This window comes from Folsomia candida, unplaced genomic scaffold, assembly GCF_002217175.1.
Source record: "Folsomia candida strain VU population unplaced genomic scaffold, ASM221717v1 Fcan01_Sc011, whole genome shotgun sequence".
Taxonomy (NCBI): Eukaryota; Metazoa; Arthropoda; class Collembola; order Entomobryomorpha; family Isotomidae; genus Folsomia; species Folsomia candida.
Genome location: NW_019091203.1, coordinates 889,463 through 1,171,499, shown reverse-complemented (window position 1 = coordinate 1,171,499; position 282,037 = coordinate 889,463). Strand labels below are relative to the sequence as shown.

The window sequence follows — 282,037 nt, the reverse complement described above, 5'->3', positions numbered from 1 at the left end:
TTGGAAAAGAGGTCTCATTTCTTATTGATACGTCAACACATATTTAAGTACATACCCATACCTGCTCTTTGTAAAGACATATCTATGTACATAGTGAAATCAAAGAGCGGCTACTGACGGACGCGATCTGACGATGAAATTTGTCTTAAATTTTGAACTTTTGACAAACGTATACCTAATAACATGTAATTGCATGCATAGTACCTAACACCACAATTTCTTAACCCCCGTCAAGACGTTTCCAATGATAATGCAATTATGGGGTTATGCGAGACTTGACCTATTGACCTTTGCCATTATAATGGAAAAGGTCGATATTTTTTGATTCGTTATAAGAACTCATTTTTAAGTTTACATAATTAGAAAACCTGTCCTTTTCTCTACTAGTTTCAAATACATGGTTTTCGGGGAGGTTGCCCGGGTGTTGGTAGAATTTCTACAAATCCGCGTGGTTTAGGGATGCTTCATCTTCAAAAATTCAAGACATCCCTGGATATCCATCCCTACAAAAATTAGCATTTCTACTTCTATCCAGTTTGGACAGCTTCTTTTCATTATATTCACAAAGGCATATGCATTAGTTCTTCGTACTTCTTTATCATTTAAGGACTCGACAAGCTTCATGTCTTTTCATCAACTAATCCTACCTTTCATAAATTATTCATAAGTAAACTGTACGAAGTAAACACGAACTATTTTGAGTCCTAGTGACAGCACAAGCTCAACTCTAAGCAGAGCCAAATTCTTTGAAAAGTACCGTGTGTATAAATACTGGCCGGGGGATACTATTTACAAAATCCGTGGCTAGGGCCCAGCTACTATGTATTTGGACAAGGATATTTACTATTGACACGCGGCTAGATACTACATGTTTGAGCACAGCTCCTATTTCAACAACGGCTACTATTTGAGTTTTTACGGTATTTATGTTTACATATAAACTTGATGCATTTATGCTGATTAAGACATGTACATACATACACTATTAGAAAGTGGTGTTAAATTATTACTGGCCGGAGTACATAGGTACAAAATATGACTAGTAATAACGGGTATTACCCTTAAGTAATGTTGCGGTAATTGAAAATTTACCATTTATTCGAAGCAAACTACTATAAATATGGTAGGAAATTATAACCAAACCAATACCTGTACTGAATTTGTATATATGACTACCAGATTTTTAACAGTGCACATACTTACCATCTTAGTATTAATTGTACATAACTATTTGAGGGAGCGTGTTTTCCTTGATTTTAAATAAACCGTTGCAACACAAATATCGAAGTAGCTTCAGAAGCCTCACTTCACCCCCATCACCCACTCGACCGAGCAGGAGCACAGCATTTCATCTGTAGAATTAATTTCAATAAAAATCTCGATCACACTTCATCCCGCTCTGGCTCCATCTTCGAACTCACCCTTCCCACAAAAATTTGATGTCGATACCCGAAACCTGATTTGAAAAATACTGATCCATTCTAAAGTTATCCTGCTGACGGACAGACAGACGGGCAACGTCTTCGCATAAAGTATGTAGCTTAAGCTACTTAATGACCTGGAGCTACTAAATATGCTTTTGATTGGTATTCCTTCCAGCATTTCTTTGCCACGGAGTCAAATCCGACACGATATCCACATTCTAAATTTATATTTTTGGTGCCATATCAAAAGTTCAACACGTAGTGATGCCTTTGCCCTATTTTTCTTAATATTTCTCACTTAAAATGTCACATTCAGTGAAGTTATAACTTATCTTATCCGTCCATAAAGGGTGAATTTTTTCTCAATCTGTATATCTAACTTTATTCTTGCTAAGTGACTTCTACTGACTGATAAGTATTTATCTCCGTACGCAACAATGGCGAAATCATATCAATCTAATCCGACCATCGCGGTTTTGTTGTACATTGTAAATTTTATTTTTGTCGAACCCAGTATGGCATCACCGCCAATAAATTTGGCATCAGTCCTAACTCCCCACACCCCATGTCGATATCACCTCGTCTTCAACGATATTTCCACGGCGAACTTACCAACCACCCGCAATGTTCCAATAACACTTAAAAAACGGCCCTTCCTGGTCAATTCAAATCTTCTGTGGAACTACCCACGAACCGAGTTACCCTTAGAACTTGATATCCTCAGAAATCCAGGCTGGCTTTGCGAAATCGTTATTTTCTTCGTCACCATAAATTCGCCAAATTATACAGAATCCCACGAAAAATCCTTAGGCTATTGGATTGCTACTCAAGGCGAACGCTATCTCACAATTAACGAGAAACGATTGAAACCATATCCAGACTATTTTTCTTTCATCTTAGTTCCAAGTAGCCCCAAAATACTGGAATCACACACGAAATCGATTCTATACTCGCAACCATTAATGTATGACTTGCTACTACCCGTCAAATTCGCAGTGCTATTATTTCTCCCTGAAAACAGGGTGACATCTTGTCACCAAACAAGTTTTGCTCCAATTTTACAAAATTTCGACTGCACAACTACCCGTTTGAGTGAAGATACAATTATGTTCACCCAGCTAAACTACCCGCCAATATACGAGCACCGATGGATCCTTACTAATATTAAAAATCCAATCTCAAAAGTCTTAATTGCTTTGGCATTCAATAAACTTAATTCAACCCGATATCGCGAGCACTGGTTTGGCATGAAAGAACCCGCTTGCTACGGTGAATTCAACAAAGTCTGTTTCTACCCGAGGTATAACTATGAAAGTGAATGGAGGCCAGGAAGGTTCGAATATAACAGCCAAATTGTCATCACAAGAATGCTCGGCCTCTCATTCTTCTCATGCTCCATGTTTTCGAGAGGGGTCTCATTTTCCCTCTATTTCGCTCCTTACGATCCAATCGTGTGGATGGTCACATTTTTCCTGCTTTCGTTCTCAACTTGCCTGCTTTCGCTTGGATTTTACCTTTTGAACAAAGAATTATACCCGCTAAGACTATTCTTGTACTTTTTCGGTCTCCTGATCGACGAGGTGTACAAGCCGCCGAAAAAATTGAGTAATTTCCTGCCCCTTCAACCATTAAGTATTTCATGGCTATTGGTCTCCGTCGTGATTAGTAATTGCTACCTTAGCAGTTTCATAATAAATTTGAATTCACCGTTTCCAGGGGAACGAGGCGATACATATGAACAAATATTTTGTCAAGAGAAACCTCAAAAAATGGTAGATTACGATATGGTCTTGGATAGATTGGATAAAATTCATAGCTTAGACCGCTCGCTGAAAGATAAGAACGAGAATAATTATATATTTCCCCTAATGGCGAAGAGTTTGGGCGGATTCTGCTACACAATTTTGTCTGAGTACCACACAACTTGGGGAAGATCGAATCGATTGGGAAATTATAAATTTACGGAATACTTTTATTCCTCAAATTATTATGACACCCCGCCCCAATTACGTCGATTATTGTATTACATGATGAATCCAAAGATTCGCTGGTACCTCGAGAATATTAACCTTTCTGGCGATGATGACACAAGCACTACCGGAGTAAATGGAATGATTGAGGAAGAACTTTTGCAATGTGAGAGGTCAGCTTATGCCGGACCGTCGAGTGAGATTGACACCTATTATGAATACCTTAAGAAAAATTATCCCACTAAAAAATGGTATCGCGGGGAGAAAACAATCTTTGAGGTGCCGGCGGGAATTATCCTGCTGGTTTGGCGGGAATCACGGGTGCTTCAATACCTCAAATGGTTTATAAGCTCAGGGATTTACAACAAGGTTTCTGATCTGCATACCCAGAACGAGACAAGACTTCGCGAAAGGAAGGCCAAATTAGAAAAGCGCGAGAAATTTCGCCATCCAACGACCTCATTTTGCGTGGTCAGGTTAGGCGACAGCATTCAAACCATTTTCATTCTACTCGTCACCTGTCTGGCGGCATGTTTCTGTGTGGCGGTAGGCTAATATATGAAATACAATAGAGCAAATATCACGAAACGGGCTGGATTAATCTGGGCAATATTTATGGAAGGTGTAGAAAAATACAAGCGTCATACGAAAATGCCAAGTAGAATTGGTAGTAATGGAAGAATAGGCAGTAGAATTATTCTAGGTAGGAACACAAGTATTTAAATGCAGGATCTATGTTATAAGTAATTTAAGGATCGAGCGAGCATCGATATTTGCACAAGAAATTTAAAGAATCACTGTGGGGGCGATGCTCCAATGAATAATTTTCCGTTGAAAGAAACTATCCGATGAATCGTGATAACTTTCAAGTAAGAAGTTAGCATCAAAGTCCCCACATGGAGTTTATTTAGGGTGGTGATTCGTAGGGGTTGTATGTAAGGCCCTTCACGGTTATGTACCTAATACGGAATGGCGGAATCGAAAGGTAATCAAGAATATCCCTAACTGCCTATCTAAACTCAGTGTACAATCTGCTGACACGCCCCTTGGCAACTATCCGCTGAATTGATCCCCAATGGATATAAACCTCTGAATTCGAGCTACAAGCAAAAGGATATCTTAAAATACTGTTATTAATCGCGTAAAACCGTTCAAATACAAATAAAAACAATTACTCTAGACCTATCAATTCGCTACAATTATTTCAGAAACATTGCCTGACTGATAAGGGAGTGAACGAGCCTAGTCACTGTTCAATGTTACGGCGTTGGCTTCTCAGTGTAGACTGACTTCTCCGCGTCCTTGCTGCGGAGAAAAAGGTTGTTGAAGATGATGATGATTGCTTGTTCTAGAAGCTTCTCTAAACTTTAGTCACGTACTCACTTTCTTACATTAGTCAAATAGTCAAATAATAAATTTGTGTGGCATACAATGCCTAATCATGAACTCATATACATATTTTTACTTTACATTGCAACATTTTACATATATTCACTTTACGCTGCAACAATCACTGTACATACGAAAAACCAGACACAAATTATTACGAACAAAATATTAAACATTTGTGCCATCAGAATAAATAAATATAATTAAGCGTTTATAATTCAAAAATTTCCTACGAACAAAAATAATACAGCAAGGAAAGTTTGGGGTAAGATAAATTACTTATTTTTATGCATAAATAAGTCGTGATGGATTTGTTTCGTATTAGAATACTCATTCAATTTCTTAGGATTATCTGGATTTCATTACAAAATGTATTAAAATTGTAGTGTTTTTTTAAAATAAATTGAAAAATGTTTTTTATTTTTCCGGCATTCGCTCGACTATTTCGCATTATTTTCATTACGTTTTTTAGCACGAATCTTATTCTACTTACGAGGGCCGATTTAAAGCATTAAGAGGTGATTTCGCATAATCCTGATTCCCGAATTATTAAGCCCTTAATATAAATTGTTTTGTTGCTTCCCTGACATCCTTGTCAAGCATAAAAACCATCACGTAAATTATGTTCAAATAGTTAATCCCATTTTCAAATTTCTGGTGGTATACAGCAGTTTAGAAATTACGAGATTCAAAAATTGCAGTAACATGTACAATACATACTTCTCTAATAAGGTACGAATCCCATGATAGCAAAATTGACAAGAATTTCCTTATCGGGATTCCCACATATATCAAAAGGAGCACAATATATGACTTATGGCGTAAAATGAAGGAATTTACGTGCAAAAATTACTATTCGTCAAGTTGTGACGATATTTGACGAGTAAGAATTATATGATTCAACAACGAGATCCACCACCAATTTTAAAAATTAGAATCAAGTATCTTAGGATGATGCTAAATATGGTCAACGTGTGATGATAAAATCAACTTTTTTGGCGGGGCAATTACCCTGGGGGCCTTATGGACTTATAGCATGGTGTACATATTTAGGAAGGCAGATTGGATAGAAGTGCACAATCTTTTCCTTGTTGTAATCCTTACCTAAATACCTCCACCCCTTTTTGATGTCTTCCCGAAATTTCTCGTTTAAACTTTGGAAAACAAATTGTCGAAACAAGTAATATGTACAAATTTTTTAATTTGTAGAGAATCATCAAATATTTATAAATGCTCGATTATATTACACAAATCATGCATTTACAAGGATTTCCACAATTTTTGAAACACCATTTGCCCCGCACTGAACAAGCCTCTCCCCTCATCCACGGATGCTGCGGCGAAGAAAATCTCATAAATTTTAAACACACGGTCATCATACTTATCTGAAATCGTGTCCCAATTTCGCCTCAAGAGGTGCAACGCTTCCCTAAAAAACCTAGCCATATCTCAGCTCATATCCAGGTACGATTCTAAACTAAAATACTTTTCAAAAATGGCGAAAATTTGTACTAAACTAGGTTTATGGTAGGTTTGGGTAAGCCATTTAACAATCAGCGTTTCTATTGATGACATAATGTACAGCCCTTCCCGTTTTGAAAAAATTGTAATTTCCCGCCTTATTTAGTTCCTTTTCTTGACACAGGAAGTGACAAGCCATCAATGGGAAAAAAGTCAAGCCTCACGGTTACGTCGCTATGGGTCACGACATCGCTAGTGCGATTAAGGGCGAGACTAAAATAACGGCGAAGCAAGGTTTATACATGGCCCTAGTTCCTGTATCGAATGGTCTGGGAGACTACTCGGCTGCGAAGATAGGGGCCAAACCGTTGACGGTTAGGGCTGAAGGTTCCAAAAGGGGAGAAACCCGGGATCTCCAATATGGTCAGTAAGAGATATCGTCCCATCGCGGGACATGAAGTGGCCCCTAAAATGAAGATTCCGGCCAGTAAAAATGTAACCAAGGGGAAAGGAGTGGGTCAGTCTGATTAGTAGATATGCTTGCAGTCCTAAAAATATTGCAACCGGAGGTCGACGCCGCCGGTCTCACGCCGCCGGTCTCACGCAGTCGCGCCGCCATACGCCGATGAATTTACGCGCCGCCATACGCCGATGAATTTACGCGCCGCCGCCGCCGAAAAATTTGATTTCCCATTCCTTGAACATTGCGACGTCGCGCCACGCCGCCGACGCCGCCGAAAAATCACCAAAAACTGGCGCCGCCGTCGCCGAAAATTTGTCGACGTCGACCTCTGATTGCAACCCTTTTGAAAATTTAATGTAGTCAAAATTCTAAATTTACTAAACTATATAAATCAAAAGTACACTTAACTCTTTACCAAGTTACTGTTATTCTGAATTGTATAGTTTTTCCACAGAGTATAAACCTATATGCATAGGTATGTATGCTATATCTATAAAATATATATAATCAAATCCCTAAACTGAACAGACATGAAGGAAATGAGGACCTGGTCGCCTCACTCGTTATCAGTTAGAGATAAGCAGTGACAGTACTCACAGCTTGCATAGGATAGCCCACTATTATTTGTGTAATGGGGGTTCCAATAATCGAGTCAAGTCATTCTCAACATCCGCAAAGCGGACGTTTATATGTTCGTGTAATCTGTTAAATCGGCTGACGCAACTCTGCTAAGCTTCGTCGATCTGCACGTTATCAGCATAATTCAAGAGCTTGTGAATCAGCCTCTCATTCCTGTGGCTAACTCATTTTGTTTGCAAACCCAACACGAAGCACATACAGCATATTTGCCAAATTTCGATGTATAAGCACTTGTGCGATTGTAAGTGACCCTCCCTAGCACGAATCTTTGATAAAAGTAAAGATCATAACGAAACATACGTGGTTGTCTTGTTGAGAAAAATTGGAAGGTGTATGTAAGTTGAATTAAGTGGCAATACATAATTTTTCTTATCTATAACCTGGTTATAAGATTACTGTGTCCGTAAGTATCTCCATACCACTGTGGGTCCATTTCTCTGCCATAAAAATCGTAAACGGCATACATTTGTACTTACAGAATTGAAACTTAAACGATTTAAATCGTTAGAGTTTCCAAAGACGATGTTGCTCTGTTGAGCTATAAGTCAAAGTCAAGTATAATATTTTTTAAATTTATTTATTAGCCCGAGGTTTAAGGGCAAGCAGGATGGGCTCGACGACATCTTCAACACGAAAAGGAAAGATTCCTGCCGATCATAGTAATTTACTACAAAAAATTGTTACACTTTGCTACATAGTTTACTATTCATAATGATTACCGTAAATACTCTATTTATAGCCGGGTCTAAAGTTCGCACAGATCCGGCTATAATTACAAACCGGATATGATGGGAGACCCGGCTAAATTTGTTTTGGTTATATTTACATGACTTCAAGCATTTAAGGAAAGACATCAAACGAATGCCATAATAGTAGACAAACGTATTATTTTTTTAAAACTTGGGCTCAAGACCCGGCTATAGATAGAGTATTTACGGTATAATAATACGATTGCTTACATACTTCACTCGCTTTCTTAATAATTCTAGTTTCCAATGACAACGTAGTAGCGACAACCAGCGCAATGTCGAAGGCTTTGATGAACCCCTTGGTGAGTCGGCACGAATTGGGCAGGGTTCGCTATCCCGGGTTTGGTTTTCCCGGGCTTTTGTAAGATTTTGGGGGCAAATTGAAACAAGATTCTGCAAATTAGATAAGTGAAAATAGAATTTTCGGATTCAGCTTGAAATTTTAAAAGTTTTATGTGCGGCTTGAATTTCCAAGTATATATGTATGTATAATATGCATGAATTATCTGTATAATATACAGACAATATTATGTATGTATGTATGTATCATTCCATGTTTCTGGTTTCATTTCCGATTTACTTGTTAAACCTGAACTGTTGATTTAAAATTCAAAGTCAATGAAAATACTGAAAATTTAACGCTAGTAGGTATGTTGAACTAACTTTACTTTAATATTTAATTTTGGAAGTTTTGTTTCAACCCGCCCCATAATCTACTACATAAATCCCACAAAAACCTTGGGGTTTGGGTTTTTCCAGAGAAACCTCGTTTTTTCCGCACCCTGCCGTCTCCATTTGTACATAATTTATTTCTTTTCTCTAATAATTCTCCATTTCTACCAGATTCTCGACAAAATCTTCCACAACCTTAATGTACCTGATTTGAAGTCCTGTCGTCTCGTCAGCCATGCCTGGGCCGATCATGGCGCCGCCTTACTAGGAAATCGTTCATATTTTAACGTCAACGAGCTTGTTTATTACAACAGCGGATCAAAATTATGCCTGTCGACTCCTCTCATCAACGAGAAACTCGTCCGACGCCTCAAATTCTACGATGGGACTAAATTATTCGGCCAAGAATACCAGGGAGTCGAAGTCATTACGAATGGGTTAAGAATGGTGGAATCCAAGGAAATCCAGTACGTCCGCCTTAAATTGGAGAAGTATCAAGCGTGTGGAGATTCAAAAAGTACCTCAAAAACTTGCGGACCACCCTAATTTGACCAAGATTAAGATCCAGTCATTTGGGCTTTTAAACACCTGCGAGTTCCATCCAGTTCTTCAAAGATTGCTCGATTCGGCACCAAATTTAACCATTTTGGACGTTTTCGCGTCATCCTTTCCGGATCTGGAGAGGTGCAGAAACCTCAAATCGCTTAAATTCATCTTGGAAAATCATTTTAACGATACCATCACTGTTGATAACACGACCGCGCTGCTGAGGCAAGTTAAGGATTCCTTGACAGAGGCGGAGCTAGGTTGGAAAACTTATTTGCGTAGTTGGCTGCAGGTAAAAATGAATTATTTATGCATTAGCTCGTTGTGAAAACGAAATCAAAAACATTATTCATAAATATATTGAACAATGACTGAATAGTTTAAATTTAGGCGTCCTGTAAAGTTACTGCATAAGCGAGAGTGAACTGTATCATCGCTCTGATAAAGACTCTGTCCACATCAATATTCACGATCGAGAGAGAGTCATGAGAGCGGAGACGTTGTCTCTCCACTCCGAGCGACACTACTGATGGTGATGCTCACCAGAAGAGGGCGTAGCACGGCCTCGTTTTTCGAATGTCAAGACGGTCAAGGCTACATTTTTTTATTTACATTTTTTTAACTCAATGTTAAAAATAAGTCTTGATAGATGTGAATTTGAATTTCGTCACTTCTCAAGTTTTGTTTACGCCTCTTGTTTTTCGATGATTTGGGAATATTCCCATCCATAAGCTTACATATATTAATCTGTCTCAGAAAAATCAACATAACATTTTGCACCCTGTCGTCTGGAACCTAATTTTTTTATGGTGGTTAAGAAATTTAAGATGGCATTAGAATTTGTGAAATTTGGGTTGCAGACGACAGGGTGCAAAAAGTTATAGCGTTTTGAAGTTGTCATTAGAAGATGGCAAAAATTAAAATTTTTCGAATTTTCGAATTTGGTTTGTGGTGCCTACAACAACTTTCAAGTTGAGGTAAACCTTCCCAAAATTACGTGACATCCAGTGTTTCAAATGGAAAGAGTTTTAATTTTTTTCGAAAAATTTAAATTCTCGGCCAATTTCGAATATAGAATTTTTATTTTATCACTAATAACTCTATTGCACACTGGTCCGGATTAGCTTATTTGCTTGCAAAAACCTATAACTTTTGAACCAATTAATTTTTTCGAATACTGTATTCGGAAATCGAGATATAAAGTTCGAAAGATATAAGCTATGGAAGATTCACTGATAGCCACACCCCGTTGGGGGTGTGGTCAAGGGCAAATTATTATTTTCTTGCGTTACCCCATCAAGTGGGGTATCATGCGAAAGGTCTCATCAAACTTTATACAATTCAATAATAACATTGGGACATTACCGGCACACCCACCACCAGGGGGTGTGGTCAAAATGTAAATTTGAAAGTTTTGTTTCGATATATTTGAGGATGTATATTTGTCAAATGACAATATTGTATAATTTTATTGAGTATTTCTGCCCTTTGATATCATTAACAAAGAAAACAGGGCCATGTATTTAATTATGACGTTGCATAATCGTTAATGAATGGGTTATGTTTTATCCACCAGACTTTTAATTGAAATCACACTGCGAAATGTATTGAAATCGCATAACTTGAATTTCCAGTGCCTTAATTAAATTTAAAAACCTATCAGTACAGCTTTGCTTAGCCCGAACCAGGAAATCCATGTTTGTCAATAATTTTCTGTAAAATTGTGTGCTACTATTTTGCAATAATTTTTCAGAATCAATCAGAAGCAGAATCAATTCTTGGTATTACTTGGCTCCAAATTCAAAAAATATTTACTATCCCTTTGCCTTTGACTACTTCTTGTTACCAGTGAGGTCGCCAATATAAAAAATTCTAAATTCAACCCTCCAATATGCTAATAATAAGTTATTTTTCGGCTCTATTCTAAATTTCAACTGATTGTATCAAATTGTTTTCAATTTCAACTCATAATCTTCCACCAACAGCCATAAGCAACTTGGATGCAAGTTTTTTTTTGATACGACGATTTTGAAAAATCACGATGGGTTGACCCTTCGGGTCCCTTTAGACGAATTTTTTTTTTCACTTTGAATTCATATACTTCCACTATATGAGCCATTAACAAGCCCTATGCAAAACTTCAGCTTTCTACGACAATTTTGAAATTTTGTTGCATAATATCACACCCACTTCGATGACCCACTGGACCAATTTCACCCATCTTCGAACTTGTTTCCTAAGTTTGTCCAGTATGCACCTGGTAAAAATTTCAAGTCAATCGGTCGGTCAACTCGTTCGAGAGTCATCGAAAGACAGACGTACATGACAATTGCATAAGCCCTGGTCCGGGCTAAAACTGTAAAATTGAAATTTGCCAGACTTTTCAGAATCATACATTTTATTCAATTTTACAAATTTACCTTTAGAAATTTAATATATACCAATTTTTATGTGCAATTATGTATCCTAGAGCCAAAATATGAGCGTCCCTATCATGTCGAAGCTTACGTCACTCGCCATCCACCCATTTGTGGGGTACCCAATCCCCGACTTTTTTAACGAGATTTATCTCCCAGCACTGGAGAAGTTAGCGTTCCGAAACTTGTACAGTGCCACGAGTTTGCCAAATCATCTCGTTATGTGGCAGCGACACAGAGGAGTTACGCTCGCGGTGGAACTTTCTAAGAATTGCTGGCAGGACGAACTGGCAGAAAGTATCATCCAATTATTTCCCAACGTTAGGAAATTCGAGATACAGATAAAGTTTCCTTACAATTGGATTTCAATTCTCGACATAAATCAAATGATGCAACCGTTCCAAATGTGGGAACTGGATCAGGTAGACGTTGACGTGGAATCTGAGGGCAATCCAGCTCTCACGGTCGCCATCCTAAAAAATGTATCGCTGTGGAAAGGTAAGTCTGAAAATTAAAATAAACCGTAGTAACGTTAGAAGTAGCTCACCCTGTGATATGTAATGACTTTTGTAATTTGGTAATTTTAAGTTTTAACTTGGTAAATTTGTAATTTTAATTGTCCACCAAAGGTGCAGAATAATTTAAACCCTATGGATCTATAGATCCATTATTTCATTTCTATACAATTATGTACCAAAAGTGCAGAATACCCGAGTAAACTAGAGACAGGCTCAAAATATTTTGACCTCTGTTCAGGCCCCGATCTAGCCCAAAATATTACCTGGGCAAAGAAATTTGGCGCCCCAAGGCGCAAAATTGGATTTTTTGTTTTACGGAAATGCTTACGAAAACGGGTGTAATTGTTTTGCACAAATTATATGCCGTAATGTGCATTATAATATAATAATATAATAATAATTTATTCAATGAATAATTCTTACAAGGCTCATGGCCCATAGAATTACAAGGTAATTCTCAGCATGATTTAACAATATAACAGGTTACATTGTATCAACTACAAATTCAAACGAACAATGTGCGTTAATTACCCGGCTGAAGGGAAGCGGAACCCTTTCATGGAAGTGTCTTGTCGGTCTGTTCATCCGTATCAACGATCAAATTTAGAACGGATTCGAGCTTCGTCATGCGGTTTTCTCGAACTAAGTTTTGAAGTACGGATGAGTTCTAATATCGGCGATTGTCGGGCATAAGGTCACGGTCATTAGATAAGGGATCGTACATAAATTACGCAACGCAAAAATCGTTATTTTCTAGACCCCCCGCCCTTTGACATGTGTTACATGCACGATATCATTGGAGTCTTGGACCCCCCTCCCCCGTCTTGCGTCACATAATTTATGTACGCCCCCTACGCGGAGAAAGATGTCGAATTTTTTGGTTAACAGCTTTATAAACGTAGTTTTTGGCAGTGATTTCAAACATCGACATAGTTTCTAAGTGTCATGACCTTGTAACCGTATCGTTTCACGCCTTTGCTACATACATTTGGCTGGCAGCGTTTATTACCATCGAATTTGAGTGAATTAAAAAACTACAGAAACGTGTTCACCGACTGTATAACTTATTTCAAGCTACACCGGAATCGTCTTGCGAGCTTGAATTCCGGTCAATCAACCTTCTGAAGAAGAAAAATATTGGCGCCAAAATATCATATTTTGATTTTAATCTTATGTGGCTTGAACTTTACCGGCACTATTTATTTTCAAAGAGGGAACTGGAAGATTAGTGTCAGACAATTCTAATTTCTGGCCTTATTAAAAAATATATGAACTCTAGACAATCTCCGTGTAGGTTGAAAAATGGTTCGATTCTGAGTCTCTAATATGCATGTTTAGGGGTTAAACGTGTCCACTTGCATTTTCTTGCCCACACATGAAACGATTTGTCTCCACACATTCCAGACATGATCTTGTACAGTGCGGGACTTAGAAGCCTGAAATTCTCTGGGGATAAAGACGTGAGTAATTAATACGGCTTTTAAGAATACGATGGTGTAAAGTGTAACCCTCGGTTGAAATTTTAAAATTATGTGGTTCAAGTCAATACAATTGAGGCAGTTTATGCTATGGTCGGAATTCATTAAAATATTTGTGGTCAAAGTTGAATAAATTGGAAATTTTTAACTTTGGTAGGAATGACAATCGGGCTTGCTTCCTCCGATTACTAAGAATCGCCAAGTTTTTTAACTTTGACCCCAAATATTTTGAATAAGTCCAACCATCGCACAAACTGCCTTAAAAAACGTTGATTTTATTTTACTTGGACCACATAATTTTAAAATTTTGACCGAACCTAGAGTTACACTTCACATCATCGCATTGTAAGTGTTATACAACGACTATCATCCCCAATTCAGGTACCCCAAATCGTGGAACTAATGCCACCTTTTTCTCAACAAAGTGGTGATCCAACGGTATGTGAAAGGATTTCCTTTTTTTTGTATGCCTACATAGTTTTACAATAATTGCAGGTGCTGGAAATCTTGGAAAAATTGCAACCCATCCTATTGAGCGAAGAACTCGACTGATCACGAATTCAGTTCAAAAGGGTGTGCCAAACCCTCTTTACGAAATAAAAAAAACAGTGCAATTATTACAACCGAAATATTAAATACTTGTGTCATGGAATAAATATATGTAATTAAGCTTGGATACTTCAAAATTTCCTGGGAACAAAAATAAAATAGGAAGGAAAGTTAGGGGTAAAAGCAAGTACTTATTTTTATACATAAATATGTATGGCCCTGATGGCTACACCGCAAATTTTTCAATTATCCGGAGCATAGCAAATTTCACCGTCCACTTAGCCAACTCTTGTCGCAAACAAGAACATATTTTACAATTTTCAAGCAATATTTATTTCAGATTACACAAATCATGCATTTACAAGGATTTCCTCAATTTTTGAAACACCATTTGCTGCGCACTGAACAAGCCTCTCCCCTCATCCACGGATGCGGCGGCGAAGAAAATCTCATAAATTTTAAACACACGCGCATCATACTTATCCGAAATCGTGTCCCAATTTCGCCTCAAGAGGTGCAACGCTTCCCTATAAAACCTCGCCATATCTCTGCTCATATCCAGGTACTCTTCTAAACTAAAATACTTCTCAGAAATGGCGAAAATTTGTGCTAAACTGAACATGTAGTGACCTGGAAAGACAAATTTTTGCAAAAAATTTAAACTATGTGCGGCATCTTTTTTGACAGAAAAATCTTGCAGTACCAAAATTCCATTGGGTTTTAATAAATTGAACAACTTTTTGAAAAATGCTTCCAAATTGTGAGATCCGATATGGAACAATATTTCAATCCCTACAATTCTATCGAATGCTTTTTCTTCGGAAATTTCACGCCAATCAATCTCTCTAATTTCCACGGGTAATCCGTAACAAATGTCCCGCGCGTAGGCCGCCATGGATGAAGAATTCGTTACCCCGACGACTTGGATGTCAAAGTTTTTAGCAAGATAGCGACTCAATCCGCCAAATCCGCAGCCTAAATCCAGAACGCGCATGCCCGCCTTGAGTTGCAGCTTTTCCGCGGTTAGTTCCATTTTATGGTGTTGGGAGTCCTCTATGTTGGCCGCGCCACGGCCGTAGTAAGACACCGAGAAGAGGAGCGATGAGTCGAGGAACGTTTTGAAAAAATCGGGCCCTACAAAAAGATATTATTCCTACATAAATAAACTAGCGTATACGCCCGTCTCTGCAGGGCGAGCGAGAATTACAAGCTGGAAATGTCTGTCGGCCGAGGAAGTGAAAGTAAAAAATCAAGCTTCCAGGAGAGTCAACTAGTCGTAGATAACCACCATCAGATAACCACTCACAAGATAACTATCATAAGATATTTAGTGTTTTGAATTAAATTTCGTACCGAATTTTCGCGCCATTCGGAAATTGACATTCTTTACTTTCACTTTCGTCACGGAAAATTACTTTCAATCCCGTTGCAGACAAACATTTCCAGCTTATAATATAGATTTCAAAAATCAAATTTTCCGATTTCTTCGCTCATTTTTTCATACCCAAGTTATACGACATTTTACAAAACAACTTTGCCCGCTTTGGTGTCTGAATATTGAACCAATTCCACCTGACACGATAAAGCAAGAAGGATGAGCCAGGTTCGATATATTTTAGTTTCAGGGGTCCCTTATTCTCCAGAAATTTGGTGAACAGCAACTCCAAGTTGCTAACTGTAATCCAGCCGTTCATCCAACACTCCGCCACTCCAACAAGGCCACGTGACAACCCGATCGGATAACAGCGCCAATTATATGCTTGGATATCCCAGGCAACATCGCCTCCTACTTTAATGTTCAGCTGCGTTCTAAAAAACCAATCGATGAAGATTTTGATCAGAGGAGTAAACGGGACGAGAATGCAGTAGGTGACAAAATCCCAAGCTATGATGAGATAGTCCAGCACGGTGAGGACGAGAGTGACGAGGTGATCCATGGTTGAAGGGTAAATTTGGACTGAGGATTTTATTGTCTCGCGTCTTTTGGGCTGGATGTACATATGTATCTGCCGTAAATCATAAATGCAGCATAAACTTCGTAAGAAATTTGGAAGTTGGACAGTGTGGCGATTCTAGTGAAAACCCTCTGGCGAAAAATAATTCGCCAAAATAAAATCCAATTTGGAGCTAAACTAAAACTGATTTATAATAGATAGGTAACAAGTAATTTTATTTAATATATTTAAATGATTATGCTTTTGCTGTCAATTTCATCTAGTTCCAATAATACTCATGGATGAACTTATCGAGTCTACAAGCAAAACAAATCTTTCATGGCTAGTTATGGCGGATTCTTAATTCCTAGGCATAATTGGCTGTAAAATGGTCTAAATCTATAAGAACTTATTTTAATTTTGAGGTATTTAACAGGAAGAAATGAGATTTATGTTATCAAATGTAATTTTAACTGTTTTTCATTTTCGCCAAATGCGACAAAAATTTCGCCATCCCGTACTTTCATGATTATTTTCTTGCCATTTTGTCGAAAAATTATTTTCGCCAAATCTGCTTTCGCCAAACTGTCTGTCAATCAGAAATTTACTCCTGTAGTCCGCCACTCTAACTTTTCATGACAAAGGCTAAAAATACAGATATTATTAGAAAGTACGTTCCTCTAAAGGGGAATTTATAGATGGGAAAGTTTCACATTTACCGTTACCATAAACCATAAAATATGGTACAGTAAGGGTAGAATTTCTGTCAGTTTAGAGTTTACAATTTACATACAATTTATCTCTGGGGCATTTCACGTCAAGTTTATAACCCAACTGAATATCATGTGTAAACTTAAGGACGCTTGACGTGAATTTACCTGGTTCAACGCTTTCGTAAAATTATGAAGTCTAGATTTTTATTAGAAACGCATTTTGATAATTTTATGGAAGTAACTTTGTGCAAGCATGTTCCCTCATTTTTGAAATAGCTTTAAAATTGAAAAAGTTACAACTTTTTGAATGCATTATTTTGGTTAAAGATGTATTTTAAACTTCCGCCACAACTGAAAACACGCGCCTTTTTTAAAACGCAAAAATGCGGGTATAATTATTTCGGTCAGCAATTTATAAAATTTCAGAAAATCACTTTGTGCCTACGAATTTTATATTAAAACGGAATCCACAAGCGGGAATTTTTCTCCCTCGCGAGAAACACGGTCAAAATGGAATTCTCGCTCACCGATTCTATCAATCATAATTTCGTTTAAACTGAGCGTTATGAAAAATCCTGAAATATGTGGTTAATTATTTATCTATGGTGGAATTTATGTCCTCTGGACAATAATACGAGTCAAGATTTGAGGTACTTCACTTTGCATTTGAGTCAAGTCGCTGATTACGAAAAAGGGCTTGTTTAATAATGCTCAAAAGACAATGTTAACCATTGAGAGAAAAATTGTCATTTTACATATGTAGTAAATTATATTAGAGTATCATAATTTCGTTGACAAGACCAACTTCCGCGGTATCAGGTAACACATATATGTAGGTACTAAAATTCTTATTGATACTATGTCGAGTGACTATACTGCTCTATCACGGTGGTTAGGATTTGTGGCCAAAAAGGTTTGCAGATTTTTCTCCAAGTTTAAGTCGATCACATTGTGGCATTCATTCCGTTACTGGGTTGTAACAAATTTAAATTTCGCAGAAATAATTTTTAACATTCGGTGATAAATCGTGGTAGAGCGGTATATAATAGCACGGTTGGGAATCACTAAGAATTTATCTTGAAATAAATTTCTTATTGATATCAATAATTAATCATCCCCACTCATATCTTATAAAATTTATACGCATTGAGCGAAACATATATTTGTGTTATATGCTTATGAATATCCTACAGTTTGTGTTCCATTCTTGAAAAGGGAAAAGTTGAATGCTTTTATTAAATCAGAATTGACATTTCAAGTGGCAAATATAATTTTCTTGCACATTTCACATGCACAAGGACGTCCTGTTCTTCGTATTTATTCGATTTATCGAATGCTCGTTTAATCTAATTAGCCGCAATGCTTGGAAATTTTCAAATTGAATACATACGAATGTAGGCAAAATTATTATAAGTTAATCAATGAAATATTGAATGTATTTAAAACCTTCCCAAGTTTATGCGACTGCAATACTTTTGTGTATTTAATCTACGACCAAGCTATCACAGAAATTCCTATTCTAAATATCCAACAATACGTCCAAAATTTCGGGACATACATAATTAGCAATGCCTGCCAATATAAAAATTCCTGTTTTGCCACGAAAACGTCTTTCTATCGAAAGTGAATTACTTTCACCCGGATTATGGGAAGTACTGGCTAAGTACGCACTCGTATTTCGAGCCTTTATCCCATTCGGGATTTCACCCTGCCACAGAAAAATCTTGGTCAAAAAGTGTTCCCCACTAAAAAATTTCATCATCAAGTTTTCATCCGTTCATCTGATGGTTTGCGGTCTGGCGACGTCCGCACTCCTTTTTGATACACTTTATTCTCAGCACGCAAGTACGGATGACGCGATGCCCAATACTCTACGAATTCTTGTCATGTTTTTCACAGTCGTTACTTTACCCGTCTGTGTGCCGACGAGTGGATTGATTGCCTTTCAAGTCACTTCTTGGTCACTCCAATTTTAATCTGGATGAACGTTGATCCATTCGGTGTCTGGTTTCCAGTCGCAATTTGGCATTCGTCTCGACTAAAATTTATCCTTTCTTTTTTCTTACGCACCTTCATACCGTTCTTGGTAGTGGGAGAGCTGCTGAAATCGAATCAAGCCTTCAGAATAGTTGCCCTCATAATTTTGGGGGCAACCAGAGAAATACTGGCACGTTGCAAAAAGGTGTTAGAAAAAAATTGGGACGGGTCAGAAACGCGAGTTATCACGATTTATAAGGAACTCCAGCTTTGGAACGACTTCTACAATGAATATATTTGCTATTTTACGGTACCCACGCAAATATTTTTTGGTGCGGGTATCACAATTTTTACGACCTTCTTAGCTATAAGGTTACCGGAGAGAGTTGCTTGGTCGATTTATTGGATATTTCCAATGACAAGTTTGGTCTCGTTGGGCGTCATGATTAATATTTGGCCGGAGACGACAAGTGTTTATGAGGAATCGGTCAGTTTCCTAGAATATTTGAGGAGTAGGTGCTACTCGAAGTATGAGAGGAGGCTGGTTCGCTCACTTGGGAGGGTGGGAATTATTGTGGGTCCATTTGGAAAGGCGACGAAAGAGTGGAAAACGGGAGTTATGTGGAACATACTGGACTATACGATTAACTTGTTGTTGACCTTCTAGTTTGAGTATGTGATTAGATAAACATCGTTTCAACTTTAAACAGTAGTTATGACCGTAGATTAGTAATAATTATTTAGGAATAATTCTAACTACAATAATTGAAAAACCAGATTGGGATGAGGAGTCCCAACCATACGAAGAATGTGGCCCGCTTTAGTGTTGCAATTACGGTATCCAATACATTACGGTTTTAAGAATGTTTGCATTACAGATATTTATTTTGTTTGAATATGATTCTGAATATGATTATGAATATGCAAATATGTAGTTGTATGTAGAAACAAGTCAACCCGGCATTAACAACATCTTGCGTGGTTAACAAAATTCCGAATTACTAAAATTTTGTGTTGCCTTCAATATTCCTGATAAGTTAAATGTCATCCAAAGAACACGTTGTAATATTATATATATATGTAATATTCGAAATTTGAATTTCGAATAATGCAACTTTTTTGGCAAAACATGTTAATAACTCTTAGGTATAATTAAACAATACGCTAACAACCTTTAATAAATACCGTAATTCCATCGTGGAAAGATAATATGGAAATTGCAATTATTTTGCAAAACTCAATATATCGGAAAATAGGGTTCCGAAATCGAGGCGGCGGCCAAATTCTGGTCCAAAATAATTTTTAAAATTATTTCGAGCCGTATCAAAGTAATAGGTTTGGTCAAAACTTGAATATTTCAAAATTAGCAAAAAATTCGCACATTTTGGCATTTATCTCGAAAACCATCCAACGACCACCCCAATTTTGTTACGGATTTTTGATCTACTCAATTTTACGCAACTCTTAAGGTATCTAACTTGAAAATCGTTAGAGCGCGAAAAAATCACTATTTCATTGTATATATTTATCTTAATAAGTCAGAATTTTAACTGAATAGTTTATCTATAAAATAGTGCAAACCTGTTTGTTTTCGTCGTGCCGTTATTGTTGCGCGAGAGTTCAAAAGTTCAAGAGTTCATTTCTCCAAATAAGTGTCCCACCTACTGAATACATACGTATGTTACAAATTGAGTATGGTCTGTGTAGTGGAATACTTCCTCGTTTACTTCGAATACATAAGTTTTATTTATATACATGTATATACAATTGAAGGAAGGATTACTCGCTTACTAAGGGATGCTTGTAACTGTCATGCTACCCTTTCAAATCTCAACCTCTTAAAAGGGTCACTCCTAAACCACAGGGCGGTTATGTAAGTATGTGTGTAAATTCCGCAAAATATGTATGAAATATGTGCATAAAAAACCTGAAAATATGCACATTAAAAATGTTTTTCAACTTGAATTTTCTACTATATTTATGAACTATAATTTTGAGGAAATTTCATTTTTGAATGAACAAAAATTCAAATTTATACATAAAAAACTTCGATATATATATTAAACTATGCATATTTTGAAAAATTCTCAAAATATGTATAGAAATATGTCATATGTACGAAAGCCCTAAAATATGTAAAATATAGAAAACTATGTTTGAATTTTTGCGATCGTGCTTAGATGGGATGAACGTGCATGAACTTTTAGTGCGGCCTGGTTTGGTATGAAGAGGTTATAAATGCATGCATATCCGCCGTCTGCTTAAAACTAATATTTAAGCCCATGGAGACCCTTCTTACAGATAAAGGGTTGTTCTGCCTATACTGAAACAGCCCTAACCAGTCCAGGGTTCAAATAACCTTCATTTTTCCAACTTGACCTCATTCCTTCCTAGAACACTGCCCAACTCGGTCCTATTAGTAAACTGCTAACAATGCGATGGTGTGAAGTGTAACCCTCCGATTTGCCTGAAATTTTGAAATTAGGTGGTCCAAGTCAATACAACTAGCGTTTCTTCAGCCAGTTTGTGCGATGGTTGGAGTTCCTCAAAATATTTGAGGTCGAAGTTGAAAAAACAGCCGACTTTTTTCAGGCGGAGTGAAAAAACTCCACTCCCATTCGCATCCCCTCGCATTGATTTTATTCTGGTTTCTCACTCACATATATGCCTTCATACACAAGCATAAGCAGTGATGCAAAATAACCAAAATAAAACATTATTAACTCGGAATTAACACGCCTCACATTCGCTTAATTTAATTCATAATTGAATAAGTGAGATTTTTACTTCTTTGCACTAAAAATTCATACAGACATTAATTTATAAATTCATTAACCGTAAATAAACATGGAAAAACTTAACTTACTTTCCATTTCGAAATCGTTGGTTATTCTGATTTCCAATTCATTTGAAAACAAAGACCAAGACCCATGTGCAATGAATAATTAATGTTTTTCTATAATAAATTAAATTTAAAATTGATGAAATGAATTATTTTTCGGAGTGAAAGTCAATGCGAGGGGAAGAGAATGGAAGTGGAGTTTTTTCACTCTGCCTGAAAAAAGTCGGCCGTTTTTTCAACTTTGATCTCAAATATTTTGAGTAACTCCAACCATCGCACAAACTGGCTGAAGAAACGTTAGTTGTATTGACTTGGACCACCTAATTTCAAAATTTCAGCCAAATCGGAGGGTTACACTTCACACCATCGCATTGTAAGTTGCAAATAGCTATATTTCTAAATTCCACTAAAAAATATTTTACAACTTTAACATGCCGTCCTACATCGAAACGTCGCCTGCCACGCAATCCTATGCCAGGAAGGTGGGCAAGTTTTTTCGCGAAATTAATCCATGCTGTTGTGGATGTTCAATTAGCATTGGGGCAAAATCAATCATAATTTTGCAAATGGTAAGAAATACAGTACACTCTTAGAAATGGGGTTCCGATTATAACCCAAAAGTAAACGTATGTGACTCTACCGCCATGGTAATAAATTTGTCACAATATGGGTTATAAATATATCAGCTCTGGTGACAATTTAATACCAAGTTGGTGAAACTGCATAATTGGTCGGTGACAATTGTAAAGACTTGATGACAAATTTATAACCACGGCGGTAGAGTCACATTCGTTTACTTTTTGGTTATAATCGTAAATCCATTTCTAAAAGTGTACATAATACAGATAAAATAACTTAATTACATTGTTTGCCCAATCTTTATCCAATTTGTAGTTCAAATTTTAGTATAAAACTTATGTCATTTACATCAACATGATTTATTGAAATTACAGCTCCTAACAGCCTTCTTCGTTCTTGGAACAACTATACAAATCGTTCTGTGTTCCGTACATTTTGAGTGGAAACACTGGAAACGTATGTAATTTGCTTATACATAGTTTGACAGAGGTGGACCTCGGTTATGGAATTATTTACTGTGTACCGTTTACTTACTTCTAGCCCTATTTCTCTTTGTCTCGGTCTTCATCTGGTTTTCTGGAAAGTTGGTGCTGTATGGATTTTTGTATAAAGGAGTTAAGAATGTGAGTTAACTTTAAGATTAGAATAACATATTTAAATCCTCATCTACATATTTTAGGGGTAACAAAATGATATGTGGAATGTATTAAAATCTCTTTCGACATTAACTGCGCTCCATTACTTGTACATATGCCATTAACCTCTTAACGACGAAGTACATATGTACATTTGTCTAATACTTTATTTTCCGTTGACGACGGAACACACAAATGTGTCTACTGCATAAATTTCCCTGACACCAAAAATCTTAAAAATAAGAATATGTATTTCTATAATTTGATTGATCGGCGTTGGAGGACATATTTTTGAAATTGAGTTTATTGACAAGCTTTCGGCACATACAGATACCTTCATCAGGTCATAAATTGGGGACAAATCATAAATGGCGAAGTACGTACATATTTGTTTTTTGGGATTAATGAAGTGCAGTTTTGGTGATTATGGCGATTGATAATTTAAAAAAGTGACGAGTGCTGAGCACCATATAGGGTTGATATGCATTCCTTGAGAGTTATTCATTTTTTCTTCTGTGCTGCGTATGCATAATGCTTCCTTAAACTTCCGGAAATAGCGTCTTTTCTCCTTCATAATTAATTTGACAGAAGTTGTATCTACTTGGTCACTTTCTGCCATGTGTAATGATACAGGAGAAGTTGTTACTGCTCTGCGTATGTCGGATTGATGTTCTGCAAATCTCTTCTCATAATCTCTTTGAGTTTCTCCAAAATATTTAGATGAGCAGTTTTTACACTTGAAATTGTAGATTCCAGCTTTGGTGTTGGGAGGTTTTTCTTTTGTGTTACATATAAGAGAGTTTAGTTTAGTCCCAGGGTAATATCCAAGTTCTATTTCCAATTTTCTTCTCAAGAATTTAGCTATTTTCGTAGTTACATCTCCAGCATAAGGTAAAATGATTCTTTTTTCAAACTCCGGATCTTTTTTTGGAAAATTTAGTTCTGCTTTTCTTTTTACTATATCCAATCTATTCTTAATTAACTTGTTTCGATAATCGTTTTTTCTTAAAATGTCCATTGTTAATCCCAATTCTTCTTCAATGTGGGTTTCGTCCGACAGTCGATGAGCTCTTGTAAGTAAAGTGTCCACTACACCAATTTTATGAGCCAGTGGGTGGTGTGAATTGTAGTTCAGGTATTTATTGGTGTTGGTAGGTTTCCTGTATACATGATATCCAATTGATCGGTTAGATTTTTCATATAACATCAAGTCTAAGAACGGTAATTTCCCGTGGTTTTCTTCTTCCGAAAATATGTATTTGTAATATGTATTTCTTTCGTATTTTGTAGAAAACTCGATGGTAAAAAGTGGATGATTTGGGTATTTTTTAGGGTTGCCCCGGGTAGTGGCACTACCCGGTACCCGGCTACCCGGTACTCGGCCTAAACTTTTTGCCGGGTACCCGGCTACCCGGCCGGGTACCCGGCTACCCGGCCGGGTACCGGGTAATTTTTAAATATTAAAAATAAGGGCAATTTTCAACTTTTTTAGAATTTGCAACAATTTTATAAGTTTTCAAAATTACAAGCTAAGTTTCTACAGTGCAGACTTCATTTTTAACCTCCGTACCAAATTTCAAATGAAAGTAATATATTGTAAAAATTGGTACGGGTCGCATTCTCTAAGGTTAGATTCACTATGGTTACACTTTGCTCCAGTACGACCACCAACCAAAGGTCAACTTGGTGACCGATATAGCCTATCTTTGAACTTGTTTGCCATGTCTTTGTCCAATATGCATGTGCTAAAAATTTCAACTTCTCAGACTAATGAATCGGGCTAGAAAGTGAATATTACATAAGTGAAAGAATCATATTTGACACACAAAGAGCGTACTCACGACAATGTGATATTTATCATCGCAATCATTTAGCAAACTTGTTAGGCGTAACAAAGTTATTTCTTAAGGGATTACCTCACAAAACAAATTTTGTGAGACTTCCAAGGTGATATCTTGCGAATCGATTAGCAAGACAACACTTCGAAAGTCTCTCAAATCAACTAAATCTATTTTGCTTTTTTAGTCATGAGGTTCGCAATTTCTCTCGCTGATGATCGCGAGGATGAGTCTGGGAAATAATTTTACGAAAAAATCAATGGCTTTTTAGCAAAAGCTTTGAGTGATCTTGCAAATTTCCAAAAACTTCGCAAGTTATGCTTAATGTTCGAAATATGCAAATTGACTTATTGATAATTCGCTCACGTGAGTGCGCCCAAACTCATTTTGAAATGTGTACCATAATTTCCAAATAAGTGTTGGCCAAGGTTGTACTCATTGTTTCCAAAGATATTATTTTATACCAAGTATAAAAATGAACTCCGACGGATTATATTTTTTTGTAAGATTTTTGCGTTTTAAGTAAGAAAATTGAATATTTAAATTACCCGGCCGGGTAGACCGGGTACTTAAGTGTACCCGGCCGGGTACCGGGCCGGCCTTTTTCTCAACTAACTGACAGGTGAAGGTGGTGAGAGGTCGTTTTCTTCTTTTAATTTGGGTACTGCTTTCAGTTCTAAGTAGCGATATGATCTATTTGAGTGTACACTAGTTACCAAGTGTATTTATTATTGTACATATGCATATTTGCTATCAAATATTTCATATGAGACGCCTACATAATTTTTTATCCATAAATTCTATAAAAATCTCTTCCTTCGTGCTAGATACTTGTCGTTATAAATACGTATGGAATCGTCCGTCCAACATGATTATGTACATTTTTTGAACTGGAAGCAAGTTCTTGTGACTTGTCAACCGTTCACCGTAGTGGCTTAAACACCCTTCAACTATGTATTCAGTATATCCCAAAACAGGCCGGGTATGCCGGGTACCGGGTAGTTACCCGGTACCCGGGGCAACCCTAGTATTTTTCTCCACAATTTTGGAATTTTCCATACACCGACCAACGTTAAAAAGTTGATTTCTCATGTTTTTCGTCAAAAACGCAAAAATTGGAAATTGCCTGAATATTTTAATTGGCTGCTATCTGGTGTAAATATGAAATTAACGTGCGAAATTTCATTAAAAAATCAGTGGTGTCAAAGCGGTTAAGCTGAATAGGTATACATATTTATGTACTTGCTATATGTATATGTGAATTAATAAAATTTACCGCAGAGCTATGTTCGAGTTGAACGAATTGCAAGTTGAAATTCGCTTGCAAATGGGATGTAAAATTTTGTTCGGGGAGCAATATGCAAATGAAGTATCATAATTAGAGAATAAATATTCCTCTACATTTTAAATATAAATCAAATTTAAGTAATTGGTAATGTCTTTGTCTCCACAGAGTAATTATAGTTTGGTTACTCGCTGCTGGAAGATTTCAATTTGGTCCACAATCATTAACGGTTTTATCGTAACCATGGTTACCACCTTCATGGAGCGACCGCACTACTTTGAGATGGGAGAATATGACGTTATGCTTGAAGTCCTGAACGTATACACAATTTGGGTCGTGTTTTTCTACAAAGAAGAATTAATGCGGGGAGCGGATTTTAGCACGGGACGCAATGTTGAGAGAATTCCGTAAAGTTATTTACATATTATTTCTTGTATTACTTATTACGTGAAATTACTTATTAAATAAATGAATTATTTATTGTTTAACACTACTTTTTCCAGGTTGTCACGCAATATAATAATCTTACTTTACTTTACATATTTAACCTTATTTATTGCATCCAAAAAGGTCGATTAATTGACTATCATGTTTTCATTTCTTAATAAATCGATAAGCTGTTGATTAATATGATAAGCCATCCATGGTAGCAGTGGCGGGTAATGGCGGGTATTGTATAGTTGCAAATATTGCCAGCGAGTTTCTAAAAATAAATTCACGGATACTTCGACAATGAAAATATCGGAGGTATGTAATTGCGGTTAAAAGTGTTAAGGCCCATAACCATTTTATTGCTGACTTATCAACATATTAACACCTCACAAACTAAGGGTTGTACATATTTATAAATAAATCTGACCCACTTTGAAGCCATTCTGAAGGGAAAACGTAAATTCCATACCCTACCTGACTTATGTATGTATGTACGTATGTACACATATTTTTAACCTATAAGGAATAAAATTGCTTGCCAGCTCAGCAAAGTTTTGTTGCAAAGCCTTCACAAAGAAGACCAAGGTTATTGAACCTTCTGATCGTAAGATTCTGGAAAAGTTAGTTCTAAATATGAGTATGAGCCTGTGGGATGTATGTAAAACCTTTATATTAGTACTTGAAAATTCCAAGCACAAATATTAATAAATAACCACACGTAATGAAGCACTTAATATGAAAAATATGTACGTAAGATTTGCGCATCAGATGATTTAGTTCATTCAACTAACTTTAATATATAACTTATTGTCTCTATTACACAACATACATAGATATCCTGAAAGTTTATTTGATGTTGTTACTGACCAAGCAATCTTTTAACAGAAAACGAGTATAACACATTTCATTAAAACACGAATTTGCTTTTAGGTAGTGTACCCCAAGTAAAATGGCCCTTTTCCCTCCCTTTTTAGTAGCGCGAATTTTTGCCTTTTTGCCCTATTGACCAGAATGAGGCATTATGAAACTGTTTCATAATGTAGTTTACTACAATTATTCCACTGATACGCATTTCTTCAAACTAAATTTTTGTCAAGCACGGTAATATTTTGCTAAAAGCAAGTAATTCGGAACATTTACAGTCTGTAACTTATTTAATGATTCGATTTTGAATTTCAAATTCAAACTCAATTTTCCCAAGAACAGTTAGATAATTAAAATTTGTTATTATACAGATTAGTGCATATATATCGGACTACATTATAGAGAATTTTGGAATTAATAAAGATACAATCTATGGAATCTACAAATATTTACATTGTCAAAATCTTGTGAATTGCAGGTTACAAAATTAATGATACGATGCACACCCGGTGCAAATTTGCCACTTTGTTTAGTCTCAAGCAGAGTTTTGTATGGAAAATCAATTCTGTTGATGTTTCTGCTACAAATAAAAATAATCTGTCTAATTAAAAAACTTACATGGCAAAGAAAAATGCCCGTACTACCGAAATCCAACAAACTCAAGAAAACCTCGCAGCAAATAAAATTGCTTGCACAAAATAGTCGCACGTCCTGAACTGTTAAGAAATAGGTAGGAAAATTACAGAAGTGTCAAAAAGTATGTACATACGTTCATATTCTAAATATTCTTCAATTCAATTATACATGCAAATATATATTAGCCGAGTAGGCGTCATATTTTCGGAATTTAAATAAAATCACCTTTACATACATACATAGGCACCCACAGAATCTGTTCTGTATGGAATTAAATACGTACAAAAATCACGCCGTGGAAGAATACCGTCTCCGCAACAATGTTGTATTAAATCTATTCAAAACTGCTTGAGAATTATGTCGATCCCACATCGCAGCTAAATCCCGGACAATGTTTTCATCCCTCGTCAAAAACAAGGTCAACACATCCCTTATCCCAGCCTCCCTTAGGCCAAGGACAAACCGGTTTAAAAACAGAGTCTCTCTATCACCCTCCCCAAACCGACAAAGTTCTACGATATTCTCCAATCTGGTAAAAAATTCAGAAACATTCTCCCCTGCGTTCTGGTTGCACATGAGAAATTTTTGAATCTCGCCATTTCTGATTTTATCTTTATGATGCGCATTTTGAGCCGATTCTTCGCCAAAATTTGCATTTTGATTTGATGATTCCGAGCCGAGGGTAATTTCAACAAGTCCGCCACCAATATTATTGAGTAATTCGGTAATGGAGACGTCAAACTCGGGATTCATTGCGACCTGTTCAGCTTCAATTTCCGATTCGGGTTGATTCAATTCGATTTCAGTCATGGTTTCCGGTGGAACTTTGAGGCATTTTCGGGTGACATCTGGAACAATTTCATTCTCATAGAGTTGCTCCAGTCTGGACGCGACTCTTGCTTTCAAGCTCGCCTTGCCCTGTCCGCTAAGGGAGTTGGTGATGCCTTCAATTTTTAGGGACAGCTCATCCAAACCTTTTGTATGGATTGTGAAGTTCCGTTTATGGGGGGTTGACTGCAGTGATGGTGGTGATGAGGAAGATGAGACGATCGTCGTCGTCGTTGTGGTGTGTGCGTAATAACTGGGAGGCGAGATGAGACTTGGTTGCACTTTTCTTAGAGAGGTTTTATTTATTACTTGTACAAACAGGCAGAACTCTGCCTCTCCCAATAATATTGGGAGAGGTAACCTGCAGTAGCACAAAATACTTCCTCGACCGTCCTTCTTTTATGGTGGCTGCGCTTTCGCTTATATATCCTAGCAATACCTAATTGATACCTATGTGTTGACCGATTATGAACCGGTTGGCTACGCTGAATAGAGATATCTCAGATGAGGTTGTGACGAAGCTGTTTTCCAACATTGTCTCTGGTTTGTAAGAGATGATGGAGGTGAGCGGCATACTAATTAAGGGGTTTGGCATTAATGAAGTTGACCAAACCTGCTCTTTCACAATATCCACCTTTAGTAAGCGGTGGCCCTACCACAACAAACGAAAAAATGCGAGATTTAATTCAGTCAGATTCTGTGTACCTACTTGGCGTCAACGTATTCAGAAAAGTCGGGAAAATTCGTCAAAAAATCCAAGTAAGTAAATTTGTGTTTTTTTTCAGTTAAGTATGGAGAGGTATGTATTCACGATGGTGGTGGGTGGACAATTGCATGTAAACTTTGTTGACGTAAAGTGTGTTCGTGAATGAAATATAACGGGGAGGTATTTTAGCAGAATAAAATGCATGCATAAATGCGTGCATGGCTGGTAAAATTAAAGAAAAAACTAAAACAAATTTTTAAAACTTATGTAGGAAAGTCGGAAAATTATTAACGAAAAATTAAAAATGAGGTAGCAGATTTTGATGGAAACAATTAAGATACTTAGATAGGAAAATTGTTAAAATTGGGATTTTGAAAAACTGCCAAAAATTAAAATTCTTAGATAGGGAAATTGTTAAAATTGGGAGTTTGAAAAATTGCAAAAATTAAAATTCTTAGATAGGGAAATTATTAAAATTGGGAGTTTGAAAAATTATAAAAATTATAATTCTTAGGTAGGAAAATTGTTAAAATTGGGAGTTTAAAAAAATGTAAAAATTAAAATTCTTAGATAGGAAAATTGTTAAAATTGGGAGTTTAAAAAAATGTAAAAATTAAAATTCTTAGATAGGAAAATTGTTAAAATTGGGAGTTTGAGAAATTGTAAAAATTAAAATTCTTAGATAGGAAAATTGTTAAAATTGAGAGATTGAAAAATTGTAAAAAATTAAAATTCTTAGATAGGAAAATTATTAAAATTGGGAGTTTGAGAAATTGTGAAAATTAAAATTCTTAGATAGGAAAATTGTTAAAATTTAGAGATTGAAAAATTTAAAAAAATTAAAATTCTTAGATAGGAAAATTATTAAAATTGGGAGTTTGAGAAATTGTGAAAATTAAAATTCTTAGATAGGAAAATTATTAAAATTGGGTGAGGAGGACTGCATGTGTGTAGCCGATTGTGGACCGGATTGGAGCTGTCTGAAAAATATATATGTGCCCGGCAGGCCGAAGCAAGGTAAGCCAAAGACAGAGGAGTGCCAGATGTGAAAACAATGGTGTGATGACGAAAATACTAAAAGTAATAGACGACGAGTTATGAGTGCCAAGAGTTATCTAAATTAGTTCATAGATCCTACAATTAAAATGTCTTAGAATGTAACAGAAATTAATGTAAAATAAAAAGTGCTCTAACAATTAAAGAAAAAATTGGTAAACAATAATGGTGATTAATACTGGGCTAAAAATTACGGAAATTAATATTGTCCTTATGAGTAGTTATGGTTACCTGTTCATAAGATGGGATTATAATTATTGTAAAAAAAACTTTTTCTTGTAAGTAACATGTGTTGGTTGATGTGTTTGGACCATGGTGGTAATCGAAGAATTATCTACTGGACCGATAGTGCGGGATGTCGTGCCCTATCTGCCCATCGCAGGGAGAGGATTGGACGTGTCCCCTTTATTGATTGGGGGAAAAATGTATGATTATATGATTAAGAGATGATAATGAGAAATAACAAGGTCCTGGTGATGGGAAGGGCAGGTAAACCTAAAGTTGGTCGTTATTGCAGGGTGTCCTGGGGAAGGGGGCTGCGTTTCTTCATCACCGAGAAGATTCGGGGGGTCCATTTTGCGTGTTGGGTCGTGGGGGACGGACCCTCCGAATAGATGGGGCCTGAAGATTTGGGGCTGACGGACGGGAGTTGCGTGGTCCTCCGTCATCCCAGTTGGTCCCGTGAGCTTGCACTCTTTCCGCCCCGGGACGATTTGAATCTGCACAGCAGGTTTCTTCCGAACGAGCTCAAATTAGGAAGGTCGTCCGTGGACCCAAATCTGGAGTAAGTAAATTGACTTATTCCCAGGGGAGGGTGTATTTGGTGCGTGGGTTGTGTGATGTATAAATGGGCATTTTGCCAGGATTATCTTGGGGCCTCGGATGAGGTTCCGGGTGACGCCTTTCTATGATGGGGAAGGTGTCCACTATGCCCGGTGGGTACAGCAGACGACGTTGGACTTGGGATTTTTGGCGAGGAACTCCAATCCCGTGGAGGGCGGCAGACGTCTGGTTGTGAGGGCGAGGAGTACCAGCCTCCAATTTCTGTGATGGAGGTGTCCCCCAACGAGTCGCGTCGAAGTCTTCGACCTTTGCCGCATCGCAGAGAAGATCGTGGTCATGTTTTGGGGTACAACCTACCCGAGTGTCGAGTTGTGTTAACTCGCCTTCCTGAGGTAGGCTCAGGGAGTGGCAGGGCTTCTGGAATCGAAGTCATAGATTTAACGTGCTCAGGTGAGGTGCTATTGTTGTCATATGGTTTGCTCAGTTAAGGCTGATTATGTTGTTGCTTGCTTCTATGCTTCTTGTTTGATGATGACGCCGCAGCAGTTGGCACGGTGGTAAGTAGTTATCGTTGAGATGTCTGTGGATTGGTCTGTTTTTATTGATTTTTTTTGTTGTTTGTTTGGGTTTTATTATTATTTATGTCGTTTTTTGTTTGGGGGGTAGTTGTGTTTGTGTTGGTCTATTTTTTGTTCTTTCTTGCGAGTGGAGAAGTAATGGTGACATGTGTGTTTAGGAGGTGGGCCACAGAACTGAAATGCAGCCGGGTAGTAGTGGTGGAAGAGGGACAACAGGCGGCAGGAATTATCAAGTAAGGGATGAGTTGTTTGCCAATTTAATAAAGATGAAACCCCTGAGTAGATGACCTGATAAAAAGATTGACTGTCGGAAATGGTTTGTATGTAGGTCCAATATTCGGGACCGGTGTCTTCGGAGGAGGAGGAGGACTTGGAGGCGTTGTTTGTTAAGGTGAGGAGCCGGGCTAGTAGTGTGTGGATGTAGGGGGGCGCACTTGCTTGAAAAAAAAAATGATGGCCTGAAATTGTTTGAATTTGGCAGGTGAAACGTGTCCGGAAGGAGAAGAAGTCTTCCACTGGTGCAGGTGAGACCGAGAGGAGCGCCAACCAGGCCGGTGGTAGCGGGAGGGTGATGGCGGAAGGAAAAACGAGGATAAAGGCCAGGTCGAAAAAGGTAATTGAAACTGAGTAAGGGAGAACCGTTGTTGAAGGGGTTGGACAGAGGTGTAATGGCGAAGATAATAATTAATTGTCTTGATGATTTCAGTGGTTTCGGAGGAGGTGTCCATGTGGCCATGTCTTCATCGCGATGGACCGATGGAGGTATCACCTGAAGAACTGCAACGGCGGTTCTTGTAATCAAGGAAGATGTCATCTGATAGGATGCCAAGGAAATCCTAATCCAGAAGTAGATTATCGTCGTCGTAGATAAGTTTTTGTTGTATCCAATAATGTGAACTATTTCCAATAATTTGTAACAGTTGGTTAATTGATTGCTGTCTAAATAAATTTGACAAAATTTCCAATATCTCCAAAAATTTGTAACCGTGGTGAATTTTTTTTTTGTTGTTGAAATAAATTGACAAAATTTCCAATATCTCCAATAATTTGTAACCGTGGTTAATTGTTGGTCTTCTGAATGAAATTGATGGTGCTGAGAGGGTAAAACGGGTGTCTGAGTTGGTTGAAAGAACGAGAAGGGTGGGGTGTGGGGGTTCAGATGGACGGCAGAGAGAGGGATAGAGTCGCCGGAAGTTGAGCCGCAAGCAGGGGGAGATTAGGGAGGGCATGGATGAGGAGGTCTTCGGTGTAAAGAAAAGAAATATCCGTTGTAAATTGAAGGGGGGGTGGTCTTTGGAGGATTAAAAAATTGTTGCGCCAGGCCGGAAGTGTGTAAGAGTCTATGGCGTGGTCGATATCTGATGGGACGTGTGGAGTGACGACGAGAGGCGGAATAAGATAGAATTCCGGGACGGGTCTTAAAATTCGGGGGTAGATTTGAGGAAGGGGCGGTCGTGGGGGTGATAACTGGTGACCCATGTGCCTCCTCAGTATTTTGGGCTGAGGAGGGGAGGGTAAACAAAGCTTGATTGTGCCTGCTGCAGGTGTCGAAAGCGCCTTGGTGGGTGAGGACTGAAGGGTGGGAGATAATTTCTGGGTGTCTATTGCAAAATTCGTCGAACTACGCAATGTCAACGGTTGAAGTGGCGTGACAAAACTTGTTGGAGCGTGGGGGTTTCACTGTTGTGGCGAATACATAAAAAATTTGTTTGAGGTGAAGATGGGTGAGGTGGTGTCCCATTTTGAACAGGCGACGTAATTCTGAGACCAATAAAAGTTCTTCCTCGTCTGTCAGCATCAAGATAATCGAGTACGGGCGGTTCTGTTGGGAGAGATAAGTGATGTCGGGTAAGCATGGCAGGAGTGGATCCATGGTGGCGTGTTTTGGTGTTTGGCAGCGCACTGGCAAGTGGTTGTAGTCCAATGGTTGAATGTTGGGTTATGCAGTTGGAGAATGATCGTCGTGAAAAAAAACAGGATTGGAGCCGATGAGGCGTAGTTGAGGTTCACCGATGTGTCTTCACTTTCAGAGTCGGGAAGTCTGGGTTACCTGTTGAAAACGTTGAAGTAGGAGAAGGGAGATCGGGAACTTCCAGAGTAAATGGAAGGCGAGAAAATAATGAGGCCAACTTATGGTGAGTGGAAGGTGTCCTTTAGATTCAAAAAAATTGAAAGGGGGTTGTTTATGCGGGAAGTATTGACGCAAAGGGGCGTATTTAGGCAGGGAGGATCCGATGCATGGTGTGGGATAGGAGTCATATGAATCTAGGTGTCTGAACGTTGTCACGCTGGTTGGGTGAGGTGGAGAAGAGGGGTGAGGAGGTGGGTTGGAGCTAGATTGTGGTCGGGGGGTCGGATCGTTGTAAGTGAGACGGCTAATTGTTTGTGAACAGCATGGGAGATGAGCCCAGAAGCGAGGAGAGTAATATTGTGGTCCAGTTGGTCCAAAATGTATATGGATTGAGAATAACATCGGGGGTGAGGTATAGTGAGATTGGACAAAGTGTTGTAGCGATTGAGTATATAGAGGTAGAGTAGAAGATACCGGTATACTAAACGTATTGCTGAGTCGCGTACGTGGTTCGTGAACAGACGGGGAAGTACGTAGTAGCGATTAAGAAAGAAAACTAATGTAATTGAGCTGACAATTCGCTACTGGTTGAATGATAGATCGAAGGTTGCCTAATACTGGAAAAATGTGCAGACGAAGGTGACCAGGAGGAGCTTACTAGTGTTAAATCTTAAGGTAGGGGAGTGAGGGTACTCATTAGGGGAGATGCCCATGGAAGTCTATATGCAACGTAAATGCACAGGAGAAGGAACTCTCCTGTGGATTTATGATTATCGCGTCGTTAGTTCTCTTATATATTTAATGCGGCGAATGGTTGTGGGGACCATAGAGCGACCGCTGTTTAATATGGTAGACTATCCGGTTTTCGCTTCTAAGTAATAGTTACGTGGTACAAAAGAATGAGGGATGTCCACGTAATCCTAGATATCGAAAATCACCTATGAAAAAGGGCAAAAAAATACACAGGAGAAAGAATTCTCTTGTGGATTTTTATATATATATTTTTTTTTGTAAATCCTATAGGTAGGTTTTAGACTACGTATATATATATATATCTGGATGACCGGTAAGTATTACTATTTATTACTATTGTATTACGGGGATAGTCAAGGGGACCATCCTGGGTTCGCCGTGATACGTATAGAATTAATACAGCTATCTGGGTGACCGGTAATTATTACTATTTATTACTATTGTATTACGGGGATAGTCAAGGGGACCATCCTGGGTTCGCCGTGATACGTATATAATTATTACAGCTAGTGTAATATGGTGCTCTAATTTAGAACGTTGCCGAGGGGCAGAGGTTGGTCAAACGCTGCCTGGTTTAAAAGTATGTGGGATAGAGAAATTCGTGTGTCGTGAGGCGACGCAATCGGGGCATGAAGGAAAAGGAATGTTGCCACCGGCGGTGTGGGGGGCGAGGCGTTGGCTGGGTGAAGAAGGTAGAGGGTTAGAATTGGAAAGTGGTCGGGAGAGGTTGGTAGGTAGATTAGGTCGAGTTAATAGATCTGGTCGCCAGGTATTTGGTGTATGTGAGGAGGAGCGATTTGGATTGTAGTTAGTATGTATAGGCAGTGAGTTATAACTTGATTGGCGGGGGTATGCGTTAGGGGGAGAATACAACGAGTGATTTTCACTTCGAGGCCGGTTAGTATTGGGGTTGTAGCGTCGTCGAGAATGAACTCTCCCACCTCCACCAAAATTACGGCCGACACCATCCTGTATGTGATGTGTGTCTCGGAATTCTGTATTCCTGGATTGCCAGTGATTCGAAGGTGCTGTGATATGGAATTGGCTATGTACATTCTGGCGGGTAGAGAAACCGCCACCACGGTTGATGGAATACGAAGATCTACCCCTATGGTTACGGTTACGGTTACCCTGTGAGGTGCGCTGTTGGTAGTTATTGTGTCTAAAACCACCCGTCGGTGGGGAATCTGGGAAGGTCATGTGCTGACCCGAGGAACGAGGGCGAGGTGCATCTAACATATGAATAGAATCTGAACCTGCAGAGACTACATGAGGCCTCATGTCGGATGTACCAATCCCTTGTTGTAATTGGGAGGGAAGTTGTTGGGCTAAGAGAGAGACAAAGTGCGGGTCGTTGGTCGATCGGGGATTGACGAATGGGGGGTGTGCATTACGTTCTTGAATGCAAGCAAACCTTAAGGCTTGAATGAGGTGGGCGAAAACTGCATCGTAGGAAGAAGATGTAGCGGGTGTGGGCCACCCCGTCAAATTGTCGATGTGAGAGATGTGTGGTGGGCAGGCGCAGAAGTCGCCATCAATGGTCGAGATATGCGAGGGAGGGAAAGGTGGTCGATAGAATGCGTTGGTATGGTGTGGAGGTACAGGTTGGAAGGAAGGTAGAACGTGAGGTGGCACAAAAATGTTAGCAGAGAGAGGTGCCGCGGGGGTTGGTAAAGGTTCCAACTCCGTATTAGGACAGACTTGTGGGCACTTGTGGGAAAGAAAGAGGAGAGTTAGTGTCTGTCGGAAGTGAACATCCTGGAGAGATGGTGATGTCGTTGATAGTTGTCCCCATTTGGAAAAGAGTGGGTGATGCAATAATGAAAGGAAAAAATGGTGGTGGTTGAGGAGCGGAAGGTTGTTTTGGGCAGGGTCTCAACCACTGCTGGGAGGTGGAGTAAAAGATGTTGTGGTACCAATAAGGATTGAGGGTGTGATGGGCACGGAGTCGTTGTGCAGGAGGTTTCGTAGACTACGATGTTTGAGATGCGGTTTGGAGTGGAGTGTGGTGGTTGATGGAAGACGTTGGGGGCTGGCGGTTGGTTGAGGATAGAAAGTAGCGGGAGGCAAGATACTAGTTTTGAGATAAAAAGTCGCAGGGATGGATGCTGCAGGTAGTTGATTTGCACTCGAAACTGGATTTTAGCTATCGGGGTCAGAAGAGAGAGGTGATGAAGGAGAAGCAGTTTCTGGTTGGGGTGAACGTCTTGGACTCAAAATGATATCGTGGTGAGGAGCAACAACCTCGTTTTGAGGTGGAGATGTTGAAATTGGAAAGGGGGTGGCAGGTTGGAGAGATTGACCAAGTGACGTGGCACCAAAAGTATGCGGAACAACCTCGATTTGGGGTCGAGATGTTGAAATTGGAAAGTTCCTCGCTGATGGGAGAGATTGGCCAATCGACGTGGCACCAAAATTATGAGGACCAAGAGTGTGAGATTATAATTCAGGGGGGGGTTAATTCAGATGTAAGGCCGACTCGTCCGCCGAAAAATATTGGTCTAGTGGGCGTGCCGGATGAAAATGTGGATCGTATGTGGTTATAGGTAACCGGTAAGTAGGAGGAGAACGAGGATTCGGGGAGGACGATGTGGAGTTAGTGGTTTTGGATCTGTAATATCGATGTCGAGAAATGAAATTATCCTCAATTCCGTCAAGTTGAACGAGCTGCCGCTCTCTCTTATGACAAAGTGATGTGAGTCAGGTATGGGAAAAATAGCTATAACTACCAACACGCTAAATGAAACGGAGGATGCCCTAACGGCTGGAGAGAACAACGGACTTCGTACGGCTTACTGTCACAGGGTAAATGATTTTCAAAATATATCGGCGCCCCCTCGGAGCGTGAACCGATAATTAGAAAAATACGCTTAATGGCGAAAAAAATGGCTACTGTGGCCTACTAGGTGCAAAAAGGACTGAAAAATGACCTCGTCCTTGCTGTCTCCGCAGTCAAGGGAAATAAATTCATAAAGTCTTCTATGTGTACTTGAAATGTAGGGGCCCCTATGGGCAAGAAGTGTTCCCCAAACTTCTCCCCGTCCTTTTTATTTCTGACAGGTACCTGATTCTAGGGAATTGTGGACGTATGGTCGGTGGTGGGAACTCAAATTTTTTGCTGTAAAATATCGACGGAGTACCGACCAATGGTGGATCGTGTAACATGGTGAAGGGGGGAGAGTGTGGGGGGGGGGGGTGGTTAGAAAGTCATGGAAATTTTTTTTTTACTTACCTGGGTGACAGTCTGTCACACCGACGTCGTGAAGATGGGGGGTAGAGAGGGAATGGGGCGTTTTTGTCGTTGTGACACTTCGTCACACTGCAGTCGTGAAGATGGGGCGAGTTGAGTGAGGGGGTGCGGCGTCCTTCTCTCCTTCTGACAACGAGAGGCCGCCGTGGGTACCAATGTGAAGTTCCGTTTATGGGGGGTTGACTGCAGTGATGGTGGTGATGAGGAAGATGAGACGATCGTCGTCGTCGTTGTGGTGTGTGCGTAATAACTGGGAGGCGAGATGAGACTTGGTTGCACTTTTCTTAGAGAGGTTTTATTTATTACTTGTACAAACAGGCAGAACTCTGCCTCTCCCAATAATATTGGGAGAGGTAACCTGCAGTAGCACAAAATACTTCCTCGACCGTCCTTCTTTTATGGTGGCTGCGCTTTCGCTTATATATCCTAGCAATACCTAATTGATACCTATGTGTTGACCGATTATGAACCGGTTGGCTACGCCGAATAGAGATATCTCAGATGAGGTTGTGACGAAGCTGTTTTCCAACATTGTCTCTGGTTTGTAAGAGATGATGGAGGTGAGCGGCATACTAATTAAGGGGTTTGGCATTAATGAAGTTGACCAAACCTGCTCTTTCACAGGATTCTTAAAATTCTTCGATTCAGATTCGATAAATTCGACAGATTCGATAAATGAGACATTCATACATTTCGATAATTGATTCCTCATCTGCCCCTAGTTTGCCGATGAGTTGGGATAAATGGATAGAAAACTGTAATTCGTACCCATTTTTTAACTCTTGTAGATGGTTTTTCATTGATTTAAAATCCGATAAAAACTGAGTTTTTCCAATATTCGGGCATTCCTCGGCATATTGGGTTTTAACGGTTTGTAAAATTTCCTCCAGGGCACGACTAAATTCAGCAGTATCTTCCAAGTCGTTCGGGAATCTATTTTGCAGGGCTTCCGCTTGCTCACAAAAATTTTGGGAATGAATTTCGTGCAGAGCGTCAATCGTATTTTGTACATTTTCCACCCTTTCTGAAAGCGATGATTGGAGTAAATCATAAATATTTTGAATGTTCGCGCCCCCCACGTCAAATTGATCCAGGTCAAACGTACAATTCACCGCTTTTGATTTGAATTCTGATTTTGCATCCCCCTTCAATTTCTCGCATTCCTGGATCAAACTGAATCTCACGGCGGGATCAAACGGAGACAGGGATGACGTGACAATTAACTCGATTAAGCGGGTTTTTAGCCTTTCATCGTACGATTGAACCACACTGAGCTGGATGTTTTCAATTTGCTCTAGTTCGAGTAAAAGTTTGGCTTCATATTCTTCACAAATTTTTTCGTATGTTTTTTTAGTTCCCAACTTAAACTTATCAATTTCCTTGACAACGTGGTTAAGTTGCAAGGTGGTGTAACGAGTGTGGAAAATCTCTTCCGTGCCACGCTCCGTTTCTTGGGTATGTCGCTGTCTAAATTTTTCTGTGGTGTGAGACTTTATACAAGTTGGATTAGGTAGGATGACTGATGTATCGTCGCATCCCGCAAGGTTGGACAAGGTTTGGTGGTGACGGTGTTTTAGGCGCTGGATTTGAGAGTACAGAAGTGTCTTTTCTTGCTCATGAGCATCTGGGGAAGGGGCGGCGGGAGGGAAAATTTGTTGGTAGTTAAATTGAGAAGGTGTCGGTATTTCTGGGCAGTTTAGTAGATTGGCGGGATTAGGGGTGGTGCTGTTAAATAGAGGGGTGGTTGAAATATGTGGATGGTTTCGTGGAGCGCCGGTGAAATTTATGGCGGGAATAGGTGCATGGTTAAGTGGGTTGGCAGCGAGAACTTTTGGATGGTTTACTAGAATGGCGGAATTAACAGGGGAAATTTGTAGCTCGACGGGATTGATGGGATTGGCAGTGGGAATTTGTAGCTGGCTTTGTGGAATGAATGAGGTCACTGTACGAATTTGTGTGTAGTTGGGTTTTGTGGCAGGTTTGGCGTCGGCAGGTTGTTGATGGCTAAATATATTTGTGGTAATCTCTTCGTGGTTAAATGGAGGGGCGGCCTTGACAACCGGCATTTCTTGAGAGTTAAATGTGTCGGGTGCAATGGGAAATTTTTGGCGGCTCCGTGCGACTGGATTGCCGTTCTCTCTTCTGTGGACGAAAGGTGCGAATTGGAATGTTGGCTTGAAGACGGTGGGTGTAGGGGTGTCCTCGTCCATTGTGAATGGTCTTAATCACTCACTGGGCCAGTGGAATATTTCACTGGAATATTTCACTGAATCCTGCTGGAAATGAAAGACCAAGTAAAAAAAAAATGGGGTGATAAATATGTAAATACAGCTATGTAACCGACATTTATGTAACGAGATTTATGTCAACGATATTTATGCTGCCCGACGAATATGTAGGCGACCAATATGCAAACAACAAATATTCAACAAATCAGGTTGTCATGTTACATATTTGTTGGGTAACATAAATGTCTCTACATAAATGTCTCTACATAAATTTAGAGGTCGTTACATAAATGTCGGTTATATATTTGTTGCATAACCGAAACCATAGCCTGCGATTTCAACTTCACAGTACGGTGCTTACCTAGGAAAACTAGCCAGTTGTGACCCCGACCTACAATTTCAACGATATACATTCGGCGCATTTTTTAATTTTTGTTCGGCACTGTAGCGAAATTTACGTGTTAAAATGACATGTGGTCGCTGAAGAAATGGGTATGTAAAGATTTAGATTTATACAGTTGAACAAATGTGTGATGGACATCCATCGCCGATTTGACTGAAATGGAATTTCTACTACATGTAATAGTCTATCCTCCCACACAAGAATGAATAAGAGAATTATTTGGCATGCATATGTATATTGTTTGCAGTCGAATGTATGCACTGGCGTTGCTAGTTCGGGGTCACACCTGCGGAGTCTTCCTAGTAAGACCCGACGCCATAACCACTGGTCTCTACCTGTCCGTCTTTAATAATTTCAACGTAAATATTGTTACAGGGCGTTTTTTTAGAGCCAAAATTTGGCACTTGGTGGCTCTGGCAGGCCACGTTACGTTCGTGACGACAATAAGCCTGTGCAGACACGTGGCATGTAGCGGAGAATAACATTAAGGTGGGATCGAAGTCAGACTTGTGTGCGAAAGCTAAAGAACAAAGCAACCAACCAACGTTTGCCCTGGATTCTTTAGTGGATGGATGAATGTACATATTTAGGTTCAAAATTAATAATAAGTACGTAGGTTTCATTCACGTACTATGTAGACAGAACTATGTAATAATACTTTACTTCTCTAATTCTCTAATTTACCCTTCATTCACGTAGATAGAACTATGCAATAATAGGTTTCCCCTCTAATTTACCCAATTCAGACATTTTCGTACATATTTTGCATTTAAATGTTTGAAAAGATTTTGTGCTATTTTGTGATTTCACGGTAACTTTTAAATTGTGTCGATTTATTTATTTGCACTTTTCATATTAATGTTAACCAATAAGAAATAAGCTTCAAGAATTTCTTGAATTAATATTAAATGAGGGTTCAAGTGCAGTCCTCGCATTTATCTTCAGGGTGAAGTTTGTTCGAGACGTCTCTAATTACTTGCATGATATCCCTCAGAACTTCCCTTTTTCTGGTAACGCACTCGGGATCCTCCGTCTTTAGAAGGTCCAACTCCCCTTGTAGTTTGACGAGGTTGTTGATAATTCCACGATACTGGGGGTTTTCATATGGCCCGGAAAATTTAGAGCATTGATCCCTTATTCCATCCAGCTTGGTGGTTACGTTTTCCAGCACACCAATCGGGGTGGAGGGTAGTGACGGATGTTGTACATATTTTTGGGAAGAAACGCCTAAATAAAAATAATTCGTATTATAGAAACCTGAGGGAAAATTACAATTCCTTGTTGGTTAATTATAATTAATTCCATCCTACTTGAAGTTGCCCCACGGAGATGCTTCCCGTATCGAAAAGTGTTCCTCCAACTGAGAAGTTCCTCCTCCGCCAGATTTTTGGGTTCAGGTAGGTCAAGGAATGCAACAGTTTTCCGGTAGATTCCGGCCATTTCCTGCCTTTCTATCGCCATAATAATCCCATTTGTGATTTGATTTCTTTAAATAACTTTTGGTCATGGACCAAAGAATTTACGTAAATTTATTTCGCTTGGTCGATATTTTAGTGTTCACGCAATAAAATTTACCACGAATTATTTACATGGATTTACTTAGGAGGGGAGCTTGCGAGGTTGATAATAACAGATCTTGATGCCCTTTGGATATGTGGTAGGGACCCATGAGTGTACTAAAACCCTGAATTGGTTTGACTCCATGGCCACATTTACGCCCGCCACACCCACTCAAAAATGCCCAAAAAACGCTTTCACTCCAGTTTTCACTCACTCAAATCCACGCCAAAAATCCAATTTTACTCGGATTTTGAAATTTCTTTCACCAATATACTCCCAGATAGTTTCTTTCTTCAATCCAATATCTTTTCGGACTCACAAAAGCAAGCCACAAAAGACGCCGGAGAAGTGGCGGGGCTAAACGTCCTTGGTATCCTGAATGAACCGACGGCGGCAGCTATCGCGTACAGTCTTTCCTACACGGACGAACTCAAAAGGAACGTCGTCATCTATGATTTGGGTGGTGGCACTTTTGACGTTTCGATTCTCGCCATACAAAAAGGAGAAATCGAAGTGAAGGCTGTTGGAGGAAACAACCATTTGGGAGGACAAGATTTCGACAACGCCATGTTGGATCACTGCCTCAAGGAATTTCAACTGAAACACGGAATTGATCTCCGGACCGGGGATCGCGACACAATTATCCAAGGAAGACTTCGAAGAATTCGGCATATCTGCGAAAAAGAAAAGATTGGCCTTTCCGAAACTTCTTCGGTTACCGTAATTGCGGAAGCTGTCACCCCTGATAAAAATTTGAGCGTTGCCATCACCCAGGATCAATTTAACGAAATGAATAATGCCAGCTTCCTCGTAACGATCGATGTGGTGAAGAAGGCTCTTGCCGAAGCCCACCTAACTCCGGACGACATTGATGACGTGGTCCTTGTCGGGGGGTCCATTCGAATCCCCAAAGTCCAACAAATGCTTCAAGATTGTTTTCCCGGGAAGACTCTGAATATGAAACTAAATCCGGATGAGGTTGTCGCAAGGGGGCAGCAATTTATGCCGCGATGCAAAGCGGCTCACAAGCCCGGCTCCTGGGACATATTTCACTTTCTGATGTTGCCCCACTTTCACTTGGAATTGAAACGTTGGGGGATGTGTTTTCGATAATTATTCCGAAAAATTCAAAAGTTCCCGCCACCAAGACCAAGCAGTATACCACGAGCACTAATAATCAAACAGAGGTCACAATCAAAGTGTTCGAAGGCGAGGATAAAGTGGCGACAGAGAATAATTTACTAGGAACTTTTAGCCTGACCGGGATTCCACCTGGGCCGGTGGGACGGGAAAAAATTGACGTTACCATAGACGTCAATAAAGAGGGAATTTTGAATGTGACGGCAAAAATCATTTCCACCGGTGGAAATAAGGAGGTGAGGATAGATTCTCAGCGAACTAATCTTACCCGAGAGGAGATTGCTAGGCTAGCTTAGTAAAAAAAATAAGAGGTGAGTAAAAAAAATCAAATCCATCTTAGGTCCAGATAATTGTGTCAGTTGTTAATTTGCCATTCTTGCAGTCTGTCGTGGATCAGATGCAGGACCGTAATGCCAGCCTTCCAAAAACAAAATCTTCCTAACGTAAAAAAGGAAACTTATCAAAGCGACCGTATTGCTGCTTATCATATTTTAAAATAGGATTTTCTTTATAATTTTTTTTCCCTATATTATCTATACATGGTTTAGAAATAATTGAATAGTTTGGAATTAAAGGATTTTGAACTTAAACCGGCTGGTTACGTATAAATTAGATTTAGGAATTTACCATTACGTATAAATCAATATCGAGCTGGAATTTGGTTTTTTATGGGTTCTAATGCACGAATATGAAATGAAATTGGTAAATTTTTATGTGATCCTATGGGGTGACCCATACCGATTTTTAGAAATTGATTTAAAAACATGAAATCCGGCACGGTAATCCTTAAGGCGCCGTCCATAAATTACGTAACGCTGGCTGACATGAGTGGGATAGGAAAAAAACCCTATCTTTCCCATGCTATCCAAAACCAAATTCCAGCTCGATATTGATTTATACGTAATGGTAAATTCCTAAATCTAATTTATACGTAACCAGCCGGTTTAAGTTCAAAATCCTTTAATTCCAAACTATTCAATTATTTCTAAACCATGTATAGATAATATAGGGAAAAAAAATTATAAAGAAAATCCTATTTTAAAATATGATAAGCAGCAATACGGTCGCTTTGATAAGTTTCCTTTTTTACGTTAGGAAGATTTTGTTTTTGGAAGGCTGGCATTACGGTCCTGCATCTGATCCACGACAGACTGCAAGAATGGCAAATTAACAACTGACACAATTATCTGGACCTAAGATGGATTTGATTTTTTTTACTCACCTCTTATTTTTTTTACTAAGCTAGCCTAGCAATCTCCTCTCGGGTAAGATTAGTTCGCTGAGAATCTATCCTCACCTCCTTATTTCCACCGGTGGAAATGATTTTTGCCGTCACATTCAAAATTCCCTCTTTATTGACGTCTATGGTAACGTCAATTTTTTCCCGTCCCACCGGCCCAGGTGGAATCCCGGTCAGGCTAAAAGTTCCTAGTAAATTATTCTCTGTCGCCACTTTATCCTCGCCTTCGAACACTTTGATTGTGACCTCTGTTTGATTATTAGTGCTCGTGGTATACTGCTTGGTCTTGGTGGCGGGAACTTTTGAATTTTTCGGAATAATTATCGAAAACACATCCCCCAACGTTTCAATTCCAAGTGAAAGTGGGGCAACATCAGAAAGTGAAATATGTCCCAGGAGCCGGGCTTGTGAGCCGCTTTGCATCGCGGCATAAATTGCTGCCCCCTTGCGACAACCTCATCCGGATTTAGTTTCATATTCAGAGTCTTCCCGGGAAAACAATCTTGAAGCATTTGTTGGACTTTGGGGATTCGAATGGACCCCCCGACAAGGACCACGTCATCAATGTCGTCCGGAGTTAGGTGGGCTTCGGCAAGAGCCTTCTTCACCACATCGATCGTTACGAGGAAGCTGGCATTATTCATTTCGTTAAATTGATCCTGGGTGATGGCAACGCTCAAATTTTTATCAGGGGTGACAGCTTCCGCAATTACGGTAACCGAAGAAGTTTCGGAAAGGCCAATCTTTTCTTTTTCGCAGATATGCCGAATTCTTCGAAGTCTTCCTTGGATAATTGTGTCGCGATCCCCGGTCCGGAGATCAATTCCGTGTTTCAGTTGAAATTCCTTGAGGCAGTGATCCAACATGGCGTTGTCGAAATCTTGTCCTCCCAAATGGTTGTTTCCTCCAACAGCCTTCACTTCGATTTCTCCTTTTTGTATGGCGAGAATCGAAACGTCAAAAGTGCCACCACCCAAATCATAGATGACGACGTTCCTTTTGAGTTCGTCCGTGTAGGAAAGACTGTACGCGATAGCTGCCGCCGTCGGTTCATTCAGGATACCAAGGACGTTTAGCCCCGCCACTTCTCCGGCGTCTTTTGTGGCTTGCTTTTGTGAGTCCGAAAAGTAGGCTGGAACCGTGATGACGGCATCTTTGACGGTGCAGTTTAAATGAACCTCGGCATCTTGTCGAAGTTTCTTGAGAATTTCTGCCGAAATTTGTTCCGGGAAGTAGGTGTTCGATCCGACTTGTATTTTTGGTTTGCCATTGTAATTGATGACTTTAAACGGCCAAAGTTTAATGTCTTTTTGGGTAAGGGGGTCATCAAATTTCCGACTGATGAGTCTCTTCGCATCAAAGTTCCCAGGATGCTCAATGGATTGATCTTTGGCCGTTTGACCAACAACAATTTCGTTATTCTCCTCCTTGAATAATACGTTGCTTGGGGTGGTAAATCTGTGATAATTTCGCTCTGGAATCATTTCAATTTTTCCAGACCGATAGACGGAGCTACAAGAGTACGTTGTGCCGAGGTCGATACCAATGGCGATCCCAGTTAAGTCGGTGTGTCGAATATCGTTTAGGTCAACATATCGCTTAAAAGCCATCTCTAATGACTCGTCTAACTCCTGAAGAACCCTAGGATGCTTCTTGACTTTGAGTTGGGCCCGTGCTTTCTTCCCTGCGGTTCGATGCATATGCTCCAACTCCTTGAGATAGACACCACGCGGTGTTAATTGCCCGTATTAACACCGCGTGGTGTCTATATGTGACTACACCGCGCGGAATTGACACCAGTTTATTTGCAGTGTAGCTGTTCCTGTCTCCCAGTTATTTCGGTTGAAATTTGGTGGAGTACTTCCATAATTTTTGATTTTAGCTCGGCTTCAACTGTTTGCGCAAGTTGTTGTTTTTGGGTGGAGAGCTGGGTGGAGAGTTTCCCCAGAACTGTGGACTCCGCTAGGTGGTGCACCTCTTGAAGTCGGGTTCTTGTAAAAGCGTTTCCGGCCATTTTTGCAATGTGGAGTAGATTTCTGTACTCGTCAAGGAGGGTGATGACCACTTGGGAGATTACAGCTTGTTGCTGAGCAAAGTTAGCGTTGTTTTTGGACTTGAATTCTGTTACCATGGCGATTAAATCTGGACGAACTTTTGCGAGGATTTTTGCATGAAAATTATCGTCTCGTAAATGACCACAGTGGGTTCGAAGGTGGTCTGAAACTTTCTGTTCTGCTTCTACCCTTGCCTCCTCAAATTGATGGGGAAGGAGAGGACACTGGCTTAAAAGTTGGATCATAAGGTTGGAGAAAATATCCTTCCCACTCTGGAGAAGGGCGTCCTCTAGCTGTGATTTCTTCGCTTTATTCGTTTCGTGCTCTTTGTGATATTTTCCAATCAATTCATTCATCATGATCCCCATTATTCGCTTTTTCAATTTAGCCTGGCTAATATTTTGCGTCATTTGTTCAAATTGTTGTACAGTTTGCTGAGACAATTGGTTAAAAAGACCCTTAAGTTCGTCTACCTGCATATATTCGACATCCTTCATAGATTTTTCTAATTCTTTTTGAAACTGGTCTGTACATTGTTTAGATATCGCTTCCAGGGACGCCTCAACCGTCAATTCCAAAAGCGATTTAGCATCTGGGAGTTTAATCGAGTTGAAAGCAGCCACAAATTTTTCAAAAAGATCCAATAGATTTCTCCCCATGACGGGGTTTCCTTGTATCTCCCTCTGCTTCAGGGTGTCAGGGTTGAGCAACTCATCCATCAAAATTTTCAATTGACTCTTAAAATTATCATCCAGCTCACTCATTTTTCCCGCGAAGTTATTTTGAATCGCCCGCTGCCCCGGGTGGGGTAAGAGGAAGCACTCACATTCTTCAAAACATGATTTAATACTGGCCCTCACACTAATGGAATCCCGTGCCATCGACGGATTTGGTTCAAGTTTTTGCTGAATAAACTGATGCCCCCCAACCGCACCATAGGGAAATGATTGCGGAATATTCCAATCTCTGATGAGGAAAATTAATCTTTGAAACGGTTTCGCTTCGATGTCTCCCTCTTGCAGAGAAAGCATCCCAAATTCCATAAAAGTGTTCAGAACAGTGAGGGTGTCTTCCTGCATGTTGTTCATAAGATTGTAAATGACCGTGTTGGAGGTGAGAAGGGATAGACCGACAATCATGGACCAGTCCTGTTTCGTGGTGAAGTGGTCGAATACCCCCTGCGTATCCAAGATGAGAACGGCAATTTCAGAGCCATCCCTTCGTTTTAGGAGGAACGGCTTTGACCAGATCCAGAATCCTACTGTGAGACGATTCACCCCGTTCTGGAATTTGAATCCGTCACGAAGTTGGTCATCTTGAAGAAGTTGTCGCCAAGGGTCGTCAATTCCGAGTTCGAGTGAGGTGAGCAAGTTGGTGATGACGGTGAGGAGGAAAGACTTGCCTTGACGGGATGCTCCTGCGATGGAAATGACGTGGAGGGGTATATCCCAGATGGGTTCGAGAATTCCTGTTAGGACCCTTTTCATAAATTTGAGTTTGGAAGTGCGGTTCTGAACGGATTGGAAATCCACGATTTGGATAGGGGAATCTTTCGCTATGTTTTCACCGTCACAAGGTACCGCTGCCATGGTGACTCTGTAAAACGAGAATGGAAATTTTTGGAAATTAGTGTAAGGCTCTTGGCTTATCTTGAAAAGGTAATATAAGTCTGTTTATTTGGTAGTCTGCAAAATATTATGAAGCTGGGACATGCGTGGTCCCGCTTGAAAGAATTCTGATAAAAACTATGCTTTTTCAGTGTTTACAGAATTTTCTAAAATATCCAGAGCCAGTGAAGAAATTTTTATAAAATTTTAATGATTGAAACGTTTTACAGAGCCACATGGATTTGTACGTATCGAGGTTATGTGTGACGCTTTGTGAAGCAAATCAGCGTGGTTATTTAAAAATACAAGTATGTAACAAAGTGAGATTTTAAGTATTGCAAATCACATTGTGATTTTAAACAAGGCGACGCATAATTAACAAACTTCCACATAATTAACAAAATTTCCTGTTGTTTATAAAAATCAGAATAAGTAACAGATCTTATTTGATGAATGCGTTACACCGGTAGAACATATTCGCCAATAGTATACACAAGTAAAAATTCCTTATTTCGATCGCGCAAAAACTATTTTATAGGCAAATGCAATAATTTTGTAAAATTCAACATATTGGAAAACTGGGGTCATAAGTCAAGGCAGTGGCCAAATTCTAGTTCCAAATAATTTTTAAAATAATTTCTAGTCATATTTAATCCAAATTTAGACGAGTTTGAGACATAACTAAAAATTTGCAACAAATTCGCACATTTTGGCTCAGATCTCGAAAACTGCTGGCGTAGCACCATAATTTTATTACCAATTTTTGATTTACTCAATACTAGGGATGCACCGAGTAGTCAAAAATGAGACTCGGCCGAGTAATGAGTAAATATGGTTGGGTAATGAGTAATGTTGAATTTTCGTCAAACTCTGCTATGATGGCTCGCAATCTACTTCAGTGTTAAATTTTGTCCATCAAAACTATCAACATTCATTGGCCTCTGACTAATCAGGGGGTGGTCCCAGACCCCACACAATATATATATTCTGAATCCACTTGCGGGGAACTGTCTCACGATTCCCCATTTATGGGGCTATGTGACACTTGACATTGTACAGACATCACCATGGAGTAGCAATAATGTAAAGCGGAATTTCGATAGACAGAAAAAAAATGATTTTGATAAGATTTGCACCGTTTGTGGAGGTAATGTTTATGAGTGATAGGGTACCAATAATTTGGTTCAACTCCGTCCCCTGTCCCTGGGGAAGGCCCGAAAGTCGCAAACACTGCAAACGGGGACACGCATTTCTCGAAGATGGAAAAGATATCGAGATGCTACTTTCACCAAAAGTTTCCTAATTTTTTTCTCTACAACCCGAATCGAGCGTTTTTTGAAATTCGATAAACCAAATTTCAAAAAAATAACTTTGAAAAATTTTGGATGGAAATTAGAAGTCTCACAACACCCCACATATTTAGCTAATAAACTGTCCTCCCTTCACTCTCCTCAAATACATCTCGTCAAGTTATTACAATTTATGTATAACCTTTATACATAACACTGACTTTATGTATCTCACTCCTCCTACTGCCACTTTAGTAAAGTGGCTTTATATGGATGGATTTTCCAAATTTTAAAGTTTTTCTCGCCAAATTTGTTAAGCAACTTTACCACCGTCCACTAGAGCTTGTCATTGTGCTCCCGCTATATAGAGAAACTTCCAAAAATCTCCTTAAAATTATGTGAAAACTGAATTTCCAGCCAAACTTTTGTCTCTTTTTTATGAATTTCCGTCATCTGGTCTGTAAATTGGATTATCCTCCGGGATGCTATCAGGTCTGCAAAATTGGTTCAAAACCACCCTGAAAATCTTCCACTATTCTAAAAATTTCAAAATTTCCAGTTTTCCAGGATTCGAGGATATAGGCAAAGTAAGATAAATTCAAAATTGCGCCATTTTTTTTTAACACATCGCAAAACATGTGCAAAATTGTCTTTAAAAAATTATTAAAAAAACCTACTCCAAGCAACTTTGCGGGGCCTTTTAAGATGGCATTATTTAATGATTAATGCCATCTTGGTAGTTAATGGCAACACATTTGGGTGGAAAAGACCCCCACCGGCCAACCACCTCACCGATCATGCCCATCTGCGAGCTCATCGTTAATTTTTACCCGAAGATCAAGTTTACAAAATTTCAAATCGATAGAATGTGTTTAAAGAGAGTTATCGTGCGTACAGACAGACGGACGGACAGACAGACATCCTAACAAATCTATAAGGCCATCTTAAAAGGCCTAAAACTTGTAAAAACTTATTTTAAAAATTGATTTTAATTGATTTTCAAAATTTCTAAAAATGTATGCAAAATTCTTGCAAAAAAAATCATTTTTCAACATTTCGTCCCAGTGAATGTTTCAACTAGTGGATAACACGGTCAAGATAGATGGGAAGTTTCAGCTAAATAAGTGGGAGCCTAAATCTAATCAATTTAAAATGAAATTACAGGATTTTTAGCACGAAATGATTTTTCTAATTTTACACGAGTTAAATAATCAGCACAATTTTTGCCTAGAATTATGTACATACTTCCCTGAAATTATATAAAATATATGTTTTCTTAATTTTGAAAGGTTGATATTTTCGCAGTCTATAAACCTGTAAAAACTTTAATCTTTGGAAAATGAAAAGTAAAAAAAAATAGAATTTTTACCATGAGAGAAGTAATTCTGAGCAAAAAGTAGTGCGTTTTTTTAATGGTGGCAAAATTTGAAAAGTTAGGGCGTTTTACAAAATCCAGGTTTTGGCTCAAAATTTATTAAAAAATTGCCCCACAAAGGAAAACAATCGCATTCAAGAAAACCCAAAAATATATGCCCCTTATTTCTGAGGGTGAACAATTTAAAATTACTCCGGCCAAAATCGCATTTAACCACCTCACACTGCATTGTAAGTGTCACGAGAAATTCCAGTTTATTCTTAAATTTGAAAATTTATTTAGCAGGATTTTCAGGTTCCTGTTTTTGTGAAGAATACTTGCAAATAATGTCAGTGTGAAAGTCGGTTTTTTAAATGTTCTTTTCCACGACTTTTCTTTTCCACAAATTATACAATTTCGCAAAGTTTTTTTTGTGTAGGGTATAGGGGCGCCTACCGGCGCCCCTCAAAACTCTGGCGCACGAAAAACATTTTATGTTATCGGAAAAGACAGACTTCAGGTCAGTATAATTGGAAGAAACATGTCTGGAATCGGCCAACTCTCCTAAATAGATGCTCCAAATAAAACTAATGATCAGAGACAAACAGAATAAGTTGTAATTTTAAGAGCGAATGCCGTCAGGATAATATGATCAGTGTCATTCGTAGTAACTAATTATGAGAGGAAAGATGTCTAGCTGAGAAACAAAACATAACGCCTACGATGATTTTTTATTTGGGGAAAATGCGATAAAAAAATGAAAATGTCATAATTGCCAATGACAAGTTGACCGAAAGGTTTACAATTTCGAATTTGACGAATTTTCATAAATGTCATAATTGTCAATAAAAATAAATGTCTGACATTTTTGACATTTATGACATGTCAAAATGTCATGACAAGTTAACAATGTAAAACCGTAGATGAAATACAGTTATATTAAGTGCTCCCACGTTGTGCCACACCCCCTCGGCACAGGAAGTGAGCTCGGGAAACCATTGGATTCCCATCTTATTTGAATTTATTGATGAAATCCAGTGAAATTAAGGGTTCCGGCCCTGTCGTTTAGTTGGCTGAGGTGAAATGACATAACGCCAACTCGATGGCTGGGCTGAAATGACATAACGCCAACTCGATGGCTGGGCTGAAATGACATAACGCCAATTCGATTGCTGGGGTAAGATGAGATACTGCAAAATCGATGGCTGGAGTAAAATTAGAAAATGCGAAATCGATGGCTGGGGTGAAATAAGATACTGCGAAATCGATGGCTAAGGTGAAATGAGAAAAAGCACAATCGATCCCTGGGGTAAAGTTAAATGTTGATGTCAATTAAATATTTGGATATGAAAAGAATTAACTGGTAAATTCTCCTCAAATATGTAACTCGCTGAAGCTATGTGCGTATGTGCGTTTGATGCGGTTTGTTTTATAAACTCAGACCAAGTTTTATGCATTTAGCGATGATAGGGCAGCCAGATGATTACATAAATATTTGCAACAAGGTAGAATGTAAAGCTATTCCTAAATACAAGAGTCTTACCTTTATAAGTATCCAAGGCCCAAAACTTTCCTTGTAAGTCCTCAGCTCAGATAAATATTGGTACACTGTCACTGCCACACCCTAAGAGTTCAATAAGCTTAATTTAACAAAAGTATCCTAGTAAACATACAGTCAGGTGCAAATCTTTAGAGCCACCCCTATTTTCGTCATAAATTTTGAACGCGTCATCATAAAATTACCAAATTGGGCAATAATGTGTGCAACACTATCCTGCACAAGTGACAGGAGCCACGAAGTCGAAATACACCGCATACAACTTTTTTCTTACAAAATGCAAAAAATAGGCGGTGCAAAACTTTAGAGCCACCTAGTTTCTATTTCGAATTTATCCTCTGTTTTTTTGTCTGAGAAGGAATTTAATGGTTTTACATTTTTAACTAGTATAGCACGAGTTTCTAAGCCGATCGGCGTGCATTTTGCCATAACTAAATTTTTTTCCGCATTCATGCGAGCATTGGAAGGTAATTATTACCATTTCAATATGAAGCTATCGGGATATCGGGTTTGAAGTTATCTGGCACTCTCTAACACCAGATTTAGTAGAAAATAGATCAAAATTGTTAGTTTAGCCAAAATTCGCTAACATTGATTGAGGATTCTGGTGAAAAAGTTGGGGATGGATAAGGTTTATACTTGAACCACATGGATAATTTTTTAATTTGAACGCAGCAATCAACAAGATCGTCTCGCGAGTACAAATTTCAACTTTCTCACTCGAAGAGGATTGCTAGAGGAGTTTTAGAACTAACCAATTCACTCGAATTAACGAGATTAAGGAAACAAACCTCCATTAATTAACAAGGACGAACCAACGATTTGGAGTGCGCTAATGGGTATAGGGTTTCGTCCACCCTGTACTTTACAAAAATATGAAATAACTCTGAATGGATGCCTTCAACAGTCTTCTTCCATTTTATCACGATTTTAGTGAGACCCAACTGGTTTCTCATAAAACAAAGCGCTGGAGGATTATATACTGATTTGAGCGTCGCCGGCTATACATATTACAAGGAAGGTGAAGCTTTCTTGTGGTACGATGGACCCGGAAGATGGTCACAAATTATGCCAAGATCAGACTGTGAAGAATCAAGCCAGATGGGCCAAAGGAAACTCTTTTCCCAAGAATGTGGGCCAATATTCTTCATCTAAGACAAACGAAAAAAAGTTCCAATGTCAATATGACCCATCTACGGGGCAGTCTCAGACCATCCGCTGCCCTCACGTCTATCCAAACGCATTCTAGGATATTGCTAAGAAAATATAAACACACATTAAGCTGACCCGACGCTGATAACCCCTTTAAACAAGACCTTTTTTAGTTTATAGCAAAAGAAAGACAAACAGGGTGCTGACTTATTGCTGAATAGAATCTGTGGATTAACTTGGAAGAACTGAAGTGTAACAGAGTTCTAGATATCAAAACTTCGCGTTCTAATTGGTTATAAACTGAACAAATGTATTTAATAGCCAAATTTTCTAGGTGGCTCTAAAGTTTTGCACCCCCTATTTTTTGCATTTTGTAAGAAAAAAGTTGTATGCGGTGTATTTCGACTTCGTGGCTCCTGTCACTTGTGCAGGATAGTGTTTCACACATTATTGCCCAATTTGGTAACTTTGCTCCCATTCCTCTGACACCAAGTATGCGGAATGTTAACGATAATTCGTTCATGAGTTTAATGTGCAGGGTAAATCTTAATGCATAATATTGTTCGTTCATACTTTTCGTTCATGCATTGTCAGACTGGAAAACGGGACATTTACAAATATGAATAAAACCAGGGAAATTCTTTGTTCGGAAAAAATGGGGGAAATGCCCGTAATTATATGAATAAAAATTTGGGCATTTGCTTTTCCCCGGTGGAAAGGAAAAAGGGAAAAGATTTTCCTTAACCTCAAGATTTTCTCTGGAGACGGGGATTTTCGTATGAATAAAACCAAGGTCACAGCTTTTCCTTCAGGCAATCTCCTCAAAAAATACCGATCAGCTAAATATTATGGTGACCTCAACTGACGAAATTAGCAATAAAACCTAGCTTTTAAGCATATGCTGCACTTTTTATGAATGTTGGACATGTTATGGCCATCAAAATTAAGAAATAAGATTTATTAATAAAATATGCAGACATTTATTTACCCCGAAAAAAATGTATTTTATATTTTAATTAAAAAACCGAAGATATTTTCTTAAATATTTTTGTTAATTCAGACTTTTGGCTCGATATCCAACTGGTCAAGCTACCGGTATCGCTCAAGTAGGACTCTATCCTTTCCAACATTATGGGAAAAATTCCGTTTTCATTCATTTATTCACTGCTTAAGGGCCTATTGCGTGCGGGTTTTGAGATTGAATTTTTGTATCTCAACTTTCCCTTCTTCCATTTAAAAGCGATTTTGAAACCTGTTCATCGCCGTGCGTTTTTTTTACAAAAATGAGATGATTTTTAGGTCTATTCAAAGCTAGGACGTTAGAATTTTATTTTCAGTGTTTCGGGTGCAAGTAACCACCTGCAAGAAATAACCGCAAGAAATTGGTTTCTTGCAGCTATTTTTACCCGCAAGAAATGCAAAGTGCAAGAAACTCCTTCCCGCCGCCATAGTTCTGAAGGCGCGTCGCTAGATGACGCTGTGTTTCTTGCACTTTCTTGCATTTCTTGCACCTTGCGTTTCTTGCATTTCATGCTTTGCAGTGCAAAAAATGAGAAAAACCCGCAAGAAACCAAACACTGTTTATTCTTTTTCCTGGTTAGGAAAATTTCGAAAATCTATAAAAATTCAAAAATGCGTTTGATGTGGGATATTATTAAACAGGTGTACAACAACTACTAGTTGTCAACTAGGACTAAAATCGTAAAAGAGTTTTTTTAATTCCGAGAAAAATTTGATTTTTGGCTAGCATTTGAAGATGTTTTTTTCGGTTAGTCTGAGTGAGTTCAAAAAATCAAATACAAATACATTTTCAGATACATTAAATTCCATACACTCATACACAACCCTGAAATTTACTTGATTTTTGAAATTCTTAAATGCGCCTGTGCCATCGTACAGAATTTCAGCTTTTTTAGCCAACATCACAAACCAGTGGGGATCACTAGGGGTACATTTCTTTAAGAATTTGATCAAAATCATGGTCAGCGAAATTTTTGAAATGCATTTGTGTTCGTTGCGATCGTATTTTTTTAATTACATACAATTAAAGTTAGGGGAATTGCCCGAAACCAGGGGGATTTGCCTGGCGAGAAAGGCAAAAGTTTATTCATACGAAAAGGGGCAATAGCCTTGACCTGAGAGACTTTCCCCCAGGCAAATGTGTTTCACTTTTCCCGTTTCCTTGGAGGATTTCCCTGGTTTTATTCATACCAGTCATTATTTATCAGCAGAGAATCACGTAACGTCACGAAAATATTTATTATGCACTACCGATACAACTGGTATCTATTATAAACACGTGGTCAGAAACTTCATATAGCTAACGGCGTTATTTTCAATACTTCATACCAGGACTGGCATGTGACACATAATTTTTTACGGGGGCAAATGGGGGTTTTGAAATTACTACAAATCTAAATAAAATATAGTAGCGATGGGTGAGGCTGGCTAAAAGTGCATTTGTTAAACTTCGTAAGAAGTTATGAATGTGACATAATTTTCATCATGAGTGCAAATGGGGTTGCAGATATTTATAAGAATTCTTAAAAAAACACACTATCCATGGGTGTGATTCCGAGAACATTTTTGCGAAACAATAGAGCTTCATCAGTGGAAACAGCCTGTATTTCAATATCATCTAATTCACAATGACCGAAATCTAGATAGGTACGATTTTTAAATATTTAAATTAAAATGATAACATATTTTTTTCAATTGACAAGTCCCATAATAACTTTATGTTATAGAAACTTGTTAGCATGGCACCAATTATTTTATCTCGGGGCAGGAGGCAGGGCTAGGGCATCCGAAACCGGTTTTTCTTATTTTGTAAAACCGGTTAAAAACCGGTTTTCGATTTGCCCGAAAACCGGTCTTATAATTTCAAAAAAACGGTCCTGTAATTTTCAAAAAAAAAACTGTTTTGTAAAAAACCGGTTCCATAACACTCGAAAACCGGTTTTCGATTTTTGATGAAAATTGTTTTAGAACTACAAAATATTAGGCATGTCTTGTTTTTCGTGCAAAAATAAATTGTTCTGAAATATTTTTTTTCAAATTAATGCCCAAAGTTTAAATTTTACTACATTATATTTCACAAATTTTTACAATTTTGTAGAAAACTGGTTTACAACCGGTTTTGGAGAAAATCGAAAACCGGTCTTACGGAAGTTTTTCAAAATAGGAAGTATCGAAAACCGGTTTTTCAAAATTTTCCGACTATGGATGCCCTAGGCGGGGATCATAAAGATATTTAAAGTTCAATATATTATTTATTATAGAAATTTAAATGTTATGGTGACGTGTGGGTGAAGTTTTTTTAGTTTCGACATAAGCAAAATATCCGCGGAAGTCAAACCCACCAAGGTTTCTTTTAACTTATAGTAATTATCTGCACCTGCATTTGATCCAGACAAATTGTCATATGTAATACTTTGGATGTATGTAGTTTCACAAAAGCACCTTTACCCATCCCCAGTGAGGGTGTGGTTTTTTAGATTTGGAATAATTTTCTAAACCCCCGTACGTAAGTTACTTTCAAAAACCACACCCCCAGAATATGTGACCTTTTACACCTTTGACGGTTTTGAGCAAATTTGACGTGCGCTATCTCATGATGCTTGAGTGATCCAAGGGATTAACACCAAGGAATTGAAATTCGTAAACCACGTCCCTTGTGGGTGTGGTTCATGATACCGTTGGCAGTGTACGTATGGACTGCGACATATAGTTTTGACGAGATATTTAGAGACTATTACAACTTCGGGGGTGTCGACGATATTTTAAACTTAAAGTCAAGAATAAGCTCAGCCAGCTTAGCCCCTAAATTACTCTTTTTTGAGGAGCCATACCAGGCAAACTTGGGGAACATTGTAAACTTAAACCATAATTCACTGCGCCAACTGGTCCAGGTAATAACGGGGCATAATACTTTTAACTCACATCTGTATAATTTGAACCTAGTGTCGTCCCCTGACAGCTTGTGCGGACAGGGGAAGGAAACAGGGTATCACTTTATTACAGAGCAGGCCCCGAAATTGGGGAGGGCAACCGGGGCAATTGCCCAGGGCGCCAAATTCTGATGGCGCCGAAAGGCGCCCTCGGAATTTCAGTAGGTTTCTTGTTGTTCACAAATTTATCAAAAAATATAAAACGCAATTTGCGAGCAATGACGTTGCTACACAACAGTAAACAAACCATAGACATACTAAAATATGGCAAACATCGAATTGGGATGGTCGCTGAGCCTCAGGAACAGTGTTTCTGCTGTTAAATAACATCGGCATAACATTTATATCAATGATATTGCCCCAAATTTAATAGACATCCATAAAAATTTGCATTTCATTCCACTTGTTTTATTTTTTACACAGGAATCAGACATTCAAATTATTCAACAAATACCGGGCCTTCAACAACTAATCAGGGTAAAGCCCATGTGTTTCATTTCCAACCCCAACCTGACCAATCGAAGGAATTTCCGACCCGGGAACCACCCACCCAGAGAAGAGTGAAGGCACCACCAGTCATACTTTTAAATCATGATTCCCCAAGAACGCCAAACTCATCCCAAATTCCTATCGGGAGGGTTTCATTAACTTTTCTTAACCCTTCAACAGCATCCTCAGCATGGCAGCGGCAACAGCAACCCCAATTTACCAGCACCACCACATTAGATCCTATCCCGGTCGGGGTTTATTTTGGTTGGGATGAGATCACGGTTGTGTCAAAGATAGGTTCGGCATCTCCATCCCCAATTTTCCCTCTAATTTCTAACGTCATATCCTTGAGAAATGACGAAATTCAGGTTGGGTCCGCAGCCACAGGACCAAACGCTATCAGGGTAAATGAAATCCTCACATATTTCCTGGAGGAAAAAAATTCCAGTAAAAAACTTCCAGAAATCATGACCTTGTCAAAAATGTTAAAAACGTTTGCCCTTCTATTCCTCAAACTGAACAATATGATTTGTGCCAGGCTAAAATGTCAAAAGTTAATTATCGGGCTGGCTGTATCCAACTTTGCCTGCCGACATTTAGCCGATATTTTGATTCAGGCAGGAGAAATTACGGGTCTTCAAATTATTCTGGCGGATCACACTGCCTGCATCGTGGCAAGTGAGGTGAATGCATCGCAACTGCTGAGTGGGGAATCACAGCGGATGCTAGCTGTTAATGTGTACAATAAGGGGGAATACTGTTGTGTCACACTATACGCTGTGAGTGAAAGGGGTTTGGAAATACTAGAAAGTTGTCAGGATTGGGTAACTGGGAACTGGAATATATTAAAGAATTTCACCAGTAGTAGTTATAGCCAGGCTTTATCAAAAATTAAAAAGTTGAAAGGTTTCAAAGGCAGGGTCAGCGTTGTAGTAAATTGTAATCTGGCCATGACAGAATATATTATTAAAGAAGTTAACAAGTTGGTACCAGTTGATATGCGCGATGTTGTTGTGGGCAGAGGCATTGAAGAAATCAAACATGGCATCTTAACCCTTGCGCAAAACTTTGGAACAGCTAAATGTAATCAGAGTAAACCGATTGGGAAAATATTAACGGGGGGTTTACTTCCGGAGGTGGGGAAAAGGATGGAGGCATCCTGTCGTCACAACGGGTATAACTCGGATGGTCAAGTGGACAGGAATCTGGTAAAGATTGTACAAGATCTTGCTAGGAAAGATCAGGCGGCTCTGGTTACTTACAAAAAGAATTTGACAGACATTTTGCACGAACGCATGAGCGGGTCTAGTAATCAGGGTGAGAAGTGTAGGTGTGCAAAGGCAATTCATGAAATTGATACGGCACCGAGTAAAACAGCTGTGGATGAGATTAAGGAGAAACCTGGATTATTCAGATAATTGTGGAAATGAGTAAAAATATTATAGTTTAAACACCCCAATAAAAATTTAAATTGTTCACTTTTAACGATATGGTTTACTGTCAATTTTTCCGGATTTTTGAATAAAACAAACTATGGAAACTTGCAGTCTTACTAAAAAACGCATTGTCAAAGCAACGCGGAACTTGTGTTTATTATTGAAAATCTATTGTATAATGCTAATTGTATTTATTTAATGAGGGGTTTGTGTTTGAAATAAATCAAAGTCAAATTGGCTAACAATGCAAGTCTTTTACGTGTACAACTCAGATCTTTTTGCGATCAATTGTATTTTGTTCACCATAAAAAATAATTCTGTTCGAATTTTTGCATTTTTCATAATGCGCTAATTTGAGCGCGTGACGCGAATTTTAAATATTTTTCCAGCCAAAACTTCGGATTTTAAAAAATACCACAACCTTTCAAATTTTAGCGCAAATTCAAAAATTCGAAAACATGTCTCTTCAGATTGACTTACTTAATGTATCCAATTGCAAATTTTTTAGAAAATATGAAACTCTACAGAGTTTGGTAATTTTTTTAAATTTCAAAAGCAGGCAAAAAATTCTAAAATTTGAATCTCGCGACAATTTGATTTTTAAGTGATGTAAGTCATTCTGAAGAGACATGTTTTCGAATTTTTGAATTCGCGCTAAAATTCGAAAACGGAATTTTTCAAAACCGAGGTTTTGAAAAACCTCGGTGGACATGGTGATGGAGGTGATGGTGGTGATGGAGAATATTTAAAATTCGCTCCACGCGCTCAAATTAGCGCAATATCAAAAATGCAAAAAATATGGGAAGCCTTATTTTTTGTGCTGAACAAAATAAAATTGGTCCCAATAAGATGTGAGTTGTACACGTAAAAGACTTGCATTGTCAGTCAGATTGACCTACGCCAAATTGACCCGCTCGTATTGACCCAGCGACAGATTGACCCAATACCATATTGACCTGATGTCATGTTAACCCAAGTCATATTATCCCAATGCTATATAAATATGTGCATACATACTACTTACAGCATTTTACATACACAAACACACTCAATTTTAGGTATTTCATACTTCAACTCACATAAAACATTCCAACCAAGAAATATAATTCTTCTAATAATTTATATGTTGGGCACATACACAGAATTAGAGTATACTAGTACATATTTCTAGAATATGGAATCTAGTTACCAACAATTCATTCATGCTGGTGGCCACCAATCACTTCGGAGAGGAACTAACAATAACTCATTTGAGACATTTAGATGGCAGAGAGTGTTGCGCTGACTTGAAATCAGACTTTTGGTGTGCAACAGTCTCATCTCACAACAATTGCTGCCATCAACATTCCTCAAATGAGTTATTATTAGTTTCTCTCCAAAGCGATTGGTGTCCAACCGTACCAAGCATAACTTTGAGATGTTTTTAAATGGGTAACGATCCCCTTGGGCACACAGAAAGACAGCCCTCTTCGCCATAAGCTTTGCATGTAAAAGGACTTCGCTTCAGTTGTTCACATTATAGTCTACTTTTTTTATAAAATTACTTTGAAATTTAAATGGTCAAGACTTTGGTAATGCCGAGAAACGTGGAGTTTTTGAGAGGCGTTGCTAGGGTTGTTGGTTGCCCTGGGCATAAAAATAAATGCCTGTACCTAAGTAAATGCCCAAAATGCCAAATGGATACCCGCAGAATGCAAATATTCCCCGGGAATTAAATGCTGGACATATAGGGCAAATGCCCGAGTGCATTTTTAGTGTATTTTTTCAATTTCTGGGATTTTTGGGGAAAATTATATTCTCATCGGCGCAATTTCAATACCACTCATTTCATCATTCAACGTTTAGTTTTTATGGTTAAACAGAATTACTGTATGTACCTAACCTGTTTAATGCTGCGATTACAAAATTGTATGTCATTGTAGATGGGCGCGGAAGGGTTGAGGGATAGTGTCCGCACAATTATTCCTGTCCAAATCGTGAATATATGCATAAACGTCAAAAACATCTGCCGACAATTTTCTTGTTGAAAATTTTAATTTTATGGTCAACTCAAAGGTTAGAATTATTATTCTGAAAAAGTTTTAGGCATCAAAAAACATACGTGCATATTTTTTTTGACCTTATAATATTTGTAGTTGGATAGGGGCCGTTCATAAACTACCTAGTAGAGTCAATTGTAATGACCAACGCCTTCCGCGCGCCAAAAAAATTAGTAGGAGCTATGTTAGACAGTTGTAGTATTTTTTATTGAAATGCCCATGCAATTGTCTATCAGAAACCATGTTCCAAAATTTTTTGTGACCGAGGTGCTAAAATGACAGATCAGCCAAACCGACATGTTGCAATTTTTCTGAAACATTTTATTAAACATAAAAATCCGGCATTTTTCAATAGCTCAATAAAAATCGGAACTAATCGCAAGATGGTCAACCGTTCTACAAAATGATCCACTGATACTAGCAGTGCTAATGAGTGAAATAAAAGTTAAAGGGAACGGTTAAAAAGGTCACAAAAAATCAAGGCGCGGAAAACCTGAATTCGACAGAATCCATGCCGGAGCCAAAGAAAAATTTCCTTACAAATGAACGGGCTAAGTAGAACTACGTCCCAGGCTCCTAAACTCGACCTTGAACTTATGTCTTTAAGATGTAAAAAGAAACACCTGCGAACTTCACGCCAAGTAAAAATAGAGCCCTCAAAAGCCGGGCACTGATCATGCGGTACGTGCTTGAAAAATTGAAATAAATATTTTGAAAGATAGACAAACTTTTACAATTGAGGTCATATAAAATCAGTACAAGCACTTTGTCCACACCCCACCAGTCCATATTATGCACAAAAATTTCAAAAATATTAATCGGGTCCACCATCCAGCTTCTCTGATTTTTTTATTCGAGGTTAATTGGATTTGGTCCAAAACGTGAATTTTCTTCCTCTGGAGGTGAAAATTCTTGTCAAAAGATATTTTTTGAAGTTATAGAGCGAATGGGAGAACCACTGGACCACACCCTATGAAAAAATAGCTACTAGATGTTGGAGCAGGGCTCAGGTGCTCCTCATCAGTGGCGGGGCTAGTAGTGGGCACAAGTGGGCCCGTGCCCACCTGAGATTTTGTGCCCCTTTACACTAGATATTATTGAGCTTTTTTCAAAGCCTAATCAGATTATGAGATAATCGTGGTGGACAAGAAACCAGTAAACCTTGTTGGTCTTCGCCCACACTTTGCATATTCTTGCATATTTGGGAAGGCTGAACGATTTGTTAAAATTTTATTAAAATTTTTCCCCCTTAATGACTTACATAATTTAATTTCAAAAATATTTGCAGCACGTCATGTTTGAAAAAACATCACTAACTTGCAATACCATTTTGTTTCAATTTTTAAAATATTTATTTAAATTGTTAGAAATAAAAATAATCAAACATTCTGAAATTATTATTTTAAGAATTAACCCAAGTATAACTCGAATTTAAATTTTGCAAAATCTAGTTGCAAATCTCGAAATATATGCAGCAATTATAGGATTTCTTATAAGTTTATCAAGTACTTATTTACAATATTATGTAGCAAGGATATCTGGCAGATAATGTTCCCAACTGCTTCCTCGCGTTCAGGGTACATGCCACCGTTGTTTGTATCTTCACGAAATTTATGAGTAAAACTCATGTTTGGCGCAGTCGGGTGGCGCAAATGCGAAATTTGACAAATTTGCATCTTTTGTTTTTCAAACAGCAACAACATTTGAAATTCTGGATTTTCGAACTTAAATCATGGTAGGGAGTTCAACTTTCGCATGTGAAATTTCTTAAACACTCACAGCACGTCACAAACACTTTTAAAGTTTTTTTTTCAAAATTTCGTACTTCTCTTATAAATATCGGTTTGTCGAAAACGTCTTTAAAATATCTTAGATTTTGGAAGTTTCCTTAAAATATCGACCTTTGTGGTCACTTTAAGCCCATGATTTTTAAAATCGCACGCAAACGGTGAAAGTTATGGAGATCTAAAATTATTAGAAAATCAAGATTTTGAGGCCTCTCCACTGCCCAGTGCATGAGTTTTATACAGAAATGTGAACGACTTCTTCCAATTATTTATCTGGTCGAGCATTGAACCTTTACCAAATCCTACCAACACTTAATTAGGCTGCCAAATCCGTTCGGAATTTTAAAATCCGGATTTAAATTATTTATTCTTATCGATTTCCTCGATGTTTGAGCGAATCAGATAAATGTCAGATAAGGCAAGGATTATGGGAAGCCGATCACTTGGATTTTCGTCCTATAAACCTGTCCTGGTTTTTTTCATGATCCTTATTTAAAGTTTACATTTTCGCATTCTCCATACTTTTTTATGTATGACGTAATTTTTGCACGACCACACCCTTCCGCGTTGAAATGTAGTCCAGTCTTCTTCGAGTCTTTGTAACCTAAGTTTTGGTGCTTACTAAAAACTCGCTTCGCGAGTATGTCGCTTTGAAGTGATACAGGAAATTTATTTTTCATTGAAAACTTTTGAAATTTTTAACATAAATTTTTAGGTGTATTTAGCATATTCCACAAAAATTTCAGATTTCTAAACCAATTTTATCGACGACTCCGCTGCTAAACTACCAAGTAATCGGCTTCCCATAATCCTTACCCTAGTTGGCAACTATTAATTGCATTGTCATATTCAATTGCAGTCGCAGCTTGTTTAGAGGATTTAAATATTTTCTGCGTATGTCGGCAATTTCTTGGTGTAATTTTCAGTTAATGGAATGAAAAATGTGACATTTCAAAAACTTGAGTTTGAGGTTGGATATCATAAATCAACAATCAAGGATGAATAATACTTATCTAACCTTAGGGTATTTAATAATAATATCTAGAGTGGAAAACCCCTTGGTAAACCCGGAAAATAACAACTTGTTTTGTTCCGATACAAAAAATAGAGGTGCAATAATTTCTGCATAACAACATAGTGTTACATGGTTTCACCAAAATTTGAGCGAAAAATAGTTACCGACAATGTGCGAAACATGTATGTATACATATTTCATCCAAAATCCTAATTTTTGCATGATTTTTTAAAAATGAAACCAGTAGTTTCAAACTACATTATGTAAATATGTATCTGATACTTCTTATACAAAAATTATTGCACTTATTTTGGTCTGTATCGGAACCGAAAAGTTAGTTGATTTTCAGAGCTTTCTACTTTAGTTATTATTACTAGACACTCTATAATTATCAAACAAAACAATCCACAATTTTTAAAAACTCACTTTTCTCAACGATTTATATTTTTATGGCATATATAAATGAACATGAGTCTAACCATTAAAAAATCCGGACTCTTTTCTGAAATCTGGATTTCGAGTTACTCTAAATCAGAAATATCCGAATTATTGCGAATTCGAAGTACCCGGAAATGGCAGACCGAATCCGCATCATTCACGATCATTTACAGCACCTTAACCGAACGTAGATGCAACTTTTTAGTCTGACCGAACTGTATCCGTAGCGCAACAATCTACGGTTCGGGTAACGTTCGGTTCGGTACTGATCTAACCTCACAAGTTCAGCGAACACCAAGTGCGAGGCAGTACCGAGGACATCGAAAGTATTCCCCGCGTCATTGCTCATTATTTTTGTGACAGGTCGTTTCAGAGCTTTAAAGTCTATCCTGAATGCTTAGCTTAAAATTTGAATTTTTCAGAATATTACAACTATAAAATTATGACCTGATTTAAAAAATTAAAGGTCATCATTGTTTCGGAGTAGTTAAAATATATGCTTCGAAAAACCATTAAAACATTATGCTACTTCCAAATTTTTTAAAGAAAAAACCTTAAATTTTTTCAGATTGTGCAAGTGGATTTTTTTTTAATTAAAGAACGTCCGGGAATGAATGGGAATGGTCTGAAAATGTGGTCATAAAATCACAATGAGTTATCGGAATTTTAAACTTTTTGCATATGTATAATACCAAATACGTACCTACATAATTTAATTAATAGCTAAGGCCGCCACACCCCCGTTGGCGACTAGTTCGATTTTCTTGCGAAGATTTTTCATTAAATTTTTTCCCGAAGTTTTTGCCACTTCCGAGGTGATTTTCTTCCATCGTCCTTTGAATTTTCGAAAGATGTCAGGCACATCTTGAAGCCGGGAGTATACTGACTTAGAACGTGCCCAGAATTTTTCGATTGGGCGGAGTTGGGGTACATTAGGTGGGTTGATATCTTTTGGTACGAAATCAATATTTTTCTTTCTGAGGTACTCGGTCACTTTCTTTGCATAGTGACAAGTGGCGAGGTCAGGCCAAAACAAAGCTTTATCATTTTTGTGAAACCTATTAATAAATGCTTCCAATCCAGCCTTGACGCAATTTTTCAGATAAATATCTTGATTGATATTCCCTTTCGAGAACTACCGGGTCTGATACATGTCCGTGACTGGAGATGCATTGCCAAATGCAATATTTCTTTGGAAATTTGTCTTTTTTTCGTACTTTTTCTTCATAAGCCACTTCAGAGGGATCCGAGCTATGAAAAAAATGACGCCCTGGAAGATTTGAAGGGTCAACCGGAACATACGTTTCGTCATCCAGGATCACTACTTTTCCACGCATTTTCTTCAACAATTTTTGACAGCAATCCTTGATCCGACTTTCTTGTACGGGCTTGTAATTTGGTGCAGGTTCTTTGGTCCTTGCTTTGATTCCTAATTTATGGACCTTAATTTTACCCAGGTAGCTTTTGGAAATTTTGACTTTCCTGGCAGCTACAGCTACTGACGTTGATGGCTTGGTTTTGAAAATTTTTTCAATTCTATTTTTCACTCGAGTGGTCGCTAGCTTCGCCGGACGACCAGCTGGCTTCTTGAATTGCACATTTTCGGAATCCTTGAACTTTTTTATGTAGGAATACACATTTGAACTTGGAATTCCTTCCTGCTTAAAAAAGTTCCAGGTCACCTTGGAGTCTCGGTTGGCTGTCGTGTTGTAGAACTCCATCACTCGTTTTGCTAACAGCTCCCTTTCAAACAAGCTTCTTCTACCCTTATCCATTTTTGAAATTTAAGAGTGATATACCAAATTGACTCTAATGAAGTGGGCTTTCAGAAATTTAAATTATTATAGTTCGCGGGTTTATTGATTTGTCAATATACTCGCTAGAGCGCGCATTCCCATTCATTCCCGGACGTTCTTTACAAAAAATCAGTGATACTCTGAACAAACATGTTCTTTTTGAAATAGGATTAAAACCGGAAAATTAACAGCGATTTGAAAAATTTTCACATGGCCGAAAAATATAAAAACCCAAACTATTTTAAAACTTGATGTGTGTATTTATTTAAAATACATATTTACGTGCATCGAAGCGGTTGCAAAAAATTGGTTCGGCTATTTTTGAGCGTGAAAATTAGCCCGGCCGTAATAGGAAATAACATCTAACACCTTCTCATTGTGCGAATAACATACAATAATTGGGACGAACGAATAATTGGTATAAAAATAATTTTGACAAAAAATATCTATCTGTTCTTGCAAAAATTGAATCTCAAATTAAAAATGGTAGCATTAAATACGCTATATAATGTAATTTTTTACAATTTTTTTCTGGTGCCCACGTCTGAAAATATCCTAGCCCCGCCACTGCTCCTCATAAGTCCAAAATAGTAAAAATGGGGTAGAACTCCAAAATTTCTGACTCCATTTCGGATCAAGAACAAAATTCACTGTCGCCGAACCTCAACCTTCGAATATGGCATGTGGTCCAAACTGAAGCTCGATACATGTGCTAAACCACATAGAAGTCTGGAATCCGAGAAAAAATCTATCGCTTAGAAATGAAACCAATATGCCTTGGAATGAGTGCGTACCGCGAGAGAGATGTGGATGCCAAAACTTCGAGCTGGTGTCGCTTCAAAAGGAGAAAATTTTCAAAACTAGTTAGTATATTTTGAAGGGAATTTAATGGGATTTCTCGTGGTATCATTAGTTTTTCAAACATCCAACAACTGGCTTCGCTACATTAATTTATGCATTGGTCATAACAATTGGCCCTACTAGGTACACTAAGCAAAAATTTAAATCGTACCCTTTTTTTATATCATAAATTAGTGTTTCTCTGCTTTATGGAAATCAATTCTTACTGTGCAATACATCCATTTTGTATGAAATTCAATGTAGATTCCGAATTTCATATGCAGTTCTTGGTTTTCCTTACCGATAAAGCACACTTAATTTAAAAGTAGAAGAGAACTGAAAATCCGTGCAAAAAATTAAATCGTACCCTTTCGGTTTTTAATCGTCTCATTCTTCCACGCATTCAAAAACAATAATTCGTAACTGAAATTCGATTGATACACAGTTTTTAATATTTGTATGTAAAAGATTTCAAAAATTTTGACATTAATGCTGCTAGACATCCCGCAAAATGAGCAGAAAATAGCTAAATCCTGTGGAAAGAAAGAGGGTTATTTTTCTGCATAGGAAACGCCTATGATTCTACAAAGTTGCATTGGGGACGAAGTTTTAGGAGCCTAATATCTAATTGACTGCCCAAACATGCAATAAAACTGGATTCTTGGGCAATTTTCCTTGACGCAGACACAAAACTGCAATCAACAAAGGGGACCATCTAAATATAATCGGCAAGATTTTGACCAACTGAGGACTTTTTGCCCCGAAAATTGCATCTGAAACTTAAGAACAATTCAAAAGAATCGTTTCCACTCAAAAAATCAGAAGCGGGATAAGCATTTATTATCCTCATTTATTAATACAAACATATTATCAATTGATTTGTGCAAAACTAACTAGAACTATTTTCATGAGCTTACAATATCAAAATTACATAATAAGATAATCTTGTCCACAGTCTAATATAGCCTAATTAATTACTCGACAAGTTTGGGATTTCTAAGGTTAACAATGTAAAGATCGCATAAGCTTAAATGCTATAATACGGAGAAGATTTTTTACCGGATTTTGTTAAACTTACCATAATGAATCAAGTTACGTATGTATTTTTACGGTTGCAATTTTTAACCGGGGCGGTGTTGATTTTGGAATCAATTTTGACACAATTGCCGTAAGAGTAGCTTGGTAGCAATAAATTTCTAGGTTTTGCTACCACTTTGCCTAGAGTGTAATGTTATTTATTTGAGGAAGCGCACGCTGGAAAAAATCCGTGGCTGCGCGTACGTATGAATAATCCGTGTTGGCGTCGCAGCAGTTTATGTGTCGACAGTGAGTAAATCCAGAACAAATACTAAAATTAACCTGATATGAATTAAGTATAATTAGAAATTCGACACATGCATAGTAGTTCTTTCATACATAATTATTTGCAGCGAATCCAAAAACTTGAAAATAGAAATTAGAAAATAATCATAGAATCAGGGTACAATTTTGTACTTACATATATGTAGTTTGTGGGGTGACCAGACTACTCATTAACAGAGATAACCAGGCCAGCGGCGGTAACATATTTAAGGCTAATTGCCGACAGGGAACAACCTTGCAAAGGGGTAATAAACATTGACAGCCTTATTTCTCACACAATCACACAAAGTCAGATTACCGTCAGATAACCACCATTATATAATCACCCTTTTAAAACATACGACACCCATCCTCCAACTTTTGAAACATGTTTTGTTTTAATTCGTTTTGAGTTTTTGCGCCATTCGAAACTTTACTTTCCTCACTTTCACTTCCGTTCCGGAATAAATTTTGGGACGGACAGATTTACTTTCACTTCTGTTGCCAACAGAAATTCCCTCTTATAATATAGATTATCTACGTATATATGCATGTAGCTGCTTAACCACTTGTTCGTGGTTTCGCAAACTACCTGAACATGAGTAAATACAACCAATTAATTCCTATATTTGCATCGCCGTATGTATTATCCTTAAATTTATTTTTGGAAATTCTTGGCAACTCTTGTAACAATTTACGCATAGTCCCTACTTCACAAATACCTCACCTCCCCGGTTTACCCGGCATTGAACCTCATTGAACCGAGATGACGCCAGGCTGGGGGCCCCCGCTGCGCGGGGGCCCCTAGGTGTCACCTATTCCACATACCCGGTTTACCCGCCACTGATTATGACATAATTGCCATCAAGCATGTAAACGGAGCTCATAAAACTTGCGCCGATTTCTTATCACGATATCCCACAGAGGAGTATGATCCACCCATAGACGAGCTGCAAGAATTGCCGGTTTTACACATTGGACTACGACCTGTGCGAATGGAACAACTGGACGACCCTAAACTTGCGGTGATGATGGAAAAATTAGAAAGAGGAGTAGATGTGCCTAATTTTGCGATGAAGAATGGAGTGCTCCACCACCGTGAGTTCTCAACAAACAGGTACGCCTTAGCAATACCTCAGCAATGGGTAGCAAAAACATTATTAGAATGCGACGACTCAGTCAGTTTTGGATGCCACATGGGGTTGGCAAAAACACACTGGAAGCTTCGCCAACGTTATTGGTTCCCTAAAATGAGGCAAATTGCGAAAATATACATCAAAAGTTGCACACCATGTCAGGCAAGAAAAATTCCTAGGAGTAAGCCCTACGGCAAGATGCAAAAAATAAGGGTCAACACCACTCCATTTTTCCGAGTTCAAATAGATATCAGTGGTCCGTATCCTGTAAGCTCTAATCGTAACGTTTATATCATATCTGCATGCGATTATCTAACCAAGTGGTTGGAAACGAGAGCTATTAAGACTGCAGACACTAAAGCAGTAGTCAAATTTATAATGGAGCAAATTATATGTCGACACTCATGTCCTAGCATCATACAATCAGATCAGGGCTCCGTCTTCACTTCTGCAATTTTCAAAGAGCTAGCTTTGTCCCTAGGAATCAACCATCTTCTTTCCACCACATACCATCCACAAACTGTTGGACAGATAGAGAGGAGTCATCAAGTTCTGCATGATAGTATATTTATGTACCTAGAGGACCCACTCCGTAGTCAAAAGGACTGGGATAAATTTCTGTTCCAAATTACTTTTGCAATAAATACATCAGTACATAAGGTAACCGGATTTTCCCCATTCTATATGCTGTACGGAAGGGAAGCTGTATACCCAATTGAGCGAGAAGTGATCAACGGAGGAGAAGAGGAAACTATTGGGGATTATTTGTCACGGATTAGAACAGCTAGATTAATCGCATCCCAACGAATTCGTAAAATGCAAAATGAGTATGCACGCAGATATGATCAACATCGTCAGGACCATAATTTCGAAATAGGTGACAAAGTATTATACCGAAAATATCCTCAAAGCAAAGGATTGAATCCTAAACTTTTTGCATTTTTCTACGGACGATATGTAACTCGTAAGTAAATATGGTAGTAAGTACTGTTGTAAGTATTTTATATACTGGCTACTAAGTAGTCATAGGTGTTAAGCGTTAAGCTGTCAATTAGTAGAAGTGACGTTGAAATATGGTATGAATTATATTTACTCATAGGTATTCATAATATGTACGAACGAATTTTTTTTTATTTATTTCGGTTCTAGGTAAGAGTGAATTTTGGTAACATTAATGTGAGCCAGGCACGAGTGATTGGAATGCATTTTAGTTTATTCAGTTACAAAGGTATATACAACATAGTGGAATATTTGTAATTAGATACAGACCTTGTAATTATATGGTAGTAATGATATATTATATAGTGCAATTGATTAATAGGTTTTTGAAAGATTGTTTTAACAAATTCTGAATGTTGACAATAAGGTAGGATATGGAACAAATATAATTTATCGGTTAATTATAACTTAAGTTGATAGCATGCACGCGCGACTTATCGTTCACTTCTTCCTGTCGTCCAAGTGGACAAACGAGCCATTCAACAAGGGCGGAATGCTCCGATCGCAGGATGAGAGAGATCAGCGTCCTCCTTCTTCTAGACACCCAATCCTCAGATTCAGATTGGGCGGAGTTGGGGTACATTAGGTGGGTTGATATCTTTTGGTACGAAATCAATATTTTTCTTTCTGAGGTACTCGGTCACTTTCTTTGCATAGTGACAAGTGGCGAGGTCAGGCCAAAACAAAACTTTATCATTTTTGTGAAACCTATTAATAAATGCTTCCAATCCAGCCTTGACGCAATTTTTCAGATAAATATCTTGATTGATATTCCCTTCGAGAACTACCGGGTCTGATACATGTCCGTGACTGGAGATGCATTGCCAAATGCAATATTTCTTTGGAAATTTGTCTTTTTTTCGTACTTTTTCTTCATAAGCCACTTCAGAGGGATCCGAGCTATGAAAAAAATGACGCCCTGGAAGATTTGAAGGGTCAACCGGAACATACGTTTCGTCATCCAGGATCACTACTTTTCCACGCATTTTCTTCAACAATTTTTGACAGCAATCCTTGATCCGACTTTCTTGTACGGGCTTGTAATTTGGTGCAGGTTTTTTGGTCCTTGCTTTGATTCCTAATTTATGGACCTTAATTTCCCCCAGGTAGCTTTTGACTTTCCTGGCAGCTACAGCTACTGACGTTGATGGCTTGGTTTTGAAAATTTTTTCAATTCTATTTTTCACTCGAGTGGTCGCTAGCTTCGCCGGACGACCAGCTGGCTTCTTGAATTGCACATTTTCGGAATCCTTGAACTTTTTTATGTAGGAATACACATTTGAACTTGGAATTCCTTCCTGCTTAAAAAAGTTCCAGGTCACCTTGGAGTCTCGGTTGGCTGTCGTGTTGTAGAACTCCATCACTCGTTTTGCTAACAACTCCCTTTCAAACAAGCTTCTTCTACCCTTATCCATTTTTGAAATTTAAGAGTGATATACCAAATTGACTCTAATGAAGTGGGCTTTCAGAAATTTAAATTATTATAATTCGCGGGTTTATTGATTTGTCAATATACTCGCTAGAGCGCGCATTCCCATTCATTCCCGGACGTTCTTTAATTCAAAGAAGGATATTTTGTCATCTTATAGTCAGTTTATTTGATAAATTTTAAACAGCCACGGAATAGCTAGTGTAAGAATAACTTGGACTGCAAATATGCGATCCGACTCACGGAAATGTTCCACCTAAACGGGAAATAGGTTATCGATCTACTTGGCCTTATAGAATTAATTACCTTGCCATTTGAATTTTCGTCCAGTAGTTGCAATATTCCATCGGCTTCTAAAATTGCTAAGGATGTTGTTATAATTACAGTAATATGTATAAATACAGTATTCGTACACAACTTACTGCTTCAAATATTGTTGCATTATTTTTGTGCTTGTTGCTAAAATATTTAGGTGAAATCGGGTTTCCTGAAAATGTAAAGGAAGTTAGAAAAATTATGAAAATTATGTACCGCAGGAGTTCGAATTCGATTAAGAGCGTCAATATTTGCAGCAGCTGGTACGGAATTTGTTAGAGAGCTGTACCGATGGAACCGATAATACTATATAGTGCTGGTAGCACATATAGTACAGATACCGATAGATACAGATAGTACTGTATTCGATGGGGAGGAAGATTTCATGGTGTCATTGAGTTGCTTGAAGATTTAGGAAATGCAATATGCTTAAAATAAAATACTAAAATGGTCTAACATTATTGACAGACCGTTTCAATCCAGTTACCGGGAGGTATGAAAATTTCAGCATAATCATCAGTCGCCTTGGTTGAGAGAAAAGTATCACCTCTGGCATGACTGCTGCGCAAATCGATGTCATACAATGCATAGATGTTATTTGTGACGTTCCTTCTGTCAATATGTTCATTATGCCTAGGTCAGTAGTTATCTGTATTTTTTCATAAACATACTCGATCAAGAAATTTATCACTTTCCCGTTAAATTAACGCTTCAATAGTGAAACTTTTGAACCAAATAAAAAGATGCGTGATTATTTCACAAATTAGGTGTGCCCCATGAGAAACGGTGAATTTGCATTAAAAACTGTAACCAATGGTTGTAAAATTGTTATTGTGGAGATATTGCGTAAAAGTACGGCATCCATATCTCCACAATACCCACATTTAAAAGTGCGTAGGCATGTATCGATTTTGGCAGGAGGACTGTTCCATATACAACAGCCCGCTGCTTACGATTAGATCACACGAGTAGATCTATTGCGTATCCTCTCAACAACAACCGCATGGCAGTGGCTATTAGCAGCACAGCCTATGATAATGAAATGTCGTTGTGTTCTAGTTAATACTTACAATTGGTGAGTCACAACAGTACATACGGGAAGATTAATGGTAGGCGAAGTTCTATTTCCTGTCTATAGATTACAATATTTATCTGAAATATCAAACCATATGCATGCACGTAGACATGAAAGAAAGATATTAAATAAATACAAGTGCTATGTACACATTTATGTTGGACAAAGCACAAGTAAAGTAGTCAAATCAAGTCATTAGTAAGCTTATGCGACGTGAAAATCCTGAGGGCGGGTCTATTTCTTTAGGGTATTGTTATTTCACAAAGTTGTCAACTATGTAGTTCTGTTTCACAAGTATTTGATAAACTTTTAACTACGATTGGAACTATGTTTTGGCCTATTTACTAGTCCAGTACTTTTTGTTACAATTTAAACCTTGCAATATATGTTGCCCAATTATATTCTGATGAGCTTGCCCTTGAAAATGTTAGCCATAACTTATGTACATATCAGTATTGTCGACCTGAAAATGAAACTTTTACCACGATTTAGTATTTCCATAGAACACGGATTTTACGTGTTACTGAATATCCCGGGTGAAACCTATTTTGAAATTTCGAAATTTTTTGAGAAATTAAATGCTGCACTTGGTTCCAAATTGGGTTCTTTCTGTTTGGTGACTATATTTTATTTGAACAAATAAGAAACTTTGTCCAAGTTCATATGTAGCTCGACACAATCAAGAACAATTGTAATCGATAATTAACTCTCATATACAATTCTGAGCAGATTCAAATAAAATCAAGTCGTCTCCTGACAGCCACTTCTAAATATGCAAACACTGTGAACTTGTCCACACTATAACTCGATATGAACTTTTACTTTTTCTTCCATTATCTCGGTCTCTATTACTTTACAGCGGATGCCATTTTAAGTGAATTAGTAGTACCGCTCCTAAGTCAATCTGTCAGAGACAGCTTTCAATTCTACACTACGGAAATTCAATACTACCTGGACGTGTTTGCAGATTGTACGAAAATAGTAATTATTGATCACAATAAAAATATAAACCTTGGTCAGAGTCCAATAATTCTAAGCAACAAAACCACACAAGAAGCAAAGCTAATTGATTACAGACTTTCCTTTCGAAGGATAAGAAACCCATCACGACATTGCTGGGCCATATTTGATCTTCTATCAAATCATGGTAAAATAACGGGCTATGACTTTCAGCAGCGGCGTCCACTTGCAAATGGTTTGGGTCAACAATTTTTGATTTACAGAATAAGTTTGAAAAATATGCTTGACGCGGTATTCAAAACTCTTGCCAGACGATTAAGATATCTCCGACATTTGGAGATAATTCTAATTGGAACAGAAGAGGTAATATCAGGACTGCAAGCGTATACAAGGGAAACACGTGTATTAAATATGCAATACCATAACGTGTATCATCGTGCTGAACTACTTGTGGATGGGAATCCTTCGAAAACGTGGTATGCGATAAGTTGTTTCCTCGACACCGTAAGTGAGTGCTTCAATAAGTTTGCAGTGATTGGACAGGCTGTAACGAACCTTAACAAATACTTTGTAGGAAGTGAATCCGCTTTTAGAGGAAAAAGTCCTGAAACTAGGTTAAAAAAGTGGTACGACGACGGATCAAAGAAACAAAAACTTTACGAAGTTGCTGATCTTGTCCCATTTACTCAATTTGTTTCTTTTTGGACATTCCAAGATGCACATTCGCAAGACATCATTTCCAATATTACGCCTTATCATAGTTATCTCATATGTATACAGCTGCCTGATGCATATATTACCAAACTCCCCTTAGTTCTAGCAAAAGTACAAACATTCAGTTTCATATCTTGTTACAAAGTGAAATCTGACACGGTCGTTTTAAGCGGGTTGGTTACCCCGTTCGACATTGAATCTTGGCTACTTCTATTTTCTGTCTTCTTAATGTTTGTTATTATTTTCAAGTTACAACCAAGGAAATTTAGTTACGAGGGAGCCGTAGTCGGAATCGGCATGCTACTAGAAAGTTCAATTCTGTGGGATTTGAAATTATTTCCGACAGGATTTCCAGCAAAATTACCACAATTTGGGATACGTCTTACCATCGGGGTATGGGCTATGATGTCTGGAACAGTGTTAACAAATTGGTACAAAGCAGCATTCACAATGGAAATGATTGTTCCCGTGATTTATTTACCACCATGGCAGACTTGGTTAGATATTGATGGAATGCAGGCACTGTTACCTATCCATTTGTTTGATGATTCAGCCAATAGTGACGAATCGCGATCAAACTTAGAGTTCTTTTTGCGAATATATAATAGAATCATATCTTTCTCCAGCGCCACGCGGTAAGTTTTCGAATATCACGTGTTAAACATACATACATTGTTTGCCCGGAGTGATAAACCAATATGAATATGTCAATGCAAAAGTTCTAAACTTTAATTATTTACAGGTACAAGAATTTCTTAAACCGTATGGATACAACAATGACTAAATTCCACACGATTGTAACCCCAGAGGATGACGTTGGAAATCAATTTGAAAGGATATTCGATAATAAAATTGTCCAAGAGTCTCCAATAACACCGATAAGGTACAATGATACGGATCGATTATTGACCAGCCTATCGAGCTGTGAAAAAATAGCGTATCTGGATACAACAGAAACCATAGCTGCACTAAACCCATTTGTCAACGATAATCAGGCAGCAATAAAATATTTGAGTGGTATTGAGCCATTTTTTGCGGTCTATCATGGCTGGGTAGATTATACAATTCGTGGTAATTATGTTCAGAATCGACTCAAGATTATGATATCCTCCGGAATATATTCTCACTGGGAGAGCTGGTTTCGTTTAGCTAAACCTCCCAAGCTATTTCATCACTATGGAAATTGGACTTATCCGAGGTTCAGTGCTGTATCACAACTGAATTATACTTCAAAGATTGTCGCGGGGTTCTGTATATGTGGAATTTGCCTGGTGGGTTGCATACTGTGTTTAGTTTATGAAATATCGAAGGTTTGGGTAATCAAGAAATTAAATGTAGTACGCAAAATTACTTAAGTTAAAAATCGTTGCTTCAAAATTATATTTATAGCCTACATGTGCATTAAATACATTATTTAATATGAGCACCATTTTAAAAAAAAATTTAAAGGTTAATGGTTTTATCTGAATGTTTTAACCAGAATGTTTAATGTTCTTGTAGCATTGATTTTGTGCATTTTGCAATAAATTTTAATCTTTGTATTTGATGACATTTAGAGATATTATATTTAATTGGACTCTGTACGACCGAACCGCAGAGACGAGCAGTTATTTTGAGTGTACTCATTTTAGCGTATTAAATCAAGACCAACGTCGCTGTTTTATCAATGAGGGTGTCAAACCACTCAATCGGGTGAAATGACCGAATCCTTCCGTCAAGATTTTAATGGGGGGACACCTCTTCACAAATCGTTTCATCCGCAACACCTGTTTTTTGCTTAATCCTCCAACATATTATGGTTCCCAGACCGTTTAGAAGCCATCTTGGATAAATACTTCGAACGAAGATGCAAACAGACTCTGAGATTGGACAATGTTTACTGCTGCGGTGAGTGCGAGATACGCACACCCCAACTAAGGAGGCGAACGACAGTTTTGAGTACAGTCAAATGGAACCGTAATTAACGGAGACTTGATTCGGAAATGACAACGCTAATAAGCACGTCACATGAATGGAATAGAAGTGGTTATATTAGATTGACAAATGCTGTAGCTGCCGCAAGACATGGGCAATTTCTCAGGCAATTTGGTTTATTTATTTATTTTGGTTGATTTTATTATTTTAAAAAACCATTCAAAATGAACTCAAACAACAGCTAATGTCTCAACACAAATTTTAACTGATGCATGAAACAATTCAGCAATTGAAGAATGAATGAAACACACTGCCGATTAAGACTATTCTGCATGTAAAAGTTTTTCTAACTCGACCCGGAGTTCCGTGAAATTCGGTCGGTTGGATTTGTTTCCTTCCCAGCAAGCCTTCATTAAGCCATATCTAGAATTTGTTGTATTATAATTATTTTACCATCATAAATATTTATACTACACATTTTACAACGAACATTGTGCTATTGGCATCTTTTGGTTTTTCCAGGCGCCCGTTTGACTGGAGCATGTCGATGAATTCCTTTCCCCATGAACAGTTTGGGTAGGGGGTTTCCGCAAAGGTGAAGATCTCCCAGAGCGTGACCCCGTAGCTCCAGACGTCCGATTCTGTGGAAAATTCCAACCTCATCAAGGACTCCAAGGCCATCGAGCGCCAGGGGAGTTGAGCCTGTGAATTATTATTTTGCAATATATCGATTTCAAACAAATTAAAACCTAAAAAAATTGGCGTTACTTTACTCCTCCGGATATAACCAAATTACTTTGATACTGTAGTGTCAACTTTGTCATGGCGTGGTTTCAATCTTTACACCAGCGACGACGGTACAACCAATCATTTTGTCAACATTTTTAGTCTTGCCCACGGTCAAACCAGGCGATGCAAATTAACATTTTTCAGCATTACGATATATCTAACAAAACGGAAGGACAGGATATTGACCATGATACAATGGCAATAATGCTTCATACTATTAGCAGGTAGTGAATATTTTAAAAGTGAATCTAACTCTTTACCACTCATCAAACAAATGTAACCCTGGTCACTGCTTTGAAGTTGCATCCGGTTGTGCGGGCATCCTGTTGCCAGTTTGGTACATAGTATCACATTATCTAGTTCAAATACAGGGTGTTAATAAAGTCCGATCCCATTTTTCCTGTAAAAAAGTGAAGGCTAGTATAAAAAAAACTACCCGTGATACTTACAAAAAATGTTCGACATATTTACCTTAGTATTTGGTCTTGTTACCATTTACTTTAACCATGCCCTCAACTCTTTGTTTAAGGCTCTGTGCTAATTTTTCCAATGTGCCTCTGGAAATCGAATTCCATACATCTTGAACTTTTTTTTACTAGCTCTTCCCTCGTCCGGGGTTGTGGCTCTTTGTATACATTTTCCTTAAGTATGGACCACTGGTTCTTCAGGGGATTCAAATCTGGGCCGTTAGCGGCCCACACCCCCTTGCTCCAGACCGTTGAAACTTGCGTCTTGATGAGACTCAAACTCGCTTTTGCTGTATGGGCTATAGCACCATCCTGCATGAAAACTATTTTTCTTTCATTCGGAAATATTTCCTTGTTCCCCATGCTATCGAAATAGATAGGTAATATTTTTTCCATATAATGCTTTGCATTGACTGATTGGCCTTTTGGTATGATATGTAGAGGGGTCACGCAACGTGCACAAAATCCACCCGCTACCATAACTTTAAGCCCGAATTTTGGGATCGCTCTTGATGGTACATCCGATTTGTTTTCTGTCCTGTAACGAACATTTTGTTGGTTCAATTTTGGATATAGTTCAATAATAGATTCGTCAGTCCAAAGGATGTGACTGCGCAATTCTTCACCAAGTCTTTTTTCACTCAAATGGGCACTTTTCTGAAGGAGTTCTTCAAATTTCAGACGGTCATCGATATATTTTTGTGACATGAGAGGTTTTTTTGGTTAGTTTGTAAGCTGTGTGACCCCACTTCGTAGTTTTCACAAATTTTTGCACGGTCACACAGTTAATTTGCTTCTTCTTCTCTTTATAGCGTTTTGAGTCATTTAACTCCCTTGCTCAATTACGTAATGAACTACCGGTTTTCTTGCAAAGTCTGTTTTTAATCATTCTTTTTGTGGTAGGTGACACCTTTCTTGGTCGCCCTGGTCGCTTTTTGTCGTGGACAAAATTTTTATTCTTCCATTTCCAAACAGTTCTGCGGCTGCAGCCCAATTTTTGCACAATTTCTGTAGGTTTAAGCCCCTGCTGATGCAATGTTTGTATCTCAACTCTAAGATGCTCATGACTTACACGTTTAGTTGTTCCTCCCATGGTAAAAATTTGAAATAAATAACTTCACTGGTTCAAAAGTTCCAGCTGAATTTGTAACAACCACGCTCCAAAAAATGCATGTGATCGGACTTTATTAACACCCTTTACATACTTACTTTTGTCTTTTTTATGTAGTTATCGTTCCCATAAAGTTGTCTGCTTAGCCCAAAATCCGACACCTTGGCAGTACATTTATCATCCAGCAAGACATTCCTCGTGGCCAGGTCGGAGTGCACAATCTTGAGCAAGAGAACGATATGAACAAAATTCTGAAATTATAAGAAAATCTTCATACCGATTTTGAAACCAAGAATTCCATCCCTTTGGCAACTTGGTACGACCAACGAATCAAATCTCCCTCTCGAATTTTGGCGTCGGACTTGTTTTTGTTGAGGTTCGTATAGCGACCATCCAATTTCTCAACTCCACTGGCTCCCCCTGGCCGTCGTTTTCGCAGGTAACTTTCCAGACATCCATTTTGGGCGTATTCAAGCAAAATGTAAACTTTGCCTAGAAAATTTATACGCTCTCTGTTAGTCTGGTGAAGTAGTGATTTATCGGTAATAAATTTTCTACCAATTGGCATTAATGTATTAAAGATGGTACAAATTCGTTAGGACTATTTATGGTAAAACTTTTTACGTTATATCTTACTTATCAGTACCATCTTGGAAGAGCCATATATGTTCAGTTCGGTAATGTTTTATTACCACATTATTTGCAGGGTAGGGAATGGAATGCACGTATTCCATGAAATAAACCACGAATTTGGATATGAATTATTACCAAGCAAGATATGCATAATTATGAAAAACAGTTGGTTACAATTTGTCTTTAAACTGTACTGATTCCAATAGTTCTTTACGGTGTATAATAAATATCGTTATAGAGCACTACGCTACGCTCGAAACTAACTTGCAACCATACTGCTTCTACGTTTGGTAGCAATTCGTTACCACGATATGTATTTTGAGAGTTTCAGCATTTTTAAAGACTTACGTTGCTGGATGGACTCGGTGCAGGCGCCGATTAAAGCGAGCAAATTTTCATGTTTTCCAATGTGCAGCATGATTTTGATTTCCAAAAGGAGAGCTTTGAATTGGAGGGCGTCTGCCGTGGTGAGCGGACATTTCACGGCGACTGGTTGTTGGCGAGATTTTATGAGGCCATAAAATACGACGGAAAAGTTTCCAGTGCCGATTGGATCTGCCTTGTCTGTAAAAGAAATAAGTAGACAATTTATAAAACATTGAGGTTCTTATTTCAGAGTCTCAACAGTGGAAAAAGTTGTTACCAGGTGGAGCTATTATATTTAATACATAGTAACAAGGGAACCTGTTTTAAGTAAGACCAGGATTGTTTAGCGAGTCATATACAAAATCAAGTCAAAAATTAGGAATCACATGGCGCTTATCATTCCGTAAAATGGGCCCTTCCAAGAAAAATATTGGTGGTCAAAATCCCCCCGATCGCCTTGGTTTTGGCCTCGTGGCCGGAACGGGAGAAAAATTTTACTAAAAAATTGAAATTTGCAGTCAATATATTTTTTTCAGAGGGGCCAGTCACCAGAATGATAAGCGCCATATGGTTCCTAATTTTTGGCTTGATTTTTTGATATAACTTGTTAAACAATCCTGGTGTAACTTGAAAAAAGGTCCCATTGTAAGACCACTTGCATTCAATATCCTCAATGCCGACTTCGTATTCTCGATCATACGGCAAGAAGGCGACCGTTTCGTTGGTCATGTTGGTATTTCTGGCAAGGAGTTCTGGTCGACCGAGGAAAAATTCATCGATTTCTTCTCTATCGAGACCTCGAAGGAGTTTCTGAAAAGTGAATTATAAGCTATATAAATACTAGTGTAGAAGCATGTCAATCGACGTGCAAAATAGGCCCGTCGATAAGCCCGTTACCCCAACATTAGTGAAGTTAACCTCTCCTGTTCTCTCTGCAGAGTGGAGAGAGAAAAGGAGAGGCTAACTTCTCAACTAAGCCACTGACCCAGCAGCGATACACTAGCCTGCTTTATATAGTTTAGATAATGAATTATTAAGCTTTGAGAAATATTAAGTGACATTAATGTAATATACATATTTTTGAAAAAATTGCAGATCAAAATTGGTCGATTAGTGAATTAATTATTTACATTTTACATTACATTTTATCTACATTTTACAAACGCTTACAGAAATCTTTCTTTGTCGAAGCCCAAAAATAGTCCCGCTTAACAATCCCGCAATTGCGAGTAGACCGATAACTATCCAAATTATCCAGATGTTGCTACTTCCAACTATAAGAAAGAATCCAAAATAAAATTAGTGAACGGTAGTAAAAATTGATAAAAAGTGTACATTTAAAAATCATTAATTCCACCTTGTTCCTTCCGCTCCGGAACTTCCTCTCCTTTCCGGAAAGTAACATAACCACAAATAAACCCAGAATCCGTCCTGATCGAATAGTTCGGAACGTTTCCCCTCTTAATCCAGCACGTCCCTCCGAGAACGTTGGACCACGCAAAATGTGTACATTCCTTATGAAGGGAACACTCATTCCCACAATTGTCCCGCTTCGTGAGAAAATTTTGTATATCATTTCCCACCAAGTCGCAGTTTTGGGCCCATCGGTACCTCACATCCCCGCCGTCCTCGACCCAATTCAGTTGTCGTGATCCCGGTCCAAATTCGTGTCTTTGGTCACCGCTCTGCAAAAGCAGGAAGCCACAAAAGATTGTGTTGACGATCCTTTCTGTAAGCGAAGGGTTGGGAACGGCTCCCCCCTTCAGCCAGCAAGTTCCCCCATCCCTCGAGCTAGACACGAAGTGGGTGCAGAGGTTGTTCTCGTGACACGACCGGATGCACAAGTCTCTATCTGCCCCGGTAGTTTTCAGACCGACCAAGTCGTTCCCAGGCATATCACAGTGGCTCGCCCACCTGTCGGTCCACCACATGTGGTCAATAATATGTTGGTCGGAATGAGACAAGTGTGCAAAAATATAGAGAAGAGCCGACCCAGGAATCGAACCCGGGACCTTTCGATATTCGGTCGAGCACCTTAACCACTGAGCTACTAGCGCTCTCCACATCTATGCTACTTTTTCCAACCAACATATGATAAATATTATCTCACACACCTGACCTTGATCCCGGTTTTGCCCACGGGGGAATCCGTCCAGGCAAAATCGTCCGCCAAATTGGGGTCCCGATTGGGAATAAACCCGCAGAAATATCCGGCATGCGTTTTGAGGACAGCGTTTTGGAGATTGACGGGGCCTTTTTTTAGCCAACATGTTCCGCCATTATAATCTGCCCAGGCGAAATGGGTGCAGGATGGGGCAACATGACATTCTCGACCGCAGAAGGATGCCGGGCTGGGAAAGGAGATGATATCATTCCCCGGCTGGTCGCAGGTGGGGGCCCATCGCCAGGTGGCATTCCCTTCTGTGGAGGTCGTCCAGTTGAAAAAGGCGAAATCCTTGGTCTCCTGGCAGCCGATGAGGGGCAGGGATGAAATTGCGAAAATTAGGAAGAGTATCATTGTTAGTGGGACTGCTAAGGAAGCTTAATTCGAGCACAATGTGCTGGTAACTTATGTAAATTTGGTGGTATATATACCACATTTTGTACGATTTTCCGTGTTTTGTGCAACTTATGTAAGTTTGGTGTTAATTTCCGTTTCACATTTGATGAGTTCATCACATGGATTATATTAGCCGAATGAGCAGAATTATTTTTTGAGGAAGAATGAATGGATTCTGAGCACATGATAAATATTTATTGTAAATTTGACATGAAATTATTGTATTATTTGTCACTCGTTATTTTTATTTTGGCGTTCAAATTATTCTATTTCGTATGATTTATACGCCAAAATAAAAATAACGAGTGATAAATAATAAACCGTAGTAACGTTAGAAGTAGCTCACCCTGTCATAATGATTTCCATATAACTTTCCACCAAAGGTACGGAATAAGGCGACAAAATAGTTTATAACTCTCATAGATTATTGCACCAATGGTGTAATATAAACGGAAAAATAAAAAAAACGAAAATAGTTTGCACTAGTAGTGGAACATTAGCAACCAATGGGATACATAATTTTGAAAACTTTGAAAAAATTGTATGGTTCCTTATCCCGACATTCTGCATCATTGGTGCGTATGGCATCCTTTTCCCAATTATCTATTATAAAATTTATATATTTTAGCGTCAATGGTGCAGAAAAATCGAACAAATAGAACAGATTTTTGGGGTGAAATAGATGGTCCAATTGTTACGCCTCATTGATTTTTGGGGGTAAATAAAGGGCCCAATTGTTACGCATCATTTTTAAGAACCAATTGCTCCGTACTAATGGTGCTACTTATTCCATAATTATAGTCCTATCTTGATGTACTTGCACAATTAATTCGCACCATTTACGCCACGGATAATTCGATACCAATGGTGCGCCGAACTTATCCAATAATGGTCAAGGGGATTTTTAATTAGCATCAATTGATGCAAAAAACTCGTTAACAAACGGACAGACAGACAGACAGACAGACGGACAGACGGACAAGGGGAATTCAATAGCTCTCATGCTACGCAGGGTGAGCTAATAAAATAATTCGGCTCATTCGGCTAATGTACTTCTTGATGAACTCACCAAATGTGAAACGGAGTTTATGTATACTACATTTTGTACGATTTTGGATGTTATGTATGTGATCTAACGGGAAGCGGAATTGCGGTTTTTGTCAAATAGGAAAACCACGGATGTGTTGATTTACATAAATGCTGTGTCAGACTGTATAAATATGTGCATGATGATGTCATCAACATTGAGTTGAGTTTCGCATATACACAAGTTAATAAACAGATGTTTGTTAATGTTTTGAACCATCGTCGCAAGAATCCAGGGGCAGAATACATAATACATATGATAGATCCTATTTCCATTTATGTAGATATGTATGTAGTCCCATGAAAGAGCAGAAAATTGGTCTCTTAATTAAACTTAATTTACTACAGGGGCATACATATATACACGCTAAATATTTTTTATGGTACAGATATTGTTACCAGCGGAGTTACAATGCAATGCTCGGTAATAATTTATCACCGTAGAGTTTTACATATATGTATACATATAAATACAGAGACTAAATCCTACTCAGCCAATGTAAATATCAACGCCCAGGTAATACAAATATTACCGATATTCCTGCGAAACCCTGGGGACAAATGTATTACCTATCCCCGCGGCAAAATTTATGTGGGGACATTGTCCCTTTGTCCCCACGGTTCCGTGGTCACTGTCGACCACTCATACAGACAAGATACTACGCGTTCGCTCTTAACCATGACATGATCAAATGTGACTTTTAATGAAATTTTGTTACATTTCGTGACTACAATTTTGAAAGAACTATTTTATGGATTTGCTTCTAAATATGTTAAAAACTCCGCAATAATTTTATTAATTAAAAATTTCTTGTTATTATCGTTAAGTGGTCCAAAATTTGGTTTATTTTTTATTTAATTTAACTAAATTAGAATTTTTTATTCTGCCTAAAAACAATTATTTACTCGACACCCGTATCGACCAGGAAGTTAAGGAGGTGTAATAGAAATAAATTTACATGTATGGTTGTTTAACCTAATAAGCATAAATACACATTTAATTTATATATAACTGAAGTCCAGTCGATAAACTTACAATTAGTCTTCAAGCTAAACTAATATGTGGAGAGTTTCTAAGTTCAAAATGAGATGAGATTACATATTACTTTTATATCACAATGGAAAATGAGGAGGATTATTATTTAACGATGATCGAAGCCGCGAGCTAAATACTAAATTAATCTTAATTCCGAACATTATTTTTTTGCTTCTGCATGTTACCACATTTGACACACCTTCACACTCACAACGGAAGTCTCCCAACGTATGCCCACAGATTTTAAGCAAAGTAGCGTCAATCGATCACAAACATAATTAGTATAAAATTTGCAGATGACACTATCTGCTAGCTGCAAGTTCAAGATATTTGCATAAAATGAGGGCTAAACGGGCAAACATCTCCGCCAAACCTGCGCACTGGCAGATAGTGTAATATGCAAATTTAACACTAATTATGCTTGTGATCGATTGACGCTAATTTGGTCTAAATCTGTGAGCATAGGTTGGCACACCTCCATTGTGAGGTGCCGAGCAATAAGTTAGATTAGTTAAAGTAATTGTACTAAAAGAATTATTCAAATAGCACGAACTTTCTTACGGTGCAGGTGATGCATGATAAAATGACTCTCGGCAAAAAAATTATGCTGGACTGAACAATAGAATATGTAACTTTAATTACTTACTTACATCATTCGTTATTGTATGTTTAAGGTTACACCTGTATTTGCGCTTATTTGTAATTATAAAATATTAAAACGTGCAGGATGCAGAATCTGCATTCGATTCTACATATTTCATTCCATTCCATTGCTGAACTCACCCCATTGTTACTAGGAGTGTGGTGATAGTGACGAAATGAAATTCTTTGCAAGTCAGTTTGTATTAATTTTACTTACCACTTTCATAAGAAGTTCGGTTGAGGTAAGTTGTTCCTCATTGTAAATTAATTTTACACGATATCCACAACCGATTTGGGAGTTATCATATCCACGGTTCGGAAAAACCCGGGGTTTTTCTCGAAAAACCCAACCCCGAGGGTTTTTCCGGGGTTTTTGCGGGTTTACATTTGTGTGGACATGTAATCGTTTCATGAATATTGGAACAAACCTCGTGCCATGGCGCTTGTATAATTTCCCTTCTCATTTGCGCTTATTAGGTATGTGGAAAAGGGGAATTAAAACTTGGAACTAGTCGAAACCAAGGAGTGTGGGTTCCCTGGGCGGCGAAAATATATAGATTGGATGGTCACACGTGTTCCGCCATAATTGTTTCCCGATCGCTATTACTGGCGGGTGAGTCATATTAACTGTCATAATTGCGGAAGGACCAGAAAGGTTGTGATTAAAATTTTAGAATGTTTTGCCCCCAAATCCATACACATTTGCATGGACATATGTACATTGAAACTTTTCGTGCAAATGTAGAAACAACCTGCTTCTCGTCTCTCAACTTTACTTTGGAGATACATCCATATTCGTCTTACCGAGTGACGGTGGGTGATACAGAATGGAAATCCGGGTCGGATAATTTGGATCAAGTGTTTAACGTAAGGTTATACCCTTCATTCGCTCATAACTTTAGCAGAAATTGAGAATTATTAGAAACTACGCTACTGTGAGTCTCAAATTCCCTCATATCATGTAACTGGGGAACTCTAAGACTGATACTGCAGTAGTTTCTCACAATTCTCAATTTTTGTAATAGTTCAACTATGCGCGAATGGAGAGTATGCATTTATTTAGTGGAAAACCCAGTTTCGGTTAGGTTTTAATTTTCTTGTCATCGACACTATTGTCACCGTCGGAGGTAGAGGGGTCGCCCCGGGAAGTGTTGATGGGATTGTAATTAGTAGCGGGGTAGAACGAAATAATTTTAGAGATCTGATTTTTTCGTATAATATTGTAAATATATCTAGCTCCGGTCCCAAAAATTTCAGAAGTTTTCCTTGAAAGAAAAATTTCCTACACTATTTTAAAGCGAGGAAGTCGGGAAACGAATTTTTTGTAAGTACAAAAATCTGAGCGACGAAGACTCGAAGAAGGTTTGACTAAATTTGAATGGAAAGAGGTGTGGCCGTAAAAAAATTAAGACTTACATAAAAACGTATGGAGAATCCGAAAATGTCTACCTCAAATACGCACTATGAGAAAAAACCTTCATAATGACCCTTGAAAGTTAAAAACGATCGAATTTATGTTCGGAAAATGTTGCACCACGTCCATGCCTGATGCGGCCAAAAGGTCAAAGATAAATACAAACTACTTTGATCATGTTAAGGCCCACAAGTTATGAGTCAAAGCGTATGCAAGAAAATCTGCATCAAAACATACAGAAGATCGAGAAAAAATGGTAAACGAAAGACATCCTAAGTTTTACAACAAAATCTCACCAAAAAAATTGGTCACCGACGACGAGTCCTACGTTCTTAAAAACGTGCCAGAAACTCCGGGAATGGAATTTTTTCATGGCAAATGTATCTCTCAAGTGAAAACCGAAGAGAAATTAAAATGTTGTTAAAAATTTCTCACGAAATTTCCGATTTGGCTGCCGTCAAAATGCATGGTGATCAAATGGAAGTTTGATTTTTTTAAATGAAAACCCTCCAAATGCCCTTATCTTCGTCCCATTGAAACATTTTGGACATTATTTAAGAAGTAATACTCCCTGCTCTGTGAAACAGTCGATATTTTAAGAAAATTGCGGTTCCAGTAGGAAAAAACTAACAATGAACTTGCAAAGTCTTCCGGAAAAGTATTATTGGCGGACGCAACTAAAATGACTAAATACGAAGTGGATAATGGATTAAAGTCTACTTTGTTCGCGGAAACATAACATTAGATGTATTTAGCATATTATATCAAAATTTGAGATTTGTAGAATCATTTTTTGACCATCTTGAGGTCAAAATTCCCCATCAACACTTCCCGGGGCGACCCCTCTATTATACGGCTGTACGATGTAGTTAATAATTTATCACCAACACGTTGCCGGTCCCAATTATCAACGCTCGGGTAACAAAAACGTTAGCGAAACTGCACAATTGTCACTATCCATTGATAAATTATCACCAACCCCTCCAGAGCCGTACCGTGAAATTGTCAGGCCTGGTATGAGCTTCGGTGCCGGGCCCTTTTATAATTTCAATATATTCGATATTATGCAATCGTTTTGGTTCCAGAATACAGAATATTCTGGAACGAAGTAGATAATATTCTACGAGTATTAAGAGTACACTATTTTCCCAGTTCCGTGGGAAAATAGATAGTGACAATTTACTTACTTGCGCTTTTAACTCAGCCATATTTTTTAAAATATCGCCGGGACGGAGAAAATTATATACGTATAAGTTGCATAAATATGCGAATATGATACTTTTCGCTTACTTCGCAACGTTTCCCAAACCCTTTTCGATTGATTACTTTTCTATCCGTTTTAAAAGTTTAAAAAATTCCCAGACTCATTTGGAATTGGCGATAATGCCGGTCCGAAAACTCAATTCTATTTAATGCTTAGAACACGTATTCTTGATTTCTTGAAAGGTACACATTCAAAAACATACAGTATTTTGAAAAGTCAACGTTTTAGCTGAAAATAGCTTTTAAAATTGAACCAAGCGGTAAGAAAAAAATATACAATCGTAAACATTTGGGCCTGAAGCAGTTAGCTTATAGTCTGACTCACAATGCGATGACGCCAGCGGTCTCTCCGATTTTGACGAAAACACAATAATTACACAACCTGAGACACATAATTAAACACGTGTTTCAGCATTTCTATAATGCTCAGCTTAAACTCAATTATGACGGAATCCATGAGCGAGAATTTCAGTATTTTTACCGCTTACGAACTCTATCATAGTTCCGTTTAAAGTTAAAATGCGTGGACCTGAATTGATTTCTTTGGATTTTGATCTAACCAATTTTAAATAAGTTGCTCACACACTAAAATAACTGAACCCGTAATTTTCGTTTTCCGGTATGTTCGTTTTTCGGTTGTGACAAGTTTTTAGTACATTTTCAGCCAAATCAGGATTTTTGAGAAAGCTGTTAATTTTGAATTTTTAACGCTATTTTAAAAATCAAAGAACGTGTTTGCTCAAAATTACTTCCATAAAATTATAAGAACTGTTTTTCGAAGAACTTTTAACCTTCGAAATTTGTATGAAAATATGCTCCAGATCACAAAATTCGAAAAAATTTAAAGTTTTTGAAATTGAGAATTGCGTTAAACTCAATGTCATGCTTTGCAAAAAATGTTCTTTCATTTTTGCAATAGGGCCCAAATTTAAAAATTTACATAACTTTGAAAAATCCAAATTTGGCTCAAAATGACTTCAAAAATTTTCTCACAGGCAGAAACGGGGTATGCACAAAACTACGTCCTCTTATTTCCTTGTGTATGCAATCTAAATTGGTCAGGTCAAAATTGGAGGAAACCAATCTATGCCCACGCATTTTAAGCTTAAACGAAATTATGTATGATGGTATTCGTAAGCGAGAATCTTTATTTTTCTCCCTCGCAAGAAAATGTCACGGTCAAAATGGAAGTTCTCGCTCACGGATTCCGTTATAATTTCCTTTAAGCTGAGCATTATGAAAAATCCTGAAACACGTATTCTATTATATGTCTAAGGTGGTTGCATAACTATCGAGGCAAATTTTGGTGTCAGGTAATTTACATATTTCAAAATTGTAACGAAACATTCGTAGGCGTGATGTGATCCTCTCCGATTTTTACCCCGTAAATTTTAAAATTCCTCAAGCACAGAAATAAGTCGATCCACACTTTTAGGTTTTCTTTAAGTGTGCTAATTTCCCTTTTAACTGAATTTCTAAATTGCGTTTCAGCTAAAATCAGGATTTTTCATATTATTTGAAATTCGAAAGTCAAACTATTAAAATTAAAGGTGACACAGTATGTTTGCTCTAAATTCATACAAGCTGGTGGACTACTGCCTACAAAAATTTTTTGTTTTTATTGATCAGAGTATAAGCTGTGTTCGCAGAGTTGGTACGAAAATAATCACAAAGTATCGCAAAAAGCTGACTACGCAAGAGTCGCACAAGATCGGTCCCTAACTTAAAGAAACGCAGAAAATCGCAGAAAAGGTCCGTAAGAATGGGAGAGAGAGAGAACGGACTACAAATAGTACACTTCCTCCAGTTCCTTTCCTGGAGGAAGTGTACCTAGAATCGAGGCAACGTTCCCACGTTGCGCGGCGAGCGAAACCCGCTGGCGTAAAAAGTTAACGGCGTTGGACTGTCCAGTTGCGGCGGCGATCCTCTGGCCAACTTGGAGGATGAAGGCCAGTCCCTCTTGGCCCCATACTCCCGTGGTCTCCATGGCAACGGGGACAAAAATGTATCGATCCATGAGGAAAGCGTACCTCTTCCTCTTGCGGTCCTCTGCCTTGCTGGCGGCAGCGCCCTGATGGCGCACGGTGTCTGGGAGGTAGCTGGGGGCGAATGTGTCCGCGCAGGTGAAGTCCCAGACAAGGGACCTCCCCCGCGACCAAGGGACAAGTGTCATCCCGTCGGGACGCTTGCCGTCCGTAGTGGAGCACCCCGCGGGCTCCTGATGCAGGGTACTTCGGCAGACCGGAGGGCTCTTGCGATGACGTCGTTGGCGGCCTCATGGCGGGACCAACGACCCTTACTTCGGCGGCAGGAGAGGCCGTGGTAGCCTCTGGAGGTGACCTGCGCCCCGCACGGGCACTTGTGGGGCTCGCAGATATCGCAGCCTAGGCGGAGGGCGATTGCAACCCGAAAGGTCTCGTTGGGGAGAAGGGTGCCCAGTTGTGGAGAGGGGAGGGCGTTGAGCCACACCCCGGCGTATTTGTCACGGAGGGAACGTAGACGGGCAGTATCCTCCGGGATCACTGCCAATTCGGAGAGTTTGGACAAAGTGTTGTCCAGTATGGGGCGTTCCCACGCCGATTGAATCCCTCTGACGGTTTCGAGTGGAAGGTCGGTGAGGTCAAGGTCGGTCCACCGCTGCACACCCTCTGCCATGGCGATGTCGGTGCCATGGAGGTGGTCCGGAAGGAGACGTTCTACATGGGGCAGGACGCTGTGGACCGACGCTAAAAAGCACGGTATCGCCACATCCACAGCGTGCCTGAGCCCCAGGCCGCCTTCCTTCACGGGTAGGGAGGACTGCATCCAAGCAGCCTCCGAGAGAGTGCAGTTGAGGATCCCTTCCAGGGCGTCCTTCAGAGTAGCGTCGTAGTGGGCGAGGGCGTCCAACTTTCTCCACGACGGTGCGCAGCGGAGAAAGTAAATCAGCCGGGGGATGGAGATGGACGCCCTCAGGAGGAAAAAGGCCGAATGAGCCGAGAGATCGAGGAGTCGTTGGGAGAAAGTGGCCAATTGCTGCGTCTTCGTGGCCAGAACCACCCCCAGGGCTTCGTTAGTTAAGGGGGCGCCCAGCAGCATCGCAGAATCAGGGGACATAAGCTGAATCCCGGGGGCAACTTGTTGGAATTGGAGCAGGATGTCGATGGCGGCCTCCCGCTCCGCCCCCAGAATCCCGACTTCACATTTGTCGTGGTTGAGGTGAAGGCCCACCTCACCACTCATCCTAGCAATGGTTGCCAGGGCCGCCAAAGCCTTCTCGGGAGAGTCCCCAATGGCCCCATCGTCGAGGTACCATAAGTTTAGTTTCGTTTCCATGGCTTCGACGATGGGGTGGATTACGAGGGAGAAGAGGGCGGGGCCTAAGGGGTCGCCCTGATGGCACCCAAGGAGGGAAGGGATGGGGATGGTCCCGTAGAAAAGCGACGAGGGGCTTTCGTAGCACTGCGCCACAAAAGGAAAGATGGAGGGAAAGTGGTCGCGGACGGCGTGGAGTAGCGTGTCCCGCCGAATTTCATTGAAGGCGTTCCTGAAGTCGATTTTCAGGAACGCTTTTGGGGAGGTGTGGTCGTGGCCGTAAAAAATTCGGGCTGCGTGGGCGCCAATCTCCGCCCCGCCTTTGATGCCCACCCCCAATTGGTGGGGGGAAAAAGGCTTGATTAACTGAGGGGTAATCCTTCCCACAATGATCTTCGCGGCAAGGCGCCGCCACGTATTACCCACAGCGATGGGTCGAATCCCGCCCGACTTCTTCTTCAGGGCAGTGAGGGAAGCTCCGTAAAAGAGGGGGCAAAAAGTTGAGGGGACACCACCGTTGAGGACCTTGTTGAGGAAGGTCCGCATCGCTTCGGCGAGTTGGTCGCCCCCTTCTCCTTGACTGCACCCCAGGAGATCCTTCAAGATCTGGGGCCTCATTCCGTCCAGTCCCCCCGCGGACCCTGGCGGAAAAGAGGAAATTGCCCGAAGCAACTCTTCGTCTAAAACAGGGGCAATGACAGGATCCTCAAGTGGTGGAGGAAAATCGACTGGTTGTGGGTGGGAGGGATGTTTTGTGAGAAGGGCGGCGAGGGTCTCATCGTCGGACGGAGCGATGGTGTCATCTGAGCATGCGAGGCGAATTGCTCCCCGAATGTCACCATCGGCTAACTTGGCCTCCACCTTTTTCGCCGTCATGTCGAGTGGGGGTTTTTTAGAGGGTGGGCGTGGTGGGAGGGGCCGAGGGATGGAGAAGCCGCCCACCCACCCCGCGGTATGATCCTTGACCCAGGTTGTCAAATTCTTGAATTCATACAAGCATAATTACACATGAAAAACAAATAAATCTAGCAGTTTCATGTTAGATGTAAGAAAATTTATTTGCGTGGAATATTTTTTTGTAAAATCGTCAATACCCAAAAAAGTCCATTATATCTAGTGAAAAGCTAGTGACCTGGCCCGGGCCCTTGCGGGCCCCGGGCCTGGTATTTGGTACCACCATATATCACGGTTGGTACGGTACTGAACCCGACCATATAGTATCTCCGGCGGTGAAAAAAATTTCCAAAATTTATTGAGATTGTAAATCCGACACTGCGTCGATTTGTTGAAATTTTTGATGCCATACAAATACCATATATTGTTGAGAATTACGGTGATAAATATCTACTTTGAGTATTAAAAACGTTTGGTTTCAAAATTTTATTAATTAATCCACTCCAATGATTTATACATATTAACTTACTAAAAAAATAAATTTATATTCTCAATTTTGTGTTAAAGATTACTCACATTGCCCACCGAACTGGTTACGCTATAGAATTTAATCAAGAATATACCAACGTATACACCGTTGATCAGTGGCGTTATCGAAACAACGCCCAAGTACTGGTCCATCTCGAAAGACCAATCGACATTTCTGATAAAGTTCACCCTGTCTGTCTTCCCACCAAAGCTGCACCCTTTAACCAAGCTGAGATATTCAACGGAACGAAGAAATTTTTTTTGTTGACTGGGTGGCAAAAGGATTTCATGTATCTAGTCTACAAAAATTTTAGTGTGTTACTCAAACAACATTGTAAAGATAGATGGAAGTCGGATTCAATTTTCGGCTACTGTACTCGATTTTGTGGGGAAATGGACGCAGGTATGTATCCAGAGTATTTGACACAGTGTTTCTTGTGTCGGGTGTTTGTAATGTTTTACATTGGCGTGCCAATTAAACCACCCAAGGAAAATATGTTTTGTTCCAAAGAAAATTAATATTTTGTTCCAATTATAGATCTTGCAATTAATTTTTTTTTATTCCAAGATTTTTAGAATAACTTCCAAACAAATAATAAAAATCCCAAAGCCTAAAATACAAGATATAAAGTATATATCGTAGCTAATTTAAATTAAATTTCAGGTGAATATTAGTCAAATTAAAAATTATTAATTTTCTTTGGAACAAAACATTATTTTCTTGGGCACAATAAATTTACATTGTACCATCTAACAAGGGACACTCATGACCTGTCGTTTGAGTCCAGGGTACCCACCATGTTTTTTAGAATCTGCTAGGACCCCAGATGAAAGATTCATTCATATTTCCGCGCCAAGCTTATACTTAAAAATCTGCATTATCGACCAACTCATATACCTCAATAACTCGTTTATTCGCGGTTTCTGTCGGATTTTCAAAATTTTGTGCTGAAAATGTTTTTAAATTTTTGAGATATTTTTACGCTTTTCCGACGAACTCCAAACAAATTGCGAAATTTTGCAAGAAATTGAAACACTCAATTTTTTTGAAAAATTTTATTACATACATACGAAAGTTAAACTCCTTGTAATGATTGTAGTCAAACATTATGAAAATCCGTTCAGGATTGCAAACATTATGGGGGTTTTAAAATCAAAAACTATCAAATTTGGCGAAATTGACGCCACGGATACATAGGAGTTCGTCGAAAAAATCGTAAAAAATATCTCAAAAACTTGAAAATCTTGCTTTTTGATTTTGTCCCTAAAATTTTGAAATTTGTGAGCATTTTAAGCACAAAATTTTGGAAATCGGACGGAAACGGCGAAAATTATGGAGGTATGAAGTTGGTCGTAAATGCAGAAAGCTTGGCGTCACGCCACGTCCCCAAATATGAGTTTTACGCGGACATATGAATGAATCCTTCATTTGGGGTCCTAGCAGAGATCCGTGGTTATTGTTTTTTTGTGGGATTAAGGATTAAGGATTAATGTTATTCCGGGATTACATAGATTACTCCAGGACTAATTAAATAATTTAATTTGCTGGGATTAAGGATTAATTGAAAGTGCTTTTAATTTCTGGATTAAAGATTAAGGATTAATTAATCCTGATTAATCCTTGATTAATATAATATATATTTTGCTATGTTGAATTATTGACACAGCGATATACATACATACATATGTCAAATGCACACAATGCAATGTATTTGTGCAATGTGTTAGGTTAAGTACGTAATAAAATTTGATGTTGGCTTTATATTCACAATTATGGCAGTTTTGGTGAACATGCTATGCCCTTAGCCGTTACAGAGCCGAAACACTTATCAAATTCTTCGACATCAAAAAATATGCAAGTCTTTCAGTTCAGTTAGGTTACTGTTCGCCATGATTAACTATTGAATCAATATTTTTATGGAAGCAACAATTTAAAGTTAAAAATATAATACAATTTAATTTCAGGAAAGTAGAAAGAATGGAAAAATATAGCACGGTTGAGAATGCCCGTTACCTCGCTCCATTTGTGATTAATCTCTCATAAGAATTAATCTAAATCATGATTAAGGATTAATAATTTGAGCACGCTTCATCGGGATTAAGCGTTAAGGATTAATAGAGTGAAAATGTTTCGTCGGGATTAAGGATTAATTTCACATATTTTTTATTGGGATTCAGCGTTGAGGATTATTAATACTTAATCCCAATCCTTAATCCGTTAATCACGATTATTTAATCACGGATCTCTGGGTCCTAGTAGATTAAAAAAAACATAGTGAGTACCTCAGACTCAAACGACAGGTCGTTAGTGTCCCTTGTAAGTATTATGTTATAGATGGCGCATAAAAAACACCATGTTTTTGGGCAACTTAAAAAACACACTTGTTTTAGGAACTCTTTTTAATATATTGCGTAGATAACAAATTAGAACACTGTATCTGGCACGATGTTGGCGCGTTTAGTTACATTAACGGGTCTTACTATCTTCTTGGTCAAGTAACGAGCTACGTCCTTCCCGGAAATTCAACAGTACTCCCGGGAAAATCAATTATTAACCCTGCAGAACCAACTACCGGAGTGTGTCCGGTTGGTACGATCTACTATTTTTGGTTATTGACAGACCTTCTCTTGGCTTTTATCAGGGAAAATGAGAGGTGCTAAAGAGTATACACTCAAAGAGAAATTTGTCACATCAACACCGCCGGTGTCAATGTATGATTTAACCGCCTTGGTTACAATTGTGATTCCGAGTAGTAATGACATTTTTCCGTCCAGTCATAACATTATAACCAGTCTGGCTAAATATGTTCTTAAAAACCCTGAAATATTTATGTAAAATGATTGATCATATAGCCAAAATATGTATGAAAAACATTCTTTTAATTCTTTTTAAATTGTTTCAAATTTAATTCATTTCACTGCAAAAATGCCAAAAAAGCTTTTACATTGCGAAGTGACAAACTAACAACATTTTCACATGCTCTGGTTTCATATTCCTACGATGATCTGAATTATGTATGTATTGTGAATTTTTGAGGATTTTCTAAAACAATATATAGTTTTGGTAAAATCGCTGAAATATATGTATGTGACAAAATATTTATGTATACCAAAAAATATATATTTTTGACAAAATCGCCAAAATATTTAAAAACATATTTATGTGTATCAAAAAATGCACATTTTTTAAAAAATCGCCGAAATTTATGACAACATATTTATATGTATCAAAACCTCGAAATATGTAAAACATATGAAAATATTTTTTCGACCTTGTGACCTATCAGTATGCCTGACCACAAGCAAGATCCCAAATCGGGCTGTTAAAAAGTTTAAAATACATACATAACCGGACTCTGATTATAACTATTGCTGAAAAATTAGTTCTCTGGGGCGGAAAATTTCCCACTCTCGTATACTTCATAATGTAAATGAGGCCAAACTACGTCTTTCTCCGTCCCGCAGAGATATTAGCTCTGCAATACCAGTATGAAAATCATCATAACTCGGATTCAACATTTTAACCAAGGCGGTTATGTAAGTCATATGTTGACACCGGCGGTGTTGATTTGACAACTTTTTGTTTTGAGTATAGATAGAGCTGCATAATTATTTGGTGTTTTGTACTATAACGACATAAATACTTTTACCAGATGCGGGCCTACCAGTTTCGCCTGCGACGGAGGATTCCTTCCACCGCAAGGAAAGTGCTTGCCGCTTCATAAAGTTTGCGACAGGAGAAATGATTGCAATGATGATACTGATGAATCAACTGAGTTTTGCTCACGACTGCATAAATGCAATGAAGGAGAGTTTTACTGCTATGGGGGTGGGAGTCTCAAATGTGTCGCGACTGACAAGCTGGATGATGGAATTCAGGATTGTACCAGTGGCGAGGACGAGATGGCGCCAAATTATTGGGAAATATTGTACGTTGCGGTTACAACCGTCAGCATTGTTTCAGTCATTTCGGTTGGATATTTGGTGTACAAAGGAGTATCGAAAATGTTCCTGGTAATCCCTCCAGGTAATTAATTTTAAAATGATGAAGGTACAGATTCTGAAGTTATTTATTCCTACTATACACATTCGTCGAGTTGTTTAAGTACAAAAAGGAAAAATTATTGTTCTCAGAATTCAATCGTAGATTTCGGGCCGTTTAAGATGGCCTTATAGAATCGTCAAAATGGGGAAAATGTCTGTCTGTCTTGTCTAGGAATTATAAATGCCCAAGTTTTTTTCCTAAACGGTTAAAAGCCCTATTTGCTAAAATTAACTATTCTTGAAACTTAATAGTCTCATTTCGTTGATTGAAACCAAGAAAAGTATTATTTTTTAGCCCGAGTCAGGGCTTATGGAACCGTCATGTCCGTCCGTCTGTCTGTCTGTCCGTCTGTCTGTCAGGCACGATAGAGCCAAAACGGCTGAACCGATTAACTTGAAATTTTTACCACATGCATATTAGACAAAATTAGGAAACGAGTTCGAAGATGGGCGAAATCGGTCCAGTGATTGACCGGTGGGGGTCATCGGAGTAGGTGGGGTCTTATGCACCAAAATTTCAAAATTGTCGTAGAAAGCTGAAATTTGGCACAGAGGTTGCTAATGGCTCCTACTAGATAAAAATGACTTCAAGTTGGAAAAATTTTCATCTTGAGCGACCCTATGGGGTGACCCATACCGATTTTTAAAAACCATCATATCCAACTGAAATTTGGTGGAGAGGTTGCTTATGGGGTTTAATGAAAGAATATGATATGATATTGGTAAAATTGTTATCAGGAGCGACCCTATGGGGTGACCCATACCGATTTTTAGAAATTGCTTTAAAAAGATGGAATCCGGCACAATCATACTTAATGGCTTCTAATTAAAGAATATGAAGTTAAAAGTGAGCAAAGTGCAACCAGAGTGACCCTATCGGGTGACCCATACTGATTTTTCAAAATCGTTATATTGAGCTGAAATTTGATATGGAGGCTGAAAAAGTGAAAACCACTGTTGGATAGTACATGCATACAGCTTAGAACTTCATGATGTTAAAGAAGCCCACTGGTCATGGTGGTCAAGGCACATGATTTGTAACTAATTCAAAAATTTGGTACCAAATAGTAGAAACTATCTAACAAACTTTTAACCATCCACAACGCGGAAGTTGGTGATATTATGTCGGTCAATTCGGAAAAAAAATTAGAAGCGGGCTCTGACTTATTGAGTCAGGGACTATGCCCCTGACTCGGGCTATATGGAGTCTGCACTGTAGGTTTTTTTTAATTGTGCACCTAACTTTTTGATGTGTGATACTTTAGCGTCCGAGTCCTCGTAGGTTGGCGCACCCTGCATCCACCGCCTTATATTTTAGCCTCTTTCTATTTTAATTTTAACTTTCAATGTTATCAGCAATAATAGACTCGGCCACTTACGGATCTCAAAAAATGCAACAAACGACCTATTAGTACATAAAATACCGACAATGGTTTCTGTAAACGACGAGAAATTGTATTATTAGCTCGCCCTGCGTAGCATGAGAGCTATTGAATTGCTCTTGTCCGTCTCTCTGTCCGTCTGTCTGTCTGTTCACGAGTTTTTTGCATCAATTGATGCTAATTACATAAGGCCCGCTCAATTTTTTTGACATTATTGGCACCGTTGGGAACGAACAATCGGGAACGATAAATGGTGCGTTATATAATATGGGCGAACCGATGCAACTCGCATCAATGGGGCATGTTATTCGTTTGTCTTTTGCATTCAGTTGTAACCTCGAAAACCTCGAAATCATGTCAAAATTATGCACCAATTTTCCCCATTTCTGCTGCACCATTAGTGCAAACTTTAACTTATGTATCAATTTTCACCATTTATTTTGCACCATTAGTTAACAATTATTGCATGGTTCTACACAACTAGGGTGACCATCCGTCCCGGTTTAGCCGGGACATGTCCCGCTTTTCAAACCCTGTCCCAGCGTCCCGAAAATGTCCCGGTTTTGATAAAGTGTCCCGGTTTTTTAAATCGTCGAGAAAAATTAAACTATTCCACTTCTTTCACTTATGTATTACAGGGCGAGCTAATTCTAACGTTACAACGGTTTATTAAATATAAAACAGTTACTCTAATATAATGTATATACATAAGTTAAGAACTTTTGCGCAATGATTAACATCTTTGATAGTAGTAATCTTGTTCTGTTGATGTAATTGCAGAGCCGATTATCGATTTCAAGATATATTCCACTGGAAACAACGCAATTGATCAGCCTAACCGTGGAATTAGACCTAAACCCTGGAAAACAGATGACTCCTTAAAATGCATAAAGTTTTTGGCTAAAGGCGGTTTTGGCCAAGTGTACGAAGCTGTCGATGAATCTGACGTGGTAAACCCAAACGTCGCCGTGAAATGTATCGACATTCGAAAAATGCTTCGCTTCAGTGCAGATTCCAACTTAAGTGCGCAAGACGCAGGTTTTTTAGCCACCCTCTTAAATGAAATTGTGGTCCTTAGTGGACTTAGTAGTGACTATGTCGTGCGCTACATCAGCTGTTGGGCGGAGGCCGAAGACAGTAGTCACCTCAAATTGGACAGTTATAAACTTAAGGAATACGTCGACTCACTCTTGCTCAATTCTATTAGTTCGACGGGCATGTTGTGGGCGCCAGCTAGCAATATATTCATTAAGATGGAGCTCTGTCAATTTACTTTGAAATATTTTTTGGGGAATCGTGGAAGCATCCCCAATTTTGGAAATGGGCATGTCGCCGCGATATTTAAACGTATCACAATCGGCTTGAACTACGTTCATGAGAAGGGATTTATTCATCGGGATATAAAACCCGGTAATATATTTTGTCAACAAAATTCCACTGGTGATTTTACCTGGAAAATTGGAGATTTTGGTTTGGCCACGAAGTACTCTGGGGGCCAGCACTATGGAAAAGTTGGTACCAGGGAATACTGGAGTCCTGAGCTGAAGAATGGTTCTGGATACACGACCAAGACAGATGTTTTCAGTTTGGGGTTGGTGTTTTTGGAGTTAGTGGAAAGGGAGGGGTGTGACTTTAAGGTAGCGCAGATTGCTTCAGCATTACGTAAGATGGAAAGTTCTAAAAAAAGATTCCTGCAGTTGGAGAAAGTGGTTGGGAAAGATAGATTCGTAATTTGGGTAAAACTTATTAATATGATGGTTCACCCTGATCAAATTAAACGATTATCCTGTAGGGATTTGGAAGTAGCTCTGGGTGAAATAAAGTATTGAATTCAAGTCCAATTTATGTACTAGGGATTAGGGTTGTGGCGGGTAGCGTAAATGCCACCCGTTACCCGACCCGCCACCTGAGGCACAACTACCCGGACCCGTTTCCCGTTGTTAGAATTAAGTTACAAACTAACCAACCTTCAGAATAAATTTGATTTAATCAATTCTTTGCTCATTTTTGTTTATAAGTAGTTTGAGGTAATGCTATGCAAGTACCGCATATCATACTTTGCTCATAGTTTTACTTTGCCCACCTTTTGAGCTTAATCCCCAGCCCAGTGGGTAAAATGGAAAAAATGGATGGGTAGTGGGGAAAATGGGTATAGTTGGCAACCACCACCAATGCATTGGGGGTAGTTTATTTTCCCCATTTTATTGTTTTTACTGTTTATTAAGTACATGAGCATTTCGTTATTATTGATTTAAGAAATTACCGAATAGTTTGAAATGTTTCTTGACTAACGTCAACGTCCAACATACACAAAGGAAATATTTTATATCAGACAATTAATTTTTATAATTATGTACTGCTCTCGTGCTACTCGTGATTATGTATCAATTGATTTATCATTGAAGATTAGAGTGAAACAATTGATAATTTTGCACCAAAAAGTGTTTTCCCCACTTACGAGGCTTTTGGGTGGGTTGGTAAAAGCCATTTTACCCACCCATTTTTCCCACGGTAAAACCCTGATTTGCTAGATGTCATTAGTTGTTTCTCAAACCAAACTTTTTTTTACTTACAATGCAACCATGGTCAAGCTACGCGTGGATTTCCTGGCAAGTTATATCAAAACATCAGGCCAAAAATAAGACATTGTATGACGCTTACCTTTCCGTTGAATAGCCCCTTTAAAGAAATCTATCGATGGGGCACTATTGTGGTTCAATGTCCACAATGTTTTTCGTCCAGTGGAGGAAAAAGATGTAGAATATTTACTTAAAACTAGAACTTTGCCGCTAATATTTTTTTCAAAGTAGCGATTCAACAGAAAGATACGTGTCACATAATTCCTGATTTTTGGCTGGACGTTTTGATATACATAACTCGCTAGGCAATCTTACAATGCGATGGTGTGAAGTGTAACCCTCCGATTTGGCTGAAATTTTAAAATTAGGTGGTCCAAGCCAATACAACTAACGTTTCTTCAGGCAGTTTGTGCGATGGTGAGAGTTACTCAAAATATTTGAGGTCAAAGTTCAAAAAACGGCCGACTTTTTTCAGGCGGAGTGAGAAAACTCCACTTCCATTCTCTTCCCCTCGCTTTGATTTTCACTCCGAAAAATAATTCATTTCAACAATTTTAAATTTAATTTTTTATAGAAAAATATTAATTATTCATTCCACATGTGACTATATGATTATTTTCATAAAAGTCCACAAAACAATACGATAAACTGCACCAGCTGAATTTGATGAATGTGGGATTGCCACAATTCAGGTCGCAACTAATATTTTTTTCTCTAAAACAAACTTCGCTTACATTTTTAAACTCGGGCTTTTCGTCATCACCTAGTGATCTCAACGGTTCTCGGTTCTCATAGAACCGAACCGGAACCGATGGCTCGGTTCGGTTCCGGTTTATACGGAGAACCGAACCGAACCGAAACTTTTATTACCGGTTCGGTTCCGGTTCTAAGTCTTTGAGAACCGAACCGAACCGGCCGGTTCGGGTTGAACCGAACTACATACATAAATACATTAGCGAAGTTGATCATATTTCCGAAAAAGTTTTACGAATTTCCCGAAATACACCTAGTTTCCAAAATGAAATTTTGACGTGGCCGTACCTCCAAAGTTCCCAAAATGAAATTTTGACATGGCCACACCCCCCAAGTTACCCAAAACGAAATTTTGACCTGGTTACAGTTACATCCACAATGTTTGCAAAACCAAATTTGGACTTGATGACACCTCCAAAGTTTCCAAAATGAAATTTTCACCCCCAAAGTTTCCTAAACGAAATTTTTACTCCCAAAAGTTTCCGAAATGAAATTTTGACGTGACTGCACCCCAAACTTTCCAAAATGAAATTTTGACTTGGTTACACCCCCCATGTTTCCAAAATGAAATCTTTACTTGGTCACACCCCAAAGTTTCAAAAATGAAATTTTGACTTGGTTACACCCCCAATGTTTCCAAAATGAAATTTTTACTTGGTCACACCCCAAATGTTTCAAAAATGGAATTTTGACTTGGTTACACCCCCAATGTTTCCAAAATGAAATTTTTACTTGGTCACACCCCAAAGTTTCCAAAATGGAATTTTGACTTGGTTGCACCCCAAACTTGGAATTGTTTTCTAACTTCAATAATACATACATAAGTGGTTTTGCTGTTGACATGTGTTAGAATTTACTTGTTTAAATACAGATAAGTTATTGGCTTGTATGTGAAATTTCATCAGAAACACGTGAATTAGCATTGTTTGTTGTTTATTGCATATTAATAACACTACCGGTTTGACCCGAACCGCCGGTTCGGTCACGGTTTGGTCCGGTTCCGGTTCGGTTCCAGCTAAAAAAAGTTCGGTTCTGTTTCGGTTCTTCAATTCTGGTTCTCGGTTCCAAACCGGTTCTTCCAAGAACCGAACCGAACCGCACCGTTGAGACCACTATCATCACCCCATGATCCGCTTGAGTACCAACAATATCGAATCACAGGAGCATTTAAAATATTAATATATAATTGGATATTAGAATTACCAACGCTTTCGAAATGGAAAGCAAGTTAAGTTTTTCCATGTTTATTTGCCGTTGGCGAATTTATAAATTAACTTTTATGTAAATTTGTACTAGAAATAAGTAAAAATCTCACTTATTTAATTATAAATTAAATTAAGTATGTATAATGCGTATTAATTGCTCTTTAAGCTATAATTAATAATGTTTATTTTTTATTATTTTGCATCAAAGCTTGTGCTTGAGCATGAAGGCGTATGCATGAGCGAGACGCCTGAATAAAATCAAAGCGAGGGGAAGAGAATGGAAGTGGAGTTTTCTCACTCCGCCTGAAAAAAGTCGGCCGTTTTTTGAACTTTGACCTCAAATATTTTGAGTAACTCTCACCATCGCACAAACTGCCTGAAGAAACGTTAGTTGTATTGGCTTGGACCACCTAATTTTAAAATTTCAGCCAAATCGGAGGGTTACACTTCACACCATCGCATTGTTAGTGTAGCTTGAAAAAGGTTAGATTGTTTGCAGGGTCCGAAATTGGGGAGGGCAACCGGGGCAATTGCCCAGGGCGCCAAATTCTGAGGCGCCCTCGGAATTTCAGTAGTTTGCTTGCTATTCAAAAATATACCAAAAAATTTAAAAAGCAACTTACGATCAGTGTAATTGTTACAAAACAATAAACAACCATAGAGATGGTTAAATATGGCAAACATCGAATCGCCCTTTTAACTGAGCCTCCGGAACCAATCTCACGTCCACTAATTTCCTTTGTCTGACTGATTCGACTTTGCCGGCCTGTTTTGTGATTGTCTTTTAACAAAAGTTGAAAATATTTAAGCTGATTGGAAGGACAGGGCGCAAAATGCCTATTTGTGACCAACATTTATTTTTAATTTCTTTTTAGTGACCGTTTTAAACATTTTGAACGGGCAAAAACAATATGATATTCATTTTAATGTATGAAACACTCCTTTCACCCCTTGGTTACATTCGTTGCAACGGTTTATTTCCTAAAATTCTTTCTTATTTTATGAAATTATTGCTTAACGTAGGATTAGGTGACTCATCGTCACAGGTCTAAAAATCTTAACATTTTTACGCATTTCTCCGTTCTGGGAATTTATTTTCAAATTCTATCAGATCCATTTGTAGACTAGACCAGTACCAATTTATTAAAAATATGCACTCTAGATTTTGACAAGTTTTGAAGGAGGAGACCCAATTTTTCTGAAGGTGTTCACTCTTTTTGGGTCTCCTCCTTCAAAACTTGTCAAAATCTAGAGTACATATTTTTAATAAATTGGTACTGATCTAGTCTACAAATGGATCTGATAGAATTTGAAAATAAATTCCCAGAACGGAGAAATGCGTAAATATGCTCAGATTTTTAGACCTGTGACGATGAGTCACCTAATCCTACGTTAAGTTAGAACAGTCTGCTTGATACTGAAAGCATTTATTATAAAAATTAACCATTTTATAAATGATTGAACTCTTAATTGAACTTAGCAAAATTAATGTCGTACATGGATCAACTGTTTTTTGTAGGAGAGATACATAAGTAGTTCACAAATTATACAACGCTAAGATCCACGTTCTAGGTAAATGTCGAAATTGGGTGGGCAGAAGAAATCTGGATTTTTGCGCGTTACACAACAAGAACACACAGGCTCAGTATTCCTTGAGAGCTTGCACTCTTAAAAATAATTTCACCATTGTGCACAGTAAATGCATTCTCAATTGAAAATTGGTGACATTCATTTTGATCTCAAAGGTCACGAAAGGTCACATATAGGTCACTGACAAAGCATCAACTGTTAAACTTGGTACATATGTCAATTTGTAATGAAATTTAACCCCGCATTCAATGCTAACATTCATCTGACATGCAAATGTTAATTTAAACAGATTTTCGACATTCGACGGATTCTTATAAAGTTTTGGGTTTCACCCCTTTGTTACATGCGTTTACCGGCTTATTTAGATTAGTGATGGTATGGATTTACATAGTGGGACAGTTCTATATATTGACGGTAACAGTTACATCATAAAATTATTGACACTGTACGGTCTTGCCAATTCCAGGATGGGTACACTCTTAATAATCCGTTAAAGTCACACAGGTAATGATTTCTCAGTAATACATTTTTTTAATAATATTTTACCACGTAGAAAAAATTCATTACCATAATGGTAAAATTTTATTACCAAGCCATTACAACTAATAATTACTACTTTGGCAGAGTCATATACTTGTGCTTTTCGGTAATGTTTATTACCAAATTATTTACAGTGTGAGTTTACCAAAACATTTACGCGGATAAGGTATTACAGGTGTCCGCTAGTCAAGTTTTACTGAACATATTTATAATAATGATAATAACGAGTTTATCGCTTTTTCAGGCTCAGTGGCCCTTAAAGCACTAAAAATTGCATTACAAATATATAATAAGTACGTAATTGGTATTTACAATTGATAATAATAATTAATTCGAATAAATTCGAATTTTTTGTTAAGAGACATTAATAAAACAATTAACATTAAAACCAACATTCATATCTTAAAGCCAAATAAATGGATCAATTTCGAAGTCATTTACACTCAATCCTCTCCACAGTTTTGGAGCTCTTTCAATACAGTCCGTATCATCTTTAACATCTCGCTGAAGAATATACTTTTCCAAATGTTTCTGAATGTCAGAACCTTCAGTTGCGATTTGCAACGGAGTGACGCCATCGTTATCTTCGTTCATTTTGAACCCAAGTTTGGTAAGCATTTCAACATGGTTCACACTTTGGGCCCGTTTTACCACCATATGCAACGCAGTAGCGTTATCACCCATCTTCATGTTTTGAAGCTTTTTCAATTTATCTGGTTCGTCCATGTGGAAATATAAGAAAGATCTCATCATGTCCCATCGTCTAAAATGGATCAGCCGTAAAAATATTGCCTCCAGGTTCCACCCTTTTGCCACCGGCTTGTAAACGTTAGCTCCTTTACCCAGAAGAAAATCAAAAATGTCGACAGCATTTCGATCAATGGCTTGAGATAAGGCTGTAATATTCTCTTCCTGGTAAACATAATTAATGTCAAATCCCTTTCCTAATTTGGCCATCATTTTATAAACCTTCTTTACAACTTCAAGCGTAGAAAAGGAACTTGCAGCTATTAAAAAGTTTGGGTGATCATTAACGGCGTCATAAGACACATCAACCCCTTCCTTTTGCAGGAATAGATTGATAATTTCCCCGTTTCTCGAAATGACAGAGTGGTTGAATGGTGTTAGGTTAGTGTGATCTTTGCTGTTTATTTCAATTCCCGGGCAGTTTAGTAGATACTCGACAATTCTGGGGTGACAATTCATTACCGCGAAATGAAGGGAAGTTCTGTTAAAATATGTTTTCGAATTAAGCAAATCCGGTTCTTTGTCCAGGATGAATTTGACAAATCCGGTCTGACTGTGATAAGAGCAAGCATGGTGTAGCACAGTGTATTTGCTCCCGATGGATAGATAGTGCTTTCTGCTAAACTGATACACTCTTTCACTCCAGGTTTCGTAATATCGTTGAAAATCCACTAAACGCCCCTCACTAACCAAATGTAAAAAAATGTGTTCCGGTATATACGCATTTGCTCCTTCCTTATAATGCTCCCTGTAAGTTCCCCATTTTATGAGTCTACTTTGTCCAATTAAATCATAATAATGGGGAAAAACCCAACAGCAGTATAAACAAGGAGAACAAATTTCAATCTCCTTCGTCTTGGTCGAACTAACTGATGAATTCATCACAGTAAAAATTATGTGATTTCCCGATTCATCCAAAATGTCAGGATGAGTTGCCAAATACTCGAGTAAATTGCTTTCGGCACAACCGGCAAAATTGTTGAGCACGTCTTTTTCATTTAATTCAAATACAAAATTCCAAAGGTGTGAAAAATTCTTTATCTTTTTCTTCCTATCTGCCTCAATCAAATCAGCTTTGGTGCTCCGAAACGTCTGGAATTTTGTATTCGCTTGGGTGTCTAAGTTTTCCGACCCACAGTAGATGCATTTATGGTCTTGGATGCATTTGTCTGATGTTGGGATGTTGCAGTCGCAGGCAGATGGTATCTTATTAATGAAAAGTTTAAATATTTCCGGATGTGATTCTTCAATGCTTTTTAGCTCTCCCCATACCACCAGTTTCTTTTCGTGAAGAACATATAAGCTCTTAAAATGATGTATATCATTGTCTTCCCAGTTCTGCAGGGTTTTTCCGAGAAAATTAATTACTTCTTCAATTTTGAGGAACTCATCTTGCAATCTTGGATTGACCATACTTTCTATAGCCATCCCTTGATATTTTATACCCCTCAAGATCCGATCGATGGAAATAAACACAATTAAATTTTTAAGACGGGAAAAGTCGAATTTGATATTCTTAAACACTTCCATTCCAGAAAATTTATCGTAAATGTGGTATTTTCTAAACATTGCTGCATATTGTGGTAGCAAGGTTAGTGTTTAGAATTGATACTTGTTTGAAAAGCTTTTGTCCTGAGCCAGAACGGGCGATGAAAATTTTATGATGGGCCTCTTTCTCACCACTTGATTCATGGGAGATTAGATAAAAAATCGTACATCCTTCCTTCACTTTACCTGGCTGGAAATAGGTAATTGCTTCACTGACTATCTTGCTCAAATCACCATCCGGGATGACGCCCTCATAAAGGTGGTGATGACTTTTTGAAAAGGAAGTTGGAGAAAACTTGGGAGGTTGTTTGGCAAACTGTTCTGGACACAGGTAACCATTCATTTTTGCGCAAAGCAGGCCACAGTACATTACACAAGATCCCGATAACCTGTAACAAGTTGTGTTGGACATTATAAAAAGTTATTTTGCTGATTAGTTCCCTAACTGAAATTACCTTTCTGGATTCGTATGCAGCTATGGCACTTAGTTATTTGTCTTACAAGTCCAAAAGGGAATGTGTGGAGCCAGTTTTATCTGTGGATTATAATAAATAAAATATAAATCATGGATTTTTTACAATGCGTCACATCTTAAAATACTGCTACAAAGCTTGTAACGAAAAGATTTTTACAACAAAGGGCAGCGTATAGTTTACTTGCACATATTTCGTACAAAAGAATGTTAAGCTTCGGAATATCATGTAAATTTGATTAAGCGATGAGTTAGCAATTTAGTTTCAAGTAATTGAAAACCTTACATCTTGACCTGGTTTCCAAACAACCTGGTAGTCCACGGCTTCCCAAATTACAAAAGGAATGACTGAATCGAACTGTTCCCTATTAATGAAATGAGAAAATGAGATCAATGTTATGTTAGTATTACCCAAATTGAGCTAACATAATTGCCAACCAATAATATTTCTCTCACAATGTCCTCAAAGTACGCGTCGAAAGTTTACTCTCATCCATGCATGTCTAACAATTCGATGTTGTGAGGTGGTTATCGCCGATATCGACCAGACTAATATTAAATTGTTCACGCTCAAAGATAAGTGGACTCGTGTTTTTAGTTTAACTGAATGGGCATGTTTTTGCCCTTGGCGGAATTTAAAAAGCATTCAGCCAACATTTGGATTTTTAAAAATTCAGAAATGGCATTAAAACATCGAATTTTTAAAATGTATGAAAATGAATTTTGATAGTAATTTCAGGGATGTAATTCTAAACAAAAATTTGGCTTAACTTTTGAAATCGGATTAAAGTTCGAAAAGTTACAGCGTTTTTAAAAATCCGAATTTATGCTGAATTTCCTTTAAAAATTCTGCCGCGGGTGTAAACATACCCATTCAGGAAAATGCAAAAATAACGGTCCCCTTATCTTTGACAGGGTTTCGTTTTTCCCGTCAAAAACGATTTTTTACCACGGCAGGTGGGAAAAAGTGGTAAAAACCGGGAAAAATGGTTTTTACCGTCCAAAATAGGAAATATGACTGCCCATGTATTTAGTTATGGGGAAAGCTAACTTCTTTAATAATCAATATTTTCGGAATTGGACTTCATATTCGTGATCTCCACGAATTTCTGAAAATTTTGATATGTAATACGGGCACTTTTGATCAGTTTTAATTATTTTTCCAATTTTCCCATATGCATACATGTTAATTTTAGAGATTGTTCGAATTGAACCGTATTACCAACTAATTTCCTCAGAATTTGGTGGAGAATACGAATATGAAGTCAAATTTTGAAAATCTTAAGTTTTAAAGAAGTTGTTTCGGATGGCCCAAAACCAGAGTTTTTCCCATTTCTTCCATTTTTCCCATTTCCCACCCATTTTGGGTGGGTGGTAAAAATGCCTTTTTCCCACTTTTTCCCGCTGCCCTGGTCAATTTGGTTTTTACCAATCGAAACCCTGATCTTTGAGCGTGAACAATTTAACATTTGTCCGGTGGATATCATACCACTAACAACTTTAACATTATTTGAGCATTATTTAAATAAATTCAGCCCAGGAAGAAATAAATTTCTAAGTGATTGCAAAATTTGGACGCGTTGAAAATGGACATATTTTGATTTACAAGAGTTATACATATTTCCGCATTCCTTAATTGCAAGTTATTTTTGTTGTATTATATTTATATTTAAAATCACTTCAAAATCTATTTTAATAAATAAATTCCCTTTATTACCTTTCACGTGATGGTTCCAAATAGAGTAAAGCAGTCAACAAAAGTCAACACTCTTAATGTTGGGGTTGTCCGCCCATTACTGTTTCTTTGTGAAGATTTCCAAGCTGTAAATATATTTCCACTATGCGAAGGCAGCCAAGTTTTCTCTTTGTAAAACACTCGTGACTTTCATCCTAGCATATGCATGCGTAGCGAGAAGATCGTGTTGCGAGACTGAATACGTATGTGGACAAACGTTCATGGTAAGGTAAAAGGACGTTCAATCATTATCATAAGGTTTATGTACTGATTATGATTAATCCTTCACCAGTATCCATCAGCAGAAAAGCCAGGGTTGATTTATTACAGGTATATACATAATACAAAATTTGGCAGAAAATGCGAACATGCTTAATACATATATGGAGACAGATATTGCCAACACAAAGATACATAATCAGAGTCCGGGTAAATATGTTCTTAAAACCCCCGAAATATTTATGTAAAATGTTCAATAAAATCGCCAAAATATGTATATAAAACATATTTTTAATTCGCTTTAAATTGCCCCAAATTAAGCTTATTTGACTGCAGAAATGCCAAAAAATGCTTTTACATTTAAAAGTGACAAACTAAAAACATTTCAACATGCTCTGGTATTATTTCTACGATGATCGGAATTTTTTATGAATTGAGAATTTCTGAGGTTTCTCTAAAAAGAATATATTTTTTTCGAAAAAATCGCTGAAATATGTAAAAACATATTTATGTGTATTAAAAATAATATATATTTTTGAAAAAATCGCCGAAATATGTGAAAACATATTTATGTGCATCAAAAAATGCACATTTTCGGCAAAATCGTCGAAATATGTTAAAACATGTACCAAAATATGTACCAAATATGTACCAAAACCTGGAAATATGTAAAATATGTGAAAACATTTTTTTGACCGTGTGACCTATGCCTGATCAGGAACAATATCTCAAAGTTTCAACCCGATCGGGTTATTATTGAAAAAGTTTAAAATACATACATAGCCGGACTCTGTACATAATCGAGCCATGATGTCACCCCATACGTGAACAAATAACTAGGTCACCGCATTCCTCTCCAGCCTAACCAACGTCATGCAACAAGAATGAGACCGATTATTTTTCACACGACAACTGCAACATTACGTTATGACTGCGCTACTGCATTTTTACGGCATTTATAATTCCACCCCACCCCCACCCAAATCCAACAAAGTTTTATTAGTTACAGAAACTCCTGATCGACGAATTTAATTGGTCTTAAACTTTTCATTGTAAGTTTTATGATATTTGTTTCTAAATTAATATGGGTATATTTTAAGTTAAAACTCAAACGGTCATCATATACCTACACAAGTATGCAGATTTTTGCCAAATTTTAGGTTAAAAAATTTGAAATATAATTTTAAAACGTTTAATCAGCTTCTGTAGCCAAAATATGCATATTTTGTATCCAATTTTGGAATGTTAAAAAATTATCTTAAATGCTAAAATGCAAAAAGGCACATAGACACACAAAACTTTTTTAGTCACTTGCCAAGGGGCCCCCAAAATATAGTTGCGCCACTGGGTAAGGTAATCAAATTTCTTAATTTAATAGATGGTTTAATAGATGGATTGGATAAACTATACGAATGATTTCAGTTTGATTGACATTAACTTTAATTAATTTCATGAAATTGCTGCATCCTCACGCTCTGCGAATAACATGCTTTCCACGATATTCTTGACAATTGAAGCTTATGACGCAGATGATTAACATAAAATCTGCCAGTGTTCTGTACTCATCGTTTTGTATTCAAATTATTCTTCAAATATTTAACAGTTATAAATAAATTTGTGTAAGATTTATTTCAATTTGTGTGAAATCTAGGCTAAAACAATAATTACTTTAATGTTACTCATTATTGAGAAAAATATTTATACGCAATGTCGCATTTTAATTGTGACTTGTTGGATAAATTTTACCAAGGACTTCAATTTCAGTTGTTATTTTACTTAAATTTTGCACAAATTTATTTAAATTGAGTAATACGGTGTGAGAAACAGAATAAAGATCATTGTTTCGCTCCAGTTTTTATAACTGTCCAAAAAGTCGTCTAAAAGCGAGTTTAACCACTTTTGGACATTTTGGAGTTTTGGCGTGGTTTGCACAATTTCAGAATTTCCCGTAAGAACTCATGCTCAAAGATTTTTCTTCAAACATTAGAAGAAAAATGTTAAATGTAGAAACATTACCCACTAGATACCAGGTTTTCCACGCTAAACTATCTTGGACGTTTTCTACTGTTTGGCGAATATTGAATTTTGTCCAATTGAAACCCTATTCTGAAAGTCAAAAACGAAACACTACCAATAACTATAAAAAATTTATGCGATCCATAGTGGAAAATTATTTTCTAAAATTAATCAGAATAATTATTTATTTATCCAGTCCCATTCATTGTTACTCTTTCATTTTACCAAGTTTACTAAATAAATCTGCTTAATTAATGTCCATCATTTTAATCCATGAAGACAGCACAATTGTCCTTAATTTTTTTACTGCTTAATTAAATACTTGAATACAATGTAAATCCTTAGCTATTTAATGACTTTCGCCTTCACATTATCAAATATGTTACTATTCTCCGTGAAAATCTTAGAATAAGCTGCTGTAAAATTTTCGTTAAATCTCAAAGAAAAATAAAATTGTTTCAATTTCGAAAATATTTATCTACAGGCAGCGAAATGGTTTACCAGTCTTGCCGGTTATTAATATTGGCAACCCTACTTTCCCAATTTCTGTTAGGTATATTTTTTTTAAATGGTCAATTTTTATTCAAATTTGAGCAACATTTTACCTAAATTTGTAGAAAGTTTAGAAACCACTTTATCTCAAAATACCTCAACCCACTTGAGTCATAAAAATTACTAAGTTGCGTTGAGTAGATTTTCTAACAATGAGCAGGTGTGAGGTGGTTATCCCCGATATCGATTGGACTAATTTTAAATTGTTCAAACTCAAAAATAAGTAGACACGTATTTTTCTTGAATAGGCAGGTTTACGGCCGGGGCGGAATTTTGAAAAAAAAATCAGCCAGAATAAGGGTTTTTAAAAATGCTGTAACTTTTCGAATTTTAACCTGAATTCAAAAGTTAAACACAATTTTTGCTCAGAATTACTTGCATGAAATTATAAAAATTCATTTTGAATAAAACTTTGAATTAAAAAAATATCGTTTTTAGCATTTTTAAAATTCAGAAATGGCATTAAAACCTCAAATTTTAAAAATTTTTGAAAATGAATTGTTATAAATAATTTCATGGATATATGTAATTCTGAGATAAAATAGGGGTTAACTTATGAAATCGGGTTAAAATTCGAAAAGTTACAGGGTTTTTAAAATCTGGATTTTGGCTGAAATTTTTTTGAAAATTCCTCCACGGGCGTAAACATGCCCATTCAGGAAAAATACGTGTCGACTTATTTTTGAGTGTGAACAATTTAAAATTAATCCAGTCGATATCGACGATAACTTCCTCACACCTTCTGATTGTCAGTTAATAGTTGCACAAAATAAGCAGGTTGTCTTTATACAAAAATAATCCAAATGGTTGGGTCGTGTCCAGTATTCTAATTTTTTGCTCAAGTTTTCCAGAAAATTTTATTCCATATCCCTAGAATGAAAATAAATTTAATCACGTTCCATTCATTTTTCAGAAACACACGGCTATGAGGCAACTAAGCCTTGTGGCTTTTCTAGTTTTGAGTGTATATCAGGATACATTGCGACCTTTAACAATGCCAAAGAATGTCGGTGCGTCCTAGAGTTATCCCCCGAAGAAAAGAAAGAGCAGGAGGAAAATCAGTGCCAACATTTCATAAACAGCTGCGAACATCCGGTCAATGGGGTCAGAGCAATAACAAACGAGCTTCCTTGCAGTGAGGCAGTTGACAGATGCCCCGCTGAAACCAGAGAAAAGCTTTGCAGCGGGGATTCCGAATATTCGAGGTTTGCAAAGTTTTGTACAAATGGGAATATCCTATCAGATCCAGCTTTTTTGGAATGTTTCCAGAACGCGACGAGTTCCAAGTACGTACACGTTGTAAAGGTCAAGACCCGTTCATATATTACGTCATCAAAGAATCCCGATTTTTCGATTCCAGCCCCCCCCCTTTTAACATACACTCTAAGAAACCTGGTGATAACTATCACCGCGCGGTGGTCATATGTGACTCTACCGGAACGGTGACAACTGCACCACCGCACGGTGATTGATCACCACTAAGCTGGTGATGGGCATCCACCCTCCGGTGGTCTTCTGCCACCTGCCGGTAGAGTCACATATGACCACCGCGCTGGTGATAAAATTTCTTAGAGTGCAGGCAAGATATGCACGATATCATTTGAATTCGAACCGCCCCCTCCCCCGTCTTGTGTACGTAATATATGGGCCCTTACTCTAAATAAGTACCCAACTCATGTTTGTTTTCTTACAGGGCCACAATTATGGACTGCATCTTCAGTGTTTATCAAAATCTTACAAGTTCTTTGAACAACAACCTTTTTGCAGGAAAGTAGTAGTCTCTACGATGGTTATATTTATGCAAATATATTGTACTACCTAATTTTAAAATTTGATTGGGAAATTAAAACTAATTTTAATTTAATACGCGGTATTAAGAATTTATTACAGGATTTTTTAGAATGTGTGGTAGAAATCGAATGAGCATAAAAAATCGGAATTCCAGACGGTCCAGGCTTCTTCGTTAAGTCTGGAGTTAGTCAGACTAACTTAGTCTGTAATGTAAATAATATTTACATTACAGTTAAGTTAATAAATTGATTTTCATATCTATGTCATATTTACTAAATATGACATAGATATGAAAATCAATTTATTAAAGTATAAATAAAATGAAGGCTTCATTCTTTAGCAAACACACACTCACTCCAAATAAAAGTTGCGGAAAATTTACCCAAGATTAAGTACAAAGGAGGATGGCACAATAATTGGGTGAAATTTACAGAACGGTTGTGCAAAATTCATCCAACTGTTGTGTAAATTTTACCCAATTGTTGTGCCATCCTCCTTTGTACTTAACCTTGGGTAAATTTTAGTTATTTTTATTCAGAGTGCATATGTAAATGTTTAGACTTAAATATAACCAATTGCATACTTCCTTCATATGGTCACAACTACGTATACATAGTTGTATACATGAATGTATACATTAAATGCATTGCTACATATTTCCACCCTTTGGCCCTTATTTTAGGGTACACTGTATGTATGTACAACATCCCAATAATGTACATACATATATATGTTTGAATACTATAAACAAGGAACATTTTTCACTCTGTGAAAAACAGGGTATGAAATAGTCCAGAAAAATACAAGTATTTCACGAAATATGTATTAATCACACAATGGAAAGCCTACCTTGACAACTCAACCTTTTTCGATCGCCCTTGGCCCAACTTAACACAAAGGAACTCGATCAACTGCCCACTTTCTATTTTGAACTCTCACATTCATCATTCCTCCTTTTCGTCCTAGAAACAAATTTCGGAAATTTTATCGTTACATATTTATTCTACCAGAGCATCAATAAATAGAAAATGGCAAATCATAACGTCAACAGGGATTCGAAGAAATTTTTATATGGGTTCGTCATCACCGGAATGTTCTTTGTCTACACGTTCTTCGCACTTTTTGTCGTATATTTTATGACGGGGCCAGGCGAAGTGACACTGACCCCGGGCGAGAGAGTAATTTACAACTGTGTCCGTTTCTGCGCTTATCTTTTGACATTGATCTTTCTCATTTTTGTGAGCCTGACGACTGGCGTATATCAACTCTACCTCAAAATTGAATTGAAGAAGGGTAATACAGCTTACAATGGAGGTCTTCCAACGCATGCTCACAGATTTGGAGCAAACTAGCGTCAATCGAGCACAAATATGATTAGTATGAAATTTGTAAATGGAACTATCTGCCAATACGCAGGTTTGGCGGAGATATTTGCATCCAAAGGGGGAAAAATGCGCAGTAAATTTGGAAAATGAAAAATTTGCAGCATTTGCGGTGCGTTTTCTCCTCTTTTTATGCAAATATCTCCGCTAAACTTGAGCATTGGCAGATAGTGCCATTAGCAAATTTCATACTAATTATTTTTGTGATCAATTGACGCTAGTTTGGTTCAAGTCTGTGAGCATACGTTGGGAGACCTCCATTGTTAGTAATAATTAATGTATTTTTCAATGGTTTTCATATTCTTAAAATAATTTTGTTTGAAATCTATTAAACGCAAAGGTTTAAATTTGTATTTACATGTTCGGAATAATTTTTATGTTAATACTATAAAACGATAGAAAACTAGTTTACTCATGTTTATTTATTCATTTCCTTATATTCTTTTCTCAGACGCGGGCAACAATTTACGAAATCAGGATGAAAATGACTCAAAACCGAAATCTGTGAAGAGCTCCAAATCAATAAAGAATTATGCATGCAAATATTGCGGAAAGGTGTTTCAGAATTGTGCTAATTTCACCATTCATGAGAGGACGCACACTGGAGAGAGGCCGTTCTCTTGCGATATTTGTGGGGAGGCGTTTATCAAGTTCAGTCTTCTTAAGGATCATGGGTATACATAAATTTGTATTCGCTATTTCCGTTGACACAACAATAAATAAGCTTAATTATTTTCTTAGATCCATTCACGCCTAAGTGAAATCATTCAAGGGTACAGAGTGACTTTTGGAGGCCTTGCTACTCAGAGCCAAAATATTACAAGTTCATTCGCAAGTAAATTTTAGTACCAGAAATTAGACTTTCTTACAGTTTTCATGTTCTAAATTTCCCCTCAAAAATTACCAGCCTAGGTAAATTTCGTTTTTTCACTTTCAACTCAATTTCTCATTTAACGGTTGACGGTTATAAAATATTTTTTAAAATATTAGTTTAAGTGTTAAAAATGGTTTGTTTATCATTACAAACTTGGTACGTATTTATTTCCGGTCGTGAAAATCTCTAAAGTAATTTGAATTACAAAACTTGGGCCAGAAATCAATTCACAATATTCCAAAATAATACTTAAAATTATTTCGTATTGATGATTACACTTTTTAAAAATTCGTTTTCATCATACACAAATTAGTACTACTTCCGTTATTTGGTTTATTAAAAATCACTAATCACTTAATTGCAAACCTCACAAACGGGGAAATATGCATGCAAACTAGTAATAAAGAATTTGTACTAAAGAAATTAAGATATTTCATACATACGTTTATAAAGTTATTCATATACATAATTTTTTTCATGTTGAATTTTTGGTTTTGAATGGATTTTAAGCCTCATACCGTTTTCGGGTTAGGATTGTGGTGGAAACGACACAAAATCGGCTTTGTTTATATTACCCGATAAGGATAAGCTACAATTTACATAATGATTTCCATGTTTTACAAGAAATAGAAATAGCTTCGCATTGTTAAACATAAATTTGAAATTTTCAATGCTTAGTATTTATTGGTTTATTGAAATATTAAACTCACCACCACCATACATAATACATACTCTTGGATTTCGGTACGAGTTCGGATCGTGTCTAGCTCCTTACTACGTGCCGGAAAGGAAATAAATTAATTGCGCTTCAAACACAAAGCGAATACGTATGGATCTGCAGAACCCATATTTTTTTAGAATGCATGTGCAGACATTCGACTTGCAAATCATTCCCTTGTAAAACGAATGATTATATAATAAACCGGGATAAGCTATAAATAAGATTAGGCAAAACTGTGTGATTAACGCTCAAATATTTATTGCTGTAGGCAGATAAGCTTTATAATTTTTAGTAATAACCTGCTAACGTATACATAAAGGGTTTAGGATTTATTACTTACTCGGGAAAACAAACCATTACGTAAATAAGTCTGTATATATATAAGTTTTCCAGATTATATCCAACGCCATTAAAGGAATGCATTGAAGCCATCGGTGCACTGATAAACACCGCACAAATTATATGACTGGAAACTTATTTCAATTGTGCCATACTTAATTTTTCCCTTAGATGAAGCACAAGATTGTACTTTTCTAATTTTATCAAAATATTACGCTATGATTGACATTATTAAAATTGTTCCCATGGTGGCAAAAGTTATCTGTCTGGTAAGAAATTTGTCAGTGTAAAATAAACACTATTACAGTTTCGAATACTTTTCACGTATTATATGTAGACAATCCTCTTTATTGCGATGGTTATTGGTTGTGAAGCACATTTCAATACCGCAGATTACTGTGGACGCAATTCTGGAAATTGTCCAGGTCCTGCGAACGGGATGGAGAAAACGTTCGTAACCTTAACCAATAATAGTTTGGATTTCGTCTCTACTTTCCTGCATTCTGGGGCGACATTTATCGGAGTGGAAGTATTTAACTAGAGTGGTGAGCTACTAGAATTAATTTGAAACGAAGTATTTATTTCATTCCGTAATTCATATCTCTGGTTCTTAAATAATTATGCATATTTGCAATCAATGTTTATCAGTGTATATCAATGCTTAATGGTAAAAGGACTAAGTGCAGCCGTCCTTTAATTTTAAAAAGGCCTAAGTGCAGGTAATAGTTGATTTTAAAAAACAGTCTAAGTGAACAATAAAAATAAGGAAAAGGCCTAACTGCAATATATAAATTTTAAATAGTTAATTATTTATATGGTCAGCACGAATATTTTACTAAGATTAGGCTAGACCTAGCCAACATAGACTGCACTTAGGGCTTTTTAAAATTAAGGATTGACTGCACTTAGGTCATTTTAGAATTAGTACAACGACATCCATTAAATAGGACACCGGCTGTCACGTCACTGCTGGAATACTTCTCATCATATCTGGAGTACTGATGATTGTTTCGGCTAACCTGATCCATTCTGAGACACATCAAGTGACCAGGGAAGACTTCAAATATTCAAACAAATTGGCGGCAGGGGTATGACAACTGCAAGTTACATTTTTTAGATACAACTGCAGACGGATAATTTGTAATATCGCATGTTTTTATGACTATAATTAATAGGTGCTGGCAATAATTGCGGGAATCCTGTACATTGTTACGGCCGTGTTGATTGTCCATTATAGGATGCGTGAAATTCGGCAAAATAATTATCGCCGGCGTGCCGAAATCTTGGGAGAATTAGGGAACCCACCTAGCATGGTGGTTGGGGAGTTAAGACCCGTAAATGATGAAGTAAGTAAATGATTCTAGCAATATTTACCCAGTACCCGCAGAAGAACTGTTATAAGATTTCCCGGGTAAATTAAGCAGGCCACACATTTTTTTAGAAAGTCGTACTATTTTTTATTGAAATATCCATGCAATTGTTTGTTATGTCAATAAGTGTAATAACAAATTCAAGAAATTTGTTTTATTTTCTCATAAATCTTGAAAACCTAACATGAATTTTATCAACAATTTAATGTAAAAACAGAGCAAGAAATATCTATGAATACCTTAATGCATATTTGAATTAACTAAATTTAACAGGAATCCTTTTCTCACTAGACTCTCCATCTATACATATTTGTGTACCGTGTAACGCTACTCTCAAATATTGGATCTCCTCAACAATGTCATTCTCGTCTAACAACTTCCACTCGGAATGCTGATGTTTCGAGCAAACTAGTTCCTCACCGTTAATATTGAGAGGCGAAATTTCAAATATATTTCGAAACTCTGCTCTAATTGAGTTGTGAGTGATTCCATGTAACAAGACGGTAGCTAAGGCGTCATTTAAGGTGCAATACTGAATCTCCGTATTATCAGAAATTTCGAAATAATAGTCCTTCAAAAATGATTCTCTCCTTCTCCTAAGATGCTCAGGACACAACAAGAAAATTGTTAACTTATTTTTATGATCCAAACTAGTGTTGAATTCGAGACTTCTAAGTGGAGTAGGAGAACTACTCTCTCCGCTTCCATAGCCCATTGAGATCTGAGCGCAAATGAACTTTCCTTCATGTTCCACAAATTCTACAGAATTCGACATATTGGTATTGTACAACATACATGTATATTCAGAACTTATCAATACTCTAGTTTTACTGGGTATTTGGAATTTAAATTTTGGACAAAGAAATCCAATAGTTTGGTCGTATAGATTGGCTCGAATGTTTGAAATTCTAACAGCGTTTTTTAAAACCTTGTGGAAATGAGAGCAACGAAAATTTTGGAAAATTATACTGTACTGAATTTCAGCGTCTGTGCCCATTTTATGTTTACAAATCGTGTCTAAGGTGGCAAATATGAGGGCAAGCAATGTTTCTGGGTTGACATCGAGGAGATCATTAGCGACACCGCCAGGTCCAAGAAAATATTGGGCAAGCGGCTCAACGTCATGATTCCCTTCACTTATGCTCCCTTGGCCGCCTATATTTATCAAACTTTCTCCATTCGGAAAGCAAATGGTGTTTCGATTTGGTCCATAGATTGGGATTATGGAATCATTTTCATCCAGGATATATACAGTAACGTCACCCCAATTAAAGGCAATGGCGGCATGTGGAATCCTATTTTGAACGTTTGAAGCAATACTTTCCACAGATTTGAAGAGGTTTCGCGCATCTGTGCTTTGTGTCTCATGGTCGCGTTTGAAAAAATTACGGATCCAGATATCACGCAAATACATTGCTCTGACATCAAAGTACGAAACCGATGGCTCCAATCCACTATCGCGTAATTTGTCGAGGAATATCTTCTCCAAGTCGTGCACACTCCCAATTCGATGATCCACTTCCCTCCGGGTGGCGACACTAATGAATTCGCCCGTATCTTTAATCAACGGATGTTCCAAGACTTGATTGAAATTGCCTTGTTTAATGTTATAGATAAAGTTGCTTCTCTCCTTCCCAATTGGTTTAAGGTGTAATATTTCGCAAATGATAAGCCCCAAGGTGTAGATATCGCTTCGGTGGTCGTACATGTGGGATTCCATTTCAGGAGCACGGTAGATGAAAGTGCCGACTTTACTGGTGGGTGTGTCTGTCCTGCTTTCCTCATTATGAAGAACTCTGCATAACCCGAAGTCTCCAACTTTTACGGGCAAAAAGAACGAAAATTCCTCCGTCGTCGAGCTAAACATAATATTTTCTGGTTTCAAGTCGCGATGGATGATCTTATTATCGTGCATAAATCCAATCCCAGCCATTATTTGGGATATGATTTTCATCTGGAAATTTTGCATTTCCGGCGTCAATTCCTGGGATGAGTGAAGATTAAGCCATTCTCGCAAAGTTTGGCCGCATAATTCCATCTTGACACAGATCGTGGCAATAAATGTGTTCCGTTTTCTTGCTTTGTTGACCACCGTGAGGATGAATGGAAGGTCTTGGATATTTTCTGGGACAGGTTTTAAAATATTATCTAGCTCTGCTAGGGAGAAGTTTTGCAGTTGCGCCTCCTCAATTTGGACGACGTTCGGGTGAGATTTTCCTTTCATGAGGGAAGTCTCGCGGAAGACTTGTTGCTTTGCTGGTGACGGGAAAATTATTTTGGTGGCGGAGAAAAACTGGTCTTCGTTAATGGATTTGAGTACTATGCCAAAAGAACCGTGTCCCAGGTAGGAAGTAAAATTGTGGACGACCCTCTTTGATCCCATATTTACTTTATCGTGGCAGGGAAATGTGATGGCGTGGCAGAAAGTGTGGTCAAATTTGGACGTGATGGACTACGTGTCCAGAACAAGTATAAATGACTGGAATTTATTTTCTGTTGTCATGTTATGTTAAGGATTCATTGTTAATAATCTACTAAATCATTCATCACATTTGTTTGATAATCAGAAAAATTACTGATAAAAGACCTGCAGTCCGGCCGTCATATTGCCCGAGTCATTTCGTATTAGTATCATACTTGTTGAAAAAAACTTTTTCAGTCATCTGACTTCATTTCTTACTTCGCCCCATGTATTAAGCATAGATTGAAAAATGAAAGGAGTGAGGAACCTTCATTCGCAGTCACTCATCTGAAATGACTGAATCTTTCGCTCATTCACTATCATAATCAGTCACATGAATGAAAGTGAACAGGTATGCAGAATATTGAGTAATATAATAATTAGACTCCATATTCTCAATTTGCACTTGCACCTCCAATTGAATTTACTTTGAACTGAATAGCTTATCTTGGCCCAAGTGTTATTGCAAAACGGACAGACGGACAGCACGGGTTCATAAGCCTATGCTTGGCGTAATACATATGTAGCCTTTTGCTCAATATGACTCACCCGATATGTACATACCGAATATCCATTAGGCACAAACATATGTACAGAGTTGGGTAATTCCAAGTTTTTGAATGGATTACTGATTACAATTATTTAATTTTAGGGGATTATGAGATTTCGGGTTACATTCAAATTGGATTCAAATTGTAAACTAAGGATAACATTCGGGATTACTTTCAAATTTGTATTCACTAAATTACGGATTAGGGATTAATTTGATCGGATTATATTTTTTTATCACTTAATGAGCTAACTAATAAATTTTAAATATAATTCACATTTCTCGTGTTGATGATTACTTTTTAGCATGACAAATTTTTTTTTATTGTAAACTGAAAGTAAAAATGATCTCGCTGGAAGATATTTTTAGACTGATGGTGATTTTTATTAAACAACTTGGTTTTAAGGTTTTGACAGTACATAGGAGACATTCATACATATGTAATAATATGTGGTCAGAAGTGACCATACAAACTACGCAGAGTTATGCTCAAACGAAGTGTCCCTTCTAATGAGGCATAAAAACAAAAGGACCCTTTTAATCCCTTGTCCTGGGAAAAAGGTTGGAAAATGCTCAGCCCTCATAAAAGTCGACAAACTTAAAAATTGATAAATACAGAAAACTTTGTTAACATGCATATTTTAACATAAACGATTAACAAACTTGAAATGCCTACTTAAACTGCTGCAAAGTAAGTAGTATTTATTACCTTAATTAAATTTGAATTAATTTACAATCTGCTTATAGAAGAATGATACATTGAAAACTTGTAAAATCATGCAAAATCTGCACCAACTCTGATAACATAAAATAAAAATCATTTATCCATCGGGTAAGCGACCCAGCAGGATAGGAGTTGAAATTCCCAAAGAATTTATTTAATTATTTATGCACGGTCGGCATCTGATAAGATTTCCATTAATTGGCAAATGATTAGATTAAATGCGAGCGAGTGATCGGTTCGCTTTGAATGGGCACATCCTTTGTCGGTAGTCTGTCTATACTACACATATACGCACTTACCAACTATTATTATTGTGATAATCGTTGTGAATAAAACTTCAACAATAACTAAATTGGTTGTGATTAATATTCTGTGATACGTCTTACGGACTGGACTAAATAAATGCAAACGCACCCACCCATTTATTTTGACGCAATTTGCACAAATGGGGCAGAATAAGGAGACAAAATAATAATGTTGCACTAATTGAGCAGAATTAGAGACGTAATTAAAAAAATATATTTTTGCGAGTTTGCCAATCTTGTCCTCCACTAAATACCATTTCCCTACATATCTTCTCCCTCAAATCCAACATTATGATGTACCTAGATAAATTAGGTATATAACATCACATGCCCAAAACTTAACTTTGTGACTACATGCATGCTGCATTAATAAATATTCTGTACTTGTGCAACTCTGCAATGTCAGAGTTCAAGTCCATACATATCTTGCATTTACAGTTGTATTTAGAACATTGGGAATCTGAACTTCAGACCATTGCGAAATAACTTCATCATCGAATGATCGAATTTATACAAAGGGTGTCCTGCTATGAGAACAAGCTTGCTTAGCCATACATAACTGATCGTTTCTGTAGTACAGAATGTGGTTTCTACCCAATTTGTAATACAAACTAAATCAAGTAAATTGCAAGTAATCTTCGAGGGAATAACTCCAAGTAAAAAACAATTCGGGAAGCGATTATATGCACTCAGGAGGGGAGCTTGCGAGGTTGATAATAACAGATCTTGATACCCTTTGGATATGTGATAGGGTCTCATGAGTGTACTAAAACCCTGAAGTGGTTTGACTCCATGGCCACATTTGCGCCCGCCACACCCACTCAAAAATGCCCAAAAAACGCTTCCACTCCAGTTTTCACTCACTCAAATCCACGTCAAAAATCCAATTTTACTCGGATTTTGAAATTTCTTTCATCATTACCCTCCCAGATAGTTGCTTTCTTCAATCCAATATCAAACCCATTTTTTTCGAAATTTTTAGTATTTTTAAAATTTGAAATTCTGAATGAGGATTGTTGTAGTAATCAACAACTCAAATTACGCCTGCGAAATAATCATCAGCAAAATTGAGTTTGATATGGAATTGAAGAAAGCAACTATCTGGGAGCGTAATGGTGAAAGAAATTTCAAAGTCCGAGTAAAATTGGATTTCTGGCGTGGATTTGAGTGAGTGAAAACTGGAGTGAAAGCGTTTTTTGGGCATTTTTGAGTGGGTGTGGCGGGCGCAAATGTGGCCATGGAGTCAAACCACTTCAGGGTTTTAGTACACTCATGAGACCCTATCACATATCCAAAGGGCATCGAGATCTGTTATTATCAACCTCGCAAGCTCCCCTCCTCAGAGCTATTCTTAATTGAATTAAACAAAATTTGGATCAATCAAGTGTAATTCAATGACAATCCACGCCCTTAAACCTCTATTTCTTGGAAATTTAAAACTTCAAACTTCAAAACTTTAAAATCAATCCTCATTAAAGGTACATATGTGTGAAAAGATCAAAGTTGGCTAATAAGGGTAAAGCAATAATCAGTCACTTGAATATTTAGGAATGAGAAATAACGGTATTGTGCAAAAATAAGGTGACCCCGGCTTCCATTGAACGTAGCGTCTTCCAGTATAGCCCCAGGTGTTCTACCTTGAACTACGAGATAATTGTACCCGTCAAACCTCACAATAGAAGGACATCGCACCACGTGCGTATGTTTGTACACTGTTCTAGCTGCAAAATAGTATGGGATCGGCACTTGGGCCACGTGCAGTTTTCGAGAAAAAAAGTCCGAACAATTGGGTTTTCCAAATGCGTTAAATATGCATTTATTTTCAAATTTACCCGGGTATTTCTCGGTTATCTTGTCGGTACAAGCACATCGCACCACGTTCGTGTATTTGTACTCTGTTCTAGCCACAAAATTGTGTAGGATCGGCACTAGGGCTACGTGCAGTTTTCGAGAAAAAATCCGAACAATTGGGTTTTCCGCATACTTGATGTGCATTTATGAGCAGACCTTAATTTTTCGTCTAGTGAAATTTTTGAAATTTATAGCAGAATGTAAATTTTTGCTGATCAGGCCCCGAATTTGTGGAGGTCAACCGGGACATATCCTAGGACGCTAAGTTTATTGGGCCCCTTAGGGTTTCCAATTAGTCTTCAAAAAACCAGAGCTCCGCCCTACACGACAACAAAATGTTTAGCACACATTTATCCACTAAAATAAAATGCAAAATAGTGTTTTAAAATCAATTAAGGTTAAATATTATGGGTTAGCCGGAACCATTTTGGCAGACTAAACCCGGATGGCTTGGGTATTTACTGAAATTTTCCTAATTGTCTTTCAACAAATTGCCTGATGAGAAACTGGTATGAATGCCGTAAAATTGTGATAGGTTTCAAAGGAGAAAACTATTGGTTATGTATAATCGATCCCAGAGTTGAAGTTCCGTGTTTACCATTTACTAAGACACTCTTAACATTGCAAGAAAACTGTAACAAAATATGTTAATAAATCGTACTTGTCATCATCATAAGCTACAAAATAACTTCATGGTCTCAAACCTGATCTGGTCAACGGAAGAGAGAAAATGACTTAATACATCCCGTAGACTTTACATACAAAGAAGAATAAAATATTACAATAATATTCGACGACGAGAAGCTGGTCAATTTATTCGTTTCCAGTTGAAATTTTTTTCGAGACCTCGAAATAATTATTCCTACTCGGAGCGCTTCAAATCAGACGTGATTTTGGAAACATTTCCCAGACAAGCAACGTTTACGGTTTTTAGAAATAAAAACCACATTATTTTGCGAAAGAGATGCAGATCAAACTAAAATCGTCCAAAATATTCACCACTGGACTCTTGACGATGAAGGCTTGAGCCAAGAAATATGACGTTAATCTGGAAAATTAAAGGCCATAAGTAAATTGTGAAATCAAGAAGTTGTTTTGTCGACTTTTTTTTCGACAAGGATGTCCCCTCGGTAAAAATCATCTTCCGCCGCCACTGCATGTTAGCACAACATTTTAAGTATTTATACGTTTAGTTAGAAAAACAGGTAATGGCTAACAAATTTCTGGATATGGAAAACAGGAAGGAGTGTACTGCAATTACATTTCAAACTACAACTTACAAATTACAGTTGTATCAACCCTAATTATCAGTTATAGTTGGATCGATATTATTATTTTCTTGCTAGGTTCATTCAGTTAATTCACTAAAACTTTATGGATTTACCCGATGCAGAAGTTTACAGTTGGGTGAAATTATAAAAACTACTGCACAGACTTTGCGTAGTACCTCATGCGGAATGCGGTTATTAATATTTGTTATAATTTAGGGGTAAATCCGATAAAAAATGAGGGAAATAACGTGCTTTGTATTAAGGTTTTCAAATTTGAGAGCATGGGGCACTCTAATATTTTTAAATTTTTTCTAAAATGTTTTTTGCGCTTTTCATGAGGTAGAAATAAGTTAAACATATGCAATTAAGGAATCTATGTTTTAAATATTAATTACTTATTTAAAGCGTAAGGCAAAAGAGAAATCTCATGTCGTGATGCATTTGGAATATGTGGTGTTAGTTTCGCAAGAATGACAATTTGCAGACAGGCAAATATTCCTAATTTTTATTCGTTTGAACAGAAAAATGCAATTAATATCATTGTTCGACAAAGTATAACAGAAACAAACCAATTATAACTAATTTGGGTCAAAATCTATACCTCCAGTATTCTCCAATTTTTTAAGGAAATCTAATCAGTAAATTTCGTTTCAACTGCCAATTTTGTGTCGAATCCCAGCTGTTTGGCGTGACTTAAAGCTTTTTCTTTCAGGTCGTTCGTTAGTTCTTTTTCCGTCATCCATAAGCCCCAAGACTGCTGGCCGTCGGCCCAATCTGTCGCGCCAAAAATGTAACTCTTGTTATCCGAGAACACTAAGGTTTGACGATCTGTAATATTTTGCCAAAATTTGAATAAAAAACGCACATCAGATTTTTGAAATACTTTTAATTAAAATAATTTTAGATTTTTTCACCCTCTCCAAAAACTACTCTCTTTTCATCATCCAACACGAGGGAGAAGTCCAGATCCTTGACTCCAAATGCGGACAGCTTGGAATTTTTGGCATCCCAAACACAATTTGCCTTCATAACGTCATCCTCCGTCAGAGTGTTGATAGGGCGCTGAGTCATAAATGTTGCACTCCTGTACAAGTCGAGGCGACTCCAATACACGAAATACCACGTGGGCACGGAACGCAACTTAAAAAATAGTTATGTTTATGATTCAGGAAAAAATTTGTTTAATCCGCAAAATTTAAGATTTTGCAACGCTCCCAAATAAATAAAGTGACGTGTTTGCTCTAGCAAATAAGTCCATGACTTTATTGACTAATTAATGAATTATTCGATGCTAATTCATGCATATTTGCTAATTCACATTGCAAAATTATTTAATTTGAATGGATTCTGAGGGCATCGTATTTATTATAAAATTTGACACTAGCTTTCGAAATGCTTATTCCTTCATCAGGTCTTTTCAAAATTATTTAATTCATATTCTTTAATAAATACAAATTCTTTTTTTAAAATCTTACCCACTCCCAGTCCAATCCATCCCATGTTTTTGGCTCGCAAACCTTACCTTCCTTTACAGATTCCTCGTCCAACATTTTGCTTTAAAAGTGTATAGTTCTAACTGAACAACAAAACTTCCTGTGTATTGCTGGCTTGTTAGAACGAGAATGCAATCTGTGAGCACGATTTGCATGATTTGCATACAATCTTCTGGGTTGGCCTTGCCCAGTTGCCATGCGGAGTCAGTGCACAAATACAATAAAGCAGATGTTATGGTACATATCTACATAACTAGCATTTACAAACAATATGTACTAACGAGATTAAGAGTCTTATACGTTTTCATTCATTTCTATATATTTTCTGCACAATTAAAGGACCATCCATGTATTACGTCGATTTTACAGAACTGTAGAACTCATTCATCCAACATATAAATATGTACGTACGTACACACATTAAGGGATATGAAGGTTTAGCACGAAAACTAAAATGGTGACGTACTATGTGGACGTTCCCCAACTTCGTCGCAATTAGAAAAATTAAACTGTTTAGCATAACCTCATTTGCAAGTGGGCAGAATAAATATGCATTTATATATCTTCATACGGACATACATACCGTGCTATTTTTTACCCCGGATAATAAAAAGTACCAGGCCAGGTTCATCTGTCTTGTTCCATACACTATGAATGGATATATCTACCTTTATGCATCTGGTTACAATTAATATTCCGTGCAACACTATATCTATCTTCGCCGATCAGCTTGTCAAGGTCTCGTCAATTAATATGCACAGATTCATTACATCATATCAACATGAGAGAGAGAGAGAGATGATGGATAGTACCTGGTAAAATCTGCCTCCCTCTTCCAGATCAGAATAATTTTGGTCTGGACGTCCTTCAAATTTTACACTGTCTTTTTGGTACATTGATAACTAAATACTTTAGTGAGGGAAATATGTATGAAAACTTCATCTGACTACATTATTTTTTTTACGTTGCAAGAAGATCATTCATACAATAAAATTCTCGGGCTCGTATTAGAACGCCCATACATTCCACATCAACGTCAAAAAAATTCCTTAGCAAGGTAAAAAAAATGCTTAGCACCGTTAAAAAATTCCTTTGCAACGTTAGAAAAATTCATTCGAAAAGCTAAAAAACTTCCTTAGCAAGGTTGAAAAAATTCCTTGACAACTTTGAAAAAATTCCTTGACAACTTTGAAAAAATTCTTTAGAAGTCCTAAAAAATCTTAGCAGCGTTCAGCCAGTCTTTTAGATGGGCTTATAGGCTAGTTAAATATAATTGTTCATTGTGGCTGACCGAGCAGCTCGTGCTGGCTGCTATTAAATACATGATGTGATTTTTTGTTAAATTTTATCATACTGAGATATAGTGACATGAATTTGCATGCATAATTATTAAAAACCGTATTAATCTTCCGTTAAATGATGTATGTCACAAAATATTTGCTGCTAGATGGCGTTTATTCCTTACCTTTCTTTCATCCGTACCGGAAAATCTACAAGCATGCAAAAAAGCAAGAAACAATTTCTTCTTGGTCCCATTTTCACGGAAAATCGAGAAGATAAGCGGCTGGTTTGAGGTGTGCAAATACTAATTTTGTGTTCCGGTGGAGTTACGAAATAGATGTGTAAATTGTTCGCGATGTGTGTATGTGCGTAATAGATTCTTTGCTGTGTAATCTGTTTACACGGACATGACACTGCAACAGATAAGAATTTACTGCAGAGCATTTAGTGCTATTAACATAAACTGTTGGAAATACATACATATTTGCTACGACAGGAAAGACGTCGCAAAGAGACGATAAAAAGTAATAACGAACGTACATATTAGTTCAGGTAATTAACAGAAACTGAGAACCACTAAACACAAGTCTAAATACAAGGCTTTATTTTCTACATATTTAGACCTAAAATTCGCAATGGAATATTTCTGGTTCACGATTAAAAGTAAGTTTTTTTATGCAATTTGTATTTATTTATTTTTTAATTTTCATACTCGGCGCACAAGTTGCTCGTTAGAAAAACCTGCAGTGTTGAAAAACTATTAACCCTTTAAACTGTAGCGACGACAATTCTCGTTTTATAAGAAATGGGTTAATTCGGGAGTACGACAATTAATTACTTTGCTCACAACATTAGAGAAAATTAATTTTCGCCATTTTCTCTCCGAGAAAATGTCATGTAAATGTGATGTAAATCCTAAAATTTGTTGCAATTTGGAGGGATTTCTCCTATGCCAACACAATGCTAAATTTGAAGATTTTCTTATCGAAAATTTGGATATTTCCCTATACCATGCAATGCTAAATTTTTGGTTTTTCAGTTTTGCGAGTTTTATTAAAACCCCTGAATTTCTCCTCCCGCGCCATGACCACAACATATTTATAGCGTCCCCGATTTAACGCATTTTCTTGTCGTTAATCATACACGTTAAAGGGTTAATTAAATCATTGCTTACTTACCGGAGTAAATGCATGACCCTACCAGCAGTTGAAATACCGTTGATAGAAATAAACTACTACCAACCGGGTAGGAAGCTATTACCAAATCAATACCAGTACGGAGTATAGAAGATGTGACTCTATAATATTTTTGACAATTTTTATAATTGGGAAACCTTTACTTTTTTGTATTAATAGTGATGATGGTCACATACATGATTTTCGGAGAGGTTGCCGGCGTCGCCATGGGCGTTGGTTGCGTGATGTACAAATCTGTGTGGCTTACTCCACCCAGAATGGATGGGAGCATTCCCAACGAAGAAATCCCGGAGGGCGCGACCGATGTATAGATAAATGTTCCGTAAATGTAAATTATTATGGACTCATTTAATCATGAATATGTAAGAATATAAGAGAAGGTCCATAAATCTAATTCAAAAAAATAATTTTTATACAAAATTTCAAAAATTTCTAGAAATTTCAGTTTTTGAGACCGCCGCGAAAAAAAAGTATTTTTATTCTCAGGGGACCTTAGGGTATTCAAAAAATTTCAGCCAAATCCGAGCTAGACCGCTATACTGCAATTTTGCTGTTAATTATTTCAAATATGAAAACGTTTGTAGAGTTGATAAAGGATGAATTTGCTTTTATAAGATGTGAAATTTGTAAATATGAAGCGAAATTGTGAATAAATTCAACGTCGCATGTGGAATTTTTCGCTAAATTTAGTAAAATTTATTTAATACGCGCGTCCCTGTTGTTTAAAACACACAGATACATATTAATTTACACGGGAAGACGAGTTTGCTGAGATTGCAGCGTAAAATCAAATCGTAAAAAGAAATAATTATTCGGATAGGAATCCCGCTTAGCGCCAAACAGGGCGAAATGAGAAGGCGGGATTAGCACGCACTTGGTCGCAAGTTCTCCCTCAGTTGATTTGGAGTAATCGTAATACGCCAAAACTGGAATTGAGTACTGTTCAACCTGAATAATTATGAAATTATGATATTTTTTATGCAATTCATTTGCAATGTGATGGTTTGAAATGTAACGCTTCGATTTTGTTAAAATTTTGGAATTATGAAGATCAGGTTGATGCAATGTTTTATAAGGGAATTTGTGATGGTTTAAATTTCTCAAAAATTTTGATGTCAAAATTGAAAAATGGGCAATTTTTAAACGGCGTGGGAAACAAACTCTACATTCATCCCTAAAAATCGCAAAATTTTTCAAATTTTACCTAAAATATTTTGAAAAATGCCAACCATTATACAAATTTCCTTAATGGTTGTACTGACCTTTATAATTATTAAATTTCAACAAATTTCAAAATTTTACTTACTTTTCGGCTTGCATCAATTTCACCACTAATTTTCAGCTGAAATGTAAATTTCTCCGCCTCCTTGTCATTTCCAAGCATCGTGACCCAAAATCTGTACTGCTCACCGTCATTGTGCGAATGAAAGAAGAAAGTCTGATTGTTCTTCTTTATTACCTTGTCAATACTTGGAGCCTCGGCGGCTAGAATTAATTAATTAAAATGTAAAATTGAGCTATTAGACGTTTCCGGCAATGGAAAATATTTATAGCAAAATTTAATGCGATTTTGCAAATTTGCATATAAAAAAATATAAGTAGTGAAAAAATAGAAGTTTAAAAAAATCACTATTATGAAAGAGGTAAGGACTCCATTTTTTTGGAACGGACATTACATCAACACACAATTAAATATGTACAAGCTACATACATACCTTCAAATTCATCTCCATCCATTGGACAAAAATAATCTCTACTTGTCCACTCCCCATCGAAAATTTCGACGAACTCGACTCCATGAGCGGTTTGCAAATGTTCTGAATAATCTCGGAAACCGATTGGAATCTTATCCCCACATCGATGAAGTGGTTCCTGCCGGCTCAACGCGCATGTCATCATGTCCCTTAAAGACAATTACTTATTTACAGTTGAAATAGGAAAGACTAAATAAAACCATTGGAGCACGTTGTTACATAGCATATAATTTAAAATAACGTTACCCATTTGAAACGTGAATACACGTTACAATTAATTTTAAGATTAAATAGTAAACTATGCTAACAATGGAGGTCTCCCAACGTATGCTCACAAAGTTGGACCAAACTAGCGTCAATCGATAATACAAATATAATTAGTATGAAATAATTTGCAACTGACACTGAATCCGCCAAGTGCTAAGATTGGCGGAGATATTTGCAGCCAAAGCAGAAAAAATTCGGAGCAAATTTGGAAAATGAAAAACTTTGGGGCGAATTTTCCCCTCTTTTAAATGCAACTACCAAACTTACGAATTGGGAGATTTTGTCATTTGCACATTTCATAATAATTAAAATTATGATCGATACATACCAGTTTTGTCCAAATTTGTGAGCATACGTAGGGAGACGTACATTGTTAGTTAGCTGGGTAGTACATACCTGTAGTAACAATTCGCCAAGTGATCCTTGACGTAAGCCGCGGCAATAGGGCTGACGCACCCCGTGTAAAAATTAGGACAATTGCATGTCAAGTCAAGCTACGAAAAAATATAGTTACCTCTTAAAATGCATATAGTTTTCTGTATTTAAACTTGAACTTCTTTGCAGGGAAATACTTAAATCGTCATCTGTGGAGTAATTTTAGTGTTACATCTTTGGACAATATTTGAGGAAACGTTTTGTCTCCAATTGGAAACTAATTAGTCAAAATCTCATGTAGATAGCAGTCGTAAATACTTATGTATAGAAGTGACGTCCGTATTAAAAAATATTTTAATCACAAATCCGAACATTTCATCATCAAACATAAAAACCCGTTCATTTTTCTAATTCACGACGTCACGTTTGCTTTGTAAATACACCAGTTTCTTACATTCGGTTCGTGACAAAACGTCACTTAATACCCAAGAATAGAGGCCACAGTACTTTCTCAGGTGATAAATTATCACCAAATAAAGCAATTTGTAATTTGAAATGTAATCCAGGTACTGTAATCGTAATTTGTAATTTAGGCAGTTCAATGTAATTTAATTGGAAAAGTAATCCAATCACCGGATTTAGAGTAATCGGTAATTGGTAAGCCAATTACACGATGGACATAATTGGTCCATGTATGGTGATAATTATTTACGGTGTATATAAATACTGATAAGATATTTTCCAAACCTGTCGTGACAGACGCTCAGCCAGAACGGATACTTGCAACCGTGTTCTACAAATCCCACACAGTGCTACATTTTCCGCGCAAATGCCGCACGTAATGTGCCCATTTTCACACCGATGAATCGGTGACGCGGGAGCGTCCAAGCAGATTATGCACTCCAGCGCGCCACGTAACACGGCCGGTGGGGGCGCATAGGATTTCTAGAATTTCAACAAAATTGTATCAAATATTATGCATTTGACATTTTCGAATTAAATATATTTCATTTCCCAAACAAATCATTTTTTTCGGAAAAACTTCATCCCTATTCAATTTATACATACAGGGTGGTTAAAATGTCAGGGTGGCTACAATGGAAAATTTTTCGATGGGAAAAATCCATAAATTTATATTAGCTACCGAAATTTGGTCTCTAAAATGCAACATTTTAAGAATTTTGTCATCAGTTTTGATAATATTATCTATAAAAATCTCATATAAAAATCTTGTAACTAATGGAGATTTAGGGACTTTTCTCATTTGGAAAATTTTCAATTGTAGCGTGCCATTTTAACCACCCTGTATATGTATTAATTGTCGCCAGATTTAAGTCTCAATTTAGCCTAATTCCAAGTTCCTCGTTAAATAAGTTAGTATTTAAAATTTAAATATTCATTTACGAGAAAAGTGCACTCTGCAAAAAATTTAATACAATTCACGATGAAACAATTGGTTGTGTAAAACTGGCACGGTGATAAATAGTTTAAATTTATCGAATTTTCGCTCAACTTTTAGTAAATTTTAGATCCTTCGGGTAAATTTTACACCACCAGTTGTATCATCCCAAATTTTGCTCATCTTTGTGTTTGGGTATTTCGCACTTTTAAATATTTTTCATACGAATAATTCAAAAGCTTACCTTGTTTCCAAGTTTATTTCCACAATGGACAGCGATGACAACGTTTTTCCTTCTCTGGTTTGAAGTAATAAAACATTTATTTAAAAAATTTAAATAAGTGTCCCATGTCATCTTTTCGTCGTTAGAGTTATTTTGACTACATAATTAGTTTAATATACCGAATTACTAAACTTAATCCTTAAAAGCTACTTACCTCAAAATTGTAAACTACAGTTCTTGACATTCTTAAAAATTTGTAAAGTGTGCAAGATAAATTTATTTAGTTTTTGAATTTATTTAATTTTAACCAACGGTTTGTTAAAAATTTGCTTAACTGTCGGTAAGGGATATTTAGACAGCAAAGACAGAAAGTTAATGACTAAATCTACCCATAAAAAATACCCTTCGCTTCAAAATGCTCGCAGTCAAGTCCCCTTCTTCGAAAGGGGTTAACCGACTTGAAAAGATGCCCCGTCGCTAAGCTTTATTTTTAGCAGAAATGGTTCATAAGTCAATTGGTGATGCATGAAACGAGTCATTGACAAGTTATGGATTACCCTACGTACCAACATTGACTGCTGAAGCAGGGTGATATTATTGTCGTGCCAGAAATCCTATCTTGCCAATGTCAATATGTAAAATTTTCCTCCTCCAAACTCACCAAGTCGCTACATATATTTCCGCCGCTTCTGCATACAAAATTAAACTTTGGGTTGACTATTTACTATTCGTTTCCTATGCAGGACCCATAAAGATTAAGGGCCCCTTGTACCTGTAAAAAAGGCAAAGGATGGAATTTATATATACATATGCACACGAGTTCCCGGAAAGGTAAGACTATTTGAAAAAAAGGTTTAAACTGCATGCACTCGAAAACATTAGCTTACATGATACAGTCAACCGCCGAGCTCTATCTTTTACTTCAACCGGCTCAAGTACAATGAATTGTTGAAATTTTTAAAATTCAATTTGAAATTTTTCAATTGATGTATATCACCTAATAAGTAAAAATTCTATTCAATTACTCTTACAATTTGGTGCATGCTCCCTGCAAATATTCCTTCTCATCCAAATCCGGAGTAATTCCCGACCATGAATAATATTATAAATTACGTTTTTTATTACATTTTACCAACTGTCCGGAATAGTCGGGATTATTATTTTTTATTCTGGTGACTCATGAGGGTAATACTAACTTAAATTTTGTAACTACAGAATTGTATTTAACTAATTTGAATTACCACATATTGTGCCATTAACCCAGTTTCTTGAAGAAAGGTTGAATTTCAAGGAAATCAACTAGGTTTTTATTAACACTTCATTACCGACTGGGAAATGACAGCTTATAGTACAAGACGCTTATAAATATTTTATTTGCGATGGATATTCTAATTTATCAGGTTTATTCGGCTGTAACTAATAATATCTTTATGTGGAAATTGGCAAACCTGAAGAATACGGGTTATAATCATTTATTATCGGTGCGGTGATAAATATTATCCGCCGGATAATATCCGGTAACAAAATTTTGGTAAATATGGATTTAAAAATCAGGTTAAAGTATCCATCTCATAAGGAAACCCATTGTGTAAGCCGCAGCCAGTTGCTGCATCTCGGTGACTCTCAGGAACATCGGAATTATAGATTCCTCATTACAGTTGCACTGCTGTTCAAGAGGGAGGAGTAGGATGACCACACTAATTAATACGACCACCTTGATCAACTTTTTGTAGATCGGGCTGCCCTTAGCTCCATGGCCAGGTCGACTCTGCCTCCCTGTTTCCAAAGTACCCCTAGCGACTGGATAAAATTTAGGAACGTGTTGATCAAACGGGATGGTGCTCGACATCTTCAGCTGCTTCCTGAAAATCAAGGTCAAAATACTTTACACAAGCATCAATAGATAAATTTGATATATGTACATATTCTCTCTGAATTATATGTAACCATAATGATCTATTATTTACATATCTGATCTGCTAAAATTAACAAGGAGTTACCCCAGTCGATCTAATTTAAGGAGTTATCTCATAAAGTATGAAGGGACAGTGCAAATCGGACGTGATGGATTTGAGATCAAACCACCCTATCCCTGAGGGATAATCCCTATGATAATTATAACATCATAACATGGGGCGCATTTGTAGCACCCATCATGGTACAAATTCCCCGAAAATCGATTACATGTTTTATGTACGGCCCTTATCACGCGTAATTAAGACCACCTTGGCATGGCTGTAAATTAATCATAACTTGTGTGAAATTCTACGACAATCGAGATTCTGCAAAACTTGTACCAATAATACACTTTGGTGAGCATGTCTTCATTTCGTGAGATTATCTGCATGTCACATCATCTCTATGTATTTAACTATAAACTGCAAATCATCTATCTATGCAAATCAGTTAATCAATACAGGATGTACGACTTGTTTGCAAAAATTTACGAAATTTTCGCAATCATAGAATCCCCTAAATACGCTAAATTTTAAGCTTCGCCAGTTTGCTGAATGAGTTGCGCTTCGAAGTAAGATGCTGTCGCTAAAACGCCCATTACATATAACTGTTTTGGCAAATTAATTAGTTGCCGGTTGCCTACCTATATATTCTCAAGCGTAGTGTTAAGTTGATTAAAATTTCTCCCAATTTTGTACGCGTTTCTCAATTAATGATTTATTAAGAATAATTAATATAATAATAAGTTCACACTGCATACCTTATTTATTTCCTTCTTTCGTCTATCTTCGCTATTCAACTGATAATTCAGTCATCTACACAAAATATTCCTTTGTCGAGAACACATCAACTCTTTCAAGCATACGCCAATCGACCAACCTTCAGCAGGTTAGTAAACGTCCGACTGAAATCATTTTTTAAATTCGTATAGACAAAAACTAAACATAAAAAGTCGGTAGTTCATATTTAGCTTTCGTTTCAGTAATACTGATGGCTTGTATTTTACACATAATTTTGACCATTGTCTTCATAAAAAATGAACACAAGAAAGGGTCTAATTCTGAAATACATATCTATCCATATGTACATAAATCACGTCATGAGGCGATACTAGTTTGAGTTTATGCAGTTTAGAACCTTCACAAAACCAGTGCCAAGTGGATATCCATAAGTTGTGTCACGCAAAAATCCCAATTTTTAGACCCACCTCTCTCTTATTAGCATCTGTCACATAATTATTTACATAGGCACGATATCACTGGATCCTTTCATCCCCCTTCTCTCTCTCGCCAGACATAATTTGTGGGCGCTCCCCAACGTGTAATAATCAAGGTGGGAAGGATGGGGTTCCTTAATATTGGTGCACTCGAATGGATGCGTACATATGCTCCATTTAAATTCAATGTGCTATTTTTATCCAGGCTTAAGGAATCCTAATCCTTGAAGGGAATCATGAATCCGTTGAATAGTTAAAATTCCAGAAATCCTAGTTAAAGTATGTATGAAGTAAGCAGAAAATCTATTATTTGAAGGCAAAAACACTCATTACAATCTACTACCATTATGTAGTAAGTATATTTAACAATAATTATTATTAAGTACTAACCTCCATAATTATCAGTACTGTTAGACTTTATACACAAACATATGGATATTTTTAAGAAACAAAAATTCCAATCATTTTCCAATTTTAGCATAAATTTAACATAAATCTTAACGCATAATGTTACAGTTTTAAGAATGACGTAACCCTTCTGCGAAGTGAATGCATACTGAATTGTAGATTGGTACACGATTCGAAATAAATCCAGAGTAACTTTAGCTTGATGAGGAGTAAAGTTTACTCTGGAATTGTTTTTGATTATTACGTAAAGTGAAGTATATTCTTGTAGTAATGAAAATTTACCACTCAGAAACAAACTATAATAAATAAATGGGAGGAAGTTATTCGCAAGTACATATGTATGTATGTGTATATCAGCACGAAGTTGTATATCATTTCACCCGATTTTTAGCAGTGCAGATACATACATATGTGTATTGTATAAGGTGTATAATAAAAATCTGTAAACGGAGCAGATGCGAATGCAAATGATAAAATGGCCTTTGCCTCACGCATTATCAGTGAGCGAGAGATACGCTGAGACAATAGTCACAGCTTACATACATCGAACAGCCACCATTATTTGCATAATGAGCGTTCAAATAATCGAGTCGAGTCACTCTTAACACTGACAAGGCAGACTTTTATACAACCTGTGAAACAGGCTGAATCAGCTCTGTTGAGTTTTATCGTTATCAGTGCATGCATAATCCTAAAGCTTATGAGTCAGCCTTCTCTTCCCGAGAATTTATTTTGTCAGCAAATATGTACAAACAAAGCACATATGTACGCAGCGCTGTATTCGCCAAAGTTAGGTTTTTAAATCCATGTGGGACTGTAAATTACCCTTCCTAACACTAATCATTTAGCAGGATAAAAGTTTCGTTAAAGTGAAACATACGCGATTTAGTTTAAAGTTTGATACATTTTCCAGTTATACAAGTTAAATTCATAAATTAGGGCTTGAGAAAAAGTGGAAGTTGAAGGTAAGATGAATTTAGTGGCAATAATTATTCATGCCTAAAACCCAAGTACAAGATTGCTGCGGAATTGAAAACTACTACAAAAGATTACGATAGGAATCTCTCAACGATGTTGATTAGTTTAGCCGAAAATAGAAGTCAATGTTTTTTTTCTTGTTGTTTAACTAGTCCGAAGTTCAACTATAAGCTGTATGGATTTTACGACGCCCTCATCACGAAACGAAGGATTTCTTCGGATTTGTAAATGACGACAAAACTTCCAGCCCGCGATCACCAGGTAGCGACAACCAGCTCGATGTCGAAAGCCTTGATGAATCCGTTGGTCAGTCGTCAATTATTTTGCCTCACATTTGTGCATAATTTACTGTTTTTATCTACATAATTATCCTCAATTTCTACCAGATTCTCGATGCTGTCTTTTCCAAGCTCGATATATATGACTTGAAATCCTGCCGTCTCGTCAGCCATGAGTGGGCCAATCACGGTGCCACATTATTAGGAAAGCAGACATTTCTGAACGTCAACAAGCTTTTTGATTACGACGACGATTCAAACCTATACCTAGCGACTCCTCTCGTTAACGAGAAACTGGTACGATGCCTTAGAATCTACGGTCAGGTCGACTCGGTCACTAAAAGATACAAGGATATCGACGTTATTACGAAAGGTTTAAGCATGCTGAATTCCTTAAATATCCAACAAGTCTTCCTCTCAATGGCGGAACGAGAAAATTGTGTGGACGAATGTGTGCCTCAAACACTCGTGGTGCATCCTAATTTAACCACAATTAAATACTGGCCTTACGACGGGTTCAAAAACATTGCGTTGCTCCAAAGCTTTATTAATTCTGCACCGAATTTGACCTCTTTGGATGTCTGCGGCTCCAATTTTCCGGATTTGAAGAGGTGCCATAAGCTCGAATCGCTTAGGTTCTACTTCACAAATTCTGGCCAAACCAACGCTATTGATAACGTGACAACTTAAATGTTGGGACAACTTAAAGATTCCTTAATCGAGGCGGACTTAGACTGCAAAAATACTACGCCCGGTAGTCTGCAGGTAAAAATTGAATTATGTGTATTCCATTCTTTATGGAAATGAAAGAAAAAAGTGTTTGTACCATATTCATTTGTTTGAATAGTAACTGAATACCAGATTCATTTTGTGTTGAATAAGCCAATGCGAACAGACATGATAAATACGCATAGTTGGCGCAGTTTACATCCGCTTCCGGGGTCTGCCGCTGAAGTGAGTTTTCGCTTCCAGCCACTGAGAAAAATTTGTGCTTCTATCGCCTCGGTTTCCGACCTCAATTTTCGCCGCAAGTGGCACGACTTCCGAATACAATTTTTGCTTCCAGCTATTAACACATCCGCTTCCGCGCTCAACTTGTGCTTCCGAAGTACAGCGGATTCGAACGAAATTAGTGCTCCCGACTCCAGCGCGTTGGCCTCCGCTGTCTGTGTGCCAGATCCGACTTCCAGGAAGACGGAAACTGCGCTCCTCTATGTATAATAAACAGGTTTTGTTATCCTGACTCAAATTTGTTTATGCGCACTTCGCATTTATTTCAGGGTCAAAATATGAACATTCCAGTCATGTTTAACCTTACGTCACTCACCATGCGCTCGTTAGATGACTGCCTTATCCCTGGCTTCTTGAATGAGAAGAACCTCCCGGCCCTTGTTAACCTATCGCTACAAGACCTTTCACAATGGACGAGAGTTTCCACCCATGTAAACATGTGGCAGCCACACCGAGGAGTGAAATCTCTCGCGCTGGCATATGCTGGGATGTTGCGGCAGGACGACTTTGCGGAAACTATTGTCCAATTATTTCCCGGCGTTAAGAAACTCGAGTTAAATATAATTTTCGCTTGTGAAACTTTAACCCTCGAGATAAGTCAGATGATGGAACAATTCCAAAAGTGGAGCCTGGAGAAGGCAAACTTTGTGGTGGAATGTGTCGACGAATCCGCCTGGATAGTGACCATCCTGAAGAATATGTCGCTGTGGAAGGGTGAGTCTGGCCGGAAACTGGTGCAAAAAACCTGGTTTAAAAAAGTTTGCTTAATGTGTGCATTTAGGAATTAAACGCGTCCACTTCAAGCGCATCAGTTTCACACAAAATGACCTTCCTTTTCCCTTTGAAGACATTACTTCGTACAGTGCGGGACTAGCAAGCGTGAAATTCACCGGGCCTGGCTACGTGAGTAATAAAGCTTGCAATAGTTATGTATGTATACCTGAGATTTTCATTCAGATTTCTAATTCAGGCAGCACACATTGTGGAACTAAAACCATCCGTTTCTAAAGAAAGTGATGTCCCAGTTCAGTTGACGGTATATGAAGCGAATTACCTTAAATGACTTATTATACATACATCCAATTTTGCCAAAATATCAGGTGGCGGAAATCACGGAAAAAATGCAACCCTTCTTTTCACGTTAAAGTACTTCGTAAAAGTCGATAAGTCACGAACTCAGCTCGAAGAAGATGTCTAATGACGAGATCAACAAACGGTGAAATTATTTATTACGTAACATTAAACATTTGATCATACAACAGATGGATGAACTTAATGAAATGGCTTTAATTATTCAAAATCTTAGCAAAAAAGAAATAATTGATGGTAGCATTTTGGTGAAAAGGCGGTTACTTATTTTATGCCTACATAGTAAACAGGGCGGATTTTTTGCGCGAAAATGTTTAACAAGAACGAGAAACTTATGTAAGTGATATTTCGGAAATTATTTGAAACGCGCTCATCTGGTGCAGTTGGTAGTTAAAGTCGAGTAATTCCCGAGATAGGGAGAGAGAGAGTACTTTTATTCAAACCTTAGAAACTGTCGGTTCATACGAAAAATCCGTCCTGAGAACTAGGCATCACGCTCACTGTTTTTTAAAGCTTGTACGTTTATTTACATTAATTTACACGGACACACGGGCATAGCAATCTTGTAATGAGCTTTCACGCCTTACTTAATAACTATAACGAAAGAAGCTATATATATAGTTCTAAACATTGTAACTTCAAAATTATTTAAGCATGTCTTCACATAAAAATTGATAAATTAAATCCATATGTTAAATCGACCGGAGTATCCCCTTGGGGTCAGATTTAGGTATGATGCCGCAACTCTATCTTGATGCCCGTAAACGTGAAGGGCCCTTCGTTCCTGAAAGCTGAGTCGCTCGCTTCTTTTGCATGACAAAAACCCAGTTTAAACATCCAAACTTTCAAATGATGATATTTTAAACAAAAAGAGGACAGAAATATCAAACCATCACATCATTAGAAATTTATACCTATATATTTCTAATGATGATTTCTAATATGATTGATTTCTAATATATTACATTACATGGTTTATATAATGCTTAAATGCTTAAACTGAACCGATATGAAAGTAAATAACAAACTGTCCGTGCCTGGCTCATTATCAGGAATAGATAAGCTGTCATGGCCATAAAGAACCTCACCAGAAAGTTCAAATGAATCCTGAATCATGTACACTCTACTTTAACATTGGCAAACCAGTCGTTTATGTACAGAATCTGTGAAATCGGCCGGTGCGACTCGGTAGAGCTTCGTTATCAGTAATGCAGAGCTCATGAATCCTCCTACACTTTCTGTGTATTACTCATTTTATTGGCAGCTACAAACATAAGCACGTACGCAGTATCTCTCAAATTGTGATTTCTTATACTTTGACGATTATCGATAATTTATCTTCTATTCAAGTTATAATTTGTCTGCAGTTTAAGTGCAAGCGGTATGGACTTGGTGTCATCTTCTACACAAGAGGGATGGATTTCTTCAGTTTATCGTAAAGGGCTATAAAAAATTTGCTACACTTGCTAAATAATTTGCCATATATAAGTCCATAATAATATTATCCATCAACATGGTTCTTGTCCTTAATTCCAGCCTGCAATGACAACGTCGTTAACAAAGCAATGTCTAACGCCTTAATGAATCCACTGGTTAGTCGTCATCAATTCTGTGTTCATTTGGAAATTGCATATTGTTTTGATCTAATAATTCTCAATTTCTACCAGATTCTTGACAAAATCTTTGAACAGCTCAGCATACCTGACTTGAAATCGTGCCGATTGGTCTGCCAAACGTGGGAGGATTATGGCACAACTTTATTCGGAACGCGAACATATCTTAACGTTAACCAGCTTTTCGATTACGACGATGAATCAAACTTATACCTAGCGTTTCCTCTAGTAAATCAGAAACTGATTCGAAGCCTCAAAATGTACGATGAGTTCAAATCGATCGCCAAGAAATACGAGGGCATTGACGTTATCACGAAAGGGTTAAGCATGCTGAAATCCAATAATATCCGACATGTGTTCCTCTTAGTGTGGGAAAGTACAAATCGTGCGGACCAAAGAATACCTCCAAAACTCGCGGTTCACCATAATTTGACCACAATTACGTACAGGGCTCATCCGAGGTCCGGCTACACCAGGTTGCATCCAGTGTTGCAAGCCTTGATTGATTCGGCGCCAAATTTAACCCTTCTGGACATATGGGCGTCCTCGTTTCCGGATTTGGAGAGATGCAGAAAGCTCAAATCGCTTAAATTCTACTTCATACATGCTGACCACTCCGTCACAATTAATAACGTGACCGCAATGTTGGACAAAGCTAAGGATTCATTGACAGAGGTGGAATTTAGCTACAAAAATCATTTGCGTCATGGGCTGCAGGTAAACATTGAATTATACATTCGTTCGTTCTGAAAATTAAGTAAAAAATGTAGTTATGTATATGTAAGATAATCATTCATCTTAAAATTTTGAAAAAATTATTCTATGCTTATTCATGAATTTGCCTAATAATGACTGAATAGTTTATCTATTTATCTTCATCCTGTATTAAATATGAGAATGTGAACAGATTTTGTTGCTATAGTATTTACATATGGATTGATGCGCAGCGTGCAACCGCTTCCGCCTTCGGTGTCTGCTTCCGACGTGAACTAACGCTCCCTGCTTCTAGTGCTTCAGCTTTGGAGCACAATTTGTGCTTCGCTCGCATTCCGACCAGTTGGCTTAAATCTTGCAACTTCTCCAGTTCCGCCGTCCGGAAGTTGCTTCAAACTTCCGGAACTCATATAGCTGTTAGTTTCTGTAAATAGTACATTTTCTAATTGTGAATTTACCCCATTTTTGATACACCCTTCCCATTTACCGCAATGTCAGAATATGAACGTTGTTAACTTATTCTAATTTTTGTCTTTGCGTTTATCGCAGACCCAGAATATGAACGCTCCTGTCATGTCGAAACTTACGTCACTCACCCTTCACTCATTTGAAGAGCGCCCAATCCATTCCTTTTTTAACTAAACTCATCTCCCAGTACTGAAAAGCCTAGCCTTCCGAAACTTGTATAGCTCGACCAGATTGCCAAAGCATCTAGCTACGTGGCAGCGACACCGAGGAGTTGAATCTCTTGCGCTGGATATTTGTTGGGATTGGCGGCAGGACGAACTTGAAGATAGTATCGATCAATTATTTCCAACCGTTAGGAAACTCGTGTTAAAGATGATTTTCGTTAGCAAGATTTCAATTCACGAGGTAAATCTGATGATGGATCCATTCCAAACATTGGACCTGGAGCAGGTAAACATTGACGTGGAATCTGTGGGCGAGTCCGCCTTGGTTGTTGCCGTGTTGAAGAACATGTCTCTTTGGAAAGGTGAGTTTGGAAATTAGAAATCTAAAGAATCATGCATTTTAGAAAAAAACTAGTTCAACTGTCAATCGACAGTGGAACTAGTTTTAAACGAGTCTTAGGACTCGTTTTTATGAACTCGTAATTTTATTTTGATGGGAAACAATGCTTACAGCAAAACAACGGCTGGAAAAATTCTTCATAATTCTAATTTATTTAGGGCTTAAGCGCGTCCGCTTTCATCACATTAGGCTTACACGAGACGACCTTTATCCGCAGATTCCAGACATCATCTTACATAGTGAAGGATTTAAAAGCGTGAAATTCTCTGGGCGTTACTCCGTGAGTAGATAATACAGCTTGCAAGCATTGTACGTACGTTTGTTCAAGTTTTAACCCCAGTTTCAAATTCAGATATCGGGAATTGTAGAGATAAGAGAGATAAGACCACCAGTGTCTCCAGAAGGTGGTCTCCCCATTCAGTTTACGGTACGTGATACTATCCGCCTTAACTAAATGGCTTATTCGATACCAGTTTTGAAATACCCGCAGGTGCCGGAAATCATGGAAAAAATGAGCCCCTTGTTACAGAACTGGTAGAATTTTATTGATCATGAATTCAGTTCAGAGAAGGTGTCCTCAGGAATCAAGATACGATTCACTTACGAAGGAACTTTTTTTCAAGCTACACCGGGTTGTCCAACGAGTTCTATAAAAAAATCCAACCAAATTGACTCGGAAGCCTTTCTCGTAGCTGAGGTAGCAGTTTGGGTAATTTTCGTCATAGCGTCACCGGCAGATTTTGCAGATACGGCAAGAAACTGATTGATTTCGGCGATAGATCTTTTCATTTCGGAGTCGGAAGTCAGAGTGACATTTTGCAAAATAGCGTTTAATTCCTTGACTGCGTTCAGCTTTGAATCCATCGCCACTTTGTCGGCTGCTTTCACAACCTCATCAACTTCTTGAGTGCCTGATGTTTTGGGAACGGCTTTCTTCTTAGCTTTAGCCAATTTATCGGCCTCCTTCTTCGTGGCGATTGTCTTCTTCACAGCGGCGTCAATAGTAGCGATGCTTTTTCTGACCGTATCTTTTGCAGAATCAACGGCGGTAAGGATTTCTGCCTTAGGTGTTCTAAACGCGTCCCTGATTACGGCCATAGCCTCGACTCCAGCATCCTTAATGATGGTCTTAGTACTGGATGAAACGGTTTTGCTGATGTCTTTTATATTGGATATTGCCGTTTTGATAGTAGCCTTCAGGTCGGAGGTGGCTTGTTTGTTTGCTTTGTTAATATCCGAGGTCAGATTCTTTAAGCATAAGTTGGCTCCCTTCTCCACCATCTTCAAACTATGTATTGCCCCCTTAGAAATATTTTTGATAACATCTTGTGCATACACTTGTTTCACGGCCATATCAAACAATTATTCCGCTCGGTAGACGGACATCTTATACGCCTCCACCTGCCTTTTGGCTTCTATGGTGGTGAATAATCCCCACGAGTCTAAATAAGACGCCATATTTCGTTTAACTAACTTCGAAAATTGTATCAGGAACCAGTCGTTCCGTGTAATTGACGTCAACCGATCCCCTTCAAACGTCACCCCCTTTTGCAGAATGGCCATCTTAAAGTAAACGTTCCATCCAAACGTCCTAAACAAATCATAGTAGAACCAGGCTCTCACGTCGCGACTACCCTGCTCCACAATGCTGTGGTTACCAACAAATTTCACCAACGGTCCTGGTGCCCGGCTGCTATCTTTGGGAAACCCTTGCAACGTTGTTCGAACGTATTGGATATTGATATTATTCGTGGATTCTTCCCCGCCATGGAACCTCCACCAATCCATGTCAAAATTGTGCCCGAATTCGTGAAGAAAACCGAAAATTTCGTTGGTATCCTGGACAGATGCTAGGTTTGCCGCAACGATGGCATGACGAATAAATCCAGAAACGTGTCCGGAAATCATTGCAGCGTTCTTAGTTCTCAGAATGTAATCAAAGTTGACTTTCAACTTGTGGCTTCTATACGGCACCGAATGAAACTCATTAAAGGCATCGATCGCTCTCTGCCAAGATAGCATCAATTCTTCAGGGTTCTCAATCAGAGTAAAACCCTGCCGCGGCATTTTTAACTGTAAGCTTGGCGCCGTAAAATATCCCCATGGTCCATCAAGCCCTTTTATTCTGTCCCAATCAGTTAGTTTGGTTTTTTCCAGAAAGAAATGGGGTGTCTCAATTGCCCCCGAAATCTTAATGGATACCCTCCTTAACGTAATGGGTGTTACAATTTTGCCGATCTGAATTGGGCCACCGAAAGGATCACTGAATTCCCCAAAATTTCCAGAGAAATCTTTTGTAAAATTTATGGTGGGATACTTGTTCCAAATTTCTCGCTGGCTCACTAATTCAAATCTACCGTTATATATGGAAAACGCTTTGATTTCATCCGATAAAAATTTAATGCTAACTTTGACTCCGGGCGGTGAATAAAACTCAGTTTCCATGAAGTCCGAGAATGAAGTCTTCGTACCATTAATTTTCTTTTGATATTCCGCGGTTTCAGTGCAACCATACTCATATAAGGTTTTAAAGAGGGCGCCACCATTATCCAGATCGATAGTAAAAACAGTTTCTTTCGATTTTATTCCGTCAATTTTAACAGCACCGGGAAAATGTTCACTGGCGGGATGAGCATAGTTGTCCTCAACATTAAATAGTCTGCCTAGAATCTCCTGGTCAATACGAACTTGTATTCTCATTGCGTCAGTGGTATTAATTTCCGTAAAATTCGCTGGATTGACTGGTTTCAGGCCGGACCACTTTATCTTTATAGCATCCACCAACTTCATGTCGGCTGTATCCAAATTGTTTGCCGCTATCTTAACAATACTTATGGCGTAAATAAATTTGTTCTCGTCCGCGTCTGTTAGGGCATCTGGTGTCGCGTCGATTTTATCCAATACTTCATTTACAACACTGGCCGCGGCGCTCAAATGACCATAGGTCACTAGATTTGTTGAAGTATTATACTTATCGTCGTCCAGGGAAGGCTGTGCTTGTTCATTTAGATACAATACACCCGCATGTCTGCTTAGCTTATTCAAGGGCATGGTTTTTGCGTATGTTAAGTTTAGTAGCCCAGCGTTTGCGGCAACGATGAGTCCACCGCCATTCTTGACATAACCGTCTAGCTTTGTTGCGAAGCCCTCAGAAATGTCAAGTGCTGTGGGGATTATTACCAAGTTAAAAAGGCTTGGATTAATCTCTTCCTCGGGTAACTCCTGCGTCGGGTACCCGCTGTCGGTCAGACAGCTCGCGATCTTTTTACCCGGCTTACTCTTAATAACGACAGGGGCTAGCTTGGATTTTTCATCGTAATCAACCGCCCACATTACACAGTTCACATGAAATTTATCAAAATAGTTATCCGTTGGCGTGATAAAACTTTCGTGAGATAGGAATATAATTCGTCCCTTTCCATAGAGGGATGCGGCAGCCGCAGTAGAAAATCCAGATTTCGCCTTTGCTGCTAGAAATGGGAAAGCTTCAGATCCAAAGACAAAGAGTTTCCCGACTTTACGAGCGCCCTTGATGGAGTCCAGACCGTCCAATAATTGATCTATGTCTGTATTCATGTAATGAAAACCGTAGTCAAACATAAAATCCATACTTTTCTGGTCTTAATTAGTACTACCATTACTTTTCAGCTTCTTGTTTGGTTTCCAAAGGGCTTTTCTTTTTGCCACTTCCTCCTAAAATACAAAATTTGACATGCACGCATTTAACGTTTTGCTTTTTATATGTACAATCTAGTATGTGGACTTACTGGATCCATAATTTCGAACCCTCTCCCCTGTTGAACAGCATCTTCAGGGGTTGCTTCAGTCGTTGTATATCCTACCGTTGTACTCAACTCGGTCGTAGTAACTTCATCCTCGTCTTCATCTGACATGTCCGGCTCGTCGTATGGTGCTGGTGTGGTTGCTTGCGGCCTTTTAAAGCCACCTTTTTGGAAACCTCTTCTTTTGCTAATGGCCTTCTTGGCAGCTTCCACATGGATTTTATCCTTCGCAAACTGGATCAGCTGCTTCGCATTAAGCTTTGTCTTTTTAAAGCCTACGAGTTTCTGTTCGGCACTGGTGGATATCACGATACCCCACGAAGTTAAATACCCGCTGATGTCTTGTCCCTCTATTTCTGAAAGCTTAACAGCCAGGGCATCTCTTCTTTCTTGGTAGTCGATTGTTGTGCTACCGTTACGACCCAATTTCATGACCGTGTCGTGTCCAAAATTCCTGACGAAGTCAAAGTAAAACAGCTTCACAGCGCCAGAGGTGAAAAAGCGATCAAACTTTACCCCATCCTGAATATAGTCTTCCATCACTTTAATAATATTCTCCGATTTGTACTCATCCCTAATTTGTTGTGGGCGAACGAAATGTACAATATTTTTGACATAATCAACAAATAAGTTACCAACAAATGATTCACCGCCCTTAAACTTCAGTAGCGCTAGGGAATCTTCATGATTGTGTGCAAGTGAGTGTAGGATGGCGAGCATGTTGGAGCTACTTTGCCAAATTTTCCTAAACTCTACAAGTTCTTCGCCAATCTTCTCTTGGACCATGAGTGGATTTCCTGAATGTGTTTTTGCACCTTTGTTTGGAAGATCTCTCGTGAAGCCGATATGCTCACGGGTGCTTTTGTATTGAGCTCCGGCCAGTTCAGTCATCCCATCCAGTATACGCTCCCAATGGATTAGAAACTCCTCAGGATCTTGAATCTTGTCGAGAACACGTTTCGGGTAAGACATGATCATCTGGTCGCTGACTAAATCGCCCCATGGCGCCTCCATCAGCTGACGTTCCTCCCGCCAATCAACTAAAGTCATATCTTTAAATTTAAAGCTGGGGCTTTCCACTACTCCAGATATTGAAAAGGCAACGTTGTCGAGAAGAACTGAACTATTTATTTGCCCTATGTAAACCATCCCGCCAAAGACCGAGGGCATTGTGAAAGTCTGGTCGCTTGATTTTACTGTAAATTTCTTAACCGATTTCATATTTGGATATTGTGTCCAAACATCTAGATTAGACGTGTCGTCCGTCCAGTGCCTTATCCGTACCACAAATTCTGTCACGTTTTCCGTTAAGAGGTTCAATCTTAAGGAAGATCCTGGCACGGCATAGAGCAAAGTTGAACAAAATTTTGGACAGGAAATTTTCCCAGTTTTGTTAAGCTGTGCAGTTGCCTTTTAACAACGTTTCGTACACTGAATTCTTCTCAAGGTCAACTGTATAATTGTACGATTTAGTCAGAGGTGAGCTTGCCGGAACATCGCCGGGGTAGTCAGACGATGCAGGATGCCCCAATGTTTCACCTTCGTCGAGGAGATAATTTCGCATAAAGATTTCCAATCTGACCTGGAATTTTAGCCAGTCGGTAGAATTTATTGGATTTGCTAACGATGGCTTGATTGGGGGCAGTGTAAGAATTTTATTTTTCAATGTCGCCGCCCAACTCGGTTTGGCGACAGCGGATATAGATAACTTCAATAATGCTAGGATTCGATCTTGTTCTTTGACCGGTGGCGGTTTATTTGACGAAATTGAGCCAAGTAAAGAATCTATGGCAGATTGTTCATCGTTTGTCCCGCTCATTGGTGGGGCATCAATAAAATCTTTTTCTGTTACGGATGGAAACCAACCTCCGTCCCACGATTCTGAAAATGAGTTTGGATCTGGCGATGAAGTTTCAAGGGGAGAAGTAACGCCCAGGTTATTTGTTTCCATCGTGGTGGAAATAGTGTCGTCATCCTCCACTTGGGCAGGCGACGAAGTAAGTAATATCTGAAATATTTATGGACAGATAAGACGATTAAATGCTTAATTTTTTGCAGCATATTCACGAACTATTTTAATTTCTGAAAAATGGGAAACTTACGAAGATTATGAAGAGTATGTTTGAGAAGTTAAACATTTTTGAATCCTAGTCCATTCATGACTAACGAGACATCGTACCAGACGAGGCAGGATGTTAAATAATAAAAATTTGCAACAATGAAGTATATTATGCAAACTCCATTCCCACGAAACCAAAAAATATGTAACAATGCGTATTTTCATAACGTACAAAAATGTTACTTAAATACGTAACTAGCTAATTACGTAATACGTATACAATTAAGTACGTGCATGTGAGCAAAGCCGATGCAATTGAAATTGTTAATTGTTGCTTTATTAATTATCAATTGTTCATTTGCTCATTCATCAAGTAACTCGTTTACTTTCGTTTGAGTGAAACATGCGAGTAAATAATGACGTAAATGTTTCGCAAATACCGTCTGATGCTTATTCACGATGGATAGAAAGCAAATCAAGTGATGAGAAAAATTCAAAAAAATTAATAAAGTTATATAAACCATACCTCCGCTTTATACTTCTTAAATATTTATTACATCTATGTAAGCACATTATGTATAAGCATGTCTTAAAACTGAATGTGTAAAGTTACACGTTGTAATACAACAGTTGTATAAGTATATTTTTCTTGTGATTCTAATAACCCCCGGGTATGAGGGGTGTCAAATTAAATAAATATTTACTACTTCTCCAAAAGATGAAGTCCCCGACAGTGTATCACCAATCTGTAAAAATGCACGAACGTCTTCCCACAAAAGTAACATCCCAGCTTCTCGTCGTCATTGTGCACTCGCAAATGTCGATCTAACCTACATTTCAAGTGACTCTGATACTCGCACTTGTCGCAGGCATGAATCTCTTCCTGATTTGGTGGGTGTCTCGCAGTCACGTGACGCCTTAAATCGTAACTCGACCCGAATCTCCGGTTACAAAATGTGCACGGGAAATTCCTCTGGTTTTCGTGCACAACTCGGACGTGCCTTTCCAACACGGCTGTACTTATCACGGTCACAGGACAAAGGCGACACTGGAAAATGGGTCGTGTAGATTTTTCCAGATGCGTGGCCTGTGTAAAAAAGTTTTCATTATGGATTTTTGCCATAAAAATAATTCTGAAAAATTGGGGCAAAAAATTGGTTTCTCTAGGTGTAATTTCTTGAACTAGTGAGAATGTAAGCGCCACCTAAAATGCGCAAAATTGGAAACACTACACTCTTAAAATCCTGGTGCTGATCTTTACCGAACGGTGTGCATATCACAAAATGGTGATAATGTTTTTCACCGCTTGGTGGTAAATATTGCCCTCATGGGGACAAATTTTCACTGGCTTGTGTTAATTTGTCCACCATTAGGTGAGACAAGTTATTTCCGAACAGTTAAGTCACATATGAACCGTTTGGTGACGATTAACACCGGGTTTTTAAGAGTGTACATACATACTACTTTTCGTCGTTTCCTATATATAAAAAAAGAATTAACGGAAATATATACATACCTCGTGTTTCCTCAGCGAGCCCTGGTGAGCAAATCTCCTCCCACACGTGGCACACTTAAACGCCTTCTCCGTTGTATGAAGGGGAATGTGACTCTCAAGATCTTGCCTCGCTTTAAACTCTTTATTGCAAAGCGTGCACCGAAATCGGACCGGATTCTCGGCATGTTCGGACCTCACGTGTCTCGCTAGGTAGCGCATGTTTTTGCAGATTTTCTCACAGCCGGAGAATTCACATGACATAAAAGTTCCTTCGGCCCGTGGACGTTTGCAACATGTCCGCGTAACGAGGTAGGTCTGGAAAAAGTGCGGTGACAAAGTTCGCAACTGGGACGGTCCCGGTTGGTGTGAAGTGTTCTCACGTGGTGCGCTAAGGCGGTGGAATTTTTTGAAATTTTTCCGCAAACCTGAAATATATTTTATTGGTTATACAGTCAGCTCACCTGTAGATGAAACTCACCAATAAAACTATTTAATTAGAAAGTTCGACAGGCATAAAAGCGATTTTTCATAGATTTGCGCAGTTCTCAGAGCACGTTTTTAAAGCTGAAAGTGGACTAATGTTTTTTCTAATATGGTTCGTCGAAAAATGTAGTTAAATATATAAAGTTATTTCGATTTAGAAAAATCGCCAACACGTTGCAGGGACAAAAATTCAAATTCCCGGCGCTAGTGAGATGTGGGCGCCTTTTGCGGTTTTTACAAATTTACCCCCCCCCCTTTTTAAAATATACTTTTCAAAATCAACTTTTTTATGTCACGATCTACCGGTTTTGCCTATTGTCACTCGAATATTTATATGCTTACATAAATTTAACCCGAATTTTTACAAGTTTAAAATCTCACCTCGCATTTCACCGTCGTATCGAAATGTTTTGTGACGAGGTACCGGAAAAAGTCTTGTTTCAAATCGAAAGATTGGTAACATTTGTAACATTCCAACTTCTTCTCTTGCTTGACGTCCATGTCAAACTAATTATCGGAATATTTAATAATTTATCTAAAAATAGTTTTTTTTAAAGCTTTTTAAAGTTTAAAACTATTTAAAGCTGTGCAAAAATGAAAATTAAAACGTAGATATTTGAACGGTAGGTTATTTTAAATTTGATTCACTTAAATACAGTGTGATAAAACTAATTTAAAACTTGCTTGTAAGTGTGGCGAGCAGGTGGAGGTGGAAAATATGTACATAAATACGCGAGAATTTATGCACGCCTGCCGTAAAAGGTTGCAGCTTTTAACCCACATGAGGGACAGGAATTTGTAACAATAGGAACGTACATATGTTACGTCATCAAAAAGGTGGAGGCGTGGTTCTGGGTTGTCGATCTTACACTGGTTAAGCATTACTTTAATAAGTAAAACAGACAAAAGTTGAGCGTGGGGCATAAAAAAACACCTTTTTTGATGTCTTAATATATGCATCGACCTTCCCTAATGCATACACACAACCAACCTCTTATCATATCATGTGTATGTATTCATAAGCCTTATTCAGATGATATTTTGAATGGTTTTCTTGGCATGGATACAGATATGCTTATACGTTAAAAGGTGGAAGTGTATGGGCATGCCCAGCTATAGATAGTGCGACTATACATACATATGTATGTACCTGTATTATTCCGTTCTAAGGGTCAACCTTTTATTAAAGTAATAGAAGAAACTTGTACCACTCGAGACACATAAATATGTACATATGAATGTCTCAAATTATACGCAATAAATAATAAGAAAAATAATATATGGAGAGGCAGTATTTATAAGTTGAGACTCTCAACTCAAATCGCGAAATCCGTAGAAAATCTCGAATTTTGGGAGCCCTTTTCCCGAGAAAAAAAATCCAAAAATCCAGGGACTGAAATCCCTAGACAGCTGAGAATGAAACAATTGATTTACGTTTTTTCCAAGATTCTACGCAACTTTCATTTAATTTCGATTCACGCCATAATGCACAATCGGTTGGACTCCATATTTACATACTTGTTTTTTTTTCGCTGGGCCCCCGGCTTTGGCCTCACCTAAGAAATACTTTCTGTTAAACCTTGTATAATACAGGGTGCCCCATTTATTTGTGTGAAAGTTTGAGACATCCATGCTCAGTGGCGGGTAAATAAAATTCAAACCTGTCGCCAAAATCGGGTAGAGCAACTCAAAAAATAGTTTGCTGAATTTTTTTGTCAACTTATTTTAAAATATGCCATCACCGTGCTCACTTGAAGCAGAGGTACTAGTGAAATACTTTTCCAGCCGATTTTCCACAGGAATCGTTATGAAACATAGCTAAAATTATATTGTAATGAACTACCTGTGCAATTAATTTATGAAATGTGCATGGTAGACTTATTCAAATTCAATCCAATAGTCTAGCATCATTATCACCTTCGAAAAACTAACCACTGCTGAACGCACTAAAAATCTGAAAATTTGGTTTATCTGACTTAACCAACCACCAAGATCCTTTATTCCACTGCAGCACGGTCCAACCGTTAGATTACCATAAATCAACTATCCAGAGAACCATTAAAATTGATTTAGGAAATATTATAACAAAAATGACCTTCAGTAGGTCGACGCATTTGGAGAAAACAAACTTTTTTCCGCTTAGTGCGGAGAAATTTCAGCAGTGCGCAAAAACGGATGACGATGATTTTATTCCTGCAGTCCTAAAAAATCAAGAAACCCCTTGTTGGTCATCCGACGTTGACCGTTTAGTTTTTTTAGGATTTTTCATCGTGAGACAACAACTTTTTTACCGAAGAATTTACGATGTTTGACGCATTTTGGAACGCTTAAAATAATTTGTCAAAGAAAGACACCCTAGAAAAGTGCCTGGAAGTAATTTTATCTGGTAAAAAGCGATGCATTGTTAAAGTTAAGAACCAGATCCGTCATTTTGAGCAAGTTTTCCATTTAAAAAAGGTCTGGTTGTAGGTTAGAAAAATTGTAGAATTTTCACACAGATAAATGAGACAACCTCTGTATTAGTGTGGCATAACATGCAAATCATTTTTTTATAATGTCACGTTACCCAACACATTTAAGCTAGTTGAAAAGTTTCCTCCGTAGAAATTTATTTGTTCCATTGTATTCAATTTAGTTGAAACCTTAAAGAAATCCTTAAGTAAAACATTTCTACCCTATAATTTTTTGCGACGTAAGTGAATTACAACAAAATTTGTTCGTGGAATACGTACGTTTCCTAGAATTGAACAGTATTACCTAATATATCAAGAAAACCAGCTATTTATGTATAACCTCGATTCCAAGAGGTTACCACATATTCGAATCGATAAGTAATTTTACTTCCAAATTAATAATGAAGGCACCTCTGACAATTATAATTTACCAATTAGTCCACATGTTTCCACCCAAAATGTGTGAAAACTTTCCAAATTTTAGCTTCGATCCAAACTGCCTACTTTTCAGCGGTTCTACCATCGATAAAAATTCCTTGAACGTATCGACACTTCCAGATACCCAAGTTTTCCACGAAACCACAATAATTTTCGCCCATATTAACGGAATCCCGGTAAAACCACTGCTCCTTAATTATTCCCGATATAGAGACGAATTTCCATCGTGGAGACTAAATTGTGCTCAAATACTGGTATTTAGCAGGACTCGAAATATTGTGCAGTATTACGATGAAATAGTAAATTGGGGAAACCGCAATAATGTCGTGATCTATGCAACCCTAACTCTCGGGAGTTTGAAGGCTTTCATGCAATCAAAGTTTCGTAATTTCGTGTCCACCATGCGGATCCCGATTTACGTAATTATTCTGCAATTTGCCGGTGAAGAAAATACTGATAACGTTGTAATCTACGCTGCCCTATTTTCTCCCACGCAAGGGTTCCAGCATTGGGAAGAGTTCCCCTCCGCTGGGGGCAAGTTGTTTCCTTCTCCGGGAGAATTGACGAGTTTAAGACGGATGGAGAACTATAATCACGAAAACCATAGATTGCCACTAAAGTTAGTATGGGTACAAAAAATTAGATGGGTCGATTGCGAAAATCATCGCGAGTTTGTACGTATAGGAACGTTTTGTTTTAGCGCGTTTGCTCCATTACAGTTGGTCTCGAGGAAGTTAAATTTTACATTTTCGACGATAAGGTACGTGAAATATTTTCTATAATATTTAAAATCCAGTTGTGTGATTCATTAGGTTATGAATACATACACTGTTGAAAATAATTTAACGAATTTGAAGAGAAACTGCACTCTGAGTTAGATATACAGTTAGCAAAATTATTGATGGCACCATTCGCAGGCATGGCACAAATCTTAGTGTTTTTGCATTCTGGAAATGTGTAATTATGTTGAAATATGTCGATTCTACAGGAAACTTGATGGAGATTTAAAAAATCACGGCAGTTTATTGCTAACTGTAACGGTTTGAAATGAGTTTGAACTTTTACTAACTTAGAAACCAGTGACATCGGATCTTATTAGCATCCTTTGGTTTAGCTTTCTTTATATAAAATTCAGAATGCATCCACTTTTCAAAAGGCTGACATGATCTTTAAGGAAACGAACTTATGTATGAAAGATATCCTGAATTAATAATTTCGTTGATGTATGCCAGGTCGAATCAATATTCCCGTTTTTCTCTGGCATTACAATCAAATGAAATCGTACTTCTGAAAGGAGAGATATTCTACCTTGAGAAAACATTGGACTATTATGTTCTCTACTGTCAGAAGAACCCGACAATGTCGTCCGTCCTTATTTGGCACTTCTTCACCATTGTGGACGAATATGTTTGGCTGGTATGTTTTCTAGTTTCGTTCATTCTGGGAGTAACCAGGCTTGGCGAATTTACGGATTTGTGTGTAGCTTTTGTGCGACAAGGAATGCGGAAAAGGTAATAATTTTGAATTTTTTTTCTGATTTGATTGAAATTACAAAAAATAGTTTCGCTTGGTTATCTAAAACCAAGCAAGACTGCGGGACAAAACTCCATCTTAACGTGTCTGTTTGACCAAGCGATTCCACATAAACGAATTTCAATAATTTCGAATCCGTAATATTTCTGAAAAAGTGGAAAATGGGCAGAGGTGTGCCGCTACCAACATGCTACCGAATAATACCCTATCCAAGTTTCGCAATTTTTTGTAATTTTTTGCTCATACATATTTTGATTTTTCCTGAGATACTTTTCGTGCAAAGTTGGAATTTTTTGTAGTCATTAATACCTCCGAAAATGGGGCATTCACGGCCCACATATGTAACCAGATTTATAATCCTTCCAACATTTAACGGTGTCTCACATTTTTGCAAAGTGGCAAAGTGTACATATTCGCAAAAGTATAGTCAATTTTTACTTTGTGATGCATTTCCTACAGGAAAAAGTCTCTCGCCGCGGTTCTCGCAATTCTTGGAATCACAATCCTCAGCTCGTGGTATGACGCTTATATTACCTGCCAAATAACGAAACCTTTGGAAAAATACGTGATCGGCACAATTTCCGAGATTTTTAACGAGTTCGGATTTAAATTTCACTCGGCCCACCTTAACCGAGACGTGGAAATGTTTAGAATGTCTCTTCGACGATTAGACGGTGAAATACACCTGGTTAAAGAAAGTAAATTACTATTAAACATTTCAGGTCAGAATTTGTAAGGTCGCTCCCACGAAAAGATAAGAAAGTTATAAACTTTTGACGATACTTTTGACCAAAATAATTTTTGATTACAAACACAAAAAATTACAAAGATACAAGGCATATTTCTATTTCATATGCTGATCTTTGTAAATTTAGGAAAGCAAGGACTTACGAAGACTGACGTGAAATACCAAAATGCCCCAATTAATATTCTGACAAGATGACGAACTGAATTAAATTTATGTTTTAATTTCCTTAGGAATTTCACCCAATTTAACCAAATTTTACGAAATATCTGGCGCCGCCATATTCGCGGATGACATAGCCTTCGAACCGACTTCCGATCACATCCAACTCGTGTTATATTTTCTTAAATCGAACTACCCTAATGTCACGTGCAACATAGTTAAGGAGATATTTTACAAGAGAAACGTGGTATGGGAATTCCGCTACTTTGGAGGAAACCAATTACTCGCGGTTTTGCAAACGCTTAGCTCCAACGGGATTTTTAAACTGTACGAAAATCTCTGGAAGTTTGTGGACCAGCGGCATGCCAGAGAGCATCCCATCATTAAAAGTACGGCGATTGGAACATTTCAAAATTTATTGGTGGCCTTTCAGTTATATCTCGTGTGTATAATTGCAACGGGTTTTAGCTTCATTATTGAATATGGAGTAGGGTATAGGATTAAGAGATCTCTAATTGTGATGAAGTTCACTTATGTATGATTGAGATTGGTATAAATCCTGAGCAAAGTATGCATGCTAATTTTTTATGACATAACAATGAATTGTCATGTGTTAATCTCACAGATATGAAGTGACACTCCATATCTGTGGTTAATCTGGCATGACATTTCAAAATCTCTGTGCCACGTGGTGGAGGTGGCAAACGTGCTGCAACAGATGTCGCAACTTGGCGATCTTTTCGAAAATTTCCACCAAAATTGGAAATATACGGAATACAATATACCAAATAGGGTTGCCTCCAAAATTCACTATAGGTTGAGCTAATAAGAGGGTGACACAACAATTGTGTCAAATTTTTCCAACTGATGAGCAAATCTTTCACATTTTGGATTTAAAAAATCAAACCATAGTATGGCCATTGGCCAGTCGTGGATGTACTGCTTACTTGTGTTTTACCGTTCTCTGGAACAACCTTTTTTTACATAACTATTGGAAGACTATTTATTTCAGGTATGTATATGTATATAAAATAAATAATTTTGATAAACTTTTCTTACTTAACTTTCTGTCCAACATTTTAAAATACATAATTGTATGGCGCAATACCCTTATAAATCCTTTATTAAGGCCAAGTTGCATAACACGCATTGAAGCTACTAATAGTTGTCAAGTTCCGCCGAAGAAAGGCATTGCATTGTATTTACCTTTGTTGAAAACTTCAACGACAAATAAATAAATAGTACATATTTTTCCCTATAATCCTTCTTCGCAGGTTTGAAGTCCACAAATTCGACGCAACTAAAGTTCAAACCCTGCACCAACGTACATTCAATCCGTTACCAGACAAAAGTTTGGCAACATTACCTAATATTTCAATATAACGACCTATTTATAATCTCATTTTTAAGTCGTTGCTACCACTCTTACCTATTTGAGCCACCAAACAGTACCAGTTCCCATTTACGATGAAGAAAATTCTGACAATCATAATTTACCAAATATTTCACCTGGTTCCCCAAAAAGGCTGTCAAACCTTCCCAAATTTTGATCTCGATCCGAACTGGCTCCTTCTAATTGGCGTTACGACTACTAAAAATTCTTCAAACGTATCGACACTTCCGGACACCCAAACATTACATGACACCACCTTAATTTCCGGTCATCTCAGCGGAATCCCAGTAAAGCCACTGCTCCTTAACTATTCCAGGCATAAAGACGAATTTCCATCGTGGCGACTAAATTGTGCCCAAATCCTAGTCTTCAGCAGGACTCGAAGTCTTCTTCAATATTACGACGAACTCGTAAATTGGGGAAACCGAAATAATGTCGTGATCTATTTAACTTTAACCCTAACCAGTTTGATAGTATTGATGGAATCCAAGTTTCTTAATTTTCTGTCGATAATGGGTACCCCGATTTACGTAATTGTTGTGCAAGCCGATGAAAATACTGGTAACCACCTTATCATCTACACTACGCTGCTTTCTCTCACTTAGGGGTTCCGGAATTGGTATCATTTCCCCGCAGTGGGGGGCAAATTGCTCTTTCCTTCTCCGGAAAAGTTGACAAGTTTGCGACGAGGGGTGAACTATAACCAAGAAATGCATAGATTGTCATTAATGACTGAATGGGTAAGAAGACTGAGATGGGCGGATTGCGAAAATCATCGCGAATTTGTTCGCGTAGGTACGTGGTGTTTTATCTTGTTTGCCCCACTACAGTTGGTCTCGAGGAGGTTAAATTTTACGTTTTCGACGAAAAAGTAAGTAAAATATTGTGTTTAGGGGTGCTATGGTTTATATTTTATAATTATAGCCTTTTCTTCATATGAAATGGATATCGAAAAGGGCCTTATTTGCGAATTTATATATGTAGGGTGACCATATTTGTCCTGACTAAAACCGGGACATTTTTTGGCCAAAAAATTTTTCCATAATATCTAGTGCTTGGCGAAAAATTTTTTCCATAATATCTTGTGCTTGGCGAAAAAATTTGCCATAATATCTTGTGCTTGGCAATTCAAATATCACTGAATTTTGAGAATGAGCCAGGAAAGGAAATTAAGTAAATATTACATGCAGGTTACTAGTATTTATGTACAAAAATATACTTTTTCATCAATATTTTGGCGAAAAAGTGAAATAATTTAATTTAAAAAACCGGGACACTTTATCAAAACCGGGACATTTTCGGGACGCCGGGACAGGGTTTGAAAAGCGGGACATGTCCCCGCTAAACCGGGACGGATGGTCACCCTATATATATGTAAATCGTAATTCAGTTCGGTTACTTTTTGCGATGTGAGTACGCGCTTAAAAATAATGTTACTGTTTGAATCCTAAGTGCACTTTAATTTTAAATTTTGCAAAATATGCTAAATCTAGTCCAAATTGTACGGTTTAGTTAAGAGTCTTTAATGACTCTACAGAAAATTCTTAAATTAATTCCTAAATTAATTCCTAAATTAATTAGGGATTTACCTAATGAATAGTACTCTGGATTTATGGTCGAGGAATTATAATTAAGCACATTTCTGGATAAGTAAAGCATTAAAAAATGTGCTTAAATTTAATTCCACGAGCATAATATACTTTACTTAATATCGAATTGACAGTGTATTTATTTTTCAAATGGGTAACATTATTTTTAAGAGTGCAAGATGTTTGACGCTGTAATAAATTCTTCATTTTGTTTACCTCAGGTCTAATACCTATTCCCGTTTTTCTCTGGCATTGCAAGCACATAAAATAGTGCTTCTGAAAGGGCAGATATTCTACATGTTTAAAACTTTAGACCATTATGTCCTCTACTGTCAGAAAAATCCGAGTATGTCGTCCGTCATTATTTGGCACTTCGTCACCATCGTGGACGAATATGTTTGGCTGATTTGTTTCCTCGTTTCGCTTATTCTGGGAGTTACCAGGCTGGGCGAATTTACGGATTTGTGCGCGGCTTTTGTGCGACAAGGAATGCGAAATAGGTAATAATTTTGAAATGATACAAGTAAAATTGTGTTTTTTTAATTGCTTGTAATAATACAAATAATTATATAAAAATAGTCATGAAAAAACCATACACGTGAACACACTTCAGTAAACCGTAAACGGTTCGGAAAACCTATGTTTTACCTTGAAAACAACTACCTCAGGGTTTAATCGGGTCCTAGGATGAACAAAGATAACTTATAATGTTAAACTTTGTTAAATTAATGTACTCAAGATATACATACCATAAAACTTTAATTCAAAATCCCAAGAACAGACCGATAACAGTAATATGTTAAACTCCAAGTTCAGCTGTAAATTGTGATTTTTGAATCATAAAGATAAATTAGAAATAAAAAGCAATAATTTAAGGGATATTAATCAGAGTACTTCATTCCTGTTTGAAATGTAGTTGCAAACGGATTCTATGGATTTATCTATTATAACTTTAGATAAAACCTACTGAAACCAGAGTAAGACGCCTGTAAAACCCAAACCCTGTAAAATCCGGGGACGGAATACGTACCCTGACACCTCTCCATTGTTAGACATTGAATTTTGCGGCCAATATTTTTCGTCAGATAAACAATTCAAAGGAAATATAAGTGCCACATGATTCCGAAATTTTGGTTATATTTTTAACACAACTAGCCAAATAATCCCAGCGGGGCCTGCATAAAGGTTCCATTGTCAGATGAATCTTTTTTTCGGTGTATTACTCAACTGGTATAAAACCATTACTGGCCACTATACATTAGTAATGATTTTCCTGGATTTGTAACAGTATGTTCCTGAGTTTTAAATTTTTCATGCCTGAAACATTATTATGTAATGCTGGTAATACCCGTAATTACATACTACTACGGATAGAGTAATATCACTACCATAAAATGACAGTGTTAAGTTCTGGGTCGGTCCGTAAGTCAATGCAAGTCGCCCCGTAGAGGAGACAAAGAAGGAAGCGGAGCAAACACTGCATGCATGCATGAATGCATGAACTGCTACCCCATACATACATCAACTGATCAACCAACCATCATTACTCATCAATAGTGGTTATCATGATAAGTGATCGTGATAAACACTATTAATTAATTATTTTAGTTTGAGAAACTCCACCCACAGCGAGTGGCATATCAATTCGAATGTATTTTTGACGCTGAATCCAACGCCATTAATAGTTTTGACCTCCGAGGCCCCCGTGACCTTCCCGTGACCGTGGCAGCCAAATATGGCTTATTCGTGATGTCGCATATCAATTCGAATGTATTTTTGACGCTGAATCCAAAGCCATTAATGGTTTTGACCTCCGAGGCCCCCGTGACCTTCCCGTGACCGTGGCAGCCAAATATGGCTTATTCGTGATGTCGCATATCAATTCGAATGTATTTTTGACGCTGAATCCAAAGCCATTAATGGTTTTGACCTCCGAGGCCCCCGTGACCTTCCCGTGACCGTGGCAGCCAAATATGGCTTATCCGTGATGTCGCATATCAATTCGAATGTATTTTTGACGCTGAATCCGAATCCGTCAATAGTTTGACGTTAATTATAGAAGTTGGGGTTTATGGAACCTAACGGGAGCGTGAAGCGCGGGAATATAAATAGTTAGCTATGCAGTTACTCCCACACGAGGGGAATTTAAGTAATTAGCTATTCAACTACTCCCACAGGGGGAAATCAAATTGTACTGTGACCAGGTTACTTAAAATGCAGTATGACTGGGCAAACCCTCACTCTGATGTATGTATGTAGTACGACGAAGTCTCCACTGGGAATTATTTAAAGTATAGCATGACGGATTTTTCGCTTTGGGCACACCCCCCACTGGAACTCTAGAACCCGGCCTTGGCCGGGCTATACGCTAGTATTAACATAAATATGTACTCGGGTCTGTAATTATTTTACACCAGTTTTCTAAGAGTATAGCCGCCCTAACTTCTGTACTCACCCCTCCACAGCGACATGTTCCTCAGGATGATAACTATCAAGGCAGCCTGGCCTAGATAGTCCACATCAACATTTGACTCCTCCAGTTCCCACATTTTCAACTGTTCCATCACCCGATTTATCTCATGGATTGAGCTGTGAGCAAAGAAATTCATCTTCATCTCAAATTTCCCAACGTTGGGAAACAATTGTACGATACGTTCTGCAAATTCTTCTTGTCGGTGTTTATAACAAAGTTCCAGCGTCAGAGACTGAACTCCTCTGTGTCGCTGCCACATATTCAGACGGTCTGACAATTTTCTCGAAGCGAACGAGTTTTTGAACGACAAGTTCTTCAATGCTGGGAGGTTCTCCTCATTCAAAAACTTAGTGTGCAGACATTCATGTCCTACGTCGTAAGTGAGCGACGCAAGTTTCGACATCACAGGAACGTCCATGCTTCGTCTCTGCGGTAAATTTGAAATTCACATAAAAAATTGAGATAACAAAGCGGCCTATTGTCATAGATCGCTGGAAGCGTGTATAGTAATTTACGATACGTAAATTTCATTTTAATTGAATACGGCAGTCAATTTTTACCTGATACCCACCAGGCGCATCATTTAGATACTTCAGTTCCACCTCTGTCAGCGAATTCTTAACCTGCCTCAACATCGCGGTTATGTTATCAATATTTATGGCACGGTCTGACCTGTGGAAGTAGAGTTTAAACGACTCGAGCTTTTTGCACCTCTCCAGATCCGGGAAGGAAGCCCAGACGTCCAAAAAGGTCAAATTTGGTGCTGAATCAATCAAGCTTTGGAGTAATGGGTGGAACGAGCCATTTTCTTTCAGTTCGCCAGGCCTGAACGTAATGCTAGTTAAATTAGGGTGAACGTTAAGTTTTTCAGGTATATCTAGCTCCAAACAAATTTTATATTTCCCCATGAAGGCGGAGACGTGTAGGATATCTTTGGATATCAGCATGCTTAACCCTTTCGTGATAATGTCGATGGCCTTGTTTTTTTGGGCGACTGTGTCGAACTCCTCGTAGATTTTGAGGCTTTTGATAAGCTTTTGGTTGACAAGAGGAGTCGCCAGGTTTAAATTTGAACCGTGGTACACGAACAGCTGGTGAGCGTGAAGATATACACGACATCCTAGTAAAGTGGCGGCTTGATCGGCCCAATCATGGCTGACGAGACGGCACGACTTCAAATCAGGTATACTGACCTGGTAAAAGATTTTGCTGAGAATCTGATAGAAAATGAGGATACTTTTGTGCATCAAAAGAATAAATTGGATGCTGATGTGATCGCAAAATTGGTGACGACTGACCAAATGATTCATCAAGGCTTTCGACATTGCCCTAGTTGATGCTACAATTTTGTCATTGCCGGCTGGAATTAAGCAGGCGTAAAATTAGGATCAAGATATGCATGAACAAATATTTTGCAAAATGTTAACAGATTTCATGCAGTAATTTACAACGATTGGAAGAAATTCTCCCATTTCTGGTTGAAGATGACGTCAAACCCATACTGCTCACAATTAAATGTCCGGCTAATTTAAAAAATAAAACATGACAAAAAGATTTTTTAAGTCTAGTTGTTGCTCAACTGCTGTGCCAATCAAGTTTCGCCTGGCTGTCGATTAATGAGTTCTCTCACCAACAAAAGAACAGACAGAGGGGCGGACCTAACGGCGGCCTTCTCAAGTGGCGTCAGACCGGAATAACTATTGCAACTAAAATCAGCTCACCTTCAAATATTTCGTACACTTAATACCATAATTTCGGCGTTTAACTTAACAGGGCGATTTGCCACAATTTTAAAACTCCTGCGTAGAATGTTTACTAAACTTCTCTTCCCTTAGAGATTATTCGTGTCAGGCAAGAAATATTAAAATATCGTATCTTTCAACATACTGCGTATGTGATTCTGTTTGTATTTACTTATAAAATGAGTTAGCAACAGGAAAAGGTGATTGATCGATAAGTTCTGGAATTATGCACTGATAACGATAAAACGCAGCAGAGTTGCGTCAGACGATTGCATACATACGTTAAACAAACTTTTGGTTTACCGATGTATGTAGAGAACGACCGCACTTGATTATGTGAAGGTTCATCATTCACATAATGAAGAACTTTTACACGCTAGCATAAGAACAATATATCTCTGCTGATGACCAATGTCACAGACGCCAATTTGTTAAGTGCATAAATATTCAATGGCAAAACCAACCTTTAAGAATTTTTCAATATCAAATATGATATGTGATACATCATAAATGTTATTTATGAAGTTGATTCACCTTTCAAATAAGTCACAATAATGAAAAACTGTCTCTTCAGATTTTAAATTTTCTTAGCAACGTTAAAAAAATTCCCTAGCAACGTTAAAAAAATCTCTAAGGAAGCTGGCAACCAATCTGAATGAAGGAGTGTCGTGGAAAGTTTAACGGAACAGCCTTTTCGATGTTTTTATACATTTAGATGTTGTTTTACTGTCAAATAATAATTTGGTTATAATTAGTACATCGCCCCAGTTATGTCGTGCCTTCTGTAGGGCTGAAAGCCTACACAACGCCAATTCCATCGCGTCGAATTAATTAATTAAATTAACCAGTCTAGACGAGGTCATAGACTGGCTTGGCCGTGAAGGCCAACTAAGTTAATGCGGGTGAGATACCCGCAACCTACTATATAAGGAGCGTCCGAGCTCTCATTTCCTACCACTATGTTTTTGACTCGCGACGAGTCAACGCCCATGCACATGTATGTATGATTCTCTCTCGACTAACAAGCCAGCGACTGGTACTACCACTGAGGACAGAGGTAGCGGCTCTAAGCCCCTTTCTTGCTAACTAACCATTCTTACCTAAATAAATCTCTATTTAAATACGTACTTACTGTCCAGTGCCACCACCACTTTCCTGGTTTGACTCCAGTCCACCGCATAACTCTTATACAACACGAGTAGGACTCGGTATAACTTGAGTAGGTATGCACCAACAGCTCAGTTGAGCTCTCTCTCGCTCCTAGTTTCATCCTGCCTCAACACCACTGGCCCATTCTTAAATACAAGGCCATGCTTAAAAGCATTGCCATGCTTATTAACCAGTGAGCCCAAGTTCCATTTATCTTTTGGTTGCTCACTCTCACAGACAGACACGGCGTTCTAACCGCTCGGTCTGTCTCTATATGTAAGTAGCACTCTCTTCCAACTCGCTCCACTACACAGCGTAACGCACACGGTCGCGTTCTCCTGCAACCAGCAAGGGTTGCCTCTCTCTTCTCAGTGCTCACCCTTACACTTCTTCGAATGATTTTATTGTGTTGAATTAAAACTTGCTGTGCCCCGTCTTTAAGACCGGCTTGTAGGCTACTTAATTAATATTTTATTCTATTAGTATGTGTATACATCGATTTATACAAACTAATCGTGCGTCATTGAATCCTTCCACCCAACTCTTGCTTCCAGTGACTGACATGTTTTTATTATCTATGTTATTAATTATTACGTATTAATTATTCATATCGTGTTGTTCACACAATATTATTTGAAAACCAATGCAAACAATGGCGTGATATTAATTGAGTGTGTAAATTACTTTTAATCTGAAGTACATCGTGATGAACAAGTTTTAATTAAATTGTTGTCGCCGGCCTGTTAAATGTCGAGCCCTGTCATCAAATCAAATGATGACATCGTTGTTTATCTTATCCAGGGATGGGCAAAATATATTTATCAAAATACAGTATTTTGAGCTCCGTACTTCCCAAGGTTTGGATTCCCGGGGATGTTACGCCCAAAACAATACGAGAATCTACTTGGCGAAGGCAACAGTCAGGCGAAAATACAGGTTTTGTGTTGAAATTATAATGTCAAAATAAATTTCTTTCGCGATTTTCTAAAAACAAAGCGATAAAAAGTTACTTTGTCGATAAAGCCTTATTTTCGTAACACTGTTGCCTTCTCTGGGTAGATTTTCATCTTTTTGTGGGTGTTCCAGCGCGGGAAGTCCAACACGAAGCTAAAAATGCTATATTTTTATAAAGTATTTTGTCCATCCCTGATCTTATCACCTTTTCAGTAATATTTACACTAAACTCGCCGACGACAACAATTTAGATAATAAAAACTTGATCACTATGAAGTATGTAAGTACTTAACATTAAAAAGTAATATAAACTCAACTAAAATCTCGCCATTCCACCTTTATTTCGAAAGCTTGAAGCAAAACAGATTAAACATAATGAAGCTTATTATAGGATTATTATTGGTCTTTACAATTTCACTCTGTAATTCAGAAGAAACACCGGGTAAGCTTATTTTGGGGAAAAATTACGTAAAAATTTTGTCCTATTTAGTTTGTATTTATTTTAGCTGCCAGATGCCGTCAATGGATGGGAACAACCTGGTTCTCGTTCTACGACACGTGCAACCAAGTCGACTGCCCTTGCTTCCCAGAGCTAGTTGATTGGGCACCCTTGCCAACACCCGATTGTGCGGCATGTTGCATGTCCACCATGATCGGATGTAATTACCAGATTGATACTTTGGTCGCCCTCGAAAATCACAAAAAAGCACAAAATGAATGCTGTAGAAACGCCACCAGTGCGAAATGATTAAATTTTGCAGTTTTTTGCAGAGATTTGATTAAATATTAAAAAATAGAAATAAAACTTTTGGCTAGCAATGGCTTGGATCTGTTCTCTCTTCAGAGTAATTTTACATGCTGTCCTTATGAGACTGATTATTACCTGTCAATTACTGAATTATGATCTAACAATCTTAATGAACCATTTTGCAACAAAATGACCCTGCTGGATTACCCAATCGAATTAGTGGTAATTAATTATCAATGATATTACTACATATTATTTAATACTGCACGGATTTATCCTCGCCATTAATATACCCAGAGTTGTTTTAAATATCTCAAAAGTATGTAAATACTTCATTTCTAAATACTTGACTACTTGAGTGGTATTTAAGTATTAAATACTTAAATAACTGAATTTGTTTTAAATATTTAAATACTAAATACTTAAATATATACTCGAATTTTGAGAAGGTATTTAAATACTCAATTACTTAAATACCTGAATACATATATCTTAAGTACTTAAGTACCGGTTATTTAAATACTCTTTAAACAGTATTTAAATAGTGGTAGCATCTGAATTACCAACTCTTATGTTTAGATCTATACTCTCAAGTGGAATCGTCAACAAACAAATTGAGTGATTGTGAATGAATGAGTGAATGAATGAGTGAATGAATGAACAAAACGAATGTTTGTGAGAATTAGATTGAGACGAGATATGTGGAATTAATAATTTGTGTTACAAGCTGAACATGAGTAATCAATGTGAAGAAGCTTAAAAAAAGATAAAACACAAATGATTTCTTTAAATTTTCGATTTAACTAAAATTTTCACACATGTTTGATCAATTTTCAAATAATAAAAAACACGGGCTGTAATAATCTGCTTGATTTTGCCCTACAAAATTAATCTATACCTCAGAACACCAAATGAATGCTATGAATTTGGTAATTAACAACGTCCAAAATCCGAGTTTTGAATCATGTAAAAGAAAATTAGTATTTAAATAATTAATTTTAAATACCTGCAGTATTTAAAGTATTTAAATACTAATTAGTTAAATACATTTTATACGCTCAGGTATTTAAATAATAAATACTAAATACTTGAAATTCAGTATTTAGATTTTAAATAAACCGTTGTAGCGGTAGAAGAAGCTCGCCCTGTTATACTTAAGTGGGTGGAATCGGTACACAATTTTGACATAATCATGGCTCAAATTTTTATAGACTTGTGTATAAAAATGGATATTAGGAAATAAATTCTAGAAATGCATCATTTAATTTAAATTTTTGTAGCTATGGTCCGGTAAATCAGACATAGAAACAATAGAAAACTCTGTGAATTAGAAAACATCCGTATTTTTAATAATGCAGAATTATTAAAAATTCTTGGTCGCTGTTTTTTTGAATTACATACCCAATTATTTACTCGAGAAGAAGAGCAACTTATCAAGAGGGAGGGCAACTTATCAAGAGGGAGAGCAAGTTATCAAGAGGGAGAGCAACTTATCAAGAGGGAGAGCAACTTATCCAGAGGGAGAGCAACTTATCCACAGGGAGAGCAACTTATCCAGAGGAGAGCTTATCAAGTCGAAGAGATACATCAGGCGGTGTAACGAATCGGGTGGTGTGACGTATCGACGGCTGTGACTTATTGAGCGGTGTGAGAGGTACGTAACTGTTAGTGTCATAATGCCTCGCAAAAAAATTAGTGCAAAAGAAAGAATGCGGAGAAAAAGAGAACACGAAGAGTTCCGGAGAACAGAAGCCGCGAAAAATGCAGTTGCGCAAAAATTACAAAGGATGGATGAAAACCTAAGACAGCAAGAGCAACAAAGAGATGCAGCGGGACGAGTCGAGCGCAGAAAGGATTCCATCTACCGTGAAGCGGATAAAGAGCGGGACAGGATTGACCACTCTACCCGTCGAGCGGACGAGGCTTATCGCGATGCGCAAAATGAGCGGAATAGGATGGAACATGCTACCCGCCGAGGAAACGAGGATTATCGCGACGCGGAAAATGAGCGGAATCGGATGGAACATGCTACCCGCCGAGAAGACGAAACTTTCAAACAGGCCGAACAGCAGCAAAACACAATTAAAAAAGCAATTTCACGTCATAAGGCTCAGACCAATTTTGATATTTTGTGTAAATCTTTCCATTGTGAGATACTTGATCAACCTAAATGGATATGTGGTTCGTGTGGAGGTCTTTGGTATCGATCATCTATGCATCCGACAACAATGGAAGTCGTGAGGAAACTTCATCCCAAGAAACCTTTCGCCCATCTAAAAGTGGATGGCAAGTACTTCTTATGTGGCACATGTCACGATTTGCTGAAGAGTGGTGACGTGCCCAGGTTGTGTATGTCAAACGGACTGTATTTTCCTCCCATTCCACATCAATTACAGAGCATGACTAGCTTAGAGGAACGTTTGGTTGCATTGAGGCTACCGTTTGCTCAGATTAGATCGTTAGGGAGCGACCGTCAGTACGGAATCCGAGGGGGAGTAGTAAACGTTCCAAACGACATGGACATAGTCGCCAAAGTTATTCCCCGCCGATTTGATGAGACGAGTACAGTACAGGTTCAATTGAAGCGCCGCATGACTTATAAACTTCCATACATGTTCGAAACAATTCGACCATACAAAGTTTTCCATGCAGCAAATTATTTAGTACGTACCGAATTGTATAAAAAGGAAAAGGTATTTCTATCCTCAGACTGGGCTAATAGTGTTTCAACAGACACAGTAGAATATATAGTAAACCCAAGCGATGCTACTCAAAGTTATACAGACATAGAAAATATTAAAGACTTATCTATCAGTGACAAAGCCGAAACTGAAGACAATGATCCACCGTTAACGGAAACTCTAATGCAAGAAGATCAACTAATCATGGCAGTGGCACCTGGGGAAGGAATGCGCCCGTTGTCTTTACTTATGGATCTCGACGCCGAAGAGTTATCTTTTCCATCCATTTACTGCGGCATCAAACGAAAACTGAATCCAGAAGCTAACTTGTCATATAGTGATATTGCAAAGTCCGAACTACGCAGATTTGATCCACGCTGCAGACGAGCAGACAAGATCTTATATAGCTACCGTCTCGTTCAAACTCATAGGATCGCTAGTAACATAAACATATGTCTTCGAAAAAAGAAAAAGCGTGGGATCGTGACCGTTGGAAACCTACTTAACAAGCAATGTGTCCAGAGCTTAATTCAACACGATGACGGGTATCGGCTTTTGTCAAACATTGTCAACTCACCGTCATATTTGGAAGAGAAGAAGAAGGACGTAATGGCCATGATTCGTCAACTTGGACTCCCAACATTTTTCATTACAACATCAGCTGCAGAGACGAAATGGCCCGAGTTGATCTCCATGCTCCATAATAGGAAGTATGGGACCGTGTTAACTAATGAAGAAGTTTCTAATATGAAGTTCGATGCTAAAGCGGATCTCATAAGACATAACCCGATAGGATGTGTAATGGCTTACGACAGACGGGAGAAGGCAATGGACAGATTTTTGATCAAGCCAGTGGGTGGAATCTTTCATCCTTATGTACACCAGGACTTCTTTAAAAGGAAAGAAGTTCAACAACGCGGGTCAATTCACACACATAGAATGGACTGGATTAAGGATGCTCCGACGTTTGACAAAGAAAATTCGCTAACTCACCAAGCTTGTTGTGAATTCATAGATGAATTCATAACCTGCAAGAAAGATGAATCCGATGACATGAAGGAAGTCCTGGCATACCAAATCCACAACCATTCACATACTTGCCAAGACAAACGACGAGGATGTAGGTTCGGTTTTCCAATTGCACCTATGAGGACGACAAGAATACTACTTCCGTTACCTGCGAACCAAGTGAAGCAATATAAAGAACAATTTGCCAAGATTAAAGAAAAGCTTGCCACATTTGGGCGACATGCAGAAGAAATTAACTTTGATAGGTTTCTTGAAGATGTGGATCTTACTGAAGAAAATTATATTTTCTCAATTCGTTCCAACCTCAAAATTCCCAAAGTTTTTCTTCGACGTGGAACCCATGAAATTTACATAAATGCATATAATAAGAAGCTTCTTTTATGCTGGCGAGCAAACATTGACATTCTATTTGTTTTGGATCCCTATTCTTGTGCCAGTTATGTTGTGAATTACATAAGCAAGTCAGATCGAGGCGTATCGAAACTTTTACGACAGGTTAGCAAGGAAATTAGGGACGGTAATTTTAGTTTGAAAGAACGCTTAAGCTCATTTGCCTCAATGCTTTTGCGAAATCCTCAGAGGTATCGGCTCAAGAGGCCGCTTGCTGTTTATTAAAAATTCCTATGACACAAAGTTCGCGTGACGTAACATTTATCAATACGAATAGACCTGACGACAGGGTAATTTTCGTTAAGCCTGCCGACGAACTTGAGAAAATGGATCCAGATTCATGCGACATAGCTCTCAAAGGAATTTTAGAACGTTATGTAGTGAGGCCAAGGGCATTGGATAATCTTTGTTTAGCTGATTACGTTGCAAACTATAACTTTACCAAAGTGTCCTCTTCTCTGCGGAAGCAAATTAATCAACCGATCACCTCATTAAGTCTGATTGACAATAGTGGGTACATAACTGAGAGAACAACTTCTCGAATTATCCAATATCGCAGATTCGGTCTCCATCAAGATCCTGAGAATTTTTATAGAGAATAAATTATGCTGTATGTACCATGTCGGGATGAAAACACAGATCTTCTTGATATTGATCATGTTTCAGTTTATCAAAACTTCTTAGATCAAATTACACAAAAACGACAAATATATGATCCATGTTTTCTTGAAACTGAGCTAGAGGTAGGACTCAGGGAGTATGGCACAGGGAGATGAGGAAACTTTTGACAATGCTTTGGTCGACCATACTCCAATCGAGTTCATTGCCGAAGACCAAGATTTTGCTGTTGAGTTAGGGGACTCAACTTCAAAGTTTATGTCTATTCGACCTCCTAAGTTGATACCAACAGGCGATTACCTCAAGTTAATGAAGACTTTGAACGAATCTCAAATAAGATATTTATTGAACCTTTTGAATAATTTAAAAGCAAGATCGGGACAAAATTTCCACGTAATTCATGGGCAGGCCGGTGTAGGAAAGAGTAGATTAATTACTGCAATAGTTCAGTGCATATTAAGGATGTCGGACAAGGAACCTGGATTAAGTGGTGAAGCAATTCCTGTGCTAGTAGCAGCAGCAACAGGGAAAGCTGCATTTAACGTTTTTGGTATGACATTGCACTCGGCATTTAGACTCCCACCCAATCAATACGCAGGAAAAATGACTCCACTGGATCATGGTTCATGCAATACCTTGCGATGTAAGTTTGAGGCTTTAAAAGTTTTGATAATCGATGAGATTTCGTTAGTTAGCTTGAAAATGTTCACCCAAATTGATCAAAGATTGAGACAAATTTTAGGCGTCGATGAATTATTCGGAGGGGTTAGCCTCTTGGTCGTAGGTGATTTCTATCAGCTTAGTCCGGTGTTTGGACAATTTGTTTTCGAGGATAGCAAAGAAATTTTAGGCCCGATCATTGGAAATCCACTCTGGAATAGATTTAGACAATTTGAGCTTAAGGAAATCATGAGGCAAAAAGATGACGCCAAGTTTGCAACTGCACTAAATAGACTGTCCATGGGAATGCTTGAAGAAGAAGATATCCAAATGTACAAGAGTAGAGAAATTGGAAAAAACTTAATTGTTCCAGATGATGCAACATGGTTGTTTTACAGCAACGCAGATTGCGATAAATTTAATCGCGAAGCGATAAATCGAGCAAATGGGCCATTGTACAATTCATATGCCATAGATAGAGTGCAGGGTGGAAAGATTCTAGCCTCCCAACAAGCTCCCAACAATGTTGGAGTCCGCCGAATATTTAAGTTTGCAGCAAACCGGAGGAATGCCATACCACGTAGCTTTGAGAGTCGGCCTTCGTTATATGATTACAACAAATATTGACGTATCTGATGGATTGTTTAATGGTGCTACAGGAAAATTAATGAGGGTAATTGAAAAGCCATTAACTAACGGGCAGAAAGCTGTTAAGATTGTATTTATGGAATTCTCGGAGAAATTGGTAGGACAACTGGCAAGGGCAAATAACTTAGGATTACTCAAACAATTAGAAATTCCGCTGCATTGGACCCCGATCTTCTCGGAAACCAAGGCATTAAATAGTTTTGGGCACTATCAAAGAATGCAAATTGTTCGCCGTCAAATTCCCCTGGTTGCTGCTAATGCTATTTCCATCCATAAATCACAGTCTGTCTATCCCAAACACAGTTGCCAATATTCCAACTCGAGGATTGAGAAGGGATGCGATATATGTAGCTATGAGTCGGGCACCTTCGTTATCAGGATTACTTATTGGCGGTACTTTCAATGCTCCACGTGCAATCGATACTTTAAGGCATCCTGTAGCATTAGAGCTTTCCAGGTTGCGAATTATCATTCCCATATTCACTCAGATATTTACCAGACCTAGATGATCCCAATAAACTCGTATTCCACAACATTCAGTCTTTCCGAGCACACTATGACGATATTGTTGCTGATAGAAACTACATGGAAGCTGATATGCAATGCTTTTGTGAAACTCGGACATTGATTTCAGATATGGTAGAACTGCCTGGATTTACACTTTTGCATCGAATAGATTCACCGTCTATGCAGTCATCTATTGGAACACTGGTGTTTAGAAGTGACTCGTTCTCTGCGAGCATATCAGATTTTCAATACTCACATCGAAATTTAAGTGTCACTAAACATTTGCAAATAGTTCGATGGATTCAAAACGGTGTAAGAATTTGCATGTTATACCGTAGTCCTCAATATAGGACGATGAGTTTTCTACAGGACATCAGAAATCTTTTAACTAGCACAAAAGGCTCTCCAATGATTGTTTTCGGCGACTTCAACCTGAATTTTCTAACCCAAGATGGATGTCAAATGAGGCAGATTTTTTCTTCAATGGGTTTCAGATTAATAACTCCTTTAGAAAGTAGTACGGATGGGAATACATCGATAGATGCATGTCTTTCTAATGTGAATGGCGTTTCAGCTTGGTTCTACGAAAGCTATTTTAGCTATCATAAACCAATTTGTGTGACTTGGCCAAATGATGTAGATATATTGCCTTCACATGTGGAATTAGAAGATTGCCACACCGAATTAATGGAGGTAGATGTAAGCGAAAATGACATAGGCGACGAACCCGAGGAGTCGGAAATGGACATAGAGAACGAAGCTTTATCTGTAGACATTGTAATTTCCGAACCAACCCCTTCAATTCATCTCGGAATTCCAAATTTAGGAAATACATGCTACATTAGCACAATTCTTCACGTAATCTGTGAATCTCCTTCCATTCAAGCATTTCTGAAATGTAATGAAGATCATCTATCTCGTTGTCTAATAGGATTCTTTCACGCATTAGTCACCCCAGTTTCACTTAGCCACCTTAGAAGCACCAGGCTGGAGTTAGTTGAATGCATGCCATCATACTCAATTGGAATGCAAGATGACCCCCATCTATTTCTCCTTGACCTCCTGCAGAACTTACGCAACTCTGGTTTATCTCTAGAGGAATATATTTCCACTATAGAAACTGAGGTTACGTGCACTTGTAAAAGTAAAGGAACGAGAAATGAATCGTGTACTTTCCTATCCATCGGAAGGTCAACGCAAAATTTACAAGAGTGCGTTAATAATCATTTCACCGGGCAGCAGGAATATCTCTGTGAGAACTGTAAGTTCTCAGGATTGGTTAATTTCAAATCTAACCTGATATTGGCGCCAAGAACGTTAGTGGTTAATCTGAAAATTTTTACAAATCAAGGTACAAAAATTACGGAGAAGTCGTATGCATCAGATGTTCTTACGTTACCTGGCTCGGACAATGTATACGCTTTGACCCTTATAGTTAGTCATTTGGGCAATTCCTTAAACTCAGGACATTATGTTGTTAATTATAGACGTGAAAATGATTGGATAATCTATGATGATAACAATGTTTATGTTTCGACGGACTGCGTTGGCGATAGCTATATTTTCTTATACATATCTACATAATTCCACCTTCAAAACTATCTAACCTCTCGTAAAGTCACCATTGTCATAACACGTAGTTAATATGCATCTCTTATAAACCTTGATTCATACAGTGCATACAATCATCAAGCTGTCCTGATAATGTTGAAATACACATTACCAGGGCACATGGCTCATACAATGATACTAACCAAAACTAGCTTCACGAAAGGTCACAAAAATGGTAAACAAAACTTGATTCATACATGGCATTCTACCATCATCACGCTGCCCTGATAATGTTGGAATACACTTTACCAGAACTAGCTCATAAAAATATGCATCATTATCATAATCACTGAAAACGACAATAAAATTATTTGCATTACCTCTCCCTGTATGCCACTACCAGCCCTTATATAATTTTAGGGTCATATATGTATTTAATCTAAGTTTATTCAATTTTCAGATCTTCATCTTTTTGGTTCAATCGGAATATCCAAGTTATTTGATTGGTTCACTAATTGATTTTTTCAGATTCAAACGATACATCAAGGTTCAAAGTTACCCAACTTCGTTTAAAAAAGGTAGGTGTATTTTATTGCATTTTTGCAATGAAGTCATCGAGATTAGGGTGTCCCAAGTCATTACTAGTGTCTCATTTGAGTGCACTCCTGGTCGGAGTTAAGTACAAGGAAATTATTTCCCAAATGAGATACTGACTGGGACAGGTAGTGGCATCTAATGGCGAGTGGTAAGGATGTTCATAAATAGAAATAAAATTATCATTTCAAATGGTCTGGTAATGTTGACATTACCAGGGCCCAGATGCGATGTAAGATGTCATGGGTTCATAAATAGAAATCGCACTGGGTCGTAACCTGGCTGGTTACCTGATGAACGGGAGTAGCGACCTGTCTTGGGCTTATAGAGAGCCGAAACCCAGTTGGTGTTGTGTAAAACCATGCAAGTAATTTGAAGTGAAAAGTACGTTTGACGATCACCAATGGTACAGAAAAATCGGATAAAATAGAACCATGCTATTCATATATAATTGCACTAATGGTACAGAAGAAATGGGGCAAACTGTAGTAACGTTAGAAGTAGCTCACCCTGTAATAATGATTTGGTTGTAACTTGCCCCAAAGGTGCACAAAAATGCAACAAAATAGACACATTAGTTTTTGGCAATTATGCACCAATGGTGCAGAAAAATCCAACAAAGTAGAGCAATAATGTTTATGCAACATTGCACCAATGGTGCAGAAATATTAAACAACATAGATCAATAATTATTATGCATCGAGGAAAGTCCAAAAATTGTGCATCACTGGTGCAGAATTACCTACCAACGATCACCGATAATTTTGAAAAATTTATGTCAGAATTGTCAAATAAAATCCGCCGAGTAGTATGCACTATTCGTGCGTTATGCATCAAAGCCCCCAATTCTTTCGCATCATTTGGTGTTTCCGATTGTCAGATACCAACGGTGCTATTAATTTATGAAAAAATGGGCCTGATCCATTCGAGTGAGTATCAATTGATGCTCATCCAATTGTGTCGCATCAGCTTGGATAACCAACTGTTCAATACGAACGGTGCTACTTATTCCAAAATTGTAGTGCTTTCTCAATCCATTTGCACAATTAATTCGCACCATTTGCGCCACGGATTGTTCGATACCAATGGTGCGCTTAATTTATTCTATAATGGTCAAGGGGATTATTAATTAGCATCAATTGATGCAAAAAACTCGTGAACACACAGACAGACGGACGGACGGACAAGAGGAATTCAATAGCTCTCGTGCTACGCAGGGCGAGCTAATAATAAATAAAAAGTACCCAAACCCGGTAATTAAATACTGATCTTAAATACCGAAGTATTTAAATACAACAACCCTGATTATACCACCACTCACGGGTTGCACGCTTCCTACTGGCGCCCAAGATGGACCCTCTTGTTTCGAAACGTATCTCTTATGTCGAATAATTTCAAGATACTACTGCCATCCACAATCATCTTCGTTTCCATTATGCACGCTTTTTCCGAACTGTTCGGATTTGCAATAATCGCTTCAAACGTTACCCATACTGAGGGTTAGGCGAGATTATAGAACCTGTCGAAAACTGCTATTTTTTGGGCGAAATATTCGTTGCTGGATATTTTGAATGATTTCATCGTATTCCTCATCCTTTTCTCATGAGGAATGAAGTTATCATTTCCAAAAAGCCGGGCTTTTAAAGCCGGCAGCAGATTATCTTTGAACCATTGTTCATCTGGAAGTTTGCAAAATGCATAAAAAATTTTATGTCCATTTGAACAAAGTGTCGATCTGAAGTTTCAGATCAGAATTAAAGCACTAAAGGCGCATAACCGGACGTAACTAGTTTATCTTTATGCAAAATAACTTAAATTCCGAATATTAAGAAAAGAATGGCTGCATACTGGGTGGTGATCCGAGCGGTGTGAGAGGACGCTGCGACATAATGAAAAAATACCTTGTGGGCCTCGCCACGATAACGCTTTGGAATTTTTTCTTCCAAAAGTGCTTTTAAAACTTTAAAACATAGTAGGTGGCATTAATCTTTACATTATGGGGAACTCGAATCAAAGGGAGAGTTCCACGACCGCTCATTGCCCCCACTACCATAACCGTGACCGCAAACTTTTCACTTTTCTCGCACACAAACTTCTCCATATAAATTCGGGACTCTGAATAGCAAATTCTTCGAGTCTCTTTGCAATCTTGGACCAAGAAAAGTGCCTCGTCCAATGTGACAACAAATTCAGACCGATTTCCGGCCAAATGACTTTTGTACAGCTTCTGACATGTTGTCCTCCGTATTTTTTTGTGGCGCGGTTTTAGTACGTGAACTCTCGTCTTTTTAAGTGTCTTCTTCCGTAGATCTTGATGAATAATTCGGCCTATTGTATGTTGTGAGACTTGGTGCTTCTTTGCCAATCGATTTTGGGTCAGTGGATTATCTTTTTTAAGGTCACGGTTAACTTTTCTGACAAGCGTCGCTTTTCGCACTTTTCGGGGGTAGTGATTGGGTGGCTGCGGAAGTCCTAGTTCCATAGCCTGGTTCCTTTTTCCAACTGAATCCTTTATTTTAGGCATTTGGCTATTGGAAATGAGAATTGTTTCGTCCTGGAGTTTGGTCAGGAGTTTTTTGTACGTCATTATTGCTTGGCAAACTGTTTTAACAGCATGGAGCTCTTTGGGGTCCATTTTTGGACCCGTTTTCAAAATTTAGAAAATGAGCTTTTGGGTCACGGCGCAGCTTGAACCAAGCTTCCAGAAAAGTTTCGAATATTTGGAATTAGCGCCATTGTTTAGCGTATATGGGCAAATAGCGACAGGTTCCATAATCTCGCCTAACCCTCAGTAGATTTAGTGGGTGCCTGAAAGTTGACAAAAATAGGGATTTGAGTACAAAATTTGTAAGATTATTCATCAATAATGAAAAATTCAATTTTATGTATAACCCTGAAATAATTCTAAAAATATATACTTGCCATTTAACAAAAGTTCTGAAAAGTTAACATGCGAATATGTATGTACACTCTTAGAAATTCGGTGTTATCGGGCAGGTATTGATTTCTCGATTTTGAAATGACAAGGGTATGTTTCAATTTTTCGTAGTTGAAACTTGGTAGCTTTATCTGTTCTAGAATCATTGGGTCTTTTAATTGTGGCGAAGATAGCTCCTAGATATTAAGGACATTTTCGTCATCATTAGGAAAATATTAGGGCGCCGCGTGGTTTGACAACCCTCAGAATTTCGATTAGTTAAGGGCTAGTCTTAGGTGGGGCACTTGTGCTTATTCTCTGATGGCTCCTGTTGTATGAAGGAATTTTCCGCTTGCGACTAGGTGCTGATGAAAGTGCAACAGAAACCGTGTTCGGTGGTATCTTCATGGCTGAGGCAGATGAGATGTCACCCTGAAATAATTTAATATTATCAGTTAAACGGGTTTAAATATTTGATTTAAATTATATTTAGTGTGGCAAGCCCATACTGAAATTTTTGCATAGTTGAGATTATCTTCCTGATTCACAACACCAAGAAGTTCCTCCTCCAAATTTGGCAGCGTAATTTTCTTGTTTCCAGTTTCATTTGCGTCGGATTTTGCTTTCAATTGTGTCTTTATATTATTGAATTTCTTAGGATTCCTTCTTTTTATTTTCTTTCATAATGACCTGATGGCTTGTTCTTGACCGCTAAATGTTGTCCATTTGTAAATAAAATCTTGTCTCCCCGCTTCCTTCAGTCCTTCAGCCTCTGGTACTCGAGATTTTTTTAGAAGACCTGAGTAATTTATAATCGCGCAAACTGGTCCTCATTCTCTTCTTTCGACTGACAAGCTGTGCTAGTCCCCGGTGCAGTTTGTGACATTTCCGCCGTTGAAGGATAAACCGATTTATTTCGGCTCATTTTAAAGATTGCTGATTTTCCGCAACTACGAAGGATTCGCGCTATTGCGTTGGAAATGGCCTTCAGCCAGATTTGCAAATAACATCGGCATTCCAATACAAGTGGGAATAAAGAAGCAAGCAAGGCGCCTGCGCAGAGAATGAATAGCGTTACCAGTGCGCTGTTCAGTGCTTGAGAAATACTTTTTCCTCCCAAAGGAGATTTAATAACAGGTACTCACCCTTTGTTCCTTCCTGCAATTATTTCAATTGTCAATCGATCCCAAATTCCCGATGACAGCATAGCTTTAAAATATTCCGGGATTTTACTTCCTTCTGCATAAACAAATTGCCAACTCTCCCACATGGGACTCAACATGTCTTTCCCTTTCACAAATTTGTTCTTCTTCCAAGCATATTTTTCAGATAGGAAACTCAGCTCCGAGGAAATGTGGATAGAGTCGGATATGAAGACGGATTTCATACAATTGACAAGTTCGCGCTCGTTCGCCATCTTCAACTCTGTCACCAACTCTAGTCCTGTAAGCTTCGATAAGTACGATATATCTAAGGGACTTCTGTGATAATGTTTTGGACGCAGGAGAAGAAACTCGGCGTATAACTTTTCGTTTCCTAAAAAACCCTTCCATCCATTAATGACAAAGAAACGTCTGAAAAAACCGAACAGAATGAACCAAAATCTTGTACGAGAAATGAAGATTTCAGGAGACCTTAAAGGTATCCCCGGACGGTGAGAGCAACCGAAAACAGTGTTTCCTTGCGCAGGGATTTTGCATTTCTGCAGAAATATTTACGACGCTAAAATCCGGGGCTCCTTCTTTGGACCGGTAATTGCTTTCTCCAAACATCATGTTTTCCCAGTAAAATAAAATGTTTTCTTGTTCTGCCCACTTTGTTATATTTCTGAATGAAATGGCCCGGTTCCCGCAAACTAAATCCCAAAAAGTTTCCGGTTGTGTTCCCGGAAACGGGGCGTTTAACTCGGTAATCATGATGCTAGTGTAGCAGTTTGTAAGGAAGATAGCCATCAACGCCCAAGATCCAAACACGAGTCGATGAAATGTCTGCAGCTCTAATCTCCATGGTATAGAACCGGCTTCATCGAAAACTGTTCCGAGGACAAGCACCCATGGGGCGAAAGAGGGAGGGTGATCTTTCCCATTGAAGTAGTATTTTGTGAAAAGGGTGAGGCTTGTCACCACCGCAACGAGGGAAACAATAATACCGAGCCACAACTCTAACTTGAATGGGCTCTGGTAGAACGCAAAGGTCAGAAGTTTCTCTTCGTAGCAGGTTAGAAACTGGGTTCCCCCTTGACGGATATATATGAATTGGTCCGAAAGCATATTGGAACCGCTCATCACATGTGACACTAATCTGCCCGATATACCAAACTCCAAGTTGACATTCGCTCCCCTCAGAAGGAGTTGGTAGAACAGTTGAGCTTGAATATATCGGTGAAAATTTTTTCGCCGGTCGAAGGGATTGAAATGTAAAAGTGATATGAATCCCATGGATTTAACTTCAGCTGTATCAAGAAACGTGTGCATGTGAATCGTCCAGGCAGTGTTTTGCAACGCATGTCTTACACCTGCTTCCACCAAATGTGTGCCCGCCTCAGTTTTGAAGGAATGACATTCAAGTCTTGAACGAAATAGTAAGGACTTTGCTCCATCTTCTCGAACCCTGTGTATGCAAATTGAATATGTTCCATACAACTTGGAATTAAGAACGGTGACAACTTCTCCTGTTCGTATAATTTTATCTTCGATGGTTCCACGGATTGTCCCCGTAAAGTATTCTGACATCAATGGCATTATTGCTGGAACGGTGTAGAATATTGTCATATGTGGGCGTGTAATGGGGTATTCGAAAGGCATCCATCCGCCTGGAGCGAAAATCTTGTATTTGTGGAATTTGGTAATTTGATACAACCACCAGAATGATTCAATGAAGGCTTCCTGTCGTCCTATTTCATCTCCGAGTACTATATTATTGGTCCTCCTTCCGGACGCTATCATTAATGGGATCCTGCACCCCGCCGACACTCTGATCTGAGAAATATCTAGAAGTGATCTCGCATTTGGTCGTTCCTCCAAGGAATAAACGTGTATATCGGCAATGGTGGTAGGCCAGGTGTATTCCGCGTCGTCGGGAGTGAAGTCAGCAAACTCTTCACCCTTCCCAAGGTCTCGAGCAATGTTGACATCGCAAGTGGAGGGTACGCCCTTGAGCAATTTTACGATGTCCAATTCCTGCAAGTGAGGAATCGGAGGTATTTGCTGGTTGTGACCGGTAATTTGATTGGGAATTACAGAGCATTGAATACTAATCCCCAGTGCGAGAAGGATTGTTGAGAAGAGAAAAGACGCCATGGAATTTTGTCAAAAAATGGAGAATTCTTTCAAATTCGGTGAGCCAAACCCTAGCGTAATTGAAAATAACGTTTTAAAAAATTCCTACTAATGCAGTTTTGAAAAGTGGTTCAACTTGCTTGGCCAAGTTAAGTAGTTATACTTGGTTGAAGAATAGCTTAGCGACAGTAGTCGGAAAGGTATTGCGTGGCAAGGTCAGGCAGAGGTCAACGCTGCCGATTGCAAGCCGCCGAACGCCGAATGGGTATGCGGCCCGCCGCCGTGAAAATCTCGTCGGCGCGGCGGCGCCAAAATTTATATTTAAATGTGTTGAATTTTTTAATATTCATTTCTTTAATATCGATTTTGTATTATTTTTAAACTTAGATTTTTGTAAATATAATTTATTTTATTTTGAAGATCGATATGTATTTTTAAAATTTTCTAACTGAAAGGAGGAGGCACCCTTCTTATGGGAAAACTGCCTGCCGTCGAATTTTCTGAATTTTTGATATGTTGTAGACTTCGATGTGCTGAACAAAAGTCTCCATACCCCCGACCCCAGGTTTTCGCTGGTTTGACCTCCAACAGAGGTCAAAGGTCAGTATAACTTGGCCATAACTAAGTATATGTAAAATTTTACAAATTTGTCCTGACGTCAGTTGTTGATGGATTTTCAAAATTCCGGATGTTTTGGAAACGTGGGACCGTTGGGCGAAATATATATTTCCAGATTTTTTTAATTCGGCCACACCCCCTATATATTGATGTAATAAAGTATAAAACTGAGATTAATATCTCTAACTAATCATTCAACTCCACATTGAAGTTAAGACAGCATAGTTGCCGATTCTTTGCGTAATTGATTTACATTGTCATGTCATCGAAAAATAGGTCAGAGGGTCACACCCCACTCTAGTGGGGTCCCTGTGGGTGTGGTCCGAACAGGAAAAAATGTATAAAGTCGGTTCCTAGTATTGTTTCTGAAATTAACTATTGTAATCGAGGGTAATTTTGTATGTCTGCCCCACTTGTACACCATGACCTTAATGTGTATGGCGTAGGGGAGAGGGGGTGTGGCTTTTGGCGATTTTGCGACAGTTTTATCAATACCTGGCTTGCGGCACATCATTTTTCTCAGCACACAAAGCCGATTACGACCGCTTGTTCAAAATTTCAAAACCACACCCACTGGGGGTGTGGTCATTGTCGGCTATTTCAATCCAACGCAAGTATCTCATGCGACATATCATTTTTCTCAGCACACAAAGCCGATTACGACCGCTTGTTCAAAATTTCAAAACCACACCCACTGGGGGTGTGGTCATTGTCGACTATTTCAATCCAACGCAAGTCTCTCATGCGACATATCATTTGTCTCAGCGCACAAAGCGGATTAAGACGGCGTATACAAAATTCCAAAACCACGCCCCCTGGGGGTGTGGTTCCTGGGAACTATTTTATGCGACATACCATTTTTCTCGGCGCCCAAATGCGATTAAGATGACGAAATTAGTTTTCTTGCCAATTTTTAAAACTTTATCTTTTATAAGCAGGTTATATCTACTCGGTGTGTGTCTTGTACCCAAAGCGGATAAGTTATAAATTGACATGGTCGGTTGATGGCTTTGTTTGATGCCGTTAGAACTAGTTTGATCCATCGTTATGAGGAATGGTTTGGACACCTTTGCTGGTAAGGATGATTGTAATAACATGATGGCGCAGTACTTACGTTAGTCAGTTGTCATCTGCATCATCAAATAACTCCGGAGCGTCTCTGTGGGCAGCATCATCGATAATGCCTAGGAGACTATGCGATGGAGCTTGTAATTTATCTTGGTGTCTTGCCCAGCTCATGAACCAGAGTACACTTGCAATATGCGAACAAGTTCCCAAGGTGCGAGCCCCTGTTTTGCACTGGCAATACCAACCTTGAATTGGATTTGGAAGAGGGTGTGGCAGTTGCTCTCCCGCTAAGGCTTCCTCAAAGGGTACCTCGTGGAACTGAATCCACAGTTGGTATTTTGCAGCTCGAGTGTGTCTGAAAATACAATTGGAATAAAAAGTAAGCTTACTTGATCAAGTTATTTACAATATGATGTAATACAATTATTATAAAAATTTCTACCTGGAATAAACTTGAGCCCTTAGAAGCCCTGGGCTTTCGCGGCTTAAATCGAAGCGGTACTCGCCGTCCCTTGTATTCTTATCCTGGACGTAAGCAGGGGCTAGCTTAACCTGGTACTTTCCGAAAGTAAGGTCGCGTAGATACTGCAGCGACAAATGTGGGAAAGCTGGTAGATGGTCTGAAGTCATAGGGAACCATTGAGTAGGAGCTCGTGTTTCTAGACGTTCATCGTGAACACGTTGCATGAGATGGTTAGGTTGAGCAGCTATTCTTAACATTTCTTTGGCTTCGTCAGCGTTGTAGCCAGGCATAGTTATTGGTAGATGGAAGGCATTCAATAGTGCACAGGCTATCCTGACTAGGTCTCCTAAATGCACACAGTTGTGAGATTCCACTCGATGGGCGAAAAATTTGAAGACACTTTTCAAATGACCATTTCTCGCTTCCACAACCCATCGGCTTTTGGTGATCAGTCTATTATTGTTCGCCTCTTCTGTAGGTAACTGGTCTCGCGTGGCTCTTCCTCTCACAATATTTGGTATTTTAGCTCGTATTCCTAATCTCTGAAGTGTCGGGATTGATTCGCGGTAACCGTAGTCTACGATGACGATGTCGCCCTCTTGAATCCACTGACCAAATCCACGAATATCACGCTGGAGTTCATCAATTAAGATTTTTGCATCGTTGTTCTTTGAATCTGAGAAATACGGGCCGTGGACATCGAAAATATAACCATCTGGTGCAACTATCATGATTGGCTTCACAAGATGGTAGCTCTTGTGCATGCAATAACTTTGGCGGGCAATTCTAAAGTTAGAGCTAGTGGCTATTTCAATGTATGTGCCATCAATGCACAATATGGCCTGAGGTTTTTCCGGGTTAGGGTTGTACAGTTGGTTGGCAAAATCTGATACATGTCGATGAATAAATTGTTGTCGGGTCATACTGTCGGGGCCCAGATTAGTTCTTACAAATGCCCTCATAAGTGATTCTCTAACCTTATTCACCGCCAAGCTGACTGCTTGTCGTGTCGAGTAGTGGAATATTGCTTTCAAGAATTCGTCAGGTATTCCTTGCCTAAGCTTACAAAGGAACATGATCAAGTCGATTTTATATACTATTCTATCATGTCCAGAAACTTGCACAGGCCCACACAGCTCGTACAAGTTTCTGAACTGATCTTTGCTTAATGAGGTGATGGTAAAGAAATCATTGTCTGCAATTGTGTTTTCGTCATTGTAGTCTGGCGCTTGGTTACGGATTGCATTCGTGCGGAGCACACTGAACCACCGTTGGATTTCAATAGGTGACAACTTGATAGTTCTTCGCTGGCCTAGAGCTCCCCGAGCAGGTTCAACAACGAGATCTCTGCTGATTAGCGCATTTCGCCACCCGGCTAGTGCAATCAGAAAGAGGTACGCGCGTATCCACAACTTCTACCAGCAAAGCGCCACCTGAGTTCCCTGGAGCACAAAACTCAGGCCGTTGTTAGTTATTCCGAAATGTATTCCGTTCCAAAAAATTGTGCCGAGTCGTCGGGGAGGAAAGTGTTGCTACCCTAATTGAAACAAATAAAAATGAAATCGCAACCCGTCATGCATTTAAATTTGCAAATAAATCCTTTCCAGCAAAGATGTACGTGAATTTGAACTGGGAGCATTGCGTACTTATGTCTAAAAACAAACATATCGCTGCTTCATAAATATCAAGGGACACAAAATGTTTCACAAAATTTAACTTCATGGTCTATCGTCTGTGACCCAACATATGTATATACTTTATGTGTGTGTATATATGTATTCATATGAATATTATATGAATTCATCTACATATGTGTGTTTGTGTGTGCCTATGTATGAATTCATCTACATATGTGTGTTTGTGTGTGCCTATGTATGAATTCATCTACATATGTATACATGCATTTATGTATCTATGTATGTATTCTTATCATTATTAAAATTATTCGAAATTTGAAAACGTAACATTGTCCCTAAAACCTGAAAACCACCCCCTAATGCGACCACGTGCAATGACAGCGCTTGCAATGCAATGACTGTCGTGGCCCATTTTAACCAGGGGCACGCGGGGTTGTGCTAGCCATTCTAGCATGGCTGGATGAGGTAGGGGATTGTCAATTACCCTACCCCACGCCGTCCGAAGACGGGTTAACGCACACCCGGCCTAACAAGGGAGAAAGGGGGTTGTGCCCAGTTCTCGCAAGGCCCGTCTGCGCCACGTAGGGCCCACTTCCTACCCGCCAACCGGGACACTACGGACTGGGCCCGTTGTAGTTGGACCAACTCCCCCCCTCCCCTTCCACGGAAGGTGGGTCTCCCACCCCGAGATACCCCCCAACCCCAAGGTTTTTGTGGTGCTGAGGTGCCACCCTCAAGCTCCCACCCGAAATACTGCGGGAGTGGTGCACCCCACCACTCCCACCCTAAATACTGCGGGAGTGGTGCACCCCACCACTCCCACCCAAAATACTGCGGGAGTGGTGCACCCCACCACTCCCACCCAAAATACTGCGGGAGTGGTGCACCCCACCACTCCCACCCGAAAAATTTCCACCGATAAGCGTGTGATGTTGAAGTCTGCTACCGAAACTTTATTGTTGCGCTTCCAACCATTCCAACCCAGCTGATAGTTGCTTGTAGACTGAATCATCGGCGTTCTTTTGTGTCCCACTTTGCCTACCTATTCACTACAGTCAACGATAACTACGCAGTTGATACTGCGTAGTATCAACTGCGCAGTTACGGTTCACTGTTTATAACAGAACTCCTCTTGTGGACAACGCCGTAATTAAGTCATTCAATGTGACGTATTTTAAGTGCGTATGAAGATATTCATGTGCAAAGTATATACTCATGAATGCACATATGTACATAGATATTTATTAATGGTATATATGTGTATGTATGTAGCCACATGTATATTGACATCGTATGTAACTTGTTTACAACAAAATAGCACCTAGGTTAGACATGAAATTCTCAAAATTATAATATAATAAACAAGGGGTAAGTACGAGTGATATTGCAAATGTTGAAGCAAAAATAAATTTATCATTTTATGATTTTTACTTTATTTTGGTTTAATTAATTGTACATCTAGTCCTATTAAGCAAGCACGTATGTACGCATTGGTATTTATTTGCCTTACAATTAAGAGATATCATCATCTTTGATTTCATTGTTGCAAATCGGGTGTGGAACATTCCGGCGTAATATTTCTCCAAATGATCTAATCATTGGCAACGCAGCAAAACTGAGTACGATAATGCACTTTATGCCGCTTTCTTAATTTTCTTCGTGTCATGTCCTCGTGACTGGGTGACTTTTAAACCCTTCTATCCGAAGGATCGTTTTACTAGGTAATACGTCATGGTTCCCGAGATTTTTCGATGACCTTCGTATTTTATGTACTTTGTGATGAGGAATCGCGTGGTGAAACTGGGATTTAAAATGTTTTACTCGCCAAATTTCAAACATAAAACTTAAATCTTTAATTGTCCCGTTATTTCGAAATTTATCGAAGGATCCTGGGAACCAGCGGCAGCAGCAATTGGCCATGGAAGGTATGTATGTGCCCAATCCAGTAGCGTAGCCACGATTAGATATTAGGAGGGGGCTCGGCTTAAAAACATGATTTTATCCACAAGAGTATGGTTTGCGGTCATCCAATTCCTCCGTCCCGCTGAAAATTATGCAGCATGACATGCTATTGTTAACCGTAATATTCCAGGGTAGAAATCGAACTAAAAATGTCTTATATAGATTTCGTCGGACGGACACATTTATTGAAATATGTAGGAATTATAAATTCCACTAGGATAGGTGTTGTCAACAGAAACTTTTTGTCCCAGTTGTATATAGACATATGCGCCTTTACATCGCCTTGAAACGTAAATGGTTACCGGCAGACCTCAAGTGTATTGTTCCAGAGGCCATTAACTTTAGAAAAATATATGGTTCATAAGAATTCTGATGGGCTTTCGGTTGACCTTAGATGCATATGACCACAGAAGGTCAACGCGTAGGTGGAGCGATATTTCTACGGATGTATTGAGAAAAATGATATATCGCTTGACGTGCTGGTGTTAAATTGAAATTGCCGCCAAGGACCCCACCCCAAGAGGTGTGGTTTTTAAATTTTTAATTTGCCGTCGTAATCAGCTTTGTGCGCTGAGACAAATGTTATGTCGCATGAGATACTTGCGTTGGATTGAAATAGTCGACAATGACCACACCCCCAGTGGGTGTGGTTTTGAAATTTTGAACAAGCGGTCGTAATCGGCTTTGTGTGCTGAGAAAAATGATATGTCGCATGAGATACTTGCGTTGGATTGAAATAGCCGACAATGACCACACCCCCAGTGGGTGTGGTTTTGAAATTTTGAACAAGCGGTCGTAATCGGCTTTGTGTGCTGAGAAAAATGATGTGCCGCAAGCCAGGTATTGATAAAACTGTCGCAAAATCGCCAAAAGCCACACCCCCTCTCCCCTACGCCATACACATTAAGGTCATGGTGTACAAGTGGGGCAGACATACAAAATTACCCTCGATTACAATAGTTAATTTCAGAAACAATACTAGGAACCGACTTTATACATTTTTTCCTGTTCGGACCACACCCACAGGGACCCCACTAGAGTGGGGTGTGACCCTCTGACCTATTTTTCGATGACATGACAATGTAAATCAATTACGCAAAGAATCGGCAACTATGCTGTCTTAACTTCAATGTGGAGTTGAATGATTAGTTAGAGATATTAATCTCAGTTTTATACTTTATTACATCAATATATAGGGGGTGTGGCCGAATTAAAAAAATCTGGAAATATATATTTCGCCCAACGGTCCCACGTTTCCAAAACATCCGGAATTTTGAAAATCCATCAACAACTGACGTCAGGACAAATTTGTAAAATTTTACATATACTTAGTTATGGCCAAGTTATACTGACCTTTGACCTCTGTTGGAGGTCAAACCAGCGAAAACCTGGGGTCGGGGGTATGGAGACTTTTGTTCAGCACATCGAAGTCTACAACATATCAAAAATTCAGAAAATTCGACGGCAGGCAGTTTTCCCATAAGAAGGGTGCCTCCTCCTTTACGAGATTACATTTGATTTATTAAAAAAAATTTATTGTCGAACTCAAGTTTAGGGGTTTGCCGTTCCAAGTACGAAATAAGAGCAACAAGTTATTACCAAGTTTAAGTAAACTTAAACGCATCATAAAATTATGCAAGAAATGTTAAACGTAACTGCGTGAAATGAAAAAGGTTGTGATCTTCCACGCAGCTTTGATAAAATGGCCAAATGTAAAACTTTAAACAGTCAGATATAAAATTTTCGACTTTACTAAAGTGGATGATGAAGAATAGGTTAAAGAAAAGATACATCCTGCAAGAAATATGGTACATTTCCGATTATTGGCATGTTTCAGATCCTGCTGTAGATACATTTAGAAATTTATTTAGGCGCCGCCGAAGATATTTGATCACCACGCCGCGGCACGCCGCCACCGCCGCCGACCAATATACATTTTCTCGCCGCCGCCGTGTAAACCTCCGGCGTTGACCTCTGCATCAAAGCTGTTTCATGTTTATTTTCATTCGGTAATGGAGTCTGGGCAGAAAAATAATGAATTATTTATATATGCAAGTTGTAAGGTTCCTGATCGATATTTGCGTAGATATTGATGGCTACAGCATTTTACACGGAATCTGACAATGCTTCTCATTTATTTAGAAGTAACGATTGTGAAGAAAGTCCTTCTAGTGGTATCCCACCAAGTTGAAACCAATCATGAATTTGTCACGATCGGTCGAGTCATACAAAATTTTTATATGACGGAATATACATGGGTTCTGAATGTTAAAAGGCTGGTGAAGGTTTGAATGCTGGTTAGCTTGGTAAACCAGGAATATCTACATATTGATCTACACATCTTATCTCTCACTGATAATGAACGAAGCCTTCACCTTCATTTAGATTCATAATTAGCAGGTTGCTACATTTATAAAAATGTTTAAACTATTTAGATACATACGTATACCTACTTTTAAAATTGATGTATGTATAAATGTTCTTCCACACGAGTGTGGGCCGCTCCAATGATATCGTGCTTAATGTTACACATGTTAAAGGAGAAAGGAGGAGGGTGTACAAATTCGTGATATTTGTGTTACGTAATTTCTGGACGGCCACTTACACATATAAATATTTATTGATTAAACCAATTCGATATGGTTCATTTATTATGCAATCATGTCAGCAAGATTTGTCGGTAATACATACTTTTATTATTTTGACACTTAAATGTACATTAAATCCGCTACAGATTATTATGCTGGGAATTAATGTAAAGGCATTTGCTTGTAAAAAAATTTCTCTTTTATATTATGTATTGAACAATTACATACACCGTTTTTTTATTAGTCTTGTTAAGATGTTTAGACGGACACTTTCGAATTTTGAATTAGCAACCAATCCACTTTTATTGGTGTAATAAAGGTCGCATTTTTCCCATGATTTCTGGCACCTGCGTTAAATGTAAAACTGGGTAAAGAAAAGAATCATTTTTTTAAGTCACTTGTTTCACAAACCGTGAACCGAATGGGTCCGCCACTCTGAAGCGGTCTAAGTTCAACTGTTTTAGCTACCTAGATAAATAAATTTGAAATAGGTGTGAAAGTCGCATGTATATTTACAACTACTAAAAGTCGTATTACTCACGTGGCCATGCCCAGACAATTTTAGGCTTTGAAATTCCGCACTGTAGAAACTGATGTCTTGAATGTGAGGAAAGAAGTCGTTCTGTGTGAGGCTAACGTCCATAAAGTTGACGCGTTTAATGCCTAAATAAATTACGTATGTATGTAATGGATCATTTTTTCAAACTACACCTCAATTGTCTGGAGTTGTGGAATCGCACCAAAAATGAGTAATCAGATATTTCCATAAAACAGGTCAAGACATAATTTCTTTGCTAACAAGGAAAGGTCCCCGACTGCTTATCGTGACCAGGGTACCCACCATGTTTTTTGGAATCTACTAGGACTCCAGATGAAGGATTCATTCATATTTCCGTGTAAAACTCATATTTGGCGTCGTGCCGTGGCGCCAAATTCGCCAAATTTGAATGTTTTTATTTTTGAAACCGCCATAACTTTTGAAAACCTGGACGGATTTTAAAAATTTTTGGTAAAAATCATGACAAGGAGTTCAACTTTCGTATTCCATGAAGTTCTTCCCAAATTATCGCTTCTAACTTTTCGCAAAATTTCGTAATTTTCTTAAAAACGGGGGTTCGTCGAAAAAATGCTAAAAATATCTCAAAAATCAGAAATTTTTTATTTTTATTTTTTTCTCGAAAATTTCGACTTTTGTGATCATTTTAAGCATAAAATTTTGAAAATCCGATATAAACTGCAAAAGTTATGAGGGTTTGAAATTGGTCGAAAATGCAAATTTTTAAGTTTGGCGCCAAGCCATGGCGCCAAATATGAGTTTTACAGGTAAATATCAATGAATCTTTCATCGGGGGTCCTAGTAGATTCTGAAAAACATTGTGGGTACCCTGGATACGATAAGCAGTCGGGGACCTTCCCTTGTAAGACCAAGCCCTATTTTTACGGAAGACAGAAAACCTCCTTTAAACAGATTTTATAACAATTGAATTAAAACTGGGTTTTCTAAAAATCCAGATTGGTAAACTGTACTGTTCACAGACTTACCCTTCAACAGCGACATGTTCTTCAGGATTTCAACTACCACCGCCGATTTGTTCACTTCTTCCAAGTCAAAGTTTACATGCTCCAGGTCCCAAATTTGGAACGGCTCCATCATTCGCTTAACTGCGTAGCTTGAACTCATACTTAAGGAAGGTATTTTTAAGTCGAATTTCTTAACGGCGGGAAATAACTGGACGATACTATCCGTAAATCCGCCCCACTGCATATCCCCATTATGTTGCAGCACCACAGAAAGAGATTCGACACCTCGGTGTCGCTGCCACATTTTTAGATGGTTTGCCAATGCCATCGGGCTGTTCCAAGGTTATGAACCGCAAGATCTTCAAAGCTGGGAGATGAATCTCGTTAAAGAAGTCAGGGGTGGGGCGCTCCTCAAATGGGTAGATGGTGAGTGAAATCAGTTTCAACATGACAGGAACATTCATCTTTTGTCTCTGAATTCAATGCAAAGATAAAGATTGGGATAAGTTAACAGTCATGTGACATCCTATTTATGTAGGGGCGAAATTTTACGACTTCCAAAAATCAGAAGCAACTCCGGAACAATGGAACCGAACGAACTAGAACTTTTAAATTGTTGCAGGATGTCGGAGGCGAAAGGTCTGGAAGCACATTTTGGTCGGAAACGTAGACGCTGGAAGCGAAGGTTCTGGGCGAAACCAGACGCCGGTGGCCGAAGAACATGGAAGCTGCGCATCTTAGCCTACGCATTTACCATACCTGCGCACAAATCGCTGATTTCATACATAATGACGGTAGATAAACTATTCAGCCATGATTCAATTAATTGAAGAATAATGAGATAATAATTTCGTCACCATTTTTAAATTACGAAGATTGAACAAATACTTTTTAACTTCACTTTCTCGGAAAACAAATGCAAAATTAAAGTTTTACCTGCAGCGAATTACACAAATTACTGTTGTAGATTAACTCCGCCTCTGCCAATGTATCTTTAACTTGTCCCAACAGTGCGATCACGTCATTAATAGTTTTGGTGAAGTCGGAATTGATGACGTAGAATTTAAGCGACTTGAGCTTTATGCACCTCTCCAAATTCAGTAAGGAGGAACCCCAGACGTCCAAAAAGGTCAAATTTGGTGCGGAATCAATCAATCCTTGAACAAATGGATGCAGATCGTTGCTACTGTTTAAACCCTTATAAGGACGGTACTTAATTGAAGTCAGATTAGGGTGAACTGGGATTTTTTGAGGTACACATTCATCTGCAGGGTTGTTAACGTCCTCCATAATGAGACAGACGTGTCGGATATCATTGGATTGCAGCATGCGTAACCCTTTCGTGATGATGTCGATAGCCTTGTGTCTTTGGGCGAGTAAGTCGAACTCATCGTAAATTTTTAGGCTTCGAGTCAGTTTATAGCAGACGAGCTGAGTCACCAGGTATAAATTGGACCCAGAATTGTAATCGAAAAGTTGGTTGACATCAAAGAATGTTCGCTTTCCTAATAAAGTGGCGCCATGATCGTCCCAGCAATGGCTGACTAGGCGGCACGACTTCAAATCAGGTATACAAAGATGGTGAAAGATATTGTCGAGAATCTGGTAAAAATTGAGAATTATTAGATCAAAATGACGAATTAAGTATAAATGGAGGCAGAATTTATTGCGACTGACCAATGGATTCATCAAGGCTTTCGACATTGCGCTCGTTGTTGCGACTATACTGTCATTGCACGTTGAAACTAAACACGTGAAGTAAATACGCCGATATGAAGATGGGGGTATGCACAATAAATTGTTTTGCCATCCACAGCACATTTTTTTGGGGTCGCTTACTATAATCTGCAGAAACCATTGCAACTCGTGTTGAAGGCCAAGGCAAGTCCATACTGCATGCTTCCCGCTAATAGTAGAACAAGACAAATATATTAGCTTGTCTTTGGCCTCGATTCACATCGTTTGGTGGTATCTGACCAACGGATACACAGAGCGGCATTATTACAACTAAATGCAACTTACTCGAACTTGTATGTATTTTGGGAGGAGGGTTCCTCTTGTTGGAGGAGCCCAATGCTCAGATCATCCATCAGATCTATTGCATATCCTCTTACTTACACCGTATGACAGTGGCTATCTAGTTGCTCAGGTATAATCCCCATATCTATTGATGAGATATGGGGATCGAGAAACCATTTAAGGATAGTAAGACAGGAAGAGACGCCGGCTTGCCGTAAGCACCACCACTCACCCCTGCACTTACGGGGCCAGTCCCACTCCGCCTATCCTCTACCCACCACTGCCTATTCAATCTTAATGTATGCCCCTTTGGACGCGAATACTGCCACGGAAAGGCAGCATGCTCAGTCCACTCTACTGAGTGTCCAGCTACAATGTGTGTAACTGGCACCCAGGGAGGGCTGCCCCAGCTGCCAAGATATGAGGGATCGAACCATAGACCTTCCGAGTGCCGAAAGCCACCGGTTCTCACCCCCAAGCCAAACAGCCAGGGCTACTCGAACTTCAAAGTTATTCCAAATAAACCGAACTTGATGATTTAACTTGTTGTGCGTATTAAAACGATTTGTCAGCGTTTAAAACAACTGTTTAATTTTAGCAAAACTTTTCTTCTATTGAAGTTTAACAAAGGTAATTTATCGTTGCACGGGTATTAAAAACTCGTATTTTGATGGAAACTGCTTACGTTCTTGATTTTATGTTTTTAAACATATGAGCTGGCAACAGGAAAAAGAGGATCAAACATAAGCTCTAGAATTATGTTCTGATAACGACAAAGCTTAACCGATTTGCGTCAGCCGATTTCACAGCTTATATAAACATTTTGGTTGCTACATATGTAGTGTTGAGAAATACTGGATTCGATTATTAGAATATTCACCTTGCAAATATTGGTAGGCTATGGTTATCGCAGCTTATCTTTCAGTGATAACAAATGAAGCGCAGACTATGTATATTGTACTATGTATGCCTTCATATCAGGTCATTTTAAGCCTTAATTACATAGATATGTGCGAAAAAATTGTACGTTGAAATATATTGGTAATGATTTTACAAATATATCCATGGTTTTTTTGTAATTCTTCAAAAAATCACGATGAAAAGCCATCAAGCATCAATCATAAATTCATTGAAGGGGGAGGGGGCAGCAACCGTCATACAGATTTCGCACTGGTTTTGTAAAATCGAAAAATTTCACGGGTTTACGTTATCAAAAAATTAAATATGTATTTATTTACATTAAAGTACATCATATTGTCATCTTAACAAGTACGTGTCATTTTTTGCCAGTTTTGGAAACATTATTCCAACTACCTCCCTGTTAGCGATTGAGTCAGGTGTGGGTAACCAGGCTCCCTAACTTAACTGGTAATAATGCGTTGTCCACCACCGCGACGAGTTTTTCCCACCATGCGAATCAACGTCGACGAAATGTTAAAAATTAAAACACATTACAAATATAAAAACAATTACCCTAAAATAAAGTTTTAAATTTTGAACCTGAAATTTTTCCGGTTTTTTCAAATTTAAGAAGTTGATCTGATGTAATTTGGTTTATTTTTGGATGCCGTGATGTGTGCACCAATTGGTGGCCTTTTGCACACGCACCACGGCATCCAAAAATAAACAAAATGGCATCAGGTAAACTTCTTAAATTAAAAAAAAACCGGAAAAATTTCAGGTTCAAAATTTAAAACTTTATTTTAGGGTAATTGTTTTTATATTTCTAATGTGTTTTAATTTTTAACATTTCGTCGACGTTGATTCGCATGGTGGGAAAAACTCGTCGCGGTGGTGGACAATGCATTATTATCAATTGAGTTAGGGAGCCTGTGGGTAACTGGTGTAGCTAGGGGTCAGCCATATATTGCGTATCAAGAATTCCCGATTTCAGCACCGACCCAACGAATGTATGCATTAAGGGACAGGGTATTTCAACAAGGGGAAGATAGGAGAACTGAAACCACCCAATCTCTAAAATGATGTAGTATATGTACGTTCCATTCCACGATTTATATTAAGAATGACATCGTAACCCTTCTTCTTTTGCTACATACTCGTGAGGAGGCAATTCTGACGTCTAAATTTATCCAAAAAGGGTCAACCACCTCGAAATTTATCCAACTTTCCCTAAATAAACTTCACTTAAAAGGTTTGTCACCCTGAATAGTTTACATGCCAAAAGGGTGACATTATTCTTAAGAATGTCCCCTTGAACGTTTAACATTTTGTTAGTTGCAACGCACATTATTGCAGCACATCATTTGGAGAAGTATGCATACATACATACATTTTTGACTTACTTTATTTTTGTATTTTGCAACGTTCAAACAATTTTCAAAATAATTTATTCCTGAGATACATACTGCAAATATCAGGCTCACAAAATATAGCTTAGGCGTCATTTCACCAGATATAAATATTATTAAAAATCGTGACTTCTTGGAAATGGAAATTACCAACGACACTTGGACGATACCGCATTTTGCCGTTATTCTCCCCGAGGTAAGTGACACAACTTGCAATCTCATTGAACAAAGTATAATTCTTATATATTTATTTATTTTAATATCAATCTCTATGTTGCAAACTTAGAAATACGATTGCGAATGCTTTTAATAGAGCAGATTGCTACTTTATTAATAATAAGTTGTATTATACTATTTTATATAAACAAATGATAAATACAGTAATGATGAGTAAGACTATCGAAGGTAACTTAAATTTACACATTAATTCATTACCGTAAGCAGGAGCAGGATGTCATGCTTCGACAGTTTACAAGCCACTACTGGAAAATATATCACATTAACTAATTAGATATTTTATTACACTCAATTAGACTGACGACTTATATAATCATATTTTCCCCAGATTTTGACCAAAGTGATGACCTTTCTTTCCACGCCTGACCTCATCACATGCACCCTGATTAACACGGATTTTGAAATTGAAGCCAGGAAACGTCTCCTAGCTCAAAAATGGGTTAGGTTCCCCGCTAAAAAGTTACCCCTCTCCCCTCAAAGTGAAACCACCCCCTACAACATTACCCACTTCGCGGGTTACAACCCCAGAAATTTGCTCATCCAAAACTTCAAATTTTCCTGCCCGTCTATCTTGACCAATTTCCTTTCGAGCCATGCCCACCACGTGGTCAATTTAAAGATCCTGTTACCCCTGCGAGATCCCAAATGGCGCCAATATTTGGAATACCTCTCAACCTTCCTCCCTAACCTGGTCAGCCTGCAGATACAAGTTATCACATTAGGGGGGCTTAATTGCCCCGATTTTATCCCGCCTTCCCATAAACCACGGGTCTTCTGGAAGGTTCGTAAACTCGGACTGACCTCATCCACGTGGGCCCAGTCGGGTAAATTAGTGGATATTTTGCCCCTTTTCCCGAACCTGGCCAGCTTATCGTCCGACGGAATAGATCCCGCCGTCCTGGAAAAATTTCTGCACAGGGGCCCTTCTACCCAGGTCGGGCCTCGGGTGACTATGACCCGGTTAGAATTAAGTGACCCGAGTTTTGACCTCGGCCATTTTTCCGTCATTCTGAACATCGTCGCGGGCACGTTGGAAAGTGTCAAGTTTTTCGGAATGGACAACTGCCCGCCTCACTGGCTAATGAATGAAACCGGCGTAGCGTTTCCCACCATGCCGCGCTTAAAGGTTTTCGCCGTCCGACTGAGTCCAAATTCCTTTAGAATGATAACTTCCGGCTGTTCAGTTGTGATGCCGAGACTGAGGTTGAGATTTGGGAGGCAAGCTGGTAAGATCATACATACCTGTTTACATTCATTTATTTAATAGAGCAAAATTATTAAGTACTTATTTACTCAAAAAAGTCATGAGTAATGAGTAAATATGTTTTTCCAAAATTTATGGACGAAGTAATGTTAAATAACTGTTTATTCGTTTCATACTCGTAACGAACGAATGAATAATTTTATTCATTTTTCACTCTATGTATTGAAAAATTCATCGAATAAGACGAATTTGGGATAAAACGAATAAAAAATTAATGACGAATTATCAGCTTATAAAATTTTGAATAATGAATGAATAATTTTTCTCCAATTTTTAAACTGGACGAACTCTGAATGAAGAAATATTTTCTGAACAGGTATGCTGGTTTATCCGGATCAGTTCCCCGTCTTGGAGAAAATTGTTATTTCCAGGGATGAAATAACCCAGCCCTGTACCCAGGAGGAAATATTAACCCGTCAGGAGTGTTTTGAGACGAGCGCGGCATTTTTGTACAATTCCTTCCTTCGTGCGGGCAATTCGAGGGGGGTAACAGTGACAAATTTGGACATTCCGTTCCCACCGGGGGATACGTTTAGGGTGATTGGGCAGATGGGAGAGGCCTGCGCGGCAGGGTGGCCGGTTGACTGTGGGTGTGGCGAAGTGAGGAATATGTCCGAATTTTGGGACAGGGTGACCGCCATTTTACCAAATTTGACGAGATACCAGATCATGGGGGAGATTTAGGAATTTGCGACGGAAGCAGGGGGATATCTTCCCCAGAAATTTATTAAAATTCTATCTTGCCCGTGTTAATAAGACCCTCATTCTCTAATCCCCACAATGCTAACGTTCCCTAAACTTCTACCGCGAATGTAATAGTTTAAAATGGAATAGTTTGAAGACATAATTACACATATATTTTTTTAATCTAGCCGAATTTAGAAAACCATTTCCACTCACGTAGCGTATTTTTTACCCGATACTTAAATGACTTATAAATTAGCTAGTTACTAAATTTTGACTCTACGTAGTACATATCAAGTTGATCTTATCAACATACTTATGTTTCTATTACATCGCCAACCTATTTATTTGTTTAAACTCATTTAAAGTTTAAACCAAATTCGCGTCGAATTTATTTTAATTTGTGGGCGACACATCGTTTTAGCAATATTAAGTACATATTAGTTTATGATTTGTTACTCAATATAAAACTATAAAAAAATAAGGCTTAGTAACTGATATTTATTTTGTGTCCTGGTAGATTTTCTGCTCTTCATCAAACAACACGGTATTATATGTATATGAATCTATGTGCACTTAACTTTTTCAAGAGTTGAAATATATTGTTAGATATATGTTGAAATTGTGTTCAGTAACACAAAATCTAACAACACAGATTCTGACTTTAGTGACTTTTAGTAACTTTTATGCATGAAACTGTTTGTCATCGTTTATGTAAAACCTTAATTTTCAACATAAAACTAAATTCGTTGTGCAGAAACCTTGGGTCCGGCCTTATTCTTTCAACGAAGAGCGAGGTTACAGGAAACCTTAGACATTGTACTACCTCAAATAAATCGTGCTGTTAATGGGGCGGGGGGGGGGTGCATAAAGGATGAAACTTAGTTTTTCCTACGTTGATTAATATCAATTGTCCCCGTTTAAAACAATAGTATACAAATATATAATTGTATTGAACACGTTTTCGGCCCCTACAAAAAATCAATGACACCAGGTCTGCATGCCCCCAGGATTAGGTAGAGAACATTCAGATTAAAAAGTTTTGTTGAATATTAGTGGTATTTTTTTCACTGCTAAGTATTTTGAGCCCAGTCTTCCCGTTAAACTCCTCGGAAACTGAGTTGTCTTAAAATTTTACACGATTTTTTTTTCTAACCAGGAAAATGCATTTAAAAAATGCAATTTGGATTCTGTGTCTCTGGAAAATCTAAAGTAAACTTTCCTCAATGGCAAACTAATGGTACTCTGGATTTTCCTGTAACTTACTTATTTAATATTGAATTCAGGGGCTGCCATTTACCAGATTTTCTAGACCCCCGTCCATTTTTTAACATGTGTCACATATGCACGATATCATTTTGGCCTGAGACCCCACCACCTACCTGTGCGTTCACATCATTTATGGACCGCCCTGTAGAAATTAATTCACTTTTTAATATTCAGCCTAGTCACGTAGTCCTACATATATATATTCCAATTAAATATAATGGTTTGAAAATATTACATGTTCATTTTAATAAAGCGAAAGATATTGATTTCATCAATAATTTACATAAACTTAAATATTCCTCAGGGTTGCTAGTCAGCAATCACCGAACCATGATAGAAAAGGATTTGAAGTTTGTACCTACATTTAAATATTCCAGTCCATTTCAATCTCCAAGAATATATCGTTGACTTAAAAGATCATATAAATTTTCACATTTTCATGTAGTTTAATACGTACATAATTCCCACAAAATGAAAACCCAACTTTGCATTTGTACTTCGATTCTCCTAATAAGTTTATTCCCTTCTGCCTCCAGCAATTTTGATTTGCAACAAATTGCAAGTTTATTTCCTTCGGGGTCAATTCTAAATATAATAGGCGACTTCAATATAGCACATCAAAAACCATGGGAATACGAGTTGCAAAATTTTTCCTTCAAAACTTCCTCACAGTATTGCGCAACTTCCCATCAAAGCAAAATATCACAGCTAATCGATATTACGGATCTTGCCAAAGGAATGAGTACATCTTTTCTAAATATTTTGGTCACCCAACGACTTTCATTTCGGTCATATTTCTGCCCAAATTGGAGACAAATTCTGATCTGCAGAATTTATTTCTCACGCATTCTACTCTAAATGCATGTGGGGAAAATCCAACCTATATTTTTCTAATTCCAAGCTTGCTCAACAGCACTATGACAGAGGAAATTCCCCTTACACGATCCACATCTAAAATTTTTGTAATCCATGGTGACGACCGTAATGGTAAAGAAATTCTCAAAATTTTTGTAATCTGCCTCCCGTGCAGGGTATTTTCTATGCGTGAAGTAAATCCATTTCCCAGCGACGACTTCCTTGATTCCACATGAAAAAAAAACAGTTTTAACTTATAAGGCTGGCTTGCAGGCTCATTCTATGTTACGGAATTCGATCCCGAAAAACAAACATGCAGCGCGGTTCGTCGAGGCGCCAAAAGATTCGCGAATACTATTTGCCCCATGCTAGTAGTTGGACGCAAATTTAATTTTAGCGTCGCCACTGTACCCGGAGAACGGAATTTTATTCACCCTAAACTGCGTAGTTCTTATTTTAGAGTCTATTACAATATTATGCTTGTAAATAATGATACAATTAGAAGCTTTTTATATCCTGTGGATGCATTCCACTCCTGGTTGCCACATTGTGATCAAAAATATTTATTTAAAATGGCCACGGTATCCTATCAAAAAGCTACGTTGGAAGGATTGAAAGGTCTCGTTATGCCGCTTGACCGCTAAATATGGGCAGCGTCAGGAGCATCTTTCACCCTTATTGCCATTCTTCTTACAAGGTTTGCGTTAAGAAACGGTGCAACTTTAGCAAAAGCAGTTGGATACTTCATCAAGTCCTGGCAATGGATTCTGTCCTCCCTGACGGGCCAGTACCATGGAACTCCTCGTATGTTACGGCTCGTGCCTAGTTTTCCGCTACTAGTTATTATTAGCCTATTCGCCTTCTTTCTCGTGGGGACTGTATTTTATCAAAGCTCCATGTTCTCCTCACTAGTAGCCCTTACCCCACCAAGGCTACCGTCCACCCTGAAATCCGTTGTCGAGTCAAAAATTCAAATTATTACCACCACTATGACTAATGTAAATGACCAATTTTTCGGGTCTGTGCTGAAACATGTAATAATCGATGATGCAATTCAAACTCCTATTAATTTCCCGAACTACCTTACTTTAGGGTTGCCGCGGGTAGCGAAAATGCTACCCGTTACCCGACCCGCTACCCGCAGCCCAGCTGCCCGTACCCGCACGGGTACCCGTTATCCGCTACCCGTTATGAGAATTAGGTTAAAAACTAACCAACCTTCAGAATAAATATGATTTAATCAATTATTTGCTCATTTGGGTTGGCAATTAATTTGAGATAATGCTATGCAAGTAACGAATGCTAGAATTTAGTTGATGTCATTAGATGTTTTAGTGACCAAACTTTAAGCTTACAATGGATCCCTTCTTAAGCTATACGGGAATTTCTTATCGAAGTATAGAATTATCACTTATCTTTCCGTTGGATAGCCCATTTGAAGAAAACTCTTGGGGGCAGAGTTCAAAGTCCACCATGGTTTTCGTCCAGTGGAGGAACAAGATTCAGAACATTTGCTTAAAAATTTAACTTTGCCGCCAATATTTTTCTTCAAAGACTTTGCATCAAAGTGGCCATTCAACGGAAACTATCACGAACACGATTCCTAATTGTTGGCTTGACTGTTTGATAAACTCGCTTGAGAGTCTTCAAGATTGAATCTTTGTGTAGCTTAAAAAGGTTCAATTTAGTTTGATTTTTTGAAATTTTGATTTAAATGAAGTTCCCGTGAAAAAATTGTCCACAAATAAAATTTTTGCTTTCAATCGGATTAAGGTTTTTCACCTTCAAAGTACAAATTAAAGTCTCGCCAGTCTTACCAAAGTACACAAATGCAAGTCAAACTATTACTGATATTTGAAAGCAGGCAGATTATGCTTGAGTAACTATCAGTTCTCCTCATTTTCGGGAGGTGAAAAGCATTTTAGGCTGCCGTAGGCTTCTGTGGCTTCGGGAAAGACACGCTCGCTATAAGTGCTATTGACTGACAAATGGCAAATTTTGAAATGAATAAATAAGAAATCGACGCTTTTGTTGGTTAATGGATAAACTTGCTGCTAACTTTCTTTGTGAACTAATTTATGTCGAAAATTAAATAAAAACTATACTACCCGTTACCCGTGCGGGTAGTCCTCGCTACCCGCAGAAAACGGGTACCCGCAAGAATCGTGCGGGTATGCGGGTAACGGGTACCCGACCCGTAACCCGCGGCAACCCTACCTTACTTTAAACCTTTCTAAGGAAAGGGTAACTTATATCCCTAACTTTTCCTCGTTTGTCACAGGTATTAACATTTCCAAGGGATGGGATCTAAAATTTGAGGATAACTCTGTTCACCGGGTTAATGATATATTCGCAATTGTAAATGACGAACACGATTTAGAGGAAATGCTTGCCGGGCTGGAAGTCAACAGAAATCCATACGTGGCCAGGCATACCGAGTCACAAATATTTTTTGCAAATACTCCACTAATAATTACTCGTGGTTTTATGCTTCCCTTCATATCAAGCACTGCTGGTCAGCTTGCTCAGTCGGGCTTGCATAAATTTTGGCAGGATTTAGAAAGCACTGCGGATCTAGTCATAAATATTAAGGATAAAACATGCAAGTCTCGATGTCGGCTTTTCTGTGTGTGATAGAGGTATGCGCGGTTATACTAAGTGCTGCAGTAGTGAGCTTCATTCGGGAATTTGTGAGCTATCAAATGCTAAAAAGTGTTTGGTTGATATGTAGACGATCTGTGAGTAAGATTATATTATTGATGAAACGGAATATACTGGGAGTGAAATATTTTTCATTCCTTCATATTTAATAAGTGGGAATTGCTATGAAAATAATTCCGAGCATAATTAGCTTATTTACAGAAGGGTTTGGCATTTTGGTGGATACGAATTTGACCTTGAATAACCCCGGAACAGTTTGTCGTAGCGGGTCAAAATTTTGAACAGACGAGCATGTTATCCTCAGATAGTTGTGTGCAAAAATTCAACTCTCCACTTTCAAAAATGCCTCCCCCACAGCCCCCAGAAGTTGAGAGAGTCATTTTAACTTTTTTCAAACTCCGTCTCAAAAATTTGGTCTCCGTAGAAAAAAAATTATTTTCAAGTCTTCGAACCCAAAAAAGTCTATTTGACTTATGTCAGGGCATTTTACAGGTATTTCACTATCCGAAATGATTTTTATCCCCATTCTAGGTTCAAGGTCGTTTGCATTATCTTGAGTCAACGTTGTCGTTTTCGAAGTCGCTGAGTCATTATGAAAAATCACCTTATTTATTTTTTCACCGTGTAATTTAGGAAAATGTTATTCTAAAAGTGATTTCAAAACACGGTCCACATCATACTTTGCAGATACGTTCACTTTTTGGGGGACTTTGATAAGTGGGAGGATACCACGACCGGACATTGCACCCACAACCATAAAATGTTTGAAAAAGTTCTCCTCACTGAAAACCACCAAATTTCTTGAATTTTTTTTCGGCATTTGTCGTGTACTAAGCTCTTCGAACCCAATTAGTAACTTGTAGGGAAAATAGTTCTTCGTCAATTGTCACCAATAACGCACTCTTATTCCTGAACAGAAAATTTAAATAACATTTTTTGCAAACACGGGCGAGATTTTTTCTGGAACAAGTTGAAATGACTGTCTCAGCTTCTGGGGGCTGTGGGGGAGGCATTTTTGAAAGTAGAGAGTTGAATTTTTGCACACAACTATTTGAGGATAACATGCTCGTCTGTTCAAAATTTTGAACCGTTACGACAAACCGTTCCGTGGTTATTCAAGGTCAAATTCCTATCCACCAAAGTGCCAAACCCTGTAATTCGCGTGACGGTGTGATTTTATATTTTGGATGGTTTCTAAATACATATTTCGATTATGTTACAGTATTTTACTGCAAACTTGTAATACGTATTTAATAGTTTATTTACCTAGACACCATAGAATTGGTTATGAATAGATGCTGAATATTATGGTGCAAACTTGTAATGTAAACACATTCCATTTATTAATATTATGTACGAATTATTGTAAATGCATTTGCTCTAAAACAAATTACTGTTTACTATTATGTACTTAATAATTGCACCGTTTCTCATGATTATTCTCGTTCAGAGCTTTAGACGGACGCTTCAAATTTTGATTTTGCAACCAATCAACTTTTATTAGTTTAATAGGGGCCTCATTTTTTTCATGATTTCCGGCACCTGCGTTGGTTGCAAAACTTGGTATAGAAAATACGCATTAAGTTAAGTCACTTGTTTCACATACCGTGAACCGAATGACACCGGCACTCTGGGATGGTGTAAGTTCAACTGTTATAGGTACCTACATACATTTGAAATTGGCATGAAAGTCGCACGTATGTATGTATGACTAGTAAAAGTTATATTACTAACGTAGTCATGCCCAGAGAATTTCAGGCTTTCAAGTCCCGCACTGTACAAAATGATGTCTTGAATGTGAGGAATGAAGTCGTCTTGTGTGAGGTTAGTGCGCTTAAAGTGGACCCGTTTACTTCCTAAATTAATTAGTCTCGCAATGGAACATTTTCTCGGGCAACATAAATAAATATACCGGGATTGTCTGGAGATTTAAATAAAGCATGAAAGCTCGCCAAAAATTGGTTTGTAATCAAATACCATTTATCTTTTCATTGAATGACCTCTGCTGAGAAGAATACAAATTGGACGCTAAATTTTCTATGCTCCCCAGTTTTTTGTCGGGTGGTAAAAAATGGCGGAGAAAATATTTGCAAGAATTAAACTTTGCCCTCAATATTATTCTTAAAAGGGTAATTCAACAGAAAGTCCTGTGAATCTTAATGTTTGGATATAACTCATTAGAAAATCCTGGTGTAGCTTGAAAAAAGGTTCCATTCTGAGCGAATACTTTTACTTACTTTGTATTACTATTAACTTTTACCAGACTTACCCTTCCACGGCAGCAAGCTCTTCAGGATTACAACTATCAACGCCGATTCATCCACACAGTCCACGTCTAAGTTTACCTGCTCCAGGTCCCACACTTGGACTACCGCCAACTGATTTATCCCATTAATAAATCGGTCACAGACGAAAAAAATCTCCAAATCAAATTTCTTAACGGCAGGAAATAATTGGACGATACTTGCCGCAAATTCGCCATGCGCAGTACCCAAATAAAATTCCAGCGCGAGCGATTCAACTCCTCGGTGTCGCTGCCACATGACGAGATGGTTTAGCAATCTCGTCGAACTAACGAACAAATTTCGGAACGCCAAGATCTTCAGCGCTGGGAGATGGATCTCATTAAAAAAGTCAAGCGTGGGGCACTCTTCAAATGGATGAATGGTGAGTGATACAAGTTTCGACATGACAGGAAGACTTCTTTTTTGCATCTGCGATAAGGGCGAAGTACTCATAAATAATTGGGGCACATCAACATTTACATAACGTCCTATTCACATAGGCGCGCTGCTAGCGACTTCATGAAGTCGGTAAAAAAAATTACCTGCCGCCAATAGTGCGAATAATTTTTATATCTTAATTCCACGTTTGTCACGGAATCCTTTACTTGTCCCAAAATTTCGATCATGTCACCAATTGCGTAGATACGGTCATAACTTATGAGGTAGAATTTAAGCGATTTGAGATTTCTGCAGCTCTCCAAATCAGGCAGCGAGGACCCCCAGACGTCCAAGAAGGTTAAATTGGGTGCCGAATCAATCAAACTTTGGAGCACTGGATGCAGGTAGGACCCCTCATAAGGCCCATACTTAATTGTGGTTAAATTAGGGTGGACCGCGAGTTTTTGCGGTTCACATCTATCCTCACAACTTTCATGAGGCCAGCCAGATATGACGACGGAGATGTATTGGATATCTTTGAATTTCAGCATGCCTAACCCTGTCGTGACAACGTCAATTGCTTTGTATCGTCGGGCAAGGGTGTCGAACTCACAGTGGAGTTTGAGGCCTTTGATCAGTTTCTCATTGACGGGATGAATCGTCAGTTGTAAGTTTGATGCACTGTAGTAAAAGAGCTGGTTTACGTCAAGGATTGTCCGCTTTCCTAACAATGTGGCGCCATGATGGGCCCAGGCATGGTTTACGAGGCGGCAGGACTTCAAGTCGGATATGCTGATCAGAGGAAAGATGATATCGAGAATCTGGTGGAAATGGAGAATTATTAGATAAAAATAAACCATTGTAATGTGCCAAATACATATTTAGCTCACCGCGTAATAATGATCAGGATATAATAAAACTTAATAAAGTCAAGTACACAGTTTTCACAGTAAAATCACTAAATTCGCATCTTGAGTTGAACAAGTGGATAAATTAAACACATCGTAAGTAGTTTCGTATCAATTAATACGGAACTTAAATGGAATTAGATTCATTTGATGCCAAAATATGAGTTTGGGATTGACGGACAAGAGGAAGGCGACAGCTGTCAACCAGGGTGAGCCAATAATAAATTTCAAATAGTGACAAACAACTGACGACTTACCAGTGGATTCATCAAAGCTTTCAAAGTTGCACTGGTCGTGGCGTTATCGGCGTCATGGCTGCCTGGAATTACGTAAGCAGATGAACTCCGATTATGCCTTTGAATTTTGATAAATTATTTAGAATGTAGGTAGATTTTTTGTAGTCAGTTACTATAATGTGAAGAAATCTCTCGTGTCGAAGATAACGGCAGGTCCATTCTTTGGCTTCGGACTAATAACGAAATAATTTTTTTATTACGATTTGTGGCCAAAAAAGTAACATTCAGGAGGGGGTGGGTAAAATCGTACCAATTTCAATTATATCGATCACGAGTAATCAGGGCATATGTACCAATCTTATAAATAAGGAATTAAATTCTGAATAATCATTTCAACTGAAATCAGCTCGCCTTCAAATTTTTCACAATAAACCCCGATTTATAAATTTAGCTTGTGTCTGTAACACAGGACTATTTTTTAAACTTTTCAACAATCCTGTTTAAGTTTTACGAAACCTCTCTTTCGTATTCGTCAGAGGAACTTATTGCATATATTCAAAAATCATAATTTAATCCATACCCCGTTCTCCTGTATATACTGACAAAATGACGTAACGACAGGATACGAGGCGCCACAAAATGATTCATAAGCTCTACAATTCAGTGCAGATAAGGATAAAGCTTGACGATTTTGCAGGTTCTATAAACATTTGGTTGGCCAGTGTTGAGATAAATTGGACATGATTAATTGAATATTAATCCTGCAAATAATTCTGCGCCGTAAGAATCGCCACAACGTATCTTTCACTGATAACAAATGAGGCACTGACCAGTTTATCATTTGCCATGATATCAGTTCAGTTTAGGAATCTTTTTGCATTGCCCATATACCCAAATGCTTAAGCTAGAAATGCATTCACACCAATGCATTGGTGTGAATGCATTTCTAGAAATTCACACCTTTATTTCATTGCAATGAAATAAAGGTGTGAATTTCTAATCAAGTGTGGGTGATTGGTCGGCCGTTGGGTATACCTTTGGACCTTGCCGGTTGCATACCTGTACACTTTCATTCATGTGACTGATTATGATAGAGAATGATTGTCAATAGTGGTATTCACAGTAACCGATTATAATCATCAGGACGATTATAATCGCAATCGATTAAAATCATATACCATGAACGCACCAGATTATTGTTGTTTTTTGATTATTTTGCCTAAAATATTCAGCAGGATTCATTACATTTGGAATTACATTTGGATCAAGGATTATAATCCAAATAATCGTCCTTGGAGAGGATTATTTTTTTGACAATTATAATCACATTGGTTTATTTTTTCCCATAGAGAATTTTTGGGTGATTATAATCGCAATAATCGGTTACTGTGAATACCACTAATGAAAATGAATTTCCTGTGATTTCACTGAAAATGAGTGAAAGATTAAGTCATTTCAGATGAATTAAAGGATTTCTCACTCCTTTCATTTTTCACCTTATGCTTAATACATTGGAGAAGTAAGAATCAAGTCAGATGAAGTGAAATGAAATGAGTTTGAAAGAAAATAACTTTTGAATGTGAATGAGAATCTTCAGTCAGAAATTGGGATGACTGAATTTTGAATGAAAAAAGTTTTTTTGAACAGGTATGACCGGTTGTACGTTTTTTCAGGTTTTCTACAAATGCATCACAAATGCATCACATTTTTCATGCATGACATGCGTCACATTTTTCTACAAATGCATGGACTGGGTTACACGATAGCATGCCTTCCTTTATTTTTTGTTTGAAAGCATTCTAAATTCAACCAAAAAAGATCAAATATCACGTCATGCCTTTAACTGAATTCCGTAAAGTTCACTTTTTTAGTAAATGATCCTAAAGCTATATCCATATTAACTTCATGAAGACTAAAGTTTACTCAGGATCTAAGCTAATTTACTCAATGTGGATTTCAGGTGTCAGAAGGGTAATAGTATTTTAAAAGTGTTATTTAAATGTACAACAGTTTTACTTGTAACGTTAGATAGAGTTTATTACTTTATGTATTTTTTTGCTTACTTTATAATTTTGCTTTAAATTTTGTATTTTTTAATCAATTAATTTCATATTTATTATACGTGTGAAGTCCTTGCATAAATTTCCAAGTAAAGTGCATCCCATATGTAAAGTGCAGATGGGAAAATGGCCCTCATTTTGTTGTAATTCAATTGATTTCAAAGAATGATATTTTATGCACAAGCTTAGGAGTTGTGTGCGTTAGTCCTGTCCTTAAACTAATTTCCTATCCAATTGTAACCTGGAGATATTCGGTTCTTCCGAGCTCCGCCAAAGAGTCGTTTTCCCGACTTTGCTTCTATGTTCTTCGCGATTCTGGTCGAAACTTTCGAAACCCACGAATGGTTGCAATCTTTTCTTCTCGATAGGAATATGTTCTTCGACAATTGGCCCATAAATTTTCGACACCACGCGTTTGAGGTACATTTGGAGCGTTGATTGATTTTCTTGTATCTCATCCAATGTATTCCGGGGTCTCCGTAATCAAGATTTTCTTTTGAAATATTACCTTTGGCTTCAGTCTATCTTCGTATTTTGCATCTGCTGGAGTAGTTGTATGAAAATATGTACGATAGGGAACATGATCAGGGTCAATGGTCACTTAGATTTCATCATGAATAACCACTACTTTGCTCGAGCAGTTTTTGTAAATTTTTCCACACGCTGTTTTAGTTCGGTTATGTAGGCAACCAAAATATTTCCTTGCTGATTGCTTCACATACCCTGTCATGCCCAAAGTGTGAAGTTTAATTCGACATATCATTGGAATTGATATCTTTTGTTTTGTGGATGCTGCAGTCATGGAAGTGCGGGACGCTGTTTGGAGAGCTCCTTACTTTTAGCTACATCTAATTTCGTCAATTGGGTAGCCGTCCGACCTGATAATTTTTTGTAATTTGTGCCACCGGCAAGCTAACACCTTGTAATTATAAGGTCAACAACCAATCTGCGTTTTCCTTGCCTGGCGAAGTGGTCAATCGTTTTCTTCCTATCACGCAGAGACGAATTTTCGTGCGAGTGAAAATCGAGCCTTCCGAATGTTTGGATTCCGGCTCGTGTCATTCATAAACAAGATTTTTTGATGAAATCTGTTATAAGGTTTCTTAAACTACATGAAATTACCTAAAAGATGAGTTATCTCTGATCAATTTTTTCCAGCCGGTACCCTTAAAATCAATGGCTGACCGAGCTGCACTTTACATATGGGATGCACTTTATGTTTTTTTGGAAATTTTAAAAACTCAAATCGACACTACCTTTATTTTAAACACAAAACTAATCTCAAACTGCAGAAACCTTGGGTCCGGCCCTATTCCATCAACGGAAAGCGAGGCTAAAGGACAGCTGAAAATTTGGACTACCTGAAAAGGGTCTTTTTGTGAATGGGGGGCGTGCATAAAGGATGAAACTTATATTATCCTACGTTATTAATATCCGTTTAAAATAATAGTAAATACATAATTGTAGTAAAAACGTTTTCACCCCCTTCAAAAAAATAAATGACACCACATCTGCATGCCACCAGAGTTACGTAGAGAACATTCGGATTAGAAAGTTTGGTTGAATATTACTCGGATTTTTTTTCACTTCAGAATATTTCTGAGCTCAGTCTTCCCGTTAACCTTGTCGGTAACAGAGTGGTCTTAAATTTTAACAGGATTTTTTTTTCAAATCAGGATAATGCCTTCAAAAAAGGTAAAATAACAAATACATATTTGTCCGCATGTGATTTAGTGAAATTAAGTATTTACGAAAACGGATTTCTACTGTAAACCATTTACGTTAAGTTTCCACAGAAATTAAACATCGTCCCTTAAAATAATGTGCGCTTTTCACACATAAAGTTAATGCAATTTGGATTATGTATCTCTGCAAAAGCCAGAGTAGACTTTTCTCTGTGGAAAGTCAATGTTACTCTGGATTAATGGAGGTCTCCCAACGTATGCTCACATATTTTGACCAAACTAGCGTCAATCGATTACAAATATAATTAGTGTGAAATTTGCAAATGGAACAATCTGCCTATTCGTAGGTTTGGCGAAGATATTGCATCCAAACCAAGAAAAATGCGCAATAAATTTAGAAAATGTAAAATTTCCCAACCTTGTGGGTACGTTTTCTCCTCTTTTTATTCAAATATATCCGCTAAACTTTTGTATTGGGAGATAGTTCCATTTGCAAATTTCATACTAATTATATCTGTGGTCAATTTGGTCAAAATCTGTCAGCATACGTTGGGAGACCTCCATTGTTAGTTACTATTGAATTCAGGGGCCCTCCATTAATTATGTAACGGAAAAATCGCGATTTTTTGAACCCACCTCACCCTTTAATACCTATATGTGTCACATATGCACGATATCATCAGAATCCTAAACCCTCATCCCCCTTTTCACGTTGCGTCAATTATGAACGGCCCCTTAGCAACGCATTCACTTTTAAATATTGAGGATGAGCGTACTCACTAGAACAGTTTATTTCGCAACGCAGCTAATTTTATCAAGTTCAAAAAGTTTGTGGTGAGGTGACCGGATTCGCAAAATACGACTTGGCAAATCTTGTAAATGTGTATAAACAGGTCTATAATCCAATTTTAATTTGGTTTCCAAGAATTATTTGCAATTTGTAATGCAGAGGATGAGTACACAAAATAGAAGCAATATTTACTAGATAAATAAATTTACGAAAAATATGCTATCCTTTTCGAGCAAAAGGTTCCAGATTTCCGTGATATGTGAAGTTTGAAGTGACTACGCTCATTGTTCAGTAGCTACAGCTAGTTCTAAAAGCTCGAAGACTTTGTCTGTCCGTCCGTCTGTCTGTCCGTCTGTCTATCTGTCCGTCTGTCTATCTGTCCGTCTGTCTATCTGTCCGTCTGTCTATCTGTCCGTCTGTCTATCTGTCCGTCTGTCTATCTGTCCGTCTGTCTATCTGTCCGTCTGTATATCTGTCCGTCTGTCTATCTGTCCGTCTGTCTATCTGTCCGTCTGTCTATCTGTCCGTCTGTCTGTCCGTCCGTCTATCTGTCCGCCTCTCTGTCTGCCTGTCTGTCATATTTTTAAGAATGTCACCTTTTTGATGTAGTGGCAACCCAAAAATCTCGAATACAAGGAGCCCGAACTCATCGGACTTATCGTCTTCTGCTTCCTGTACGGCTTGGCCGCGGGCTACTGGCTGATTCGGCCATGGAGCGAGGCTATAGCCAAACTCGCCTCGAAGGAGCCCTTGACCCCCGATGCGGCAGCATTTATCGCCCTCACCTTGTACTTTGTCATGATGCCACCCAGCATAATCATCCTGGTGACTTGGAGGAATATTTTGGCTGTGAGAAAACTTAAGGAGACCGCCATCCCGACGGCACAAGGTGAGGTTGAGTTGAATAAAAATGTGCAAAATTTACGTATTTATTTAAATCAGGGGATGACACAATTACAGATTTTCCGTCATGATATGTTATTGATTGAATGATTGATTACTGGGTTATTACGTCTCAAGGTATTGACAAAATTACATATGGACATGTCATAAATGTCCAATTTGTTAGGGATTTAAAATGTGCGAAAAGTAGGACCTAGACGAACCCAAAATTTCATAAATGTCTAATTTTTTAGACATTTAAAATGTGTGACACATAAGACTAATTCAAAATGTTATAAATCTCGAATTTGACAAATATTCAAAATGTATGACATATGACAAGTTTAAAATGTCATAAATGCCTAATTCGTGCGACAATTAAATATTGGACAAATTGGACAATTATGCGCGCAATTATTGCCTCAGTATATGCAAAACCTTTGTATTAATTTTACAAAACTGTTCTATTTACTCAAACTTAAGTCACTTTAAAACGTTAAAAACCTAGATTTTCAATCTGCCATAAATATTGTTGAAGGTCGGTCTTTTAAAATTTTTGCAGACAAGCGAGATGAACGAACCAGTTTGCCTGCCTGCCGTAGGTTCAATCCCGCCCTTCATTCTGACTGCATCCTCATCTTGGAAGAGGTTGTGGTCGGGTAAAAATCCGGGCAGGATCGGGTAAGTTGCGAAAAATTTGCATATTTTTGCAAGCTGTGAGCGACTATATACATAGCTATAGATATGATTTCAGAAATTTAAAAACCCATTTTCCAGAAAAAATGGATATAAAGTATTTTACTGTATCCTAAAAGTTTCAAGTCATTTAATGCGTCTTGTTATTGCGATACACGTTTCTCATTAAGCAAAGTACTCAGGACGGATTTTCTCGGCAAAATTTTTTTTCAAGAACCAGAATAAGAAACCTAAATACGAAACATTGATCGCAAATTGCGATTCGCAATTGATTTGAACTAGTCAGGCCCCGTTCAAGGTAATTTGGCGCTTGCAAATTTGCCTCTTGCACTAATTGAATTTGCACAACCCAGCACTTTTGAAGTAAACATAGATAAGGAAATATTTTTAAACTCTTAAAAACTTGAATACTTTTTTTTAGATTTCACTCTGGGCTGTTCCCTAGCTCGCGTATGCGTAAAACGGGGCCTGGTTGAAGTTACGCTTTATCGTGTAATTCAAGTAACCCCAGTGCGAAACCTTATACAAAGCCATGAACCTGTAATACCGAGTGAAAAATGCGTCCTGGGTACTACGCTTAACACGACAAATGGCAAAGCCTATGATGTGAACATTGAAAGAAGAGTACAATTTTGGAGGTTTTGTCAACCTTGTTAGGGTTCAGATGATCTGAAAATTACGATCAATAAATCACCTTACAGGTAAGGCTTAATTAATCGCAAGACTTATGTAGGTCAAACCATCGCCCTCCAAGGTCACTGAGGAAGGTTGATGGTTGACAAGTACTCACAAATTGTACTCGTCTTTTAATGTTCCTTCCATAACACGCGAAACAACCTACTTATGTAATTTCAGAGTAATTTCTCCTGCACATCTTGTAACGCGATGTTACAACGTCTGGAAAAAACGAAGACAGATTTGTCCAGTGAGGAAAGTAAGACGCAGTGGAAAACCAATGTAGACCAAGACCTCGTATAACTCTGCATTGTTAGAGCGAAATGTAAATGTGAATTTTGAAACGGTAGGCGACGCAAAATACATACGTGTTTAAATTTACTTCTGAAGTTATAGGTGTATGAGTTTATGTAGTTCAGAAAATTTGCTGCAGACTAATTTTTTCTGAAGTAAATATACATTGATGTAAAAGAATATTTAAGCATATTTGGATAATCTGAGACATATTGAACACGTTTTCCTTCTACTTAAACGTCAGTAACATAAATTACAAAGTTGCGTTGACAAAAACTGTAGCGTAAAAACTGTTGAGACCAGACTATAATTCTAGCCCGGGCTACCGCCTACAGTGTCGGACAGATGTCTACGTCCACATAGTCGCGTCAATTTCATTTTCAAATTGTCACTGAACTACTGAACCAATTTTCATCATTGATATATCAAATTCTCACAAATTTAACGTAATTTCATAGCACATTATTAGTTTTCCGCTAAAAAATTTATTTTAGGCCAGAGATGTATTTTAATTCAAAATGAAAACAATTGGATGGACAAAAGTCAACGTCCAGTCAGAGAAAACATACAAAAAAAACTGTAATTTATAAGGAATGTTATAACAATTAATTTTTAATATTCGTACCTTTTAAAAAATTACAATTTTTAAAAAGCACAAATTCTTGAAGGGAGACATATCTAACAATAAGTGCACATTTAAGTACATGTGAAATCCATTCTGCGACGCGAGTGGAAAAGTGTTCTTCTGCACTGTATTCGTATGCCGGCAAGTGGATTTATTGGTAATGATTTAGCACACAACTAGTCAAAGTTCGCTAGTAAAACTCTCGATATCATGAACGAAAAATTTGATACCGTGTCAATTTCGCAACGACTATAAACAGAAAACTTACCATAATAACTTAATATTTGGAAAACCAGAACCAATAGCATATACGGACGTAAATCACCTTTTGGCCGGATCCACGATTAATAAATAAATCGCAGGTTGAGCCGGTTGGAAGTGTAATAAAACAACATTCGAGAGGGCGCCAAAATCCGGCGGTTGATAATTTTAGCAACGTATCCTGTATTTCTGCGAATGAAGCACTTCCCACTATCAATGCCAAAAAACTTGTCGAATACTCGTGGAAAAAGGACTACGGAAATGATCCATTAGAGTACAATGCATCAAGAACAGTGATGAAAGACAAAATACACAACTATATCAATCCCAAGGTTGTTGATCGAATCGACACATCTAGTGAGGGCCGTCTCAGCATTAAACAGAGAGATTTTGTTGAATACGATAATTTGTTGGCAGAGTTGAGAAGCAAGCCGTGTGAGGCCAACAAAACGAAGAAGAAAAATAAAGAAATACATAAGTGTACATCAGTGACATTAGTCACTACAAGAAAGCAGGAGCAACTCAAGCTAACCTTCTCTCCGAATTATGTAAATGTAAGTATGCAAACTTACATTCATATTTAATTTTTACAAAATTTATGTATGTACAGAAATTTCCTTTTGCCTATCTTGAAAAAAAAACAATACTCACGTTATGCAATAATTTATTCAAATGTTTTTACTTTTGTCGTTTACAGATTTAATGCTATTCTTGCAGTGGTATTTAATTCACGACAATTTGATATTTGATTCCATGCAGTCTGCATTATAATTATTATGTGTCAGCAGTTACAATTGCTGTTATCAGTATCAACTATGGTATACGTCCCCGATTTACCATAATTATGTTGACACAGAGTAACCTCGTTTGTTTGATCTTTGATTAGCCCATGTCAGGTCACCGGCACAAGAAGGACATTAACGACTTCTGCTATAACACAGCATATTCCTGGTTGAAACAAAAATTTAATTCTTCAAACGTAGGGGATGAAACGGAGGCAATTCTGCAACGCATATACAGAGTACGAGAAAAGTAATTAACGTGTTATTTTAAAGCTCAGCAGTTCATTACAAAATATACTGAGATTTTAGAAACTTTGTTTCCATCTTACTATACTAACTATAACACATATGTGTATTACATGATACGGCAACTAAGAAGTAAAAGTGAAGCAAAAGTTGAAATTATTGTTAAACTAAATACTTGATACAATAATGCCCGATTTTTAAGCTTAGGGTAATTATTTTGTTTCGGTTGGCTGGTGGTAATTTACGCGATAGGGTTTCCATTAACCGCACCTTATTCTTTTGGAAATTAAAGACCAAACTTCCGTATCTCGAAATTAGCAGAATCGCATTGTGTGTTACAGATAGGGTAACTCGTAAAAGCAATACATACGTGATGCATTATTATTTGCATCACATTTCTCAAATAAATTGTCATAATCAATTCATATATGGGCTAATGCTTTTCTCAGCATCAACGTTAAGAATCATATATTTCCAGCAGTCTATAGATGTAATTCGTGTCACGATTCCGTTGGTGGCTTCAGTGTCATAAGTTGTAGAAAGTAGAATATGTCTTAGTTTCCCCAGTCCACGTTTTAGTTTAAGTATCCCGGACTGGAGGATTTCATCATCCTTCCAGAAAGTTCTGGAAGCTTCGTTCTGTCGTTGTTAGTTGGATCAGATTTTACGACGGAGTTTTAGTTTCGAGTTGGAGAGCCGGAGAGTAAAGATCACTGTAATTTCTTGGTCGTGTAAATAATTATAAAGTTAAATAAATCAGTTCTTTCAGTTATATAAAATGATTAAGGACACTGTTAGGCCATTTATTGAGTAGTTACACGTATATTAGCAGATTGATCTTCTTCGGTGCAAATAAATAATTAGAACTCAACTCCACCACAGTTAATTCGATAACCCACTAATCAAAGAATACAAGTGAGTGAGGTAATAACGGGTAGTTATTTCAAACTCAACATAAGTTACCATATCAAATGTCCCGCAGGTTTGTCTAACCCAACAAGTTAAAGAATAATTTTAGATTTTAGAACTTATCTTAAAACTTAGAAACCTCGAAATTTCAAGCGGCGTCAATACTTCTCTGTACACCACCCCCCCCCCCCCTCCCCACAGTAAGATTTTTAAAAATACACCTATCGGATTACATTCTACAAAAGTTTATATTCTGTTAACCAAAATCATTAGATATTAAACATGTAAATTTCAAATTTATAAGATACCTTCTGGAAATTGGATTAGGTCACCATACCAATGACTATTTTCAATTTTCTTTACCCTGAATTATTTCTCGACCCCCACCAGTGCTAATATTTTTTGGCAATTACAAGTTGGGTGCCATGTGGATGAATTCTACTCAACGAATTGTCTCTTACATAAGTAGGGGATAATGTCTAGAAATTGACTCCCAAACTAATTCACTAGCCCTTAGCCTTACGGCCAAAGCTATCGATATAATATAGAACATTCTCATTCGTCTATTGGGGAATTATTAAACCATCCGTGTCAGCAGTTACCATTGCTGTTATCCGTATCAAGTATGCTCAGGTATGCTTAACCCAAGAAGTCTAAGTAGTTTACCGTATTTGAATATAAATCAATTGCATATCATTAGAAAAATTTGCATGTGACCAAGGTATATCCTCGGATAAAATCCTTAGGGGTGACACACTAGGGCAATCTACCCAGCTGAGAAGTAAACCGAACCTGATGCGACCCATTGAGATCAGGTATGCTAAATTCCACAAGAAAGGTCCTAGTTACGTACTAAAAGTAGAAGATTGAAAATTAATTAGTGATTGATACGTTTTTACGACAGATCATGTGCCGACGAACGAGGTCAGTACTGCCTAATCCGATCTTTCGAACACTGTTGAGTAGGTGGGTTACTTACAATTAACCCAAAACAATTAACGATGGATGGAAGTATACCCGCCCAGCTATTTTTTTCTTCCAATCAAAAATGATAATTTTCGCAACTTCACAGTTTACAATTAACCACCTCTTTACGATTTGCTCAACTAATTTTAATCCCAAAATGTTTTATTTCTAATTTATTACGACCTTTATCAACTTGTTTATGCTCCACTGTCATTGTCCACCATATTTTGATGCTAGGATTTTTTGGTTGAAATTTTTAGGAAATTATAAGTGCTGAAGATACTTCAGTCATTAGATAATGCCCGCTAATCGCGAGAAGGGTTAAAGCTATAAAATTTAAATTCTTTTCTAGGATGGGCTAACTTACGTGTACATACATGCTACATTGTGCATTATCCGTCAATTTAAGGGTAAGTCGGCAAAAATTTAATCGAAGAACGTAATGTTTATTGCTAGTGATTGGATTAAAAGTCAACCTAGGGAAACTAAAAAATAACGTGTAGATAATAAGATTAATGATGCTTTTATTAATTCCGCAAAATTCTCCAACGACAAATTTTCGTAAGGGCCAGTCAACAAATTTCTATTCAAATCGGATATTGGTTTTCCCCTCAGTAAAATTTATTGATTTTATTTTTTGTTATAACTGCCCTCCGATACTCTTTAATACTTAATAATAAGTTGTTTCAAAATGGATCCTAATGTTTATTCGCGGCAAGTGGCTCCAATAACATGAGAATCTGCGAAATTAGAACCACTGGTTTATGAGTTGTCCCCGATTCATCTGAAGGCCGAACCACGAATTAGGTACACAATCCTATTTTAGCTCCACCTCAAAAAACCCACCCTAGGAAACAAACAACAATACGGGAAGTACTAAACGATATCGAACTTTTCATATTGGCATTTGCTGATGACATGACTGTCATGGTACCGATCATGAACGCACTCGAGTCATACGTTGATATATAAAAAAAGTATAATAAAAGATAATAAAAGAATATTTTGACTGGCTCTGCAGGTAGATATTGTTGTAATACAGTACAATATAGCAGAATAGTTAATTGGAGCATTTAATACGTTAATAAATTAATTTTAATTACAGGCTAGTTTCAACGTGTTTGCAAAAGATTTTGGTCTCAGTTATGCTGACAAAACGTTGAATAATTTTAAAAATTGATTTGGGCCTATCTATAAAATGACAGAAAAAGCGTGTAAAACTTAAAACTCGTGAATTGTTTACATACAGGCAAGAATAAATGTTAAAGCGAACTTTAATCATTGTTAGAAATTTAAACGATTCTGTACGGAATCGTATATTTTAGCATGTATAATGAAATTCTATTAGGCGTATGACGTCGACTTCAGATCAGCCCTGTAAAACACTCTCTACCAAAACTCCACCAGCTAAAACTTTACAAGTGAAGTCCATTTTTCTGCAAATTTCATTCACCATTTATCTGCAACCAAGACCAAGATTTTGATGATTTTCCAAACGTTAATAAATGTGCTGGTTCAATAATATTTTTAATTATGCGCCACAAGCTTTCCTTTAAAAAGGTACAATTTTTACAAGGAAAAGATCTAAAAGCATGAAATATTTATCCCATATCTAAACACACATATGAATATTAAAACACGTTAGCTTTTTAGGACCAAAAGTAAAAACGTATTTCATCTTTTACTCTATTCCCTTGAGAAAATCTTATCAATCGCTAACAAGTGTTGGTTACAGGAAGGCACCTATCCTATACAGGGTGTATACGATGACCATGAAATATACATCACCCCTAATCTGCTTCACGATTGCAGCAAGAATTTGCAATCAATTTATTCGCAACATGGAGATCGATTGCAACCTCGAAACGAAAACCTCATGAAAGTCGTCGTAAATCCAATCTTCGGTACTCGAATCTCGTAATTCATACGTTGAAACCCCACAAAATTTCCATACAAATTCCATACCCATAACATCTTTCAATCTACTATTTCTCCCCTAATCTCGGACTTCTTTCCTGACTTAAGGAAATCAGTAACAGAATAGTTGCAGATATGTCCCCATTGTATGAAATAAGCAAATGTAGTTAAATATAAGCTAAAATACGTATCCCAGAATTTATTTAGCAGAAGTATGCATTATTACAACATGTGCCCTATTCAATTGACTTGGCGAGAAGTTGACACCGTTACCAGTTTAAAACAGAGTTCACAAGAAATCAAATTCATCGACTTAAACTTGTGTAGACCGTTGGTAAGAATAATTTTAGATTTTAGAACTTATCAGAAGTTTAAAAATGCCAAAATTTCAAGCGCTATCAATACTTCTCTTCACACCCCACGTCCATTCCTTTCATGAACGAGATTGAAAATAAGTATGAGAACCTTCACGGCCCATTTATTCGAAAAGCTAACATGATGAAAGCTGTGATTTGAAAGGGTCCTAATATATAGGGACACACAATTTCAATAAAAATCCTAAACTCTACAGACTTTTAATATAAATCAATTGCATACCAATGGTATAAATTCACATGTGACCTGATCATTAGACATGCACCGAGTACTCGGCATGTTTTGGCCGTGTTCTAACTACTCGAACTCGGCCGAGTATTTTTGCCTGCTCGGCCGAGCATTTCTTAAATTTTCATATACATCCAGTACTACTTTACGCAGTACTTACACCGCGCAGTTCAAATTTTCCATTGGGTGATTTTTGCAGTCAAAATCAAACTTACTTGAAAAATACACCCATGAAATTTGTTAATTCTATCCGGTAATCAACTTTAATCGAAATGTTGGAACCGGAAGAAGAATCAGTAGCTTCACGTGATTCCGTCCACCAGTTCTCAAAATATAGGTTCTGGTAATTAAATATTATGTAAACAATGATTTTTTTGATGATCTTTTTGACAATTTACTCGTGGCAAAGCCTTGCTCGGTACTCGATTGCCGAGCATTGCTCGGTGCTCGGCAAACGAGCAGAAACGAGTACTCGGCAAAAATATAGCCGAGTACTCGGTGCTCGGCCGAGTCGACGTTTTCTGTACTCGGTGCATGTCTACTGATCATCCCCTAGAAGTTCATCGTCAGAAAAGACACATAAGCAATGATTTAACCTGTTTCTGAGATGGACCAAACTTCATGATACCTATTAAGATTAGATATATGCAAACTTCGACAAGAACATACATAGTTAAGCATTAATAATACGAGATTGAAAGATGTAAAGTGATTAACTTATTAAGCCGATGTACCAGATCAGTCCTGCCTATCCAAAACATTGGAAAATAAGCGAGATATACCTTTAATCATGGATAGTTTCTTTTAGAAAAGAAATTCAACCTATATGAAGATGAAACCTGGTTTAGGACAATGCAAAATTTGTGTTGTGAATGTGAAGTTGTGAATAATAATATATTGAAGAAGAAAGAAGTCGAAGTTAAATCATCAAATCCTGCATAGAAGGTTAATTACGTCAGCGTCAGCTATCTTGAATTTTAATCCGGCCCAAAATTTAATCTATTAGTTTAGCCCATCACAAATTGCGTTAAGACAGTAGGTAAGAGTAAAAACCGTTATGGTGAAATTTCTGAGGATAGACCAATATACCTGTTTTAATTACTACAATCGATTATTCTTCGTCTTTCTGTCTTTGCCACACAGGGTAGTGACACGACAAAGACATTAACGAATACTGCCACAATCCTCAGCATGTTCCTAGTTAAAAGAGAATTAAGTAACCAATATCTGGAGGATGGAGATACCTTGCATCTACATGTACATAATGTGAGAAAAATAATTAACATTTTACATGTTTTAAAGTTCAGTTATTCATTACAAAAAATACTGAGATTTAACGTTCATCGACAAGCTAAAATAAACTTTCGTTTATCCTTAGTCAAATAACATTCCTAGCATATGTATGTACCTTATGATATGGAAGCTAAGAGGTACAAGTGGAGAAAAAGTTGAACTAACCTAAATTGTTTAAACACCGGTGTTAATGTTTCTGTCCACGTTGTATGTGATCACGTTGTTCGATGATGTTCAAGATGAAGTGCGCAGGTCTTTCATTATGGTCACATGCTGACGGAAGGGTGTGCTAACTGTCTTTTAAGATTTTTCAAGACGATAATAATATTGGTTGATCTGATGGTCTTATTGGATTCTATACTAGTTGTATTGATTGCCCTGTCTACTTAGTGGGATACAACCACAATTTTGAACATCCGCAGCATGTTATTTAGAAGTCTTAAGCAAACAATGAAAGAACTCGTACAGATAATAAATGAAAGAGAAAAGGAGGTCCGCCAAGACAGGCAAGAGCTGGCTTCTGCTGACCAAAGTGCTATTGCGGCGATAAACTAATATGCAATGAACGTGAAAATTACGCGAAAACTAGTTCCGCCACAATTCAACGCGACGTAAGCCAATCCATTTCTCTATGGTCATTCGAATTTAAACAATGTAGTGGTTAGGAATTTTGCTGCCCGACCTCTCCCGCAACCACAAGCCGAAGGGGGAGGTAGAAATCGTATTGTCGTAGTTCACATATAGTGTTATACAAAATATAAATAAATTATGAAAATATATTATATTAGGTATGTATACTCTCACCCACATCAGGTTAGCTGCGGCATCTCTCTGGTAGAAAGAAGATTGCGAGGAATTTGACAGGAAAACGTAGTAAAATATTAATTTTGGGGAACCAGAATGCGTGAAAACCGAAGAGATGTACTATGGTGGCGGCTTATCGGTCGATAATATCAATCATATTACGCAAACTTTACACAAAAGTACAGTGAACATAACTCAACTTACAGTATGACCAGCTTTACTTTTGCTCCTTATCACAACAAATTAAGGAAGTAATTGGTACACTCCGCGACAAAAAGATAAACGCACCCATTGGGAATTATCACGTAATTAATTTTAATTCTACATATGTATGTATCTGTTGCACCCACAATCTACATTATTGTAGACCGGTGTGTTTGCAAATTCGCAAAAGAATTTAAAGACTTAATCAAACAAGCCAGGAAGGAGTTGGAGCAGGGAATACAAGAAATAGTTATCATATAGGCCACACCAAATAGCCACGAAGTAAACATAAAGCATATTTTCCAACTGTTATAGATCGAAAAGCTTTTTCAATCTTAGTGTGAATACCACAGCAAAAATGCGAAATTTGTAGTACCACTCCAAAACAGATGAACCTAAACATGAATTTCCAGAAAAAATACATCCTGATGGCCTAAAACATGTACTGAGTCGCCTTCATACTAGTACTCGAACCGATTTTAAACGGTTTCTAAGATTGACCAAACATGATAGGGATCAACCGTATTCAAACCTCAGCAACCAAAAATAAACCTTCTGCCAAGCCATTGGTGCTCTAGAACCAATATTATCCAGGGTCAAGTTATGACAAAGCAAAGAATAAGAAAAAACAATTTATGAAATTTATCCGCTGCATACCATAACAGCAAAAATAATTATATAATCTAAAAAAGGTGACGCGAAATCATACGAACCATCGAAAATGAGAAAATTCTGCTACATAAACTGATCTTATCACACGTCTTATGTACATATATTATACAATACATAGAGAAAAAACTAATAGCGAGACACATTAGAACTAAATTTGACAATCGAATAGGAGACAGGAGACCTTTGCTGGTCCTTTGCCAAATTTCTCTAGAAACATGTTGCCCCCATAATGGGGGCCCCATTACTTACAATACATCGGGCCTGTGCTTGTGATACTTTCCTTGCCCAAATCACGCTACCGAAACGATGAAAGAGATTAATGACTACTGCTTCAATCATGGTTTGTTTCTTGTCGAAAAGGGGTTCAACGTATCTTATCGGGAGGATGCAACCTTCCTTGGAGCAATTGCGTTCATTATTATGAGTAGGGCATGCAATACCGGTATTCTAGTACCGGTATTAACCGGTATTACCGAATACCGAATACCGGTTTTGAGCTAACCAATACCGGTATTCAACTCATAAATTTTAGTTATTGCGACTAACTTTCCGTCAACCAAATTTCACTTATTAAATTCAAAATTGATATCAGGTGTTGATAGTTATATTTTTAGCAGATTACAAGCAATACATTGTTCACATCACTCATATATTTTATTTTATTTTGGTTTATTATATTTACTACGTATGTATGCATACAGGTATGCATTTATTTTTAAAGTTCCAAAAAATTGTGTCAAAAATGCAAAAGAAATTAACTCCAGAAATAAATCATCGAATCGTTTTCTCAGGGAGATTGTCGTCTAGAAAAATTTCCGATAGGTTTCCGATAAGCTTAAGTCCTCGGGATGAAATGTTTTCGATGCAAAGTACTGCTAGTTTGAATCTCTGAGAGAAATACAAAATTTTCAATGGCTGAATAACTATTGCTAAAATGGTACCAACGCCAAAAATATACTAACACACTTTAATAAATAGACCCTTTCAACTTAAAACAATTTTACGACTCATGGAGCAATTTTTAAAATCGTTAAAAATACCAATCGCAATTAAGAGTAATGCAGCACACGAAATGAGTTTTAAGAAGATGTTAAAATTTTAGTGGTTGAAATTTCGTTCAAGCATACATATATGTAAAGTGTATGAATTTGAAAAAGCTGGGACATGGATTAAATAATAGGAAGTTTGGGTGCACAATGAGCTAAATTTGAATCGTGGATAATTTCTTGTCAGAGCTTGCAACCCTCATAATTTCTTTTGCAATTAGGCATACAACTATAGTTTTCAAGAATATTTGTGTTCACTTCAGTAACAAATACTTGTGTATATGATTGCACATCAACGCTTGATGTCTTTTAAGCCTATGCATTGCTTTGTGCGATCATTTTTATTGGTATATTTAACATGTTTAATATATTTAATATATGGGTCGGTAATACCGGTATTACCGTCGGCCCCAATACCGAAAATACCGAATACCGGTTTTGAAACACAGTACCGGTATTGCATGCTCTAATTATGAGGCGATATGATAAAAATGACCAACGTCCTATTTTTCTCAGTTATTCATTACAAAAATAACTTAGAAGGGGAGCTTCACCACCTGCCCTTCACAGATCTCGATGCCCTTTGGATATTTGGTAGGGTCCTATGGGTGTACTAAAATCCTGAAGTGGTTTAACTCCATGGCCACATTTGCGCCCACCACACGCACTCAAATGCGCCAAAAACACGAAAAAAGCCCTGTTTTCATGTACTTTAAATGTCACCAAAAATCCAATTTTGCTCGGATTTTGATAAAATTTACATTTTTGTGATTCCAGATACTTGTGTGATCATATCCCAACTTTTTTGAAATTTTGAATTTTTTCGAATAGTTCATCAGCTCGAAAATTTGGAAAATTTTAAAAAAGTTAAGATTGCTCTTGAATATTATCAGACAAGTATCTGGGATCACAAAAATGCAAATTTTATCAAAATCCGCGCAAAATTGGATTTTTGGTGGATTTTTGAAGTTGGTAACTTTTGTGGTTTTCATCCCTTTGAGTGGGTGTTGCGGACGTAAATGTGGCCATGGAGTCAAACCACTTCAGGGTTTTAGTACACTTATACCTACCACGTATCCAAAGGGCATCGAGATCTGAGAAGGGCAGGTGGTGACGCTCTCCTCCTTAGATTAAACCTTAGCAATCATGTAGATACTAGCATAAACTATGGTTTATACTTGGTCAACTAATATTCATACCATGTGTGCCTTACTATATGGAAACTAAGGAAACTGCAACAAAAGTGTAAATAATTGTTAAAAAACGGAACATTCCTGTTTCCGTAGCGATCATGTTCTTTTATCGTTATGGTGAATTGCACACATCTCCGATGTTGGTGGACATGTTGAACCAAGAGAATGTGGGCCTCCTCTAATTTTCATGATGATGAAGCACTTTGGTATTAATTTATGGCCTACCTAAATTTAATGTGTTCTCTTCATGTTTTCCAAACGGGCCTAGTTACCATGTGGGATACAATCAAAATTGGCTAAATCTACAAAAATGCATCAGAAACTACTTTCAAGCTAACTGAGAAGGAAAGGTAATACATCAAAGAGTAAAGAAGCGGGAATTTAAATTAATCCAAGTAATTTTGTCCTTAAGGTTTTCTCTGTCAATGACGGTTTTGATCAGCTTGTTTATACCCATGTCATGGTACAGGGACAAAGCTTTCGGTTTGCAGTTTGGCTGCTTGAAATAAAATTTCTGAAAACTAAGGCAAACTCGGGAGCATAACTTTACACCGACTTACCCATTGGCTCCATGTTCTTTCATGATTATGTATTATGAGCGGCCTGTAAATTCTGCATATGAAAAATCTATATAACCGATCACACAAACTTCGTACACGTAAACCGTTCCCTCATCAACTTTGCAAATCTGCACGAGGCCACCACTGACCTGCAGCAACATGATGTCATTTTTACACATTTTACTGTCTGGCCACACAGTGTCTGGCCAAATAACGGGCTGGCTGGTTGAGGTTGATCTTTCACCTCTCTCACGACCTTTCACGTTAAATTGAACCTAATCTTTAGCTTAAAACATTTGGATTAAATATTTAAATAAATGCACTTAATGTGGCGCGTTATGCAGTAGCTTGACAATTCTTGACAATGGCTAGTCAATTCAGCACGTCGTATTTGCCGATGTGTCATTTAGGCACCGAGGGTGACAAAAATTTCGCATTATGATTTCTAATAGACAATTGCCAACACTTTTAAGAGAAAAAGTACAACTTTCTAAAATAATTACCACTATTTTGTCCGAGCGGGTCACATTGTACATGTGGCACTACTAGGTACATTTGTATATATATAAAACGGTGTATTTTTTAAGTTCTGATAGGGACACTTGCATATATGTACATCGCTGAACGGTTAGCTACTTGCAAATTAATGTTTGTAATGTGATAATAATATTCTGTGTATTGCATATCTGCACTTAAATTCTCTGCAAGTGCCGTTCTATGCTTAAATAAATAAAGACTAAATTATTTTAAAAAAAACTTAATTATGGGATAGATTAAGCGAAGGTAAAATAGAAATGGACGATGAGAATTTACTTATTGTTGAAGGAGCTGGATAATGTTTGGAGTTGCAAGTCACACATCAGCAGAGGAGGTGTAGCAATTATGATGACGATTGGGGCCAAGGTGTCGGTGGGGAATTACTTTCCTTACTTTGCCCCGATATGTTCCTAAAAAAATTAGTATTCGGGTTGAGGGTTCCATTACATATATCTGTGGTAAAGATAAATCATAAACATTTGATAGAAATAATATCCTACATATGTACATAAGTGGTACAAAAACTGTGATCAATTTGTAATTTTAACAAAGTAAAAACCATAAAATCCCCAATTTCTATTGAGAAGGTTGTGATTGAGGTTAAACCGGATTAAAAAATGCTTACATTAATCCATTCATTTTTACAGCGTAATGATACCCTTACTTACCTTATTAAGATAAGTCTAAGGGTTGCTAAATTGGACCTCACTTTTATCTGGAAAGTTGGTGTCCAGAAAAATCTGTTTCATTTTCTGCAATAAAAATGTAACTAATTGTAAAATGTGCTGGAAATAATTGTTAGGCTATTTAAAATTAAAATAACTTTGAAATTGAATGTAGTAATTTTATATTATTGACTTCAAATGAATTTTGTTTAATTTTTTCAGTTTAATAAATTTTCAAGGGAACGTGGGCTAATTGGAAGTCCAATTAGTCCAATTAAACATATATTTCAATTTGTGTAAATGTGTTTGACCACGGTACGAGATATTTTAGTCAGTTTCAAGTTTTATAGATTTAGAGAAACAATAATGAAAAACGATCTGTAAATATAATATTTCTTACTTCACATGTCTAAATTTCCACAATCAATGAATTACTTTATTTGTATTCCACATGAAAGTCAAAATTTGAATTATGCAAAAAAGTACATTATTTAATTACTTCTCGATTATTAGTTTAACTGAAATCTGCCATCAGAAGATTCGCCTGGCAACTTGGAGAAGATGAAGTGGTAATGAGAATGAAATGAGTCATCTCACTCACCAGACTACACCCTGTCGTATGTACATATGTATGTAAAACTAAGGACAAAGTCCTTCCAATAATGCTCACATCGCAACAGCCAGCATCCCTTTCTCAGAATACATAACAAATTCAACTGTGAAGATCGACTCCAAAACGTTTACAGATCACGAGTCTTACAAACTCTTAAAAATACCCGCATGAAAATCGTATGTCGAATTTGGCATAATTCTACACAAGTGCTCAGAACAATAGTTTGTGCGGAATAGGTATGAACAATTCTGCATAAAACTTATGGTAGGTGACAGGTATATTCTGCAGAAAAGTTTAGAACAGTTATGCATAATTCTACATATTTTGTTCGCAAATTGTTTCGGCATAAATTTTTCTGCATAAAATCCACCCAATTCTCTTCATAAAACCCAGCCCAAAGGAGGAGGCACCCTTCTTATGGGAAAACTGCCTGCCGTCGAATTTTCTGAATTTTTGATATGTTGTAGACTTCGATGTGCTGAACAAAAGTCTCCATACCCCCGACCCCAGGTTTTCGCTGGTTTGACCTCCAACAGAGGTCAAAGGTCAGTATAACTTGGCCATAACTAAGTATATGTAAAATTTTACAAATTTGTCCTGACGTCAGTTGTTGATGGATTTTCAAAATTCCGGATGTTTTGGAAACGTGGGACCGTTGGGCGAAATATATATTTCCAGATTTTTTTAATTCGGCCACACCCCCTATATATTGATGTAATAAAGTATAAAACTGAGATTAATATCTCTAACTAATCATTCAACTCCACATTGAAGTTAAGACAGCATAGTTGCCGATTCTTTGCGTAATTGATTTACATTGTCATGTCATCGAAAAATAGGTCAGAGGGTCACACCCCACTCTAGTGGGGTCCCTGTGGGTGTGGTCCGAACAGGAAAAAATGTATAAAGTCGGTTCCTAGTATTGTTTCTGAAATTAACTATTGTAATCGAGGGTAATTTTGTATGTCTGCCCCACTTGTACACCATGACCTTAATGTGTATGGCGTAGGGGAGAGGGGGTGTGGCTTTTGGCGATTTTGCGACAGTTTTATCAATACCTGGCTTGCGGCACATCATTTTTCTCAGCACACAAAGCCGATTACGACCGCTTGTTCAAAATTTCAAAACCACACCCACTGGGGGTGTGGTCATTGTCGGCTATTTCAATCCAACGCAAGTATCTCATGCGACATATCATTTTTCTCAGCACACAAAGCCGATTACGACCGCTTGTTCAAAATTTCAAAACCACACCCACTGGGGGTGTGGTCATTGTCGACTATTTCAATCCAACGCAAGTCTCTCATGCGACATATCATTTGTCTCAGCGCACAAAGCGGATTAAGACGGCGTATACAAAATTCCAAAACCACGCCCCCTGGGGGTGTGGTTCCTGGGAACTATTTTATGCGACATACCATTTTTCTCGGCGCCCAAATGCGATTAAGATGACGAAATTAGTTTTCTTGCCAATTTTTAAAACTTTATCTTTTATAAGCAGGTTATATCTACTCGGTGTGTGTCTTGTACCCAAAGCGGATAAGTTATAAATTGACATGGTCGGTTGATGGCTTTGTTTGATGCCGTTAGAACTAGTTTGATCCATCGTTATGAGGAATGGTTTGGACACCTTTGCTGGTAAGGATGATTGTAATAACATGATGGCGCAGTACTTACGTTAGTCAGTTGTCATCTGCATCATCAAATAACTCCGGAGCGTCTCTGTGGGCAGCATCATCGATAATGCCTAGGAGACTATGCGATGGAGCTTGTAATTTATCTTGGTGTCTTGCCCAGCCCATGAACCAGAGTACACTTGCAATATGCGAACAAGTTCCCAAGGTGCGAGCCCCTGTTTTGCACTGGCAATACCAACCTTGAATTGGATTTGGAAGAGGGTGTGGCAGTTGCTCTCCCGCTAAGGCTTCCTCAAAGGGTACCTCGTGGAACTGAATCCACAGTTGGTATTTTGCAGCTCGAGTGTGTCTGAAAATACAATTGGAATAAAAAGTAAGCTTACTTGATCAAGTTATTTACAATATGATGTAATACAATTATTATAAAAATTTCTACCTGGAATAAACTTGAGCCCTTAGAAGCCCTGGGCTTTCGCGGCTTAAATCGAAGCGGTACTCGCCGTCCCTTGTATTCTTATCCTGGACGTAAGCAGGGGCTAGCTTAACCTGGTACTTTCCGAAAGTAAGGTCGCGTAGATACTGCAGCGACAAATGTGGGAAAGCTGGTAGATGGTCTGAAGTCATAGGGAACCATTGAGTAGGAGCTCGTGTTTCTAGACGTTCATCGTGAACACGTTGCATGAGATGGTTAGGTTGAGCAGCTATTCTTAACATTTCTTTGGCTTCGTCAGCGTTGTAGCCAGGCATAGTTATTGGTAGATGGAAGGCATTCAATAGTGCACAGGCTATCCTGACTAGGTCTCCTAAATGCACACAGTTGTGAGATTCCACTCGATGGGCGAAAAATTTGAAGACACTTTTCAAATGACCATTTCTCGCTTCCACAACCCATCGGCTTTTGGTGATCAGTCTATTATTGTTCGCCTCTTCTGTAGGTAACTGGTCTCGCGTGGCTCTTCCTCTCACAATATTTGGTATTTTAGCTCGTATTCCTAATCTCTGAAGTGTCGGGATTGATTCGCGGTAACCGTAGTCTACGATGACGATGTCGCCCTCTTGAATCCACTGACCAAATCCACGAATATCACGCTGGAGTTCATCAATTAAGATTTTTGCATCGTTGTTCTTTGAATCTGAGAAATACGGGCCGTGGACATCGAAAATATAACCATCTGGTGCAACTATCATGATTGGCTTCACAAGATGGTAGCTCTTGTGCATGCAATAACTTTGGCGGGCAATTCTAAAGTTAGAGCTAGTGGCTATTTCAATGTATGTGCCATCAATGCACAATATGGCCTGAGGTTTTTCCGGGTTAGGGTTGTACAGTTGGTTGGCAAAATCTGATACATGTCGATGAATAAATTGTTGTCGGGTCATACTGTCGGGGCCCAGATTAGTTCTTACAAATGCCCTCATAAGTGATTCTCTAACCTTATTCACCGCCAAGCTGACTGCTTGTCGTGTCGAGTAGTGGAATATTGCTTTCAAGAATTCGTCAGGTATTCCTTGCCTAAGCTTACAAAGGAACATGATCAAGTCGATTTTATATACTATTCTATCATGTCCAGAAACTTGCACAGGCCCACACAGCTCGTACAAGTTTCTGAACTGATCTTTGCTTAATGAGGTGATGGTAAAGAAATCATTGTCTGCAATTGTGTTTTCGTCATTGTAGTCTGGCGCTTGGTTACGGATTGCATTCGTGCGGAGCACACTGAACCACCGTTGGATTTCAATAGGTGACAACTTGATAGTTCTTCGCTGGCCTTGCAGCCCTTGGACTAAAAATGATAGAAGTTTTCCATCTTCACCCATGTGGTCCTTGCATAATCTTGATCCCTCAGGAATAAATATCTCTCGCTTGATGAAGACGTCAACCCTAGCGGGCCACTGGATTAATGAAATTTGTTGTTGAGTATGGCAAATACAACATTGTGTGTGCGAGGTTTGTAGCAGAACATTGAACTCTAACTCTTGATGACTTTCTGATTTTCTATAAGGTTAGAGACCGCACTGTAACACGATAGGCAAAGCCGATCTACTGCAGGATCAATTGCTTCGACGCGATCTCCATCGGGTGTTCTCTTCATCCTTTGATCTTCAGCGATTTCTCTAAAGTGATTCATGTGGTTTCCTTCGAGTTTCTTCATGGTTGATGCAGGACAAGCTGTATGACAAATGTAACATAGGGGTTTACGTTGCGGAGCAGGGTTTGTTTTCATTAAAGATGTCATGTTGTGTTTTATTTGATTTAAGAGAGTTAGTGGCTCGTATTCCATATCACGATTTGAAACCTATATATGAGGTTACCGCCTAGAGCTCCCCGAGCAGGTTCAACAACGAGATCTCTGCTGATTAGCGCATTTCGCCACCCGGCTAGTGCAATCAGAAAGAGGTACGCGCGTATCCACAACTTCTACCAGCAAAGCGCCACCTGAGTTCCCTGGAGCACAAAACTCAGGCCGTTGTTAGTTATTCCGAAATGTATTCCGTTCCAAAAAATTGTGCCGAGTCGTCGGGGAGGAAAGTGTTGCTACCCTAATTGAAACAAATAAAAATGAAATCGCAACCCGTCATGCATTTAAATTTGCAAATAAATCCTTTCCAGCAAAGATGTACGTGAATTTGAACTGGGAGCATTGCGTACTTATGTCTAAAAACAAACATATCGCTGCTTCATAAATATCAAGGGACACAAAATGTTTCACAAAATTTAACTTCATGGTCTATCGTCTGTGACCCAACATATGTATATACTTTATGTGTGTGTATATATGTATTCATATGAATATTATATGAATTCATCTACATATGTGTGTTTGTGTGTGCCTATGTATGAATTCATCTACATATGTGTGTTTGTGTGTGCCTATGTATGAATTCATCTACATATGTATACATGCATTTATGTATCTATGTATGTATTCTTATCATTATTAAAATTATTCGAAATTTGAAAACGTAACATTGTCCCTAAAACCTGAAAACCACCCCCTAATGCGACCACGTGCAATGACAGCGCTTGCAATGCAATGACTGTCGTGGCCCATTTTAACCAGGGGCACGCGGGGTTGTGCTAGCCATTCTAGCATGGCTGGATGAGGTAGGGGATTGTCAATTACCCTACCCCACGCCGTCCGAAGACGGGTTAACGCACACCCGGCCTAACAAGGGAGAAAGGGGGTTGTGCCCAGTTCTCGCAAGGCCCGTCTGCGCCACGTAGGGCCCACTTCCTACCCGCCAACCGGGACACTACGGACTGGGCCCGTTGTAGTTGGACCAACTCCCCCCCTCCCCTTCCACGGAAGGTGGGTCTCCCACCCCGAGATACCCCCCAACCCCAAGGTTTTTGTGGTGCTGAGGTGCCACCCTCAAGCTCCCACCCGAAATACTGCGGGAGTGGTGCACCCCACCACTCCCACCCTAAATACTGCGGGAGTGGTGCACCCCACCACTCCCACCCAAAATACTGCGGGAGTGGTGCACCCCACCACTCCCACCCAAAATACTGCGGGAGTGGTGCACCCCACCACTCCCACCCAAAATACTGCGGGAGTGGTGCACCCCACCACTCCCACCCGAAAAATTTCCACCGATAAGCGTGTGATGTTGAAGTCTGCTACCGAAACTTTATTGTTGCGCTTCCAACCATTCCAACCCAGCTGATAGTTGCTTGTAGACTGAATCATCGGCGTTCTTTTGTGTCCCACTTTGCCTACCTATTCACTACAGTCAACGATAACTACGCAGTTGATACTGCGTAGTATCAACTGCGCAGTTACGGTTCACTGTTTATAACAGAACTCCTCTTGTGGACAACGCCGTAATTAAGTCATTCAATGTGACGTATTTTAAGTGCGTATGAAGATATTCATGTGCAAAGTATATACTCATGAATGCACATATGTACATAGATATTTATTAATGGTATATATGTGTATGTATGTAGCCACATGTATATTGACATCGTATGTAACTTGTTTACAACAAAATAGCACCTAGGTTAGACATGAAATTCTCAAAATTATAATATAATAAACAAGGGGTAAGTACGAGTGATATTGCAAATGTTGAAGCAAAAATAAATTTATCATTTTATGATTTTTACTTTATTTTGGTTTAATTAATTGTACATCTAGTCCTATTAAGCAAGCACGTATGTACGCATTGGTATTTATTTGCCTTACAATTAAGAGATATCATCATCTTTGATTTCATTGTTGCAAATCGGGTGTGGAACATTCCGGCGTAATATTTCTCCAAATGATCTAATCATTGGCAACGCAGCAAAACTGAGTACGATAATGCACTTTATGCCGCTTTCTTAATTTTCTTCGTGTCATGTCCTCGTGACTGGGTGACTTTTAAACCCTTCTATCCGAAGGATCGTTTTACTAGGTAATACGTCATGGTTCCCGAGATTTTTCGATGACCTTCGTATTTTATGTACTTTGTGATGAGGAATCGCGTGGTGAAACTGGGATTTAAAATGTTTTACTCGCCAAATTTCAAACATAAAACTTAAATCTTTAATTGTCCCGTTATTTCGAAATTTATCGAAGGATCCTGGGAACCAGCGGCAGCAGCAATTGGCCATGGAAGGTATGTATGTGCCCAATCCAGTAGCGTAGCCACGATTAGATATTAGGAGGGGGCTCGGCTTAAAAACATGATTTTATCCACAAGAGTATGGTTTGCGGTCATCCAATTCCTCCGTCCCGCTGAAAATTATGCAGCATGACATGCTATTGTTAACCGTAATATTCCAGGGTAGAAATCGAACTAAAAATGTCTTATATAGATTTCGTCGGACGGACACATTTATTGAAATATGTAGGAATTATAAATTCCACTAGGATAGGTGTTGTCAACAGAAACTTTTTGTCCCAGTTGTATATAGACATATGCGCCTTTACATCGCCTTGAAACGTAAATGGTTACCGGCAGACCTCAAGTGTATTGTTCCAGAGGCCATTAACTTTAGAAAAATATATGGTTCATAAGAATTCTGATGGGCTTTCGGTTGACCTTAGATGCATATGACCACAGAAGGTCAACGCGTAGGTGGAGCGATATTTCTACGGATGTATTGAGAAAAATGATATATCGCTTGACGTGCTGGTGTTAAATTGAAATTGCCGCCAAGGACCCCACCCCAAGAGGTGTGGTTTTTAAATTTTTAATTTGCCGTCGTAATCAGCTTTGTGCGCTGAGACAAATGTTATGTCGCATGAGATACTTGCGTTGGATTGAAATAGTCGACAATGACCACACCCCCAGTGGGTGTGGTTTTGAAATTTTGAACAAGCGGTCGTAATCGGCTTTGTGTGCTGAGAAAAATGATATGTCGCATGAGATACTTGCGTTGGATTGAAATAGCCGACAATGACCACACCCCCAGTGGGTGTGGTTTTGAAATTTTGAACAAGCGGTCGTAATCGGCTTTGTGTGCTGAGAAAAATGATGTGCCGCAAGCCAGGTATTGATAAAACTGTCGCAAAATCGCCAAAAGCCACACCCCCTCTCCCCTACGCCATACACATTAAGGTCATGGTGTACAAGTGGGGCAGACATACAAAATTACCCTCGATTACAATAGTTAATTTCAGAAACAATACTAGGAACCGACTTTATACATTTTTTCCTGTTCGGACCACACCCACAGGGACCCCACTAGAGTGGGGTGTGACCCTCTGACCTATTTTTCGATGACATGACAATGTAAATCAATTACGCAAAGAATCGGCAACTATGCTGTCTTAACTTCAATGTGGAGTTGAATGATTAGTTAGAGATATTAATCTCAGTTTTATACTTTATTACATCAATATATAGGGGGTGTGGCCGAATTAAAAAAATCTGGAAATATATATTTCGCCCAACGGTCCCACGTTTCCAAAACATCCGGAATTTTGAAAATCCATCAACAACTGACGTCAGGACAAATTTGTAAAATTTTACATATACTTAGTTATGGCCAAGTTATACTGACCTTTGACCTCTGTTGGAGGTCAAACCAGCGAAAACCTGGGGTCGGGGGTATGGAGACTTTTGTTCAGCACATCGAAGTCTACAACATATCAAAAATTCAGAAAATTCGACGGCAGGCAGTTTTCCCATAAGAAGGGTGCCTCCTCCTTTGAGAGAATATAAGAATTTCCCAATGTCTAAATTTACTCAAAAATAATTCGCAAGTAGACAAAATTTGTCAAATTATTCTTATGCTAACCCACGAAGCAAACTACCAAGTGGTCAAGAAACTAAAGAGAAACAAGTATGTTCATGTACAGTTGTAAATATTTCATACAAATCAACAGTTTGGGTGCATGCGTCCTCATTTAAATATCTATCTGTAAAAATTATTTAGCGTCCTTAATAATCAATGCATCGGCTGAATCAGTGTAAAATCAGGTAACTTTACTCATTCCAATGCGAACTTATGGAACCAATCGTAAGTAAATTGATGACTTCAGCAAAGAACCCGTTTGCCATTGAAAAACCTGGAAGGGAACGAATATATATTTCGTCATTAAAAAGGTGAGCGGTTTGGTTTTTGGTAGCCTACCGTATTTATGATAAGATTAGCATGATTACGTAGGAAATGGAAGGGATGGGCGGGTGGTCAAACTTGATAACGTAATAAATTTACGATCCCCAGTGATAAAGTTTGGTTAGTTATATAACCGCATTACATGAAAGTACCTTAAACCGCTGCTTATTTCATGCAAGAGATTTTGAAAATGCTCATTTTAATTTAGACGTAATCCAACCTTCACCGAGGTTGGTTTAGTTTAGCGAAATTTAAAAAAAATTCACTGCACGATAATTTTTTCAAAATTTTTTCTGTGAGGAATATTTACCTTGGAGAATTGAATCAGACTTGGGCATGGTCATGTTCATTAAACGAGGCGTACTCGATCTGGTAAAGTTTGCATGTTTTCACCAACTAAAAACTTGTACATATTTATGCGAAGATATTTTCCAATTTGTCAAATTTTGTCAATCTTTGATATTAGCAAAGAGTATCGACATTCTTATTCCAAGTAAGTCGTTACTTGTTCCGAGTTTTCGTGTAGTTTTGGTACTAAAAATAATTCCGCATAAGTTAAGAAAGTCGGTACCTTCTGGAAAATAATATATTAAATGTTCCAAATTTACATAATATAGCCCGTTCTACCAATCGTGTTTGTACTTTTGGTCTCGAGCAGTTTGGCGAGTCCGATTCACTCCATTGAAGGAAAACAAGGTATCAATATTTTATCGGCGTCCTGCTAATACAATTTTATTAAAAGTTCCAATAGTGTATTCTGGTTTTATACATAGTTGATAAAAATAAGGCTGTAATTTTTAAATTTCCAAAATTAACATTGTAGAAATTTTACTGACATTAATATTTGTGGTAATGTTTCGAATTTACATACATATATACATATGAACTCATTGCTTTAACGAGATACTTTTATAATAAATAATTCGTACTCATGGAAACTATAATTTTTATTAACAATTAATAAATCTAAGCAGATTCAAATCTGGACGTTGAGAAGCTGACATTCGTCCAACAATCAGCTCCAACAAATTATTTGGTAATAAAACTCGCTTATTGAAATTCAATCAACCTACATATATAGATAACCGCGGGGTCTTGCTATTGAAAACCCAGACCCATGGGTCTTACTCGGGTTTTGCGGGTAGTCGGAGCGAGCTTTGGGGGTAAACTGAGTCTTACGTATTGAGTTGTGAAAACAATCTACCCTTTCACTAATTTCACAACAAAACTTCTTATTAATTCAATTTTAATAACTTGTTAACTTGTGGAACTGTTAGTAATGGTCTATTATTACACTTTATAAAATTTGAAAACCCAGACTACCCGTGGGTATTGCTATCCTCCAAAACCCAAGAAACCCGGGTTAGCATACACTGAATTCAAAGCAGTAAATTTTCCACTTTCCTCCCTAGAAACACGAGATGTCTCTGATTCCGCAAAACCTGGCCCACTCCTCGATCCCAGCAGCAAAGCGGAAAAGCCGCCAATATAATAACATGCCGTTTATCATTTATGGCGGATGGTAAGTAAAACGTATAAAGAAGTGTTTTAAATGATTTTATGTGTTAATATGTATTTAGAGTGAGTGTTTTTTGTTTGTAACCCCTAATTTCTACTCAAATAATTCCTCTGTTTGAATGCATTCACAGTTCTCCATACCGCAGTAATGTGGGGCAACGAGGAATTCCTGGTTTTAATACAAACCCAATTGACCTAAATAACCCTATTATAAGTATAAATCCATTGATGAACTGGGGGAAATAAGATGCAATAAATTGGCAACACTGCCACACGCCGAACAACTGTTGTCAGCTGAATAATTTGCAGGGATATGGTTTCTAACGTGAACTTCTACATTTTTTAAAACTCGGCGCAAAATTGTCATTGTTTCGAATATTTTGTGCATGCTAATAACTGCTACGAGGAAAAAATCGTTAAAAAGTCAATCAATTTCTTTCCGATTCGATATAAATATCGAAAATGCTCATTTAAGAAAAATCAATATACATAAATTTATGCATATTTATGTACCTATGTTAATTTTTACTTTATATCATCAGTGTTGCCACTCATCCGTGAAAATTATTTAATAAAATGTCTATCATTTCAAATGAAATCATATTTATTCTCATTTTATTGTCTATACGACCACACAGTAATAAAAACTTCCTCATAGTTCAGGGTTTGACTCTATTTATAACTTTTCTCGGTTATCGCAGATAAGTGCGGATATATTACTTAATTACATATACGAGTATGGGTTGAAAGTTGAAAAGTTGAAAATGTGCAAACAAAATCGCAACATAGTACTCTCTTCTGTCAAAACAAGAATATTCACTTCAACTTGTGGTCTAGTTGAGGTTACAGTTATGCACATTTCGTGACCTAGGACAAGAAATCTGGTGGCTTAAAAACTCAGCACCTCGGGTACATCCTTATTTAAATGTCTAGACGAAAAAGTTATGTGCATATAAAATATTCTAATCGAGGCGTTGGAAGAATCAGTGCAAAATCGGGTACCCACATAAAACAGTATCATCCTATAACCATACTCTAAGAAATCCAGTGTTAAAGTAAACGCATGTATCTGTAGTCTGGCCAGTAATGATTTAATACCTGTTTCTTTAGAGTGCATTTAAATTTATGTAACGAATTTTCAAGCAGATTATAGATAAGATTAACCCTTTCCACTTAAAAGTGGCCCATTTTCATGCATTGTGAACAAGATGACAGGACCTGTTTCCTATTGAAAAACTTGTCAATATGTAAATTTGTATTTACAAAACCCTGTCAGAACTACCTTAAACCTTGGTTTACTTGATGTACCAGGTTTTTTTTAATGCATAACTTTTATCTACAATGCGATGACGCCAGCGGTCTCGCTCCGATTTTGACGAAACAACGATAATTATGTAACCTTACACAAATAATTGAACACGTGTTTCGGGATTTTTCATAATGCTCAGCTTAAACGAAATTATGACGTGATCCGTGAGCGAGAATTTCCATTTCTACCCTGACATTTTTCTCGTGAGGGAGAAAAATCCAGATTCACGCTTAGCGATTCCATCATAATTTCGTTTAAACTTAAAATGCGCGGGCATGAAGTGGTTTTCTACCGATTTCAAATTGCTCGCACAAATTTTGAAAAATTTTGAAAATTTTGAAAATTTTGAAAATTCAACAAACCAGAAATTTCGAAAAATCAAAATTTTTGAAAACCAGATTTTTCTTAAGTTACTCAATCAAATTTTCTTAAGTCACTCAATTTCCGTCACAACCGAAATAACCCTACCCGTATTTTTACTTTTTCATGAAGACGCGTGATTTCGATTGTAGCGGAAATTGAGTGACTTAAGAAAAATCTGGTTTTCAAAAATTTTGATTTTTCGAAATTTCTGGTTTATTGAATTTTCAAAATTTTACAAGTTTTACAAAATTTGTGCGAGCAATTTGAAATCGGTAGAAAACCACTTCATGCCCACGCATTTTAAGTTTAAACGAAATTATGATGGAATCGCTAAGCGTGAATCTGGATTTTTCTCCCTCACGAGAAAAATGTTACGGACGTTACGGTAGAAATGGAAATTCTCGCTCACGGATCACGTCATAATTTCGTTTAAGCTGAGCATTATGAAAAATCCCGAAACACGTGTTCAATTATTTCTGTAAGGTTACATAATTATCGTTGTTTCGTCAAAATCGGAGCGAGACCGCTGGCGCCATCGCATTGTTAGTTTTTACCAAACCTTCTTCGAGTTTGGATCAGTTTATCGAAGCTTCAAAAATTCATTGAAGATTACGATTTGTTTTTAAAAAAAGCTAAAAAAATAACTTAAAATTGGGCCAGACTTGTACATTATCATGCCCACTAAACGTGGAGTCCAGGGCACGGTAAAAATTAAGAAATTTACATACATATATTCATTAAATAAAAAGATTTTCCTTAGTAAAGTCGTTTATTAGAAAAAATGGAAAATGTAAATTATGTAGATCAACTTACCACTAGCTGCTTATAGATATATAAACCTTCGACTACATAATGCATACACTAAAAATAAGACAAAAATGGTAATAATGATTTCAGGGAAATTCAAATTCATTACCAAATATTAAACACGTGAATACCATAATGTATTAAATTTGAATTTTCCTGAACTTATTATTACCATTTCTGCGACAAATCGTAACCGACGTGGTAGAGCCACATAGTCATTCCGCTTGGTAATGATTCTTTACTGCCTTATTTTGAGTGTACCAATAAATATAGTTTTTTACTGAAGTTTTTTCATGCCTCAAATCCCATGGTTTTCATAACCCCCAAAAATGGCGTAGATGTGCATATTTAAATTTAAAAAAGTTACCACTTTTTGAAAAAAAGTATTTATTTATTTTCAAATTTTAGCCAGTTCTGCCAATCGTGTTTGCACTTATGGTCTCGACCAGTCTCGCAATTCCGCTTTATTGGATTAAAGGAAAATTAGGCGAGAAACAAGGTATCGAGTTTCGATCAGCGTTATAAATATTAATTAAATTTTATGAAAGGTTCAACAGTAATTTATCCTATTTTAATTTTCAAGAAAATAAACACAATTCGAATTTAATTCGAAATTGGAATACAAAAGTTCAAAAAATAACGAATAAAAAATTAAAATAAAACGAAATTGGAATTTTAAACATGCCTTAACCCTTCGAATTTTTGAACTCCGTTGCAACCAATTTATCGAGATATTTCTTTAATAATCCATACACTTAAAATAAGGTAGTAATGAATCATTACCATGCGGAATCACTATGTGTCTCTACCACGTCGGTTACGATTTGTCATAGAAATGGTAATAATAAGTTCAGGGAAATTCAAATTTAATACATAATGGTATTCACTTCCTTAATATTTGGTAATGAATTTGAATTTCCCTGAACTTACTATTACCATCTCTACGACAAATCGTAACCGACGTGGTAGAGCCACATAGTCATTCCGCATGGTAATGATTCATTACTACCTTATTTTGAGTGTAGAAAACTCTATTTATGGCCGGATACAAGCACCGATCCGGCAACAATTACACTCTTAGCCGGGACGGGGAGCCCACATGACTTAACCAAGTTGCGATAATATTTTACCCCACATTGTGACAAATCTTCCCCACAATGTGGTAAATCCTCACTATCCAGTGTTACGTTTACACATTGTGGGGAAGATTTGTCACAATGTGGGGTAAAATATTATCGCAATTTGGTTAAGTCATGTGGGCTCCCCGTTTTGCTAAGGGTGTACAAACCGGGTATAATTGGAGACCCGGCTAAATTTTTCCGGTTATATGTATTTACACAACGTGAAGCATTTAAGAACAGACATTAAACAAAGGTCATTATTTGAGACAATTAATTTTTTTAAACTTGTGCTATATATAGTGTAAGTACTCTATTTATAACCCTATTCTGTTTATAGCCGGGTCTCAGACCAAGAAATTTCAGCCGGGTTTCTATATTTATGTACAGCCGGGCCATTATGTAATTAAGCCTGTCTTGTCTAAATTCGCAGCTTCTTCAAGAAAAATGCTGCATATTCGGCTAATCAACCAATAAGGCTAAAGATAATAAACTATTCGTTTAATTTTTTAAAAGAATGAACACAATCGCGACCAAAAATTAAACCAAACTAGGCTCAAATGAGATGATTTAGAATTAAATTTCAAGCGAATAATTTACTGGTATGTAGTAATCCTACCGTAGCATGTTAAATAGAAAACTCAAGTTGAGTTACCATGAATTCTACACGATCTTACAATGCATATCGTCGTACTAGTTCATAAAAGACCTAAGTGCAGTCGATGCTTAATTCAGAAAAGACCTAAGTGAACAGAAAAAAGGATGAAAAGACCAATGTGCAAGTATGTATTTACTTATGGCTAAATCGCGCGATATGTTAAGACTCGTTTTGGTAAGATATACATAGCCATAAGTAAATATGTAGATACTTGCACATAGGTCTTTTCATCCTTTTTTTCTGTTCACTTAGGATTTTTCTGAATTAATTTATACATCGACAGCACCTAGGTCTTTTATGAATTAGTATAATGCATATTTAGAAGTATGGCAGAACAAAATTTACCCGGATCTGTAATTGTTGCCGGGTCTGCGGTACTCATCCTCAGTTTTGAATATTGGCACCGGCTGCGAGTAGAGTATTTACGGTACATATATAATTTTTTCTCTCAAGGACCAGTGGCGCAAATAGCGCATAGGCAGGGTAGGCAATGCCTAGGGGCCCCGCGCTAGCGGGGCCCCCGAGTGGACACAGTATCAAAATCTAAATATCTTGTTTCAAAATAACTTGATCTTCAAAATCTTTGAAATAGAAGTTATTTCATATCATTTTATTAGTTACGTAATTTACATATGTAATTAGTATGTTGTACTTGTGATTCTATTTTTGAGTTGATAGCCCAATTTGGAAGTCAACAAATGCTAAGAATATCAATTTAGCACGAGTTGGTGACTAAGTTTAGTGAATTTAAGCCCAACTAATTTAGAACTCATCGGCAACACTAATTAAATTATTCAAAAATTCATAACCTTGTTAAAAATGCAGGGAAATGTGCGAAAATATATGTCAAGCTCAGGATGATTTGAACTCAAGAAACTAAACGACAATTGAAAAAAATATTACAAAAAAAACGAGTTGTAAGGAAAAAACAAATACCTTTGCCCTTTAAACTTTATAGAAATTTCGCAAAAATATTAAACAGATTAAATTATCATCTTTCCAACCACTAATCTGGGAACTGGGAACATCTCGAGTCCAACGAGTTTGAGGTCGATACCCGGAAGGAGAAGTTAGGCTCTGAACGTTCTGGTCGAACACATGTCCTCTTCGAAAATTAACAGAATTCTTTTAAATTCTTTTAAACCAGTCTTAAAGTTGCTCCAATCGACAGATCTTCGAACCTTGATCAAAATTAATATACCATTTACCTATCTACGGCACTTCAGTACAAAGTTACAGTCGTTCAAACATCGAGATTTTGAGTTCTGCGCCGACTTTGCGACCATGTCGCGCACAACGCGACCCACTTTAGGGGTTCTATGAGGTGATATCCGAAGTAATCCAGGCCATAGTATCATCCTCAAAAAGAAAATTGACCGGGTCTCGTCTAGTTTAGGTACAGGAATTTTTTGAAAGTCGTGAAAAATATAGCCGAAATAGGCTAGATCTGCACACTAAATAATATTTTACTATTTTTTAACCAATTAAAAATATTCATTCAAGTGTAGTTGAAAGGCGCTTATTAAACACTGACTTATCCAACGATGAGAGTAACTTTTAAATTGGTTTGTATACAAATACGAACTCCTTATTCGGACTCCTTGCAATTCTAAAAATAGTAAAATATTATTTAGTGTAGTAGTGTAGTCACTACACTGTAGTGTAGTTTATTTTTACAGAAATCGAGAAATCTGAGAAACTACGCCACTGCCAGTCTCAAATTGCCTCAAGTTATTCTGGCGGGGGAATCAGAGACTGGAAGTAGCGTAGTCTCTCAGATTTCTCAATTTTGGCAAAAGATCAACTGTGTGCGAGTGGGGTGTAATTGTTGCTTATTTAAATTTAAATATTTTCCAACATCATTTCATCCTTGAAGATTTATTTATGTAGAAATTTGTAGCAAATTTAATAAACTAAATAAATTTAAATTTAATCGACGAAGTACATAAATTTGAGCAAATTGTGTCGCATATTCAAAATTCACATTCACACTTGCAGGTGGTGTTACACGATGTACTGGTCAATCGGTAAATCGGTTGGTAAATCGGTTTTTAACTGCGTCTTACTCTGCTCCTGAAACAAATTTGTCTTCATCTCCACGTGAAATTTCAAATCTTGCGATGTCACGTGCCTCTCATCACAAAATGCTGGGGAGACATTACTCTGAAATAATAAGATATTTCACTTTTTTAAACCTTTTAATTTATAGTGTTAACCTAATATCTACTCAGGACGGATTTTTCCCGCGATACGACAGGTTCTTGGCTTTGTATTAAATTACCCCTCCACTAGAATTACTTGAATTTTACTAGAAATTGTACAAAAAATGTAAAAAATTAGTAAAGCCCCATAAATATTTTCTTTTTTAAGTACTTAGCTTTTCGAAGAAGAAATCTGTCCTGAGTACTTTCGCTTTACGAAACACTTGAACCAAAATGATATTAGAAAGTTTAAATGGTTTAAAATACACTAAATTATTTAGAATCCATTTTTTAGAAGAAGTCAGGTTTTACATACATTTTTGAAATCGCCATAACTTACAGCTTGTAAGTACATATTCATTCATAATTGATTACTAGTTTTTTGGAAACTTACATGTTACACGATCCTGCGCGGATTTTAATTTCACCAGAACTTCTTCCAATATGACGATACAGTCGGAATGAACGGCAGGATTGACACTACCGTTGGCAGTGTAAATACCGTTACGACCAACTCGAATTTCTGCAGAAATTCAAGAACGATTACCGTAAAAACTCAAATAAAGGGTGTTAATAAAGTCCGATCCCATGAATTTTTTGGAGCGCGGTTGTTACAAATTCAGCTGGAACTTTTGAAACAGTGAAGTTATTTATTTCAAATTTTTACCATGGGAGGAACAACTAAACGTGTAAGTCATGAGCATCTTAGAGTTAAGATACAAACATTGCATCAGCAGGGGTTTAAACCTGCAGAAATTGTGCAAAAATTGGGCTGCAGCCGCAGAACTGTTTGGAAATGGAAGAACAAAAATTTTGTCCACGACAAAAAGCGACCCGGGCGACCCAGAAAGGTGTCACCTACCACAAAGAGAATGATTAAAAACAGACTTTACAAGAAAACCGGTAGTTCATTACGTAATTGTGCAAGGGAGTTAAATGACTCAAAACGCTATAAAGAGAAGAAGAAGCAAATTAACTATGTGACCGTGCAAAAATTTGTGAAATCTACGAGGTGGGGTCACACAGCTTACAAACTAACCAAAAAACCTCTCATGTCACAAAAAAATATCGATGACCGTCTGAAATTTGGAGAACTCCTTCAGAAAAGTGGCCATTTGAGTGAAAAAAGACTTGGTGAAGAATTGCGCAGTCACATCCTTTGGACTGACGAATCTATTATTGAGCTATATCCAAAATTGAACCAACAAAATGTTCGTTACAGGACAGAAAACAAATCGGATGTACCATCAAGAGCAGTCCCAAAATTCGGGCTTAAAGTTATGGTAGCGGGTGGATTTTGTGCACGTGGCGTGACTCCTCTACATATCATACCAAAAGGCCAAACAGTCAATGCAAAGTATTATATGGAAAAAATATTACCTATCTATTTCGATAGCATGGGGAACAAGGAAATATTTCCGAATGAAAGAAAAATAGTTTTCATGCAGGATGGTGCTACAGCCCATACAGCAAAAGCGAGTTTGAGTCTCATCAAGACGCAAGTTTCAACGGTCTGGAGCAAGGGGGTGTGGCCCGGAAACAGCCCAGATTTGAATCCCCTGGAGAACCTGTGGTCCATACTTAAGGAAAATGTATACAAAGAACCACAACCCCGGACGAGGGAAGAGCTAGTAAAAAAAGTTCAAGATGTATGGAATTCGATTCCCACAGACACATTGGAAAAATTAGCACAGAGCCTTAAACAAAGAGTTGAGGGCATGGTTAAAGTAAATGGTAACAAGACCAAATACTAAGGTAAATATGTCGAACATTTTTTGTAAGTATCACGGGTAGTTTTTTTTATACTAGCCTTCACTTTTTTATAGGAAAAATGGGATCGGACTTTATTAACACCCTTTAGTAGCCGGGGGCTACTATTTAAAAAATCGGTGGCTGGGACCCGGCTACTATTTGAGCAAGGCTACTATTTCGGCACGGTCACTATTTATAAAATGACGGAAAGATGCACGGCTACTATTTCCACACAGTATTAAATTTTGTTTCCAGAATCAAGCTCAAATTAAATTTTAATAACAGCACCAAATTCTCCCTTAGATTCGTATTAGATGACAATTCTATAGGTTAGGCCTGCTCTTAATTTTAATAATTTCTCCGATAAGCCGAATTTCGTGTTAAATTCGATTTTGTATAACGGAGATTAAATTGAATCGTGATTTAAGTACTTAAATGAGCTGGCTAGGAGATGACTGCTTGTATGTATGGACATTGGAAATTGACGAACGTCTATAATTAGAATAAGGCTACTATTTGAGCATGGGCTACTATTTGAGTTTTTACGGTAATTCTAAAATATTATTTGTCTGTAAATGTACACCCGGTATACAAAAGTATTGGTTATTTGCATATTTGTAATTTTGGAATGATTCCGTGCACTTAGAGCTTCGGAACTCTGCACGCAATTACATAAACTAATTGGCGACTAATCGCTCGTCGCCGATTTTTAAAGTCGTCGACAGGTCAAAGGTCAGAATTTTTTTAGCACTTAAAAATGAGAGGCCAAAAACAAAAGTCCATGGATAATTTTTTTTTTGACTTTCTAATATTTTTTATTGGAAACTGCAAGGTCTTACGAAGAAAATGAGCTATCGTACGAACGTGTACGATTTTTTTGACGCCCACAGGAATTTTTCGCCAAAAAAGTTTTTGAGGCCTAAAATCGCGACCGCGGCGAAATTTAAAGAATTGAAATATACAAAAACATATAGAAAGTGCATATATGCTGTATGTATGTATGGTTAAGTACGACAGTGTCAAATTTTGAAAAAGTTTAACCTAACTTTAAACATTTACGTCACAATTGCATGAGTGAGTGAAATGAAATGAGTATTAGAGAAAGTTAGTAAATGTGAACTACAATTTGAAGTAAGAAATCGGGATGACTGACTTTTGAATGAAAACCAATTTTTGGCCGGATATGATTGTGCCATGCTCACTCTAAATAATTTTTTGATGATATTGTTACCGGCGGAGGTGCTATGAAATTCTACCGCTTCGGTAATAAACAAATTATCACCGAAGGGTAATATATATGCAGAGGCTAAATCCTGCTCCGCCCCCAATGTCAACGCTCAGGTCTCAAAAATATAACCGATACCGAAGGCAATTTTTTACCCTCAGAAGACCACTTGTTACTCTAGTGTTACCACGCGGTAGTAACTCCGCCGATAACAATTATGTCAAAAAATGATTGAGAGTGCTAGTTTTTAGGGGAATGTTACACATTTTTATTGAACATTCAACTCAACCTCACCCATACCTGTTCACTTTCACTCATGTCACTCATTATGATAGAGAATGATAATGAATGCAAATTAATTTCCTGTGATTCGAATGAAAATGAGTGAAAGATTCAGTAATTACAGATAAGTGACTGTGAATGAAGGGACTTCTCACTCCTTTAATTTTTCACCTATGCTTAATACACGGGGCAAGGTAAGAAATGAAGTCAGATGAAGTGAAATAAAATGATTTTGAAAGAAAATGACTTAGTCTGAATGAAAATCTTCAGTCAGAAATCTGAATGACTGAACTTTGAATGAAAAAAGTTTTTTTTGAACAGGTATATGACCTCACCTCGTATTTCTCTTCGGAGCGAAATATTGGCCTGTTTAAGATTTCTCACGTACAAAATAATCCTCCACGTGGTGCTGGTTATTCCAACGAGAGAAAGTAGGACAAAGAACATGGACCATGCGAGAAATAGTAACGTGTCGCGCGATACGTCCTCCTTCGCGGCGAGTTTGAATAATACCTCGCGCCCCGACCCGACCGTCCAATGGCCCACAATCCCGCCGAACAGGAAGCAGTAGAAGACCAGGTCGACGAGTTCAATTTCCTCAAAGTCGACGTTTTTCGGTTCCAACTTGAATAAAAAATTGCAAAATGTGATTTCAGAACTATTGTTATTTTTTGCAAATTTACCCAGCAATTAGCTATGTTTTTATTTAGCTGAACTATTTCACAATCTTTTACCCATATTGAAAGCTTTAGAAATTATTTGTGTCGACTATGGAAAAATGGGGTGGCAGAACTTTTGTACAGATTTGCGAAATTAGCAAACTCATATTTTGCCAATGCTTCAATAACAAATTTTATTGAACTTGGCAAGTTTGTAAATTGAGTTGCTTTTCGAAAGAAGCCGAGCTCGTGAGCACACTCAATATTACAGTTTTAAAAGTAAATGAATTTTTGAATTAGAGATTAACTAAATTATACAAATTCAATTATATAAATATTATTTTACCTTTTTTGATTTCATTTTGATTAATCGAGTAAAATGTTCTGACCAGTTTCCAACAAAGCTTACGGGAAGACTGAGCTCAAAATGTTCAGAAATTCGACTGAATTTTAACTCAACTTTCTAATCTAAATGCTCTTTGTGGGCATGCACACGTGGTGTCACTAATTTTTTAAGGGCCTAAAAACTTTTTGTTTTACACATTTTAGTAGTACAAATGAAACAATGTGTTTTAAAGGATTGTACAAGTGTGACAAGAAGAGCTTCATCCTTTATGCAGGGTCCCTATTCAAACTTAAAACGACCCTTTTCAGGTAGTCTAAAGCTTAAGGCTTTTTGTACTCTGCTGGGGTCGAACCCACATTTTCTCCATTTGGGGATTATTTCGATCAATGTTGACATTCTCAGCTACATACATACATCATCCGAGTTTATCAAAAATCCGTGCTCATAAATTTAGGTTTACTGTATACTCACTTGAGTTTTAGCGTTTTCAAATATGAAAATATGCTGTCGTACGAAGCCATGCCAGTTGTGCTTTAAATATAATTTTTCATTATCCATGTACCTAGCTGCTCTAAGTTTTAAAAAGTTAATTAAACTGCCAAAAGTAGTACTAGCATCAAATCCCTAATCCCTAAGCAACTCTTCAAAGTTCACAAACCTTGGGTTCATGAGGTATGCATGTAAATATGTGCACGAGATCCCTTTCCACGAAACAAAGAATAACACCCTTTTATACATAAATATCGAGATACTTATAATTTTGTGATGTTAGAGAAAAGAAATACTTGGTACATATGAATGCATTTATACTCTAAAAAAACTTTGATAGGAATTATCTTTAATAAAGTACAAATTTTGCTAAAATAAAACCAAGTGCCGCCTACAAATTAAACAAATTTAAGGTTAAATTTTAAATAAGTTTATTGGCGATTTAATAGATAAGTAGCTACGTAAGTACGAGTAGTTAAAATTTTCTGACAAATTACAACTAATTTAAACATAAATAATTTCTCAAATTTAAATATCGGGTCATTCTAAATACAAAGGGCGAGTGGAGATGATTTAAATAAATTCTATAAGATTTAAAAATAAACTTTTCAATCTATTTGACCCTCTGCTAAATACAGTCGCGGCGGAGGTTTGGGAGGCGGAATTAGCAGTATATGTATGTAGGTTTGGAGGAGGAGGGACTTATTAAATTTCTGGGGGGGACAATGTCCCCCTGCTTCCACTGCCAACACTTAAATTGCTCCCATGACCTGGTATCTTGTCAAATTCGGAAAAATGGCGGTCACCTTGTCCCTAAATTCGGAAGTATTCCTAACCTCGTCACACCTACAATTTACCTGCCCCGCAGCCTCACAGGCCTCCCCCATCACCCCAATCGTCCTAAAAGTATCCCCCGGGGGGAGCGGAAGGTCCAACTCTTTCACCGTCACACCCACTGAATTTCCCTCACGGAGGAACGAACTATAGAAAAATGCCGCGCTCGTTTCAAAATCCTCTTGACGTTGCGATATTTCTGCGCCAGACGCAAGGAAATGGTATTTCCTCCTGGGAAATGATAATTTTCTCCAAGGCGGGGAACTGTTTCGGGTAAACCAGGGTACCTGTTCAAAAATGTATTTCCTCATTCAAACTTTGTTCAATTTAAAACCGAGTGAAAAATTATTCATTCATTATTCATTTATTCAAGATTTCAAAATAATTGCTTGTTTATTATTTTTATCCGTTTTATCACAAAATTGCCTTACTGAGCGAACTTCTCAATATACCCCCTGCATTTAGCACACAATGAATAATGAATAAATGAGTAATATTATTCATTAATTCTTCAGGAACGAGAAATAAATAAATATTTATTCAATATTCACCCAGTATACAATTTTGAAAAATTTATTCAGTGAGTATTCAAAAATTTCATGAATAATGAATGAATAAAATAAATGAATCTGAACAGGTAGTAGCTTACCACTTTGCCCCCCAAATTTAAACTTCAACCTCGGCATGACCACTGAGCACTGTGAAGACATCATCCTAAAAGAGGCTGGACTCTGCCGAATGCCGAAAACCTTCAATCTCGGCATGGCTGGAAAAACTATGCTGGCTTGATTCATAAGCCAGTGTGGCGGGCAGTTATCCATCCCGAAGAATTTTAAGCTTTCCAACGTTTCCGCGACGATTTGGAGAATTTCCGAAAAATGGCCCAGGTTAAAATGCGGGTCACTCAATTCTAGCCGGGTGATGGTCACCCGGGGCCCGGCCAGGGTGGGGGGGCCCCTGTGCAGAAATTTGTGCAGAACGGCGGGCTCAATTCCGTCGGACGAGAGGACGTTCAGATTTGGGAAAAGGGTCACAATTTCGACCAATTTGGAGGATTCGGGCCACGTGGAGGAGTCCATTTCGGGTTTACGAACCTTCCAGAAATGGCGGGGTTGTTGAGAGAGCGGGAGAAATTTAGGATAAATTAGTCCTCTATATGAGACCACGGTTATATGAAGGGTGCCCAGGTTATGAAGGAAGGTTAAGAGGTGTACCAAATATTCGCGCCAATTGGGATCCGCTAGAGGCAGGTGAAGCTTTAAGTTAACCACGTGGTGAGCGTGGCTCGAAAGTAAATCGGTCAAGATAGTTGGGCAAGAATATAGAAAGTTGGTCATGTACAAATTTCTGAAGCGGTTCCCCCCTCGCAAGGGAATAATGGTGCCGGGGAGTGTAATATTGTTGGGGGTGAGGGTAACCGTTTTTCGTGTGAGGAGACGTTTCCGGGCTTCAATTTCCCACCCAGTGTTGATAAAGGTGCACGTGGTGAGGTCACACGTGGGGAGAAAGGTCATCACTTGGCCCAAAATCTGAAGAAAATATTTGTATGTAGAAATTTAGATATTAAATTAAAATCTCAATTAGGATCTCAAGTATTATTTTATTAAGTTGACAGATTTGAATAATTGTAAATACGCGTTTAGTCATCCAGTTCTCTTTAACGAAACGCTGGATAGATCTCACTCAAATTTATTTAATCCGCGAAAACCGTTCAACTACCCAAAATTATGCATCAATTTCGAATAAGCATTTGCAAAACAACCAACTAAAAATTGTGAAATGATTTATTTGTAAGTTTTGAAGGGAGACAAAAATGATAAAATACATATTTACCTCGGGGAGAATAACGGCAAAATGTGGTTTAGCCCAAACGTCACTGATTAATTCCATTTCAAAAGAACCCACCAGGTTTTAAAATACTTATGGCTCATTCCATTTGTAAGCAACACGTTTGATCGAGTACCAGGAAATAGAGGTGCTAAACCCTGCTCCCTGGTGGTGGTTGCCTGGCCATGTATTTTTCTCTCTTTTGCAAGAGAACACTACACAACTCACACTTTGTTAATGTTCCCGGCCACGTAGGAACACAGAATTATTTACTACTGTCTACACAAGCAGCCCATGTTAATTTTACCTTTTCGAAAAATTGACAAAACTCCAAGACGGACAAAAACCGCGTGGGGTTTTAAACTTTTTTGTTTCCTCAGGCCCAAAGGCATCGATTGGCTTATCTCTCAATGAGCGATTCTTGTCCGTCTTCTCGATAATCGAGTTTTTAAATACATTTCAAATTTCAGATTTTTTTGAATTTTTAAATTTTTTAAAATTTTTCGTAGCAAAGAATGATCAATGAATGAAATCTGTAAATGTAACCTACCCCTTTGAACCAACACTTTCCCGACGAAAGCATTTTTAATGCATTTGCAAATCTACTTTTAAATGCTATATCTTTGCGAAAAAAATTAATTTTCAAATTTTGATTTTTATGAGATGTTTTATTTTATATTATGCAACTATGATATGATTGTGGACAAGATATCAAATATGGGTGCGACGACGCTCGTGTGGGTTCAGATGGAATGAGCCTTATGTAATTGTATCTCCGGTGCGAAATTATTCGTAAACTCTATTAACATATATCGTGTGCCTCCTTTATTTACACGACTAATATTTATGTACAGTATGTCTCAGAAATTAATTGCTTTGGAAATTATTCAAACGTTTACATTTCAAATCCAAACTCAGTCAAAAATGTACAAAGTAGTCTCCTCTCAAAATTAGGTGATCCAGTGATGTGTGTTGCAACTAAAAAAATGTTACGTTTTAAGAACACTCATAAAAATAGTGTTGCCCTTTTTAGAGGTAAATACACTCCAAGTTTCGTATTACATATACATAAAATCTACTAAATAAATCCAGGGAAAACTATATTTACGTTTTATCAAGTTAACGATTTTGTTACGCTGGCTTTAGCGCAGTTTACGTTACAAAAGAGTGACCACATTTTTAAGGGAAGTTTTTTAGGGTATTGGAAAAGTGTGGAGGTGGTTGACCCTTCCGAGATAAATTTAGTCATCTGCATGTCCTCCAGACAAATAAGTAAGAAAAGAAGGGTCAATATCTCATTCTTAATATAAATCGTGTAACCACACTAATGGGTTCGACTGCATCCCTTCATACGCAACCGGATAAAAAGTACATATGCCAACTCCTATCCTAAATATACTGTTAAAAATAATGTGATGCTTTTAAAAAGTACTGTCACTCTAAATTCTAAATTAAGTATATAAAACATATGACATCCAGAGTATATGTACGTTACTCTTTATCAAGTTTACGGTATTTTTGATTTAGTATGGTTCACTCAATTTAGAATTTAAAGTGGATTTACTGATTCATATTATTTTTAAGAGTGTATACTTCAATTTAGCTCGCGTCCACGCATTACGGTGGACTTCAATATTTTTTAAGTCCAGAGAGAAATTTAAAAATTTTCACACACAAAAATAAATTCTTTTGTATTTCAGATTGAATTACACGACCATGGATATCACCTGCGGTGATTATGTACATGTCCCTAAACTCACAAGGGAAGTGCATACCCTGGATGATACATATGTATGTACAGTTAGCAAGAAAATTTAAGACACCTTTACATATTTATAATTTTTAGAAGATATCAAAATGAGAGCCCGAAACGAAAACTTCATGGATAATTTTTTTTTGACTTTCTAACTGTTTTTGTTGGTTGCGACAAGGCCTCTCAAAAAAAATGAGCTGTCGTGCGACCATATATTCGATGTCAATATGGTTTGGTATATTTCAATTCTTTGAATTTCGCCGCGGCCGCGATTTTAGGCCTCAAAACCGTCTTTGAGGAAAAATTCCTGTGGATATCAAAAAAATCGTACACGGTCGAACGATAGCTAATTTTTTCGTTAGGCCTTGCTGCAATCAAAAAAAAATAGAAACTCAAAAAAAATATCCATGAAGTTTTCGTTTTGGTCTCTCATTTTGAAGTGCTAAAAAAATTCTGACCTTTGACCGGCCGGTGACCTTAAAAATCGGCGACAAGGAATTATTCGCCAATTAGTTTGTACAACTGTGTGCAAAGTTTCAAAGTTCTAAGTTCGCGGGATCATATCGCAATTAAAAATACGTAAAGGTGTCTTCATTTTTCTTGCTAACTGTATGTATCAAACCGGAATAAATGTTTTTGCGCGGACCGATATTTTTCAGGTACTTGTTTATTAACTTAATAAGGGTCACTCTGCATATGTACTGATAGACAGTTAGGGTGAAAACGAGGTCACCAACCTGTCCATCTTTCAGACACAGCAACCGAAGAGCCTGCTTTTGTGTACATTAACGTCTATTTTGCGGTTTTTGACAAAATTCATGATTATGTAAAAAGCACGCATGTGTTTATGCATCTACTTTGTTTATTTTCCCAGTTTTAATAATCCTGTAAAGTCACGCAGGTAATGATATCTCGGTAATAAATTTGGTAATAATGTTTTACCAGGAAGTAAAAATTCGTTACCATTATGGTAAAACTTTATTACCAAGCCATTCCCACACGATACAACTTATCATTACCACTTTGGTAGAGTCATATACTTGTGCTTTTCGGTAATGTTTATTACCAGATTATTTACAGTGCCACTATTGGTGCAAAGTTATATCCAAATTATTACTACATAGCGAGCTACATTTCTTCAACTTCATCTTGTTCATGGAGAGGTTGAAAATGAAAATTGTGGTGGGACGTGATAAACAAAATTATGAGGCAAATTGAGATCACGTGGTTGGTTTTGCTGCCTGCTTAGGGACTCCCAACTTTGTAAAAAATCGCTTTTTTCGCTCTTTTCTCAAAACGCTTTTTTCTAAATTGCGATGCGATTTCGTTCTTTTTTCACTCTTTTCATCCAAAAATAAAATTATGCTAACCTTGAGTTTATTTTTAAATAACAATATTGTAAAAAATTTCGAAATCGCACGCGGAATTGAGAAAAAAGCGTTTTGTGAAAGAGCGAAAAAATCGATTTTTTTTGCAAAGTTGGAACTCCTTATTATTTATGTAATTCCATCCCTCCGCAGAAGTCTAAAAATCCGATCCCCCTTTTACAAATAATATCAATCTTTTGCATCCTTTTTTTATTTTCTCTCACGAAATAAGAAATTGTAGGTCAAATCTTCAAAGGGTGCTTATTTAATTAATCCCAACCCAATTTTTCATGTCAATGTTTGAAAATTTGTACCTCAAAAACGGTGAAAACTTTGAGGAGCTTTTGTTATTATGTAGAGACGCATTGCTGCATAATTAGTCAATCGGAAAAATCATGCTCTTAGCTCTTTTTGCTTTGTCTTTGTGTTAATTTTTGTAAAATTAAATTTGCGTCGGTTGCCAAAAACCAATTAAATCAAAACTTTTATATCCAATCAGGTCTCAGGTTGCTTAATGAGTCAAAAGTCAGACGTAGTAAAATTTGCTGACTGAAAATAATTTGACACCGTCTGGAACCCAAATCCTGGTTCCAGTTGTGCAAATATGTACATACGTCACGACTCATAATGCTGGGAATGTGTATGCACTCTTAGAAAACTGGTATGAAATCATTACCGACCGGAGTACATATGTGACTCTACCGGCACTGGTATCAACCGGAATTACCGTTCAGTAATGTTGTAGTGATGAAAAATTTACCACTCAGGAAGAGTTTAGTACCAATCCGGTAGGAAATTATTACCAAATCAATACCAGAACGGAGTATATATGTGACTCTATCAGATTTTTAACAGTGTGTGTATGCATCCTTATTTCTCCAGGCATAGAAAAGTTTAGCATGTTCATATGTACATACATATTCTCATGCAAATAAATCAGTGCTTGCACAGCATACACTCTTAAAGATTATGTTACAGTTTTGAAAAATTAATTCACACTTAATTTTAAAGTAAACTGATAGTGAGATAAATGCTCTTTATCAAATTAGCGTTGCCTCAGATTTTGTACGGTGTGCTTATTGTTGAACGCAAAGACACTGAGGAGTTATGGGTGCATTAAATTTTAAAAAACGGAAGCATTATCCCGGGTGAAAAGTTTAAATAATTTTATGCATAAAGGAGGAGGCACCCTTCTTATGGGAAAACTGCCTGCCGTCGAATTTTCTGAATTTTTGATATGTTGTAGACTTCGATGTGCTGAACAAAAGTCTCCATACCCCCGACCCCAGGTTTTCGCTGGTTTGACCTCCAACAGAGGTCAAAGGTCAGTATAACTTGGCCATAACTAAGTATATGTAAAATTTTACAAATTTGTCCTGACGTCAGTTGTTGATGGATTTTCAAAATTCCGGATGTTTTGGAAACGTGGGACCGTTGGGCGAAATATATATTTCCAGATTTTTTTAATTCGGCCACACCCCCTATATATTGATGTAATAAAGTATAAAACTGAGATTAATATCTCTAACTAATCATTCAACTCCACATTGAAGTTAAGACAGCACAGTTGCCGATTCTTTGCGTAATTGATTTACATTGTCATGTCATCGAAAAATAGGTCAGAGGGTCACACCCCACTCTAGTGGGGTCCCTGTGGGTGTGGTCCGAACAGGAAAAAATGTATAAAGTCGGTTCCTAGTATTGTTTCTGAAATTAACTATTGTAATCGAGGGTAATTTTGTATGTCTGCCCCACTTGTACACCATGACCTTAATGTGTATGGCGTAGGGGAGAGGGGGTGTGGCTTTTGGCGATTTTGCGACAGTTTTATCAATACCTGGCTTGCGGCACATCATTTTTCTCAGCACACAAAGCCGATTACGACCGCTTGTTCAAAATTTCAAAACCACACCCACTGGGGGTGTGGTCATTGTCGGCTATTTCAATCCAACGCAAGTATCTCATGCGACATATCATTTTTCTCAGCACACAAAGCCGATTACGACCGCTTGTTCAAAATTTCAAAACCACACCCACTGGGGGTGTGGTCATTGTCGACTATTTCAATCCAACGAAAGTCTCTCATGCGACATATCATTTGTCTCAGCGCACAAAGCCGATTACGACCGCTTGTTCAAAATTTCAAAACCGCACCCACTAGGGGTGTGGTCATTGTCGACTATTTCAATCCAACGCAAGTATCTCATGCGACATATCATTTGTCTCAGCGCACAAAGCGGATTAAGACGGCGTATACAAAATTCCAAAACCACGCCCCCTGGGGGTGTGGTTCCTGGGAACTATTTTATGCGAAATACCATTTTTCTCGGCGCCCAAATGCGATTAAGATGACGAAATTAGTTTTCTTGCCAATTTTTAAAACTTTATCTTTTATAAGCAGGTTATATCTACTCGGTGTGTGTCTTGTACCCAAAGCGGATAAGTTATAAATTGACATGGTCGGTTGATGGCTTTGTTTGATGCCGTTAGAACTAGTTTGATCCATCGTTATGAGGAATGGTTTGGACACCTTTGCTGGTAAGGATGATTGTAATAACATGATGGCGCAGTACTTACGTTAGTCAGTTGTCATCTGCATCATCAAATAACTCCGGAGCGTCTCTGTGGGCAGCATCATCGATAATGCCTAGGAGACTATGCGATGGAGCTTGTAATTTATCTTGGTGTCTTGCCCAGCCCATGAACCAGAGTACACTTGCAATATGCGAACAAGTTCCCAAGGTGCGAGCCCCTGTTTTGCACTGGCAATACCAACCTTGAATTGGATTTGGAAGAGGGTGTGGCAGTTGCTCTCCCGCTAAGGCTTCCTCAAAGGGTACCTCGTGGAACTGAATCCACAGTTGGTATTTTGCAGCTCGAGTGTGTCTGAAAATACAATTGGAATAAAAAGTAAGCTTACTTGATCAAGTTATTTACAATATGATGTAATACAATTATTATAAAAATTTCTACCTGGAATAAACTTGAGCCCTTAGAAGCCCTGGGCTTTCGCGGCTTAAATCGAAGCGGTACTCGCCGTCCCTTGTATTCTTATCCTGGACGTAAGCAGGGGCTAGCTTAACCTGGTACTTTCCGAAAGTAAGGTCGCGTAGATACTGCAGCGACAAATGTGGGAAAGCTGGTAGATGGTCTGAAGTCATAGGGAACCATTGAGTAGGAGCTCGTGTTTCTAGACGTTCATCGTGAACACGTTGCATGAGATGGTTAGGTTGAGCAGCTATTCTTAACATTTCTTTGGCTTCGTCAGCGTTGTAGCCAGGCATAGTTATTGGTAGATGGAAGGCATTCAATAGTGCACAGGCTATCCTGACTAGGTCTCCTAAATGCACACAGTTGTGAGATTCCACTCGATGGGCGAAAAATTTGAAGACACTTTTCAAATGACCATTTCTCGCTTCCACAACCCATCGGCTTTTGGTGATCAGTCTATTATTGTTCGCCTCTTCTGTAGGTAACTGGTCTCGCGTGGCTCTTCCTCTCACAATATTTGGTATTTTAGCTCGTATTCCTAATCTCTGAAGTGTCGGGATTGATTCGCGGTAACCGTAGTCTACGATGACGATGTCGCCCTCTTGAATCCACTGACCAAATCCACGAATATCACGCTGGAGTTCATCAATTAAGATTTTTGCATCGTTGTTCTTTGAATCTGAGAAATACGGGCCGTGGACATCGAAAATATAACCATCTGGTGCAACTATCATGATTGGCTTCACAAGATGGTAGCTCTTGTGCATGCAATAACTTTGGCGGGCAATTCTAAAGTTAGAGCTAGTGGCTATTTCAATGTATGTGCCATCAATGCACAATATGGCCTGAGGTTTTTCCGGGTTAGGGTTGTACAGTTGGTTGGCAAAATCTGATACATGTCGATGAATAAATTGTTGTCGGGTCATACTGTCGGGGCCCAGATTAGTTCTTACAAATGCCCTCATAAGTGATTCTCTAACCTTATTCACCGCCAAGCTGACTGCTTGTCGTGTCGAGTAGTGGAATATTGCTTTCAAGAATTCGTCAGGTATTCCTTGCCTAAGCTTACAAAGGAACATGATCAAGTCGATTTTATATACTATTCTATCATGTCCAGAAACTTGCACAGGCCCACACAGCTCGTACAAGTTTCTGAACTGATCTTTGCTTAATGAGGTGATGCTAAAGAAATCATTGTCTGCAATTGTGTTTTCGTCATTGTAGTCTGGCGCTTGGTTACGGATTGCATTCGTGCGGAGCACACTGAACCACCGTTGGATTTCAATAGGTGACAACTTGATAGTTCTTCGCTGGCCTTGCAGCCCTTGGACTAAAAATGATAGAAGTTTTCCATCTTCACCCATGTGGTCCTTGCATAATCTTGATCCCTCAGGAATAAATATCTCTCGCTTGATGAAGACGTCAACCCTAGCGGGCCACTGGATTAATGAAATTTGTTGTTGAGTATGGCAAATACAACATTGTGTGTGCGAGGTTTGTAGCAGAACATTGAACTCTAACTCTTGATGACTTTCTGATTTTCTATAAGGTTAGAGACCGCACTGTAACACGATAGGCAAAGCCGATCTACTGCAGGATCAATTGCTTCGACGCGATCTCCATCGGGTGTTCTCTTCATCCTTTGATCTTCAGCGATTTCTCTAAAGTGATTCATGTGGTTTCCTTCGAGTTTCTTCATGGTTGATGCAGGACAAGCTGTATGACAAATGTAACATAGGGGTTTACGTTGCGGAGCAGGGTTTGTTTTCATTAAAGATGTCATGTTGTGTTTTATTTGATTTAAGAGAGTTAGTGGCTCGTATTCCATATCACGATTTGAAACCTATATATGAGGTTACCGCCTAGAGCTCCCCGAGCAGGTTCAACAACGAGATCTCTGCTGATTAGCGCATTTCGCCACCCGGCTAGTGCAATCAGAAAGAGGTACGCGCGTATCCACAACTTCTACCAGCAAAGCGCCACCTGAGTTCCCTGGAGCACAAAACTCAGGCCGTTGTTAGTTATTCCGAAATGTATTCCGTTCCAAAAAATTGTGCCGAGTCGTCGGGGAGGAAAGTGTTGCTACCCTAATTGAAACAAATAAAAATGAAATCGCAACCCGTCATGCATTTAAATTTGCAAATAAATCCTTTCCAGCAAAGATGTACGTGAATTTGAACTGGGAGCATTGCGTACTTATGTCTAAAAACAAACATATCGCTGCTTCATAAATATCAAGGGACACAAAATGTTTCACAAAATTTAACTTCATGGTCTATCGTCTGTGACCCAACATATGTATATACTTTATGTGTGTGTATATATGTATTCATATGAATATTATATGAATTCATCTACATATGTGTGTTTGTGTGTGCCTATGTATGAATTCATCTACATATGTGTGTTTGTGTGTGCCTATGTATGAATTCATCTACATATGTATACATGCATTTATGTATCTATGTATGTATTCTTATCATTATTAAAATTATTCGAAATTTGAAAACGTAACATTGTCCCTAAAACCTGAAAACCACCCCCTAATGCGACCACGTGCAATGACAGCGCTTGCAATGCAATGACTGTCGTGGCCCATTTTAACCAGGGGCACGCGGGGTTGTGCTAGCCATTCTAGCATGGCTGGATGAGGTAGGGGATTGTCAATTACCCTACCCCACGCCGTCCGAAGACGGGTTAACGCACACCCGGCCTAACAAGGGAGAAAGGGGGTTGTGCCCAGTTCTCGCAAGGCCCGTCTGCGCCACGTAGGGCCCACTTCCTACCCGCCAACCGGGACACTACGGACTGGGCCCGTTGTAGTTGGACCAACTCCCCCCCTCCCCTTCCACGGAAGGTGGGTCTCCCACCCCGAGATACCCCCCAACCCCAAGGTTTTTGTGGTGCTGAGGTGCCACCCTCAAGCTCCCACCCGAAATACTGCGGGAGTGGTGCACCCCACCACTCCCACCCTAAATACTGCGGGAGTGGTGCACCCCACCACTCCCACCCAAAATACTGCGGGAGTGGTGCACCCCACCACTCCCACCCAAAATACTGCGGGAGTGGTGCACCCCACCACTCCCACCCAAAATACTGCGGGAGTGGTGCACCCCACCACTCCCACCCGAAAAATTTCCACCGATAAGCGTGTGATGTTGAAGTCTGCTACCGAAACTTTATTGTTGCGCTTCCAACCATTCCAACCCAGCTGATAGTTGCTTGTAGACTGAATCATCGGCGTTCTTTTGTGTCCCACTTTGCCTACCTATTCACTACAGTCAACGATAACTACGCAGTTGATACTGCGTAGTATCAACTGCGCAGTTACGGTTCACTGTTTATAACAGAACTCCTCTTGTGGACAACGCCGTAATTAAGTCATTCAATGTGACGTATTTTAAGTGCGTATGAAGATATTCATGTGCAAAGTATATACTCATGAATGCACATATGTACATAGATATTTATTAATGGTATATATGTGTATGTATGTAGCCACATGTATATTGACATCGTATGTAACTTGTTTACAACAAAATAGCACCTAGGTTAGACATGAAATTCTCAAAATTATAATATAATAAACAAGGGGTAAGTACGAGTGATATTGCAAATGTTGAAGCAAAAATAAATTTATCATTTTATGATTTTTACTTTATTTTGGTTTAATTAATTGTACATCTAGTCCTATTAAGCAAGCACGTATGTACGCATTGGTATTTATTTGCCTTACAATTAAGAGATATCATCATCTTTGATTTCATTGTTGCAAATCGGGTGTGGAACATTCCGGCGTAATATTTCTCCAAATGATCTAATCATTGGCAACGCAGCAAAACTGAGTACGATAATGCACTTTATGCCGCTTTCTTAATTTTCTTCGTGTCATGTCCTCGTGACTGGGTGACTTTTAAACCCTTCTATCCGAAGGATCGTTTTACTAGGTAATACGTCATGGTTCCCGAGATTTTTCGATGACCTTCGTATTTTATGTACTTTGTGATGAGGAATCGCGTGGTGAAACTGGGATTTAAAATGTTTTACTCGCCAAATTTCAAACATAAAACTTAAATCTTTAATTGTCCCGTTATTTCGAAATTTATCGAAGGATCCTGGGAACCAGCGGCAGCAGCAATTGGCCATGGAAGGTATGTATGTGCCCAATCCAGTAGCGTAGCCACGATTAGATATTAGGAGGGGGCTCGGCTTAAAAACATGATTTTATCCACAAGAGTATGGTTTGCGGTCATCCAATTCCTCCGTCCCGCTGAAAATTATGCAGCATGACATGCTATTGTTAACCGTAATATTCCAGGGTAGAAATCGAACTAAAAATGTCTTATATAGATTTCGTCGGACGGACACATTTATTGAAATATGTAGGAATTATAAATTCCACTAGGATAGGTGTTGTCAACAGAAACTTTTTGTCCCAGTTGTATATAGACATATGCGCCTTTACATCGCCTTGAAACGTAAATGGTTACCGGCAGACCTCAAGTGTATTGTTCCAGAGGCCATTAACTTTAGAAAAATATATGGTTCATAAGAATTCTGATGGGCTTTCGGTTGACCTTAGATGCATATGACCACAGAAGGTCAACGCGTAGGTGGAGCGATATTTCTACGGATGTATTGAGAAAAATGATATATCGCTTGACGTGCTGGTGTTAAATTGAAATTGCCGCCAAGGACCCCACCCCAAGAGGTGTGGTTTTTAAATTTTTAATTTGCCGTCGTAATCAGCTTTGTGCGCTGAGACAAATGTTATGTCGCATGAGATACTTGCGTTGGATTGAAATAGTCGACAATGACCACACCCCCAGTGGGTGTGGTTTTGAAATTTTGAACAAGCGGTCGTAATCGGCTTTGTGTGCTGAGAAAAATGATATGTCGCATGAGATACTTGCGTTGGATTGAAATAGCCGACAATGACCACACCCCCAGTGGGTGTGGTTTTGAAATTTTGAACAAGCGGTCGTAATCGGCTTTGTGTGCTGAGAAAAATGATGTGCCGCAAGCCAGGTATTGATAAAACTGTCGCAAAATCGCCAAAAGCCACACCCCCTCTCCCCTACGCCATACACATTAAGGTCATGGTGTACAAGTGGGGCAGACATACAAAATTACCCTCGATTACAATAGTTAATTTCAGAAACAATACTAGGAACCGACTTTATACATTTTTTCCTGTTCGGACCACACCCACAGGGACCCCACTAGAGTGGGGTGTGACCCTCTGACCTATTTTTCGATGACATGACAATGTAAATCAATTACGCAAAGAATCGGCAACTATGCTGTCTTAACTTCAATGTGGAGTTGAATGATTAGTTAGAGATATTAATCTCAGTTTTATACTTTATTACATCAATATATAGGGGGTGTGGCCGAATTAAAAAAATCTGGAAATATATATTTCGCCCAACGGTCCCACGTTTCCAAAACATCCGGAATTTTGAAAATCCATCAACAACTGACGTCAGGACAAATTTGTAAAATTTTACATATACTTAGTTATGGTCAAGTTATACTGACCTTTGACCTCTGTTGGAGGTCAAACCAGCGAAAACCTGGGGTCGGGGGTATGGAGACTTTTGTTCAGCACATCGAAGTCTACAACATATCAAAAATTCAGAAAATTCGACGGCAGGCAGTTTTCCCATAAGAAGGGTGCCTCCTCCTTTGGGATATTTTCTTAGATGGTGACTGGATATTTCTCATAAATCACGCATTTCTCAAATGTCTCACTATTTCTCACAAATCTCACTTTTTCTCACTGACAGTGAGGAGGTGGTTATCGCTGATATCGACAGGCGACAGGACTAATTCTAAATTGTTCACACAGGAAAATACCTAAGTGGACCTGTATTTTTGCGTTTTCCTGAATGGGCAGGTTTACGCCCACAGTGGAATTTAAAAAAAATCAACCAAAGTCCGGGTTTTAAAAACGCTTTAAATTTTCGAATTTTAGCCAGATTTCAAAAGTTAAACCCAATTTTTGCTCAGAATTACTTCCCTGAAATTACAAAAATTCATTTTCAATAATTTTAAAAGATTGATGTTTTAATGTCATTTCTGAGTTTTTTACGAAGAAACAAGGTCATCACCAATCATGGTGGAACGGAATATTACTACATTATTTTTGCAAAAGTAATTTTTATGCTTTTTACCAAGTGCGGTTAACCTTTTGATGCGCATGAATTTTCCGACTTTTTGTAATTTGTCTCATTTTCCCCTTGTGAGAATTAAATTGGTAGATTTTAAGCATTCATTAATTTCTTCCATTAGTTAGCTACTAAATAAACCGTCGCAAACGCGCATACGGAAGTAGCTTCAGACTACTTTACCCCAACCACTCCCACGACATCGCGAAAACACTCAATTTCACTCTATTTCAAATACAGATTCAATTTTTTTTAAAATCTCATTTTGCCCCGACCACACCCCCTGGCGCCGAGGGGGTGTGGCACAACTCGGGATCACTTCATTTCACTCTATTTCATCCATAGATCAAATTGCACTATAAATCTCATTTTGCCCCGACCACACCCCCTGGCGCCAAGGGGGGTGTTCCAGTTGCCCCCAAAAGTTGATAGGATTCTCCCCCTAGGGTCATATGTATAATGGCGAAAACCGATTTCGATTATCTCAATCCGTTCTCCCGTTATCCTGCTGACAGACAGACGGACAGACAGACAGACAGACAGACAGACAGACAGACAGACAAAGTCTTCGCATAAAGTAGCTGAAGCTACTTAATAAAAGATATCTAATTCGTCCACCGTGGTACATGGAGTCATGTGATATGATCATAACGCAGGGTGCATTTAACCTTTTGTCGCGGAGTGTAAATGTATTTCAACTGCTGAATGAAATCATATCTGTGCAAATGAGTGTCACTTCACTCATTTTACCTGCAGTGAAATCGAACTTCACTTCCCTCAATAAAGGAAGGTTGGGCTTGGCTTCACTTGCTGATAAATGTCATTCAACCCCTTCATTCCATTTATTTCACTCATTCCCTTGATTAATCTAGTTCCCTCACTCTTTTCATTCATTTCAGTCATTCTTGTCATCATAATTTTAATATTTTTGAACCCTCTAGTGGCCAATCTGACCTTAGAGAGGGGGAAGGTGAGACTGGTCTGGGGGATCAAAACGGCTAACAAGCCAAAACCGCACCTTTAGGTTAATTGCGTAAGAAAGATATGGTTGCTTGAGTCCTTATTGTTAGGAATTATTTTAAGTAAATCATAAATACGATATCGTTCAGAAATACGATTTTTTGCTCGTTTTTATGAGAATTTCTGCATAAATTTACTTCTGATAGTGGCCATGGCGCTTAACTGAGAATTCTGGTAAATGACTTGTGGCTACCACTAGCTAAATTAGTGGCTAACAAAAACCGACGTATTGGAAATTTCAGCTAGTATTTACAAATATGGGTACCAGTTTGTAGAGGAAAATCAAAATTCTTATTCATTTTATGTGCGTACATTGAACGGTTTATTTATTTTTGCATATTAAGAAGAGACGAATATTACTCAATGAAATAGGTATTTCCAGTGCGTATTATAATTTTGGCCTCAGCAGTGGTCAAAGTACTCAAGCCCTCTCGCCCCACCACTGCATCCTAACTCACCGGTTGGGCGGCAACGGCAAGCATTGGATCCGCATTTTACCCAGCAACAAGATGGCTCAAGATTATCCCAAGTGCATTCGAATCTATTGCTTCTATTGCAGTCTTCATTATATCTGCAATGAAATCAAATAAAGAGTATTTAGTCTAAATCATCGATTAATATTCTATACGAGTTAGCATGCTTTGTAGAAAAAAAGTTTGAAGGATTCTCAAAAATAGAGTTCTTAGAAGATATTTCTAGGAACAAACTTGCGATGCAATATACTGATCCTGAGCAGGTTTGTACTCATGCAGAAACAGTCAAGCATGAAAGGGTCAGTGGGGTACGACTTATAAATTCGGAAATTTTGCCGTAAATTAGAAAACATCAATGAACAATGATTTCATAATGCAAAATTAAGAGGTCGACGCCGCCGACGCCGGTACTATTTTACGCGCCGCCGCCGCCAAAAAATTTGATTTCCTATACCTTCAACATTGCAACGTCGCGCCGCCGACGCCGCCGAAAAATCACAAAAAACTGGCGCCGCGGCAGCCGAAAATTTGTCGGCGTCGACATCTGGCTAAATTCCTTAATCGTCGCAAACACCAATGTTTGTTCCCATTTACATATATTAGCATTTTCATGTTTTTTACATATGTCTACACTTAATTTAATATCCAAAACGAAAAAAGCCAGCTGTCACATAAATATTTCCAGGAACACAGTCAAAATTGTCGTGTCCATGCAAACCAAAACTTATTATGCAAGTAGGTAGACACGGTTTAGTTTGAAATAACCATAAATCAATTATGGTACCAACCGCTTGTTGCGGAATGCAACCACATGTCCCGTCTTCTCGACAAGTTTTCTTCAATGTGCCATTACAATCCGGGCATTGCGAGCGGGAGGTGCACTGCAAGTGTAAAATAAATTATAAAATTTTCGTTGTTACCGCAATAGTGTTACGCCATCATTAAAATTATTCAAAAATACGCGTTGAATATCACAGTAACAGCTTGGAGGAGTTAACGAGTTGGAGGAGCCACATTTCGCCATTTTTTTTATCGGCTGGACAGACCACCCCAGCACAATCGGAATCTGAAGAACACTAAAATTCAAAGATTGGTAAGAATTAAACAGTCCTAATTTATTTTAACAGAGTTAAGTTGTCTCGCACATTTTTCGCGCAATCGGTGCAACCTGTACCGTCTAGGAGACAGCTGCTTATGTAACCAAGTTGGCACCTTCGACTGCAGCCTGCATTACTGCACTAATTACGAACACGGTATTACTTTGTTAGAGGACCAAATTTCAATCAGTTTCTGTAATCAATAATAGTAGCTAGTAACTCACTTCACAAACTCCACGACAAGTGCGGCTTGCAGTATCGCAAGTGTCCTCACCCCATGCTAGACAGGTACAATCAGCGTTCGTCCGGCACTGAAAAGCAATTCAAACAAACATTATAATAAGCAAAATTTAGCTTCTCTGATTAAGTTGAATTAACCCCGTCAATTTTCTTGCCACATCGACATTGTCCGGCCGCACTGCAACTGAGCGCAAAATAAGCGCTCCCAAGGTTCCCGCAAATATTGTCGAAGCGTTGAATATCGGCCTGATTTACGGCGAGATCACAATCTGCGCTGAATATGGACAAGCACTAAACTTTTAAATAATTTTATTACCCTCGGAAATTTGCAAGAGGTATGATTAAAACCTCCATACCTGATCTAATTCAGAGATGCATTTACAACTTGTTCCATACACATCAAGGACACATTGTCCCTTTTCCAATACGCCGCAGGCAGTTGAGCTGCAGTTGTTGTCGAGATTGTCACACTGGGTAAAATGCAAAAATTTTAATTACGACAAATTTACATTTTCAGAATAAAATACTTTTCCACTGGAACCATTAATCTTGTAATTACTGAATAGAAGTAGGATTTTGAAATTTTCCCTATACGGACTAATATTAAAAATTTAATTTAGTGTTTTTCGTAAGAAAACTTTGGGTTTAGATATTTACTGGTATTTTATGAACATAAACAACGGAAATGAGATCAATATAGTACCCAAATAGATATTTTTTGCAAAAAAGTACGGGACGAGTAAGTTTAATGGGTTATTTCTAATAATTCTAAATCCCACAATTATGCTATCGAGTAATTAAATACCTGATAATCGAGACAATAGCATTGACCAGTATTGAAATTGCATGATGGGATAGTACTATTGGGTCCACAGCGGAGAGGTGATGATCCACAACCAGAAAGGATGCACTGTAAAAAATATTTTTCAATTTATTTTTCATTTAATTCCAAATAATATAAATGAAATTAAATCCAAGCTCACCGACTGGGAGTTGACTGATACCGCAGTACACAAGAGGGTGCCCAAGGTAATCAAGGTGGCGTGGAACCCGTGCCTAGTAATAAATAAATATGTGACAGATATATATGTATATTGAATTAACTGGAAATATGGGCCAAATTTAGCCAAACTATTTGATTTTATCAGGCCAAAAGCATGCCAACAGTTCTAAATTTCGAAAAATAAGTACTAATTGTTTCATAAATTTTTATAATTTACGTCTTTTACTGTTCATATTTTGGAAATGAATTGCACCTAGCATTAGAAATATTTTTAGAAAAATAAAATATTTAAACTTTTTACTCATCTTTCAACCAAAGCTTCCGTATGTGTAATTCAATTAAATTTGGTATGTAAATTTTAAAATTATGAAGATTTTCTACCTTCAATAAAACCCAATTAATTGCATGAAGGTCAAGAACGTCTAATAAATCTAACGAAACTCCTTGAGTTTTTAGTTTTTATTAAAGCTCTGTGTATTCCCGAACCCTGGTCACAAATCCTGCCGATCTTTTTGAGAAATATTCAATTTATTAAAAAAATATATTTTCTTACATGGCGATCTGTTATTCAAAGTCAGAATTTAGGTAAAGCAGTTATAATTTGGATATGCTGCTCCGAAAACCGTGTGACGACTGTGCATTTGAAAAAAATCATCCGCAGTATAAATGTACGTGACCACCCTCACCTTTCTGTACATTGATCGCATTTTTATGTATGGTTGATTTGTCATCCGTTGTTGGGGGGAGCGTTCACAAATTATGTCAAAGATATGGTGTTTATGTGTTTTTTTTCTACTTATCTTCGTCGTTTTAAGCTAAACATGAGTATGAGAGGGAAGAGATGGTTGGTCGTGTGGTAAAAAAATGTGAGTTTTTTGACGACATGATATATGAACGACTCTGGGATGATTTCACAGTGAGAATGAACTTCGCAATATATATATTCACGTTCCATGAGGGAAGAAAGTGTGTACATAAGTTCGCACACGTAACTCTTGAACTCTGACCGATCCGGATTACACAAGAAGAATTAATATCGCAAAATATTATTGTAGCAGGTTGTCATGCCATTCAGTGAGAGCGTGTGGGTTTAAGTAAATGAAAGCCTAGCGTATGTATGTATGTATGTAGTGCTGGATTAGAGTGAGCTCAATTAATTATTTAATAAACTCCAGTGCTAACTAAATTTTGCCAAGAGTCAAGCAGGGTTCGAAAAAGCAGGTTTTTCCAGAGAGACGTCAAGGAGGGTGGGTTTCGCTGGGTTTTCCCCGGGTAAGGGATTGTATGTGTTTTTTTTTCTATTGGGCACACGGCCACATCATTGTGAGCAAATAACGATGTGATGTCATACCAGGAAGATAAAATTAAGCTAGATATATCTACATAGTTACATGTTTGATGTCAATGTTTACCACAAACAGATTTTGGATAAATTTTAAATTTTTAGTTTGACAACATATGCCATACAGACTATTTCCTGCATAATCATATTTTTACGCTGTTTCATATACAAGATACGCTACAAGTTTCATACCTAGGCAGAAATATTGAGATGGTTAATGTGATCACGAACATTTCCTTTCACTACTAAAGTTTTGTTTCGAAAGTATAATTTTCAAGAAAACACGCCAAAATCTGGCAAACATTCACAAAAACCTAATTAATCATTCCGAGATTTGATACCACCAAAAACCTATGAAAACCCTATAAACCCCCAAAGCTTAAAAATTTCTAAGACCTACATACATATGTACGAAACCCCAGAACCTCACTAAAACCCCAGAAAGCCGCTAGAACCCGAAAAAAACCTCAACAACTCACGCTCCTCAAAACCCCGAGGTGGCGAACCCTGTAGTCAACCAGTTTTGGTTGTGGATTAATTGCTAAGCCGTGAACTCCGGTCGCATTAACGATTACGAACTCTTACTCAGCGTTTCTTACTCAAACTAATCATAAAATACAAATCAAGTACTGTATAATAAATACGAACGTATAGCTGACAACTATGTAGATAGTACATACTTGCTTGTCCACTAGGGACACTTTCGTGGTGCTGGTATAATCCTTGGTTCCAAAAATCATTATGAACGATTTTTGGTTCAAAAATAGTTTTTCGCCCAGCGAATTGAGTCATGCATGGCTCAATTCCCCTCGGCTGATCGCGATCAGATGAGGCGATCAAATGGACGTAAGTATGCGTATGTACGGTGAAACATTCAGGAGTGTGGAAGACGCTGATTTATATACGACTCTGCTGAACAGAGACTGGCGGATTAAATATATCGGGATTAAGGATTGAGATTGAGGATTAAGGATTAATTTTCCAAATTTTGGGATTAAGGATTGGGATTAGGGATTAAATTTAATCTCGGGTTAGGATTAACACCGGATTAAATTTGGTTTTCTTGGATTGGGAATTAATTTAGATTAAATTTCGTTATGCCAAATTTTTGAATTAATTTAAATGAATCTGAACTTCGGAGCAAGGAATATTTAGAACGTTTCGCATGCAAAATTAGATCGTTTAGGAATATAAGTTTTAAATAGCAATTAAATATTTTCGTACCAAAAATTATATACAGGCAAGAAGGCTAATTTTAGTTTTAGTACTATCTTTAACCCAAAGCCTTGACCAGAATTTGGGCAGAGCACTCACATTTCTTTATAAGCTCACACAAATGTTTAACATTGTGCATTGAGGATACCACGTTACGAGTAGTTTTGCAAAATGTTGTGCAGTATTTTTAAATATGTGATCAAAATGAACGAAATGCAATCAATTTTCGAAAAGGGAGCGATGTTAAGAGAAGTGAGCTTTTCGAGTTTTAAGTCATTGCAAATTTAATCCCATTTTAATCCCATTCTAATCCCACTTCAGGATTAAAGTTGACATAGTGGGATTGGGGATTAGGGATTAAGGATTAAAATTCTAAAACTTGGGATTAAAGATTGAGATTGAGGATTAATTAATCCCTAATCCTAATCTCAATCCCCATTCCTTAATCCGGGATTGACCAGTCTCTGCTGCTGAATGAAGAGTTGCTCCTGCTGGCCAGCTATGTGAGAAAGGCGACTGGAGATGGATCCATTAATGGAAAGAAGGACCAAACTGTTAAAATATGCATGTTAACAAAGTTTTCCATATTTATCAATTTTTAAGTTAGTCGACTTTTATGAGGGCTGAGCATTTTCCAACCTTTTTCCCAGGACAAGGGATTAAAAGGGTCCTTTTGTTTTTATGCCTCATTAGAAGGGACACTTCGTTTGAGCATAACTCTGCGTAGTTTGTATGGTCACTTCTGACCACATATTATTACATATGTATGAATGTCTCCTATGTACTGTCAAAACCTTAAAACCAAGTTGTTTAATAAAAATCACCATCAGTCTAAAAATATCTTCCAGCGAGATCATTTTTACTTTCATGGTAGCAAAGCCGTTAGTTTGTATGATTCATATTGTTGGTCTCAACCTGCCTCATTGAGTGTCTCAAAAGTGCCCCAGTCTCAGAGTCTGTTAAAGTCTCACAACGAGAAGAACTGTTTCCTGTTCAACACTTGATAAACTGAAGTAGATCAGTGTTATTGTTGTGAAGTGAAAAGGTCAAGTCATCAGTTAACCTCTTTCGTACTACTGATTTTTAAATAAAATTTCCCTTCGGTACGATTTTGATTTCATAATTATACCTGATAGCAACCAATTAAAATTTTCCACCAGTTTGCAATATTCGAGTTTTTGACGAAAAATACGAAAAAACCATTTTTTAACATTGGTCGGTATAGGGAAAATTCCAAAATTTTGGGTGAAAAATATCGAAAAAAATCCACTTTTCACCATCGAGTTTTCCACAAAATGCCGAAGAAATATTCTTTTTTTAAAGAAATTTTGGTGTCAAGGAAATTTCTGCAGTACACACATTTGTGTATTTCGTCGTCAACGGAAAAATAAAATACTACACAAATGTGTGTACTTCGCCGTGAACGGAAAATAAAATAACTACACAAATGTGTGTACTTCGTCGTTAAGAGGTTAATAATAGCAGTAAGTCTCCACTGCCCAGTGCCAGTCTGGACGGAGTAAGACTGTAAAAGTGTGCCGTGAATTGGACCATTGTTTGGACAAGAGACATCAACCCTTTGACTCTACCCGAAGCTGAACCTTCCGCCCGAGGACGAGTTTTATTGAGGACGACCACTCTACCCAAATCCTGAGTTCCCGTCTACCAAATCTCGAGCTTTTTCGATTCTACTGCTCTTGATTAGGCAAAGAGAAGGTAACAAGTCTATTTCTGTTTTTCGCTTCTGCTTTCCCTACTCCACAACGACAAGATGACATCAACAATCAAAAGAATAGATGTTACGCACATTGTCAAGCTAGACGACACCAATTACGCGAGGTGGAGACTTCAGATAACTTTACTTCTCAAGTCACATGACCTGTGGGAAGTGGTCAACGGCACTACCCAACGACCTGCAGATGAAGCACAACAGCCAGCATGGGATAAGAAGGATATACAAGCACAATCCATCATTGTCCCCACTCTCAGTGCCACTCAAACAAATCATATTTATGACTGCGCTACATCAAAAGCAATGTTTGACAAGCTGAAAAGCATCAATTCAGATTCAAGCTCGCTTAACAAGCAACATACCATGGCTAGATTCTTCAATTACAAAATTGGCAAGAGTCAGTCATTGATTGAAGCATTTGCAGAGGTGGAAGAGCTGGGCAGAAGACTAAATGAAATGGGAGTCGTCATGCCTGAAGCATCCATTATCACAAAGGTTGTCTCAAGTCTCCCCGACGAGGAGTATAATGCGTTCCGTATAAGGACCAGAGCATGATAATGCTACTTGCCCGTCTGAAGAAGGAGGAGTTGGAGAGGAAGGAATCCAAACCAGCAGCAACCAATCAAGATGCAGCAAAGGCATTCTTGACCCATGACCAGAAGAAAGGCAAGAAGAAACAGAGCATTGAAGAGTTGAAAAAGGCAACAACCTGCCATGGGTGTGGGAAAAAGGGCCACTGGAAAAGGGAATGCAGGAGTAATCCACAAAATCAGAGCAATAAACCTTCAGATAATCCCGCACAAGCCAATAGAAGCCCTGGGAAAGCGTTCATGCTAAATGCAATACAAACCCCCATGCAAGCACCCGTGACTGAACAAGTGTGGCTAAGCGATTCTGGAGCTAACCAGCATGTCTGTGGAGATAAGGCATGGTTTACAAGATATGAAGAGTTTGACACTCCCAAGTCAGTCTTCCTAACGGACAAAAGGGCTACACAAGCACTAGGAAAAGGGACAGTGACCCTTGACGCTTACATCAACGGCATATGGGAAGAATGTACCATAGATAACGTGTTGTACATACAAGGGGCTGTCAACCTTTTTTCTGAGGGATCAATGGCTAAGAAAGGGTACTCCATCGTCCGTGACAAGAATAGAGCAACATTTTATCAGGATGGACGGTTTAAGGGGCCAATTGCCGAGTTCAAGAATGATATGTATGTCATGAAGTTTCGTCCCACTTCACAAATTATTGCTGCATACATGCATCCCGTGACTAATGCTAAACTATGGCATCAACGCTTGACACACATTAATATGAACTATGTGGTGGACTCCATCAAGAAAGACGCAGTTCGTGGAATTGACCTGGAGGCCGTGTCACATAAAATTATGTGTGAAGACTGTGGGACTTCAGAGACCGGGGAATAATTCATGAAACAACCGTCAGCTACAATCCAGAAATGAATGGGAGGTCCGAACGTGAAATAAGAACTTTAAAAGACTGTGCTCGAACTAGACTGCTGGCAGCTAAATTACCCGAATCTTTATGGGCTGAAGCCGTTGCCACCACCGTCTACGTCCACAACCGAACACTGGACAAGCAAAGTCCAAATATAACCGCATTTGAAGCAATATTTGGCAAGAAACCTTCACTCCGTCATTTGAGAGTCTTTGGTAGCGTAGCATTTGCACATATACCAGCCCAGAAAAGGACGGTCTGGGGAGCAAAGGGAGAGCGACTTATCCTGTGTGGGTACGCATCAGAGAGCAAGAAATATCGTCTTTACGACCCTGAGTCCGGACAAGTGGCTGAGGCAAGAAATGTATCTTTCCACGAAGAAGCTTTTGAACCGACAGTAATGATACATGGCGAAGAAGAAAGAGATGAACCTGATGAATCCAAATCTGAAAAAGATGATGCAAAAGATGATGCACAAGATGATGCACAAGATGATGCAGAATGGACGGACGAGGAGAAATACGATCCCGAGGACCCACAGCCTGATCAAGTTGACCCACAGCCAGTACAACCTGACAACGAGAAAATGGGTGACGAATTAGAAGTCCAAGTTAAAACTGAAAAAGGAGACTACACGGCTCGCATTCCATCGCAAGGGACGACACGTGTTGTCTTGCCTGAAACAAGTAAAAAATCAGGAACCACTCGCAATTTAAGAGACAGAGCTAAAATTAAGAAACCAGATAGATATCAAGCTCATGCCATTTATGCAGACAAAGAACCTTCAACTTATAAAGAAGCCGTTGAGTCTAAAGAGAAGGAAGAATGGATAAAGGCAATGCAAGATGAGATTGAAAGTCATAAGAAAAATGGGACTTGGAAATACGTGAAGAGGTCAGCCAATGCAAGATTACTCGACAGTAAATGGGTATACAAGCTTAAACGTAAAATGGATGGAACAATTGATCGATTTAAAGCCCGGCTTGTCATACGAGGGCATAGACAGAAAGAAGGCGTCGACTATTTGGAGACATTCTCCGCCGTATCTCGGTACGGGTCCATAAGACTTCTACTAAGTATAGCTGCAGCAAAGAAAATGCATATCGCACAGCTGGATGTCCAGACAGCCTATCTCTACGGGATTCTAAAGGAGACCATATACATGTCACAACCTGAGGGTTTCCACAATGGAGATGACTCCATCGTGTGCCTCCTGATCAAGGCTTTATATGGATTGCAACAGGCTGGAAGAACCTGGAATGAAACATTCACCGAATTTCTCGAGAAATTCGACTTGCACCCATGTTACTGCGATCCCTGTATATTTGTTGGAGATGTTGATGCAATAATCACTTATCTCAGCTTATGGGTGGATGATTCACTGGTCATTGGAAAAGATAAAAATGCCGTGCAGAAGATCATCAATGCAATCAAATCCTACTTTGAAATAACGATAATGGAGCCCACAGCCTATGTTGGGATGCAAATAATCAGAGATGGAAATGATGGTTTACTTTTGTCACAACCTTTTTACATCCGTAACCTGCTTGAAAAATACAATATGCTGGAGTGCAACCCGACGAATGTGCCGATGCAACCTCATGCAGGAGAACTCGTCCCAGCCGCAACAATAAACGAGACCCTTCCGTATCGACAGCTCGTTGGATCATTAATTTACCTAGCCAAGTGCACACGCCCTGACATCTCATATGCAGTGTCCCGCCTGTCTCAGTTTATGCACGCATACGACGAAACTCACTGGAAAGCTGCAAAGCAAGTCCTCCGCTATTTAAAAGGCACCGAGGAACTCGGAATCAAATACAAACCGTGTGAGGATATGGTTCTCGGGATATACAGATGCAGATTATGCTTCCGACAAGATGGATAGAAAATCTACAACAGGTTTTGTCTTCATGCTAAATGACAGCGTTATTTCATGGTCAAGCCAAAAGCAACCCATTGTCTCAATGTCATCAATGGAAAGTGAATATATATCTCTCGCTTCTGGAGCGCGTGAAGCCGTTTGGTTACGACGATTTCTAAAAGAATTAGGATTCCCACAAGAGTCCCCAACAATAATTCATGTTGACAACCAGAGTGCAATAAAATTGGTAAAAAATCCAGAGATGCACTCAAGATCCAAGCACGTCGATGTCCGGTACCACTACACAAGAGAGCTAGTTAGTACAGGACAGTTGGCAATTGAATATGTACATACCAGTGAACAAATTGCAGATGGATTAACTAAGCCACTACTGAAGACCCAGCATTTCAAGATGAGACACGATCTCAGTATGGAAAGAAATGAGACAAAGGAGAGCAAGGACAACCCAACTAAAGTAAAGAGAGGTCCCCTCCAAGCCAACTTCTCACTGATGAGCCTTCTCACCATCCTTCTTATGTTTATTACGCAAGATTGTGGGGTGACACATCAGAATGCGATCCCTTTACTATGGAAAAAGAGTCCAATCCCAGTTACAACGGGATATAACCAAGTCCACTTGCTCGTCAAATTCATGAACCCGTGCGAAATTTTAACACAGGATCTACTCCATAAGGATTTAAGTGCCTATGCAACCGAGAAATGTAACAAAATATACGACGAAATGTTCCTCGATGAGCTAGAAAAAATGTGCCCTAAAAGAAAATTCTCCGATCATATTAATTCGCGACATACCAGAGAGATTGGACGAAGAGTGAAGAGAGTCCTCCCATTACTTGCAGTTGGAGTAATAATTGGTGTGACTGTCCTTGTAGCCGGCTTATCAGTTGGTGGAGCAATCAATTCGTTTGTTCAAACTGGAAGAATCTCTGCTTTGCAAGGAACAGTAGCGGAACAAAGAGAGATGCTGGATGAATTGGAACGTCGCGTGGAAATATCGGAAAGAGAGATTGAGAAGCTTAAGGTTAGCCTAAATGCTACACTAGAACAGCTTCAGCTACATCAGCTTGATCACGACGAACTCAAGGGAAAATCCATTGACACCAATTTCGCAATTGCCTACCTTACCAGTCGCCTCATGATAGGTAGAGAAATAATTAGAGAAGCAACAAGACAGTGGCGGCGAGGAAAAGTTTACGCACCACTAATGGATTTCTTTAATTTCACGTTACCCTGTGGTGATGCTTACCCAGTCAGCTTCGCACAATCTCAAAAGTGCGAAATATCAGATGACAGAACCAAGCTGTATGTGGACTTCACAGCAACTGAAATTAACAAAGATTTGCAACTCATCGAGGCAGACTCCTTCGATCTCAAAGTTGAAAGGAAGAATGAAACCTGCGTTCTAAAGTACAAGGGACCCCATAATGCCATCCTTTCTACGAAAGATGACTGCGTATACTCCATCAATGTTAAGGAGCCTACAACCCCCGACCTAATTGTTTCGCCCACTCGAGGATGCACGCCAACAGCGAAAACAAAGAACTCCAATCACTTTGACATAGACCACTGTTATGACCTTGCTGAACCATGGGATTTTGTACAAATCAAACTACACCATGGACAATATCATATCTACTGCCCTGGGTCCAATATTACCATTGAGAGGAAGCTGCAACAATGCCCTGCTAGCGTGTTCATCCTTCCAATGAATGCTAATTTTAAAATAAATGATATTGAATTTTCAGGAACTGAATCCAGCCTTGTTCACCAAGAGGTAGTCGACCCACTATTCACGATGAAAGCCAACTGGCACTTGCAGCCTAGTTTCAACTGGACCAGTCTGATGATCAATGGTTCCACTGACGAAGGAGGGTCAATCCACTACCACACAAGCAATGAACCAGCCTGGTCAACAATGGAATGGATCTTAACCCTTTGCATACTAATAATAGTTGCTCAAGCCACTCTTTATCTTTTCCTTTTTCTGAAAAGCCGGCCAAATGTAATTTCGGTTAGGGCAAATCCAGTGGAAACTGCCGATATTGAACTTTAAAAATTGAGGGAGGATGTTAAAATATGCATGTTAACAAAGTTTTCCATATTTATCAATTTTTAAGTTAGTCGACTTTTATGAGGGCTGAGCATTTTCCAACCTTTTTCCCAGGACAAGGGATTAAAAGGGTCCTTTTGTTTTTATGCCTCATTAGAAGGGACACTTCGTTTGAGCATAACTCTGCGTAGTTTGTATGGTCACTTCTGACCACATATTATTACATATGTATGAATGTCTCCTATGTACTGTCAAAACCTTAAAACCAAGTTGTTTAATAAAAATCACCATCAGTCTAAAAATATCTTCCAGCGAGATCATTTTTACTTTCACAAACTGTAGAAATAAATATAGATAGATAGGGGTTGTATTCAAAGATTAATGTAGCGTTAACCTTTACAATCATACTCATTCATTCGTTTCATACAAGAATGCATTCATATACATACATAGTTTCTAGAAATAAATATAGTACCCGAATAACATAAATTGTTTAAATTTTCCAGAGTAAAATTTTGAGTGGTGTTAATTTCTTTATTTATTTAAATACGTAAATTCACATCATTAAATACATAATATGATCCACGCCTAACACAAATATTATTAAGATGATATGAGGATATAACTAATATATTGATAAGAATATTAATTTATCCCTAACTATTCGGATTCACTATTTAAAATCTTATTGCAACACTAATTTTAATTTTATGGGCTATGAGCCTTTAAGAATTTTCAAGAATAAATTATATTATTATATTATTATTATTACATAACTTGGTTCGATGGACTTCCACATATTTATATTTATGTTTACATAGAAAGTTGAACTAGATAGAAATGCGTTAGACGGTTTGTTATTATTCATGCAAATGTTTAATTACAAATTTAATTGGTTCACATACTATGTACCAATGGGTAACTATGGGTAAATACTTGTAATGTATTGTTGTAATGAAACATTTTGGTTATTTAATATTTACTTTCAACTGAACGCACATATTAATTTGTTCATTTTTGTTTATAAATGAGGAAAATTATAATAATACTTTATGCGTATTGCTCCTATGTATGTATATCTACTGCAGAAGTCATACATATGTATATGAGACCCAAAATTCACATCAAATAAACCGTAGTAACGTTAGAAGTAGCTCACCCTGTAATATATAATTACCTTGCACCTTTGCACCTTGGATGCAAAATTATAGAAGTTCAACAAAATAGATCAATAATTTTTATGCAATTATGCACCAGTGGTGCATAAAAACGAAGCATAAAATAGATCGATAATTATTATGCAATTATGCATCAGTGGTGCAGAAAATTTTAAAAAATTTGTGTCAAAATTGTATGATCATTTCTCCCGGCTATTCTGTACCATTGGTGCGTTTTGCATCAATTAACCCAATTGTTTCGCATCATTTTGTGTTACCGATTGTTAGATACCAACGGTGCTGTTAATTTATTAAAAAATGGACCTGGTCCATTCTAGTGAGTATCAATTGATGCTCACCCAATTATTTCGCATAAGCTTGGATAACCAACTGTTAAATACGAACGGTGCTACAGATTCCAAAATTGTAGTGCTTCCTCGATCCATTTGCACAATTAATACGCACCATTTGCACCACGGATTGTTCTATACCAATGGTGCGCCTAATTTATTCTATAATGGTCAAGGGGATTATTAATTGGCATCAATTGATGCAAAAAAACTTGTGAACACACAGACAGACGGACGGACGGACGAACAAGAGGAATTCAATAGCTATCATGCTACGCAGGGTGAGCTAATAATTACCAGTTACCAGTTGGTACTATTGGTCTGCGTGCAGTCATGAAATGAAATTTAAGCTTTACTGGGAGCTTCCATATTTAAATCCGTCAGTAGTATTTTGGATTTGGAAATGTACTTTAAAAATGAGTTTATGAGCGTTCGATAGTAGTATGGATGATGAAAGGTAGAATTTTGAATGAAACGTAGCAATCAAATTAAATTCTCCAGCTTGCAACCGGCTTGCCAAAGAAAATCTGAATAAGAGAATCTGAATCTTTACCTTATGAACTAATCATAAAAAATACAGCAATAATTTTATAATTTTAGAAAGTATGCGAGATATTTATTCTATAATTTAGGCAATAATATTGAATACCAGACGAACAATGGACGCACGCGTGCACTTGTTTTGCACGCAGAAAAACAGGCATTACAATGTATAATCGAATTGTTTGTGAGTTGAAACCACAAATAATCCTCAAATTTGATATCTATGACTTTCCAAATTGGAAATTCCAATTAGTCCTACCTGCATTAACGACTTATCAAGAGAAAGTTGTACTTTTCATACTGAAATTGTACTGAAATTTTTCAAGTCTCAGAAACGATTGCTCAGTTAGATCTTATGACGAGGAAGCAATAAACCTTCACATAAACAGTAGCTATCAGTGCCACGAAGTGAAGCGTATGATTAATGTGCAAGTCAGACACAATAATAGAATACCACGTGACTTAAGATTATCTATTGCAGAGATGTCTACTAATAATTAAGATTATCTATTACACCAACTACACAGTAATACGTGGGTGTTTTATTATTAATTTTCAAAAGGTATGTTCCGCACTGTTTCTCACCAAAATTTTGATGAAAGAACAAACTTCAAATACATTTAGGAGGATGTGATTTTTTTCAGTTCTGTAGGTTAACATTAACACTAGCAATAACCCATTAAAATTTACCTCGAAAATATGCCATAATTTTCGACTTCATATCAATATCATCCGAAAACCGTTTTCCCCTGATGTCTTTCTTTAAGTTTCGAAACGAATAATAATCACTAAGGGTCAAGTCTGGACTGCTCGGGGTGTGGTTTGTGCAGGTAAAGCGATTTTCGTCTGCACTAACCCTCGCAAAAAGCCATGTATTAGGTGGCGCGTTGTCGTCTAAAAAAAGGCCAACTCTTTATTTTGACCCCACGTTTCTTTTCAACCGGAGGACGCAGCTCCTTCTGGGTACCGGCCCCATTTATTGTAGTATTTCCAGCAATAAATTTTATAAGGAGGGGACCTTTGATATCGTTGAAAATGGTCATCATAAATTTTTTGTCAGATTTTTGCACTTTGCAATTCTCGGGCGGTGGCAACCCCTTGTGCTTCCATTGAGGGAATTATTATTTGGTCACCGGGTCATAATAGTAAACCCAAGTACCATATGCAGCTAATAAAATATTGAGCAGGTTCAAGTCTTCATTTAATAGGTTAAAATTGGCATTGCAAAAGTCGACTCGATCATGTTTTTGAGATGCCGAAAGCAATTTTCGTACCCAACGGACGGGAACCATTTTCATACCAAAATGTTAAGTTAACATGGGACAAATTGTTGGTTTTTGAGCACCCATCTCATCTGCTAAATAGGACAGTTTCAATCGCGGATCTCTCATTATTGGTTCCTCTAGTTTCCGGAGCCTTTCTGTGGAAGAAACGGATTTTGAGCGTCCTGGCGACTTTTTGCCCGAGACCTCGTTTCGCCATCATTTAAAATTATTAACCCAATTGAATTTGTGTTTTGTGTTGAGCAGTTTTCATCGTAAATTGTAAGCATTCAATCATAAATCTGCGACACGTATTGCCCATCCAGCATTAAAAATTAAATCACACTACGATATTTAATTTGCGAAATCTAGCATTTTTTCCGTCGAGGTAAAGTTTGCCGATTTATTGCTAGTGTTTATGTTGACCTACAGAACTGAAAAAAATCACAGCCTCCTAAATGTATTTGAAGCTTGTTATTTCATTAAAATTTTGGTCAGAAACAGTGCGGAACATACCTTTTGAAAATCAATAATAAAACACCTACGTATTGTAGGTTATGCAGCAATAATTACAAAATATGTGCGTTACTGCTCCATTTTGAGGAACAGAAAATAAAATATGAACCAAATGAATTTCAATTAAAATTTGTAAGAAAT

At 38.0% G+C, this 282,037-nt stretch overlaps 27 protein-coding genes and 3 long non-coding RNA genes across 41 annotated transcripts; 14 read left to right on the top strand and 16 right to left on the bottom strand.

The window, feature by feature from the left end:
- Positions 1 to 7,528: 7,528 nt before the first annotated feature.
- LOC110855139 lies at positions 7,529 to 14,322 on the top strand. 3 transcript variants are annotated; one of them, XR_004835773.1, is made up of 8 exons: positions 7,529 to 7,681; positions 7,931 to 8,005; positions 8,336 to 8,397; positions 8,939 to 9,605; positions 11,784 to 12,228; positions 13,587 to 13,708; positions 14,108 to 14,164; positions 14,222 to 14,322. XR_004835773.1 is itself a non-coding variant. In XM_022103559.2 (8 exons), exons 5-8 carry the CDS (start codon positions 11,793 to 11,795, stop codon positions 14,276 to 14,278), a joined length of 606 nt encoding a protein of 201 aa, XP_021959251.2. In that variant the 5' UTR covers positions 7,529 to 7,681; positions 7,931 to 8,005; positions 8,336 to 8,397; positions 8,939 to 9,605; positions 11,784 to 11,792; the 3' UTR covers positions 14,279 to 14,322. The 3 variants fall into 3 exon arrangements, 2 of the variants coding, with proteins under 2 accessions (XP_021959251.2, XP_035711470.1); XM_022103559.2 differs by having other exon boundaries at positions 13,653 to 13,708; XM_035855577.1 differs by having other exon boundaries at positions 8,939 to 12,228; positions 13,653 to 13,708.
- A 562-nt stretch (positions 14,323 to 14,884) lies between these two features.
- LOC110855138 (cyclopropane-fatty-acyl-phospholipid synthase) lies at positions 14,885 to 16,212 on the bottom strand. The gene is made up of 3 exons (XM_022103558.1): positions 15,780 to 16,212; positions 14,979 to 15,409; positions 14,885 to 14,905 (listed from the first exon to the last, which is right to left on the bottom strand). The coding sequence occupies exons 1-3, from the start codon at positions 16,210 to 16,212 to the stop codon at positions 14,885 to 14,887; spliced, it is 885 nt and encodes a 294-aa protein (XP_021959250.1).
- A 5,922-nt stretch (positions 16,213 to 22,134) lies between these two features.
- On the top strand, positions 22,135 to 26,571 carry LOC110855137. The gene is made up of 4 exons (XM_022103557.2): positions 22,135 to 22,310; positions 22,695 to 22,776; positions 22,861 to 22,943; positions 26,247 to 26,571. The coding sequence occupies exons 1-4, from the start codon at positions 22,173 to 22,175 to the stop codon at positions 26,487 to 26,489; spliced, it is 546 nt and encodes a 181-aa protein (XP_021959249.1). The 5' UTR covers positions 22,135 to 22,172; the 3' UTR covers positions 26,490 to 26,571.
- Positions 26,572 to 31,566: 4,995 nt separating this feature from the next.
- LOC118437047 lies at positions 31,567 to 32,832 on the top strand. The gene is made up of 5 exons (XM_035855818.1): positions 31,567 to 31,833; positions 32,120 to 32,194; positions 32,290 to 32,352; positions 32,443 to 32,574; positions 32,668 to 32,832. Exons 2-5 carry the CDS (start codon positions 32,141 to 32,143, stop codon positions 32,830 to 32,832), a joined length of 414 nt encoding a protein of 137 aa, XP_035711711.1. The 5' UTR covers positions 31,567 to 31,833; positions 32,120 to 32,140.
- Positions 32,833 to 41,995: 9,163 nt separating this feature from the next.
- Positions 41,996 to 43,662, top strand: LOC110855136 (heat shock 70 kDa protein homolog). The gene is made up of 3 exons (XM_035855817.1): positions 41,996 to 42,063; positions 42,511 to 43,316; positions 43,361 to 43,662. The coding sequence occupies exons 1-3, from the start codon at positions 41,996 to 41,998 to the stop codon at positions 43,660 to 43,662; spliced, it is 1,176 nt and encodes a 391-aa protein (XP_035711710.1).
- Positions 43,663 to 77,463: 33,801 nt separating this feature from the next.
- On the bottom strand, positions 77,464 to 83,356 carry LOC110854951 (receptor-like tyrosine-protein kinase kin-16). The gene is made up of 9 exons (XM_022103378.2): positions 82,774 to 83,356; positions 82,017 to 82,573; positions 81,830 to 81,933; positions 81,319 to 81,469; positions 80,642 to 80,857; positions 79,938 to 80,152; positions 79,759 to 79,881; positions 77,784 to 77,995; positions 77,464 to 77,716 (listed from the first exon to the last, which is right to left on the bottom strand). Exons 1-9 carry the CDS (start codon positions 83,175 to 83,177, stop codon positions 77,617 to 77,619), a joined length of 2,082 nt encoding a protein of 693 aa, XP_021959070.1. The 5' UTR covers positions 83,178 to 83,356; the 3' UTR covers positions 77,464 to 77,616.
- A 7,473-nt stretch (positions 83,357 to 90,829) lies between these two features.
- On the bottom strand, positions 90,830 to 92,830 carry LOC110855135. The gene has a single exon (XM_022103555.1). It carries the CDS (start codon positions 92,828 to 92,830, stop codon positions 90,830 to 90,832), a length of 2,001 nt encoding a protein of 666 aa, XP_021959247.1.
- Positions 92,831 to 105,464: 12,634 nt separating this feature from the next.
- LOC118437075 lies at positions 105,465 to 110,150 on the bottom strand. The gene is made up of 4 exons (XM_035855856.1): positions 109,954 to 110,150; positions 108,523 to 108,601; positions 108,220 to 108,299; positions 105,465 to 108,153 (listed from the first exon to the last, which is right to left on the bottom strand). Exon 4 carries the CDS (start codon positions 107,783 to 107,785, stop codon positions 105,872 to 105,874), a length of 1,914 nt encoding a protein of 637 aa, XP_035711749.1. The 5' UTR covers positions 107,786 to 108,153; positions 108,220 to 108,299; positions 108,523 to 108,601; positions 109,954 to 110,150; the 3' UTR covers positions 105,465 to 105,871.
- A 2,464-nt stretch (positions 110,151 to 112,614) lies between these two features.
- Positions 112,615 to 114,594, top strand: LOC118437021. The gene is made up of 3 exons (XM_035855775.1): positions 112,615 to 112,759; positions 113,672 to 114,044; positions 114,452 to 114,594. The coding sequence occupies exons 1-3, from the start codon at positions 112,699 to 112,701 to the stop codon at positions 114,531 to 114,533; spliced, it is 516 nt and encodes a 171-aa protein (XP_035711668.1). The 5' UTR covers positions 112,615 to 112,698; the 3' UTR covers positions 114,534 to 114,594.
- Positions 114,595 to 115,410: 816 nt separating this feature from the next.
- LOC110855072 (protein odd-skipped-related 1) lies at positions 115,411 to 117,224 on the top strand. Its single transcript, XM_022103503.2, has 3 exons — positions 115,411 to 115,842; positions 116,383 to 116,605; positions 116,673 to 117,224. The coding sequence occupies exons 1-3, from the start codon at positions 115,578 to 115,580 to the stop codon at positions 116,686 to 116,688; spliced, it is 504 nt and encodes a 167-aa protein (XP_021959195.1). The 5' UTR covers positions 115,411 to 115,577; the 3' UTR covers positions 116,689 to 117,224.
- A 9,644-nt stretch (positions 117,225 to 126,868) lies between these two features.
- Positions 126,869 to 128,032, bottom strand: LOC110854963. Its single transcript, XM_022103390.2, has 3 exons — positions 127,873 to 128,032; positions 127,312 to 127,537; positions 126,869 to 127,225 (listed from the first exon to the last, which is right to left on the bottom strand). The coding sequence occupies exons 1-3, from the start codon at positions 127,945 to 127,947 to the stop codon at positions 127,029 to 127,031; spliced, it is 498 nt and encodes a 165-aa protein (XP_021959082.1). The 5' UTR covers positions 127,948 to 128,032; the 3' UTR covers positions 126,869 to 127,028.
- Positions 128,033 to 129,283: 1,251 nt separating this feature from the next.
- Positions 129,284 to 131,025, top strand: LOC118436892. Its single transcript, XR_004835764.1, has 3 exons — positions 129,284 to 129,723; positions 129,793 to 129,834; positions 130,527 to 131,025. It is a non-coding gene; the product is annotated as an uncharacterized LOC118436892 (long non-coding RNA).
- Positions 131,026 to 131,040: 15 nt separating this feature from the next.
- On the bottom strand, positions 131,041 to 134,778 carry LOC118436891 (E3 ubiquitin-protein ligase DIS1-like). The gene is made up of 7 exons (XM_035855550.1): positions 134,600 to 134,778; positions 134,407 to 134,460; positions 133,511 to 133,708; positions 132,785 to 132,882; positions 132,083 to 132,270; positions 131,674 to 131,852; positions 131,041 to 131,315 (listed from the first exon to the last, which is right to left on the bottom strand). The coding sequence occupies exons 1-7, from the start codon at positions 134,627 to 134,629 to the stop codon at positions 131,115 to 131,117; spliced, it is 948 nt and encodes a 315-aa protein (XP_035711443.1). The 5' UTR covers positions 134,630 to 134,778; the 3' UTR covers positions 131,041 to 131,114.
- Positions 134,779 to 135,841: 1,063 nt separating this feature from the next.
- LOC118436962 lies at positions 135,842 to 137,884 on the bottom strand. The gene is made up of 2 exons (XR_004835815.1): positions 137,102 to 137,884; positions 135,842 to 136,247 (listed from the first exon to the last, which is right to left on the bottom strand). It is a non-coding gene; the product is annotated as an uncharacterized LOC118436962 (long non-coding RNA).
- A 538-nt stretch (positions 137,885 to 138,422) lies between these two features.
- LOC110855047 lies at positions 138,423 to 145,307 on the top strand. Its single transcript, XM_022103479.2, has 15 exons — positions 138,423 to 138,930; positions 139,096 to 139,249; positions 139,330 to 139,986; positions 140,069 to 140,436; positions 140,502 to 140,946; positions 141,014 to 141,135; positions 141,203 to 141,268; positions 141,333 to 142,601; positions 142,689 to 142,756; positions 142,858 to 142,913; positions 142,989 to 143,651; positions 144,198 to 144,642; positions 144,839 to 144,960; positions 145,033 to 145,107; positions 145,171 to 145,307. Exons 4-8 carry the CDS (start codon positions 140,107 to 140,109, stop codon positions 141,375 to 141,377), a joined length of 1,008 nt encoding a protein of 335 aa, XP_021959171.2. The 5' UTR covers positions 138,423 to 138,930; positions 139,096 to 139,249; positions 139,330 to 139,986; positions 140,069 to 140,106; the 3' UTR covers positions 141,378 to 142,601; positions 142,689 to 142,756; positions 142,858 to 142,913; positions 142,989 to 143,651; positions 144,198 to 144,642; positions 144,839 to 144,960; positions 145,033 to 145,107; positions 145,171 to 145,307.
- A 735-nt stretch (positions 145,308 to 146,042) lies between these two features.
- Positions 146,043 to 148,289, bottom strand: LOC118437045 (TRPM8 channel-associated factor 3-like). The gene has a single exon (XM_035855816.1). It carries the CDS (start codon positions 148,287 to 148,289, stop codon positions 146,043 to 146,045), a length of 2,247 nt encoding a protein of 748 aa, XP_035711709.1.
- A 95-nt stretch (positions 148,290 to 148,384) lies between these two features.
- LOC118436934 (TRPM8 channel-associated factor 3-like) lies at positions 148,385 to 150,047 on the bottom strand. The gene has a single exon (XM_035855641.1). The coding sequence runs from the start codon at positions 149,681 to 149,683 to the stop codon at positions 148,418 to 148,420; it is 1,266 nt and encodes a 421-aa protein (XP_035711534.1). The 5' UTR covers positions 149,684 to 150,047; the 3' UTR covers positions 148,385 to 148,417.
- An 11,285-nt stretch (positions 150,048 to 161,332) lies between these two features.
- On the bottom strand, positions 161,333 to 165,178 carry LOC118437074. Of its 4 annotated transcripts, XM_035855855.1 has the most exons (7): positions 164,916 to 165,178; positions 164,734 to 164,808; positions 164,584 to 164,645; positions 163,846 to 164,502; positions 163,268 to 163,712; positions 161,562 to 161,987; positions 161,333 to 161,494 (listed from the first exon to the last, which is right to left on the bottom strand). In XM_035855855.1, the coding sequence occupies exons 2-6, from the start codon at positions 164,783 to 164,785 to the stop codon at positions 161,947 to 161,949; spliced, it is 1,257 nt and encodes a 418-aa protein (XP_035711748.1). In that variant the 5' UTR covers positions 164,786 to 164,808; positions 164,916 to 165,178; the 3' UTR covers positions 161,333 to 161,494; positions 161,562 to 161,946. The 4 variants fall into 4 exon arrangements, with proteins under 4 accessions (XP_035711748.1, XP_035711745.1, XP_035711747.1 ...); XM_035855852.1 differs by having other exon boundaries at positions 163,846 to 164,645; XM_035855854.1 differs by having other exon boundaries at positions 161,562 to 161,628; positions 163,846 to 164,645.
- A 2,238-nt stretch (positions 165,179 to 167,416) lies between these two features.
- LOC118436971 lies at positions 167,417 to 167,949 on the top strand. Its single transcript, XR_004835818.1, has 2 exons — positions 167,417 to 167,572; positions 167,637 to 167,949. It is a non-coding gene; the product is annotated as an uncharacterized LOC118436971 (long non-coding RNA).
- Positions 167,950 to 169,587: 1,638 nt separating this feature from the next.
- Positions 169,588 to 172,580, top strand: LOC110855134. Its single transcript, XM_022103554.1, has 2 exons — positions 169,588 to 172,105; positions 172,168 to 172,580. The coding sequence occupies exons 1-2, from the start codon at positions 169,588 to 169,590 to the stop codon at positions 172,578 to 172,580; spliced, it is 2,931 nt and encodes a 976-aa protein (XP_021959246.1).
- Positions 172,581 to 172,737: 157 nt separating this feature from the next.
- LOC118437044 (ATP-dependent DNA helicase PIF1-like) lies at positions 172,738 to 173,883 on the top strand. The gene has a single exon (XM_035855815.1). It carries the CDS (start codon positions 172,738 to 172,740, stop codon positions 173,881 to 173,883), a length of 1,146 nt encoding a protein of 381 aa, XP_035711708.1.
- A 10,605-nt stretch (positions 173,884 to 184,488) lies between these two features.
- On the bottom strand, positions 184,489 to 185,823 carry LOC118437043. Its single transcript, XM_035855814.1, has 2 exons — positions 184,880 to 185,823; positions 184,489 to 184,792 (listed from the first exon to the last, which is right to left on the bottom strand). Exons 1-2 carry the CDS (start codon positions 185,821 to 185,823, stop codon positions 184,489 to 184,491), a joined length of 1,248 nt encoding a protein of 415 aa, XP_035711707.1.
- A 5,445-nt stretch (positions 185,824 to 191,268) lies between these two features.
- On the bottom strand, positions 191,269 to 195,449 carry LOC118437064. Of its 4 annotated transcripts, none has more exons than XR_004835858.1 (8): positions 195,313 to 195,449; positions 194,448 to 194,514; positions 194,286 to 194,353; positions 193,545 to 194,210; positions 192,630 to 193,367; positions 191,629 to 191,750; positions 191,499 to 191,555; positions 191,269 to 191,434 (listed from the first exon to the last, which is right to left on the bottom strand). XR_004835858.1 is itself a non-coding variant. In XM_035855840.1 (5 exons), exons 2-4 carry the CDS (start codon positions 194,497 to 194,499, stop codon positions 193,533 to 193,535), a joined length of 798 nt encoding a protein of 265 aa, XP_035711733.1. In that variant the 5' UTR covers positions 194,500 to 194,514; positions 194,631 to 195,426; the 3' UTR covers positions 192,329 to 192,518; positions 192,630 to 193,532. The 4 variants fall into 4 exon arrangements, 1 of the variants encoding a protein (XP_035711733.1); XR_004835857.1 differs by having other exon boundaries at positions 194,631 to 195,422; XM_035855840.1 differs by lacking the exons at positions 191,269 to 191,434; positions 191,499 to 191,555; positions 191,629 to 191,750 and adding an exon at positions 192,329 to 192,518 and having other exon boundaries at positions 192,630 to 194,210; positions 194,631 to 195,426.
- A 1,041-nt stretch (positions 195,450 to 196,490) lies between these two features.
- On the top strand, positions 196,491 to 199,685 carry LOC118436894. Its single transcript, XM_035855553.1, has 3 exons — positions 196,491 to 197,132; positions 197,502 to 198,399; positions 198,754 to 199,685. The coding sequence occupies exons 1-3, from the start codon at positions 197,076 to 197,078 to the stop codon at positions 199,119 to 199,121; spliced, it is 1,323 nt and encodes a 440-aa protein (XP_035711446.1). The 5' UTR covers positions 196,491 to 197,075; the 3' UTR covers positions 199,122 to 199,685.
- A 5,660-nt stretch (positions 199,686 to 205,345) lies between these two features.
- LOC110855030 lies at positions 205,346 to 208,322 on the bottom strand. The gene is made up of 8 exons (XM_022103466.2): positions 208,024 to 208,322; positions 207,887 to 207,946; positions 207,735 to 207,796; positions 206,734 to 207,390; positions 206,176 to 206,620; positions 205,641 to 205,762; positions 205,513 to 205,569; positions 205,346 to 205,448 (listed from the first exon to the last, which is right to left on the bottom strand). The coding sequence occupies exons 2-8, from the start codon at positions 207,930 to 207,932 to the stop codon at positions 205,407 to 205,409; spliced, it is 1,431 nt and encodes a 476-aa protein (XP_021959158.1). The 5' UTR covers positions 207,933 to 207,946; positions 208,024 to 208,322; the 3' UTR covers positions 205,346 to 205,406.
- Positions 208,323 to 211,395: 3,073 nt separating this feature from the next.
- On the top strand, positions 211,396 to 214,993 carry LOC118436999. Its single transcript, XM_035855731.1, has 4 exons — positions 211,396 to 211,468; positions 212,858 to 213,137; positions 213,693 to 213,811; positions 214,682 to 214,993. The coding sequence occupies exons 1-3, from the start codon at positions 211,454 to 211,456 to the stop codon at positions 213,791 to 213,793; spliced, it is 396 nt and encodes a 131-aa protein (XP_035711624.1). The 5' UTR covers positions 211,396 to 211,453; the 3' UTR covers positions 213,794 to 213,811; positions 214,682 to 214,993.
- A 15,342-nt stretch (positions 214,994 to 230,335) lies between these two features.
- LOC110855133 lies at positions 230,336 to 232,481 on the bottom strand. Its single transcript, XM_035855813.1, has 3 exons — positions 232,341 to 232,481; positions 230,765 to 232,221; positions 230,336 to 230,677 (listed from the first exon to the last, which is right to left on the bottom strand). The coding sequence occupies exons 1-3, from the start codon at positions 232,479 to 232,481 to the stop codon at positions 230,374 to 230,376; spliced, it is 1,902 nt and encodes a 633-aa protein (XP_035711706.1). The 3' UTR covers positions 230,336 to 230,373.
- Positions 232,482 to 237,085: 4,604 nt separating this feature from the next.
- Positions 237,086 to 238,997, top strand: LOC110855016. 4 transcript variants are annotated; one of them, XM_022103449.2, is made up of 6 exons: positions 237,086 to 237,253; positions 237,348 to 237,374; positions 237,499 to 237,577; positions 237,856 to 237,917; positions 238,294 to 238,403; positions 238,531 to 238,997. In XM_022103449.2, the coding sequence occupies exons 1-6, from the start codon at positions 237,218 to 237,220 to the stop codon at positions 238,643 to 238,645; spliced, it is 429 nt and encodes a 142-aa protein (XP_021959141.1). In that variant the 5' UTR covers positions 237,086 to 237,217; the 3' UTR covers positions 238,646 to 238,997. The 4 variants fall into 4 exon arrangements, with proteins under 4 accessions (XP_021959141.1, XP_021959140.1, XP_021959143.1 ...); XM_022103448.2 differs by having other exon boundaries at positions 237,853 to 237,917; XM_022103451.2 differs by lacking the exon at positions 237,348 to 237,374.
- Positions 238,998 to 244,552: 5,555 nt separating this feature from the next.
- Positions 244,553 to 249,212, bottom strand: LOC110855083. The gene is made up of 4 exons (XM_022103511.2): positions 249,120 to 249,212; positions 248,450 to 248,738; positions 245,250 to 245,378; positions 244,553 to 244,817 (listed from the first exon to the last, which is right to left on the bottom strand). Coding segments are annotated over exons 1-4 (435 nt in total). The 5' UTR covers positions 249,135 to 249,212; the 3' UTR covers positions 244,553 to 244,815.
- Positions 249,213 to 257,933: 8,721 nt separating this feature from the next.
- LOC110855132 lies at positions 257,934 to 260,079 on the bottom strand. The gene is made up of 3 exons (XM_035855812.1): positions 259,939 to 260,079; positions 258,363 to 259,819; positions 257,934 to 258,275 (listed from the first exon to the last, which is right to left on the bottom strand). Exons 1-3 carry the CDS (start codon positions 260,077 to 260,079, stop codon positions 257,972 to 257,974), a joined length of 1,902 nt encoding a protein of 633 aa, XP_035711705.1. The 3' UTR covers positions 257,934 to 257,971.
- Positions 260,080 to 282,037: the final 21,958 nt, after the last annotated feature.

Excerpts from the sequence above, each read along its gene's own strand:
- LOC118437064 (XM_035855840.1), bottom strand. The coding sequence starts at position 194,499 with ATGGACTTGCCTTGGCCTTCAACACGAGTTGCAATGGTTTCTGCAGAT. Across the intron at positions 194,354-194,447 it reads AATGGTTTCTGCAGATTATA|TTTCAACGTGCAATGACAGT; the intron begins GTAAGCGACCCC and ends TCACGTGTTTAG. Across the intron at positions 194,211-194,285 it reads AAGCCTTGATGAATCCATTG|ATTCTCGACAATATCTTTCA; the intron begins GTCAGTCGCAAT and ends AATTTTTACCAG.
- LOC118436894 (XM_035855553.1), top strand. The coding sequence starts at position 197,076 with ATGGAAATTACCAACGACACTTGGACGATACCGCATTTTGCCGTTATT. Across the intron at positions 197,133-197,501 it reads TTGCCGTTATTCTCCCCGAG|ATTTTGACCAAAGTGATGAC; the intron begins GTAAGTGACACA and ends TATTTTCCCCAG. Across the intron at positions 198,400-198,753 it reads GAGATTTGGGAGGCAAGCTG|GTATGCTGGTTTATCCGGAT; the intron begins GTAAGATCATAC and ends TTTTCTGAACAG.
- LOC118436891 (XM_035855550.1), bottom strand. The coding sequence starts at position 134,629 with ATGTCAAGAACTGTAGTTTACAATTTTGAG. Across the intron at positions 132,883-133,510 it reads CTGAGCGTCTGTCACGACAG|CTTGACTTGACATGCAATTG; the intron begins GTTTGGAAAATA and ends ATTTTTTCGTAG. Across the intron at positions 131,853-132,082 it reads GGATGGAGATGAATTTGAAG|CCGCCGAGGCTCCAAGTATT; the intron begins GTATGTATGTAG and ends AATTAATTCTAG.
- LOC110855135 (XM_022103555.1), bottom strand. The coding sequence starts at position 92,830 with ATGACGGCGAAAAAGGTGGAGGCCAAGTTAGCCGATGGTGACATTCGG.
- LOC118437075 (XM_035855856.1), bottom strand. The coding sequence starts at position 107,785 with ATGTTTAGAAAATACCACATTTACGATAAATTTTCTGGAATGGAAGTG.
- LOC110855136 (XM_035855817.1), top strand. The coding sequence starts at position 41,996 with ATGCTTCCCGTATCGAAAAGTGTTCCTCCAACTGAGAAGTTCCTCCTC. Across the intron at positions 42,064-42,510 it reads CGCCAGATTTTTGGGTTCAG|TTTCTTTCTTCAATCCAATA; the intron begins GTAGGTCAAGGA and ends ACTCCCAGATAG. Across the intron at positions 43,317-43,360 it reads CTTTCACTTGGAATTGAAAC|TTCCCGCCACCAAGACCAAG; the intron begins GTTGGGGGATGT and ends AAAATTCAAAAG.
- LOC118436934 (XM_035855641.1), bottom strand. The coding sequence starts at position 149,683 with ATGAAATCGGTTAAGAAATTTACAGTAAAATCAAGCGACCAGACTTTC.
- LOC118437021 (XM_035855775.1), top strand. The coding sequence starts at position 112,699 with ATGGTTTACCAGTCTTGCCGGTTATTAATATTGGCAACCCTACTTTCC. Across the intron at positions 112,760-113,671 it reads ACTTTCCCAATTTCTGTTAG|AAACACACGGCTATGAGGCA; the intron begins GTATATTTTTTT and ends TTCATTTTTCAG. Across the intron at positions 114,045-114,451 it reads CAGAACGCGACGAGTTCCAA|GGCCACAATTATGGACTGCA; the intron begins GTACGTACACGT and ends GTTTTCTTACAG.
- LOC118436999 (XM_035855731.1), top strand. Across the intron at positions 213,138-213,692 it reads CGCCATCCCGACGGCACAAG|ACAAGCGAGATGAACGAACC; the intron begins GTGAGGTTGAGT and ends AAATTTTTGCAG.
- LOC110855139 (XM_022103559.2), top strand. The coding sequence starts at position 11,793 with ATGAGCGTCCCTATCATGTCGAAGCTTACGTCACTCGCCATCCACCCA. Across the intron at positions 12,229-13,652 it reads AAATGTATCGCTGTGGAAAG|ACATGATCTTGTACAGTGCG; the intron begins GTAAGTCTGAAA and ends CACACATTCCAG. Across the intron at positions 13,709-14,107 it reads AATTCTCTGGGGATAAAGAC|GTACCCCAAATCGTGGAACT; the intron begins GTGAGTAATTAA and ends TCCCCAATTCAG.
- LOC110855132 (XM_035855812.1), bottom strand. The coding sequence starts at position 260,079 with ATGAAGAAACTCGAAGGAAACCACATGAATCACTTTAGAGAAATCGCT. Across the intron at positions 259,820-259,938 it reads GCCTATCGTGTTACAGTGCG|TGGCCCGCTAGGGTTGACGT; the intron begins GTCTCTAACCTT and ends TCATTAATCCAG. Across the intron at positions 258,276-258,362 it reads AGGGCTCAAGTTTATTCCAG|ACACACTCGAGCTGCAAAAT; the intron begins GTAGAAATTTTT and ends TTGTATTTTCAG.
- LOC110855072 (XM_022103503.2), top strand. The coding sequence starts at position 115,578 with ATGGCAAATCATAACGTCAACAGGGATTCGAAGAAATTTTTATATGGG. Across the intron at positions 115,843-116,382 it reads CAAAATTGAATTGAAGAAGG|ACGCGGGCAACAATTTACGA; the intron begins GTAATACAGCTT and ends TTCTTTTCTCAG.
- LOC110855137 (XM_022103557.2), top strand. The coding sequence starts at position 22,173 with ATGCCGTCCTACATCGAAACGTCGCCTGCCACGCAATCCTATGCCAGG. Across the intron at positions 22,311-22,694 it reads CAATCATAATTTTGCAAATG|CTCCTAACAGCCTTCTTCGT; the intron begins GTAAGAAATACA and ends TTGAAATTACAG. Across the intron at positions 22,777-22,860 it reads TGAGTGGAAACACTGGAAAC|CCCTATTTCTCTTTGTCTCG; the intron begins GTATGTAATTTG and ends ACTTACTTCTAG.
- LOC118437044 (XM_035855815.1), top strand. The coding sequence starts at position 172,738 with ATGGCACAGGGAGATGAGGAAACTTTTGACAATGCTTTGGTCGACCAT.
- LOC110854963 (XM_022103390.2), bottom strand. The coding sequence starts at position 127,947 with ATGTTGGACGAGGAATCTGTAAAGGAAGGTAAGGTTTGCGAGCCAAAA. Across the intron at positions 127,538-127,872 it reads ATGGATTGGACTGGGAGTGG|TTGCGTTCCGTGCCCACGTG; the intron begins GTAAGATTTTAA and ends CTATTTTTTAAG. Across the intron at positions 127,226-127,311 it reads GAGAGTAGTTTTTGGAGAGG|ATCGTCAAACCTTAGTGTTC; the intron begins GTGAAAAAATCT and ends AAAATATTACAG.
- LOC110855134 (XM_022103554.1), top strand. The coding sequence starts at position 169,588 with ATGCGGAGAAAAAGAGAACACGAAGAGTTCCGGAGAACAGAAGCCGCG. Across the intron at positions 172,106-172,167 it reads TAGCAAGGAAATTAGGGACG|AGGTATCGGCTCAAGAGGCC; the intron begins GTAATTTTAGTT and ends CGAAATCCTCAG.
- LOC110855083 (XM_022103511.2), bottom strand. Across the intron at positions 245,379-248,449 it reads GCTCCGAAGAGAAATACGAG|AAATTCGAGTTGGTCGTAAC; the intron begins GTGAGGTCATAT and ends GAATTTCTGCAG.
- LOC118437045 (XM_035855816.1), bottom strand. The coding sequence starts at position 148,289 with ATGGATTTTATGTTTGACTACGGTTTTCATTACATGAATACAGACATA.
- LOC110855138 (XM_022103558.1), bottom strand. The coding sequence starts at position 16,212 with ATGGATCACCTCGTCACTCTCGTCCTCACCGTGCTGGACTATCTCATC. Across the intron at positions 15,410-15,779 it reads TAAAATGTCGTATAACTTGG|GGCCCGATTTTTTCAAAACG; the intron begins GTATGAAAAAAT and ends ATCTTTTTGTAG. Across the intron at positions 14,906-14,978 it reads TAAAACCCAATGGAATTTTG|GTCACTACATGTTCAGTTTA; the intron begins GTACTGCAAGAT and ends TTGTCTTTCCAG.
- LOC110855030 (XM_022103466.2), bottom strand. The coding sequence starts at position 207,932 with ATGGACCTGCCGTTATCTTCGACACGAGAGATTTCTTCACATTATA. Across the intron at positions 207,391-207,734 it reads AAGCTTTGATGAATCCACTG|ATTCTCGATATCATCTTTCC; the intron begins GTAAGTCGTCAG and ends CATTTCCACCAG. Across the intron at positions 206,621-206,733 it reads ATTCGCACTATTGGCGGCAG|ATGCAAAAAAGAAGTCTTCC; the intron begins GTAATTTTTTTT and ends CCCTTATCGCAG.
- LOC110854951 (XM_022103378.2), bottom strand. The coding sequence starts at position 83,177 with ATGATACTCTTCCTAATTTTCGCAATTTCATCCCTGCCCCTCATCGGC. Across the intron at positions 81,470-81,829 it reads TTCGACAAAGAAAGATTTCT|AAACTCCTTCGAGGTCTCGA; the intron begins GTAAGCGTTTGT and ends TTCACTTTTCAG. Across the intron at positions 77,996-79,758 it reads ACTACATAAAAAAGACAAAA|GCTCAACTCCCCTGGCGCTC; the intron begins GTAAGTATGTAA and ends AATAATTCACAG.
- LOC118437047 (XM_035855818.1), top strand. The coding sequence starts at position 32,141 with ATGCAGCCGGGTAGTAGTGGTGGAAGAGGGACAACAGGCGGCAGGAAT. Across the intron at positions 32,195-32,289 it reads CAGGCGGCAGGAATTATCAA|GTCCAATATTCGGGACCGGT; the intron begins GTAAGGGATGAG and ends GTTTGTATGTAG. Across the intron at positions 32,575-32,667 it reads TAAAGGCCAGGTCGAAAAAG|TGGTTTCGGAGGAGGTGTCC; the intron begins GTAATTGAAACT and ends TGATGATTTCAG.
- LOC110855047 (XM_022103479.2), top strand. The coding sequence starts at position 140,107 with ATGCGAACAGACATGATAAATACGCATAGTTGGCGCAGTTTACATCCG. Across the intron at positions 140,437-140,501 it reads CGGAAACTGCGCTCCTCTAT|GGTCAAAATATGAACATTCC; the intron begins GTATAATAAACA and ends CATTTATTTCAG. Across the intron at positions 141,136-141,202 it reads AATTCACCGGGCCTGGCTAC|GCAGCACACATTGTGGAACT; the intron begins GTGAGTAATAAA and ends TTTCTAATTCAG.
- LOC110855133 (XM_035855813.1), bottom strand. The coding sequence starts at position 232,481 with ATGAAGAAACTCGAAGGAAACCACATGAATCACTTTAGAGAAATCGCT. Across the intron at positions 232,222-232,340 it reads GCCTATCGTGTTACAGTGCG|TGGCCCGCTAGGGTTGACGT; the intron begins GTCTCTAACCTT and ends TCATTAATCCAG. Across the intron at positions 230,678-230,764 it reads AGGGCTCAAGTTTATTCCAG|ACACACTCGAGCTGCAAAAT; the intron begins GTAGAAATTTTT and ends TTGTATTTTCAG.
- LOC118437043 (XM_035855814.1), bottom strand. The coding sequence starts at position 185,823 with ATGACCCGACAACAATTTATTCATCGACATGTATCAGATTTTGCCAAC. Across the intron at positions 184,793-184,879 it reads AGGGCTCAAGTTTATTCCAG|ACACACTCGAGCTGCAAAAT; the intron begins GTAGAAATTTTT and ends TTGTATTTTCAG.
- LOC118437074 (XM_035855852.1), bottom strand. The coding sequence starts at position 164,785 with ATGGGTTTGACGTCATCTTCAACCAGAAATGGGAGAATTTCTTCCAAT. Across the intron at positions 163,713-163,845 it reads ATGCGCCTGGTGGGTATCAG|AGACGAAGCATGGACGTTCC; the intron begins GTAAAAATTGAC and ends AATTTACCGCAG. Across the intron at positions 161,988-163,267 it reads GAACATGTCGCTGTGGAGGG|GCCCCGCTGGGATTATTTGG; the intron begins GTGAGTACAGAA and ends ACCTTTATGCAG.
- LOC110855016 (XM_022103448.2), top strand. The coding sequence starts at position 237,218 with ATGGTCATGTTCATTAAACGAGGCGTACTCGATCTG. Across the intron at positions 237,375-237,498 it reads TATCGACATTCTTATTCCAA|CCCGTTCTACCAATCGTGTT; the intron begins GTAAGTCGTTAC and ends TACATAATATAG. Across the intron at positions 237,578-237,852 it reads CTCCATTGAAGGAAAACAAG|CAGATTCAAATCTGGACGTT; the intron begins GTATCAATATTT and ends AATAAATCTAAG.